Source organism: Antechinus flavipes, chromosome 3 (genome assembly GCF_016432865.1).
Source record: "Antechinus flavipes isolate AdamAnt ecotype Samford, QLD, Australia chromosome 3, AdamAnt_v2, whole genome shotgun sequence".
Taxonomy (NCBI): Eukaryota; Metazoa; Chordata; class Mammalia; order Dasyuromorphia; family Dasyuridae; genus Antechinus; species Antechinus flavipes.
This window is the reverse complement of record NC_067400.1, coordinates 451,368,498-451,612,290: the sequence shown is the minus strand read 5'-3', so window position 1 is coordinate 451,612,290 and position 243,793 is coordinate 451,368,498. Positions and strand designations below refer to the sequence as shown.

The following is a 243,793-nucleotide window of genomic DNA, read 5'->3' as shown; positions in this document are numbered from 1 at the left end:
GACATTCCATCAATAGTGTCCCTGTCCTCAGAGAGCTCACAGTCCAAAGGGGAAGACAACATACAAAAGGGGGAGAGAGGAAGTAAGAGGACAGCTTTTTTTTTTTAAATACTAAAATGTGTTTGTTGATGACTAAATGTAAAATAAATAATAACCAAAAGAAAGAAAGAAAGAAAAGCCAAAATATACAGTACAGAACAGTTGATTTTGTAAGGTAGTTTCTTCTGATTGGGCCAAAGTTCCCATCTAAGTGCAAAGTAAGTATACTATGTAATATAGCCAAACCTCTCTTTCTAGAACAAAATTCATTTCAATTTGTTATCTCCAGCACATGAAACGCAGAAGTCGGCTTCTATTTAGTGCTTTTCCTGAGAGACGCAAAAGAAACTGAAGAAGCGGGGTGATTGACAGCTGCCAGTGTGGGAGGGTGCGTGCTTTGAGCACGCGCGCGCGTACGCCGGCGCGCGAGGACGCGGTTAGCTAGGGAGGCGGGTTGGTCGGTTGACCGACACCCAGTCTAGCTTGTCCGCTGGTTTCAGGACAGCGTGTCGGTCGGCAGGGGGCGCTGCGCCCCCGCGCCGCGCTCTGCCTGCCCCTGGGTGCTCTCCGCGGCAGTTCGATTGGAGCAGCCGCCGGAGAACGCTTGGCGCCATTTTGAAGCGGAGAGGAGGAGGAACGGCCGGGTGAGCTGCGGAAGGGGAGGGGAGGGGGGGGGAGGAGGAGGCGATTGGATGCGGCGGCGGCGGCGGCGGCGGTGGCGGCGGCGGATCCCGGAGAGCAACGGAGTGAGAGGAGCAGCGAGTCCGGCAGCCGGAGGTAGGAAACAATTTAATTAATGGAAGAAAAGGTTTCTTCTTGCTCGCCCCGGCGCTCCATTTTCCCGCGGTCGGTAGCGTGTGGGTAAGGGTGCGCGTGTATGTCTTTGGCGGGGGCTGAAGCACCGCCCGCCCGCCCTGCAGAAGCCGCGGCCGTCCTGTCTCCGACTCGGCTCGGCTCGGCTCGGCTCGGCTCGCCTCGAGGGCTTAGCTGCCCCTTGGCCAAGAGGTGTCTCCGGCCTCGGGCGGGGGAGGGGGCGGGGGCCAGGACCTCCTGCGACCCCCTCCCACCCCCCCCCTGCACACACACACACACACACACACACGCGCGCGCGCGCGCACACAACACACACACGCGTGCGCGCGCCGCTGGCTTTATCCGCGGCTTCTGAGAAATTAAACTTGCCGCCTTCCTCCGGGCGGGGCGGCTGCGGGACCTGGGCTCTGGGCAGCCCGGGGAGGCGGGCGACCTTGGCCGCGGGGGCCGAGGAGCTGCCTCAGGTTTCCTGGGCTCCCCCTTCCCGCTCCTCCCCTCCCCCCGCTCCCCGGTGGCCGCTGCCGCCGCCGGCCTGGGCTCGGGCTCGGGCTTGGGCTGTTTCGCGGACCGCAGGCGGGCGGCGCGGTTCTCCTGTTGAATCCTCTGGCGGGTTTTTTCCCTTTCCAGGGGTGGAGTGGGTTGAGAAGGGGAGGAGAAAGGCAGCGCTGTGAAAGCCGGGGGGCTACAATCTCCCCGCCTGGCCCCTCTCCGGGGCTCCCCCGGTTCCCTCTGCCTGTTTGCCCTGACTCACGGCTGCCGGCACCCCGCAGCCGCCCCCTGCGCCCCACGAGTCCGGGGTTTCCCCTTTGCGCACACGTTGTCTCAGCCTTTGCTCTGAGTGAGAGGATACAATCTGTCCGTCGTTTTTATACTGTAACTTGTCAGTCACCTGAGGTAAATCTAACCGGCCGCCGGTGGAGACTATGGGCAAGGGAACCCTAGAATCTAATTGAGAAGGACTAGGACTTGCTTTAAATTACTGCACCATGGTGACAGTTGTGTTTGATCTGATTCTCGCGGTTGGAACCGGAATGAAAATTGTTATGGAACTGCAGAATATTCACATGTTCTTGTATATCTTGATGGCTAGTTTTGTCTCCCTTGTGGATACTTTTAAAAAAGTTTCTTGTTGTGGGGCATGCTTTTTGTTTGTATTTTAATTCCCCAGAACATATATTAAACTTAATATTTTAAGCATAGTTATTTAAGCGTATGAATTTGAACCATGAGGTATAAATCTGCATCGCACTGCACTACACTACTTAATGAGATATCGTAAGTTCAGTGCAGGTTTGAATCAAAAAGGGATATATATATATACACACACATACATACATACATATACATACAATACACATACCCCAGCACTGGAGCATAGTATTCTGAACTGTTAAGCAATAGTTAATATTAGAAAACATATTTTGAAGTGAAAACAGTCCTCTGAAAGTGCCTTTAGTTTATCAGTTCATTTTATTTGTTTCTACCCTTTTATTATGAAATATCTAGTGGGATGTTGGGGTCTGGTTTGCTATAGTATTCATGAAGTACATGCAGAAGTCTCTTAAGTGTCTTTACATTTAAGGATATATCCTCTTCTCAATTAAAGCTTAACACTTAAAAATCTATTTGTATTTTATTAGAGGAGGCAGATATAATTTTAAAATCTTACCATTTATATTTTGAATGACAATCTAATCATCATGCTATCTTAATAAATCTAGAAGTAGGTGTAAGAGTTGAATGGATTGTCCATCTTCTAAACCAGATATTTAGTGGGCTGCTTGGTCTGTTTTGCTATTGTTTATGAAATATACGGTAGTGTCTTTTTATATTTAAGGATATTTTTGTTGTTTAAGATCTTATATTCTCTTCTCAAATAATGCTAACACTTAAAAATCTGTATTTTATTAGAAGAGGCAGATTATAAATTTTAAATCTTAGCATTTACATTTTGAATGGCAATCTAATCAGCACTGCTTTAACAGATGGAGAAGTAGGTATAAGAATTGAATGGATTGTCTATTTTCTAAATCAGTTAATCTTATCTAATAGGAAAATCAAAATAAGATGAAACATAAATCAGAATTAAGGTTTGAATGAATACATTTTGGTCTTGGCACTCTGGAGTACACATTTTATATTGGATTGACATAATTAAAGACAATAAACCCTCCCACAAGTACGAATTGTTCAGGGGCAAGTTCAATCCCTAAAATGTGCTGTTTTTAGTGTGTTAGCATGTGCACTCTTATTTTTTATATCAGCACAGAATTTAATTGCTTGTGAAGAATAAGCAGATAAGTAATTAAAAGTTTAAATTGTAATAGTTTGGTTTTTTTATTTCAAAATTTAATTTTTTCTAAGGAACCATACATGTGTAATGAAACCATCTTAGAAACATAAGTTCATTAAAAAATGAGTTAAATCATATGGTTATTTGAACATTTAATTATGTGTGTGTGTATAGGAACCTATATTTCCTTTCAGAAATGCTTTTTATGTCTGCAGAAATAACATGTTACATTTAAGCTAATTTTTTTTTTTAACTCTTAATAATTTTTGTTGTGCTGTTCCATTTCTCTTTGGGTATCTGAATTTTATGTTCTTTAAAAAAACAAACAAACAAATATTTGCTTTTTTCCAGCATTTATTCTTTTCTTTCTCCATTGTGGCTGTCTCCTCTCATCATTTTAATTCTAGTATTCAGATTCTTCCCCCAATTTTTTTTTTTTTAAACAGCCTTCTTTTCTTTTTTTCATTTTCTTATAAGTAGGGGAAATTTTGATGGGATGATACGGATGCTTGCTGTAATGAAGTCACGTGATCAAGATTGCTTGTTTAAAATGACTTGTTACTATGAGTTGACTCTTGGTGGGGGAAAAGCCCTTCTGTGTTTTGAGGTTATTTTGTAAAATTGATTTAAAATAATGAGTACTTTCAGACTGGGGAATTATCAGGCAGTTTGTTATATCTGAGAAGAAATGATACCTTTCTCAAATTATTCTCTTGAGAATTGTAATAAAATTTATGTCCAAAACATTGGGAGAAACCAGAATTGCCACTTTCATGTGATTCAAAGGGTCCTTAGAACTTTTTGAGTTGTGATTTTTGAGGAGGAATTATCTGATCTGTGGAAATAGTATCAAGAAGACAATTTTAAAAATTCCTCTTTTTAGAAAGTAAGCAAATGTTAGTTTGTATGAATACTGATAAATAAGATAGAGCTTTATTGGATTATAAATTTTAGAGCTAGAAGGGAAATAAGAGCCGAAGCACATCCGATTTCTTTAGTTTTGAAAATGAGGAAACTGAGGCCTCGGGTCAAAATACCAGATATATGATGATGGAACCTAGACTGGAATTAAGGTCTTGACTCCTGGTTCAAGGGGTACTTTTCATTTAATACTTAGTTTGTGTGGGGGAGTGAGCCAGAGCCTGAACATAGGGTTCTTTGTATGGCAGTAAATTATTTCTTTCCCAGGCCACAAAATCAGCCAAGAAGTAGCATTTCAAAGTAAACTACCAGATGTTCTTTTGCTTAATCTAGCTTTGACAATTTCTATGGAGGTTGTGTCTAGTTACCTGCTTCTGAAGGTGTCTTTTTGTTTTTGTATGAAGCTGCTTGTTTTTTCATAATATAAATCTTCTCATAATATATAATGTTAGTTTTTATTTGTGAAACTTATAATTTGGTAAATGTAGTGTCATTTAAAAAATTCAAATTTGTATCTTTTTCCCCCTTAATTTTCAGTCTACCCCAAAGTCAATATCCATTACAGGATTTGAGATATTTAGAAAAGTTCGTGTTTTGACTTCCTTCTTATTATAGGGCAATTAAAAAATTATATAAGTGTATATACATATATACACCTATAGACACTGGGAATGAATTTATCTTTATATTTTCTATTTGAAGCTATCAAATCATTTGTAATATATCTTATTTTGGAGGAGTGCTAAGGCCCAATTCTTTGCCTAAAATATAGGCAGTTGTTTTTTAGGATAGTACTATATTTTTGTCTCCTTAGCAATTTAAATTAAGAATTAGTGCTACTTTGAGGTTAACATTTTCTTTAGTTTCGTTGTCAATAATTAATCATATTGTGTGACCAACAAACTGAAGACTGAGTATATATCAGCAAAATTTAGAGTTATAATGATGTTTAACTTAAATATTTATTTGACATGTTTGATGATAAGCAACAATTATCTACTTAATAAATGACTAATATTACACTTACAAGTCAAACCAAGCATTTTTAGAATAATGTGGAAGGGGTGAGAGGAAAAGTAGAAAGGGAAGCAGAACTTTTAAATCGGGCGACCCAAGTAAACTCAGGTACCCAGTGTCTTCTTTAGGCCAGATGTCACTGGTCTGGATATTTTGACAGATTCTCTGAGAGCCAGGGCAGTATTAATCCTGGGATTCCATTGAGTTTTTCTCAGTAGTGGTGGTGGTGATTGTCCTCTGTCCTTAAAGAATGAAAATAGGATTGGACAGCTTAGAGAGTAGCCCAGTGCTCCAAATTCTTCCTTGGTGTGGAGTAGAGAGAAGAAAGAAAAATTTGTGGTTCTGGAACCAGGAGGAAACAAAAATATCTTTTTCTTGTTTCTAGGATTAAATCATCTAAAGCTAGTTTGCATAATTTGTTCACTGAAAGTTGATACTTTTATTAAATACATAACTTTTCAACATTTCATATATAATGATAGTAAGTCTATGGATCGAGGTCTTTGCCAGAAGTCAGGAAGATCTGTTCTCTCTAGAGATAAATAGCATTTTTTTTTTAATCACGGGTTCTTTGGAATTGTCTTGGATCATTGTCTTGATCAGAGTAGCCAAGCCTTTCGCTATTGGCAATCCTCAAACTATTGCTGTAACAGTGTAGTGTTCTGTTTCTGGTTACTTCACTTTGGATGAGTTCATAAAAGTCTTCCCAGATTTTTCTGAAATTATACTGAAACTATCTTGTTTCTTATTTAGTATGGCACAATAGTATTCCATCACAGTCATATACCACAATTTAGTATTAATCCATTTCCCAGTTGATGGATGGACATCCTTTTGGTTTGACAAAGAGAACTGCTTTATCTTTGTACATTTAAGTCCTGTTTCCTTTTCTTTGATCTCATTGGGTACAGACCTAGTAGTGATATCATTGGGTTGAAAGATATGCACATTTTTATAGCCCTTTGGGCGTAGTTAGTTCCAAATTGTAGTCCAGTATGGTTGGACTAGTTTATAGTTCCACCATTAATGCATTAGTGTCTCAATTCTTTCACATTCGCTCCAATATTTGTCATTTTCCTTTTCTGTCATGTTAGCCATCTGATAAGTATGAGTTGGTTTCTCGGAATTAATTTGTTTTTCTCTAATCAGTAACACTTTAGAGAATTTTTTCATGTGACTTGATAACTTTGTAAATTTTGTGTTTCTTTTAAAAATATCAAGTCAGTTGATATAGTGGGTAGGATATTGGACTTTATAAACAGGGAGAGTAGAATTCAAATAGTGTTTACCATCTTTAACCATTGCTGCTTGACCATAAAGGTCAAGTCACTTTTCCTATTTGATCACTGATTCTCCCTCCCCTCCCCCCCAAGTTAACTTACCAAGACAGTTGCTATCTGTTTCTTAGAGGGAGTTTCTACACCAAGGAAAGCACAGATCTTTGTCCTATTGATACATTTACCAAATAATAGCATTTCACATATTGTAGTATGGTTGTAGCCCCTTAAAAGCACTTATGACTCGTTTAGCTTTTTAAAAACTATCTTTGTGGGATAACCATGAAGCACTAGCTACTTAGAGTACTACCAGCTTTGGAGTCAGAAGGATCTGAATTCAATCCAAGATCAGACACTAGCTCTGTGATCTTAGGCAAGTCACTTGATTGCCTCTCCTCTAAAAATAAATAAAATTACCCTGTGAACTTTATTTGTTAAACAAATTAGTGATTTAACAAATTAGTTCATTTCTGTTACTATCTTTTGGACAATAAAAGTAAAAAGATGATTATGTTGAAAGCATTTTGAACTCTTAATTTCTGTGACACTGAAATCATGATGATACAGGATTTCGAATATTATTAACATGTAGAATTCAGTTTTGTTGACAAGTTGTTACAGATATTTACGTTTGTACTTAAGGTTACATTCAGACTTTCTGAATAGTATTGATCTTTCTCTAAGAAAGAGAAAGGCAGCTAGTTATCATATATTAGAGTGTTGGACTTGGACTCAGAAAGACCTGGGTTCAAATTCCGTCTCAGACACTTATTACATATTTAACCCAGGGCAAGCCATTTAATAACCCTTCTAGGGCTCAGTTTCATCATTTGTAAAATAAGGGAGTTGGCCTTGTTTTTATGAGGCCCTTTTTAGTTCTACTTTGTACCTCTGTTTAACTAAGGTAAATGAAGGAATGCTATATTGATCTTTGTTCTGTGCACACTTCATTTATACTTGAGAACACTATAGAACTTACAGAAGCTTGAATAGAGATGGTGGATAACTGCAGCTTGAAATTCAGGATGCTATTTTTCAGTGATGATATTTATCTTTGGCTGTTGGTGAAGGGTACCATTATTTGTAGCAGTTTTATCTTGGTGTGTAAATAGTGGAGATGGATGCATTAGGCAACTATTGGCATGACCAATCCATGTGTCCTTCCTGTAGCCCATAGCAGATTGTGCTTTTTCTTGTAAGGAATATTTCAACTATAGATCTGAGACAAAGGCAAAGTACAAAACAGAGAGAGAGTCTCATAACTTTTTTATCCTTTCCCCATGCATTTATTCTTTAAATACAGGGGCAGAAGTGAAAGGAACATCCTTTCTGAATCGATAGTGACTGCTAGTAATATTTAGATATTTAAGTAGTAATCAAAATTATGTCTTAACTAGTTGGCTTGCCTAAAAAAATCCCCCCACTAACTAAAGTAATACTTAGAAAAAGGGAGAGAAGGGATTGTTTGTGGGAATGGCTGAGGTGGGGTTGTTTGAAGAAATAAATATATGTTTTAACATCTAGGAAGATGTTGGTAATGATTTTACTTGCTGAGAATGCCCAAAGTGCAGTGGAAAGAATCCGATCATGGAGTTAGTATAGCGGGATCCCTCCCTATGTGACCTTTGACAGGTCTGAGCCTCTTAGATTCCTGAGCTGTAAAAAGGGTAATAATTGGTTGTACAGACTCTCTTATAGAGTAGTTATGGGAAAAGTGTTTTGTAAACTGTAAAGTTTCTATATAAATGTAAGCTGACATTGCTATATCTATGCTGGTGCTACAACCTTTGATTCTAGTGTGAGAAAAAAATATTATAGGTGTGAAAATAATATCTAAAGTAGTGTGCAAGTTGTAATGGCTACACAAATTCATGTGAACTGTTGAGTTGCATATGGTCTATTGCTCTAAATTTAAAAGCAGAGTGTGATTATAGGTATTTGTGAATCCCAGAGAACTTTTGACCCACCCTGAGTATATAGCTTCCTATATATATATGAATATATGAATTCCAATATGAATTGGCCAAGCATGGTTCATAATTCATACTGATCAAACAGTTAAGTATTAATATCTCCTAGATAATGAGAGTACAAGAATGAGAACTAAACAACATTTGCCTTCAATAAACTTATATTCTATGGGAAAAAAGTATATAGGCATGAAAGTAAATGCTAAAATCTGTACAAAGTAAATTTGAACATGGGACAGACTATAGTATTTGAAGGAGGCATAATTAAATAATATCACGAAATTTGACAAATAATTATATATGTGGTAGCAGGACCAGAGAGAGGAGGAGATGAAGATGATTCAAGTTTGTACTCCTGGGTAAATGATTGTATGGTGGTATCTTTTATAGAAACAAAGAAGGTAGGAAGAGAAATGGTTTTTTTTGGGGGGGAGGATAATAAGTTCAGTTTTTGAAACTATATTTGACATACCTATGAACATCTAGTGGGAAATGTCCAGTTAAGCATTTGATTTCCTTTTTTTTATTGGGGTCTTTGATTATGAATTTCCCTTCTCCTTGCAAAGGCAAACCTTTTATTAATGATTTCCTAAATGACATATATAGTCCTATCCTCCATCCTATCCCTACTCATTTTCTCCACCAAATTGTCTCTACCATTATCTAATCATTGCTGTATCTTATTTTCATATTTTTCTATTTATTGGTTCTTTCCTTGTTGCCCCCAAACATCATTGTTTCCCCCTCCTTAAAAAAGTTCTTAATCTGACCATCCCCTCTTGTTAATCATATCATATCCTGTATTTCTCCTCTCATCTGTGGCTAAACTTCTTAAGAAAGTTATAATCAATGTCTCCATTTCATTCCCTTCTCTCTTCTGAACTCTAGAATCTGTCTTCTAATCATTATTCAACTGAAAATGCTCTTTCCAAAGTTACCAATAATCTCTTAATCACCATATTTATTGGTACTATTCTCACTCCTCTGCCACATTTGTCATTGTGATCACGTTCTTTTTTGAGATGCTTTATCCTTAGGTTTTTGTGTTTCTATTCTTTTCCTGGTTCTCCTATTTATGCAACCACTTCAGATTCCTTTTCTTGTTCTTCATTCCTTGTTGTTCCCACTAAATCCTCTAAGGTCTTTAAGCCCTTTCTCTTTTGGCTCTAAAAAAAGTAGTTTATTTGGTGATCTTAGCAGTGCCTGACACATAGTAGGCACTTAATTAGTGTTTATGGCTGACTGACTCCTATGGGTTGAGTTATACTTCTTTGCAGATAGTTCTCATATCTATGTATCAAGCCTCTCCTCAACTCCAGTCTTTTTTTTTTTTTAATAGCTTTTTATATACAAAACATATGCATGGGTAATTTTTCAACATTGACCTTTGCAAAAACTTCTCTTTCAACTTTTCCTCTCCTTTCTTCTACCCCTCCCCTAGATGGCAGGTAGTTCCATACATGTTAAATATACAATTCCAATCTTAACACTTTACACTGCTGTGGCATCTCTGAAAGTGTATTTTCTGTAGGCATCTCAAACCTCTTGCTCCCATTTTCTATGTTACTGTTAATCTCTTTATCACTCTCTGTCTCATTCATCTCCATATACAATTTGCTGTCAATTATTGTCATCCATCCTTCCACATTATTTCTTGTGTTAGGTCCCTTTCTCTCCACTCTTACAAATGTACTCTTAATTCACCTCTTGTTTGGGTTATTGCAGTAAGAAAACAACCAAGAGAGAACAAAGTTTAAACCCACATAGGAAATATCCAGGAAGAAGAAAGGGTAGTCAACAGTATCAAGTGTCACAAAGAAGCCAAAAAAGGATGAGTACTGAGAAAAAGGCCATTGCACATATTGTTTAAGAGATCCTGGATAACTTGGAAAAGTCAGATTATAAGGGGTTGTTGAGAAATGATCGAGAAAGGAAGTGGAGGCAGTGAATATTGACAAGTATTTCTAGTAGTTTACTAATGACAGAGGAAAGGAAATGGAAAAGTGAGGTATTGTCTTTAGAGTTTTTAAATTTATTTTAAAGGAAGGGGAACTTAAGACATGTTTGTAGATTGTAGGGAAAGAACAAATGAATAATAAGATTGGATATTAGAGGGACAGGGGAGGTGATTGCAGGGGAACTCTGCCTGAGGAGTAGAAATAGAGTCAGAACAAGAAAACGCAGCCATCAGCCAGCATCATACCATTCATATATGGAACCATCTGTTGTAGCAAATGGAGAAGTTTTGAATTCTGTGGATAAGTTCATTACCTTTGCAGTACATTTTCTAGGGATATACATATTGATAATGGGATAGAAACATACATTGCCAGAGGTAGTTCATTGTTTGTAAGGCTCTGAAGGACAGTGTGGAAGAGGAGAGGTATTAGACTTACTATCAAACTGAAGGTCTACAGAGCCATTTTACTGACCTTATTGTGAAACTTGGACAGTATAACAGTGCCATGCCAGAAAACTGAATCGCTTCCATTTGAATTGTAGGAAGATTCTGAAGATCACTTGGCAGGATAAGATACCAGACACTGAGATTTTTAATCAAATGGGGATGTAGATTGACATGTTAAGCTGAATAGAGGATGTGCTGTTGTTGGAAGAGCCTTGTGGCAGGCAGACTCATCAGGGCTACTGCAGTGGTCCAGGCAGGTGATGAGGGCCTACAAATGGCTGGTAACAGTATCAAAGAAAAGAAACTATGTATTGGAGAAATCTTATAAAGGTGAAATCTTGCCCTAGTGGCAAGAAACAAAATATGGGGCAGAGGAGAGGGAAGGAAGGGGCAGAGAATAAGAGTAAGGAGATAAAATATGACACCTAGGTTGCAAGCCTGAGGGAATGGGAAGATGATAGTACCTTCAGTAGTAATAAGGAAGTTTGCAAGGAGAGAGAGTTTATTTTTTTTTTTTTAATTTTATTTTATTTAATAATAACTTTGTATTGACACAATCCATGCCAGGATAATTTTTACACATTATCCCTTGCGATCACTTATGTTTCGTTTTTTCCCCTCCCTCCCTCCTCTCCCCCCCCCCCAGGATGGCAAGCAGTCCTATATATGTTAAATATGTTGCAGTATATCCTAGACACAATACATATTTGCAGAACCGAACAGTTCTCTTGTTGCACAGGGAGAATTGGATTCAGAAGGTAAAAATAACTCGGAAGAAAATCAAAAATGCAAATAGTTCACATTCATTTCCCAGTATTCCTTCTTTGGGTGTAGCTGTTTCTGTCCATCATTTCTCCAATGAAACTCAGTTAAGTCTCTTTGTCAGAGAAATCCACTTCCATCAGAATACATCCTCATACAATATCGTTGTCGAAGTGTATAATGATCTCCTGGTTCTGCTCATCTCACTTAGCATCAGTCCATGTAGGTCTCTCCAAGCTTCTCTGTATTCATCCTGCTGGTCATTCCTTACAGAGCAATAATATTCCATAACATTCATATACCACAATTTACCCAGCCATTCTCCAATTGATGGGCATCCATTCAATTTCCAGTTTCTAGCCACTACAAACAGGGCTGCTACAAACATTTTGGCACATACAGGTCCCCTTCCCTTTTTTAGTATCTCTTTGGGGTATAAGCCCAATAGAAACAGTGCTGGATCAAAGGGTATGCACAGTTTGATAACTTTTTGGGCATAATTCCAGATCGCTCTCCAGAATGGCTGGATTAAGGAGAGAGAGTTTAGAAGAAAAGATGAGTTCCATTCTGGGTTTTTTGAGGTTAAAAAGTCTATTGGACATCCAGTTTAAGATGCCAGAATGGAAGCCAGCAGAGAGATTAGGACAGGATGGTAGAATTGAAAAACATCAGCATGGAAATGATAATTAAATCCATGGGATCTGATGACATTAACAAGTGAAGTTATAATAGAGGAAGCAAAGAAGAGGATTTAGAACAGAGCCCTATGGGACACCTGGGTAGGAGGAATGATTTAGATCAGGATCCAGCTAAGGCAACTGAGAAGGAGTAAGTAAGCAGGAGGAGAACCCAGAGACAATGCTATTCCAAAACCATCCTTCCAACTCTGTTGGCTACTTAGTCCTCTAGGATCAAATACAGAATCCTCTGTTTAGCATTCAAAACCTTTTGTAATCCAGCATCCTTCCTTCCCCTCATCCTTTCCACTCCCCTCTATATGTTGTCTTTTTCCTAGGTTATAAATGTCAAATTAAACTTCCAAGCATTCAAATTCTACTGCAGAGTGCAGTTCTTTTGGGCCAATCACATTGTTCAAATGCCAAATGTATGTTTGACAAAAAGATTTTATGGAGAACTCACACAGGGTAAGTGCTTACAAAGTCCAATACAAAGATATTCTCAAAGTATTAAGAACTTTAGAATTGATTTTATGAGATGGTAGAGACACTGGCACAGGACTGCCCAGCCTGACATGCTCTCATCAGAGAAGCTGGTGTGCTGGAGGAGTAAAGAAGAATTGAATTAGCTTAGAAGAAACAAGAGTTGTACAAGTTAGAGAATTCAACCCAATGACTATTTGTGTGTCCAACCTGTGGCAGAGCATTCTGAGCTCATTTTGGTCTAATCAACCCTAGTTGGACATACCAATTTGACTAACATAATGATGTCATTTTAGTCCCCTTTGAGAATGAAGGACAACAACCAACCTGCTAACCAACCAACTCCTAATCACTTTGTAGTGAAGGAGAGAATTGGAGGTAAGGTGTTTTGAGATGTAATGAAGGGGAGAAGGAGTTGTTTATGTTGGATGTATTTTTTCCCCAGCTCATTATCAGCTGAATGGGAGCCATGCAACTATTAAAAGGGGTAAGGGTGATATAAGAGGATTGAGGAAAGGAAGAAAGAGCTGTAACAAATGGGAGAGTTAATTAGGAAAGAATAAAAACCTTTAATTCTTGTCTGGCTTTTAGACTCTAAGTGACTTATCCAGGAGTGTGTAGCTAGAACCTGAAGCTGTATGTGAACTCAGGTCTTCCTGACACCAAGCCCAGAATTGTGTAGTAAAAACAATATCACTAAACAAAGCAAGAATTTTTTTAGTTTTTCCACTCCTGCTTTGCAGTGTGATATTGGGGAAATCATTTGACTTCAGTTAAAATAGAGATATCATTTATTTGGCTGAGTCCAGGAGTATTTATTGTTTGGTTTCTAGGTTTTGTTCATCACAACTTTAACATTGATGTTTATAAAAACAGGATTAAAGTCCAGAACATATTTATAATCCCATTAAGTCTTCAGTTATTCTTATTTCAATATTTTTGTTGGAAAAGATAGCTTATTTTATTTTTCTTATTGTTGTTTTAAGTAAGATTTTATTTATTTTTTTTCTTTGTCACCATAATTTCTTCCAATATCACTCCCCTTCACAGACAGCCATCCCATACCAGCTTAGCTTATCAGTGTATCACAAAAATGTGCAAATATTTAGATGGATGTCTCATATTTCCAACGGAGCAGAAGTAAGAGTGTATTCTTTCTTCTGTTCTTTTGAGCCGTAATTGTTCATATACTTTTTTTTTAACATTGCCTTTTGATACTTTTTTTAGTGCTTCTTTCCATTTATATTTTTGTAATATATTGTTTGTGTATAATGGGGCTTTTTTTTTTTTAGCTTTATTCTAGTTCATGTAGGTCTTTACATGCATTTCTCTTTTCATCCAGCACAAAAATAGTTCATTATTGTTAGGTACTATGCTTTGTTTAGCTATTCCCTAATTGATTAGCATCTACTTTGTTTGCAATTCTTTGCTATTAAAGAAAAAGTGTTCTAAATATTTTAGCATATATGGCAATTTTCTTCTCATCAGTGGTTTCTTTGTGGGTATAAACATAGCAGTGGAATCTCCAGATCAAAGGGTATGGACATTTTAATAGCTTCGTTTGCATAATTCCAAATTGCTTCCCAAAAAAGCTGTACTGATTTAGAGTTCCAGAAGCAATGCACTAATGTACTTATCTTCCCACAACTCCTCCAGTAAGACTATTCTATCTTTTGCCATCCTAAAGGGTGTAGGATAAAACCTCAGCATTGTTTTGATTGACATTTCTCTAATACTGTTAATTGTAGTTCTTCTTTTGAGAACTGTTCACATGTATATATGTATAAATATACTTTTATATTTGTATACATATATGCTTATATGTACATGTCTCTATATAAGTATGTATCTACCCCTGTTTATTATATACATTTGTGTATATATACATGTTATATGCATTTGTTGTTTATCTTTGATTTCCAAATCAGGGAAATTTTAAATAACGATTCCCCCCGCCCCCATTTTATTATTTTTTCTTCTTATGTGTGCATTTGTGGGGAAGCTTTTTGTTTTCATGTAATTATAATTATCTGTTGCCCCATTTCTTATTTGATTAAAAATGTATCACCTGCCCATAACTGTGAGAGGTATATGTTCTGCTTCTCTTGTTTTATAATACGATCTTTTTAAATTAAAGTCACATAAACTTGTTTTGTGGAATATGTTGTAAGGAGAGCTTCATTATCTTAAAAAAATGCCAGGTTCTACTTATTAGAGGACACTAGAGATACTTAAATTATTTTTACTCTGAATTTCACACACAATCCCAAATAAACTAGACATTTCCCTTTATGCTGTCAAACTGCAGATCCGTTATGTAGTGTGTACATATGTGAGTGTGGGGCTGTGGGGGTGTATTTAAATAATAGCTATTTATTTTCAAAACACATGCAAAGATAGCCTTCAACATTCACTTTGCAAACTCCACACTTCAGATCTTTCTCCTTCTCTTCCCCCATCCATTTCCCCTAGACAGCAATCAGTTCAATATATGTTAAACATGTACCGCTCTTGTAAATATTTGTAATAACCAGAAGGACAGTAACTCAAATTTACTAAGGAAAGTGAGGAAGTTAGAACCTATATCACATCTATGTGGAGATGGGGAAAACTATTTTTCTATAATGTTAAGTTAAAAAATGTTCTAACTAAAGCCATATAAAGCCATATTTGTAGATTACAACAAATCTGTTGAACTACAGGCAAAATCATACCTGAATGATGCAAAAATGCTTTGTAGAAGCCAAAATTTCTCATTTGTGAATATTATAAATTGATATGTACTTTTCATTGGAAATGTTCTACTTGCCCTGGAGTCTGGAGGTCCTGCAATCACAGATACTTATTGTGTGAACCTGGACAAAACCTGATTGCCCTCTTCTCTCCTTCCCTCCCTGCAAAAGAAAGAAATATGAACGTCAGGTGACTAATTAGGCTAATTGATAGGAGGATTCACTTTGTCAGTTGGTTTTAGATGCTCAGGGTTGGACATGTTGGTCTGATTTTTTTTCCCCCCAGGAATATCTTTTTGTAAGGAAGTAGGCAGAATAGTGATGATAGAAGTGAAATCTCTTTGCCACTCTGAATTAAATTTTACAAATTTAAATATTTCTTTGAGCTAATATCCCAGAAAGGTTGTAGGGAGTTGTCAATTACTTAGTAGGAATTATTTTTATCGGTTTGTTTTCCTAATGCCTAACTAGAAGTATGTATGATGAACAATAAAGCTTTTATTTACACATTGTGTGCCAGCCAACTGTGCTATCAGAGTATTGGTAAATAGGAGAAGGATTGAGCATTTTGAAAGCTTTGGGTATGTGCTACAAAGGAAAACTAGAAGGACAAGAAGATATCTTAGACTAGTTGATTATTACAATATGAAGTTTGGGGAATACATATTGTCCCAGAAGTTTTAGTATAGTTTTAACTTTTAAAGATTTAAAACTACATGAAGGATTTTTGGAATACCCTGTGTAAAATACTATGAAGAAAAGCTGGTGAGAGGGGCAAGGTAAGAGGTAGGAGAGGTGGACATAGAAGAATAAATTTTGCTTAGGACTAGTCCTTTATCTTCTAAAAGCTTCTTTCCCATTTATAGGAGGCAATAGAGGTGCATTGGAAAGAGCTTAGAATTCAGAATTAAAGTATTAGAATTAGAATTATTACAATTTAGAATTTGTCAGGTTATTCTCTTTCTGCTCTTTGGGTGGGGTCCCAGAAAAGAAATTTCTCTAGTCTACAACCAAGGAAATAGTACTTTTCCTCAGTTCTGTTGTTCGTTATTACTTGAGAAAGTTCCATCTTTTTTGACTTACCTGCTTCTGTAAACTGATAGTTTACATCTCAGATTACCCAAATACCTTGTCATCATTTCCTCCTTCATCCCAAAAAGAGGTGGCCCTTTGCCTTGCCAAGGTTAATCCTTCTACATGTTGTACATGTAGATAATTCCTTTTTGTCCTGCCTTTTTCAAGAGATTGTCTCCCAACTCTCATTTATATTCATTCTCTCCCTACTTCCTTACTGTTTATAAACATACCCATGTGCTCCTCTTCTGTAAAAAATCTTGTCTTGCTCTTCCTCAAAAAAAAAAAAAAAAAAAAAAAATTGATCCTGCTAACTATCATCTCAATTTCTCTTCTACCATTTTTGACTGGGCTTCTTTCGAGCTTAGCGTCTGTTGTAGGAACCTCTGTTTTTCTGCTACTTTCTTAAATCTCCACTGTTTTGACTTCCCAGTAAAATTCAACTTAAACTACTCTCTTCAAATTTCTTAGCAGTGATTTGTTAATTGCTAAATCTAATGACCTCTTCTCAGTCCCCATCCTTTTTGATACTGTCAGTCATCTTTGTCTCTTTGATACTCTATTCTCTACATTTTAAAGACACTCTCCTTTACTGGTTTTCCTCCTATTTATCTGACCACTCTCAGATTTTGGTGAATCTTCCTTTAGATCTAAATTGACCTGAGCCATCTTCTTTTCTCCTACTATATTATTTCTTTGGTAGTCTCATCAACTCCCTTGGATTAAAAGATATCTGTGCTGGTGATTCAGCTCTAACTACTGCTGACCTTCAGTCGCCTGTCTTCAACTTTTTGATACCATGAACTAGATTTCCAGGAGGTTTCTTAAACTCAACCAGTCCAAAGTCAAATTCATTATTCCCCAAATCATTTATCTTTCTGCTGTTTGAGGGTACTATCATTCTCCAAGTTCACAATTTCACTCATTCTCATCCTCTTCCACACTATATACAATCTATTGCCAAAGTCAGTGGATTTTTGCCTCCTTACTACATATCTCTTTTCCTCTGATATTGCTACCACCCTGGTATAGACCTCAATCATTATACATGTAGACTATTGCGATAGCCTGCTAGCTGTTTTCCCTGCCACAGGTTTCCCCACTGAAGTCCATCTGGCACTTAATTGTCAAATTGATCTTCCAAAAGTACAAATCTGATTGTTAACCCCACAACTCAGTAAACTGTAATGGATCTTTATCTTTGCTGTGATCAAATATAAAATCCAAGGTAGTTCAGAAACCTTCAGTAGTCTTGTTGCACATATACTTACTGTGTTTGGCTAAGTAGATCTTTTAAATGTTTGATGATCTGTTCAATGTATGCTTCTTTTTATCCCAACATTAAACTAAATGCCCTTTACCCCCAACTTTCCAATTTTCTTATACCTTCGATTCAGCTATTTACTCTGAAATCTACTGGTATTGGCCTCCTTGTATCTCAGTAAGACATTATGACTTTATACTCTAAACATTTTTATTATTTCTCTACTCAACTCACTTTTCTGGAATGCCCTCTGCTACTCACCTCTGCCTCTTGACTTTCTCCAGGAGTCAGGTAAAACCCCATCTTCTATAGTAGGGGGTGGGGATGTCTTCCCCCTGGGAGATCATTTGCTAAATCATCTGCAGGTGATGATGAGCTGAAAGCTAGGTACAACAAACAACTGCTCATTGCTTAAGTTTATAAATTGATAATTTTGTATGACCTGCAAACGATGTTATAAATATGACCCATGGCAGAAAAAGATTCCCTGTCCCTGTGTTACAGGAATTCTAGTGCCCTCCCTCTGTAGATTATTTACAAACTGTCATATTTTTACATAGTTATTTGCATTTTTCTCTCCAATTAATGAGCTTTTTTGATTTTCTTTGTTTACATAGTACCTGGCACTTAGAAGACAATAAATGTGTATTGACTGTATGACAAAAATGTTGAGTGACTCCAATTATTTGACTTCCTCCTTTGTCTGTGGTTATTTGTGACAAATAATTCACTTTTATCCACTTTGAACTTGAGTTTCTTAATTTGCAAAATGTAGATGATAAAGAAAATCTGCAAACCTTAATGTGAATGGTTATTATGCTGAATTGAACAGAATCTAGATATAAAGTTGTAATGGCTTCCTTGAAAGGAATTATTATCTTGTGCATATCACAGAAGAAAGTTGGTGGTTTTAGATTAATGTTCTTTAATAGGAACTGTACTTGAAATGTAACAATTGGGAAAAGAATATTGCAACCATCCATTCTGTGCTTGAGTACTTTATGTTGGGGTTATGCCTGAAGACTGACAACTCGTTTTGATTTGATGTTAGAATGAAATGAGGCACTCATTGAACGGGCTATTGAACAGTTAAAAGAAGATTTCTTTATGCAGAAAGGTTACTTGGCTTGGGACAATAACTTCTTAGCCACATTTAAAAGCAACTCAGACAAATAGGAATTCAAATCTCAGAGTATAAATCTATTAAATATAGGACAATGTTCAGGTTGGGAGCTATGCTAGAGCTCCTCCCTAAATAGAAATGAGCTTAGCAGCCCTGACCCCATCTGGGTGGAATAGCTGGAGGGCATCAGGAAATTGAATTTATTTATTTTAAGGATCTAATACATATATAGTCAATGATATATACCTCACTAGTCCCTGCGATGGGATTAATCTAAGTGGCACAGCTCATAGAATTCTGGGTTTGGTGTCAGGAAGACCTGAGTTCACATACAGTTTCAGGTTCTAGCTACATACTCCTGGATAAGTCACTTAACCTTGTCTGCCTCAGTTTCTTCAGTTACAAAATGGGGACACAATAATTATGGCCTCTATCTCCTAGGGTAGTTGTGACAATCAAATGAGGTAATATTTGGAAAATACTTAGCACAGTGAACATAGTAGTCTGGGAAGGGAATAAACATTTAATAGTTAGTGTTTGCTGTTTGCCAGACACTCAGCTGTGGTCACACAGCTAGGAGGTGTCTGAGTCTGGATTTGAATTCAAGTCCTCCTTACTGTTGGGTTCACTTCTCCATTGCACTATCTATTGTGTAATAATGGTATTCCCATGGTCTAGAGGCTGGACTTGTGATTTCACTGCTATATGATGCTCCCAGAACAGGAAACTTATTATACCAATGTAGGGTATTGCCTTCTCTGCTATGTATGGTCTGCTAGAGCAGAGCTTCTAAAATTTTTTTCACTTCCGACCTCTTTTCTCTAGAGAATGTGACCTATAGTATAGGGGTATATAACTGATAATAAATGATAATTTTTTGATCCTTACATTGTTACATGACTCCATAAGGATTCTTGACTCACAGTTTAAGAAACTTTGCCCTAGAACACTTGAGAAGTAAAATGTCTGAAATGTTATTGTTTCAGCCATTGTGGCCAGAGGTTCCTGCCCTCTAGGGTGGCTCTATCTGTCTTCTACTGCTACTATTACTACTATGGCTACTGCTACTACAACAACTCTATGCTGTCCAAAAGAATATAAAATTCTCAAGGATAGGAATTGTTTTTTATTTTTTTCCTTGTATCTTCAGTTCCTCATAATTTGTGACACTAAGTAGGCATTTAATAAATGCTTATTTGTTTAAGGAATTAGGGAGAATACCATTCAAGAAAGTTAAAATATACATGAAATTGTTGTTTAAAGGGGTTATTTGGAAAGTTAAAAGTATACATTTCTTCTCAGATATGATCTTCCAAGGTTATCAAAACTCTGTAAAATGCTCAGTAGTTGTTTTCTGCTTTAAATAATTTGTGAATTATCTGCTATGTGTTTAGAAAAGTGATTCTCAAACACTGTCCATTGTCTTATATACAATTTCATTGAAGCAATGAATTTTCACATTCCTTTTCCCAATGGCTCCTAGTTGCCACTGCAAAAATTTTCACTGGAAAATTGATATCTTTTGAAGGTGTTTTGAGCTATATCTTTTATTAAATATCACAAAATATTTATCAGAAATATTTTATGCAATGTTTCCCTATCCTTAATGATTGAGGAAAACATCTTAGAGACTACTCCTTGTCCTTTGAATATATTTTTAAAGCCCTTGGACTAATAAGAATTTTTAAAACTGCTTTGGGTACCCTAAAGGTTTTCTTCTGCCAGATTCATTCATTCATTTATTCATTTATCTAGATTTTTTTTGGACTAGGGGAAAGAGGAGATTCTTCCTCAACTGCTACCTAGTCTTAATCACTGTGGGTTTGGCTTCAATCAAACTGAGACCTGTTGAAACTCTTAGCTTAAAAAGGACAAAGTCTCTCATTTCATCCAGGGCTATCTCCAGTCATCTTGATCTATATCTTGCCATTGGATCCAGATGGTTCTGGAGGGGAAAGTGAGGCAGGTGTCCTTGTACAGCTCTCCCTCACCTAGATCCAGTTCACTTGCATTTCATAGCATTACCTCCCTGATGGCATGGTATTTTTCAGTAAGGACAACTGGGGTGTTACCTTTTCCTTTTTTTAAAAAAAAAAATCATTATACTAATAAACTTATGATGAAGAGCTCCATTTGCATCTAGAAAGAAGGTTATGGGGACTGATTATGGATTATTACATAGTATTTTCACCTTTTTTTTGTTTTTTGCTTTTTTTTTCCCCCTTTTTGATCTGATTTTTCTTGTGCAGCATGATAAATGTCTAAATATGTTTAGAAGAATTGCTCATGTTTAACCTGTATTAGATTACTTGCTGCCTAGGGAGGAGGGTTGGGGAAAGGGAGGGAAAAAAATTTGGAAGACAAGGTTTTCAAGGGTGAATGTTAAACTATCTTTGTATGTATTTTGAAAATAAAAAAATTATTATTTAAAAAATCATTATAAACTTAGCCACTTACAAAGTCAATATACAAAAAGAGGTAAAATATATAAAATCTTTAGTATTCATCAAATAAAGAGCTAATGATTTTGTGGGCTTAAATGCACAGTATAAGTCAGCAGTGTGATATGGCTGATTCTTAAACTGAGACTTAGACATTTATGAAATGGGGTCAGTGAAGAAATTCAATGAAATTTTTTGATAGAAGGTAAAAGGCCAAGTGTGACTGATCAGCATAAATAGTTCCCCTCATCACAATGAACTTTACCTAAACCCAGAGGCTTGTAATGAGGACCAAATGAAATATATGAATGAATAATAAAGCACTTATTAAATGATTACTATGAATTTTTTGCTAAACATTTGAATATAAATTCAAGAAAGCAATATGATTACTGCCCTCAAGGAAATTGCAATTTAATCGGGAAAGACAATACATGAAGAAGAACAAAAAGCATTAGGGGATAAACACCAGCTGTGTGGGTTAGAATGGGACAATAACGTTATATAGAGGTCCAGTTTCCAGCAAGATAAGTAAATTTAAAAGTCCAGGGTGTTCTAGAGGAAGAGTTTAAGATTTGGGTGGTATGGGAATACGAGAGGATGAGGAGTTTGGGCAGCATGGTAGTATGGTTTAGAAATGGGCAATATGTGTGTGTGTGATATATATATATATACATACATACACACACAGATTCCGTCTTCCTGCCATGTTGCTGTAATTCTATCCTCTGCCTCCAGTCCAACATTGCAGCTTCTGTCTTTGGCCCAGCTCTCCTAAAATGTGATAATTCACTATTATAATTCATCTTTGCCATGCCATCCTCATTTTTTGCTCTGGGGATAGTACAAATCACTACTTTTCAGAGAAGACATGTCAGTATACTCACTTCTTAATCCTTTATTCTCCTGTTTCAGACCTCTTTATCTCACTGAAATTGCTCTCTCCAGTTGTCAATGATCTCTTGTCAGATCAGTGACCTTTTCTCAATCCTTCTTTTTGACCTAGTATTTGACACTGCTGATCACTGTCTTCACTCCTAGGTTTTTGTAATAGCATTGTCTCTGGGTTCTCCTCCTGCTTACTTACTCCTCAGTCGCCTTAGCTGGATCCTGATCTAAATCATTCCTTCTAACCAGGGCTCTGTCCTGAATCCTCTTCTTTGCTTCCTCTATTATAACTTCACTTGTTAATGTCATCAGATCCCATGGATTTAATTATCATTTCCATGCTGATGTTTTTCAATTCTACCATCCTATCCTAATCTCTCTGCTGGCTTCCATTCTGGCATCTTAAACTGGATGTCCAATAGACTTTTTAACCTCAAAAAACTCAGAATGGAACTCATCTTTTCTTCTAAACTCTCTCCCCTTGCAAACTTCCTTATTACTACTGAAGGTACTATCATCTTCCCATTCCCTCAGGTTTGCAACCTAGGTGTCATATTTTATCTCCTTACTCTTACTCTCTGCCCCTTGCTTCCCTCTCCTCTGCCCCATATTTTGTTTCTTGCCACTAGGGCAAGATTTTACCTTTATAAGATTTCTCCAATACATAGTTTCTTTTCTTTGATACTGTCACCAGCCATTTGTAGGCCCTCATCACCTGCCTGGACCACTGCAGTAGCCCTGATGAGTCTGCCTGCCACAAGGCTCTTCCAACAACAGTACATCCTCTATTCAGCTTAACATATCAATCTACATCCCCATCTTTCCAACTCCGTTGGCTACTTAGTCCTCTAGGATCAAATACAGAATACTCTGTTTTAGTATTCAAAACCTTTTGTAATCCAGCATCCTTCCTTCCCCTCATCCTTTCCACTCCCCTATATATGTTGTCTTTTCCCTAGACTATAGACATCTTTGAATTTGTATTCCCTATTATTATTCTGTAAGAAATGACCAGCAGGATGAATACAGAGAGGCTTGGAGAGACTTACATGAACTGATGCTAAGTGAAATGAGCCAAACCAGGAGATCATTATATACCTCAACAACGATACTGTATGAAGATGTATTCTAATGAAAGTGGGTATCTTCAACAGAGAGAAAATCTAATCAATTGATCAATGATGGACAGAAGCAGCTACACCCAAAGAAAGAACACTGGGAAATGAATGTAAACTGTTTGCATTTTTGTTTTTCTTCCCGAGTTATTTTTATCTTCTGAATCCAATTCTTCCTGTGCAACAAGAGAACTGTTCAGTTCTGCACACATATATTGTATCTAGGATATACTATAACATAATTGACATGTATAAGACTGCTTGCCATCTGGAGGAGGGGATGGAGAGAGGGAGGGGAAAAATCGGAACAAAAGTGAGTACAAGGGATAATGTTGTAAAAAATTACCCAGCATGGATTCTGTCAATAAAAATTATAATTATTAAAAAAAAAAAAGCAAAAAACTTGTATTCCCACCATTAGCACAATGCTTTGCACATTCAAAAGGTAATACATACTTTTTCAGTCATCCATGCATGCATGCATCCATCATTGTGTCTGGGATTTAGGAAGGTGATATTTCTACTGTGTTTTGCTTTGTTCAGATTATATCTGGAGTGGATGCCACATTTTTTTTTTAAATAAAGCTTTTAATTTTCAAAACACATCCATAGACAATCTTCAATATTCACCTCTGCAAAATCTCGTGTTCAAAGTTTTTTTTCTTCCTCTCTTCCCCCCATCCCTTCCTTAGACGGCAAGCAATCCAATACATGTTAAATATGTGCAACTCTTCTATACTGTATATATTTTCACAATTATGCTGCACAAGAAAAACCAGATCAAAAAGAAAAAAAGAATAAGAAAAATAAATTGCAAAACAACAAAAGTGAAAATACTGTGATCTGAGAGTTACCTAAGAGTTGTCTCAATTTGCATTTCTCTGATCAATAATGACTTAGAGCACCTTTTCATATGACTAGAGATGGTTTCAATTTCTTCATCTGAAAATTGTTCATATGCTTCGACCATTTGTCAGTTGGAGAATGGCTTATACTCTTATAGATTTGAATCAATTCGCTATATATTTTAAAAATGAGGCCTTAATCAGAATCCTTGGATGTAAATTCCCCTCTCCTCCCCTATCCCCCCCCCCCCCCAGTTTACTGCTTCCCTTCTAATCTTGTGTGCATTGGTTTTGTTTGTACAAAAACTTTTTAACTTAATATAATCAAATAAAATAATCATATCCATTTTGATGCCACATTTTTGGAAGCAGCTTGATTAACTAGAGAATGACCAGGATGAATAGGGGTGTTGAAATATGCTTTATTACTGGATATGATGGCTTGCTATGTTGAATCTGAGGCTGATGGAGTGATTATTTCAGCTCTGGAGTTGTTGCAGTGGGGTTTAATTCATTGAACACATTAAGTCTGGCAACAGTATAATAAGAACAATAGCTAACTTAGTGCCATTTATCTATCATACATTGTGCTATGCACTTTATAATTATGGGGAGCTCCTGGTAATGGAGGGCTATCAGGTTACCTAGGAAGGGTGAAAAATGGAAAATTTCCATACTGATTGGTAGTGGTTTTAGGCTCATGAGTGACTGCTGCAACTTCCAGCATATATGAGTTGAGACCCATTCTCACAAACAAAAGAGATTATGTCCTATTTTGATAAATTGGAAGACCCTTTTTTATTTAGCCTGGAGGAGTATGTTAAAGTTTTTGTATTTCTTTTGGAGGATTGTCATGTGGCTTAAGGTTTATTCTGCTGGTCGCCAGAGGGCAAGAGTAGTTATGACAGGTGAAAGTTCAAATGTATCTGATTTAGGTTTGCTGTACAATACATCTTTTTTTTTTTTTTTAATTTAATAATTACTTTATATTGACAGAATCCATGCCAGGGTAATTTTTTTTACAACATCATCCCTTGCACTCGTTTCTGTTTCGATTTTTCCCCTCCCCTAGATGGCAAGCAGTTTTATATATGTTAGATATGTTGCAGTATATCCTAGATACAATATATGTTTGCAGAACGGAACAGTTCTCTTGTTGCACAGGGAGAATTGGATTCAGAAGGTAAAAATAACCCGGGAAGAAAAACAAAAATGCAGATAGTTCACATTCGTTTCTCAGTGTTCTTTCTTTGGGTGTAGCTGCTTCTGTCCGTCATTTATCAATTGAAACGCAGTTAGGTCTCTTTGTCAAAGAAATCCACTTCCATCAGAATATGTCGTTGTCCAAGTGTATAATGATCTCCTGGTTCTGCTCATTTCACTTAGCATCAGTTCATGTAAGTCTCGCCAGTCCTCTCTGTATTCATCCTGCTGGTCATTTCTTACAGAACAATAATATTCCATAACATTCATATACCACAATTTACCCAGCCATTCTCCAAATGATGGACATCCATTCATTTTCCAGTTTCTAGCCACTACAAACAGGGCTGCTACAAACATTTTGGCACATACAGGTCCCTTTCCCTTCTTTAGTATTTCTTTGGGATATAAGCCCAATAGAAACACTGCTGGATCAAAGGGTATGCACAATTTGATAACTTTTTGGGCATAATTCCAGATTGCTCTCCAGAATGGTTGGATTCGTTCACAACTCCACCAACAATGCATTAGTGTCCCAGTTTTCCTGCATCCCCTCCAACATTCATCATTATTTTTTCCTGTCATTTTAGCCAATCTGACAGGTGTGTAATGGTATCTCAGAGTTGTCTTAATTTGCATTTCTCTGATCAATAATGATTTGGAACACTCTTTCATATGAGTGGTAATAGTTTCAATTTCATCCTCTGAAAATTGTCTGTTCATATCCTTTGACCATTTATCAATTGGAGAATGTGCTGTACAATACATCTTTCATTTTATCCACAGTACCACCCAGCTGTACCACACCTTATGCTGCTCAACATTTTTATTTTATTGATCCAGCTTTTTTTTTAAACATAGCCCCATTTCCAAATATACTCTTTGCTTCTCTCTTACTCAGTGAGTCATCTCCTTTATCAAAGAATATGAGGAAAAAAGCAGTTCAGCAAAATTAACTAACACATCTGTTGAATCTGACAATCTATGAAATAAATGTTCCATTCCCTTAATCTTTCATATTTCCATATCATTAGATACTTAGTAATTATGTGACCTTGGGCAAGTCACTTTACCCTGTTTACCTAAGTTCCTCCTCTGTAAAATGAGTTGGAAAAGGAAGTGCCAAAGTATTGTAGTATCTTTGCCAAGAGAATCCCTAATGGGGTTCATGAAGAGTTGGACATGACTGAAAATGATTGTGGGGGAAAGAGAGAGAGAGAGGGAATATCAAGTCAGACTTGGACATAAGGGAAGAGGAAGATTGAGAAAAAAAAATCCCAAGGTGAGATGAAAAAGTACAGTAAGATAGTTGAAGTTGGGGTATCTAGATGGCACAGTGAATAGAATACCAGCCCTGAAATCAGGAGGACCTAAGTTCAAATCCAGCTAATTGCCTAGCCTGCCCCTTATCCCCCCAAAAAAAAGAGAAAAAGAAAAAAGGTAATTGAAGTTAATTGAAGGCAGTAAGCATTTCATAGGTGATTACTATGAGTTAGACACTGCTAAACTGAAGGTCTAAAATCGAGTTGGAAGGGAGAGATTATGTAGTCCACTCCCTTTCTTTTTACAAATAAGAATCTGAGATTAAATGACTTGCCCAAGAATATGATAGATTAAAACCCAGCCCTCAGATTCCAAATGTAATACCCGATGTTCAGAGTAATATTAGAAGTAGTAGCTTATATTTATATAAAACTTAGCTTTTTACAGTATTTGTAAAATATATAATATAATGTAAATATATGTATATATTGTAGATATATAATGTATATAATGTAAAATATAAAATACATGGTGATGAAATGTAACATTGTTACTAATCATTCACACCTAGGCCTTTACTTATCAGAAGAGCTCATTGAATTTCTTCATTGACCTTTGTTTCATAAATACTGATGGATAAAAATTATTTCTAAAGTAGAATATGCTATCATAATAATAACTCACATTTATATAGCATCTATTCATCCTCACAGCCACCTTAAGAAGTAGGTTCTATTTTTAACTGCATTTTACAGATGAGGAAACTGAGTCAAACAAAATTAAGTGACTTGTCCAAGGTCACACATCTAGTATATCTGAAGCTGGATTTGAGCTCAGGTGTTCTTGATTCCAATCCTGAGATTATCTACTGTGTCACCTAGCTGCCTCACTATGTTATATAATGTATTTTAAATATTGTTTCATACTTATGTAACATGTACAGTGTGTATCATTCCAGTAAAGTTAACATTTCCTACTTTATATAAAATTATAATAAAATGATTAATTTCTTAGAGTTATATTTCAAGTTTTGGGGCTTAGAAGAGTTACACTATTTTTTATTATTTTGTTAAGTCTACAATTTTCAGAAATGCACAACTATATGCCATTTATTTCTTTCCTGAGGGTATGTTTACTCTGTAGTTAGGGAGAAGAAAAATAAAAATAAAGTGAGTTATTCTTGGACCTGGATTCAAATACCACCTCAGGTGATGTGTTGCTATGAATTAGTCATTTTCCTTCTCAGAATCTCAGTATCCTCACCTGTGAAATGAAGATAATAGTTGCACTGTATATTCCACAGGGTTGTTGTGAGGAATAGGTGTAAGTTGTTATTGTTAAAGAGGCAATTTATAGTGGCTGAAGACTAGATTTAAACCCTGTCTTTTTTTTTTTTTTTCAATTTAATAGTTTATTAAATGGAGAGATTTATTGGGACCAAATGGATCCATGTTTGGTCCCAGTGGTGAATGAAACTTATCATCTCAAAGAATCCAGCCTAAACCCTGAATTATACTTACGAGTACCATATCAATGTTCAGTTATTTTCAGTCATGTCCAACTCTTTGTGATCTCATTTGGGGTCTTTTTTGACAGAAATACTGGAGTGGTTTGCAGTTTACTTTTCCATCTCATTTTATAGATGAGGGAATTAAGTGACTTGCCCAAGGTTACACAACTAATAAGTATTTGATAGAGGGTTTGAACTCTCAAGACTTCCTGACTCGAGGTTTTTCTTACTTTATCCACAGTACCACCCAGCTCATCAGATTTGCATATATAAACTAAAGTTGGCAATGATCCCTAATATTTAGTATGACAGGATCATCTCCAGAAAATCTTGTCAGGCTAGAAAAATGGACCCAATGTAATCTGAAAATTTGTAGTGGTTATATATAAAAACTTAGACTATATGTATTAGGAAAAACCATATCAGGCATAAACTGACAAGTAGCTAGAGAACAGTCCCTGTGGGGGGAAAAGGGGGCAATCTGAATTATTTAGAGAAGTGTGATGTGGAAGCTTAGAAAATTAATATTATCTTAGGCTGTATTCTTAGAAGTATCAATTCAAAACAAATGGAGGTGATGATCCCTTATATACCATGTTCTATTTAGGTCACATATAGAGTATTATGGTCAGTTCTAGGCATCTTTTTTTTTTTTTTTTATAATTTTTTATTGACAGAGCCATGCCTGGGTAATTTTTTTTTAACAACATTATCCCTTGCACTCACTTCTGTTCCAACTTTTCCCCTCCCTCCCTTCACCCCCTCCCCCAGATGGCAAGCAGTCCTGTACAAGTTAAATATGTTGCAGTGTATCCTAGATACAATATATGTGTGCAGAACCGAATAGTTCTCTTGTTGCACAAGAAGAATTGGATTCAGAAGGTAAAAATAACCTGGGAAGAAAGACAAAAATGCAAACAGTTTACATTCATTTCCCAGTGTGCCTTCTTTGGGTGTAGCTAATTCTGTCCATCATTGATCAATTTGAACTGAATTAGATCTTCTCTTTGTTGAAGATACCACTTCCATCAGAATACATCCTCATACAGTATTGTTGTTGAGGAATATAATGATCTCCTGGTACTGCTCATTTCACTTAGCATCAGTTTATGTAAGTCCCGCCAATCCTCTCTGTATTCACCCTGCTGGTCATTTCTTACAGAACAATAATATTCCATAACATTCATATACCACAATTTACTCAATAGGCATCATATTTTAAAAGGCTGTTGCTAAACATCCCTTAAGAGGGATGAATCCTGATTTTTCCGTAGAACTAGAGAATATGAAAATGGAAGAAACCTTAGAGATGATCAGGAATCTCAGGTAGTCAAGTGACCTGTTAAAAGTCAGTCATTTACTTTTGGTAGAGTTGGGACTAGTTGTTGACTCATTTTCCAGGGTTTATTCCTCTGTTTAGTTCTCCTTGTGTCCATATGATGATGCCTTCTTTAGTCAAAGCTCACGCTGAATACACTCAAGTCTTAGGAGAGAGGTTGAAATGAGTCATAACAAGATTAATTGCAGGGATTGATGTATTCGTAAGAGTAATAGTGTAGATGTGTGGTCCCAAACTTGGGAAGTAATCCTGGAGCTTAAGGTAATAAAGGACATTCAGATAGCTATCATCTGTCTCCCTTTGAGAGATAGATAGCTAAGTCTGGAAACCTATGGAGGAACCTTCTTGGAATTCTCTCTCAAATGTTCTGCTTCTGTCTCTTTACTCTCCAGTAGGGAAAAAGGGGAAGGCAAAAAAAGAAAAAAAATCATTTAAAATTTTTTCACTAAAAAATTTTATTTTAAGTGTTAGACTCTGTTACTGAAAAAAAAAAGAAAAAGAAAAACTTATGTACACTAAATGATCTCTGAGAGTTATTTTTTTTATTTTTTTCCTTTTAATATATTAAAGTTTTTTATTTTTCAAAACATGCATGGCCAATTATTCAACATATTAGTCCTTATAAAACCTTGTGTTCCAATCCTCCCCCCTTCCCTTACCCCCTCTCCTAGATAGCAAGTAGTCCAATATATATTAAACATGATAGAAATATATGTTAAATCCATTATATGCATACATATTTATGCAATTATCTTGCTGCACAACAAAAATAAAATCAAACCAGGAAAAAAAGATGAGAAGCAAAATAAAATGCAAGCAAACAACAACAAAAAGAGTGAAAATGCTATGTTGTGAACCAAATTCAGTCCTTTCTGTGGGTGTAGATGGCTCTCTTCATCATTAAACAATTGGAACTGGTCTGAATTATCTCATTGTTGAAGAGAGCCATGTCCATCTGAATTGCTCATTGTATAATTTTGTTGCCATGTATAACAGTTTCCTGGTACTGCTCATTTCACTTAGCATAAGTTCATATAAGTCTCTCTAGGCCTCTCTGAAATTGTCCTGCTGGTCGTTTCTTACAGAACAATAATATTCCATAACATTCATATACCATAACTTATTCAGCCATTCTCCAATTGATGGACATCCATTCAAGTTTCCAATTTCTTGCCACTACAAAAAGGGCTGCTACAAACATCTTTGCACATGTGGGTCCCTTTCCCTCCTTTAAGATCTCTTTGGGATATAAATCCAGTAGAAACACTGCTGGGTCAAAGGGTATGCACAGTTTGAGAACTCTTTGGGCAAATTTCAAATTGAGCTTACATTATAATGAGGGAGACAAATACATAAGTGTCTCCCTCATTTGGAATGTAAGCTCAATATATATATGTATCTATAAGTACATAAGTTTCTATACAGTATAAATATAAACATATACATTAGCAGTGTTGAGAAGTGATGACAACAATGGAAAACAAGCTAGATAATTTTTTTATTATAGCTTTTTATATACAAAACATATGCGTGGGTAATTTTTCAACATTGATCCTTGCAAACATTTCTGTTTCAACTTTTCCCCTCCTTCCCTCCACTCCCTCCCCTAGATGGCAGGTAGTTCCATACGTGTTAAATGTTAAAGTATATGTTAAATACAATATGTGTATACAAATTTATACACTTATCTTGTTGCACAAGAAAGATCGGATTTATAAAGAAGATAAAAATAACCTGAAAAGAAAAAAACAAAAATGCAAGCAAACAATAACAGAAAGAGTGGAAATGTTATGTTGTGATCCATACTCATTTCCCAGTGTTCTTTCTCTGGATGTAACTGTTCATTACAGATCAATTGGAAGTGATTTGGATCCTCTTATTGCTGGAGAGAGCCACATCCATCAGAATTGATCATCATGTAGTAGAAATTTCCAGTTTCTAGCCACTATGAAAAGGGCTGCCACAAACATTTTTGAGCATACAAGTCCCTTTCCCTTCTTTAATATCTCTTTGGGATATAACAAGCTAAATAATACAGCAATGGGAAGAAAAATCAATGAAATGTTTATGTTTAAAAAATTAATGCAATATGAAAAGTTGTTCCAAATCACTACTGATCAGAAAAATTCAAATTAAAACAACTCTGAGATACTACTACACACTTGTCAGATTGGCTAAGATGACAGGAAATGATAATGACCAATGTTGGAGGGCATGTGGAAAAACTGGAACACTAATACATTATTGGTGGAACTATGAATGGATCCAACTATTCTGGAGAGCAATTTGGAACTGTGCTCAAAAAGTTATCAAACTGTGCACATACCCTTTGATTCAGCAGTGTTTATATTGGGATTATATCCCAAAGAGATCTTAAAGGAGGGAAAGGGACCCACATGTGCAAAAATGTTTGTGGCAATCTTTTTTGTAGTGGCAAGAAACTAGAAACTGAATGGATGCTCATCAGTTGGAGAATGGCTGAATAAATTATGGTATATGAATGTTATGGAATATTAATTGTTCTGTAAGAAATGACCACTAGGATGATTTCTTAGAGACCTAGAGAGACTTACATGAACTGATGCTAAGTGAAATGAGCAGAATGAGGAGATCGTTATACATGGCAACAACAAGACTACACAACAATCAATACTCTTTGACGTGGCTCTCTTCAACAATGAGGTGATTCAAACCAGTGCCACTTGTTCAGTAATGAAAACAGCCATCTACATCCAGAGAGAGGACCATGAGAACTGAATGTGAAAAACAACATAGCATTTTCACTTTCTGTTATTTGCATTTTGTTTTCTTTCTCAAGTTTTTTTTTTTTCCTTCTTGATCTGATTTTTCTTGTGCAGCAAGATAACTATAAATATGTATACATATATTGGGTTTAATATATCTTTTGGGGGAGGGATTGGGGGGAAGGAGGGAAAATTTGGAACAAAAGGTTTTGCAAGGGTCAATGTTGAAAAATTACCCATGCATATGTTTTGTAAATAAAAAGCTTTAATAAAAAAATAAATAAAAAATTTTTAAAAAGCTAATGCAGGTTTAGGTTGCTTTAGGAGAAACATCTTTCAGGAATATGGAAGTGATAATCATGTACTTTGTTCCTTTAGTTAGACCCTATCTAGAGTATTGTGCTCTTTCTGAACACAATTTCAGAATGACATTGATAAGCTGGAGAGAGCCTAGAAGAGGGCAACCCTGAGTAGTGTGAGGGACCTTGACTCTATGATCTGAAGATTGGTTGCAGGAACTGGGCATGTTGTCATCTGTACAAGAGAAGACTCAGCAGTGAAATAGTTGTCTTGAGGTGTTTAAAGGACTGTGCTGTTGTAGCAGGGCTTATACTTGTTCTTGTCTGTAGGACAGAACTAGGAACAAAGAGAGGAAGCTGCAAAGAGGCAAATTTGGCCTTGGTGCCAGGAAAATTTTCCTAACATTTATAGCTTGTCAATAAGCATTTATTAGATTATTCTGTGTTGGACACTGTGCTAAGCTCTGGGCAAGCAATGGAAAGGGGAGAAAAACTTTTAAGAAACTTAAAGCCCTATAGAGAAGATAGCATGCAAACAACTATGTGCAAGAAAGATACAGAATAAATTGGGGTAGTTTTAGAGAGAAGGCTTAAGATTAAGGGGTACTGGGAAAAGCTCTGGACTTAAGCTGAGACTTGGCAAAAGCCATGATATCTAGGAAATGGAAATAAGAAGAGAGAGAAAGTAGAATGGACAACGTCAATGGGTTTTTTAGTCTTGGAGATCTTGGAGCAGAAGCTGAGTGATTGTCAGGTATTATAGTGGTGATTCCTTTTGAGTATAGGTTGAACTAGATGGCTACTGAGATCCTTTTTAGTTTTCATTCCTGAATTCTGTGGCCAAATTGGAAGGAAAGTAAGGAAAAGATATTGGAGGAACAGGTAGGATCTAAGTGAAAGGGAATTAGGTGAGTACAAACACACTTATAGGAATTAAGGTAGAATAATCAATTTGTTAGATACATAATGGGACAAGAACCAGATGACTGGGGTTCCTGTTTTTGTCTCTGTCTTTTTCTCTCTGTAAAAGGGGAATTATAGTACCTATGTAGTAGAATTGTGGGGATCAAATGAGATGATGTTTATGCATCACCGTGCAAATTTTCAAGTGTTATTTAAATGTGTAATATTCTCTCTAAAATGTAATGTTCTCTGTTAAGGTTTTCTTGGGGTCTCTGGAGGCAGCCTTTGTTTCAGTTCAGTAATTACAAGTGCAGCCAGGTGTTAAAGTCCAAATCCTTTATTGTCTCCATCAAAGTCTTGTCTTTCCTGGGGCCCAGTTAGCTTTCTTATACTTCAGATTCTTTATCTTCTTTCTGGAGAGCCTTTCAGTCTGGCCGTGGTCTTAGTCGGGGAAGTAGAGAAGTCTAGGCCAGCCACCAGGAAGATCGAACATTGAATTGAATTTCTCCCCTTGGTTTTGAGAGCTTAAGCTCCTGCTGCCAGTCCTTTGCCTTCTCTCCGAATGTCTCTTAATCCAAAGGTTTATGCTTCAGCCTCCAGCCACCACAAAGGTGGACGATGGAATGAATCTGTCTCAGCCTCCAAGACCACCTAATGTTCTTGTCTTTTTTGGCTCTGAGAGCTTCTAGCTTATATGCGCTATACTGAGTACAAACCAATCATTATATCACTAGGAAACCATTATTTGTTGTAAGATTAAATCAATATTAAACTAGATTTAAGCATTGTCTCCTCAATTCCACTTAGTACCTTGTTTCAAGTTCTGGCCTATAACATCTCCTTGTAGCATTAAATCAATCATACTTGAACCGTGCTAAATTAGATGACTATTGTCTCTATCAATTCCACTGACTTAGTACCTTGTAAAAATCCTTTGTTTCAAATTCAGAGTTCTGGCCCATAATATAAATGCCTATGATTCTTATCATTAATAATAATTTCTAATTTCATTGGTTTAGGGCTCCTAGTTTGGAAAAATCTAGCTTTATAGTTAGATTTTACAAATCATCACATCATTTATAAATGGGATTTGAGTTGAAGGAGAGTGATGTGTCATTCATAGTTTGAGACTTGTTTCTTAGCCTCCTAGCAATTTTAGGGGCAGGATTTGGCCTTGTGTCCACTCTACTAAAGTGTAGTTTTTTCTTCTTTGATTTCTTAACTTGCTATATGCATGATTATTAGGTCTGAGTAGTAAATAATTGCCATGTCTATAATCTGAATAACAAAAAGCTAATGGGTGTGTGTGTGTGTAAAACAATGACTAGGTAGGTCCTATCTTTTTTCTCTGTAGGAAACCATTGTTTTGTCTAGTGAAGGGGAGAATTAGGGAACTGGGACTAGATTACCCATGAAGTTCCTTTTAATGTTATCCTATGACCAATGTTTTGACCTTGGTCTTCTTCCCAAAGTGTTTCATGCTATAAAATTCTGTTTTCTTTCTCTTCAGTCAAAGCTACATCTCTGGTATAATTTCAGATAGTGTGAGTACTGTTCTACAGAAAACTGAGGGGAGAGACCATTTACAAATCATTTTTCCCTTCCCCAGCTTTTTTAAAGATCACTAATGGGAAGACTAGTGGGAGGAGGCCACTGAAAGTAGTGGTATAAAAGAATAGACTCCACATTGAAATTCACAAAATTCAGAAGATTCTATGGTGGTTCAGTTCACTTGAAACATTGATTACTCAAGACACAGCTTTTTGGACTGTGTATTATGTTTGATCATATGATTTTAGAAATAATTCAAAAGATTATTTAGTTTTACTTTTTCACTTAATCTTATTAAAGCTTCTTTACATGTAGGAAGTCAGTAGAGATTGTGACTTTTTGGTCACTCATGGATAAATGAAGGTTGAAGATGGAGTCTGCAGTCTTCAAATTCAGCTCTGCTTTCACTTTATAACATTGTGATACTATCACTACTCCTAGAGATTAATTTGTGTTTACAGGCAAAATACTGTTGGAAATGGAGTGATTGGGATATTAGGCTGTCAATAAATAGGTTTAGGATAGCATTATTAAAATTAAATCACATTGAAATGCATGCAGTAAATGTTAATTTATATATGAAAGTAGAACAATAGATAATCTTGGAGTATAGGTGAATTTGGTGAAATGCCAATTTGGGGGAGCTTTAAGTAGGCAGAATAAAGTCACTAAGAGTTTGCCCTATGGAAGCAATCTCTTCCAAATTTTCCAGTGGAAGGAAGGGACAAACCAGTTCCTTTAGTCCCTCTTTGAGATTACCGACTCTCTTAACTGGTGGAACAGGCTTTGTCCCTCTTTACTGGTGTTCTCATTACAGAATTTCCTTTTTTTTTTTTTCTATCTGATTTCATGATATCAACAGGAGTCCCAGTGAAAAATATGTGAATTTGGAGATTCTTTATTTTCCTTAAAATTTTTGCATTTTTTTTTCCAGTCGGTGAAAGTATGCCATTCCCATTCTATCTTTATTTTCTCAAACCATGAAAAAGAGTAAAAGGTCTCTCCTCCCTACTCTTTTCCCCCTAGTTTTTCCTATTGCCAATTTACTTGTCTGTCCACAAGATGGTACTATACAACTGCCAAAATTAAGGATTTTGGCTATCAAATCTTCGTTATTTTTAAAAAGAATTTAATTTAATACATTGGTTAGGATTTATTAGATAATGCTCAAAATCAATGTCTTAAATTATTAGCCATTGGGCCAAATAAATGAGATAACATTTATGAAGTACTTAGCATAATGTACAATCTGGCACATAGTGAGTGCTTAATAAATGCTCATTTCCTTCCTTTTTACCAACATACATACATGACTTCTCAGTCCTCAAAAAAATCTTCACTTGATCTAACCATTCCATTTACTTCCCTTTGCCATGTCTCTTGTCCCTTTGTTAACTTTGTTAAGAAGTCTGTATACAAATTTTTTAAAAAGCTTATCACTTTCTTTGCTCTCTTCTCCAGGTTCCTACAGTCTGGTTTCTGATCTCATCATTTAACTGAAAATGCAATCTTTAAAGTTACCAGTGATCTTTTATTTGCTAGATGTAGTGATCTTTTTTCCAATTCTCAACTATCTCAAACTCTCTTCAGCCTTTGACACTGCTGATCACTACCTTCTTTGTGATACCCTTGTGAGTTTTTGTAATGTTGGTTCTCCTATCTCTTTGACCACTTGGTGGATTCTCCCTTGGTGGATCTTCATGGATGTCAGCTCCATCCTGGGTCCTCTTCCTTTTCTTTACACTCTTTTACTTGGTAATCTCATCAGGTCATATAGATTCAATTATCTTCTATGAATATGCTTCTCAGATTTACTTATCCATCCCTGTTCTGTCTGCTCTCTTTTTGTCACATCTCCCATTGCTTTTTGGACATAACTTGTAAACTTGGACATAAGTATAAATTTTTTTTGTATTTTGTAAAACTTTAAAAAATTATACATTATATGACCCATAGACATCTTAAAAACTCAAATGTATTATATTTTCCATAAAACTCATTCTTTATATTTTCTATATAGCTGTTGTGAGCACCACCTTCCTTCCAGCAACCTAAGCTCACAATTTATATACCGTTTTTAACTCCTCACTTTCACTTCCCATTTCTCAAGTCCTATTGATTTTACCTGCCCAGCATCCCACAAAATATTCTTTCTCTCCTCTGACACTATCATCACTCTGTATCATTTACTATTGCTATTACTACTGTCACCACTGCTACCTGGTACTTACAGTGTACCAGGCACTGTGCATTTTACAGTTACTTCATTTGATCCTCTCTAGAATGCTGGGAGGTAGGTGCTATTATCTTCATTATAAAGATGAAGAAACAGACCTCTGTTTCATGTTTCATGACACTTGCCCAGATTGAATGGCTAGTAAGTTTCTGAGGCCATATTTGAATTCAAGTCCTCTTGGCTCTAGACTTGGTATTTTAATCCCCTATACCATACCTGTACTTGTACTTGTAATAGTATGCTCCTTTGTCTTCTGTCTCAAGTTCCTCTTTGCCCTAGGTTTGGGAAGACTGGAGAAGATGGAGCCAATGGCTTCATCTTTTTTATTCCTTCTCTCTTGTTTTCCCTTCTCTCTTCCTCCCTCCTCTCTTTTTTAGTGAATTATGAGACAACTATCAGCTGAGAAGTTGGAGGAATGGGGAACTATGAAAGATTTGAGGAGGGATGAAAAGTTTTGGCAAAAACATGGTGCTTTAGTAAAATAAATGAATTGATTTGGGAATTATACAAGGAAGAGAGGAATAAGCATTTATTAAACATCAGTCACTGTGCTAAGCACTTTTTAAATATTAATTCATTTGATCTAAACAATAACTCTCTGAGATAGATGCTATTATTGTCCCCATTTTGTATTTTTGGATGAGGCATTCAGAGATTAAATGACTGTGTCACTTAAATGATTTGGTTAATTAATGTCTGAGGCTGGATTTAAACTCAGATCTTCTTGACTCCAGGTACAACTTAATGCAGTGTCACTTAGCTGCCTTAAGGTATTGCGATCCTGTAGGTATTACCTTACTACAGTGAGGATCCAGTTGATATTTTGTGATACCAATTTGTATGTACCTAGTTAGTATGCTTTGTGAATTCTTCAGCTTTGTTCAGCAACATGAAAGTAGGAGTTAAGGCAGCCATTGGTGGCAATAATACTAGGCTGACTTTGAAAAGGTAAGATTTTAGATAAAAGGGCAAGCAATTTGAGAGAAGATGTTCATCAGAAGCTCAGCATTGGGAATGGAAGAGAATGTAGCCATTCTAAGTGTAATAACTTAGGAAAGAATTGAAGGATAGGATGATTCCAGAGGTCTCAATTTGGAGGAGTTTGGGTTTGCAAAGCAAAGAGAGAAGTGGAATGACAATAGACTGTGATTAGTTAAGGGAATTTCGGAGGCCCAAACATGGAATTGGTATATTTGTGGGTGAATAGGTTGTCTTTCTTTATTACTAAGGTGGGCTAGAGAAATAGTTATGGGGAAAAATTGGAGGTTAGAATATTTGAAGGGTGTTATTTTGTGTGTGTGAGAGTGTGTGTGTGTGTGTGTGTGTGTGTGTGTGTGTGTGTGCGTGCGCGCGCCCTTAGTTTTAGGGCAGGAATGTGTTGTAAACCAGGCATTGAATTTGTTGAAGGAAGGAAGAAAGAATTATGTTCTAGATGTTTATAGATAATAGCCGCCAGAATCTTGATTGGGTAGCAATTATAAGTTAAATGAACTTTAAAGGTAGAAGGGTTATTGATTGATGGTTGTAGAGGGAGAGCCTAAAAGTGCTAAGGAGAATTCTTCCCCCTCCCCCCCCCCCCCCCCAAGTACAATGCTTTCTCTTTAAGACCATGATCTCCTCCTGATATTTGCAGATCCCATTTTTTAAAATAACTTTTTGTTGACAGTACATATGCATGGGTAATTTTTTTACAGTATTATCCCTTCTTGCACTCACTTCTGTTCAGATTTTTCCCGTTCCTCCCTCCATTCCTTCCGCTAGATAGCAAGCAGTCCTATATATGTTAGATATGTTGCAGTGTATCCTAGATACAATATATGTGTGCAGAACTGAACAGTTCTCTTGTTGCACAGGAAGAATTGGATTCAGAAGGTAAAAATAACCTGGGAAGAAAGACAAAAATGCAAACAGTTCACACTCATTTCCCAGTGTTCCTTCTTTGGATGTAGCTAATTCTGTCCATCATTGATCAATTGGAACTGAATTAGATCTTCTCTTTGTTGAAGATACCACTTCCATCAGAATACATCCTCATACAGTATTGTTGTTGAAGTGTATGATGGTCTCCTGGTTCTGCTCATTTCAGCCTCAGTTCATGTAAGTCTTTCCAAGCCTCTCTGTATTCATCCTGCTGGTCATTTCTTACAGAACAATAATATTCCATAACATTCATATACCACAGTTTATCTAACATTCTCCAATTGATGGGCATCCATTCATTTTCCAGTTTCTAGCCACCACAAAAAGGGCTGTCTCAAACATTTTGGCACATACAGGTCCCTTTCACTGATTTAGTATCTCTATGGGATATAGGCCCAATAGTAACACTGCTGGATCAAAGGGTACGCACAGATTGATAACTTTTGGGGCATAATTCCAGATTGCTCTCCAGAATGGTTGGATTTGTTCACAACTTTACCAACAATGCATCAGTGTCTCAGTTTTCCCACATCCCCTCTACATTCATCATTATTTTTTCCTGTCATCTTAGCCAATCTGACAGGTGTGTAGTGGTATCTCAGAGTTGTCTTAATTTGCATTTCTCTGATCAATAGTGATTTGGAACACTTCCATATGAGTGGGAATAGTTTCAATTTCATCATCTGAAAATTGTCTGTTCATATCCTTTGACCATTTATCAATTGGAGAATGGCTTGATTTCTTATAAATTAGAGTCAATTCTCTATATATTTTGGAAATGAGGCCTTTATCAGAACCTTTAACTTTAAAAATGTTTTCCCAGTTTGTTGCTTCCCTTCTAATCTTGTTTACATTAGTTTTGTTTGTACAAAGGCTTTTTAATTTGATATAATCAAAATTTTCTATTTTGTGATCAACAATGTTCTCTAGTTTGTCTTTGTCACAAATTCCTTCCTCCTCCACAAGTCTGAGAGGTAAACTATCCTATGTTCCTGTAATTTATTTATAATCTCGTTCATTATGCCTAAATCATTTTGATCTTATCTTGGTATGTGGGGTTAAGTGTGGGTCCATGCCTAATTTTTGCCAGTTTTCCAGTTTTCCCAGCAGTTTTTGTCAAATAATGAATTCTTATCCCAAAAGTTGGGATCTTTGGGTTTGTCATACACGAGATTGCTATAGTTATTGACTATTTTGTCCTGTGAACCTAACCTTCCATTTATCAACTAATCTATTTCTTAGCCATGATTTTGCTTACAAATGGTTTTGGTGACTACTGCTTTATAATATAGTTTTAGATCAGGTACAGTTAGGCCACCTTCATTTGATTTTTTTTTTTTTTTCATTACTTCCCTTGAAATTCTCGACCTTTTTTTCTTCCATATGAATTTTGTTGTTCTTTTTTCTAGATCATTAAAATAGTTTCTTGGGAGTCTGGTTGGTATAGCACTAAATAAATAGATTAGTTTAAGGAGTATTGTCATCTTTATTATATTCGCTCGGGCTATCCAAGAGCATTTAATATTTTTCCATTATTTAAATCTGACTTTATTTGTGTGGAAAGTGTTTTGTAATTTTGCTCATATAATTCCTGACTTTCCTTTGGTAGATAGATTCTCAAATATTTTATGCTATCAACAGTTATTTTGAATGGAATTTCTCTTTGTATCTCTTATTGTTGGACTTTGTTGGTGATATATAAAAATGTTCAGGATTTATGTGGGTTTATTTTGTATCCTGCAACTTTGCTAAAGTTGTGAATTATTTCTAATAGCTTTTTAGTGGAATCTCTGGGGTTCTCTAAGTATACCAATCATATCATCTGCAAAGAGTGATAATTTGGTTTCCTCATTCCTACTCTAATTCCTTTAATCTCTTTCTCAACTCTTATTTGCCGAGACTAGCGTTTCTAATACAATATTGAATAATAATGGTGATAGTGGGCAACCTTGTTTCACTCCTGATCTTTCTGGGAATGGTTCCAGTTTATCCCCATTATATATGATGTTTACTGATGGTTTTAAATATATGCTCCTGACTATTTTAAGGAAAAGTCCATTTACTCATATACTCTCAAGTGTTTTTATTAGGAATGGATGTTGGATTTTATCAAATGCTTTTTCTGCATCTATTGAGACGATCATATGGTTTTTGCTAATTTGATTATTGATATAGTCAATTATGCTAATAGTTTTCCTAATGTTGAACCAGCCTGCATTCCTGCTATAAATCCTACTTGGTCATAGTGTATTATCCTGGGAATGATTTTCTGTAATCTTTTTGCTAATATTTTATTTAAGATTTTAGCATCAATATTCATTAGGGAGATTGGTCTATAATTTTCTTTCTCTGTTTTCAACCTACCTGGTTTAGGTATCAGTACCATGTCTGTGTCATAAAAGGAATTTGGTAGGACTCCTTCAATCTGCTAAGGAGAATTCTAACACCCAACCATCACCAATGCAATCAGTGCTGAAAAAGGGTGTCCAGGGAAGCTATGTCATCAGAAGGCTATGAGTGCTAGAGGAAGGAGAAAAAAAGCAAAAGATTTAAGATGAAAGCAAGTTTATCTGTAGATCAGGTAGTCCAAAGAGCATAGGTAGAAGGGATATGTAACTTTAGAATGGGATGTAAGGAAGATTGGGTTTTGGGGATGGGATGGTAATAAAAGAGCAGCAGTCCATGATAGCAAAGAATGGCAACCCAGAGGTTCAGAATCACTGAGATGATAGGGTGGCAATCTTTGAGGAATTGAATTCTGGTAAGTTAATATTTCTATAGAGGTTTGGTTTTGAGGTAGATTCCTGATTGCAATGGAATTATAGATGTCCAGAGATAGTGTGTTGGAATGAATTCTCTGGGAGGCCAGAGAATGTAATTTTTCTTATATAATTCCAAATTGATATGCAGAATACTTGATAATGAACTACTTAACATTTCTACCAGCAGTATCTGTCTCCTTCCAGCTTCTATCATTGCTTCTTTCATTTTTGTCATCTTTCCCCCAATTTCCACATTGTAAAGATATCTTAGTCATTTCACTTTGCACTTATTTTATGCTATTTGGGAAGTATGTTTGTTTTCATTTATAGTTTGTACTTTTCAAATCTTTTTTTTTCCCTGAATCTTTAGACTGCTTATCTATTGGAGAATGGTATGCTGTTTTGTAGTTGTGGTTTAGTTTCAGTCCAGCTCTTTGTGGCCTCCTTTGGAAACTTTTTTGGGGTTTTCTTGGCAAAGATATTGGAGAGGTTTGTCATTTCCTTTTCTAGCAGATTTTACAGATGAGGAAATGAAGGCAAATAGGGTTAAATGATTAGCCCAAGGTCACACAGCTAGTATTTGAGGCTAGATTTGAACTCAGTGAGTCTTTCAGTCTCTACAATGGAACTTTGGCTCACCACTATCTGCTGTACCTCCTACCTGTCTCATTTGTATACTGTACATCAGACATTTTTGATGAAAATGATGTAAGTCATTTCCCTATTCTACCATTTCTTCTAATTCTCACTCCTACTGGGATTGTGAAGCTTCCCAAAGATCAGAACTGTCTTATCCACATGTCAGTCTTTGTAGACCTCTGTTTTCATGAGCTGGGTCTCTCTGCCATAAAATAAGGGTTATATATACCATGTCATTTTGAGAAAAAAAAAAAATGTGTTTAGAAACCAATCCTCTATTGCACCAAATTTGCCTGTTGAGGTATGTTTGCAAACAGTGGACATGGTTCCCAAGAGTTGATGGGGACCTCTGGATATGTGTATATAAAATAGCTCTTTGATCTGAGATTGAAAAACTGAATTTCATTTATACATATGAATGCATAAATCCTTAACACTGGGATTTTTTTGTAAGTCCCAGATGCTTGTTTCCCCTCAGAACCTGGTATAGTGCCTTGCACATGGTACTGGGAATCCAAATGTTTGCTGAATGAATGATTAAAATGTTAGGTGGTAGATTCAGTGAGTGGCAACCACATGGAAAGGTAGGACCCTCTGCCTGATTCTGAGTTCTTAATGAGTCAGTGTTAACAGGATTACGTAGTAAGATTTTCTAATAGGACAATTAGATTTCCTTTCCACTTGGGGATGCCACTGTAGGATTCCCTTTGTCTCCCTCCTTATGCTGGAGAACCACTCATTTTGAGTGTGCCTCCAGCTACCGAAGGGTTCCCCATTGAATGTTGTATGGTCACCTGAAGATGCAGCTACTTTCCTACCTCTAATTTTGATCCTGCCCTCATGCTTCTTTCAGTCAGATATTTTTACAAAATGCCTTATTCAGTGTGTCTATATTGATTTTGTTCGTTTTAAATTGTAAGCTCCTTGAGGGCAGTTTTGCTGTTACACAGCACACAGCATGTTACACATTGCTTCAGAGTGCCTAAAAGTGCCATGTGCAAAAAAAAAAATTAAATAAATAAAATTTATTTTTATAAATTTAATTTATTAATTATACATATATAAATAAAATTAAAAAATAAAATTTATAAATTATAAAAAATAAATAAAATTAAATAAATAAAGAAAAATGTTTAAGTGCAATGATAGGCACTAGCAAATGAGCTAAAATTTCTTGTTTTAAGATACTTAATAGAATTTTAGCATTTTATAATGATGATAGCTAAGTTGACAGGATATATTTTATAATTGTTAGAATTGTTTTATCACTAATTATTTTTCATCTTTTTTTAAGCCTAAGAGAAATTTTAGCTATCAGCCGGTGACCATGATCTCTACTCTTCTATTTTTTTTCCTTTGGTGATAGAGATGATATTGTTAATATCAATTTTTATTAGCTTGTTAAATATCTTCTTTGGTAGTATGCTATTAGAGATCACCTCTGAGGGAAAATTTGTTATTTCCAAATTTGAATCTTTTAGCTGATTTTAAAAATTATCCCTGATGGATTTGTTTTCTTAACTGTGTGTGTTCAGTAATTATGGACAATAATCAGCTTCCCATGAGAGAACTCATAAAAACCATGATCTCTTTTATTTGCCTCAGTCATTTAAAGAAGAAGAAAACCACAATTTCTTCCATTGTACAAGTTCTACGGGTTTAAAAGACTTTCTGAGAGTTTTGTTTTGTTTGTTGCCTTTTTGTACTTTATTCAAGAAAGTATGCCTTGTTTTGAGAGTTGTACCTCAGCATGCAAACAGAAAATTTTTTTCTGTTTGCCTCTTGTCATTTGTTTAAGCAAGCGAAATCCTGCCTTTTCTGCCAAACTGTAAGCTTAGACAAATCATTTAACTTTCCTTAGTATCAGTTGCCTTACCTCCAAAAATAAGTTCAAATTAGCTGACCTCTATGGTTTTCCAGTTTTAAATCTATGATCTGACTGTGTATAAAAAAGAAGAAAAGAAAAGAAAATGTTTACATTGTGGCAGATTGCCAGCCATTTATTTTTTAAAATAAGATTTAAAGGTTTTCTCAAATATCGATTGGTATCTGTATTCTTTTGAAAGAAATTGGGTTACTGTTGATGCCAATCTGTCTTCAAGTTTTAAAATTGTTTTTCAGAAACAAGTTCCACTAATTTTTGGTAACCATTGAAATGGATAGGTAAGTTTTTTTAAAATGCTCAGAAAAGAATAGAAAGAAGAATAAAAGGAAACAAATTAACAGCTTTGAAAGCTATAGATTGAATATATTATCTATGGATTATATATACATACTGTAACAGGAAATGCAAGCTATATAGGAGATGGGCCATTTCATGTACAACTCTTTTTCTGTTCTGTTATACATATTGCAATACTCCTTTAGTGATAAATTCAGAATAGTAGACATGGATATGCAGCTGTCACAAAAATACAGAATATGAAAATGCAGGACTTTTTTCTTAAAAATTGCAGAGAGACGTGGAAGAAAAACCTTGTCATGCATTTAAACTGCTTGCTGATTTTAGTTCTTATAACTTTAATGAAACATTTTATTGTTGCCATAATAAAATTTTTGTAGCTCAGATGAATTTAGCTAGCACTTTTCTATTGTTGAAATAGTCCAGTGAAATGAAAAATATTTAGAAGTTGCTTTGTTCTGAAATTATATCAGAGCTGTTCTAGATCTAATTCTCTAAATTGTATAAGTATAGTTAGTTAGTAAGTGAAACCCCATCCTATTTGCTGAGATAAATGTCTGCTTGCCTAGCACTCCTCCAACAGGAGTAAATTTTTTTTTTTTAAGCTAGTAGTACAAACAAGAAGGATCATAGATTTGGAAATGGGGAGGATCTTAGATGTAATCTAGGGCATTCTCTTTTTTTCCTTCTTTTCTCTGCCCCTTCCCCCATTTTACAGATGAGGAAACTGAGGCCACAGAACTTAAGCTTTTCAAAGGAAAGACTAGAGCTGGGCTTTGAAACTAGGTCCAGTATATTTGAATTTGAAGGCCAGTATATTTTCTTGTTAGTATCATATCTTATTTATAATTTAGTGTTAGGGAAAGAATGTTGGACTCGGGACTCATGAGATCTGAGTTTGACCGCTTTTTATACCTGTGCCATAGCAGGCTAGTTTTGTAACCACTTTGAGACTAAATGCCTTCGTCTGTAACATGGGGGGAAATACTTTTGCAACCTACTCCAGAAGGTTGGGTTGTTGTAATGTTTGTAAATCTTCTCTCTCTCTCTCTCTCTCTCTCTCTCTCTCTCTCTCTCTCTCTCTCTCTCTCTATATATATATATACACACACACACACACATATATATATATACACACACACACACACATATATATACACATATATATACACACATAAATAAAAAATATTCTATATATATATATATATATACACACACATAAATAAAATCACTTTAACAAGGTAATATAAATCAGTTCTCCAACTTTTGTTCTTAGTATCTTTGTAGTATTAAAAATTACTAAAGAGCTGACCAAAGAGTTTTTATGTGGTTCATATTTGTAGACATTTACCGTATTAGAAATAAAAACTAATTTTGAATTTGTAGATTCTCAGAAAAAGTTTCAGAGACACCCATCCCTTCCCCTCTGCCCCCCATTCTCTGGACTATACTTAAAGAACCACTAGTATAAACAGCATAGTACTTCTAGATTGACTTTTCTACATTGTTTCTTTGCTCATATTCTCTTTTAAACTTGCTCCTCCTTTACTATTTCTTATTTCTGTAGAGCTCCATCATCATTTAGTCTTCCAACTTAAGAGTCATCCTTGATTCTTCCCTCCATTTTGCTCCTCATAGACGATCAGTTGCATGTCTACTTACCTTCCATATTGTCTAAATCTGAAAATTCCTCTCATTGCCTAAAACCACCATTGTACTATTTCTGTTCTTAACCACTCTTCTCATAGAATAAATTTTAAAATTGGTTTCCTTGCTTCCAGTCTCTTTGCTTTAATCAGTCTTCCACGTAGCTGCCCCCCAAATCTTCCTAAAGCAAAAGTTTCAGTATGCCATTTCCCTGTTGTCCCCTATGGCTAAGGCTAAAATATGAACTCTTCAGCCTGATTTGTGTTCTTTCATAATCTGGCTTCAGATTATTTCTCCTTCCTCTATCCATATTTTTAAATTAAAATTTTTCTTTTTCTTTTTACTGTGAACTTAAGCACAAACATTTCAACATAGGAAAAATAACTTTTAAATAACTTTAGTTCATACAGTTTTAAAAATAAAATGTTTATTTTAAACACATTTAATACAAAAAGCTGTCCTTGTCTGTCTCCTCCTGAACTTCTTATACTGATCTGATCTATTGTGTATATTATAAAATGTTTTATTGATACTTTTCTGCTGGGATCATTACTCACCTTTTTTTTCAAAAGGGAAAAGATACTTCCTATCCTTGAGCTTATTTTAATGAGGAAAACGACATTCAAATAGCTACATACAAATATGCTGTACACAGGATAAATAGAAAATATTTAATGGAAGGAGTCAATGAGGAAAATGACATGCACATAGCTACATACAAATATGCTGTACACAGGATAAATAGAAAATACTTAATGGAAGGAGTCAAGATTAAGAGAAATTGAGAAAGTTTTCTGAGAGAAGGAAGATTTTAGTTAGGATTTAGAAGGAAGTCAGTGAAGCAAGGAGATAGACATGAGAAAGAAGAGGATCCCAGGAATAGGGGACAGACTGAGAAAATGTCCAGAATCTAGAGATGGAGTGTCATTCCAGGACAGTAAGGAAACCAGTGTCATTGACTCAGCAGTAAGTGGGGAGCAGGGAAAGGTCTAAGAAAAGTTGAAAAGGTGAAGTGATGGAGTGAGATGGGGGAGCCAAACAGAGGACTTCAAATATTCCGTTTATGTTAATTACATTTAATACCAATACCAAAAGCTGTCCTTGTCTGTGACTTCTTCCTCTTGGTCTATTGTGTATATCATAAAATGTTTTATTGACACTTTTCTGCCATGGTCATTAATTGCTGGCTCCTCTTCACAAAAAAGTTCTCCCTTATAGCAAATAAGAATAATCAAGCAAAATAAATGCATATGAAAATGTATTAGTTTTTAATATCTAAAAATGTCTCTTCATTTGGACTAATAGACCATTACTTTTCTAATAAGAGGTGGTGAAGGGAAACATGCTTTATTGACTAAGGAGTGAGGAAGCTACATGGTCAGAACCTGTGCTTTAGGAAAATTCTTTTAAGTGGCTAAATGACTGGAATATGAAGAGACTTGTGGTAGACAGAGCCACCAGTAGGTTTTTGTAATAATCCAGGTGTGAGGTGATGGGGACCTACATCAGAAGTGTACAATGGTCAACTATTACTTCAAAAGATATATAGCATGCTTCACTGACTTCCTTCCAAGTCTCATCTAAAATCTTCCTTCTCCAGGAAAACTTTTCTTGATTTCTCTTAATCTTGACTCCTTCTATTGATTATTTCCTAATTATCCTATGAAGAGCATATTTGTATATAACTATTTGAATGTTTTCTCCTTTATTAAATTGTGAGCTTCTCAAGGGCAGGAAATACCTTTTCCCTTTCTTTAAATCTGCAGTGCTTGGCAAATACCAGGCACATAGATACTTAAATGCTTATTTTTTCTTTTTTAAAAAAATTATTTATAAATCACGATTGAGAGAAAAATCAGAGCAAAAAGGAGAAACCATGGGAGAAATTAAAAAAAAAAAACCCACAAAAAAGAAGTGAGCATAGTATATTTTGATTTACATTCAGTTTCCATAAGGGTTCTTTTTCTGGATGCAGATGACATTTTCTGTTCAAAGTTTATTGGAATTAGTTTGGATTAACAAATGTTTATTGACTGACTATATATGCCTATCCCATTAGTATTTTTTTTTCTTTTTTTTTTTTTTTAAATTTTATTTTATTTAGTAATAACTTTGTATTGACAGAATCCATGCCAGGATAATTTTTACACGACATTATCCCTTGCAATCACTTATGTTTCGTTTTTTCCCCTCCCTCCCTCCTCCCCCCCCTCCCCCCCCCCCCCCCGGATGGCAAGCAGTCCTATATATGTTAAATATGTTGCAGTATATCCTAGATACAATACATATTTGCAGAACCGAACAGTTCTCCCGCTGCACAGGGAGAATTGCTATCCCATTAGTATTGCTGGTTCCAAAGATATATGCAGTTTAGTATAAATAAGTAAATAGATAAATAAGTGTTGGAGATAGTTCAAAATTTCTTGCTTGCCTTTCTATGTTTATTCTATATTACTTCCTTTCATGACACTTATTGTTCCCCTAGATCTTCATTGTGGGTTTGCACAGGTGTTCCTTATTCCTGGGATTCATACTGATCACACTTTTCCTTATTAGACTTTTTTCTTTTTTCACCTGTCACTTCCTCTTGGAAACCTTTCTTATTGTCCCTGTTAGTAACTTCCCCCTACTTGAATTATCTTGACTGGTTTAAGAGGAAAGATAAGTAAACAAAGATCTGTGCTCTAACATTATTTTTCCCTCCAAAGTATAATTTTACTTTGTCATTCTGAGATGGACAAATATTTTCAAACTTCAACATTTGTTATCTAGAATTAGTCCATTTTGTCTGTCAGGGCTCTCAAGTGTCTTCCTCTACTCCTCCCTCCATCTTCACCTCCTTAAATTCCGTCTTATCTTTTGTCAAAGCTTGTCAATTTCATTGTGGCAACATCTCTCCATCTTTTTATTGAGCACTGAACTATGTACCAGCCACTGGGGATACAAAGAAAGGCAAAAAAAAAAAAAAAAAAAAAAACAACCAAAACCCAAACCAACCAAACAAATCCCCAGTTCCTAATCTCAAAGAATTTATAGTCTGAAGGAAATATCATGCAAACAACTATACAAACAAGTTCTATACAGGATTAATTGGAAGTGGTCTCTGAGGGAAGACACTTAACATCAAGGAGCACTGGGGAAAACATTTTGTAAAAGGTAGAACTTATTGAGACTTGAAAGAAGCCAGGAATTCCAGGTGACAGAGATGAGGAAGGAGAGGGTTCCAGAAAAGAGGGACAGTCTGAAAGTGCCCTAAGTAAGGAGATAGAATATTGTATTTGAGGAACATTTGATGTCACCGGATCACAAAGTACAAGAAAAAAAGAATGAGCTACAAGAGGACAGGAAAGGTAAGAAGAACCAGATTATGAAAGCTTTAAAAGTCAAATAAAGAATTTTATATTTGATCTGGTGGCAATATGGAGTTAGTTGATTGAGAAGGGCAGGAGGTTAACTTTCACTTTAGGAAGATGAGTTTGAAAGTTGAATGGAAAATTGGACTGGAGTGAGAAGAGGCTTGACATAAGAAGACTGACCACCAGGTTACTGCAATAGTTCAGGTGTTATATAAGGAACTGCTGTTCTCCATAACATACAAACATGATAGTTTTAAAATTGTCCTGTTTCTGTCTCTCCTCTGGGCTACCTTTTATTCTCTTCTGTGCTTCTTTGACGTTCTTTATCTTATTTCATTCAGAAAACATTTTTTGAATGCTTACTATGTGCCAGACATAGTGCTGGCTAAGATTGAGAATGCAAATACTTTTGCAGAAAGGCTCTAACTACAAAGGCACTTACATTCTAAGAGGGGAAAACACTGCATATAAAAAAGAAGCTAAAAAAAAAATCCAAAATCCAAAGGGCTTGAGTTGCAGTGGAGCTTCCAAGATGAAGAGTTTTCTATGGGAGTTAAAAGTCTAGAGAGAAACCTGAGAGGAATCATTATCACTATACTATTCCCTCTTTCTCAACTGTTGGCTTCTCGGTGCCACCCTCTCTCCTGTAACTTGTAAGAATAGTCAAGCAAACATATCAACACATTGCCCATGTCTGAAAATATGTCTGTTGCCTTAGCCCAACTCGTCTGTCAAGATTTGGAAAACATACTTTATCATTCCTCTTTTGAAGTTATGATTGGTTATTTCATTAATCAAAGTTCCTAAGTCCTTTAGTATTAATATTTTTTTTATCTTGTAGGCACTGTATAAATTCTTGTGTTGTAATCTTCATTCAGCATCATATAAATCTTCCTAAATTTCTCTGAATCTGTCCCTTTGATTTGTTTTTTAATAGCATGGTAACATTCTTCAATGGAATAGATATGGGCATTTTTGAAGGCAGTAGGGAAGCAGCAGGAAGAGAGATGGAAAACAAATGAGATTGATTATAGAGGGGACAATCTGCTGGAGAAGATGGGATGGAATGTTATCATTTTTTGCAAATAGAATAGTTTACTCTGTGGCAAGAAAGAGGTAAAGACAGTGGTTGAAAGTATCTGTGTGATGTGGAAGGTTAAGCTCTTGACCAATGACCTCAGTTTTTTCAGTTAAATGTGAAGCAAGGCCTTCAGCTTTTGATTGCTTTAAGATGTGTATGAAAAATTACATGTATTATCTCATTTGTTCTTCATAATAATCATGTGAGGTAGGTTTTATTCTTATTTTACCATCTTTAATTTTACACAAGAGGAAATTGAGAGATTAAGTGACTCGCCTAGGCCCATCTAGAATCTTGTCTGAGATAGCTGTGGTTTGAACTTGGTTTTCCTAACTTTTAAGTCCATTGCTCATTGGATTACAAAAAGATGCTAAGATGAAAAAGGGAAGAGTTGTAAGGTTAGGTTAGGATTCAGCTGCATGTAATTGTAAAGGACCGCTGAAGTGGAAAGAGATTAAAAAGAATAGGAAGAGAAAATAAATTCTTTTAAAAAGATGGAGCTATATCTACTGCATTATGTCTTGGAAATGGTGATGGTGAAAAGGTTTAGAATTAAAATTATTTTTGTGCTCCTGTTTCTGTTCTAATTATTGGACAGCTAGCTCTCTTTGGGAATTCTTTTGTTTATAGTTTTTAAAATATATATATGCATATATATATACACATATTTATATATATACATGTACTCACACACATATACATACACGCACACACAAATTCCTAGAACTGTAATCTTTTTTGCTTCTAAATGAACTAATGTTTTTTGAGGATAGATTTGGTTTAATGAAGAAGTTAGGTTAGAGTCTGAAAATCTTTATTTCATCATGAATTATTCAGTAATGTAACCTTGACCTTAATTTCTTTATTTGTAAAATCAGGAAAATAATAGTTATATTTTCTCAGGAATCAGCTAAGATGTGTGTGATAGCAAATTAACAATTAGGTTATCCACACCCAAGGTAATTTTAGTTGCCATTGGAAAGACTTGTGGGAGAGTGTTAGCATTATCTAAATCTTAGTTCCAACAGTCTAGTGTTGATCACTAAAAATTTATTAAGCATCTATAATGTGTTAAGCTCTAGAGACAGAAAAGGGGGCAAAAGAGAGACTTTGCTCTTAGGAAATTTGCAATCTAAGGGGTGGGACAATATGCCGATATATTCAAAGGAAGCTATATATAGAATAAATAGGACATAATTAAAAAAGAAGGGAAAGTGCTGGAATTAAAAGGGGTTAGGGAAGGCTTCCTTTAGAAGGGGGGATTTTAATTGGGACTTAAAGGAAGTCTGAAAGACCTAGTGTCCAAGTGAGAACATTATCCAAGCAAGAGGTTCAGCCAGAGAAAATTCCTGGAGCCAAGAGATGTGGAGCATCTTATGTGTGGAACTGCTAGGAGGCCAGTATCATTGGATCAGAGAGTATAGATGGGGTAATAGGATGTAAGAAGACTGGAAAGTTATGAAAAGCTTTGAATACCAAACAAAGTTTTATATTTGTTCCTGGAGGTGATAGGAAGTTATTGGCATTTGTGGAGTGGGGATGGAGGTAATTGATCAGATTTGTGTTTTAGGAAAATCATTTTAGTGACTGAATGGTGGGATAGATTGGAGTGGGAAGAGATTGAGGAAAGCACACTCACCAGCAAGCAGATAGTAAGGTGTGGAGGACCAGCTTTCAAGTAGAGAAGAAAAGGGGACATATTCGAGAGATGTTACAGACATGAAATTGAGAAGCCTTGGCAACAGGCTGCATATGGCCATTTGTATAAAAAATAATGAGTAATAAATGATATAGAGTGACTCAGTTTGTGGGCCTGAGGTACTAGAACTTGATATTAAATATAGTCTAAAATATAAATATTTTAAGAATTACTCCCATCATTGTCTTTGATTAGAAAAGCCAACGCTTGGCGTTTTCCTTTTGTTTTTACCATATAACTTTACCATGATATCTTACTTCATCCTCTACATTCTTTTTCTGTGTTTTTTTGGTTCCTATAAGACAACAACAACAAAATTTCCAGATGCAAACACTAAACTAAAAAGTAAAGTTAAAGTAGCAGGGAAATGTATTATTTTTTAAAGGATTATCTTAAATGAGAAGCACCTCTAAAATATTTGAAATATTTTAATTGTAAAATTTACATATTATTCTTTAGAAACTCATTTAATCTAGAATTGGTATAAAAGTGCATGTTTTATTTCAAGGGTCCTCAAACTACAGCCCGCAGGCGAGTTGCGGCAGCTGAGATGATTATCCCCCTCACCCAGGACTATGAAGTTTCTTTATTTAAAGGCCCACAAAACAAAGTGTTTGTTTTTACTATAGTTCGGCCCTCCAGCAGTCTGAGGGACAGTAAATTGGCCCTCTATTTTAAAAAATTTGAGGACCCCTGTAAATTTATTGTCATGTCAATAGCATATTTTTATGATAGATATCTCTTGTACATCAGTGATTATTAAGTTATTTAACATAAAAATATATGAATACTATCTTCTAGTAGATATTTTAAAGAGGATATTACTTCATTTTGTATATATTTTCATTTTTTGTTCTCTATGATATATTTATCCAGTTTAAAATTTGTAACCCTTGCAGAGTGACTTTACTTTTCTGTTTAAATGTACTCCTGTAGGCTTGTCTACATGGAGAGTACCATCTACTGGTTGTATGGGAACTAATTACAGGAAATTTTATAGCACAGTGAAAGCCTTCAGACTAAAAACTTGAAAATTGTTTGATTCTTATGGCTATAAAATTATTGATTCATTTAGGATTTTTAGAGATATCTATATCTTTTTAATCTTTTAATATAGATTTTAAAAGCATAGCTGTTGTCCCTCCATTTAATTCTTTCCTCCAAGTTAGGGGGGTCTTATTGATCATGTAAACTCAATCCCCTTAATTTTCAGAGAAAAATGTGAGACCAACACAGATTGTGACTTGGTCTTTTCTGTGTCTCTTGGACCCTGTTTCGCTGTCATTTATAATGCAGTTTAGAATTATAGTGGTCTAGAATGATCTATAATGTTAAGTCAGATAATCGGAGTAAAGAATGAGTAAAGAGCTTTTTGTAGAAAAAGACAGGATGATTTTTTAAAAATAAAATTTGATATATTTTAAAATGGTATTTTTAGTACTTTCCACAAAGTCCTGTTTTGATGGCTCAGAGGTAGTCTTAAAGTCTTATTGTGCATTTTGGTGGACATTTGGTGGTCTTATATTGAAGTACTTATGATAAAAGATTGTAAAAATAATTATAGCTTTTCCACCAACAATTGTTGCAAAGGAAATAGAGAAATTCTAGAAAAATCTTTACCAAGAGCTATATTAAAAGAGAATACACATTTAAATGCAGTGACTTTAATGAAAAGAGGAGGTTGACAAAAAATGTTGAAAAATATGGTCTAAGAGTAAGGAATGAGGCAGGTCAAAATCTTGGAGCCTACATGGAAGCATCATTTATATCATCGCTTCTTCGTCTGAGAAAAGAATTCACATAATGAGCAAAAAAGTTTAATTGGTTATATTTTAATGAACAGGAAGCCATTGGTTTGTCGGTCTTTCCTGAATCTTCTCTTAAGATTTAGGCAGACTTAAAGGCCTCACTGAACAAAATTAATATAAAGGTAAGAGAATGAAAAAAGACAAAGGAACAATATCGTTTGCATTTGAAATGATTCCAACCTAATTAAGTGAATTTTTGATGCTAAAAGTAGGAAATGGATGGATGATTATATACTTTTTATGAAAGTTTAATTGAATTTTAATTAGGGTTTTTTTTTTTTTTAAAATTTAAATCCAGGTCTGCCTTATTAGAATGTAAAGTCATTAGAATAAAGCTTGTTTCACTTTTGATTCCTCCATACCTAACATAGTTCCTGGCACACTTAGATTTTTAATAAGTGTTTATTGATTTTCCATGGTGAGACCAGAGGAACCTAGAAATCACCCCAGCTAGCAAACACTTGATTTCTTTGCCAAGGGGATGAGTATGGCATATTCTAAGGGCTACACCAGGTAGAATATAAATTCACCTTGAAAATCTTAGAGGAAAGAGTATTTCGCAAAACAAAGAGAAGTAGTGGAGAAAGAAAATCAGGATTAATGAAACTTTGACTAGAGCTTTAATTGGCAAAAAAAACATTATAAAATGGAAAACATTTACAAAAATTCTAGTAACATCCTTTTTTTCAGCCATGTACATGCTGAAGCCACCATTTGGATTTGAAACTTAATAGTTATAGATGTGTAGAAAAGGCAGCCAGATCAAATACATATAAAAGAGAGGTCTGCCCTATAATGGTTACAACAATGAGAGCATCAGCTCATTTCAATTTTTTTCACTGAGGCAATTAGGGTTAAGTGACTTGCTCAGGGTCACACAACTAGAAATTGTTAAGTGGCTGAGATGAGATTTGAACTCAGGCCCTCTTGACTTCAGGGCTGGTGCTCTATCCATTGTGCCACCTAGCTGCCCCACATCAGATCATTTCTGAAGGCGTATCAAAGAGAGTGTGGAACAAAAATCAAAATTTCCCAGAACTTATTATTACACAATTAAAAAATAAAATTTAAAAAATATTTATTAACTATGTTTACTGTAATAAGTGTATATTATTACATATGTTTGTCAGATATTTATGATTATAAAATTAGAGGGGAAAAATGTGAAAATACCAATAATTATCCTTATTCCAACTTTTCCATTTATACAGAATTTTCATGAGCATCTGTTACTTATTTTGGATAACCTTTTTTGAGTTTATTAAAAAGGGGCAGGTAGGAATTTTTAAAAAGAGGACTAGCTTAGTGGGGTTGAGGGATGGGATGGATTCTTAGGCAAAATTTTGGATTAGAATGCCCCTGCATGGATGATAGATAATTTTTTTGGAGGCATCCAAAGTTAAAGTGACTTTCCTGGGGTCACAAAGCTAGTTAGTGTATAAATGTGAACTAAAGTCGTAACTGACTTTATGATAGTTACTCTATCAACTTTGCCTCCTAGCTGTAAAACTCCTTCTCCCCCCTACTTCTCTACCCTTTGGGGTGCAATTTTCAAAAAAGGAAAATTTTATTATTTTCTTTCTGCTTCATAGGACTTTTCCTTTTGTCTGACTTTTTTGAGGAGAGGTTATACGTTTAGCAGTGAGATCTGTGTCAAAAAGTATAGATACTTTAGTTCTTTTTTCTAAAGCATAATATTTAAATTTTTTGTTAAAATGGCTTCATTAATTCAAAGTTCCATCGGTATTGTATTATTATTATGCATGTCTTTCCACAACTTCTACACCATTGATTATTCTTCTAGTTGGTCATCACTGCCAATTTTCTGAGGATGAAGTGAAACCTCAGAGTTACCTTGATTTAGAAGTAGTAATTTGGAGCATTATTTCCTATGTTGTTACGATAGTTTAAAATTTCTTTGGAGGGTTTTTGTTAGTATCTTTTGACCACTCATCCAATGTTGAATACCATTTGTTCTAGATAATATGGAGACAAAAACAGTAGGACTTAAATAACTAGTAGCAATGAGAAGTAAGAGATAAAGAATAATGAAAGATAGTGTTAACATTTTGAACTTGAGCCGGTTTAGAAAATACTAATTCACATTTATATGATGTGTAGAATGTGTAATTGCATAATGATTTTTACAAAGCACTTTAAACAATTTTTTGAAGTAGATAATAGTTATTATCCCTGTTTACAGATAAGGACATTGAAACTCAGATAATTAATTTACTTCATGGTCACACATTTAATAAATATTTAGAACTGGAATGTGAACCCATCTATGTAACTTGGTTCTAAGTGCACTGTTCTTTTCATTATGCCATTAGATTCTGTTTTGAACATGCTGACTTTTGGCGGGAGGGGGAAGACTTATATGTTGTTTTCTAGTAGTCCCTCCCTTTCATTATTCTTTGAACAGAAGTCTTTCTTCTCACTTTTGTCTCTGAATTCTTTCAAAACTCAGGTCAGGTACCATCTTTTCTCTCAAGTCTTCCCTTTCCCCACTAGTTATTACTTTCTTCCCAGCTCAGTTATCCTTGTAATATGTTTCATGTTATAGTTAATTCTTGAGTGGAATAAGCTCCTTGAGGGTAAGAACTCTTTTTTTTTTTTTTTTTAATCTTTGTATAATGAGGATCCAGCACAATGCCTAGCATATTGTATATATTTAATAAATGCTTGTTGAAATGAATTATTAATGGTTCATTTTAATGTGTATTTTTTTAGTTTACTATTTAATGGGAAGGAAGGGTATATGCTTGACTTTAGTAATTTGCTACCAGCATTGTCTATTGTATTTGATAATGTTTTGTTGCCTTGTGGTGGTGTTTTTGTTTGCATTGTAGTCTTTTTTTATATTGTTGCTTTGACTTTGCTTCCTTTTACTCATTTCATAAAATTCTTTCTAGAACTTCTTGAATTTATAATGTCTGCAGAACATATAGATGGAGATTTAATTCTGAAGCTTTAGGAGAGTAGTCAGGACTGGAGATAAAGATTTTTGAGAGTTAGCTGTTTACAGTTGGTCAAGTCATGAAGCAAAATCAGATGATCGTGGAAGAAGAGTGAAGAAATGAGACCTGAGAACAAAACTTTGGTTAATACTTACAGGTTAGGGTTGGGAGGTAGCATCAAAATAAAGGTAAGGAGTAAAATAGGATAACAAAAATGATAGGAGTAAAGATAAGCATCTCTTTGAAGCCTACTTAGGAGAAGATAATCATAAGCTTAGGAGTAAGTCAATCAAATAAATAACATATCAAATATCATAGATATATTAAGGAGGCAGAATTGAAAAAAATGGCTTTTAGACTTAGTCATAGATTTAGAACTGAAAAGAATCTTAGAAGCCATATACCAACTCCATCATTTTACAGATGATGGGATTGAGATCCAAATAGGTAGAATGAGTTGCCCAAGTGTAAGAGGTAGTAAGAGCCAAGATTTGAACCAAGATTTTTTTTTACTATATATCCATTGCTTTTTCTACTGTACCCAACCTTGGCTTTCAATTAGGAGATATCTGGTAGTCTCTAATAGTTAAATTTCAGTAGAAGTGGGAGAATTGAAGACAGATTACAAAGAATTAAGGAGAGAATAAGTGATAAGAATGAAGGTAACTTTTAACAGATTTTTGCTATGTATTTATGCTCTTATGAAAAAGAGGGGGAAAGTACTAAGGGAGATGTATAATCTTTGGACCTGTAATTAACTATCTTTGGAAGACTGAAGAAGTGAAGCCTTTTCCTTCCTTGTAAAAATGAGGGATTTGAACTAGATAATCTTCTACATTTTTTGCCCCTTTAAATGCTGTGACTGACCCTTTGGCATGGCAAAATATTATGAGAAATTAGAGGAGTAGAGATGAGGAGCAAGGTGGTACTTGTGGAATTCAACAGGAGATTTGATGAGGAGTGCATTTCATGCATAAGGCAACTTGTGTATAGAGGTGGGAAAAGGGTAATTGTTGGTTTAGGAATGGTGAATGGTCCAACTGCTCACAACCATAAAGAATATTTGAAAAAAGAATTATTTGTAAGACAAGGCTAGAAAAAGTAATGGCAAAGAATTTTGTTGGCACCAATAAGAACAGGTTGTCCACAAGAGGAAATTCAGTATTAGGCAGTCAGATTAACCAAAATTATTTAAATTTTGGGTAAAACTTTATAAAATAATTTAAAAATAACTTTAATTGAGGTCTTTTGTTTTTTATATCACCTGCATTTCCTCATATATCCCTTCCCCTTTCCCTCCTAGAAAACCAGCCTTTATAACAAAGGATGAAAAAGAGGGGGAAAAAAAGTTCAGCAAAACTCACCAGCATATTGAACAAGTCTGAAATTATATTCAGTGTCGCCCCACATCTGCAACAAGGGTAGGGCTGGGGATGAAATACTTTCTCATATCTCTTCTTTGGGGCCAAGCTTGGTCATTATAATTTTGCAATATTCAGTTTTAGTTGTCGTTTTTTTCATTTTCATTGTTAGTCATTGTACATATTATTTTCCTGGTTCTACTTCATTTTGCATCAGTTCATTTTAAGTGTTTCCATTCTTCTTTGTATTTATCATATTAATTATTTCTTATAGCATAATAATGTTCTATTACATTCATGTATTCCAACTTACTTAGCCATTCCTATAGATTAATTTTTACACACCTCATTGTATCAGTAATAATTTTATAATTATTTTAGGCAAGTTTTTATAACTTAGACAATAGCTGTACTTTAATTTGTTTCTAATTATGTTTTTCTTGAAAATATTTTATAGGCATATTATTCCCTGTTAATTTGTTTCATGAACATATGGCTGTAAAAAGGAAACAAAAGACAGAGGGAATGGGGGAGGGGGAAGGGAAAAAGAGTAAGAGTAGGAGTTTTCTTGTTCAGGAGCTGGAGAAATTAATGAAACTACAGTGGGATTGTGGTGGGGTGTGGTTAATGTTATGAACAGGAGTTATAGGGCAAGATTATATGGGGATATGTCTATATTGATATTCTTTGTCCTGTAGCATCTAGTTAATAGTTTATATGTGAATATACAAAACATACCTTAATTTTCTTTTCTTGTTTTAGGGTTGAAAATATTTCAATCATGGCTCATTCAAAGACAAGGGCCAATGATGGAAAAATTACTTATCCTCCTGGCGTCAAAGAAATCTCAGACAAAATATCTAAAGAGGAGATGGTGAGACGGTTAAAGGTTAGTATTGTCTGGCTATAATTAAAAGCCACATTTATTTTTATTTCATATTTTTGGGGGATTGGACCTCTGATGTCATTGGTGTAAAGAATTCTCTGTAGGCAAATTCATGTTGCCTTGTTTCATAGTTTCTGGGAGCACTGAGGAATTAAATGACTTGGCCATTATGAATCATATGGATAACTTGAATGCCAGCTTTTATTGACTCTAGAACTTGAACCCCAGCTCTTATTGTTCCATGGAGTTAATTATCCTATCTGTGTACCATGCTTCTGGAGCTGTACATCCAGCCCTAGCTCCTCTTCTAAGCTTGTCCTCTATTAAGAACTGCTTGTTACACGTTAAACAAGATATGTGTTAGATTCTTCAAACTCAGGATGTTCTAAACAGAACTTAATATCTTTTAAAAAATTGACCCCTTTTTCAGACTTTCCTATTATTGAATATTGAAAACCTTTTTTTCATTCTCAGCTCCTTTCTTTATACAGTTGTCAGATTTCCATAACCTCTGTCTGATATGCCCACCTGTTTCCATTTACATAGCTTCCACTCTAGTGGTATATCACTTTTCATTTGGACTATTGCGATAGCATTGTATTTGGTCCTTCTACCAATATCTCTAGTCTATTCCTCTACATAGCTGTCAAAAGTGATTTTCCTGAAAAATAACTTTGACCATGTCTTCCCTTATACTTAATAAACTTAGGTGATTTCCTCTACCTCTTAGTATAAACTATAAGTTCTCTTTGGCATTTAAGGCCTTTTGAAACGTGTACTTTTCTTACCTTTCTAGTTGACGTATTCATTACTGTCTCTTCTATGCTTTCTATATAATTCAGCTACTCTGTCCTGTTTAATATTATTCCTTATGATGCTTCATTGTCCGTCTTTTTTCACTTGCTCTCCTCTTATCCTCTTCTTACCCATCCCCAAATTCCTACTTTCGGTTATATTCACTTCAAGTACCAGCTACTTTTGGAGATCTTTCCCGATACTGTTCTGCAGGGTGCTGCTAGGGCCTTCTTTTCCATAGTTATCTTATATTTGATTAATATTTATATGTTTTGAATCTATTTATGTGTGCTCTTTGTGTCCACTCCATTAAGATATAAGTTATTTGAAGGCAGGCTGTTTTATATTTATATCCACAGAGCTTGTTGTTTGATTGCCTTTTTGTAACCATTTATCTAAAGCACCTCATGTAAAACATGATTCCAAGCACCAAAAGGATAAGGATATCAAGTTTTCATATATATATATATTTATATATATATAGAGGCTCCTAGGTTGCATTGTAGAAAGAGAGCTGATTTGAAGACTTGAGTTTAAATGCTGCCTCAGACACTTTCTAGCTGTGTGATGCTAGATATGTCTTTTAATCTCTATCAGCCTAAGTTTTCTCATCTGTAAAATGGGAATAATAATACTATCTACTTTCTAGAATGGTAGTTGTGAGGATCAAATGAAGGCATGTAAACTTTGTAAATCTTAAAGCAATAGAGGAATTCTCACTACCACCAGCGCTACTGTGACAATCACTATTACAACCCCCTGTCATCACTATCATCCTCATCATTATAGAGTATTTTTTTCATTAAAATTAGATCAGTAATCAATTTAGTTTTACTTTTTAATAGTCTCTATCCGTTATCTCTACAACTTGATCTGAGCTCTTTGAAAACATTGAATTGAAAAGTAGAGAGCACTGACATGTTTATATGATAAATTTTTATAGTCAGAAATGGCTCTTAATATACTACTGTATAATTGCATGTGTATGCCTAATGATAGCTAGAGTAGGTGGCCTTTTTTAGTTAAGTAAGAAAGCACTGAGTGGATTTAATATGCTAGCCTACTTAATTTGCCCACATCTATGTATGTTAGAGAAGGTTTTTTATTATTATTAAATAATGAAACATGTTCATATACATTTTGGTAATTTACATTTTCCTTATATTAACACAAACCCAATTCTTTGAAATTGCTAAAATTGTAGCACCCGAAAAGTTCTTTTGCTTTCCTAGTAATTTTATTCCTTGAAATGAAGTGAAGGAGGGCGATTATTGCTGTTTTGTACTTGATTTTGACAGGTAAGTAGGAATATCAAAACCCTAAAGAATAAGTGAGCATCCTGTCATAGTTTGGCAGATAAGGAAATGTTAGGATAGCCTTTGATGCCTTGCTCTGTAGGCTCTGATTGGACAGAGTTCTGAATTCAAAAAGAAAGTACAGGTAGGATTCCATGCTCTAAAACTAGATATAGCAGTTCAATTTAAAAGATGCTTTCGAGGTGGGGAAAAAAAATTCTGATTACAGAAGTACTCTTGTTGCTGGTTCAATTGTCCAGAAATCTAATTTGCTTCTTATATTTTAAAGAGATGCATATAGAAGTTAGAGAGCTGGACTAGGAGTCAGGAAGGTTTGTATTTGAATCATGCCTTAGATAGTTATTAATTTTGTGATCCTGGACAAGTAATTTAATCTTTCTAAGTTTTTAGTTAATTCACCTGTAAAATGATGGTGTTGAACTTGATGACCTCCACTAACTCTTTCAAATTTGCCATCCATCCAGTAAATCCAGTAGGAAGCAAGATAGGTAACTGAGAATGAATATAAAATAGTACATTCTTGTAAGAATCGTGAGGATGAGCCTAGTCAAGAAAAATGATTTTTAAAGTTATGTTGGGTACAGTAGGAAGATCAAGTGGGATGGTTCCCTGAAGGTTGATGGTGCAAAAATAAAGATTCTGAAGATGATGGAAAGAAGGCAAAACTGATCCCTTGGGGTATAAGCTGCCATTGAAAAGAAAATTAGTTTTTGATTTACTTTTTTGGCGCTCTCAATTGCTTTTTCTCTAAAATGAGAAATTTGGACAGGATAATATTTAAAAACACTTCCAATTCAAAATTTTTCATCCTATAATCAGATTTTATTGCTTTTCCAGGATGTGGATAATTTACAATTACTGAGATTCAGTAATTGTTGTACCTTCTTGCTATAGAAATATTAAAAAGCCCGTGGACAATAGCAGCACAGAATGAAAAGGCATGGATGAGATTGTCATCTTTGCCATTCATTTTAGGGGTGATTACCATTGAGATCACAGATCTATCCACATAGGAAGGACTAACTTATAATAGCCTATTTATTTGTTAATTTTCCATAATTTAGGGCTTATCACTATTTAAACTAGCCATTTAGAAAAAAATATAAACTTATATTTTTTTGGATATGTATAAATATGTTTAATCTTGTCTAGACTCTTTTTAAAATTTGTTTTAGATTGTTATTTCATATCGGTACCTTTATATCATTAGTGGGATCATCACCCTCTTTGACTAATATACCAGGATTTAAAGGTTGCCTTATTATTCATACCATTACCTAATTTTTAAGCCCCTGCTACTATTCTTGGAATTACCTGGGTGTCTTCCTGATGATTCTCTGTCACCAAACTACTTTTTATCTGAAGAACAACTCTGAAGTAGGATGGAAATAGCTAGTACCAAGTTTAGGTCACTTTTGCTCCAGCATGGACTAGCAAGTGTTGCATACCTTTTGATATTGTATTTTATTTTTTTAATTTGGACCTATTATTTCATTGATGTAGGAAGCTTCGGTGTGAAAATTTTTTTTCCTTGAAGAAGATGGACAATTTCCTATTAATTTATAGAATTGCCTTAGAGCATAAAGGTTTAATAACTTGCCCATGGTTGCATATTTGGTATGTCATAGAGACATAGATGTAAATCTACATCTTGATCCCAAAGCCACCTCTATTCTATCATTCTATCTTTCAGCCTTGCATATATATATATATGTATGTATGTATGTATGTATGTATTTTATACTTATTTGATAGCTGTAAATGAAAAATGACCTAATACTTTTTGATTTGCATTTGTAGCACCACCTAGTGGAAGCCAAATGGGGGACCCTTTTCTTTTAGCTAGATACCAATAGATATTTCAATATAAAATTCCTTTAACTAAAAAGTTCTCTTAATTCTTGTTCATTAGACTGTAGGCTCCTTGAGAATAGGAAATATGTTTGCCTTTCTTTATATACCTACTGACTGATTGGCTGACTGAATATACACTAAACCATGATGTCTTAACACTGTTTTAATGTAAGTCATTGTAAACAATTATTCTGGAATTAAATTAGATTCAATGATTCTGTTGTCCTTAACAATTTTTCTTATGGTTTCTAATTCACTTGTTTATTATGAGGTGATTTTAGAGAAATATAATTTTATGTAGCTTTTTAATTCCCTTTTCTCTGCCACATAAGACCCATTATGCTGTATTGAGGCAAAAAAAATTTTAAAAATAGAGTCCATAAACCAGTGTGCTATATTTTCTGTCAGTGAGGTAGTATGGTAGTTGCCCTTTGTGACATTGGGAGTGTATACTGGGCATACCTTCCCTCTTCACAACATAGATGTTTCATAGATGTATCATATATGTAACTTTCTTTTGTTCTTTTAAGAAAAATTAGTCCATAGATTTTGCTTTTGGCTTGACAGTCTAAATGGGAAGCTAGAATATTATATGTAATTTTATTTTGCATTATTTTTCTTCCCATTATTTAAGGGAAAAAAGATAGTAAGGTAAAATAATAGTTAGAAATTTTAGAATATGTGCTCTGTATTCACAGAAACGAAACAAAACAAAACAAAAAACTCTTAGTTTTAAGAGTATAAAATGTTATGAGTTTTTTTCTCAGTAATCAATTATGAATCTTAATCTTCTGAACAATCCAAATCATGTTAAATAATCCTGAAATTTTATAACTTTGCTTATGGTTCCTTCATTATATATAGGAAAATCCAATTATGAAATCAAATCATGAAATATGATTTCTAGTTTCTGGAATAAAAAAAGGAGTGATGTATTGATAATAAAATAATATAATCAATATTTCTTAAACATTATTCATAAGAAGAACTTTCTTATTTGATTGAGATTTTATTTTTATGTAGATGGTTGTAAAAACTTTCATGGATATGGACCAGGACTCGGAAGAAGAAAAGGAGCTATATCTAAACCTTGCTTTACACCTTGCTTCAGATTTTTTCCTCAAGCATCCTGATAAAGATGTTCGCTTACTGGTGGCATGTTGTCTTGCTGATATTTTTAGGATTTATGCTCCTGAAGCACCTTATACTTCACCAGACAAATTGAAGGCAAGTATGATGTATTTTTAAAATTTCTTCCCAAGTTGATGCTATGTTGTAGCTTTTGTCAGTTTTTGACTGTTTTGAGTTATTTTTATTTAAGGTGTGACAATAACTATCAAAGTAATCATTAAAGAATTTGGTATTTCTCAGAATGCTGTTATGCTTAGAAAAGCCCCTTATTTCTTTTTTCTTTTGAAATTCTTATTTTGAGATTTGATTCTTTGAGAAGTCTTTTGGAATCCTAAAGATAAAACTTGTTAGTACTCTGTATTATTTCTTTAACTCATTGTCAGCTACCTCTTAAATTTTTTAATTATGAAAGAGAATATCACCAATAAATGTGAATGTTTCCATATGCAAAGGTGGCCAGAAAAATGGAAATTATGGTTGAAATCGGGAATCTGTATTTTTTAGAAATAGGAGATAAGGATTGAACATGTGATTTCATTTGTATAACAAAACTCCCTCTACCAATAGAGATTAGTACATTCTTTGCAATTTATAGTTTTTGTCTAGATCAGAGGTGTCTCATCTGTGGCCAGCAGTAGGCTAAATTGTGGTGATACACACCTCAGTACAACTTGAACCTTATTAAAATATAATTGGGAAATATAACAAAGCAAGATAAAAATAGAATAGGACATAGATAATGTTAATAGTTGTTTTTATAAGTTAATGTACTACTCCCAGAGATATTCTTATGTACAGTTTAGTGGCACTTTCCATTTGAGTTTCCATTTCCAGAAACCCTGGTTTAGATCAGAGTTTCATAAACTTTTTCCACTTGCAACCCCTTTTTTCCTGAAAAATTTTTACTTGATCTCAGATATATAGTTATGTAAAATAGATATACAAATCATACTTTACTGATAACAAATCATAGTTTTGTGATTACAAGAACACAGTTTAAAAAGCTGGGATCTAGAGCACTAAAAGGTTAATTAATTTGCTCACTTCCATAGTCTTTATGTGTTAAAGTTGGAACTAGAATTTAGATCTTCCTGACTCTGACTGGCTCTCAACCCACTGTAACAGTTTTTTTTTTTTTTAATTATACATGTGGTTGTGTGTGTGTTTGTATGAATATTACATAATACCAGCATTTCCCTACTTGTCTATGTCTCCTAGGCTTTCTTCTGTACTTTGCATTTTAAAAATATTTAAGGATACCCTTTTATCACTATTGTTATTCTCTCCCATTCTCTTATCTCTCTAAATAAAGTCCTCTCTTAACAAAAGTATAGCCAAGCAAATGTTACTATTGTAGTGGTCATACATCTCTCTTTCTGCACCTAGAAGAAAGCATACTTCTTTCCAAGTCCTAATTAGTTATGGCATTGATTAGAGTGTTTTTACATCAGAAGCGTTTTCTTTTACAATGTTGTGGTCATTGCATAAAGAGTTCTGGTTTTTTTTTTCTTTTACTTTATATAAATTCATATAATTCTTCCCAGTTTCTCTGAATCTATTGCTTTTATCATCTCTTACTGCATAGTAACATTATTACTTACATTTATTTGTTATAGATTGTTGAATCATTCCTCAATTAATATGCACCCATTTGTTTCATTATTTTCTACAACAATAAGCAATACTGGAAAAAAAATTTTTTTTTACACATATTCTTTATTTCATCTTTGGGGGAGGGGGGTGTATTTACCCTGTAGTGGTATTTATTGTTGGGTCAAAAAGTATATCACGTTTAATGATTTTAGGGATAAGGTTCCAAATGGCTTTTTAGAATTATTGTATTAATTCATAGCTATAAATATCAGTGCTCTAGCATTTTCTCTCCCCATGATTTCTTCAACAATTGTCATTTTTCTTTTTCTTTTCTTTTTTGATTATCTTTGTCAATCTGATAAAAGTGTGAAGTAGAATTTCAGAATTATTTTTATTTGCATTAATGATTTTTATTGTGGAGCATTTTTTGTATGTTTTTCATAGTCATTTTTTTCCTTAAGAGCTGCCTGTTAATATATCCATTGCTTATCTATTGGGGAATGACTCAATTTTTATATGTTTGTATATCTTGAATATAAGACCTTAAATTAGGTAAATTAAATTTACCTAATTTAATTAATTAATTTAATTTAAATTAAATTTTGAAGATATTTTTCTCCCACTTAAATTTTTTCCTTCTGACTTGCTTTTTGTTGAAAAAATACTTGTCAGTTTATATAATCGGAAATGTCCCATTTATTTCTTCTGATCTTGTTTATCTTTTGTTGTAAAGGTTATATTCTTCTATTTTACTCTTTGTTTATGATATTATTATTTATATATTGGTCATGTATCCTTCAGAAGTTTATTGTGGCCTAATATCTCAACTCTATTGAGAACTGAATCAAATTAATAAGAATACAAGTCATTCCAGTTGATGAATGATCAAAAAATAGAAGATTTGAGACAAAGTTAATCAAAGCTATCTATAGTTATATGAAAAAATGCACTAAATCACTATTGATTAGAGAAATACAAATCAAAACAATTTTGAGGTACTACCCCATACCTATATCAGATTGGCTAATGTGACAGAAAAAGAAAATTAACTGTTGGAGTGATGTGGGAAAATTGAAATAATTAAGCATTGGGTTTTTTTTTTGGTTTGTTTTTTTTACCCCACCTTGCTGAGGCACTTGGGATTAGGTGATTTGCCCAGGATCATACAACTAGGAAATGTCTGAGGTCATGTTTGAACTCAGAACCTCTTGACTTCAGGTCTGATGCTCTCACTGTACCATCTAGCTGCTCCTACACTTTCGCATTGTTAATGGAGTTGTGATTATATCCAAAGTGCTATAAAAACCATGCATACCCTTTGACCCAGCAATACCACTATTAGGTCTATATTCCAAAAAGATTTTTAAAAAGAAGAAGAAAAAGGATCTATATGTACAAAAATATTTGTACCAGCCCTTTTCCTAGAGGCAAAGAATTGGAAATTGGAGATTGGCCAAGCAAATTGTGGTATATGATAATATTGTGTTATTGGAAATAAAGAGAAGGATGTACTTAGAAAAGTGTGAGAAGACTAACATGAACTGATGCAAAGTGAAATGAGCAGAACCAGTTTTCACACAAGAACAGCAATAATTGTATAATGATTAACTGAATGACTTGGCTGTTAGCACTATGGTGATCCAAGGTAGTTCTGAAAAACTTATTAAAAAATTCTATCCACCTCCAGAGAAAGAGCAGAATGAGTCTGAATGTAAATCAAAGCATACTTCTAAGAACTTTAAATTTTTGTTTGTTCTGTGTTTTCTTTCACAGCATGACTAATACGGAAATAATTTGTTGCATGACTAATACGGAAATATTTGTTGCATGACATATATAGCTATATAAAATTGCTTATCTTTGAGGAAGGAAGGAGAGATTTTGGAATTCAAAGTTTTAAAAAATGTTAAAAATTATTTTTACATGCAATTGGGGAAAATAAAATATTTAAAAAATGTATTGTATCAAGTATAAGATTCTAATTTCTAATTCTAATTTCTCCCAGATCTCTTTCTTATTTTAACTGCCCTTATTTTGAGATTAAACCTAGGAATTCTTTTGAAGATAATCTCCTAATTTCACCCCTATATTTTGAAGTTATATTCATTATTTAAAATTTAAATGTCTTTTTTTTTCTTTTAGAATATGAACATAATTCTGTTCTTTAAGATATATTTAGTTATCATTAGAATGTAAGGTCCTGGTAAAGGACTACATTTTATCTCTTTTAACCTTGTGCCTAGTACAGTGCCCTGTACATAATAGGACATGTTTTATATTTTGTTCACTTTAATAAAAAGTCAAAATATCAAGATCAATTTTTCAAGAAATAATTGAGATAATTTTATGAAAAGTTAAACTACTATAGAGTGAAGAAATGTGTTTTTTAGAGATAATAAAACTGTGTCAATAGTAGACCATTCCTGCAAAAAAGAAAAAAGTTCTGCTTAAATGACAAATAGTGATGCCAAAAAGAATTGAAGGATTTGATAAGCAAGCTAGAAATAAAATGAGAAAAAAAATTATGAAAACTGCTAAGTGACATTTCTAAAGCACTTCAAGATATGTGAAAGCATTTTGCATAGTCTCTTTTGAGCTTCACAAGTGTTCCATTTCTTAATTTGTGAACTCTGAGATTCTCTTTTCATATCATCTTCTTTATCTTTCTATCTTTTTCCTTTGCTTTAACATCTAAACCTATTTTTGTCTTCACCATGAGCCTCTAAATGTACTGTCCTTCATTTCTTTCCCAGGCTAGCGCTTTTGCACTCTGTACTTTCCTTCATTCCCCATTTTGATCTTGTGAACTAGCTTAACTCCATGCTGCCCTCTTATGTCACTTTCCTATTGATCTTTTTCTACCAAATGTTAGTCTTGGATTACTCCCATCATCTACTGTCTTTGCTCCCATTTGTGTGATGTTGAATGAAGCTAGAGAAAATCACAAAACCATATTGACCAAGTCCCCTACAAATTAATGTTAAGTCATCTCAAATGTTACCCAGCAGTCATTTATTCCTTCGTAGTCTATTCACAATCACTACAGGGTCTTTTCTAAACCTTTTTATTCCTTCTCTAATCTTTTAATAGCATGCCCTTTCCACACTCACACAGCTAAGGATCTTGCTTCATTTTCCTGGGGAAAAAAATTTGAGACCATTTGTTGAGAATTCCTTCTTATCCCTTTGTCCTTATCTTATATCTTATAGATGTCTTATGCCACTATCTTTGCCTTCATTCCTGCATTACATAATATTTTGTCTATGCCAGAGCATATGCCTCTACTTCGACAAATGATCCCGTTCTATTCTTCCTTCTCCAGCAAATTGCCCCCTTTGTCATTCCACTCTATTTCTGTCTATTGGTCTTTTTTTTTTTTTATTGCCTCAAACATGGAGACAGCAAGGTGGCACAGTGGATGGAACACTGGGCTTGGTGTTGGGATGACTTGTGTGAACTTGGGCAATTCACTTAGCCTCTATTTACTTCAGTTTTCTTAACTGTAAAATGAAGATGATAGTAGCACTTATTTCCCAGACTTGTGAAGATCAAGTGAGATAATCACTGTGAAGTACTTAGCACAGTGTACAATATGGCATGTAGTAAATGCTTAATAAATGCTCATTTCCTTCCTTTCTTCCTTCTTTCCAACACTACTGTACTTCCCAATCCTCATAAAACTCTGACTTAATACAAGCAGTCTCAGTTTTCATATCATAACTTTCTTCTTTGTGGCTTATCTTCTTGAGAAGACTGTAATCATTTGATAGCTTCCATTTTTCTTTCCCAACTTACTCTCTCTGGTGTCTTGTATCATTATTTAACTGAAAATTCCCTCTTCAGAATTTTCCAGTGATCTTTTAATTGCTAAATGTAACAGCCTTTTCTCAGTCATCATTCTTTGCAGCCGTTGACTCTGTTGATGACCCTCTTCTCCATAATATTCCCTTCTCTCTAGGTTTTTGTAACATTGCTCTTTCGTGAATTTCCAGTTCATTCCTGTTCTACTGTAAAAGTGATTTTCATAAAGTGAAAGTCTAATTATGTAATCCCCTTCCTCAAAAATTTCAGTGGTTCTCATGTTATTTCTGTTTGACATTTAAAACTCCTCATACTCTGGTTCCTTCTTACCTTTCCAATTGTCTTATGTTTTACTTCCCTTCATTAATTTTACTATCCAGTAAATTAATTTTACTATACTTTTTGTTCCTTGAAAAAAAAAATGCTCTTTGTCTTGACTCTGTATTTTCATGGTTTGCTGCCAGGATCCTTTCCCTCCTTTTTTCCATGTTCTGGTTTCCTGACTTCCTTTAAGTTCAAGTTAAAATGCCTATAACATATACTTCCATAAGAAGCCTTTACTTAATACTCCTTAATATTAGTGATTTTGCTTTGAAATTTCTTCCAGTTTATCCTGTGTCTTGTCTTGTACATAGTTCTTTGCATGCTTTTCACCCCAATTTGATTATGAGCTCCTTAAAAGCAGGAACTAACTTTTCTCTGTTTTTTGGTATTCTTAGCACTTAGGTACTTGATAAATGCTTGCACAGTTGACAAGTCAAGAGGGATCTGTTTGTGAATTGGGTACTACAGAATTATCATTATGGTTCTACAGATGAGGAAATTGAAAAATAGAGAGATTTAAATGACTTATCAATGTCCAGTGTCAGAGGTGAGATTTAAATAAACAAAGTCAGGAGCTGTATAAGCCAGAGGTGAGTAGGGTCTGCTTTTCAGGCATGAGGCATGGCTAATGGAAAGGCACAGAGATGGAAAGAAATCGAGAATGTCTTGTGTGAGGAATAGAGTTTGGCTAGAAAATAGAGTCCAATGAAGGAATCATGCATAACGAAGTTGGGAGAATCAGGTTGGGGCTAAACTTTGAGGGGATTTAAAAGCCAAAAAGAAAAATTGATAAATTATTTGGAGATAATAAAACATAACTGTAGCTTATTGAAAAGGGAACCATATAATTAGATTCTTCTTATTTAAGAAAAGTCACGGTTGTTATCTATGTGAAAGCTGAATTGGAGTGGGGAGAGGCATCAATTAGGCGATCTTTGTAGTTATGGAGATGAGAGTTGATCAATGCTCGAGAGAGTAATGAAAGGCAGATATGAGAGATGTGTAAACAAATGTATCAAGATTTGATAATATATTATATGCAATTTCTCTCATGGGTGATAATAGAATCAAGAGAAATCTCATAGAGAGAATCCATGGAGAATAGAATACATAGTACTGTGGTAATCAAGAAGTGGGAGGTCATGGTAGAGGATAAATAACCTGTATTTAAAGTTTTTCAAGTTAGTTATATTCCTGTAGTTCTCCAAGATTAATTCTCTGAGCTTAGCTTTACCATATTAGCAGTTAGTCTTCCCACCTTTTTTTATTTTAATTTTTATGAGTTTCTTTTGAGTGAATTCTTTGATTTTGTATACATTGTTTGGTTAGGTGACTTACCTTCCCACATTTATGACATTTCTTCTTCTTCTTCTTCTTCTTCTTCTTCTTCTTCTTCTTCTTCTTCTTCTTCTTCTTCTTCTTCTTCTTCTTCTTCTTCTTCTTCTTCTTTTTTTTTTTTTTTTTTTTTCCTGAGGCAGTTGGGGTTAAGTGACTTGCCCAGAATCACACAGCTAGGATGTGTTAAGTGTCTGAGACCCGATTTGAACTCAGGTCCTCCTGACTTCATGGCTGGTGCTCTATCCATTGCGCCACCTAGCTGCCATTTATGACATTTTTTACATGAATATATATAATTAAAAGTTCTGCTAGGCACTAGAACAATGTTAAGAATTTATTCTGTCTTATAAAAGGTAATTTCTTAGTCTTTACTGTGTCATAGCTCTGATTTTTCACTTATCTTTGTGTGTGTATGTGTGTATTTGTATAAAAATGAATATAGGATTTAGCTTTTCATTTGGTATGTAACTGAACTGTAATTTTTTTTTTTTTGCACTATAACAATGTTAAGAATTTATTCTCTTATGAAAGGCAATTTCTTACTGTCTTTACTGTATCATAGCTCTGATTTTTCATTTATCTTTGTATGTGTGTATTTGTATAAAAATGAATAGAATTTAGCTTTTCATTTGGTGTGTAACTGAACTGTTTTTTTTTTTTTTAAGGATATATTTATGTTTATAACAAGACAATTGAAAGGATTAGAAGATACAAAAAGTCCGCAGTTCAATAGATATTTTTATTTACTTGAGGTAATATTTTATACCTTTCATCTTTATTGTTGAAAAACTTTTTTCTCAGATCTTTATATTTTGAAATTTTATAGTTAAATTGTTCTCTCCATGTTTTCTATTTTTTGATTTTAGAACATTGCTTGGGTCAAGTCCTATAACATATGCTTTGAATTAGAAGATAGCAATGAAATTTTCACGCAGCTTTATAGGACTTTATTTTCAGTCATAAAGTAAGTTAATTTTGTTTGATATCTATTTTTATCTCAGGATATGATTTGTTTGGATATTATGTTTCAGGTTTAAAGCAAATTTTAAAACTCACAAATTCTTTAGGTTTTGTGTTTAAGTCATTTAGCACAATAAAGTAGTTGGTAAATTGTTCAGCTATATTGATAAACATAATAGGTGTAGGACAGTTGTAAATTTGTAAATAATGTGTTATTTAAGAATATTTTAAGATTTTTATTTTTTTCAAATACATGCGAAGATAGTTTTCAACATTCATCTTTGCAAAACCTTGTTTCACATTTTTCCTGCTTTTCCTGCTCCTATAAGTAGCAAACAATCTAATAGAAGTTAAACATGTGCAATTCTGTGTGTGTTATTAAAGTAAAATCATCAGAGTAGTTAATAAATCAAGAGCTTCCTTTCCTCTCCTTGGCTGTTGACATGGTAGTATAGCTACAAGTAATTGTAGTAGATTATGGTGATCACAAAAGCTAATGAGGAATGAATCTGTGAGCTCTTAAGTATCCTATTGAAGGATGTAAGTAGAGTGTATATACTCCTGATTCCCTGGTTCACTTTTGTCTGTTTTGTTTGCTCAAGGATGAGTATCCATTTTAACATATTACAGCTTTATTATATGGTTTTGGAATTCTTGTTTTTAGTAACTTGTCATCAAGCCTTTCTTTCTGAATGATATTCACATTGTTTCTCCCGGACTGAATCCCACTTCATAATAGATAACACTTTTGAATTAGATTAAATGAAGTATAATTTTGTAGTATGATGCTTTAGAAAAATATATAATCTGTTCCAAAGCCAGTGTAAATAATTTTGAATTGTTAATTATTTTAAATTATCCCTTTTATCATTGGTATGATTAGTTGAGGATTGAAGGTATTTAAAAATGTATTATTAAAAATGATTTATTGTAATGGGCTGAAACTGAGTTGATGGACTGTGAGGTCTGAGAACTTAAGGCTAATTACCAGTTGGACAATACTCTATTGGCAGATTCTTGGAGAAAGAGTGGCCCTGCCCACTACTACTCTGTGCAGGTTTTAATATGTTGGCATATAGAGAGATTGAGGCAGGATTTAGGGGGTAAAGTGAGAAAGCCAGAGTCACTCCTGGCCGTATTGCCATTCCATTCACCTCCACGAAGAATAAAGATCAAGGACTTTTGCTGATTCTGACTCCAGCTGATTCTAAAGTGTCCAGGGTGCTAATGCGGTCATCACAATTTGTTACACTGAATTTTATCAGAACTATTTGCCTTGTAAATTTTCAAATTGCTTTGTGGAATATTTGGTTATAATTAATATAAAGTAATAAGAAATTGACTGCTCTGTTGATAATACTTTAAAACACAAGAAGGGATATAAAAGCCTTAAAGCCTACTTTATTATTTTCCTATTGTTTTATAAAGTACAAGCTTGGCAATACTCTTGTGATTAAATTGTTATCTGCTGTCCTAATCCACTAAAAAATATTGAAACTTTCTCTAATTTTAGCAATGGCCACAATCAAAAAGTTCATATGCACATGGTGGATCTGATGAGCTCTATTATTTGTGAGGGAGATACTGTTTCTCAGGAGCTTTTGGATACAGTTCTAGTAAATCTGGTGCCTGCCCACAAGGTAAATTGGAATACACTATTCATTTAACTTAAAACATTTGATAATCATGTACTATGATTAAAGCATTGTGTTAAGTGTGGGGTTTACAAAAATAGTTATTTGTGCTCTTAAGTTACATTCTAGTGAAATTATGAATATACATTATTTTAATACTTGAACATATTTGTAGCCTGGAATTTAAAGTTTAAAAAAAATGACAGTTTTGTTGGAAATAAAATTCTGAATATCAAATAAAGGGTGCAGTAAATGTACAATCTCAATGAGTAAAGCAATTTAAACTTTTAGTATGGTATTACAGGAAGTAGATGTGAAAACTCAAAATGAGCTCAAGTACACCTTACAAAAGTCAGGACATATCCTTTTATCCTGGCTATGAAGTCTCTCTCCCATGTCATCCTGAGATGATGAAGTTTACATTCTTTCCCAATCTTCCAACAACTATCACCTCTTAAAATGTCCATCCTCCTGCCACATACATTGTATGACTATTAAAATGAGCCTGAATTCTTCCTGGGGAGAAGTTAATATTTATGAAGTATGTGCACTCTAGATAAGCTATGATCTTTGTCCTACTTTGATTTTTTTTAAATACACAACTTGTTTTGTCCAGTTTTACCTAGTTTCAACTGGTTTCAGAAGTTCTCCTCCTCTGGACTGTTTTCCATTCCAGACTTCTGGTTTTCCTCTATTATGGGAATAACTGTTTATTGTTTTTTACAGCTCCAAAAGAATTAATTTGTTTATAATAAATATTAACATAATTTTATTGAAGTATTACAGTTTTAATATTCCTCAAATAATTGATAATTAAAATTGTGACTAAAAGTTTCATATGTATCTGATCAAATATGACTAATTTTTCATTGAATTTTCTTGGCATCTTAGTAAGAATATTGTAATTGTATTTTAAGACTTTTTTTAGTTTTGAAACTTACATCCTTTTGTGTTAAATAGTCCTTATATATATGCTAGTTTAATAATGAAATAGATTTTGAGATAGGGCATATGATTTCATTAATATAGGGAACTTCTTGGATAAGAAAACTATCTTACCATTTTATACCTTTTTGCACTCTTTCTTTCTGTAACTTTTAGTCTCAGAGAGTTGCCTGAAGAACTGAGAGTTAAAGGTATTTATATGAGTCTTATATATTAATGTATAAGAACACTACAACAGAAAGAGAGAAAGGAAACTTTATAGTGGAGGAGGAGAGATTTATAAGGAAGAATTTTTCTAGGAATACATACACACACACACACACACACACACACAGTATAAAGAATTGGGCTTTGTTAAACTTGTAGATTTAGCACCCACTCCAACGTGAAGGCAATTTTTTTTTGGTTTGGCATTTAATATTAATATTTCAAGAAGATACCTCTTTTGAGGGTTGTCTTTCCTCCTCCCTCCCCCCCCCCCCCCTTTTTTTTTTTGACTGAACCAGAATTTAAACTTTACTTTTGGAGAGTCTAGAAGCTCCTCTCCAATTCTAAAGCTGTGATTCTTTCTGTCTGTAGTTTGTTTCTTAATATTAAGCTCTAGGACTGGAACCGTTAAAGAGAAGCAGGTTTTTGTTTCTAAGAATGGAAGAATCATAAAGAAGGAGAAAGAATATAGATGGATAAAGGATCTAACCATTTTATGTAGGAATTCAGGCTGTATGCATATAAATAAGGTAGTATAAGTTTGTGAAAAGATCATAGAACTAGCATTCAGAAAACCAAAGTTTTAATTCCATTGATGGTACCAGCTTTGTGAACTTGGATTATTTTCTTGTTCTGTTTTCCATTTATAAAATGGATGTTGAGTGTCACCTGAAGGAATATATGTAAAAGGGCTCTGGAAAATATGCAGCTAGTTATTATGAGGAAGGAGTTCAACAATTGTATGAACTTAATGCCTACGAAATACATGACAATATGATACATGCTGGGGATAGGAAGAGACGAGTTCTATCTGTCAAGGAGCTTAACACACAAAAATACAGTGGTAGAGAGGTGTCACAAGTATGTTATTTTGTCTTTGATTCTGAAGTAAACTCAGCTTAATATTTTCATTATCAATTAAATTCACCCCTCTAATCTACCCATGGGGCATCCAGTTGGCATAGTGGATAGAGCACTGGACTTTAGTCGAAAACAGTCTTCAGACACTACCTTGGATAAAATCCCTTAACCTTGTTTGCCTCAGTTTCTTCATCTGTAAAATGAACTGGAGTGGCAAACCACTCTAGTATCTCTGCCCAGAAAACCCCAAATGGGGTTATGAAGAATTGAAAGTGACCGGAAAACAATTGAAATGCTTTATTAGTTTATGTTGATTAGAGGTATTTGTTATATTTATATTTTTCAGAATTTAAACAAACAAGCATATGACCTGGCCAAGGCTCTACTGAAGAGAACAGCTCAAGCTATTGAACCGTATATTACTAATGTAAGTATTGAATATATACTTTGTTGTCAGTTAATGTAGGCAGAAGTTTTGAAATTTTAAGAAATTACACATACAGAAATCATATATTTCCTTTCCCCCTTCTATTTAAAGAAATAATTATTTCGTTTCATTTTCTAAAGATTTATCACTTTGTTTCTAATATTATTGATGATTTTGATGATTTGTGTTTACTTTTTCTCTTTAGAAATAGAATTTATTAGCAAACACTTATTAAGATGCTGACATTATGCAAAGTACTGTGCAGCAGTTCCTGCTCTTAAGCAATTTATATTCTTCTTAGTGACTAAAACCACTAAGTAAATAAAGACAAAGTAATACAAAGTACTTTTGTGAAACAGTGCTTAAAATAGAAGCAGGGACATTAGACACAATTTGGTATTGGGGATGGTGATACCTAAGTTGAAATGTATATGAAAGAAACTAGGAAATTTTTGAGATAGAGAGGTCATGTATTCCCAATGTTGGAGTCATCTTGTGCAAAGGTAAAAGAGATAATATAGTTAAATGTTGTGGATAAGAAGCATGCTTTTCTGACTAAAATGAAGGATGGATGAACTGGGTAGAGTGAAATAAAACTACAAAGGTAAGTCTAAGCCACTTTGCGGTAGAGGACTTCCTGCCAACACAGTTTTTAAATTCTGCTCCAGAAGTAATAGGGTGCTGTTGAATATTTGGAAAAGGGCATTTCACACTTGAAAAAAGGGTTCTAATAAAATACCCCAAAAGTAGTCTTTTGTGAATTTTTCAAACATGGGGAAAATACACTATTTTCAAAAGCAGGCCATTTCACTTTGGCATAGTTTTCATTGTTAGGAAATTATTTTTTACTTGAAGCAGACTTTTCCTTTTTTCGATTTTGAGTTCTGCTCTCTTGGGCCAAACATTAGTCTATTCTTTTTTTCAAAGGAGAGACTTTTGAGTACTTGAAGATACTATACCACATTGCTCTTGAGTTTTTTCCTTCTCTTGAGTTAAATACTATTACTTCTTTCAGTTGATCCTCATACAGTGTTATTTCATCACTTTTTACCATTATGGTTGACTTCCTTAAGACACTCTCTAGCTTGTTGTTTTCCTTTCTAAAAATGTGATGATCAGAATTCAACACAGTTGGGGTCAGAACAGAGCAGAGTAATAGTGGAACTATCTCCATGACATCCCTGGTTGCTATGTCTCTCAATAAAAGCCAAGGTCACATTGACTGTCATGTAACAACATACTGCTGATTCATATTAAACCTGTAGTTCACTGAAATCTCCAGATAATTGTCAAATTAATTGATACTTAATCATGCCTCTCCCATCTTGTACTTGTGAAATTTATCTTTTTTGAATCCAAGTATAAAATGTTATATTTTTCTTTTTTGAAATTTCATTGTAATAGAGATTCAGCCCAGTTTTCTAGTTTATTAATATCATTTTGGTTCGCTATTCCATTATTTAATATGGTATTTTTCCCTTATGCATAGTTTTGTGTCTTCATTTTTGAGGAGCATGCCTTCCATACATAATGAATCTCTCTTATGTACAAATTAGGTCAGCTAGGTAACACAGTGTCACACCTGGAATTAGGAAAACTCATCTTCCTGAGCCAGCCTCAAGTACTTAGCTGGCTGTGTGATCCTGGGCAAGATACTTAATTTTGGTTGCCTCTGTTTCCTCATCGTAAAGTGAACCGGGAAAGAAATAACAAACCACATTTTTCCAAGAAAACCCCAATGGAATCATAAAAAGAGTCAGAAACGACACTAGTGACATAATACAAAATAGTGTTAAGTTATACAGGGATTATAAAGATAGCTAGACACAGCCTCTGCTTTTAAGGTGTTTATATGTTTACATTAGAAAAGTACACAATAATTATAGTATGTAATTGTGTCAAGGATCTGTTATTTCCTTGGTTGAGGAAGATTGTAGTCCATCCATAACTTTGTAGGTGATGTTAGTAAGTTGCCTGAGACTCAGATATTAAGTAATCCGTCTATATTCATGTAACTATTAGTTGTTTGAGGTAGGATTTGAACTTAAGTCAAGTTCAGTGCTATTCATGTTCACATTGATATTGCATAGCATTTTATACATCCATTGTCGTGTAATACCTTGTGAGGTAGACAGTGTATATTTTTACCGCTGTGCTTGGGTAAAGATGTTGTAGTCAAGTAGAGATGAGATGAGTTAGCATTGAACAGTGGAAAAGTGCTACTCTGGAAGTTAAGAGAATGGAATTTGAACTTTAACTTTAATGTTTATGGGGATATGTGATCTGAGATGTATCACAATCTCCATGAGCTTTAGTTTCCTATAAAATGAAGGAGCAGATGATTTCTAGGATCCTTTCCAGTTACCATCTCTAAGTCATTGATGTAAAAAAATCAAACACAACACGTCCAAGCAGAGCATTTCACTGAAGATCTTTTTCTAAGTTGGTATGACTACAGTGCTCTTTGGGTCAAGTCATTTAACCATTTCTTAATTTATTTAATTATATTCTTATTTAGTTCATAGTCTCCATCTTTTCTTCAAGAATGGGGTTACTTTATTTAATACTTTGCTAAAACATTTATCATATTTCTGTGATCTGTTAATTAATAACTTTAAAAAAAGAAAGTTATCCTGAAATCAAGTTGTGCTGGCATTGCGACCATCACTTCCTTTCCCAGATGTTTTCTAATTATCTTTTTAATAGTATGTTTTAGAATTTTTCTAGAATCAATTCATACTCAGTTGGTCAACTCAAGGGATATATTGTTAAGTTGTGTGTGTCTTCACATGCACACACATAGACATATGGAAGTTGTCTATTGAGATGAGCATTGAAGTTAGACTAATTGAACTATTGTCGAAGGGAGATAGAAAAGAAAGGAGGAAGAGAGAATATTAATCCATTAAAGGAACATGAGAAGTAGTCAGGAGGAAAAGAACCAAGAGAAAATGGTATTATGCAAATTCAAATGAACATTTGTAGTTCTTGATTTTCTCAAAAAAAAAAAAAGACATTTATTTTTACATTTTATTCGAAGACAACCATGACAAAGGAAATGATGCCTTGATACACAAGTGAATTAGATTTGAATGAGGGAAGACTGTGCAAAGTTACCAGCTTTCTCCTCTGGAGCCATCTGGATCCAGTGGCCAGATATAGATCGGGATGACTTGAGGTGACTCTAGATACTGTAAGAGATGTTGGCCTTTTTCAACTAAAGTCTTTAATAGGTTTCAGTTTGACTGAGGCAACTGCCCATTCAGTGATTAAGGCTAGGAAAGAAAGAAATGAGGCAAAAAAAATGGCCTTTTGTACTTACTTCAAAAAAAGGAATTAATATGGTCCTTAAGAAAGAAATCTAGCCTATGAACTTCAAGATAGTATAAGGAAGATGTGTTATCCTAGGCACATATGCTGTATACACTTATCCTTTCTTCCAGTTTTGATGCTGAGTTTCTACAGATGATTTTCTATTATTTAAATATGAGGGAATCTTTACTATCAAACCTCTGTGATTTACCCCTTCTGGATGTGCTTTTGATAATGTTAAATGGGATGAAAGTAGAAAAGTTGTGGGAAATGTCTGTTATTAGTTATCATAGTCATCATTAATTATTATAAATCATTGCATTTAAAAAGATTTAAGACAAATCTGGATAATTAATCATTTTACTAATGATGCCAGTATTTGAATAAAAAGATGGTCATTTAGCTTCTCTCTTAAACCAAAGACAGTCATGGCAGTGGGGCTCAGTTTACATGTCCTTGAAGAATGGTTGTCCACAGGGTGGCAATTGATTCTGATTGGTTAATCGTTAATGATGGAATGAATATTACAATGAGGGACTGGACCTGAATTTATATCCGCTCAAATCTAAACAGAACATAGAAAGTACCCCTCCCCCCCCCCCCCCCCCCCCCCCAGGATAGAACAGAATAGCTACCCCATCTTGACAAGTCTTGACAAGAAAATTAATCTAGTCAGGGCAGCGAGGTGGCACAGTGGACAGAGCACTAGCCTTGAAGTCAGGAGGACCTAAGTTCAAATCTGGTCTCAGACACTTTAAACTTCCTAGCTGTGTGACCCTGGACAAGTCACTTAAGCCCAATCGCCTCAGCCAAAAAAAAAGAAGAAAAAAATTAGTCCAGTCTCATTTTCTGTAAAGTCCTTCTTGAGAGTAAACTTTAAAATAAGGATTTAGAAAAGAAATAACTTCAGTTATTAATAACAATGTCTTAGCCTTATGAAGATTTTGGCCCACTTTGTTTTAAAAAGTAATCTTAAAAATTTAAAATATGTGTACTAATGATTGTCATGATAGTATAATATTTTTATTGCTTTTGGGAGCATTTAAGTAAACAGTATCCTTTTTATTTTGTGAGTATATAACATGATGTACATAATTGGGGTTATAAGTTTAGTTTATTAAGGAAGTAACAATCACTCGTACAGGCTTGTTTTTGTCATCTTGACTAAATTTTTTTTCTATTTTGACCAGTTCCATTTTGCTCTGGGTGAAAACAACTTTATTTATGTGTTTTCTCATTTCCTAACTTCATCTTTTAGGCCTGAATGACTACTTTTCTGTGACAGTGGTCTACCAAAGCAAGACAGTTGGCCTTCCTCTTGAGGCTATGACTTAAAGCAGAATTTCTTTTACAAAGTCATTAATTTTTGATAATTGGTGTTGGTGCAAACGTAAGAAAGGAAAACATATATTGACCATTTATTTTTGACTAGGAGAATAAAAGAAAAAAGAAGATAAGCTTTGTTATAAGAAGCTATTTCTACATGAAATGCAAAATCAATGAGATAAAAATCCCTTCCCAATCATTAATACCTCAAAATGACATCCATTTATCTCCTGCTCTTTATAGAAAGAGAATTAACCTTTTTTAGTTTTTATTTCTGTCATGCTTTTTTCAGAAGCCTATGGTGAGAAAGATAAAGAGAACTGTCAGATCAGAGTTTCATCCAATTGGTTCTTCTCCCCCCATTTTTAGATTCTTGTTTCTCTATTACTTTCTTATTACAGAGTAGTGCCAGACTTGTAGTTTGAAGATCTGAGTTTGATTTCTGCCTTGGGCACTTAATAGCTGTGTAACCAAAGGCAAGTCAAGTTAACCTCTCTCAGCTTTAATTTCTTCATCTGAAAAGTGGGGATAATAGTACCATTAAATTAATATATTAGCTCTTTTTCTGCTTGTATCTTCAGTAGTACCTAGCACATTGTAAGTGCCCTAATAAATGCTTTTTTTATTTATTCATTCAAATAATATATAAAAAACAACTTTCAACCTTGAAGGCCAGCTATTCAGAAATTTTGTAAATATAATTAAAATAAACTTCCTTGTTTTGTTAAAAGCAGTAGTTAATATTTATATAATGTTTTAGAATTTGCAAAATGCTTTACATGTATTATCTTTGATCCTTGGAATCATGTGAGACAGTACTACTCTTTTTCACAGATGAAGACTCGGGCTAAGATGTTAATTGATTTGTTCAGGGTCACATAGTTATAAGTTATCAGAATTCAGAATCAGATTTTCCTTTCTCTTTAAGTATAACATTTTATCCATATATCTATATAATGATAATTTTCCAAAATTATCAGTTTAACCACAAAGATATATATAGTCACAAAAGCTCTAAAATTTTATCTCAAACCTTAAAAAGACCGCCTCCCAAAAAATCAAAATCCTTCATTCTGTGACCTTTTCCCATCTTGTTGGAATTTTGCTCCCCTTTGATTTGCTTTTCCTTTCTTTACATAATTGTTACCAGAACGTGTGTATATCATACCTGTGCACACAGATAATATACAGACATATTAGGGGATTTTTTTGTTTATATTCATCACTTTTTTTTTTTAATGTAAGAACTAATTTCATTGGACTTGGAAGAAGTTAAGTTAAAAGTCCATTTTATTACACAACTGCAGCAGTGGGTATCCTATAGACTTTATACTTTATACTTTGAGGTTCTGTTGCTGCTTACTCCAGTTTTCAAATGTTTTGTTCTTCTAGGATCTAAGGAATACCTCAGTCTTGTAAAAAAAAAAAAAAGTCAGACTTGCGAAAAAGCCTTTAGAGCAATGAAAGTGGTCTGATATTGTTACTATTCATTCCTGGGGTTTGCTTGGAATGATAATAGATCTTTGCTGACGTCATTCCTTGTCAGCTAATTTGAGGTTCTGCATGTTCAGAGGCTCAGAATTTCATTTTTGTCTTTGATTTGAGCTCTGATTTCTTACTTAGCTGCAAGAATCAGACTGTTGCTGGATTTGAGATCCTGCTTCAGAGTCAATTATAAAGCTACTTTTGACTTTTGTTCCTTTTAGAGTACATGGCCTCAAGCATCTTGACTTGGTCTGCAGCTATTGCTATTATTCTTAGTTATAAGTTTCCTCTTCAGTTCATTCTTGATATGGGCACCTAGCTCCAGGTAACTACTGATCTTGCTACATATGGTGTTAGGACCTTCCCTTCTGTAGTCTCTGCTTGATCCAGGATCATATTGTTTCTTCCATTAGTACACAGAAGTAGATCCAGTTAAGTATATATGTATATATATATACACACACTCGCTGGAGGACTTTGTTTCCTTCTTTCCTGCCTTCAATTTTCACCATTGTCCATACACAGCTCTGTCTCCTTATGTTTTCTTGGACTGGAAAAATGACTAATTTTTTTTCCTTTTATTTCCTGATCACAACTCTTTCTAGGTCTTTGATGGAGTAGTTGGATGTGGGGGTGGAATTTAGATTGGGAAATTGGCCTGTATGTTTCTTCCTACTCTGCCATCTTTGTAGTTTTTCATTGTCTTTTGTAATGGCATAGTAAGTACCTAAATTGATGAAATCACAGATTTATGAAAGTATCTTCCCCCCAAAAAAACAAAAACAAAAACTCAACAACAGTTATATCCAATTTATGGGGAGGTAGCTAGGTAGCTAGGTAGCACAGTAGACAAGTGTCAGACCCATAATCAAGACATGAATCCAAGTTTTACCTCAGACATTAGTTTTGTGATCCTGGGCAAGTCGTTTAACCTCTCTCAAACCTGTTTCCTATAAGATCATGATAATATAAGAGTACTTACTCTCAGAGCGTTGTTGTGAAGATCAGCTAAGATAAAACAATATTGTCATCATTATTTCATTGTTAGGATTTCATTGTACTGTTGCAAAATTATTTACTCCAACTAGATAAAGCACCAATAGCTTACATTTGTATAGCTAAAATATTTTTCTCACAAAAAGGTAGTTCAATTGTTATTAGTTCAATTGTTATTTTTTCCTTTACAAATGAAGAAACTAAAGCTCAGAGTGATTAAGTAATTTTAATTCTGTCACACTTCAGGACTTCAGGTCTGACTCAAAACTGGGTGTTCTTTGTATTTAACTATGCTATCTCATATTGCATTGTTTCTTGGAGTCATTCACTATTTCATATTGATTCTATTTTGCTAATATGGTTAGATTTTATAATTCTTGTACTAAGCTCTTAATTCTCCTTTTAGTTATTTTTTCCATAACTCTCATTTCATTTTTCTCTAAATCTCTCATTTTATTTAATCTACAAACTCATTTTTTAATTGCTTTTATAGGAATTGTAGACTACTTTATGCTAAGCTTGTTAATGTTTTGGAGTCATTCTCTTGTGAGCTGGTGTCTGGTTTCCTTCGTGTCATTAAAGTTTTTTCATAAGAGGCTTTTTGTTATTGTTCTCTTTTTATTTATTCATTCTTGTAGTCTTTATTTCCTAAATTGAATTTTTGTGTTAGGGCTAAGCTCTGTATACTTTTGGAAGGGATGTTGTAGCCTTGAATGATTCAAGCCTTTATTATCTGGAAAATGCCATGGCATATTCTGTGTTGATTGCTGTGGCCTTGAAGAATCAAAGGGACAGCTCAAATTAGGGGGTTTAAAACTTTTGATGGATTCTAAACATCTTAATTTAGGATAAAGTTTTATTGCTACCCTCCTGAACAGTTTTAGAGTTTAGATTTGGGTTTAGGTAGTGTAATTGCAGAGCTGAAGAAGAGTTCTTTAGACAGTAAAAGTCTTTTAGACTTTGGGGTCAATAGACCCCAAGTCCTATTAGGTGGAAGATTGGAGGGGAGGGGGAAGGGAAGAAAGATGGAAGGGGGAGAGAGAAAGAAACAGAGAGAGACAGACACACACACACACACACACAGAGAACATCTGATCTTTGTTGATAGTTTCTAAACTGGTCACAGATTTGTAATCATGGGCTAGAAAAATGACCCACTGGTTTGTCTCCCAATTTTCTAATCTTAAGGTTTCACATTCTTAGATGGTAGTAGTTGCAAAGAAGGCTGAATTGTTTTTTTTCTTAGAAATATCTTATAAAGTTTAGAAATTAAATATAGCAAGCTAAGTTATTTGAAGTAAAATTTACAGTTTTTCTTTTGAAGGATATTACATATGTACTGAAATAATGCTAACACAAAAGGATATTTTTAAAAGATGCAAAGTACTTTGTGAACTTAGATAGTATGAGGGAAAAATTTCCCAGGGGAAGTAATGTTTCACTTGGGTTTCAAAGGATAGATAAATGTATGGGAGGGTATTATGGGAATTGGGAATATTCTGAGAAAAGGTAATATAGAGATATCAAATTAGGTTTGTTGATACAATATATCAGTTTGCTTATTAGCATATAGAAGAGGCAGTATAAATAAGGAAATAACTTGGGAATGGATTGTTAGTAAATGAATGAATATATATATATATAAATATGTGTTTATGTAAATATCCACATGAGCACATCTATATGTAGGCCTTGGTAAAAAGTCTTAGTCATTTGAAGACCCTTGTTCAGAAACTTGGAATATCCTGCAAGTCCTTAAGAAATTTGTATAATAATTTAGCATGCAATGGTAAAATATGATTTTAGTAGAAAATAAGTTTTTTTGGTGTTTGTAATGCTGACTCTTTTATTTTCTTTCAAGTTTTTTAATCAGGTTCTTATGCTTGGAAAAACATCTATCAGTGATCTATCAGAGCACGTTTTTGACTTAATATTGGAACTCTACAATATCGACAGTCATTTGTTACTATCTGTTTTACCACAGCTTGAATTTAAACTGAAGGTAACTGCATTTTAAAAATTATATTTGAGCTCGTTAAAATGGTATTTTTTGGCTTTTTTGAGTTTTATATATTTTTTAAATGGTCTAATGTAAAATACTTTTTTCTTTAGACACAAATATCTGGAAAAAATTACAAAAATTTTTTTAAAATATTTATTTCATTATTTAAACTTATTTCATTTCTGGATCTAACTACTGTTCCTCACACCTTCTCCAAAAGAAAAAGAATAATTTACCTTGCAGAGCTATATATCATCCAATGGGGGAAAATGGATTTTTACTGTGGTAGAGCACTTAGAAGCATTTCTGGTGAAAAAATGGTAGAGTTGAGTAGAAACTTTTAAATACAAACATCAGAGTCTAGAGAAACCAAAAGGTAAATTTTTTTGAGCAATTGGAAGGAGTTAATAAGATTTCTTACAAGTGGGGTGTGGGGAAAAAGTATCCAGAAGTGGAGGAAAGGTTTATGAATCATCATATGAAAAATCTCTTATGTAGAATGGATAGAATGGGCAAAAGCATGTTTAACATACACAGCTTCATGAGGGAATAATATCAGGTTTAACAAGGAAACCACTAAGACAGGGAATGAAAAAGGCTTAAGAGGGTAATAGCAAGAACTGAATATTCACAAGCAAAATCATCTCTCTTTTCCCCCCTCAACCGTTTTTATCTTGAGGTATTAGAAAGTCCATCTTTAGAATAAAAAATTAATATGCATCAGTGAGGGTTCAGTTGAATTTACATAACATAATTTTTTGTGCCTATTGGTTGATTTCTCATATAAGTATGAATATGAATAGATTAAATAATAGGAGTAACTCAGGCTTTTTCCCAGAAACGGATAATCAGTAACAAAACAAGGAAGTAGGAAATTGAAATTTGATGAAAGCTTAAAGTTAAGAATCAGGTAAAGATTTTTAATGGAAGAAAACAAAATTAATGTTAGGTTAGTAATATAGGAAAACAAGTAGGGATTATGTGAAAACTGCAGGAGGAATAGAGAATTCATTTAGAAAGGGAGAAAGGTGTTTAGAAGATTTGAGAATATAGGAAGTTATAATCAAATAGAGGAATATATGTCTTATGTCATGGAATATCATAGTCTCCAAATAAAGTTGTAGGTCAACATAAGGGTAATGGAGAATTTAGAGGCAAAGAAAAAGTTCCACATATAACAAAATATTAATACTATTATTTTCTTTGGTACTAAAATATTGGAAACAAATGCATATGTATTAGTTGAGAAATAGCTAAACAAATTGTGGTATATGAATATAATATAATTGTACCATCAGAAACCTGAGAAATTCAGAGAAAGTCAAATACATGTCTGAACTGATACAAACCAGAGAATATATTTCCAGGATAACAATATATGTCACGATTACAATAATGTAATTGAAGATAGTAATAAAAGGCATACAAACCAAAATTAAATGGCAACAAGACAGATTTAAAAGCTCCCCACAGTATATCTTTCATTTAACTTTCCAGTTAGGATTTTATTTTGTTTCATTTTTCGTCACATACTCATCTTTGCATAGGTATTCATTTCCCATTTTTTGGAATGCACTTCTCCAGAGCTGGTGATTTATGGAATCCTTAATTGGTTTTTTTTTTTTTTAATTTCATCCTTCAGTTGTTTTAGAGACCTTTTAGAGACCTTTCTGAATATATTTCATGTTTCTTAGTTGTCAATGCTATCTTTATCCTCATTACTTTGCACACACTTATGTCTCCTAGTGGTTAGTATTCTTTCTCCTGAAATAACATATACTTAATTATGCACATAGTTTATTCCTCCTATAGAAGGTAAGCTCCTTGAATTCAATAGCTGCTTAATTTTTGTACTTATTTCCCCAGAACCTGGCATTGTTGACATCATAAATTTTTAATAAATGATTATAAATTGATAAAAGTTAGTTGAATTGAAAAACTGATATTGGTTTCAGAAAACAGATGGTGAAATACATTTTCAGGTCCACAGGGAGTCAAATAGTGCTTGTGTTCCCAGAATTATTTGCTGTCGGTTGTTTTTGTTTAAATACTTTTCTTTATTGCATAGTAGGATTGCATAGTGGATTAGCCCCTTCCATACCCATTAGGGTATGGAAGGGGCTAATATATTGGGAAATGAAGCAAAAAATAAGAGTGGAAGGTAAAGGAATAAACATTTAAATATATAGTGCTTATTAGATATCAGGCAGTATGCCAAGTGCTTTTTGCAATATCTTTTAAGATGAGTGCTAGGTACTGCTATTTTCCTTATTTCATTGTTGAGGAGACTGGGGCAAACTTTAATTAAATCAAAGAACTTTTCCAAGGTCATAGAGTTGGTAAATTTCTGAGTTTGGATTTGACTTCAGGTCTTCATGTCTTTAGGCCCAGTGCTCTATACATTATGGTGCTATGAGCTACTTCTTTAAAACATCAACAAAACAAGCAAAATAAAATAATGTAATTGCAACTTAAGTTCAGAAGCTTCTTTTTTTAGTGCCATTATGTTTTGTGTACTAATTGAGTAGCCATATTGCATATCCATTACAATTCTTGGGCTGATGGAGTGGTAGAGTTTATTGGAAAGTGTAGATGCACTCTTTTTTTTTTTTTTTAATAGTTTTTTATATATTCATGGATAAGTTTTTAGCATTGACAGTTGCAAAACCTTTTGTTCCAACTTTTCTCCTCCTTGCCCCTACTCCTTCCCCCAGATGGCAGGTTGACCAATACATGTTAAATATGTTAAGGTGTAAGTTAAATACAATATATGTATGTATACATGTCCAAACAGTTATTTTGCTGTACAAAAAGAATTGGACTCTGAAATAGTGTACAATTATCCTGTGAAGGAAATAAAAAATGCAGGCAGACAAAAATAGAGGGATTGGGAATTCTATGTAGTGTAGTTCATAATCTCCTAGAGTTCTTTCGCTAAGTGTATGTAGCTGATTCAATTCATTACTACTCTATTGGAACTGATTTGGTTCATCTCATTGTTGAAGAGGGCCACGTCCATTAGAATTGATCCTCATATAGTATTGTTGTTGAAGTATATAATGATCTCCTGGTCCTGTTCACTTCATTCGGCATCAGTTCATGTAAGTTACTCCTGGCCTTTCTGAATTAAGACCCTCATTATTGGAGACTGAATTGATAATTTTCATAGGTACAGGTACTTTAGTAATGCACATTGTAAGGTTTGCAAAATGTTTAATAGGTTAAGGAAGAGAACCTCAAAGGTGTTAACTTGCTCAGGACATTAAAATTAGTTTTAGAGAACTTGAAGTCTCCTAAGACCAGTATTATTTTAAAATAATAAAAATGATTGAATTTTTATTTTAAACATGTCATTTAGCAAAACATACCAATACACAGTGTTCATGTAGCATATATGCCTCACTTAACATTCTTAAATACCACCTCTCTACCTTGTTAAATGGTGCAATGGATAAGACAGTAGGCCTGAAGTCAGAAGGAACAAAGTTCAAATATAATCTTATACATGTACTGTCTATATCCTTTTTGCCTCAGTTTCTTCATCTGTAATATGAGGTGGAGAAGGAAATAGCAAACCACTCCAGTATCTTTGCAAGAAACTTCAAATGATATCATGACAAGTCAGACACAATTAAAATAACTCAATTTTTTTTAATTAGTTAAAAAGGGAAAAATTATATGAATTTAAGAAAATGATAGAAAAATTAGAATGCTACTTAAGAAAATAGCTCTTGGCTATCATCACTATTTAAATAAAATAGTCCTTTTCTTTATACTTCAAGGAAAACTTGTACCCTTTAGTATTTCTTTGTATTGATGCTCCAAGTTTCCCGCCCCTATACAGTTTTGCTTGTTTCTCACATATTCTTCCTGTTGTAGTTTAAAAATATTTTCAGAACTTTTTTTCTACATGGAATCTTAAGAGAATGTAAAATATTTTGGGGGTCTTCTGTTCTTTGTCCTTAATATGATTCTCCCATTCTTAAAAAAAAAAAAAAATTAACCAGTTCAATTTTCTAAACATATTAAGCACATTTTTGTGTGCAGAGCATTCTGTTAGGAACTGGGAGAGATTACAAAAAGAAAGAATCTGTAGTTTATAGTCATTCATTTCTTTAACTTTTTTTATTATTATTATTAGTCAGGACTTAGAATTTCATTGGTGTAAAGAACTGCTGGTGAAGAAATTTTCTTTACCTATATAAATTGATGTTAATTAAGTGTTTTATGTAGGGTAACAAACTCATCTAAGGTTAAGCTGAAATAAGCGTGAACTTAACTTTGGGTTAATCTGTCTTCAACTCTTTTAAAAGAAGACTCTTAGTAATAACTTTTATTTTTATGTAGCCTAGATTTCCCAGTAATTTTTTTCCTTTTCACCCCCTTCCAGAAAGTCATCCCCTATTTTTTAAAATTTATTTTAGAAAGAGAGGAAGAGAAGAAAAATAATTAGTAACCAGCAATTTTTCAGGCTCCAAAATAAGCCCACAAAAATAAAAAGTATTGCCATATAACACCAACAATACACAAGACAATATAACAGAAACAAAACAAAACCATAAAGTTATACAATAAGAATCCACAAGAGAATACTCAAAAGGGATAATCTCATTTAAAACAATATGATGCTTGAGAGTCATTTTACCAAAACATACTCAATATAGGTCAGTTGCAAAATAATCTTTAAAGAAATGAAGAACAGCTTAAATAGGAGAAGGAATATTTAGCATTTGTGACTTGTGCCAATATCTCGAAAATGACAAAAACTGTCAAAGTTAGTTTACAGATCTAATGCTTTATCAGACTACCAAAGGAATATTTTTCTAAATGCCATCTGCAAATGAGATATTGGGGTATGTGTGCAAGCTAACATTCTCTAATATTGGGAAACTTCCAGATCTATTCCTAAAATTTTAAAAATTGGGAAAAGATAATCTCAAAAAGACAAGACAAAATATGATTTTAGGATTCTAAAGCCAGGAAACTAGTTAGAAACATGAAAATTCTGAAAGGAAAAGGATAAATATTTATTTAAGCACTTAATATGATAAAAGCTCTACAAATATCTTATTTGATTCCCCCCTCAACATTCCTGTGAGATAAGTAGTACTATTGTCTCCATTTTATAGTTGAGGAATTTAAAGCAAAGATCAAATAGCTTGCCTTGTGTTACACAGCTATTAGATTGTTGTCTCAGGGAGAATTTAGACCAAGGTCTTCCTGGCTCTAGAGCCATAACATCCCAGACCTGTCTTTAGGTGATAACCACCTCAAACCTCACTTGTTTATTATTTGGGTTTTGATGGCTCAGAGTGTAAATAAAAAGTGTTTTCTGTCCTGGCCAAAAACTTTGAGGGTTTTCTAGTCCTGACTTGATTGTCCTCAGAAGGCAAAGTAGATCAGACCGTCTTTTGCCTCAAATCTTACCTAGCCTTAAATCACTAACGGGGAGTTTGCTTTAGACAAACTGGAATCTGAGAAAGAACTTAGCTTGAAAAGGCCAAGGTCACCCACTGCATTTTGGGTCATGAACAGTTGTCCTCCTTGCCATAGGACTCTTGATGTCTCTGGAGGAGAGTGAGGCTGATGACTTTGCACAGCCCTGACTCACTGAAATCCAATTCACTTGCAAGTTGGCAACTGGAAATCACATCTTCATGAAACTTACCTGAAAACTATGTTTTTGTAGTACAAGAGGAATAAATGTGTAGGTGGAAATCAGAGTAGAGCAAATGGTTCCCAGTCCTCATAGCAGAAGAAAGGGAGTAAGGGATACCAGAAAAGGGGATGGAATGACAGGGAGACAAGATGCAGTAAAGGTAGGAAAAAAGATAAGACCACCTTCCACAAGGAGGAAAAAAATGATGGTAAAAGTTCCCCTTAGGAACTACTAGACTGAAGATAGAAGCATCTGCTTATCTGCAAAGGACTCCAGTTAACTCCAGCTACACAAGCATTATCTCAGCCTGGCACAGTTGGCTAGTACCTGGTTTACCTCCCAAGAACGCAGAATCTATCTTGGGATGCAGTAACAAATTGTCAGCTCAGGGGGTGCTTCATTCTTGATACAGTCAGGGTCTCCTGCATGTTTTGGGTCCAGTGTTTCTAGAAAATATAGAAACTTAAAAGAAAAGTTTAATAGCTCCTAACAAAGTCATGAATCACTTTCGTGATATTATTGGTCCAAATAGCAAACAAAGTGATGAACCTATTTTATGATAAAGTTTATAACAATCAGTGTGGAAATCAGACAATCCTTATTTCAAATATTGATATGGAGATCCCTTTTGTAATGATAATAGAATTGTAGTTAGATCAAGAAAGATAGATAATATCTACCAACTCTCATTTTTTTTCTAGTAAATATTTTTAATACACATTGCTTTATGAATCATGTTGGAAAGAAAAATCATAGCAAAAGGGAAAACCATGGGAGAGATAAAAAAGAAACACAACAGAAAAAAGAAGTGAGCATAGTATGTGTCACATCCTTTTTCTTCTGGATGCACATGGCATTTTCTGTCCAAAGTCTATAGGGATTGCTTTGGATCATTGAACCACTGAAAAGAACCAAGGAAGATCAACCATAGTTGATCATCACACATTCTTGCTGTTACTGTGTACAATTTATTCCTGGTTTTGCTTGTTTCACTTAGCATCAGTTTGTGTAGACCTTTCTAAAATCAACTTGTTCATTTTTTATAGAACAGCAATATTCCATATATCTTATCCGTATACCAAAATTTGTTCAGTCATTCCCCAGTTGATGGGCACCTATTCATTTTCCAATTATTTGCTATCACAAAAGAGCTCTTATATTTTTGCACATGTGGATCCTTTTCCCTTCTTTATGATTTCCTTGGGATACAGACCCAGTAATGGCACTGCCGGGTCAAAAGGGTATGCAGAGTTTTATAGTCCTAGTTCCAAGTTGCCCTTCAGAATGGTTGGATCATTTGATAACTCCACCAATAATGCATTAGTGTCCAGTTTCCCCACATCCCCTCCAATATTTATTATTTTCCTATCATCTTAGCCAACCTGAGAGGTGTGCCAACTCTCATTTTACAAGTGCATTGAGGTGAAGTGAGTTTTACAAGATAACAGAGGAAACAGGTTATTTTAAAATTTATCTCATACTCACTTTTTGAGGAGATATATATAGGAAAATAAATTTGATTTTATGGAAAAACATGAGATTTCATAAGACATGTGGATATTGTTTCGGAGAAATATTGTGTTAACTGATTCATTTGCAAAGGTTTTTATACAGAGATTAAAATAATAAAATATTTCCCTTAAATTTGTTATCCTATTTAAAGTTTTTAAGCTTATCTGGTCTAATATATTGGTATCTTACTGAAATGGGTTCATGGTTTAAACATATAAACGGTGATATTGTAAGCAAATTAGGAAAACAAGGGATAATCTACTACTCAAATCTGTGGTAAAAGAAGGAATTTATGGCCAAAGAAGACCTAGAGAACATTATAAAATGCAAAATGGATAATTTTGATTATATTAAATTAAAAGGTTTTATACAAACAAAACCAATGCAGCCAAAATTAGAAGGGAAATAGAAAATTGGGGAAAATATTTTGACATCCAAGACTTTATTTATTCTCTTAAATGTATAAGAATACAAGGTATTCTCAACTGATAAAAGGTTAAAGGATATGAACAGACGGTTTTAATTGATTTCTTTAAATCACTCTTGATTAGAGAAATGCAAATTAAGACAACACTGAGATACCACTATACACCTCTCAGATTGGCTAAAATGACAGGAAAAGATAATGATAAATGTTGCAGGGAATATGGGAAAACTGTGACACTAATACATTGTTGATGGAGTTGTAAACTGACTCAATCATTCTGGAGAACAATTTGGAAATATGCCCAATGGGCTACCAAACTGTATATGCCCTTTGATTCAGCAGTGTCTTTACAGGATCTATATCAGCAGTGTCTTTACAGGATCTATAAAACAAATCATGAAAAAAGGAGAAAGGACCCATATGTGCAAAAATGTTTATAGCAGACTTGTTCTTTGCCACTACAAAAAAAAAGAAAAAGAAATTGAGTGGATGCCCATCAGTTGGGGGATGACCGAATAAGTTATTTTATATGAATGTAATGGAATATTATTGTTGTATGAAATGATGAGCAGGCTGATTTCAGAAAAGCCTGAAAATATTTAGATGAACTGATGCTAAGTGAAGTGAGTAGGAACCAAGAGGACATTGTATTCAGTAACAGTAAGGTTATGTAGTGATCAAGTGTGATGGACTTGGTTGTTTTAAAAAATGAGATGATTCAAGGCATTTCCAATAGACTTGTGATGGAAAGAACCATCTGCATCCATAGAGAGATCTATGGAGACTGAATGTTATTGTTTTTGTTGTTGTTTGCTTTTTTTTTTTTTTTTTTTTTTTTGCTTTCTCGTGGTTTTTTCCCCTTTTCATCTTTTCTCGTGCACCATGAGAAATGTGGAAATATATTTAAAAGGATTGCACATGTTTAACTTATATTGGATTACTTGCTATCTATAAGAGGGGGATAGGGGAAGGGAGGGAGAAAAATTTGGAACATAAGGTTTTCCAAGGGTTAATATTGAAAACTATCTTTGTATTCTGAAAAATAAAAAGCTATTATTAAAAAATATATATATATGTATAATATGTGTGTGTGTGTGTGTATTAAGTAATTTTCCCAGGGATAATTGATTCCAGATTTATACTACAATCATTGATCTGGTAATCTCTATTTGCAATTAGAAAATAAAATTGTCAAGAGTTCCATGAAAAAAAAATCTTATCAGAACTATTTTCAATAAAAATAGAATTGCTAACAAATTCTTTTAAGAGTAATTTTTTAATAATAATCCAGTGTTGAAGTAATATCATAAACTGTGTGTACTTGACAAATAAATAGAATTATATTGAAATCTAAAAGAGATGAAGTATCTTGCTTTCATCATTATTTCATAAAACAAAATATGTAACTTTCGTTTATTGAAAAAAACCTTTATATGTGCTATTTCTGTTTTGATGTCATTGTAATCACCCTGAAGCAACACAATGTGGCATTTGCGTATATTTTTAATTAAGATTAAATTTGTTTAAGAATTTTTTTTTGAATGTCATAGAAACCCTATAGTCCAGTATATGCCCTTTGATTCAGCAGTGTCTTTACAGGATCTATATCAGCAGTGTCTTTACAGGATCTATAAAACAAATCATGAAAAAAGGAGAAAGGACCCATATGTGCAAAAATGTTTATAGCAGACTTGTTCTTTGCCACTACAAAAAAAAGAAAAAGAAATTGAGTGGATGCCCATCAGTTGGGGGATGACCGAATAAGTTATTTTATATGAATGTAATGGAATATTATTGTTGTATGAAATGATGAGCAGGCTGATTTCAGAAAAGCCTGGAAATATTTAGATGAACTGATGCTAAGTGAAGTGAGTAGGAACCAAGAGGACATTGTATTCAGTAACAGTAAGGTTATGTAGTGATCAAGTGTGATGGACTTGGTTGTTTTAAAAAATGAGATGATTCAAGGCATTTCCAATAGACTTGTGATGGAAAGAACCATCTGCATCCATAGAGAGATCTATGGAGACTGAATGTTATTGTTTTTGTTGTTGTTTGCTTTTTTTTTTTTTTTTTTTTTTTTTTTTTTTTGCTTTCTCGTGGTTTTTTCCCCTTTTCATCTTTTCTCGTGCACCATGAGAAATGTGGTATAAAGTCCAGTATAGGTCCAGGATTGTTAATTATTCTTATGGGTAATATTGTATGTAATTTTTAAATTGTATATTCAATAGTCTTATTCTATGTAATTTCTAAAATATACAGTTGGATTAGGGAATACTTAGACTGAGAAAAGATTTTGTAGTTTAACATATAATTTTAGACTTTTTGCAATTTTGAAATGTATTGTAAATTTTATTGTATGTGGTAGAAAAGTATTTTCTTGGTGTCTTATGATGTTCATTTTGGTAAGTTGCTTGTTGGCCACTTTATCTTCTCTTTGTAGGTATAATCCGTTCCTTAATCTGTTGTTTTGTTTCAGTTAAGTTTAGATTCTTTACCCCATTTTATTGTGAAGCTTACTCTAATACAAACTTTGTGTTTCTGATGCATATGTTGATTGTAAACATGTTATTTCACATATTTTTTGACACTTCTTTATTTTCCAGAGCAATGACAATGAAGAACGGCTGCAAGTTGTTAAACTGCTAGCAAAAATGTTTGGGGCAAAGGATTCAGAATTGGCATCTCAAAATAAACCACTTTGGCAGTGCTATTTGGGAAGGTATATGCTCTTTTTATTTCCCTTTCTATAAGAGAAAATGTTGAAGTCTACACATTTTTCATTTTAAACAATATCAAAAATTAAGTCTGAATTCTTCATATGTAACATGACAAATAATGATGATCAGTAATCTCATATGTGATTTTTTTCAGAGCTTATAATAAATTAGCCACTCTTGTACATATGTCTCTCCCTCTTTCTTCCCTCAATTTGATTTCATTGGTAAAATTTATTACTAGATTTTTGTTTTTTTTCCCAGGTTATTTTTACCTTTCTGAAGCTGATTTTTCTTGTCCAAAAAGAGAACTGTACAGATATGCACACATATATTGTATTTAAGATATACTTAAACATGTATCAGACTGCCTGCCATCTAGAGGAGGGGGGCTGGAGGAAGGGAAGGGAAAAGTTGGAGCAGAAGTGATTGCAAGGGACAATGTTGAAAAATTATCCATGCATCTGACAATAAAAAGCTATGATAAAAAATATTCATAAGATTATTTTTAATTTTTTTATTGAACTAAATACAAAATAACAAAGGACAGGATAGAAAAAGTAAGAAAATTGAAATAAAAAAAAATTGTTGTGTATCCAGCAGAACACTGAGGAGAATTCAAAATACATAATAATAAATTTCTATTTCAAGAAAATATATAAAGTAAGAAATTTTAAAAAAAATTTTTTTTTGCCAGCTGGTTAGATGACAAGGTTAGATTTTCCCCTCTGCCCTTCACACATAAAATCTAAAGTATTTTTTGAATATTTAGTATATCATTGACAAATAGTTTTTGTCTGACATTCCTATATTGAATATTTCATTTTAATATATTTCATTGTCATGATTAGTGATGATATCTAAATGTGATATGATTCATGCAGTTGACTTTGAAGTTATGTATAAAGGTAATTAAATGACAGGTATTGCAATATTACTTTAAAAAAAACAACAAAAAGGAGAATAAGACTTTTTGAAATTGATTGGTCTCATTCTTAGTTAATTCTTATCTCTTCAACAATGAGATAATTCAGACCAGTTTCAATGATCTTGTGATGAAGAGAGTAATCTACATTCAGAGAGAGGAGTGTAGGGACTTAATATGATTTACAATATAGCATTTTCACTTATTGTTGTGGTTTTTTTTTTGTTGTTGTTGTTGTTTTCATTTTCTTTCTCATTTTTTTCCCTGTTTAATTTGATTTTTCTTGTGCAACAAGATAATTGCATAAATATGTATGCATATATTGGATTTAACATATATTCCTACCATGTTTAGCATAAAAAAACCCAGGGGTCTGAACCAAAAGAAATAATAAATTGTAATTCAAATGATTGAGTTTACTTTGTGAAGTGAATAACAAATTTTTATGCAAAAAATTGTAAATTTTCATTTATTCTTACTAATTCTAGATTCTGTCTATTCATTCTTACTCTTTTCTATCCACTATGTTCTTTGTTTTTGTTTTTTTAGCTTTCTACTGTTTTTTTTTCCTAGTTTTCTATTGTTTTTCAGGCTTTCTATATTTCTTGTATTTCCAATGTATTCCATTACCCTCCTAGTAGTAGCATATTTCATTTATTCAGTACTTCATTTATGCAATTTCTTAGTTCATTTGGTTATCAAGACCAATTGAAACAAAAAATCTTGCAGTTATTTCTTTGTCTTTGAAATGCAGAAAGAGCATACATTAGCCCAGATCAAGTGTTCTATATGAGGGCCTAAGGGGATTTTTGAGAGTAGAAGTAGCTCAGTTTCAGAGGATGCATGAATAATTACACATGAATGTTTACAATTTTTGATTTTTAGAATACTTTGGTTTTTTTTTTAAGAATTATATGAAGCTTAAATTTTAGAGCTTGAATATCAAAATATATTTTATGAAATATTTATCAAAATATTTAGGTTCTTTGTTGTAGCCGTTATTTAAATGAACGTTTTGATTCAAGAATATAGATATATTTTAGTGTTCACTTCTATCTTAAATTTGAATTATTATCTATTTTTTCAGTGCTAAGATTTTAGCTCATGAATTTGGTTATTAAAAATTAGTCTGCAATATAAAATGTTTTGAATTTGGTTGCGGTTGCTGTTGTTTATGTGAAATTGAAGAAATAGCCAATGTTCATGTGTGTTTACACACACACACACACACACACACACACACACACACACACACATTTTGTGAAGGGATTGACCTAAATGATTTACAAGGTCTCTGAACCAGTTATAATCTTGAAATAAAATTAAGTGGTTTACATGAGAAAATTAAAATTTTAAACACTTTAGTTAATATTTTGAAACTAAATAATGCTTTTTAATTACATTAATTTATACTTTAAAAGGCTCTTAAGAGAAAATTTTTCATCAAATTACATTTTAAATTTTAATCTTAACTATGCACAAAAACTTTATAGATTCTTTATGATTAGTTTGCTAAATTGTGATGTATGTGGTAGATATTTTTATTTTCATCTTGTAAATCTGGAAAACTAAAGTATTTAGAGGAATGTAGCATCAGATTTCATTTATTAAGCTTTAATGAGACTTGTATGGGGCTATGAGCTAGAATCCAATTTTGAAACTTCCATTTATTGTATGCTTAATTCCATAATTAAGATTATTTGATGTAAATAAACATTTATGGTTAAATTTGGCACATTCAAACAATTTTTTTAAAATTTATAATATTCAGCTGGTTAACTTTGACTTTTATTTTCCTACTTGTGTGTGTGTGTGTGTGTGTGTGTTTGTGTGTGTGTATAATATTTAGAAGCATTGTTTCTCAGTAAAGAATCTTGAAGTCAAGAAGAGCTAGTTTCATATGATCTGTATGAATACTGGCTACTCTTATTAAACTGCTCAGTGGTCCAACCATTCTTTAAGAATGTTAAAAATGAGTTATGCTGATTTTCATCTGTGGAAGGAATTTCTATAGGAGCAATTCTTCCTACTGCTGAAATCACTTATTTAGACTCTCTCCATCCCCCCTTTCCCTCCCTTCAAAATGGAGAGAATATTATGAAAAGGTTTCAGGTATTCTGTCTCTCAAAATTAAGATCTTTGAAATTATTGAATATTGATGAAAATGTAAATTTTTAGGTTTTTTATATTTCTAAAATTTTATTCAGATTATTAGGAACTTAATGACCCTGAAGAAAATTAGCTATCTCATTAACATTAAATTGGATTAATAGTAATGTTCATTTATGAAATAGCTCTTGATGTTTGCAAAAAACTTTGTTAAGGAAACAAGATCAGAGACTGTCAAGGAAAGATTCAGAGACAGAGACTTACTTGATTAAATTCACTATAACCTAAAGGAGTTGGCAGAAATGGAACTGAAAACCATTTCTTAAAGTTCGATTTTCTTTCCATTGTACTATACTGCTACTTTCCATAATAAAGTTGTCATCATAGTTTTATTTTTAAATCAACTTAATCATGTTGTCTCAGTATTCTACAAGACTTCTTTCAAAAAAAAAATCACCTTTCTTTAAATGAATACTTCTCTAAAATTTTTCCCTGGCCTTGTTAAAAAATTTTTTGTTTGAATAATTTTTATTATTTTCATGCAGCATTCTGATACGCACAAAATTAATGACTTGACAACATTTTTTAGGCTTTTGTAGTATAAGAAAATAGAAACAAGTAGTTCTAATCCAGTTATCAAAATGTCTTTTTCTTAAATGAAATAAATGTATATTTTTGGAGTAAGAATTGAGTTCACATTTTATTTTTGTATTTTATCTTTGTATTTTAAACATTTTTTTTCTTTTTATATTTTAAATAGGTTTAATGATATTCATGTACCTATACGGCTTGAATGTGTGAAATTTGCCAGCCATTGCCTTATGAACCATCCTGATTTGGCAAAGGATTTAACAGGTATTAAAGAATTTTTTAAAATAAATTTTTCAAAAATATGATTAATTACTCATTTTATATGCTACATTGGAGATTTTTTTCTTCAGATAAATTGCATTTTCACCTGTATTGATAGTCATATTTGTTAATCATTGATGAAAATAAATTTTTTAAAAAGATGATTACTCATTTTATTTGCTACATTGGAGATTTTTTCAACAGATAAATTACATTTTCACCTGTATTGATAGCCATATTTGTTAATCATTGATGAGGCTTGCCTTCTTTGATGTTGTTAGTGAGTTGTTTTCAGTTGTCTCACTCTTAAAGAAACCCATTTGGGTTTTCTTAGTAAAGATTCTGGAGTGGCTTGGCATTTCCCTCTTCAGCTCACTTAATAGATGAGGAAAATGAGGCAAACAAGTTTAAATGACTTTCCCAGGATCATACAACTGGTAAGTGTCTGGGACCACATTTGACCTTAGGACATTGAGTCTTCCTGCTCCAATCTTTTCACTCAATCTACTATATCACCTACCTGGCTGCCTTAGCATGCTAAAATCTGTAACTCTCCAATGTTATGTAGAAGATATCTGATGAAACTAGAACTCTTTGGAGGGAATATATCTCTTCAGCTTGGGGCAATTCAGATAAAATTTCTAGGGGATTTAGGATTTCTGGGGTTTTAAATAGATTTAACACTGAATTGTTGGTTTTCCCATGAGGATTTCACTTTATAAAATGACAGTTTTTAGAAAACCATCTTTAAAGGTAAATAATTATAGATCCTAACTTCTTTGTTTGGAATATAGAAATTCAGAACTGGTAATGTGCTTTATATAGTTCAAGTAGTAAAAGAAGTTTATAGATTAACTAAAATGATGTTATTTATCATTGTGGTTTTTGAAGTGAACTTTAATGGGGGAAATCTTTTAGGACATTTAGGAAAGTTAAAATTAAAGGTCATTTTATTCCCCAAATATAGCTGAAGCTAAAATGTTTAAAGCAACTTTGCATATAGTTTATCATTTCTGTCTTAAGCCTTTCAGTAAAAATGCTTTTATGTCTAGGAAAATAACTATTAAAATGTTTTTTTAAATGGGACTTAACATTGTTTTTCTTATTCCTATATTTATTTTTCTTCTACGAACCCATTTTTTCATTGTTGGTACCCAGTTAACTAATGTCAGTGCCTGATCAATACTTTTAGAAACAGCATTCTTAAGAGATAAGGAAGCCTACTTTATGTTTGTCTTCAGAACAGTTTAAAATAATTTTCATAGGAATATTGAGATTTTTCATTACTATTTAATAGCTCTATCACTTTGAGCATTTCACTTATTTAACAAAATTGAATTTTACAAACATTTACTAATACCTAATATATGCACAAGAATTTTGCTAGTCACTGAGGATAGAGAGTCAGATAGGAAATTACTTTTTTCCTTAAAAAACTTAAAATCGGGGCAGGTAGATATAACTTGTATATCGACAAGTAAATAGAAGATAATTTTTGAAGAGATCAGAACAGGAAAACTTTGCAGGAAATTGGGGAATTACTTTTAAAGTACATTGGTTCTATATGTAAAACATTTTGTAAACTTTAAGGCACTACATACATGTTCACTATTATTAGTTATCTATGAAGTTAAAAGTCTTAAGAATGCTTCCATGGTAGCATTTTTTCCTGTTGCCTTCTGCCCTCTGCCCAAGAGAATGATGATTCTAGGTCTCTTTGGAGATTTTGTTGGTTTTGGAAAGTGCCTTTTTCGATAATTTTTAAGATGGTCTTGAGTAGATTGAAGTCTATGGGTCGTTATAAATTAATCTTTTAGGGTTTCAATATCTTCCTTTATAAAGTAATGAAGGGATTCGATTAAAAGATGATCTCTTAAGATTATGTCTACCTCTAAGTTCTGTAGTGCTTTGAGATTTAATAATTGTGTTGAGCTGACATATTTTTCAGTTCTCTTTTGGTTTTCGTGGACAGCTTTTCAATTCACTTTAAGATTCTAATGGCTGTCACCTTTCAGGCATCAGATCATTCTCCTTCTATTTGCTTCTCCATTCCATATCAGATATACAGATGATGATCATATCTTTGGTCTAGCCATCATCCACAGCTCAGCTACTTTCATTCTTATGAATATTGAAATCTTTTGTTCTGATGATAATTTTTTATCATTCTTTCTTTACCAATGACTTATGCCTTCTACTCTTAGTTTTTTGTTTCTTTAGTGCTCTTCATTCTACACTCCAGCTCTGCTGACCCATTTGCTTTTCCTAGCAGCTGATGCTCTCTTGTCTCTGCATCTTTGCACTGATACTCTGACTCCTTTGCCTAGTATAGTCTCCTACTTTACCTCTGTCTCTTGGATTTCTTGGATTCCTTCTAGACTGCTTAAATCCTATCTTTTTCAGGAGACGTTTCTCCAGCCTTTTGCCTCAATCCTATCCAATAGTGCTTCAAGATTATGTCATTGTTATTTATTTGATGTTTTTCTATTAGAAAATGAACTACTCGAAGAATAATGTTTTTACTTTTTTGTGTATTCCTTTAGTGCTTAGTACATAGTAAGCATTTAATAAATGCTTGTTGATTTGCTAGTTTATTTCAGACATTTATTAAATTATTTGTGTATGCAGTGTAGTGTTATAGGCATTTAGCATATAAATTTAGAAACACAACAATCTTTTCCTTCGAGGAGTGCTTATGTTCCACTTGGTCGGTATAATATATACAATAACAATTTTATAACCAGAAATATTGAGGAAGAAAAGACCACTTGGAGATCCATGAGATCATGGAATGTTTCACTGAAGAGGAGGAGTAGTATTTGAGTTAAAACTTGATGAATGAAATGATTTTGATAGGTTTATATGAGTGTGTGCTTTCAAGTCATAAGAGTGGCTAATTATTTCTATTTACATCTCCTTTATATGCTAGGATTAAATACTATTTATATATTTTGGTACAATATAAAGGGCACAGTATTTGGATTCAGAAAAAAACAATACAAGGAAATCTAAAGTAAAGATCTAGAGGACAGTTATGGTATTCTTGAGCCAAAGAGTAAACATGGCTTAAATATATAGCTAGGTTTAGGAAAACCTAGGTGTTGTACATTGGGTTTCTTAGCTCTACTCAAGGACTAGTTGAGAGGCCTCTTCTTTTCCTGCTTTCTCTTTATTTCACATCCTCAACAAGTTGCCCTATAGTCCCAGCCTAGAGTCCTCTAATACTGAATAAGGCCATTGCTTAACCAGATTCCAACTAGATATAGAGCTCAAAAAGCAGATTTCTTTAATAACAGGATTTCTCAATTAAAGCTAGGACCTGTAACACTAGGCTAGGTCTAATTTCCTTTTCTTCTTGATGCTTAAGGGAGAACTAACTAATGAGACCTTCTGTTGTCAGAGGATATTGGGAGCCACAGTAAAATGGTACTATATCTTGGTCTTTGTCTGCAAAACTTATACTTACTCCTCTCTTAACTCTTCTTTGTCTTTCCATTCTTTTGGATCTTACGTTAAGAAACATCTCATTTTAGGTGTTTTCCTCTTACACTTCTCAATTTGTTTTCAGAAGCCACTATATTATCCATATCCTACCGCCTAACCATCAGTGAGTGTCCCCCTCAGGACCTGTCCTGGGTCCTTCTCTTTTTTCTTTGTTTTTCTGTTCCTTTTATTGATTTTATCAGCTTTCATTCATGGTTAAATGTTTTCTTTACAAGTATCAGTTACAAGTAATAGCTTTAGTTTCTTTTCCCAAATCCCAGCCCTTTTTCATATTTCTTTTTGGATGTCTTGGGACAACTAGGTGATGTAGTCAATAAGACTCATCTTTCTGATTTCAAATCTGGTCTCAGACACTTAATAGCAATATGACCCTGGGCAAGTCAGTTAGCCCTATTTACTTCAGTTCCTTACCAAATGAGGTGGAGAAGGTAATGGCAAACCCACTACAGTAGCCTTGCTAAGAAAACCCTCAAATGGTGGGGTCATAAAGAATCAGACATGATTGAAAAACAGTCGAAGAATAGCAAATAACAACAAATTGGGGATGTCTCAAATATTATAGCAGTTGGGTGGTACAGGAGCTAAAATTTGATTATGGAGTTCAAATCTAATCTAATCAAAACAATTACTAGCTCAGTGTGACTGATCAAGTCACTTAATTTCTGTCTGCCTAAGTTTATCTTTAAAAGATCATAATAGATCATAGAAGATCAAAATAGCATCTATTCGTAGGATGGCTATAAAAATAAAATGAGATTTTATTTGTAAAGCAAATGTTAAAAGTGCCATATAAATATTATTGTTCAAAACAAAACTCTTCTCCCATTTTCTTGAACTCTTTTCCTTATTTCCTGTCATCTAGATTTGCAGCCTTAGCATTTAGCTTGATTCATCTATTTCCTTTCCTACTATATTGAATTAATTGCTAAATCTAATCACTTGAACTTCCATGATATTTCTGAATTGTACCCTTTTCCCACATGGCCCTCATCTTAGTTTACATGTGCACTGTCTGTCACTTGAAGGATTAGAACTGCCTCTTGGTTGGATACCTTGCTTATAGTCTACATATAGTCCTCTATACTGTTTCCCAACATAGTCTTTCTAAAGGTCAGGTCTGACCATGTCATTCTCTAAATCAATAAACTTTAGCAACCCGAGCCAGTCTTTTTATTTCATGAATTCAACATTCCATTTTCTGTCTCCTTGTTTTTATATTAGCCTACTTCTCTTGGAATATATTTCCTCTTCATTTTTGCCTTTTAGAATTCCTAATTACCTTTAAGTCTCAATTTATATGCCACTTTCTTTGAAAAGCTTTTCCTTATCTCCCTAGCTTAAAAAATTTTTCCCTTCTCACAATGTGTATGTGGTGTGTGTGTGTGTGTGTGTGTGTGTGTGTTTTGTATTCCTCTTGTGGGTATAGATTGCTTTTCATTTTGTCTTCATATTCTATACCTTCTACTTAGACCAATTTAGAAAAAGAGATGAAGATAGATATGGATGCTAATAATGGATCTTTACGTATGCAAAAAGACTATTGTGTGATTCATCTCTATTGCTGAGAAAAGTAGAAATTTTTATTCTTCAAATGCCTTATTTTACTCTCCTGTCTCCCTTTTTTTTCTCTTTCTCTTTTTCTCCCTCTCCTTTTTCCATCTCTCTTCCTCTTTCCTTTTCTCTCTCACTTTCCACTGCTTCTCTGTTCTCTATCTTTTCTCTTTCTTTTCCTAATAACAACAAAAAAGATTTAGTGATAAGTTTTTGTTGTCAGTCCAAAGAGGCTCATGAACATTTAGTGGCAGGTTGATCAATTTTCGAACTGTGGCGGTTCTGGAAGATTACTTGCTAATGTAGGAAATCAGTATCAATGGGAGAGATGTTGGTAAAGTTACAAATTTTTAAAATAGAGACATTTTCTCAGTCAAGAAGACCTCGATGAAAAAGTGTTTGCTATGGATAAGCTATCTGTTAATAATTATTTGATGAATACTTTGTTTTGTTGCTACATCCTAACATTCTGCCATCTGAGAGAGATTTTAATGCTATAACTATTTTGGTCTTTTTACTTCATATTTCACTGTTAAGACTTCTAGACTTAAAAGCTGAAATGATTCTTAGAGATTATTTAATACAATCCTTTAATTATACAGATGAGGAAACTGAGGCTAGATGAGTTAAATAACTTGAGCAAAATCATTTAGCAAGTAAATGGCAGAGCTGGCTAAAGATTCATTCACCATATGTTCACAAAACTGTATATAATTAAAGGGATCATAAAGGAAACATTCTGATCTTTCTCTGAAAGAACAAATTTGTTTTTACATTATAATACACTCTTTTTACCTACGTGTGTGTGTGTGTGTGTGTGTATATATATATATATATATTCCATATATAAGTCAAAGAAATAATGGTTAAAAAATCTATCACTTATTTGCGTTAAACTAATATAAATAGTTTTTTTAGATCCTGGTGACATAGTTTTTGTTAAACTTTACTAATTTCATTTTTCTTTTTTAGTTATGTTTTCATTACTTATATGAGTTATTTAATTGGTTTAAGCTTTAAAAATTCTCATTATAGCAATTTTTTTCTTTCAGAATATCTTAAAGTAAGATCACATGATCCTGAAGAAGCCATTAGACATGATGTTATTGTTTCTATAGTTACAGCAGCTAAAAAAGATATTCTGCTTGTTAACGATCACTTACTTAATTTTGTGCGAGAACGAACATTAGACAAACGGGTAAGTAGGAATGAGTGATTATTTGTAGTTTGAGCTGCTAAATAGTTCATATTTAAATATGCTAAATGTTTTGTATTTGAATATTTCATATTTTCTTCCTCCCTTGATAGACTTGGTAACACATTTACTGGAGAAATGGCTGGTATAGAAAATTCATGTTGAAGAAACTTGCAGACTTACAAAACTTGTACAAAGTCTTCTGTAATTTTTAGTTTTGGTAGTTGCTTGTAGCATGGAGATAGGAAATCACTTGCCGATAGTCATATAGTACTGTTTGTGTCAAAGATAGGACTTCTGGCAGCTAGTTGGTGCAGTAAAAAGTATACCAGTCCTGAAGTCAGGAGCACCTGAATTCAAATCTGGCCTCAGACATTTAGCGCTTTCTAGCTGTATGTCCCTGGGCAAGTCATTTGACCCCAATTGTTTCAGCCAAAAAAAAAAAAAAAGAAAGAAAGAACTTTTTAGGTTTAAAACAGTCTTCAACTGCCTCTCTGTTGAATTTCTAATGACATTTTTGTTGCCCTAAATAATTATTTCCTCATTGTTAAATGTAGAAATGAGATTTCTTATAGTAGAGGTAAATTCAAGAGCTTAAACCATTCTCTCTCATTCCCGTGCTTTTACTTCGTGTGGATCATAATTTTTATGATTTTAATTATTGATGTTTAGAGGTCCTTTGAAACTCATGTTTTGTTATATCTCTTATCCTTTTTCTGTCTCCTGCCAAGTTATAGGTGCCAATATTAATGTTAATTCAATGGGATCAGTATTTATTTTAATGGAGTGTTGTTTGTGATATTATGACCATGTTAAAAAAAAACAAAACCTAGTTCTCTTAGAGCACCATATGACTAGTTCTAGTTTTACTTTCTTCAGCCTGGAACTTTTGTCCCTGTAATAAGCGTGTGTTATAAAGTAGCACTGAATTATCTCTCTAATTCATCAAGCACTTAGTTCATTGCCTACCACATAATAAGCACTCAGTAAATGCTTAGTTGACTTACTGACTCTGCTGGCATGTGGTTGCTTCCAAATGAGCCTTCTAGTAACATGAATTTCTCATCGGTTATTGTTTTAAATTTATTTGGTGAATCATTGCATTTAGTGATCTATTCAATATAGGCAAGGAAAATTAGGGAAATAGCAGGTAAACGTTTCAAATTTATTCAGTATCTTTAGCTATGTGTATTAAGTAGTTTTGAAATATTAGTACATAATCTTCTTTGGAAATGTACCAGAACCATTATATGACAGTTTTCTAGTTGCCAAGTTTTTGTTTTTGTTTAAAATATGGAACAGAAATATAAACATTAGTTAAATGAAATCCAAAGAAATTCTCCAAACTGACTCTTCAGTTATTAATTTCAAGCATTAGTGTCTCCACCACACATTTTAGCCAGATCAATCAATAAACATTTATTAAGTACCTACAGTATGTCAAGCACAGTGCTTCATGTCAAGGAGTTTACAATCTAATGGGTGAGACAGTATGGAAATGTACACGCTGTGTACAGAACATGTAGGGGGAAATGGACAGATGGAATGTACTAGAATTAAGAAGATTTGAGGAAGGTCTTTTATTGAAGGTGGAGTTTTAGTTTGAACTTAAAGGAAGCCAAGCAGAACAGTATTTGTGGCTAAGGAAGGAGAGTGTTCCAAGAGTAGGAGACAGCCAGAGAAAATAAGTTGGAGCAAGGAGATTTGGAAAGACTTGTTCAAGGAGAACAGTATCACTAAATCAAAAAAATATGTGTTGAAAAATAAGTTTTAAGAAGACTGTAAGAGGAAGATAGGATTCGAGTATTAAGAGCTTTGAATGTCAGAGCATTTTGTATTTGATATCGTAGGTAATAGGAAACTACTGGAAATTGAGTTGGGATATAGGAGTGTGTGTGTGTGTGTGTGTGTGTGTGTGTGTGTGTGTGTGTGTGGACATGAAAGATCCTGTGTTTTAGGGTAGTCAACCTACTAGCAGACTATTAGACAGTAGTCCAGATATGAGGGAAGCCTTAGCAGTAGGAGGTATATATAGGGGTATAAGAGAGGTTGGAGGAATTCAGGATGGCTCCTAGATTTCAGGACTGGAGGACTAGGAAGATAGTATTGTCCTCGACAATAGGAATATAGAAGTTAGAGTTTAGGGGAGGAAATAACTTCTGTTTTGAACATATTAAGATGTGTAAAAGGGAGTTGGAAAGACGTTATTGGAGATTAGAGCAGGAAAGATGAGAATCATCAGCGGGGGAAGATGGTGATTAAATCTATGGGAGCTGATGAGGTTACCTAGTGAAGTAGAATAAGAGAAGAGAAGACCGCTCAAGATAGAACCCTGAGAAATACCCATGGGCTGATCTGAATGAGGATTCAGTAAAAGAATTGAGGAGAAAGAACACTGGGAAATGAATATAAACTGCTTGCATTTTTGTTTTTCTTCCCGGGTTATTTATATCTTCTGAATCCAATTCTCCCTTTGCAACAAGAGAACTGTTTGGTTCTGCACACATATATTATATCTAGGATATACTGTAACCTATTTAACATGTATAGGACTGCTTGCCATCTGGGGGAGGGGGTGGAGGGACAGAGGGGAAAAATCGGAACAGAAGTGAGTGCAAGAGATAATGTTGTAAAAAAAATTACCCTGGCATGGGTTCTATAAAAAAAAAGTTGTTTTAAAAAATAAATAAATAAACGGGGAAAAAAATACACACTTTAAAAAAATAAAACAAATAAAACAAACAAAAAAAGGAATTGAGGAGTAGTCACATAGCTAGGAGGAAAACTGAAAGTGGTGTCTGAAATGTAAAAGAGAGTTTAAAGGAGAAAAGCCTTCAGTGGTGTCTAAAGTTGCAAAGAAGTCAAGGAAAATTAGAATATTGAATTTGTTAACTAAGGAGATACCATTGAGTTTGGAAAGAGCAGTTGCCATGGAAAGATAAGATCAAAAGGACAAAATGCAGGTTGTAGAAGAAAAGAAAATAAGGGAGAGAAAGATGAGCAGTTGTACAGGGTATAAAATGGAGATTTTTTTTTTTTTTTACATCATAGAGTGTAAAAATTTGAAGGTCAAGGAGACCAGCTAGCTCTATTCGTGTTTTATCTTTATAATTTTGCAGATATGGAAAATAATTCTCAGAGAGGTTAAGTGAATTATTCAAGGTTACACAGCTAGATAAATGCTTTAAGGATTAACAAATTATGTTAAAATATGGCTTCAAGGTGAATAGTACATGCACTTCCTCAGTTTTATACACAGGATATCTGAGTCTCCAACAAATTGGTGTTTGAGGTAAGAGGTTTGAATATAGTCCTAATGCAGCATCCTTTTTACTCTCCCTGTAACCTCTGTTTATTATTTGTTTAGTATTAATATATGGCAGAATCAGATCTCAAATCTTTGAATGCCTCTTCTTCCCTTCTCAAGTCAAATTAATATGACCACCACCACCCTCATTACTATCTTTCCTCAGAACCTGATGGGTACCACCAGGACCATAAACCTGAGAGCCTTGGAAATAGTGTACTCACTCTTAAACCCCCAGACATAATTTCCAGTCCAGTCTCCAAAGTCATTATTGAGAGAAGAAATCGTTGTGGAGAGGGTACCCAGCTTTTTCATTACCAAGAATCAACTGCCAACCAACTGCCATCAACAGTCAGATAGATGCAAAAATTCTGCAATTAGCATCTCCCATACCACCAATCTTGCTTAGACAAGCTCTCACAGCTGTCATCCAGAGTAGCAATTCCCCTAAAGGAGGAGCAGCCTATTAGGCAGTTTAAATGATTTTCTAAGATGTGTATATATGTATAGTCCTGAGCAGGCTATTAGGCAGTTTAAATGATTTTTTAAGATATATATATATCCTTTTGATGATCCCATGCAAAAAGATTATTGTAAAGATAATTAATAGTTTATGTGGGGCAACTAGATGGTTCTTGGACTCAAATCCGTCTCAGGCACTTAACACTATAGCTGTGTGACCCTGGGCTAGTCATTTAATCCCAATTGTCTTGACAAATTCAATGAAGAACTTGACAAGAATTTTTCAAACGGAGTTTTATAAATTGCTATTTGTTGACTTCGTTGTGAATTTGTTCAGAAAAGTTGTTGAAAAATTTGTTAGAAACTATGGTTTAATAATAACAAATTCAAGAAGAGTAAAACTTGTAGACTACTTCAATGCTATATTATCTGTCACAAAGAGAATTAGAAGACACTGAACCATGGTAAGCTCTGAACAAGATAAAAAAGAATGAATTTGAAATTCTGGTTCCTAATATAGAAGTTATCAAAATCATTTGACTTGATGATGATGATAATTAGCTTTTACATAATCCTGTAAAGTTTGCAAAACACTTTACAAATTGTTATCTCATTTGATTCTTACAGCAACTTGTTATTATACCCATTTTACAGATTAGGAAAATGAGACAGCCAGGGATTGAGTGACTTGCCCAGGATCACATGTCTGCTAATTGTCTCTGTCTGTATTTTTATTCAAATCTTTTTGATCCCTGATCTCAGCTTTAGTGTTCTTTCTACTATATCACTTAGCTGCTACCAGATTACTATAATCACATCACTTCACTTGTTAAAAGAAATGTCAAATTCAATACTAAATTAGAAGACCAAAATGAAAAGATGGGATGACTGAAATATTTCAGTAGTTTGAGCCAAAAGTATTAAAAAAAATTTTTTTTTGGTACTGAAAATTAGAAACTGGGTTAAAAAAAAACTCAACAAAGAGATTCTTATAATTTCCTATAAATGTTTCATGCAATGACTCAAAGAGGCCAAAACAACATACAAATCAACCTAGCTAAGAAATGTATAACCTCCTTATTGGAGAGTAGCCAGTGTCAGAATAAATTTAGAATACAAGCTCATATGCAAATGGTTATTTTAAGGATATGGTGGTTCCCTGATAAATAGTCAAAGAATAGAAAAGGCACTTTTCTGAGGAAAAAAAATCAAAACAATTTATGGTTATATGAAAAAAAGGCTCTAAATCATTATTGATTAGAAAAATGCAAATGAAAAAAACTGAGATAGCATTTTACCTGTTAGATTGGCTAAAATGCTAGAACTGGAAAGTGACAAATGTTGGAGGGAATGTGTAAAAATTTGGACCTTTTTAAATTCATCATTGGTGGATCTGTGAGCTGATCAGATCTTTTGGAAAGTGATTTGGAATTATGCCCAAAGAGTTGTTATACTTTGACCTTTGACCCAGTGATACCACTATCAGGACTGTTTTCCAAAATGATTAAGGGAAAAAAGGAAAAAAACCCAATATATTCTAAAATATTTGTAGCAGCTTTATTTATGGTCACAAAGAACTAGAAATTGTGAGAATACCTGTTAATTAGGAAATGACTGAACAAATTGTGGTAAATGCTTGTCAATTGTAAGAATTGATGAGCTTGGTGATTTTAGAAAAACATGCAGAGACTTGCACAAAATAATGAAGAACAAAATGAGCAGAACCAAGAGAAGATAATCTACATATACCTATACAGTTTTAAGAACAACTTTGAGCGACCACGTCCTTCTGAAAAAAAAAATACAAATTAATTGCAAATATCCTATGAATGAAGATGCTGTTTGTATCCAGAGAATTCACACACACACACATACACACACATTTGTGTCTAATGGTAACCATATTTGGGGGTAAGGGTTGGAAGGAAAGGGAGAGAGAAAAAAAGTTACACTTTAACTTTGTATATTTGAAAGGAAGAACAAGTTGAATCTGCATCTTCAGGTGCAATCCTGTTTCTTTTCAACTTTGTTATAGAAATGCTTGTTTTATTTTAAATTCAGAACAAAAAAAGTTTAAAAATGTTGTTTGCTAAGTTCACAGTTTTAAAAAATGTAATTAAAAAAAAACAAAAATAATATGGTGGAACATTTTGATCGCTTTGGATAGGTAATGAAGATCAGCAGTGATTACGGGGAAGAGCACAGCCTGTATTGTAATTGGGGAATTCCATAGCTCTTTATTAGTCTTAGGTTTCTCTGTGAAAGACATTAATTTTTTAAACACCAGCATTTTTTATTGCTTTATGAATACAAGTCATGGAAAATACTACAATCTTTAAAGATCCAAAGTCTGATTTGCCAAAAGACAATGAAGACCTGCTTAGTGGATATAATAGATAATAACATATTACCAATAACTTGAGCATAAAAAGTGATATAAAATATAATCAAGAAAATTTATGATTTTATTTCAGTTCAATTTTTTAAAATATTAAATGCTTATTGTATGCAAGACATTGTGCTGGAGATACAAAGAAAAGTTAGTTACTAGGTGACAATATTTTTCTGTGAGTAGAAATGCATTTAAGCTATTTTCCAGGACTTGGGATACATTGGTAGGGAATTATTTATACTATTGAAATTATAGATATTTTTGAAGTATTAAGGGGTTATCCCTTTGTACTTGAGCTACTTTTAATTGTTAGGAAAATAAAAAGATGAGTTTTACATGAGTTTGCAAAGCAGTTCTAATTTATTTGATTATTTGCAGTTTTAATATTTGCATCTTTAAATCATGGTAGGTATTAAACTTAAAAGCTTCTTCCATGAAAAAATATTAAATCAGATATAAATTTATGACAAACTTTTCATATGGTAGTGTTTTCTTAAAGAGTATATTCAAGTATAATTGATTATTTAGTAATTTCATGTGTAGTATGACCTCTTCTGAACTTATTTAATAAAAATGACATTTTTAAAATAACATTATGTTCATTTTTAAGTGGCGAGTCAGAAAAGAAGCCATGATGGGACTTGCCCAAATTTACAAGAAATATTCGTTGCAGTCAGAAGCTGGAAAGGAAGCTGCAAAACAAATTTCATGGATCAAGGACAAATTGCTACATATATATTATCAAAACAGTATTGATGACCGGTAGGTTTGAACCATTGGAGCATTGATTCATTAATAGAAGTGCTTTTAGAATCTGAACCAAATATATGAAGGAATGGAATAAGGAATTCACCTAATTTAAACTATTTAAAAGGTATCTAATTATAATCTGAGACTGGACGTATTCTTGTTCTATATAGTAGTCATGCTCTTCTCTACATTCATAAAATCTCATGATGGTCTTATAGGTTAGACTAGAGACCTGCAGAGAAGAGTGAGAACCTTTCTGTCTATCAGATACTGTTCAGATTTAGTATTTGACTTCAAAACTATAATCATACTACCTCATCTTTACACCCTGCCTTCAGAATCTTGGATTGCCTAACCATTGGCTGATATACTGTTTCAGTGTTAAGGAAATGATTTGAAAAAGTATCTGTAGCTAACAAAATCTTTGTGGGCTGTTTTGTCTCTCTGATCCTACAATTGAAACTTTCCCACTCTCAGATTAATGTAGAACAAAGGTCATTGCTGATAGACTTTTGTGACATTACAGTAATTTCTGTAGTGTCTTCTCCATAACGACTCTACAAATCACTTAAGGATAGGGTATGAGTTTTTCTGTTCATTTTTAAAAAATGAACATTTTTTTAGTAGAATAATTTTTGGAAGCAAGAGTTTACTTATTCTCTCATCTTTTAAGTTATTGGTGTTATTATTTTGATGGGGTTGGTTAATTTTTTTTTTTAATAAGGATTTTAGAAGAGAAAAAGAATTCTTTGATTTTTAAACACTTAATAAGAAAACATAGCAACCTATTATGAATTTGTCTTCAAAATCAAGGTTTGAGCTGTACTAATGACAAATTCAATCATTTCATTATAGTGACAAAGTAATAATAGTCACAGAGATCGTTAGCCACTTTATTACTTTTAACTGAAACAGTTGACCTTTAATTTTGAAGTGAGGAGCTTTTTTTGTTATCAATCTTCTGACATGCAAAAAAGTACCGCTTATGGTTTGCAATTATTGTTTCCTTAGCAAGCTTTGCAGTTTTTAATATATTTCTGTAAAAAATTTGAAGTTCATATATATATAGATTTTTTAGACTTCTGATGCCACCCACATACTAATTTACTTACTTTTTGTAGCATTTTTTTAACCTATTGACCAAATTTTATCCATGATAGAAATGAGTATGAAATAACCTTCATAATTCTTTTGTATTTATTTTTAACTTATTTAATTATTTAATTTATGATTTATAATTACTACTACCTTTTAAAAATAACATGTTCAAACTTACATGACCAGTGCTTTTTTTGTAAGTAAACATTTTTTTCTCAACATTCCCTTACAGGTTGCTTGTTGAACGCATCTTTGCTCAATACATGGTTCCTCACAATTTGGAAACTACAGAACGAATGAAATGCTTATATTACCTGTATGCTACATTGGATTTAAATGCTGTGAAGTAGGTTTCCAATGACTTTAGTTTTCATCTTTTGCAGTATAATCACATTTGATAAAAGGAATATAAAGAACAAAAATATTTTAATTAGAATATTCAAATTCAATTATACAAGTATTTTATAGGATGCTAAGTAGTACCCAGAATAGTGCCTCAAGCTTAAAGTCTGGAACAGCAGAATTGAAATTCAATCTCAGACACTTAATAGCTTTATGATCCCAGACAAGTTGCAAAATGGGACTCTTAGTACTTACTTCTCAAGGCTGTAGTAAGCATCAAATGAAATAGGTCTTGTTTGCAAACCTTCAAGTTTGAACTTCTCACTTTGCAAACCCTCAAGTTCTATATAAATGTACTATTTGTTTCTATTTTTGTGGTTGTTATAAACTCAGTGTTAACTATGTATCAGGACCTGTGCTAGATATTTGAAAAGTTAAAACAATCCTTAAGCTCAAGAAATTTATGACCTAGTATGGATAGAGACAATATATGTATGGGTAAGTGAACGCAAATTTATTCAAGGCAATTTTGAGGTAAGAGGAGGTTGACCTGCTAACCAACAGTTCAGAGAATCAAGAAAGACTTTTTATAGAAAGTGGCTTGGTGAGCTAAACCTTTAAATGGAGATAGAGATTCTAAGACCTGGAGATCAGAATGGAGAACATTCATTCTAGATATATAGAATAAACTGTTAAAGGTACAAAATCAATCTGGAATTATAAGTTGGATTCAGATGTGAAATGCTTTAAAAGTCAAATAAGAGGAATTTACATTTTATCCAGAGCCCCTGGAAGTTTTTGACCAGTAAATGGATAAATTCAGACTTTTGCTTTAAAAATATCGATACTGCAATTGTATGGAGAATGGATTATAGTGGAGAGATTCGAGGTTCAAGTTTAGTGGGTTGTTATCCGGATGGGCTGAGGAAGAGGACTGGTTACCAATGCTTAACACAGTTCTGGTGCTTAGTAGATGAGTATTGAATGCTTGTTGATTCCATTAGAACTGGGATGTCAGTTAAAAAAAAAAATGAATATGAGAATCTAGAGATAGAGTAAATAAGACAGCAATTTTTTGTGTTGGTGTAGGTAGGAGGTAAGGAGAAAAGGAAATTGTTGAAGATAATTTTAAAGTTGCAAATCTGCATAATTAAAAAGATGGTGATGCCCTTCACAGAAATCAAGATTTTAGGAGGGATAGATTTAGTAGAGGGAGAGATGAGGGGGGGAGGAGGAATGAGTTCAGTTTTGGACTTGAAGAGTTTGAATTGCTTATTGCAATATTGGTGAATATTGGCTGATACTGAACTGGAGCTAAGAAGAAAAAAGTACATTGTGCTTGGTAATAACAGTTAAACTTATGGGAAGTAATCACATCACCCTGAGAAAGAAGAAAGGGCCCTAAGGATTCACTAATGCATTGGTGGTCTGATATTAGAATGGGATCTTGAAAGTGTATTATTTGCCTTTTTGTGTATTTTTAGGGCTTAGCACAGTGCAGTGTCTGCCACATTGTAGATGTTTATTGAATGATTGTTGTCTGATTTGAAGAACAATTCCAGAAAAATTAGTATTGGATATAGTATTACAGGAATCATTGGAAATTTTGTAGAGTGGTGGAAAACCATATCATTATGAATTTTGAAATTGATAGGTGAGGAAGTAGAGGCAATAAGTATAGATGTATGTTTGAATGTGTAATTCTTTTAGATTGTGAAAGGAATAGGTTAATAGCTTATGGGGTAAAAGGGTCTAGTAAAGTGCATTTTTATGTTTTGGAAGGGGGAAAGCTGGGTATGTTAAAAAAAAAAAAACACATGTATAAGAAAGACTGAAATGTAGAAAGGGAGAAAAGATTATAAAAATTCTTTGAAGAGATCAGGGTTACAAGTAGAAGTAGAAAAACCCTCTCTTTCCTGAGACTACAAAGGGGAAGAAAATGGAGATTGTTTATTATTTAAAATTTCATATGTAAAATTGGGAGAAAAGAGAACTCATATTTGAATTTCTTCAATTATTTGATAGATTGTGGCAATTTCCTTTGCTGTTAAGGAGAGGAAACAGACTACATAATTGGCTTAAACAAAGATTCCATTGTGTCTCTGTCTCTCTCTCTCTCTCTCTCTCTTGTTTTTTTTTTTTTTTTTGAAAAATCAGCAATTTTGACTTTTCATGCATCCTGTGCTTCCTTTTATGTTCTCTGAGATTTTTTTATGTCACTAACAGTGCTTTTCTTTACATTTGCCAGTTCTTTAAATTACTCATTCTGGCCAGGTGACTTGACTGCATTATGGACAATTGTTTTCTTATTAGTTTTTTACCTGTTTTGTGTATCAGTTCTTCTGTTTTCTCCAGATCAAAAGTCATTATCTTTGACAGCTAAATCTGAACAAACATAAGAAATATTCTGGTGTGCCTCTTCCTTGCTATTTATTATTCCATTCATTTTCAATAGCTAATGGGTCCTTTCCTCTGTATCAGTTCATATATAAGTCCTTCCATGCTTCTTGAAATTTGAAATAATAGTTGTTCCTGGCCCAATGTAATCAATCAGATCCAATGGGATAATATTTGTTAAATACTTAGAATAATATATAATAGACTCTTATATAAATGTTTATTATTTGCTCCTGTCCCTCCATAAAATCTCATTATCTTGCTGTCATAATACATTCAGTTATTTCTCAGCAAATGCTTACTTTCTCCCCAGTCTCTTACTTTAACAAAAACAAAGAACTATTAGAAAATTCGGTTCAAATAGAGCTTTTTTGATTTTGAACTACTTGAGGTAAATGTCCCCTAGTTGTATCAGTAGATGAGAGGATAGAAATAGTTTTGTAACTTTTCTTGCATGATTCGAAATTTTTTCAGAAATGTTGTATTAATTCACAACTTTACTGACAGTACCTTATGCCTTCCCACAAATCCTCTTAACATTTTTATTAGTTATTATATCATATTCAGAAAAAAATGAATTTTTAAACTTTCTAACAGTCCATATGTGAAGTACTTCTTAAAAGATAGCATGAGAATTGTTTGAATTTATCTTTTTCTTATTAGGAATTTGGAATATTTTTTCATATAGTTGCTAATGCTTTAAAATTCATTTTTTGAAGATTATTTTTCATATCCTTTGATGTGTGTGTGATTGTAAATTTTTTTCTCCCAAAGCTAAGCAATTTACTTTTTATCCTGTACAATTTTCATTTATGATGTCTTGAAATATAGCTCTGAAAAAACAGGATTTTTTAAAAAGCACATTGTGATTTAAAAGAAGCTATTTGTCTATCCCTTTAAACTCTGATCACTCTGGCTTTCATTGAATAACCCCCAGCAGAAGTCTTTTTGCTTTCTATTTAGGTTTCCATGGCTTAGAATGAGTATAAAGTGCAGTTGTTGGATTGGCAAATTAAGCTATCTTTTACTTCAATTTATACTTAGCCCTTAGTTTTTTATGGGCATTGCCTGAAACAAAATAAGACTTAGGAAGGATCTTAATTTAGAAAGGTCAAAGCACCTACCTCAGCTTGAGCCACTGCCAGTCATCTTGACTTTTTTTTGTCATTGAACTTGGATGCCTTTGGAGCACACTACTTTGCACAGTTCTGCCTCAAATCCAATTCATGTGCATGTCAAGGCATCACCCTCATGATGTCATTGGTCCTCTTCAAAAATGAAGGACAAACAACAGCCACAACAACTGGGGATAACAGTGGTGCAGTGGGTAGATCACTTACCTGTTGGAAAATGTATTAGTCTTATATATTCATGTCAAGTCCCCTTTTAAATTTTATTTTAAATTTATTTTAATTTTAATTTATAATTTTGTATATCCATCTTTTACCCAATATTTTTAATGCAGAGTTTCCCTCTTACCCATTAAATTTTTAAAAATCTACTTCCATTGATTTTGTTTTGGCAAAGTTTATTAATTTTTTAAAATAAAAGTTGCCTATTTTTTCTTTTTGTGTTTATTTTAGAATCTTAATAGCACTTCCTGTAAAGATTGGAGGATGGTTTAAAATATATTTTTTTTTAAACAATGAAGTTGATGAAAATTTTTCCTTTTTGTTTAGTGTTAAATTTCCAATTATAATGCCAGAGAAACTGAGGCAAGATAGAGATTAGAGAGTATTTAATAATTTATTTAAAGAGAGAGATTTACTGGGACCAAATGGAGCCATTGTTTGGTCCCAAGGCTAGACTATGATCTCCAAGAATCCAGCAAACAATGTGAGTTCTCAATGACCTATATACACATGGCTCAGACTCAGGGGGTAGATTGAGGCAGGGGTGGAGTTAGGGTGCTGAGAGCAGGAAAGGGACTCTGACAGGATGGGGTGAGCCTCTGGAGATGAGATGACATAATAGGGGGAGGCACCCCTGGCATGGGAAGAGGATCTTGATAAGACAGTATCTGACATTCTGGTAGCTTGGAATGGGGAGAGGCATTCTGATAGTCTAAAACATAAGATCTTTTATCCTTATCGAATATACTGATAAAGAGGCAGGGGAGATTTTGCAGGACTGAGCTTTGAGAAGCAGAGAAACTGAGTCAGGACAGGGTCAGGATAATTAGAAAAACTGAGAACTATAGCATAACACAATGTAATAGCTCTGATATTTCAGAAAGAAAATGGGAGATTTGCACATATGCAATGAGCATGATACTTTTTGCTTTGAAGTACTGAAGAAAATTTTGGTTAAATTATTTTCGTATCAACAAATATTCACTTCTCTCTTCTTTAAGAAAGAAAAACAAAACCCCAGTTCCAAATATGTATAGTAAAAATAAATTCCATCATCAGCCAAATCCAAGCAAAATATGTCTCACTCCAGCATGGGCCATATCCATACAAAATTGGTCTGTCAGAATTGGATGGCATGTTACAATTTCTGTCTTTTAGTTGATCATTGTATTGAACAGAGTTCCTCAGATTTTCAAAGTTCTTTGAATTTCCAACATTGTAGTTATCCTATAAACTGTTCTCCTGTTTTTGCTCAGCTCATTTTGCTTCAGTTCTTTTCAGTGTGCTCAGGTTTTTGTGGAACCATTCATTCAATTATTTATTTTTGGAAGATCAATGATTTTTTTTTTTTTTACTACATTCCATTGTTTCTGATAGTAAAATAATATTCATCACATTTAGGTATCATAATTTCTTGAGCCATCCCCAAATAATGAGTATTCCTCAGTTTCTAATCTTTGTCATTGCAAACATTTTTGTACATATGGGCCTTTTTCAACTTTCTTTGATATTTTTGTAATATATGTCTAGTAATGGTATGTGATATCTTTACTGGGTCAGAGTTTGTGTAATTTAATAATTTATTGAATAGACATAATTTCAAATTGCTTTCCAGAATGGTTGGACTAGATCCCATTTAGTCTAGATTAATCCCATTAATCTCAGTGCATTAATGTACTTCTGATAGCCTTTCCAAAATTTGTCTTTTTTTGTTGTTAGTTAGTTTTGCCAATTTGATGTATGTGAAGTAGGACTTGAGTTGTTTTAATGTATATTTCTCTGATTGATTTTTTTACCCTTAGCAGAAATTATTTTAATTAGATTGCTTTTGCTTTCCCTCCAAATCGTTTTAAAAAATTGTTTTATTTTCACTTTCAAATTTTCTTTCTGTTCTTCCTCTCCCAAGCCCATTGAGAAGGCAAAATCTGTTACAGATATGCACTCTCATGCAAAATGAATGCTGCATTAGCCATATTTTAAAAAGAAAGAAAAAAAAATGCTTCCATCTGCACTTTGAATACATCATCTATCTCTCTATCCAGCAGTAGAGTGCCTGTTTTATCATAAGTTCTTTGCATTTGTGATTTGATAGTGTTTGTGAGAGTTGTTAAGTCTTTCAAAGTTCATTATCTTTACAGCTATTGTTGTTATTTTATAAATTGTGCTCTTGGTTCTGCTCACTTCACTTTGTATCAGTTCTATGTGAGTGTCCTTTTGCTCTTTCTTTAATCTCTTTTTGGGTATAGCCATAGTAGCAATATTGCTCAAAGGGTAAATATACTTTAATAGCTTTTGAGGGAGAGTTCCAAGTTGCTTTCCGGAATATTTAGACCTCTTCACAGATTCACCCACAGTTCTTTAATGTATGTTTTTCTCATTGCCTTGCCAGCAAGTCATTTTCCATTTTTTGGTTAAACTTAGCCTTCTGATGAGTATGAAGTGGTATTCCAGAGTTTCTTTGTTTCTCTAATTACTAATTGTTTAGATTTTTTTTTTCACATATTGATAGCTTTCATTTTTTCCTCTGAAAAGGGCTTTTTTATACTTTTTGACTATTGGGGAATTTCTTATAAATTTGAATCAGTCTTTTCTATATCTTAAAACAGGGATCTGTATCTGAGAAGTTTGCTGTATAAATTTGAATCATTTCCCTGCTTCTCCTAATTTTAACTGAATTCGGGTTTTTGGTGAAAAAAAAATTTATTTACTAAATTTTGCCCATTTTGCTTTGTGATCCTCTTTATTCCCCAGTTTGGTCATGCATTTTTCATGTACACTCATATGACATCACAGATAATTTCTTTATCTAATTTATTTATTATGTTACTCTTTATTTCTAAGGCATGTAACAAACTTATTTTGAAGCTTATTTTCTTATGTGTTGTGTGTTACAGATTGGTTTGTACTTAGTTTCTACTAAATTATACATTCTAGTTTTGCAAATAGAGTTTTCCAGTTAATACTCCATCATTATATGGTACAAAGGCCTGAACACAATATTTAATGTATGTTTTCAATAGATTAGTTTAAAGTGGAACTATCAGTATCTCCCTCTTCCTTGACATTTTGCTTTTATAATGTAGCTCTTGCATAAAAATACTATAATTTTAACACGAGTAGTCTTTGAGTAATGCTATATTAGCATGAAGCATCTTTAGAGTCCTTGGAGTTTGAAAGTTTTGTCACTCAATTGAATTGTAAAAATTCATGGTCAGACTGTAGCACACTACTAAAGATTGTTTTTATGTAAGATGTGATGTAAATATAATATGTATTTGAAAAAGTAGAAGGATTTGATAGTATTATGAGATAAAGTGATAATAGCCTGATTGCTGAACCTAGTAACCAGATTCTGGTGGGTTAGTTATCTCTGAAGGATCTATGGAAGCACTTCAAAAGGAATTGCAAAGAATCTGAAGAGAGAAAGGTTGCATTTTGTACCTTTGAAGTGTGTATTTTGATAAAGATTATCATGGCTTTATTAAAGGATCATAAAGAACACAATACTTTTTTAGTTATTGTTTCACGCTGTTTGTTTTTCTCATGAACTAGTATAATCATGATTTGTTTATCCTGAATCTGTACAATTATTCTTACACAATTATATGTCTTTACATTTATTCACATTGAATTTTATACCTATGAGATGTGACATATTGTGGTGTTATAGCACTGGTTTTGAAATCCTGGATTCAAGTTGTGCATCTGAAACTTCTTGTTCTGGGCTATATAAGTTCAAATCATAGAGGCCTTCATTCATGTTGGCAAATAATTAGTAGAGGAAGATCCTGTGCAGAGAGTTACTCATACACAAATAAAATCATGAATTTGGGCAAGAAAACGTTGCCTTCTAAGTTCCGTTAATCAAAAAGCATTTATTAAGTGCTTACTAGGTTCTACACATTATACTTTTTAACCCCTTTACCGGAGATACAAAGAAAAAGAAAAACATTCTCTGCTTTGAAGGGGCTCACATGCAAATAGGAGACATGCACATAACTATATGTGTGTGTATATAAGAGAGTGAAAGGTAATTGCAGAGTAGAAGGCACTGGTAAGTATGAAAACAAATGCTTCCTGAATAAATTAAGGTATAAATTAAAGGAAAATAGAGAATCTAGGAAATATTCTAAGAGGGAATAATAGTGCAGAGGCTCAGAGAAAGGAACTGAAATGTCATGTATGAAGAGCAGCAAGCAGACCAATGTTGCTGAATTATAAAAAATGTAGAGGAGTATAAAGTGTAAAAAAAATTTGAAAGTAGGAAAAGACCAGACTATGAAGATCTTCATAAGTTAAATAGTCTTATATTTCATCTTAAAGGAAATAGGGAGCCACTAAAGAAAATTGAGTAAGGGAGGATGGGAGAGTGACATGGTCAAACCTAAACTTTAAAAATATTACTTTTTTCATTTGGGTTGAGAATCATTGAAGTGGACTGAGATTTGAGGCAAAAAGATTAATCAGCAGACTGTAAGAATAGTTCAAGCATGAAGTGATGAGGGCTTGAACCAGGGTGGTGATTGTATGGGAGAGGAAACAAGGGGACATATATGAGAATTGTTTGGAAGGTCTAATAAGACTTGGCAATGGACTAGATATGTGGCACAAAGTGCAAGAATGGCGCAGAAGTTTTGAGACTGGATCAGAATAACTTGGGAGAACAATTTCAGTTGTGTGATGAAGTCAGAAGTGTGGCTGCAGAAAGCTAGAGAAAGAATTAAGAGGAAAAGAAGTGGAGACACCAATAACAACCTTCTTAAAGAATTTAGCTATGAAAGGAAGAAGAGAATATAGGATAGTAGTTCGTACAGATGGATCAAGTGAGTTTCTTCAGAATGAGGGAAATATGTATATGTAGGCAGGAAGAGAGAGACTGAAGATGAGGAAGAAGGTGAGGATGATATAGGATGTAGTCTGGTGGTAAACTAGGTAGGACGCAGTGTATTATCTGTATATGTGGAGGAGTTAGCTTTGACAGGAAGGGTCATCTCTTCATGTGATTCAAGAATGAAGGAAGAAAGAATGGCTGAAGACATTTGAATAGAGTAAGATAAGAAATTGTTTTTCATAAAAGGCTTTTCAATAAAATATGTGATATTCATTGCTCTTACATTCCTACTATGATAGAAGGGAATAACATGGAAAACTTGAGGAAAGATGAAAAGGTTTGGAAAAAATGCCGTAATTGTTGGAATCCTTACAAACTGCTAACTCATTAGAGTTGATCTAATCTTACAAGAAGATGTTTTGGGCAGAACCTGAAACAAGGTACTAAGTAGAAGTAATTAGTACAATTCTTGTGTTTGCACCTTTACTCATTGGAGTTCACAAGTATGCCAGCTTCACAAAGTAAACTTTGTAACTTTGTGAGTTCACACCTCCCTTGAAGCTCTTTGGGCCAGAGAGCACTATGAGAGAAAACCCATAATCCCTCTCTCTCATATCCCACAATTCATCCCTCTTGTATAAAAGAAACAGACAGAGGCTCTCAGTCAGATGTCAGTGGAATTACGCCAGAAGCCCTCTCTCCGAGGCAAGGCAGAATATATTCCACTTGGCTGGTTGGTCGCAGAAGAGAGTTCAGCTGGATTGGAGAGGAGCACTCTTGTTGCAGACACAGAGCACTTTGAGAGATTTCACCGGAATGACATGAAGAGTGGAGCTGGCTGGAGGCTAAAGAAAGCAGAGGCAGAGGCTGAAGGACAAAACTGCAAGAGCTCTTGGAATCAAGCAGAGAGATAGACCTCTAAGCTAACCGGGCTATATTGGAGATAATAAAAGATCTGAACTTTTATCACCTGGCTGCATTTTGAGAAGAAAAAGCTCACCACAGTAATAAGTTAGTGAATTGATTTGGCTATGCAAAATAATTCCCTTCTTGCAGTGAAGCTGCAGTTAGGATTATGTAACAAATTTGTTGTCCCAATCACCATGATTTTGTGATTACCAGGTAAGTTTAGTAGCATAGGAGGCAAGAATCTGGAATGTTAACGGTGATTTTTTCACCATCAATGGTTTACCAAAGAATCAAATTATGAAAGAGAGGAGATGGCCTGGGAAAGAATTGATGTATGTGGTGAGCTCAAAAATCAAGGTTGTATTATAAGATAGATGAACAAAAGTCTACTCCTTTGTAGTAAAAACTGAAGCAAAATTGATATTTCTTCTTTCTCTTGACTATTATCATCCTCTTTTTCTTGCATTTGTCTTCATTTATCTCCCCTTTTACCTTTATATTTTAAAATCTGATTTTTAAAATCATGACTCAGGAGTATAGTTCCAAATTGCTCTCTAGAATGGTTGGATCAGTTCACAACTCTACCAAAAATGTAGTAATGTTTTCCCACATTTTCCTCCATCATTTATCCTTATCTTTTCTTATCATTTTAGCCAATCTGAGACTTATATAGTGGTACCTCAGATTTATCTTAATTTGCATTTCTCTAATCAATAGTGATTTAAAGAATTTTTTTCATATGACTAGAAATAATTTTAATTTCTTTATCTGAAAATTGTTCGTATCCTTTGGCCAGTTATCAGTTGGAAGGTGGCTTGTATTCTTATACATTTGTGTCAGTTCTCTTTCTATAATATTAGAAATGAAGCCTTTATCAGAAATCTTGCATGTAAAAATTTCCCCCAGTTTTATAATCCCTTTTATAAATTTTTATAAAAATAATAATAATTTTATAATTCCCCTTCTAATCTTGTCTGCATTGGTTTTGTTTGTAGAAAAACTTTTCAACTCAATATAATCAAAATTATCCATTTTGCATTTCATAATGTTGTCTAATTCTTCCTTGGCCATAAATTCCAACACAGATCTGAGAGGTAGACTATTCTTTGTTCTCCTAATTTACTTATATTATCATCCTTTATTTCTAAATTATGATCATTTTGACCTTTTTTTGTATAGGTTGTTAGATGTATGTTGGTGCCTAGTTTCAACATACTAGCACTTAATTTTTGAGAGCCTAATTTCTGTTAAGCATATCTTTCCTGTAGAGTGTGACCATGGGATTCTAATTATCCTTTCATTGAAATTCAGATTTTTCCTTAAGTTTATGATGCACACCTGAATTTGTCTTCTGTTATAAATCCAAGTATTTATGTATATTTATATATGTGGCTGTAGAAAGGAAGATTTTTTAAAAAAATACTTGCACATGTGCAACTCTAACATTTTGGGCATTCATATGGCTTAAAAATTTCTAGAGGATAACTCAGTGAAGAAATAGAAATATTCCATTTCTCCTACTTGGTTCCCTTCTGTTACTCCTGCTTCCATGATTTTAATGGTCTCTATCAGAGGTGTCAAACTCAGACCTAGATGACAATATATAGCCTCCAAAACTCCCCATTGTGGCCTGAACCAGATCAAAATGTAATTGGGAACTGTGAGTCATCATTTGAGTTGGACACCACAGATTTAATTTGCTTTTTATACTGATATCAGATATCTCCTGTGTTCTCCTCCACCCAAGTAGAGTAAGACTAAAACTGAAGAAAGGACCCCGAAACTCTAAAACTCCTTGAAGGAGAAAATCTTCAACTCTGCCTCAGTGAGAGACCCCACCCGAGGGAAACAAGACAAACAGTTTTGGTTGGTTCAATCCTGAGCAAAAGAATTCCAATTCCAATTAAAGATCTTCTATTCAATTCTATTCAAATTCCAGTTCAAGCTGAAACCCAGCTTGTTGGGAGCCAACTTGGGACCCTACCCACTAGCCCCCCACTGGGTCTGACCTGCTTGGACTGTCCCAGCCCCCCACCAAGACACCCAATATAACAGCTGCTTTCAATAAAGGGCTTTTGCAGATGGATCTTGGTAGCTCCCTTCGCTGCCAGGACCTTCTGTCCACTGAGAACTGCATTCTCAGTACAAAACTCCATTTTCCATAGTTCTGTATAGAAGTCAGTCTCTTGGTAAACTGATTTCTACCTAACAATAAATTTTAATTTTGCAACTAATAATTCTGGTATGAGTGAATTCTTTCACTCCTAAAACCTGTGACCCATTTAAAGGTCATTTTAACAACTCTCTTTAGCATCAAAACCAAACCAAACAGTCTAATGTGACAGAAATGCCTCTTACTCTGGAATCTAAAAACATGATTTCACATTTTGCCTCTTATGCTTAGTACCTCTATGATTTTGGACAAGTGGCTAACCTCTCTAGTCCTCGCTATCCTCATTTGTGAAATTAGGGAGTTGATCAAGATGTATGGATGCAGAGTGAGTGCATATGTATTGCTGAGACTGCTAGGTAGTGAGGTTGATAGAGCACCTAGTCTGGAATCTGGTTTACCCCTCTATCTAATTGAGTTCAGATCTGCATTTAACTACTGTATGACCCTGGGCAAATCAGTTCCTCATATGTAAAATAAGCTTGAGAAGGAAACACAAACCACTTTTGCCAAGTACCTTTTCCAAATGGAATCTGAAAAAATTAAATAATACTGAAATGGCTAAATAATAGCATATATATATAATTTCAGTGATTTTAGATATTAGTTAGGTATAGATATTAAAATATGAGTAATGATATAAAACAACAGGAATTTTTTACATTTTAAAAGAATTATTTGTTTTTTAAATTAATAATAGACTCCTTTAAATTATAAGATACTCTAATACATTTAAAAATCCAAAAACACTGATAAGCTTTAAATATGACATACTGTTTTTGAGGTGGGCAGGCACTCCAAAAGGTTGGGATCACAGACCAGTGTTGCTAGGTATCTCAAAAGAATTTTCAGGCTTAAACCCTCTTCCAAGTCAAGGGGTAAAGTTTATTGTAATTGTAACACCAATTGGATTGGTCTAAATTCCAAGAGAATTTAGCAGAGAAATTGAAGCAGACACATTTATCTAGATCTTCATGTTATAGATATGCTAATTTTATGGTCTGGAGGTAGAACCACGGAGTGGTCTCACGAATTTGGTTATCATTGCCCAACAGACAGTAATGTTTGTAGGACTATTCTAAGGCCAGAAGACTTGAAATCATTGACAGGTTGTTAGAACAGTAGTTTCATGATGAGTAAAGTCTAAGCCTAAGTTAAGTCTAAGTCACCTAAAGTCTAAGGGAAAAAATATTATATTCCTAGGCCAGAAGACTTTTATAATCATTGACAGAACAGTAGCATTCTTAGATCAGATGACCTCAGGATCATAGATTCCAAAGCCAGAAGATTTAGAATCACTGACTTATTGTTAGAACAGAAGATCCCTAAAGTCAGGGGACCTTAAAATTATTGCTGTCACTATCATCTGAAAATCAGCTGTTAATAAAGATGAAGTACCTCTATATTTATCAGGCTTAGGAAAAATATTTCCTTATGTAAATGAAAACATTTTGATACAGATCTCTTTTAGCCACTGTTAAGATACTGTTTTAAGTAGTTGATTATAATGTAGTTGCTGTCCTTTTTAGGACAGTTTAGGAATGATTAGGTAGGTATTGGCCATAGTTTAAAGAAAATTCTTAGGTGGTGGTGATAAATAAATTTAAGTTGTGAGTTTTTAGGAATTATGAATGCTGCATAATATTTAAAGCATTTTAATATTTTTGGAATGTTATTAAGATAGTTTTCTTTTGGGGTTATATTTATCTGTTGATATTTTTTCAGAGCCTTGAATGAAATGTGGAAATGTCAGAACCTTCTCCGGCATCAAGTAAAGGATTTGCTAGATTTAATTAAACAGCCCAAAGTAAGTGTTATTTTTTTGATTGCTTAAATTATTTTTGATGTTGGATTAGTGCATTATTTTCTCAGTTTGTACATAGCATTGGAGATAAAGAGCCCAGAGTTGTAGTAAGGAAGATATGCATGCTTGTGTTGACCCTGGACAGACCACTTAACCTTTCATTATCATAGGCAGATTTCTAAACCTATAGAGTTACAGACAAGGTGTAGCTTTTCATTAGTAGAGGGAATTTTTTCCCTATACTGATGATATCATTGGTCACTACCAACTCGCCCCCTAGTACACACACACACACACACACACACACACACACAAAGTACATAAACACAGAGAAAAATTTGTTTATTATTTCTTGCTTCTCTAGATGCATAGTGTAGTAGTAGTTGTTGCTTATGACATCTTTACATTTGTATTAGTCATAAGCTATTTAAAAAGCAAATAGAAAAGAAACTAAATCCATTTTAGTTGATATAGGAAACTTCTAGGTGGGGAACTTCCTCCACTAATGAAGGTCAGCATCCTTCCTTCAATTTACAATCTCAGAGCATTGCCTAAGAAACTGATAGGATAAATGCTTGGGCAGAATTATTTAGAATTATTTAGTGTCATTCTTAGGACTGCACCCAGATCTTTTTGGCTTTAAGGCTAACTCCCTCTTGACTCTACCAGGCTGCCTCTCAGCTGATTAGGAAAAGATAATATCTAATTATAAAGAATAAGTATCTTGTGTTTGAAAGTTCTTGGACTTTATGTCCTTTTAGATCCAGGAAAGTATTTTATAATATCTTAAAACTTTTGGAGATCAGTGTAACAGAATGGAAAGAGTACTGGACCTAACTTCATGAAAACTTGGTTTCATGTCCTTACTTTCTAGCTTTTTGACTACAAACATATCACTTAACTTCTCTGAGTCTCCATTTTATCATTTGTAAAAGGAAGATACAAAGTAGTTTGCAGCTCAGATAAAAAAAAATACACTTTAACATCCTTTAAGTTTATTTTTTCTTTCAATTTAAAAGCATAATAATTTAAACAATTTGAAAAACATATCTCAGATTGTCTTTATTAAGTGGTACTCATCAAAACAATCTGGTCCTAAGAAATAGAAAGGTGGATCATGGAATAAATTAAGTACCCAGTATATTGTGGTAAATTACTATAATTATTTTTAGTGTTTGGTAGACCTAAAATTCCATGCAGTTAGGACAAAAACTCATTATTTGACAAAAACTACTGGGACCTGGAAAACAGTATGGCAGAAAATAGTATGCACAGAAGAAATGTGTTTGTGAACTTTATATTTTATAGAACATAAAATGAGTCAAAATCTAGGAGAAATTAGATTATTAACTTTAAAAAAAAGATCATAGGATAAAAGATTTAAAACAGAAAAGAATACATGAGGAGGGGGAGCTTTCTAAGTATAGAGGAAATCCAGAGAAAATGCAATTTTTATTCATTTCTTATGCAACTATTGTACAGTCTTCATTGTACTTCACTGTTTTCAAAGAAACAGAAGCTTATTTTACTGATCTTCTCATTGTTCAAGGAACCTTTATCACAATGTAGAAGAATCACTAATAAAATCACCAGCTGTGAAGCACCTGTGAAGATTGTTGCTATTTTTTCTAGGCATTAATATAGCTGTTTCACATAAATCATTGTCCAATTTTTTTTTAAAAAGACTAGGTTTCAAACATTTAACTTTGCCTACTTCATTTTCCTCAGCTGTAAAATGGGAATGATAATAATATTAGCTACCTCCCATAGTTGTTATAAGAGTCAAATGAGATTATAATAAAGTAAGATAATTTGCAAATCTTTAGTGGTATTATAAATGCTTCCTATTTTTTTCTTTTATTATTATTCTGAACTTAAAGACCTAAACCACGAGAATTTCCATGTGTAAAGTGGAAGAAAAAAAGAAAATTGTATGTGAAGTTATGTATGAAACTGTAAATTTAAAAAAATTTCATCACTTTAAAAAAGGCATATTAGTATTATCTTGCCTTAAGTAAGAATTGACTTTGTAGAGCTTTGAGTAAGAAGGGAATGAAGAGGTATAAAATGAAATGACTTAACAGCAAATCCTTATGGCTCTACTTCCTGTCTTGTCCAAACACTTTTGAGCATCTGCTATCATTTCTCGTGAAAAGACAATTACTTTAATTGTAGAAACAGTGGATAAGATTGGACTGATATAGAGTGAATTGAATAGAACCAGAAGAATTTATATGATGACAACAATATCCTAAAGACAAAGGACTTTAAAGGATTTAGGAACTTTGATTGGTATAATGAACTCTTATCAGGAATACAGAAAGTTTTTTAGTCAGTGAAACATGTTTTCATTATCATCTTCCTTTCCTTTGCTTTTAGTAAACTATCTCTACAAATAGTCTTGTTTTCATTTTTTTTTTGCCATTTTGGATATGTGATGAAACAAATTATATCACTCATACTACACATTTCACTCTGTTCTGCATCAAGATATTTCCATCATTCTACGTTATGTATTCATCGCATTAATTCTTATAATACAGTGGTATTCCATTATATCAATGAGCCGCAGTTGATTTGGCTATTCTTCAGTCAATAGGTATTAGCTTATGCTGCTATGAATATTTTGATATATGTGAGGACTTTTTTTCTTGGCAGTGGCTTCTTGGTGATATAAGCAGTGTATGGACATTTTATTCACTTTATTTGCATAATCCCAAATAGTTTTCTAAGTTTTAGGGGTCTATCAACAATCTGTTGGTGTGCCTATCTTCCATTTCCTTCACTATTCACTACTGCTATTATTTTGGTCATCTTTGCCAATTTTCTGCAATGTGAACTTTAAGGTTGTTTTCATTTATACTTATTGTTGGCAACTTAGAGCCTTCTGTCATGTGGCTGTTAATATTTTGTCAATATTTTGAAGAATATTGATTGTCTAGGTTATGACTGTTCAGCTCTGTAGATAATTGTTGGAATTTCATCTGTATGTGCCTGTCTGAATGTATATATGCATATATGTATTTATATATGATTATGTTGTTCACTAAGGGACAATGTGTACAAAAATTGCAAAGTTTGGATAGAGAGGGTTAGCTTTCAGAGAAAATCTGAGAAGTAATGCTTACATTAAATAGAATCCCAAATCCATATAAATATCTTTTTTTTTTTTTTTTGGTTGTGCACGCAATCAGGAAAAATTTTACTTTTTTTTCCCTTTAATTTTTTTCCAGTAAAGTCCTTTCTCTCAGCTTCACTCTCCATTCCCCACCCCAATTGATTAAGCAAGAAAATCAAACCCCCTGATACAAATAAGTATAGTCAAGCAAAATGAATTTCTACATTGGCTGTGTAAGAAAAATATTTGTCTCATTTTGGATTCTTGAGTCTTTCATCTTTCAGTAGGGAGGTAGTATTTCACGGACTACTGAGTCCATTATAATCATGGCTTTTGTTTATGCTTGTTAGAATTTTGAATTTTTTCAAAGTTCTTTATTAAAATATTATTGTCATTATATAAATTTTTTTTCCGGTTTTGTTCACTTTACCCTAGTTCTACAAATCTTCCCAGTTTTATCTGAAACCATCTCCTTCATTTTTTTTTTTTTACTGCATAGTTACATTACACTATTTAGATTCCCATTCTTTGCCACCTCAAAAAAAATATAAATCTTTTTGTACATTCTTAAGAGTTTTTTCCCCTCAAGATTAATTCCTGCTTTAATCTACCATCTCTCCTAAGCATCTTCTTGTTCCTCCCCTTTCCCTTTCTTTTGGGTGAAAAAGTTTTTCTATACTCACCTGTAAGTGTATTATTCTTTCCTTTGATCAGTTCAGATAAAAAATTTAAAATGTTATCCACTTCTTCCCTGTCCTCATTTTCCTGATTTGAGGGTTCAGAGGAGACATATTTCCCCAGATAAGAATGTAAGCAATTTATTTTTATTTGGTCCGTTGTGATTATTTACTCATGTTTGTCTTCCCTTCCCCTCTTCTCTACCACTCCTTCCTCCCTCCCTCCCCCAGTTGCTGTATTTGACCTTTAGAGTTTCTGTGAAGCTTTCATCTTTTAATCAAAAAAGCTTACAAATCCTCTATTTCAATAAAGATTTTATTTTTTCCCTAACAGGATTATATCCTGTTTTGCTTGTTAAGTTACTATTGGATATAAGCCTATATCCTTTGCCTTCTTGGAGTGTTGTATCCTAAGCTCTGCTTTTTTATGGTATTGGCAGCTAAACCATGTGTGATGTTAGCCATAGCTTCTTTTTGGCTGCTTGGTTTTTTTTTTTTTTTTTTAAACTGGGAAGCTCAGAATTTTGGCTATAATGTTCTCAAGGGTTTTCATTTTGTTGTTTCAGTAAGTTACTGAAGGATTCTTTCATCTTTCATTTTGTCCTTTGTAAGAAATATAGAGAGTTTTAAAATTTCTTGAAATTTTATATTGAGACTCTTATTTTTGTCATGTGATTTTTATTTTTTTTTCTTTGGTCATTTTTCTAGTAAATTTTTTTTTTTTAAATTTTGGAGGAGGTGATTTGAGTTCCTTTACATTTTCTTCTATTTTTTCCTCCACTCTTGACTGTTTTAATATTTCTTATTTTCTCACATGGAGTTACTGACTTCTATTTGTCCTGTTCTGATTTTCAGTATACCATACTAGCTTTTTATGATGGGATTCTTTTTTGTTTTTTTATTCTTCAAAATTACTTCCTGTCTTTTAACTTTGTGTTAGATCAAAGCCCTGTACATTTTTGGAGGGAATAGTTGTAATGGTTCTATTGCTTTCTGGGGCTATTAAATTTTGTGTTATTCCATGATGTCAGGGACACTTCAGTCTAGATATATCCAAGCTTTTAGTATTACCTGAGTAGTCTTTACCAGGTTTTTTTTTGTTTGTTTGTTTGTTTTTGCTGAGGCAATTGGGGCTAAGTGACTTGCTCAGGGTCACACAGCCAGGAAATGTTAAGTGCTTGAGACTAGTTTTGAACTCAGGTCCTCCTGACTTCGAGGCTGGTACTCTGTCCACTACAACAACTAACTGCCCCTCTCTAACAGTTTTTAACATCTGATTGCGGACCCTCAGAACTGAGCTTTGTAAGTTCCTAACCCAAACTTGGATCTAAACAACAGTAGACTTAGACTGTTGCTGGATTCGTCCAGTTACAACCAGCTTATATGCTCTGTTGGTTTAGAGTGACAGAGTGACTTGCTTTTCTTTGCTTTGAGATTCCTGCCTTTGTTATTCTTACCACTTTCTAATGCTCAGGTACTTTGGCTTCTCTCTCATTTGAGTATTTTTTCAAAAAGAACTCAAATTTCCCTTGTGCTACCATTGTAGATAAATGAGATAGTTTTTTTTTTCCTATATGCACTTAGAAAACTATCTTTTAAACTTGGTGTTTTTGTGTTGCCACAACATAAAGAGATGAAAATATGTATATGAATTATATAGAAAGTATTTGTTAGTCACAAATAATAATTTGGAAAAGCATATGAAAATTGTGAAATCTAATGTTCCTGCTTGTAGTAGAGGGGAAAATGGATTTATAGTGTATTTAGGATTGCCTCCTTTAGGGAAATCTGGTGCAAATACATCTAATTAGCAAGCATTTTTTTCAGAAGGAAACTATTAAGGTAAGATGTTTTTGGAATTTAAGTTATTTTCTTTTTGAATATCATTTCATCAACGGCATCAAGTCTTTGGAATGGAGAACACAGTAAATCATGCTTTTAAAAATTATTTTTCATGAAAAATTAACTTTTGAATGAAATTTTTAGTTTATAATAAAAATTATAGAGGCATTATGGTGTAGTAGAGTACAAAATCAACTTGTGATCAAGATAATGTGGATTTAAATATCTTTAACTCTTTATGTGGTTCATGATCCTGGGCAAGTCAGTTTACCTCTCTAAGCCAGTGAACTAACTCCCTTTAATAATTATTATTATCAAACTAGTATTTGTGTGAAGGAGAGAGTTCCTCATGCTCCTGAAATTTAAAAAAAATCCTTTACATGTTTATATATAATAAAGATTATTTGCAATGACTTATGATTTTCTTTTTTTTGTGTGTGTGACTTACAGACAGATGCCAGTGGTAAAGCCATATTTTCAAAAGTGATGATAATTACAAGTAAGTCATTTAAAATTTTTTCCATATAATTCTCAAGATTGAATTCCAATATCCCTTTTACATGGGAATTTTACATATTTTGTATAGTTGCTTTTAAATGATAATATAGGAAAAGTAGATACATTGTCATCCTCACTAGCTTTCTTGCTGATTTTTATGATTTGCCAATTTTTCATGTTCTCTTTCTGTATATGATACTTAGTATATTTCAGGAGAAAAGCAATGAAGATACTTGCATGTCCATGTTCCCTCAAATATTTTGGTTTCCCAGAACTTCTATTTACACAATTACTATTTCTACCAACTAAACTGCACCCCAGCCACACATGAGAATGATTATATCATTGATGAGCACATGAACCTAAATTTTTTCATGACCCTCCTTTATTTAGAATTGAAATTTCCCTTCGTAATTATAACTTCATATTTTTACATCTGTCCCTCTCTCTCATCCTTCTTAAACCTTTTAATATTCACCAAAACTTTATCTTCCCCATTCTCTCTGTCTTCCTCTATACTTCTAGTCTGTAACTCCTGTTTTGGTCTATTTTTCTTCACTTAACCATGTACTATCAGCTATACTTGAATCTTTTAGCCTCTTGTCCCTATCATTAGTCATGCCTTGCTTGAACCCTTAACCCTGTCACTCCTCCTGTCAAAAATGAAACAACCATGCCAACTGAGCTCATTGTAAAATTTATATTTTGTAATCTAAATGAACTTTTACTAAGACATGTCAGTTCTTCATTATTTAATTTTATATCACATTTTTGACATGGGCTTTTCAAAACTTAGCTTTTTTCTGAGACTGAATTATTCTTTACATCTGCCTCTCAATAGAAGTTCTTGCCTCCTCCCTTAAGAGAGGACATCTATTGTGAACTTTCTTTTTCTTCATTTTATATATATGTGTGTGTGTGTGTGTGTGTGTGTGTATATGTATATGTATATGTATATGTATATATGTATATATACATATTTTTAAACCCTTCTTCATTATCTTTTATTCTCCACTTTTGTTCTGGCCTCTTGGGAAGATTTTCTTTACCAAATTTTATTCTTCCACATATACTCTACAAATATTTTCACATCTTCTTTATCCTTTAAAAAAAAAAAAAAAGCTTTCCTGTGACTCTACCATTGCCTCAGGTTATTATGTCTTAAGATTTCAAAAACAAATTATCAGAAGTTGTTGTCTTTATTAACTCTGGCTCCTGAGCATTGCTTTCTGTAATATTACCAGTTACCTAACTGCTTAATCCCATATCTTTTTCTGAATCTTGACATCTCAGCATCTTTTGCCATGTTCTTCTATCACTTCTCCCCCTGAATATTCTTTCCTTCCTAACATTTTTTCTCTCTTAGTTCTCTTGTTTCTCTCATCATTCTTTATCAGTTTCTTTTCGTGTGGACCATCGCCATTTTTCTTCAGTTCATTAAGTGTAGATATATCCCCCATGATTCTGTCCTTGTGCCTTGTCTTTCTCCAAAGCATAAGATTCTTGAGGACATGGATTGTCACACATTTTTTTTTTTTTTTTTTTTTTTAATTTTCAGTACCTGGCCAGTTCCTACTCAAAGATGCCTTGTAAAATTCTTTTTGGATGACTGGTTGATAATTTTATGAGTTCCCATTATGTTCAGTTGTACTTAAGCATATAATTCCCAAGTTCACGTTTTTATTCCTCATCTGTCTTCTGAATTCCATTTCTAAATTACAGATTGCCTTCTACATATCTGTATCTAAATATCCAATAAGTATCTCAAATTTAACGTGTGTAAAATTGAACTGTCCCTTCTTCCACATCCCAACTCGTTCTTTTTACAAAAGTCCATTTCTGTTGGTAGAACCACCATCCTTTCAAGTTGCTTGGGTTTCTACCCTGGAGTCATCCTTAACTTTTAAGTTTTAAGTCTTCTTTGTTTACGCTATACCTCTTAAATCCTTTACTTATCTTTGTTTCCTTTAAAGCATAATTCCAATGAGTTTCTGCCAGATTTTTCCTAATCCTGACCAGTTGTTCATGGGCGCATGCTCTCTGTGTGTGTGTGTGTCTCTCTTTCCTTTTTTTCCCTCTCTCTTTCCTGAAATTACTTTATGTATACTTTTTTTTTTTTTTTTTTTTTTTTTTTTTTTTTTTTTGCTGAAGTAGTTGGAGTTGAGTGACTTTGCCCAAGGTCACACAGCCAAAAAGTGTTAAGTATCTGAGGTCACATTTGAACTCAGGTCATCCTGACTTCAGGGCTGGTGCTCTATCCACTGTGCCACCTAGCTGCTCTATACTTTATTTCTTTATATACATAGTATATCAAACTAGTGGAATACCAGTTTCTAGAAAGTAAGGACTGTTAACATATTTTTATTTTCCAAGGACTTGTTGATATTGAATTGATAGTTAAAGGGTTAAGATATATCTAAATAAGAACCTTTTGGAACTACTCTATTATTGCTTTCCTTCCTTTCAGGGAAAACTCAGTGTGTTGCTTTTGTCAAGTCAGCAAGCATTTATTGAGTACTCATTTGTCAGGCACAATGTCTAATGCTGGAAATATAAATATAAGCAGAAAGACAGTTTTACTCTTAAGGAATTAACAGTTTAGTGGGAAGAGGAAGGCAACATATAAAAGGCACCTAAAAAGTGGAATGGTGGGGAGAGGAGATACAGAAAAAGAAATGACATTTCCCAGCCTGATGAGATAGAAGAGAAAGTCTGAAGAGTCAGGTATGCAGTCTAGAGATAAATGACAGCCTAATGGATATGGGCATCCTTCTTAAAATTTAGGTTTTGAGATGAACTAGTCAATCGGAAGGAATAAAATTTTTAAGAGTATAAAAAAAATTTCCTATATAGAATAATTTCTTGAAATGTTAATTTATATATAGCTTTAACTTCACAATTAATCTTGTGTAAGCCAAAATTTAGGTTAAAGGTTAAAGGTATGTGTTAATTACATGAGAACCTCTTTGAAAATAGTTTGATAATTCTCCTTTACTAACAATTGTTCTAGTTTAGATATCAGGAATACTTAATAGGCCCTATTATTGAATATAGGAAATAAACAAACAAAAAAAAAGAATACGAGAACTCAAGATATTTTTATTTGTGACTACATTTATTCTCTCCCATGTGCATGGAGATGGAAACTGCCTGTAAATCATTCCTTCCTGTTCTTCATTACCAAAAAAGTTGTTCTGCTACTATAATACTTTTTCTTCTTTGTCACTTCATTGTTTTGTGAACAGCTTGTTTTATTAATTTTTTCATAATTCGATTCTCATCTTTTAAGGAAAGGAATACTACATCAAATATTATTTTCACAAGATTATGAGTCTCAAATGAGACAATGTATGTAAAGTATTTTGCAGAATTTAAAAATGTAAATTGTTACTCCAGATGCATGGTTGTGGATACCTTAGGGAGTGTTCTTCCAGAAACCCACCTGTGATTAGTGTCATGTGTTAAATTGGAGAAAGAAGAAAGTGTGATTTCTGAACTTAGAGATCTAAGAAAGTTTAGATTTGGGGGAAGCAGGCTTTTAAAGAAGCAGTATGGTTAAATGGTAAAGTGCTGACTTGTAGTCAGAAAAAGCATTATGCAAGTCTCACCTCTTTATAGTTATGTCATAATGGACCAAGTCCCTCAACTTCTTTGCATTTTATTAAGCCCTCAACTTCTAAGTTATAGATCTATTGCATTTTGAAGAAGGAGGGAAGTTCCTATACTATATCATCCCTATCTATTGTTCATTTACCAAGGCTAAATTTCTGGGATTTGACTTTATAATTCCATACGTGAATTTAGAACTTCATCTCTGTAAGAAAGAACTACTATTGTAATTTTTAAAACAAATTGTATCAGACATTGTAAACGAGATGAATTTATATTAGTTCAATGCATACTGTAGGCACTGTGAGCTCTTTGTTAAAAATGATCACTGACATTCTTATTGGTATGAGAAAATCCAAGAAAAAATTTAATCATCATTTAAACAGTGAGTTATTTTTAACATGTGTTTTGCTAATTTAGGGATACTGTGAGGGAGTTAAAAAAAAAAAAAAAAACCAATGCTGATTCCTCCAAAAACTCACTTTTCTTAATGTAGTTATTTTATAGTAGTTATACCATTAGAGCTGATTGCTTCCTTTTTGCTATTTCTAATTGATCATAACCCCTTTGTATGAGGCTTTCCTAATTTGACAAATTATTCAAAACCAAATACAAAACCATTTGAAATAGGGCAACATTCTTTAAACAACTATTAAGGTATTAATAGTTGTCAAGACTTAAAAAGGTCTGAATCTGTTTAATGATTTAAAAATCAATAGATGTCATTATGGATTTGATATTTAGTATTGATTATTAAGTATTATTAATACATTTAGTACTATTGCATTTTATAAAAAGCTTCCTAGGAATAATCAGTTTGGTCCTTTCTAATAATAGCCTTCCCATCTTAATGATTGTTTTTCTATAATGCAGTTCAGCTGTACAAAATCTTAATTGGTTACATACAAATTAGACTTCTTCGTGTGAGGCTTGACTCTGGATTGTTATATTTCCCAATTCCCAGAATCTGGTTCATTTTAGGATCATTAATCCCAAAATTGATATAAGGAACAGAATACATTCACAATATAAAATTCTGAGAATGTCTTTATTTATAGTTTAATTTTATTTTCATTATTTGCTTAAAGGAAATTTGCCTGATCCTGGTAAGGCTCAGGATTTTATGAAAAAATTCACACAAGTGTTAGAAGATGATGAGAAAATAAGAAACCAGTTAGAAATGCTTGTTAGTCCAACATGTTCCTGTAAGCAGGCTGAAGGATGTGTGGTAAGGATAAAATTTCAAATATCTTTTATTTATTTAAAATGTTTTATTGATCTATTGTATTTGTATATTGGTTACTTGTTAGTTGTGCACTCCTCCTAAACCCACCCTTATATCAGAAATAATGAAGTAAACAAAATAACCTGATAATAATCACATTAAATATAGTAGAAGTAGAATCTCTATCTCTTCTCTCTAGTAGGAAAGTATTTTCATCCTCTAATGTCTGAGATCAGTTTTGATAATTTAATTTAATTTAAATTTAATCTGAAGTTTTTAGTGTACCTTTCATTTAAGATACTGTAATCATTGTGTCTGGTTCTCTACTTTCTCCATTCTGTCAGTTCATTCAAGTCTATTGATGTTTCTTTGATTTCATCATATTAATCATATCATATAGCACAGTAATATTCCATTAAACACATAGAATATAATTTGTTCATCCACTCATCAGGTGATGGTTACCTACTTTGTTTGGCTCTAGTATTTTCCTTAGGAAAATGTACTACTTTGAATATTTTGATATTTATAGGACTTTTCCTTTTTTAATTAACTTCTTTGGAATATATCTTTCTTAATGGGATTGCTAGGTTAAAGTTTATGAATAGTTAAGTAAGTTTTCTTGCATTTTAAATTTGATAGATTTGAGAGCATAGCTAAAAATTCAATTTACATTTTTTTCCTTATTTTTTGACGTGGATAAATAGTTTTTTCTTCTGAAAACTATTCATATCTTTTATTTTAAATTATTTGGATTTTTTAAAAATTATGTTATTAATATTGCAAAATATGTGTTACAGCGTGAAATAACCAAGAAGTTGGGCAACCCCAAACAACCTACAAATCCTTTTCTGGAAATGATTAAATTCCTCCTGGAGAGGATAGCTCCGGTGCATATAGATACTGAATCTATAAGGTATTTGCAAATATAAAAGCCTCTTATCCTATTAACTCTCTTAAACTTATTCAGTAGTATTTCATTTCCCTTGCTTATTTATATTAATTCTTTCTTTTATATTAGTTCTTTCTTATTTCTCCTATTTATTGTTCAGTTTATGCCATATTACTATCTTATTCCTTGCTTGGTTTTGACAGTTGTTTAACATATGTCTATATCACTTCTCCTTTTAAATGACAAAACTCAAGTGATAGATATCAATTTTAGCCTTACCCTAAGCGAACTGTAATTAGAAAGAAAATAATGTTTTTTCTACTGGAAAACATTATATATTATATTTACCCCAGACATTTCGGATTTGACTATTTTCAAGAGCAGTGATTGAACAGCCATACAAAATGTTTTTAAAATTTTCTTCACCTCTAAAATTGGAAAAGTTATATATTTTTTCTATTTCATAGAAAATCATTTATCTTATGTTCTATAGTCTTTGAAGAAAAAGTATATAAGAGCTCAATTTTGTTATTGTTTGCTTCCTTTTTCATTGGATTTGAAATTGCTTCATTGTACTAGAAATGTTGTACTAAATGATGCTAACAATGAATTTGTTCAAATTCTGAAATATTTTTGTTGTGTAAAAATGTGATGGTATTTATAGGAATATTTTATTTGTTAAGTATAAACTAGTTTTTTCTTTTTCATTTTAGATGCTTTTTTATTCTAAATATATTCTAAATATATGATTCTAAATCCCATTCTAAATACATTGAATTATTTCTCTTATCAAATTAATGTATATATGCTTTGAAATTTATTTATTGCTATGAAATAAGCTTCTTTTTTTTTTTTTTAAACTATGATATCTTTGACCACATCCTTTCTTTTCTCTGTACTTTTCTTATTTCTGAAATGAGGGGGAGGGGGTGGAACTCAAGATTATTTCTAAATTACCTTCAAGCTTTCAGAGTTTCTTTGGTTATTTATTGAAGATATGATAAACTGTAGTGTCAGTCTTATTACCTGTGTGACTTTAGGCAAGTAACTTTCTTGTGCCCTGCTTTATTCATTTGTAAACTAAAAGAATTGATTGGACTGGTTGATTTTTGAGTTTACTTCCCTCTGTAAATTTGGGACCCTATTCACTTTTCTTTGGGAATAGTTCATATTGCCTAGTAGCATTTTAATAAATCCTAGATATCAATATTAAAAATAAAAAGATCCAAACACCATACCTATAGTGTAGAGGGCTGAAACGCTTAATCAGGTAGCTTAAGGCTACCTATTCAATGTGAGATAATAGCTCTATTAAGCATATATTTAGATGTTGTCTCTCCTCACCATTGGTGCTTGCTGAACATTTGTTGGTGAGATAATTGTAGGCAAGAATTGGAAGGCTTGAGGAGTCAGAGTCACTTGACACGATGAGGAGAGAGGCTAGAGACTCCGGACTCCAGAATCCAGGATATATTTTTGGCAAGCTGCATGGCAGCTCCTTCACTTCTTCTCCTAAAGACCAAGGACTTTGATTTATCTTGACTCTGGCTGATCCTGAGGCCCTCCAGGGAGCTAGTCCAGACATTATACTATAGTGTAAATATAATGGATTTTTAACAAACTTGCAAAAATATAACTCAGAATTAGTTGTAAAAGAAGAATTTATTGGGTAATGAGTAGTAAATGTTTCTAATATTCATATTTTATTTTGACAGAGATGTTTATAAAATATTGTGTGAGATAATCCCTAATTCAAAATACTCATAGATATCTCAAAGTGAAGAACAGAAGTTTTATCAGAATTTCGTGAGAAGCTGACAGTCCACTCACTGGAATCTCAGTGAAAGGAGGGCCGTTTTCTTCAAGGCTGAGAGAGAATTTAAATGGTCAGAAAAAAAAAATTATAGAAACTATTCGCCCACCTATCTCCTGTTAATCCTCCTAAAATCATTGGAAAACTTGACCTTTGTCTCTGGAATATAGGTGGGCTTTTGTGGCACTAGGGTCTTGGTTAAGCAATACCTGTTTCAAAAGAAAGAGTCTGTTTTACTTCTAAGGTTAATCAATTAAATTAGAGGAATTAGAGGTTTCTAAAATAACTTAAGGAGACTTGGTTTTACCTCCAGTTTGTAGACTATTCGAGTATCTCCAAGCCATTCATAGTCAAATTCTTCTCTAAGAGTTCTCTCTTAAATGTTTTCTCTTGGAAAGTCTCTGTTCTTCCCAGAGCTTTAATGATTAAATCTTTGGTGCTGAGTCTTAATTCTGAGAAGTCCTCAGTTTCCCATTTCACTCAATACGAATGTGATACCAAGTGGAAGCAGAAAATATAGGAGTATGTTAGGAAAGGCAGAGGAAGAGATGAAAAACTAATAGATTATGGTTAGATGGTATATTTGTGATGATAAGATCTTATGATCATATTTCTATGTAACTGAGATAGGATGAATAAGTAGCTTAAGAGATGAGAATAGGTTGAAGAACTGAAAGATTGGGGTGTTAATGAATAAATACGTATGAGGGTAAGAGCTGAGGTAAGAAAAATCCTAGGCCCAATATTGAATTTCCTGAAGAAGAAAGACAAATGATCTTGGGCATCTGTAGACAACAGCTAACAGGATTTGAATTAGACTGGTAGATATAAATAGCTTAGATCTCAAAGGAAGAGAAATTACTGAATGGGAGGGAGGAGGACAACTTGGAAGCAGCAGTGGTCTACAAAGAGTATTTTACCTGCCTTTCCTTGACCAGGGAATTAAGAAGATTAAGTGAAGATGCAGTCAGTACTGGGTAAAGTGGATGAAGGCTCTGTCAGGAGAGAGTTAAGTTTCAGTAAGCAGAGTAAATTTAATTCAGTTTAACCCTTAATTTTTACTTTAGTGTCTTTTACAAGCAACAAGGCCTCTAGATATACAAAGACAAAAATAGGAGGCCCTACTCACAAGGAGTTTTCATTCTTTCCTCATTCCATTCTTGAGCAGTTGACTTTTGATCTCACATATAGGAACTTAATGTTTCTTCATATTAAATTTCATCTTGTATTTCATTCTTATATTCAATTATATGATTGTATAATTATTGCATAATTGTATACATATAAATATAATTGTAATTCTATAATTCTGTTATCTATTATATTAGCTAATCCTTTCACTTCATATTCCTTATCAATTTGGTCATGTTGATATTTATGTTTTCATTTAGTTAAAAATTTTAAACTCTATATGGTCAGAAACGGAGCTTTGTGAACATTTCTTACTAGAGAAATCTCTCCAATTGATGCTAATACATTACATCCTTTGGGTCCATTTAGTTAAATGGTTCCAAACAATTCAACAAATGTTTATTAAGTTTCTGTTATATGTAGAGTGAAGGTGTCAAATTCTGGCATGACTGTAAAATTTCCTTTTTAGCCTTAAGCAGACTTAAATACAGTTGGGAAATAGTTTAACAAAAATAAATAGAAATACCGTAATGGATAATGTTAATTTGTGGTTTTCTGTGTCAGCTCACTGTCTTCAGGGTTCTCTTTCTATTTGACTTTGACGCTATTAATGTAGAACTTTATGCTTGGCACTATGGAAAAGATATGGGCAAGATATTGTTACAACCATAACCCAAACCCCTCAGGAAAACTGGGGTTGAAAACTTAAATTGACCCAATAATTCCAAACTCCTTTTGTACTCTTTTTTTCCTTTGTTTTCCTTCCCGCCTGCATAACATTAGCAGTGAAAATCTCATGGAAAACTCATGGAAGACTTCTGTCTCCTTGCCCTGGTCTTCGATGTATCCTCTTAAGAAATAGTTGCTAATGTGTCAGATAACATTATTTTTCTGCAGCTACATTTAAAACAATTTTTTATACTTTTTTTGTAAAAACTTTGAGTTCCAGATTCTCTCCCTTATTCCCATCCTCAGCCCCCTTTAAGAAAGCACATGTGAAGTTATGCAAAACATTTTCATAAAAGTCATGTTGTGAAAGAAAGCAGATCTCCCCCCTTTAAAAATTTTTTTTTAAAGTGAGTTTGTTTCAGTCTGTATTCGGACACAATCTGGGTATGGATATGATTTTTCATCCTAAGTCCTTCAGAGTAGTCATGGATCATTGTATTGTTGACAACAGCAAAGGCAGAACACTGCTGTTACTTCAAAATACTGTACATTTCATGGAAAACTTTCCAGGTTTTTCTGAGAGCATTTTGCTCATAATTTCTCATAGAACAATAATTTTATATCACAATCACATTTCACACTTTATTCAGCCATTCCCCAATTGATGGGTGTTCCCTCAGTTTCCAATTTTTTTGCCCTGAGAAGAGGAGAACTATAAATATTTTTGTAGATATATAGGTCCTTTTCCTTTTTTAACATCTCTTTGGGATTCATGTCTAATAGTGATATTGTTAGGTAAAAGGATATGGATTTCATGACTTATTCTTGAGGCCGTAAGGACTTTTGGTACTCAACTTAGTACTCAACTTAGTCCCTTTCAAGGCCTTTTAATAAAATGCCTTCTAAAATTCTACTGTTTGATAATTTCAGCTATCCATTTTCTTCCCCTTTCTGAAAAAAAAGGAAATGATGTTTTTCAATGTTCTTATAAGTTATACTCCTTCCGTAGATTCAGTAATTAAAAACTTCTTTAGTACCCTGACTAGATAATATACCTGCTTTGGATTTCGGTTCTCTTTTAATCATTTTTGTTATATTCATTTCACTATAAATTCATTGACAATGGTACCTTATATACAGCTGGTGAATAATACATTTTTATTGAATTGAAAGTTGTGATTCATGGGAAAACAGTAAAAGTAGCATTTCAGTTAATGCCTTTTTTGTAAATGTTAAACTATCATTATGATATTGCTTATGTTTTTCCTTCTATATATTCCCACCCAAATAGACTCCATTCTTAATAGGATCAAGAATTACTAAGAGAGCATTAATCTGGGAAAGGAGGGGATTTTTTTTTTTCCTAAAAACAGGAGGAAAATAGGAAAGCATTAGGCGAGAGGCAGATATATTAAGCTAAATAGAGAGGAAATTTTAGGAAGCTGTCATTATTGATGGCTTTGTTTAGTTAATTATGTGACAGAATTGGTTTTTTCAAACAATGGAGGCCCCAAAATGGGTTCAAAACATCTGAGGGAAAAATAGAGAGGAAGAATCATCAAGAAATGAGTTCTGAAATTTACTCAGCAGCAGAGAGAACATAGTAAAGGTTATTTTAAGTTTGTAGTAGACCTAGTTAGCATGGTAAAGCCATATGATAAAGGAGCAAACTTTTTCCTTAATTCATTCCTTTTGTTTCTTCAGTTTTTCCCTTTCTATTATCCTTTCCTCCCTTCTTCTTCAAAAACAAGTCTCTTCCATCCTCTCCCCCCCAAAAAAAATCTTCCTAGTGTAAATATTCCTGGTAGACTGAACTAACTGAAGTAGCAATGGTAATCTGATCTCCTGTTCCTGTTAGTTAAAGTTAATGTGCTTCACCCTCAAATGTTGAAGAGATTTGATGTTTCCAGGGTCAAAAACAGGTTAAAAATAAGCAATGAATACAATATTGGTTGAAAAGTTCCACTAATAATAATTATTATTACTCTAGGGAAGTTCATTAATATCATTTATTAAGTTTCTTCCAGACTTCTATAAGTTGCTATAATTAAATACATTGACAAACAGCCCATGACTTAGTAGGCATTGCTTCATTATTTATTAGAGTACAAGGATTATAGTGCAATTCTCTGGAAGGATTAAAAAAAAAAAAAAATCTGATTAGTAAGGAAGACCAGCCTATCCTTTTATTCCAAATCTCATGTGTAATTCGAGGTTAGTAATATATTATAGTCAAATGTGGAACAGGCTCACATTGTTGAGAGTTGGTTGATATCTGCATTGATTTTTATTGGATTGAGTTATTTTCCTTTTTGTTCTAAAGAGGAATTAAAACTCTAAAAATGGTTAGAAGGGATGTATTGGGAAATGATAACAAATAATAGAAGATTAACAGTTTAACAAATTCTATAGCCTACTTATATTCACTATGCAATTTATTACTATCTTTGTCATCTGAAATTATTTCTTTTGAACTTAAGCCTATGTCATTGTTAGAAGAGTATTTTTTCATTATTTTATTGAGTCTGCAATCATCCTTTAATGGTGCTGATTGCAATCAGTCCATACCCAAATGTTGCTTGTCCTTGTCTTACCATAAAAATCCTTTATGAAAGGTTCATTCAGTGTAAGGTTTTTCCTCTTGGATTTATATGAATAAAATATAATTTATGAGATCCTGCTCATTTTTTCACATATTATTGTCTTTTAAGTACGTTTCCATTGTTTTAAAGTCTTTTGTGATTTTGGCCAGCAGTTTAGTATATTTTTACTCTTGGACAGTTTTAAAATTGATCTCTCATTATCTTGAAAATTTTGCCCCCTGGAGCATAGATCTCTTTTGTGTTTAACAGATAATGGTGCAACTATGCTTCTCTTGTTCAGTTCCAATTCCACTTGCTTCTGTACTGGTACTGAAATTTGGTACTGAAATATTAGTCTCTTTGTAACAGCTTTATTGTGATAGAAAAATAGTATGTTCTAGAAATTTTAACACATTTTCCACATTTTAAAAAAATGTGGTGATATTATCCTTTTACTTTTCTCTGTAAATACTTTATTTGGGGGGTGGGAGGCACGGGTCATCTTCTATGTTATTAGTTGATATAACACATATTCTTCTATAATATTTTTTGCAGGTCATTTTATTTTCTAAACTAATGTTCCTGGCTATCAAGTTTCTCTATGACATTTTGTGATTATATTTGATATTTATTTTTTGATGGGCCCAATGCAAAGTGCTGAAGATCCAAAGAAAGATCTTTATCTAGAATCTTTTCTCAGAAAGCTTATAGTGTCAGGAGACAGCATGCAAAGTATTATACACTGACAAGATAAATTGTAAATAATCAACAGAAGGAAGGCGCTAGCATGTGTAGAAGAGTCCCTACCGTCCTGTGGAAGGTGGGATTTTAGCTGGGATTTTAAAGGAAACCAGAGTATCCTCTTCAGAGAAGAGGAGGGAAGAGCGTTGCAGAGCTTGGAAACAGTGAGAGAAAATGCTTAGAGTTGGAAGATGTAGTGTTTGTCTTATATGAAAAATAGCAAGGAGACAGTGTCATTGACAGCTCACATGGGAGTGAATAAAATGTAAGGAGAGTGGAAAAATAGGAAGGAGTTAAATTATGAAGGGCTTTGGATTTGAAATAGTTTTGTATTTGATTCTGGAGTTAAGAGGCGGTTTGGCAAGGATATTAATTGTTTAGTGGTTGAAATAGTTTAGTTTCTGATGTACTTTGTTAATTGCTTTATACTAGTTAAACTTCCATAGAATATTATAATATTCTCTATGGCTTTTCTTTAACCATTTTTCTTTTCTTTTATGTGAATGGTTTATTTGATTAGGTCAGATTTAACATTTTAATTACATACTCATCATCTGTGTCCTTTGTTTTCATCCAGTGAATTATAACACTGAACTTGAAATTAGGAAAATCTTAACTTCAAATCCTACCTGAGACACTTAATGACTATATGATCCTTGATAAAATCACTTAACTTCTCTTGCCTCCGTTTCTTATATCTGTAAAATAAATATTAGTAAATATTACCTGTTGTAATTAACAGGATTTTTATGAGAATCAAATAAGATGATATATGTTTACAAACTTTAAAGTATTATCTAAATGTTATGATATCATTCTTACCTGGTGCTGATTTTGATCTTTATTTTAACAAATGAGTGGTCTGACCATTCTTAAACAGATAAGTCTTAATATAATTTCCATGTCAGTGATCATGCATTTATTGTTAAAATGTAGTTAATTAAAATTTTATTTAATACTTGCCAGAGCTAGTGTTCACTTATTTTTGAAAAGTATTCATATTGTATAAGATCTAAAGTATCTGTGTTGTGGTTGCCTATCCAACTTTGTTAGAATTGGATACTGTGCATTTTCCATTTACTTGTATATGGATTCTTAGTCCAATCTCTTATGTGGCTGTGGGATTCATTGAAAAGATTCTGTCATATACTAGGACTTGATGAAAATAAGCACAATATCATCAGCAAACAGAATCCCTTTTTCTCCTTTCTGTAGTGAGGTCACTCATTTGGATTATATGTTTAGGACAGTCTTTATGTCACTTTATGACACTGCTGAACATGAGAAGGGAGCATATCTACCATGATTGATAATGATGCTCAGAAAATTGAATAAAATTGTGTCTTTGATTGCATCTGTCAGAGAGTCTACATGATTTGGAGGACAGACATTTTATTGGAGATGGGACTTTGTAATTGACTTCTCATTGCTACATAAAATCCTAGTTTTGTAATTAAACACAAAAGTCTCTTGATACTATCGACCACGCAACTGAAAATTGCTCTATCATATTATTTGCACACACACAAAAAAAACCCACCATTGTAACTTTTTGATAATTCATTAATCATTTATGCTAAGCAATGTGCCTGGTGATGGGGATATAAATATAAAAGTTTAATAATCCCTATTTTTAAGGAGGTATCCTTCTGTTAGGGAAGATAACATGTATACATATTTGCAAAATAAATACAAGATTGGATCAACCTTAAAGTCAGAATTTACTGGAATTCAAATCTGGCCTCAGACTCTTAAAATTCCCTCAGCAATAATAATAACAAATAAATAAATAGACAGGCAAATAGACATATAGATAGAAGATTGGAAGGGAAGAAGGGCATTGTTCATTGGCAGAAGAAAAACTTTGAGTAGTCTGAAGTCAGAAATTCTCTGAAGCCCAGTTGAATAATGAATGTATTTCAGACTTGAGAGATTGCCATAAGAGCCACGTGCCATGTGATTAATGCCAATAAGTAGAAAATTCAATTAAAGATTTTATAAAGATGATGATATCATTCCTTACTCAATTTTAATTTAGTGTGTAGGGCAACTTTCAGATATCACATATATTCTCCTGAGCTCTAACTTAACTGATATACATTTATACTTGGCTATCTCATAAATGTCTCAAATTCAGCTTGTCTAAAATAGAAATCATCATTATGTTCAGTATCAAATATGAAATTCTCTTTTTTTTCTTTTTGATTTGCAGTAAGTTCATTTATTTTTTAATACACATTACTTTATGAATCATGTTGGAGGAGAAAAATCAGAACAAAAGGGAAAAACCATGGGGGAGATTTTTTTTTAAAAGGCAGAAAAAAGAAGTGAACATAGCATGTGTTGATTTACATTCAGCCTCCTTAGATCCTTTTCTGGATATCCAGATGGCATTTTCTGTCCAAAGTCTATTGGGATTGCTTTGGATCACTGAACAACTGAGAAGAACCAAGCGTTACATAGATGATCATCGCACATTCTTGCTATTATTATGTGCAATGTATTCCTGGTTCTGCTTGTTTCGTTCAACATCAGTTCATGTAAATATTTCCAGGCCTTTCTAAAATCAGCTTGTTCATCATTTTTTATAGAACAATAATATTCCATTATTGTTCTGTAAGAAATGACCAGCAGGATGAATACAGAGAGGACTGGCGAGACTTACATGAACTGATGCTAAGTGAAATGAGCAGAACCAGGAGATCATTATACACTTCGACAACGATATTGTATGAGGACATATTTTGATGGAAGTGGATTTCTTTGACAAAGAGACCTAACTGAGTTTCAATTGATAAATGACGGACAAAAGCACCTACACCCAAAGAAAGAACACTGGGAAACGAATGTGAACTATCTGCATTTTTGTTTTTCTTCCCGGGTTATTTATACCTTCTGAATCCAATTCTCCCTATGCAACAAGAGAACTGTTCGGTTCTGCAAACATATATTGTATCTAGGATATACTGCAACATATCCAACATATAAAGGACTGCTTGCCATCTAGGGGAGGGGGTGGAGGGAGGGAGGGAAAAAAAAATCGGAACAGAAACGAGTGTCAATATAAAGTAATTATTAAATAAAAATTAAAAAAAAAAAAAAGAACAATAATATTCCATTACCTTCATGTACCACAACTTGTTCAGCCATTTCACAATTGAGGGGCATCCCTTCCTTTTCCAAATTCTTTGCTACCACAAAAAGATCTGCTACAAATATTTTTGCACATATGAGTCCTTTCCCCTTTCCCCTCTTTTATGATTTCCTTGGGATGCAGACCCAGTAATGGCATTGCTGGGTTAAAGGGTATGCACAGTTTTATAGCCCTTTGGGATAGTTTCAGATTGCTCTCCAGAATAGGTGGATCAGTTCACAACTCCAACAATGTATTAGTGTCCCAGTTTTCCAACATCCTCTCCAACATTTTTCATTATCTTTTCCTGTCATCTTAGCCAACCTGAGAGGTGTAATGTTGTACCTCAGAGTTGTTTTAATTTACATTTCTCTAATCAATAATGATTTAGAGGCTTTTTTCATATAATTATAAATGACTTTAATTTCTTCATCTGAAAATTGTCTCTTCATATCTTTTGATTATTTATCCGTTGAGGAATGATTTGTATTCTTACAAATTTGATACAATTCTTTATATATTTTAGAAACGAGACCTTTATCAGAAACACTGACTGTAAAGATTTTTTCCCCAGCTTTGTGCTTCTTTTAATCATGTATATAATTGTTTGCATTTTGTATCGCTTGTCATTTTGTGAATTCTGAAAATGTGAATTGTCTTTTAAAAAATATATTGTCAGTTCTTTTCACAGTGCCTGGTACATAGTAGTAGGTACTTAGTAAATGCTTGATGACTTTCAGCAATTTTAGGCAGTGATATGAGCAACCACCTTTTCTGTGTATAAATCACTGGTAGGTGCTGAGCACATGAAAATTTCTTTACCCTTAAGCTTTTATTTTTCTTGAGTATTCCTGAACATAAGAAAGTATTATACAAGGTAGTTTAAGGAAGCAGAGAATAGTAATTATTAGGAAGATCATGTAGGATCTTGGCTTTTGAGCTGGAAAGCAGTCAGCTTTCACTAAGTTTTTCCCTCCTTCCCAACTCATTTGACTCCCTGAATCCTTAAAGGGAGTAAATGATTGACCCAAGTTCACAGAAAGATTAAGTCTTAGAGGATTTCAACCCTCATCATCTTAACTATTTAAGAAGCATTTATTTATAAAAAGTTTTTATAAAAGTATGTCAAGTAATTCTCTCGGGAGATGCAAAGACATCAGGATCAAGAAAAGCTACCAGGGTAAGATGGTACATCTTTAAGGTTTTGAAGAAAGAGGTAATCTTCTCCTTTATTCAAGATTGCAGTAGCCTTTTTTAGGTAAAGATCTGAAACAAGGCTGTTCTTTTAGGGAAATGATATAAGGACAAGAAACCAAATTAACACATTCAGAAAAATTTTGACAGGCTGAAATATTTAACTTAATATAATGAATTAAATAAATAAATTAAATTAATTTAATTTAAAAAATAAATAAAATTAAACTGAATGTGGAGGCTCCATAACAATAATCTCTGCTACTGAGAAGACTTGAAGCTGGGTTTCTGAGCCAGTAATGTGCCAAACTGATTAGGTATTTGAACTGCCTGCTACCAATATTAGGAGTCCTTAAGATCTGGGGGCATGCCAGATTTGCCTAAGGAGGTAATCTGACCTAGGTTTGAAAATAGTTGGTCAAATTTTCTTTGCACATCAGCACTGTATTGAGTCTGTGAAGGGCTTCTGTATTTGCAATCTGAGGGGCAAAGAAGGAGGATACATACTACTTCCCTCAAAAAAAGAAAAAAAAATAGAGATGATTATAAAATCTTATGTGTACTTGGGTCCAAAAAGTTAACTTCAGAATTATAGGATGTGAAAGATATGATTAGAAAAGAATTTGTGTGAAAAAGATCTATGGGTTTAGGTAGACCACAAGCTTAATGAGAATCAGTAGTGTGATGTGATAGGGAAAAAAAAATAGATTGAAGTCTTGTGCTGAATTTCTAGAAATTAAGGAGGTGATAATTTCTCAGTACCATATTTTAGAGTATTATGTTAATTTCTGGGCCCCCAAAAAGAAAAGAAATTAACAAGCTGACAAGAATATCTGGAGGAGGAGGAAACTAGGGCCTTGAATCTATGTTATCTTATAATAGGATTGGATGAAGGGCTAGGAATGTTTTAACCTGAGGGTTTGGGGAGAAGGCAGAATGGAGGGTGTGAGAGTTGAGTTCTAATATTTGAAAAGCTATTGAAAAGAACAGGCATTAGCTTTATTATACTTGACCCCAGAAAGCAGAATCTGGGACAGTGGATTGGAATTTAGTATGGACTTTCGAGCCAGAAAAAAATTTCTTGACAGTGGTAGCTGCCTTAAAATGAACAAGGTAGTCTCTGAAAATGGTAGTTTCACTCTTTGGAGGTGTTTGGGCAGAGGTTGGATGACCATTTGTTGAGCATGTTTTGGTTGGGGGTTCCGTTGAGGCATGGCTTAGAATAGAGGGCTTATGAGGCTCTTTCCATTTCTAATTTTCTGTGATTCTTTGAATTGTGTAGCTCTTTTCCTTAATGTTATTATAATGAACTTCTGCTGTGTCTTTTAAATGAGTTTTTCATATTTTTTACTATAAGAATAGATAATCTTTTTCTTTTTAGAATAGATAATTCTATTCTACATATAACAGACAATTATAATAGATCATTCTATTCTTGATTGCACTCAAAACTTGTCAACTCACTGTACTTAAAAAAATTTAGATGTTTTTATTTTGATGATATCATTCACTCTATAGTGTTGATAGATTTTAACAAGTCAACCACCAAGTCATTTTATCATTCTAATGAAGTTTGAGCATTCTGATATATTCATAATTATAATTAGTTGTAATTATAAACATTATTATTTGGTTACTTTATGTGAAAGATAAAATCAATAATCTTTTCAACTCTTTCCTTCCTTTGAATAAGTATTAGAAAAAATGGTATTTCTGAAAAGATGCCTGAAGTTTGGAATTTCTTGTATTTTAATCTTGAAATTCTTTGTATTGTTTTTTCTTTTGAAATTATGTGGAATTCTATTTTGAATATATATGAAGTATAATTTTTATGTATGTATGAACAGTTTGAATTTTTTTTTCTTTAACTTTGGTAGTAAAATTTTGAAAAAACAAAATGGTAAATTCTTTCTTCTTTAGTGCTCTTATTAAGCAAGTGAACAAGTCAATAGATGGAACAGCAGATGATGAAGATGAGGGTGTTCCAACTGATCAAGCAATCAGGGCAGGCCTTGAATTGCTTAAGGTAAGTATACTTTTGACATTGAATGCATTCTTACATCTTCTTTTTTAAAATATAAGGCTTCTTATGAGCTGGGGTTTTTACCATTCTTTTTATTTGTATCCCTGCTACCTGTCACACATATAATTTAGTATGTTGATATATTGAAATATATTGTTAATACATTTAGCATATTCTTATTACAATTCTATATGTAATGGAAATTATGCATTTCTTCCTTTAAACTTATATATGTGTACTTTCCAGACTTAGAGTTAGTTACTTGGTCTGTGCAATACTGTTATGTAGCAGAGTAATTCCAGTTTCATAGTTTAACTTGATGAAATTTAAGCTGGTCTATTTTTAATATTTCTATGTAAAACAACATTTTTTAAAAAGTTACTGTATATCTAAATATCATATATTTAGCTATATAGATTTAGATTAGATATTTAGATAGCATAAATTATACTTGTGGTCTAATGAAACTCTGAGGCTGTATGTCCTATCTCCCCATAGCCTACCTAAATTATCATGGGAGGAGGTGAGGAGAGTGTTGTGGCTATCTATCCATCCAATCTGTGACTTTGCTGCCTATCAACTTCTTAATTGCTTCTGATTACCCACAAAGGGATGGCTCTGCATAAAGTTGTTATTTCCAATGAGGGAAAAAAAAAACTTAAAATTTATGTTATAACTTTATCCCCTAGCTATATTCCTCAGCCTTTGATTTAGTCCTATTTTCAGGAAATTAAAAATGTACTTAATTAAATAAGGTGATAAAACATAAAGAGCTTTGTGTTTGAATCCCAGTCAACACTTAGTCATTTAAGTTTGTGAGTCTCAGTTTCCTATACAGGAAGAATTACTGAATCTAGGAGCCACCTAGAAGGGGGTATAGGTACTAATTGAAACTGTTGTAACAAACATGATGAGAGAAAGGGAGTAATCAAAGAAAACTTGCAGTGTGTGAGTTATCCAATAAGTTTCCAGGGGATGGTTATGCCATTGATAGAGAGATAATGCAATGATGGAAAGAAAGGAGAAAGGAGTGAATTTAGCTCAAACTATACAATAATAGTAGTTGTTTGTTTAGTAGTTTAAATTTACAAAGACAGCTTTTATATGTGTTATTTAAGTTGATCCTCAAAACAATCTTCTGAGGCAGTTGCTGTTATCAATCTCATTTTGCACATGAGGAACCTGAGGCTGAAAGAAATAATCTGTCTGAGGTGACATAACTAGCCATTATTTGAGGCAGAATTTGCATTCAGGTCTTCATGAATCCATGCCTACTACTCTTTTATACCAGTTATCTTCCTTTATATATCTGAGGCAGTGACTTAATGTCCAGTCTTTTATAGTCGCTGAAGCTTATAATAATAGATTGAGGATGAAAAGTAATTTAGCAAAAATGTAGATGTTTGCATTAGGCAGCATGTTAGGTATAGAATATAGGCCCTGCTTTGTCACTTATTGATCTGATTTGGGGAGTCTTCATTTTACTTCTTTGGGTGTCTTTTTTTTTCATCTATTAAATGAAGAGGCGGATGAGATAATATAAAAACAAGCGACATTTAAGGTCTTCTTAATCCTTTACATTATCTCATTTTAACCTAACAAAAATCATGTGATTTAAGCATTATAATTATTACCCCCATTTTATAGATGAAGAAAACTGAAAGACTTGTCTGTGACTATAGAGTTTAATCACATTTCAGAGGTGGGATCTAAAACTAGAATCTTTCAAGTCCATCATATTTTTCCTGTTCCCATCTCATATTTTGGATTATCTGAAGTTGTGAAAATGTATGAACTCCCCAAAAACTTTTAATTTTTACTGCAAGGGGCCAAAAACTAAACCTTGGAGAGTGACTGGGATTAAAAAGAGAAATTGATAAAATAAACAAGAAAGAATAATCAAAGTTGGGAGGGGAAGCAGAAAAATAGACTGTTAATGTTATGGAATATGAGTATGAATTGTTATCCATCATAAGAAATTTATGGTGGGGGAAGTGAGAAATTGATATTATGATAGTTTTCATTTAAGTAGTAGTCCAGAATTATCATTTAAAGGATTTTCACAAGTTATCTTTTGGATGATAGCATTATAAAAAATAAACTACTTATTGAGGTGATGTTTCTAAAACTTTTCCTTGACCTCTTGAAAATTAAGATCAGTTCTTCACTGTCTATCTTTAGTTTAGCTATATCATCACTGGAATAAAGTATTATAAACTAAAGTTAATAATTTTTTTTTACCACTTTTCATTAAATTTATGGTTGGGAGGAGAATCATTGAATGTTAGCATTGGGAGAGAACTCAGAAATCTATTCTAACCATTTCATTATATATATAAAGAAATTGAGTGTCAGAAGTTTTATTAGGCTTGGTTCATACACATTAGAACTAATGTGTTTGTTAGATAACATTTCTAGTTTGGTAAAGAATAACATTTAAATATTTATAAAAGTATACAAATGTAATAAACATTTAAAAAATTTTTTTAAGGTACTCTCATTTACACATCCTATCTCATTTCATTCGGCGGAAACTTTTGAATCTCTTCTGGCTTGCCTAAAAATGGATGATGAAAAAGTAGCAGAAGCTGCATTACAAATTTTCAAAAATACAGGAAGCAAAATTGAAGAAGACTTCCCACATATCAGATCGTGAGTTGAGTTTACTCCATTTGTGTTCACTTTTTAAGCAAGTAGAAATACTTCTCATGAGATCAAATTTTTCTAATCTTTTGTTTTTCCCAGAAAATATAATCATGACTAGTCTCAGAACTTGTCATCAACTAGAGCAATAGTATGGTTTAAAACTTAAAATGTATTTTTTATTTGGGTGAAATTTTAAAAATCCTGGAAACTCATAGTAATGTTGGGGATAAGGAGGTATAACTCCAAAAGTGTATTGGAATCTCAGGCCAGTGTTGCATGTTGTCTCAAAAGAATTTGTAGGGTTAGACTTTGCTCAAATCAAAAGGCAAAGCATTTATTATGCTGCCCACAGTGGGCTAACTCTATAAGGGTTTTTAGCAAATAAAGGGGATTTTAGCGGTTAACATGGAGAAAGACAAGTTCCCTAGTGGAACTCAAAATTAATTAAGGGGAAGACACCATTATGGCAAGTTCCTAATGCACCATTGGCTCCAAAAAGCAAACAAATCCTAAGAAATAATTTAGGCAATTATCCATGATAAGATGATCCACCATAAGGCGTATTTAAAACCATTTACTAGCAAGCCTAACCTTAAAAAGGAATTAGGATCTAATAGGTATCAACTAGGGTTTATAATGCGAGTTGATCTTTTATAGGGGAAATAAAACCTCTGAGGTAGACATAGACCTAGGGTCTTATTCAGCCCCCATCAACAATATTTTCTATAATAAAGGTTAGAATCTTTTGCACAAATCTAGCTTCTTTTATTTATTTCTCCCACCATTTTATTAATGTAAACAGTTCTAAAATCATGTAATTCATGTATTTTTTTTCCTATTTTTATTTGGTCTGTTTTCCTGAAAAACAATATAAAACACTTCACAAATATTTTAGGAAAATTAGTAACATGATACTTCTTTTTGTGAGGCCCATTTAATAAAAAGCTGGAGAGATCTCTAGGAGCAAAATCAAAGGGAGGAAACACCTTCTGGGACAGGTTTTACACTTTAAATAGTCCCTAACACAATATCCCTCCCTGATCATCATCCTCATTAGCTGAGGGTCTTGCATTCTAAATGTGGAAACTACCCAAGAAATTGAACTTGGCCAATAAGTATATAGTTGCCCATATTTCATTGAAGTAGAGAGAAAATGATGTCATGGGAAGATAGCAGGAAGGGACTTAGATATGCCTTTGAGTCAATGCTCAAGGACCTTCAGGCCTATTCCAACTCTAAAGTAGATGAAGCCTTACTCGATTTTTCACAACTGTCCTGAGAGATCTCACCTCATCTCGTTCATTTTCCATAATAACTTGGGTATATGAATACTGCATACAATGGCATATGATAGATGTCCACTGAAGATCTCTGACACTTATATTCAACTGAAAATTACTTAATCAACTTGCCCAGGATTAAAATGAAGTTAAGAATACTGCTTGTAGTAATTTTAAATTGACAGTGGCAAATACTATGTCCGATAATACTAAGTTCAGATAGATAATTTATGCCTTGGTGTGTTTGTTGTATTATCATTGTGTTAAGGTATGAGAAATAAAGGTTGAGAGATCCCCTGACAGCAATGGGATCCCCTTGGCTGGTTGCACAGGTTTTGCGAAAGAATTCACAAACCCCAATGAATATAGGCTCAGTGTTTGTGACAAGAATGTATTTATTACGCTAAGAAAATAACTTTCTTTGTGGGCAAAATCCTGTTAGGACTTTTGCTAATATCTGGGCACACAAACTTTCGATTTTATTGAGTTTCTTTGCTACCTGGAGCTTGGGAGCAATTTGAGGGACTAATTTTCAACTCAATAGAGGGCCTTGATCATGTCCCAGGTCGAGATTTCCAGTTGAATGAGATTACTTATCTGGGAATTTCCCCTATGAACAGGAGGGTGGGGCCCCTCCCAGAAGGGTTTGAGATTTCTAACCCAGGACCATTCTTCCCCCACCTCCCCTCCCCAAGATCTCAGTTTATATCAATTGGTCCCTTTGAGAGTGCAGGGATAAAAACTTATATTAGCAGTTAAACAGTTTTAAATAGTAGTCCTCATCTATTTTTTTTTAATTTTTCTTTGCTTTTCACTGTAGAATATTTCCATTAAGTTTAGCTATACTAAAAAAAAAAAAAACTTATTGCATATACATAAGTGTGTATGTATATATGCAGGCATCTATGTGTTTTGAGGGCAGGGGAGTAGGGGGTATAATGCCGGAGAAACTGAGCAAGATAGAGATTAGAGAACAATTTAATAATTTATTAAATGGAGAGATTTACAGGGACTAAATGGATCCATGTTTGGTCCCAGGGCTGAATGAGACTATGAAGAATCCAGCCCTGAATGTTGGATACAAGATTTTTTTATAGGGTAACAAGACCAGTGACATAATGGGGGAGGTACCTGGATGGGGATGACATAATGGAAGCAGGCACTTAGGATAAGGATGACATAATGGAGGCAGGCACCAAGGATGACATAATGGAGGGAGGTATTAGAGAGGCTCCTGATATGCTAATGATGTCTAAAATGGATAAAGACCTTTATCCTATCAAACATTAAGAGGGAATGGTTATAGCCTGAGGCAGAGTAACTAAATAGGACAATTAGGGAAACTGGTCAGGACCTTAAAAGAGAACTGTAGCACAACTGGGAAAGGGGATTTAACAATTAAATGCTGGTTCTAAAGGAAACATTTAACAAGGGAGGTCATATTCCTGTGAGTGCTATCTTGTCAGCATGACAAGGCTTGCCCAACTCACCAAATCGGTAAAGACCCTGCAGATAAGGGACTCTTTCCCTCCATGAACTAGAGTATTTTTTTTCCCCTTCCGTGCACTAGAACATACTTTTACCCTACACGTAACTATTGTAATGAAAGCACCCTGAATGTCTTCTTTTAGCCTATCCCTGTTCCTCTTTTCCTATCCTATATTGCTGATGTAGACTTAATGCACATACCAATTCTCTCTTGACCAGAATCCTATTTAACTCCTCCCTAACTCTAGACCCTGCCCTTACCTTCTTGCCTCTGACCTTTAAGTAGTGTCTCTACATTCACAAATCTAGCTAGATCACCTTGATCAGTCTCTAGGTCTTTTGATAAAATAAAGGACTCTGTAGCTATTTCAACACCTTTGTAAATTTTTCTCATTCTGAACTAGTCTCTTAGAAGCTATTACTTCATAATCTCTTAAAGAATTATGTAAATCAAAATAATGAGTTTTTTTTATGTCAATGGAATTTTCAGGAGTGAAATGTTTAATTGAAAGATGCCCATTTAGCTTTTCAATCATTTTCTAGACTCACATCATTTTTAAGGATACATACATTTTCAGAATGTCACACAAAAGTAAACTTCTATTTCAATTATAAAACATAAATCATGGAATTAAAAGTAGGCAAGCTCTTTACCCATGCATTTCACTTCAGTACAACAAAGTTTTTATTTCCTTTAAGCCTTTATTGTATGAGTAGCACTGAAACATACATTAAAAAAAAAATCTTCTACTCAAGAGGTATAGACTACTATACTTAATGACATTAATGGAGGAAAAGCAAATCAGAAGACTTTATGAAGGAAGAGGCATCTGAAGCAGCCTTGAAGGAGAAGAAGGATGTCAGTAGACAGAGATATGAGGGCAATTTTGAATGTAAGATAGGAATGAAGAAGGCTTTTACAGGCTTGGGTACAGCATGGGTGGAAGAGAATAGTATGGGAAAAATGAAGAGAAAGGAGGGGCCAGGAAGATGCCCAGTTTTATTAGAGCATTATGAAATAAAGCTAAAGGGGTTAGTTGAAATGAAATTATGCAGGATTTGTGTTTTTTATAGGCAATAGAGACTGACAATTTTTTGAGTGGAGAAATTGTGATTAGATCAGTGTATTAAGATGATTCTTTAACATGGATGGCAAAGGATGGATTGTAGAGAGGAAATAAAAGCAGCAGTGATTCAAGGTAGGACAATTATTATAGGCCAAAGGTGAATTCAGCTTCTGATCTAGTATTTTAGGTTGGGAAGGAAGAGAGATGCTAGATCTAGAACATCTGCAAAATGGACAGGATTTAACCCATTGGATTTGGAAGTGATAAAGGAAAGAGTAGAGTGAAATAATCTTCAGGATTCAAGACTGATTGGCTTTGATAATATGGCCACCCATAAAAATGAGGATGCTAAGTAGATGGACAGGCTTTAGTGGTAAGGAAAGAAGAAAGGAAATTAACATTTAAGTATTTACTGCCTGCTAGCTTCTGTGCTATTTAAATAATGAGGATTAAAAAAACAAGCAAAAGGAAAGCCTGTCTCTGATCTCAAAGAGGGCATTTGAATTGTGGAAGACGGTATAGAAAAGGTGTGTATGCATGATGGGGAGTGGTGTTGGAGTATATTTTTTATTTTTCTACAATAGTTTATTTTAGTGTTCATTAACCAAATGAAGAATGCCTTTTATTTCCTCAAATGCTTTTGCCATTCCTGTGTGTACTCCCATGTTAATTTCTTGATATTTCCTTTTTACAAATCAGTAATTTATTTTCCTTTTTCATTTCCATTCTCTTTTCATTTCCTTCCTTCTAGGAAAATCCTTTGCTTTTATTGGTATAGAGAACTCCCTCTTCCATTGGTGGTTGGCATCTCTGAGTCTCTTAAGAGAGTTGCACCAAAAGATTAAATAACTTCTAGAAAGTCTTTTTGCCAATGTGTATGGGATTAGACCTGTAGTCTAAAGGCCAGCTCTTGATCCATTAGAGCTATGGTATCACTTCCTTCTGATATTTATTATATGCAATATTGTTTGTTTTTGTTAGTTATATTTTGCCATTTGGTTTTTTAATTTTAAAATGGAGTTAATATTTTGTAAAAATTACCTCTCACTTATATGGTCACCAGTGAATGTTATTTAGTCAATGCCACTTGATAGAAAAAAAAAAAAGTTTGTGCTCTTGTATTCTAGTGGAGTTCCCCTCCCCCTCCATAATGCAAATCAATCTAAGAGTGAGGAGTTTTATTTTTACCCAAAACAGTCAGATAGTAGTCACCCTTCAGTATTTAAAATCTCTCAGATTATTCTATTTACCTTTTTATATATTCAGTTACTTGTAGATGTTTCATTCTTCCTAGTAAACCCAAGTATCTAAATTTATACCAAAAGATAGTTTTGGTTTTTTGTTTTCCTTAACAGTGAGACTGTAATTTTTTTGGTGTTTTGTTTTTGTTGTTGTTGTTGTTGGTTTTTGCTGAGGCAATTGGGGTTAAATGACTTGCCCAGGATCACACTGCTAGGAAGTATTAAGTGTCTGAGGTCACATTTGAACTCAGGTCCTCCTGACTTCAGGGCTGGTGCTCTATCCATTACGCTATCTACCTGCTCCTATTATATAGTATATATTCTCAAGAATAACATTATAGAAAATCTGTGCTACATTATGGTGGATATTCTTAGATTCTGAAGCATTCTTACTATCATGAAACTCAGAAATTATCACTTGCCACTTAACCACCTCCTCCACAAGCTCCCACTGTGAGATGCTCATACTTTGCCCTCTGTAGTTTCTAGGAGGCTCTTTCCAAAAAGATCTTATGTGGGCTTACCTGTATGTCTACTTATTCAGGTTTGTTCTTTGAACTCTTACTATTACTTTTATCACAAGACAGGTCACAATTATCTTGACTTATGTTAAAATGCAAATTTTATATGGAAAAATAATAAATTGTTGAATATTTGACCTTTGGGGTGCTGATTTTAGAGTTAAATGATTGGAATAAACTATTGGTTCTAAAATCATTTAAGGCCTGTAACTAATCAACAATCCTTTATTAATGACTCTGATTTGTCTAGTAGGTCTTAACCATTCCATCTTAAGAAAATTTACTTTCATGTTCCAAAAAGAAGTTACCTTTCAACATAACTTCACCTAAAACAGAAAGTTCCTCTAAAAAGAGAAAAAAATATAGACATAATTATTTAAGTACTTTAAAAAATGCTTACTATGAAAGATTCCTTGATAAATTTCTTAATATCTAAAGATGTTTTCATTTCCCCAGTCTTTTCATATACAATATGCCATCCTGATGACTGATAGAAACAGAATGACTGGGTTTTGTATGGTTAAATTGCATGGAATCATATCTTAATTTACCTACCTTTGGACCATGAGAAAACCTCACTTGTTTTCTGTAACTTGTAAAATGAAGAAATTAAATTTAATGGAAGAACTCTCTTAAGGGTCCCATTCAATTTTTTTTTTTTAATGTTAATCTGCTCATTCCAACCCCTAAAAAAAAGCAAAAACAAAACCAAACCCTTGTAACAAATATGCATCATCATCAGTCAAACAAATTATCCTATGTGGGGATTTGTCTAGAAATGTATTTCTCATTCTGCATGTTTACTTCATATTTTTATCAGGAATTGAATAGCATTCTTTCATCTTCAGTTGTCTGAAATTATGGTTGATTATTTAATGGATAAGAATTATTTTTACATTGTTGTATAAATTATTCTTTTAGTTCTACTCATTTCACTCTACTTCAGTTCATATGAGTCTCTTGAAAGCATAGCTTCATGTTTTATAGTACAGCAATATTTCATTACATTTATATAACAAAAATTATTTAGTCATTTCCCAATTGATTTGGTATCCTGTTAGTTTCTAAGTAAATAAAACCTTTTCCTCTTCAATTAATGTCTTTAAGATATAGGTCTCGTAGTAGTGTTATTGTATCAAGTGGTAGATAGAGGTTAGTAAAATTGTCCATTTTGTCATCTGTGATTTGATTTTTCCCTTGTTTGGACATTGAACTTTTGGACATGAATATGGACCCTTTGTGTACCATGAAATTCTAAAAGTATTATGGTCCTGTGAATAGGAAAAAGTATTGCCTACATTTAGATCAGTATGGTGGTAGCATTACGAAGACAATATGTCATTTTTATTATTATTTAAAATGATTATTATTTAAGCTCATTTATGTAGTGTTTTATAGGATAGAAAGCACCTTTCTGACAATAGAATGGCAAAGTAATTAAAATAGTATTTCTACTTTGCAGAGGTAAAAACTGAAATTTAGATGATAAGTTATGGCACACCATTATTAAAGGTCTTCTATCTTGGTCTTCTGACTGCCTTATTGTGTTTTCTCTATACCAAGTTACCTTCCTGAAAGTTCCAGAACACTCTGAATTTATTAAAGGTCATTGATTCATTAATTCAATGTCCATTGATCACATCCCACTTAGAAAAATATTCATTTATGCATAAAGTGTAGTATAAGATACTTATTTCTTCACATTAGGGCATTTATAATCATGTAAGGAAAATAGTTAACGAAGACAAAATATTTGTAGTACAAAACAATATATATAACTTGAATATGAATTGTACAAACCAAGAGATGTAGCATTAAGAGGAAGGAATGGGTTGCTTTAATTGGCATGGTAAAAATGAAAGTATTTTTATGTGGAATTTAAGTGGGACCTTTGATAATTGAACTGAATGGAAGGAAATTCCAAACAAAAAGTTAATGTGGAAATTTGTAAGTATAGTAAATCTCTGGAGAACATTGCAAATTGATGGATATTGAGTTCATTTAAAGAATCAGTAGGTGATTAGAATAGAAAGCTAAATTAGAATGAGCCAGATAGTGAAGACCTTCAAATGAAGTTTGACCTGCATTGTATAGATAGTGTAAGATAGTGTAGATAGTGTAAGGAGCTGAACTGTGGTGGGAGGAACCAGGACTGTACAGATAAAGGGAAGTAGACCACAAATGTTATTTTTAATATCACTTATTGATCCAAAAATTAGTTGTTCTTATTTTCATCTGTAAAGGATGGGGGGAGGGAGAAAAGCAGACTCACTTCACTCTTAACCATAGTTTTTACTACACATAAATCTATACTAAAATTTATTTTGAATGGACCTTTGGGAAATTTGTCTATACTTTTAAGTGTATATACAATAAAATATAAAGTATATGTCTATTTTTCATTCCTATTTTTCTTTTTCTTTCTTTTTTTTTTTTTTTTTAATTTTAGGGCATTGCTTCCAGTTCTACATCACAAAGCTAAAAAAGGACCTCCACGTCAAGCCAAATATGCTATTCACTGTATCCACGCAATATTTTCCAGTAAAGAGACACAGTTTGCACAGATATTTGAGGTAAATAAATTCCTTTTTTAAAAAATTAGTCTGATTTTTACATTTTAATTATATACAAACATTTGATTTTGCTATATGGTCAAGATTTGAAATATTTTGTCCTATTGGATATATTTTTGGAATGTATGGGTTTGGAAAATTTATAGATCTCAGTGCAAAAGTTATAAAAACACATTTTTTTGTGGGTGTATGAAAAGCTTTTTAAATTGATTTTTTAACAATTCAAGGTAACTAAAGATTTATGGAAAGTAATTTGATTATGCTTTCTAATCCATATCTTTTATTGTTGATAATTATTTAGGAAGAACTTTGCACACTCACACACACACATTCCCCTCCCCCAACTTCTTCATGAATTAATTACAGAAGTTCAGTTAATCAAAAAGTGTTTATTAAGCACTTACACATTAATAAGCAACAGAGAATCAAATAGAATGAAGAATGCGAACTCTGCTGTCAAGCTCACATTTTAGCAGGAGATAAAATCGTATATGTAAAAATATACAGTAAATATAAAGAAAATAAATGTGGATATATTTAAAATAATTAAATCCAAGGTATTTTGAGCATGAAAGCACCAAAAATGGAAGGGATCAGGAATGTAGAAAAGTAATGTCTTATATCTTGAAAGACAAGAAGCATTTTATTATAGAGGTGAGGAGAGGTTGCATTAAATTATATGGGAGATAGCCAGTGCAAAGACACAGAAACAGGAAATGAAATGCGTGTTAACATAGCAAAGGCTATTTTTTTCTGGACTGCAGATGGCAGGAGGATTATAAATATACATTGAAATTGAAAACATAGATTAGAACCCGATTGTGAAAGGCTTTTGAAAGCTCATAAGGGGAATTTTTATTTTTACCAAGCCAGTAGGGAAATTATAGGGATTATTAAGTGTTTATGGTTAAATGTACTATTAAATGTATGAATAAAAGATTGTTAGCACATAATTTTTGAACTCTGGGTTTTATTGAAAAAAGTTTCTAAATATAGACTAACTATTGCATTGTTAGTAAACAAGTAATTTCTGTTGAATAAATTTATTTTGTATTATCAAATGAAAATTATGAAGTTAAAAAAGAAGCTGAATATAAATCTTAGAAAATGTTCATTGATGCTTCCATTGGTGAAATGGCACTTAATGGCTTGTTTCCCAGCCATCCCCTTACACTTCAAATTTTATAGTTGTAGCCATTCTGTATTAGTAAAAAACAAAAACAAAAACAAACTCAGTAGAAGTTCTCTTTATGGATGAAGTCACAAATAGTAAAACAAAAACAAAAAACAAAATTTATATATTAAAAATAAAGACAAAATAAATTTATTAGGCCAAATATATTCCACTAATATTTTCTTTGTATTTTAAAATAATATTTAGCCTTTTTGTGAGATTTAATTTTATGAAACAAATATAAGCTTTTATCTGATACTTTGCCAACTGGAGGTCTCTGGGAACCAGTATTTATGATTTCCAAATAAAATTTTTTATTAAGTATGCTAAATTTAACTCAAATCATTGAAATATAAATAGCTCAGAATGATTGGATATATCTTGTTTTGAAATCATCCTACTCTTTTTCTATTGTAACTGCTTTTTTCTCTTTTCATTTTCCTTCTCCTATTTAATCAAAATTATTTTCTCACCTCCCAATTTTTAAAATGAATCAGAATATCCATCTTTATTTACAGAAAATATTTCCAATATATTATTAAACTTTGTACTTCTCTTTCATCTCATTATTGAAATAATATTAATAGCACAACAATCTTTATTAAAGCCCCTTAATATGAGATTACTGTAAAAATGTCTTCTTATATCTCATATACTACTTAGTTGAAATTTTTTGGGGGTTTGGAATTAGTGTAAATCTTAAATTGTTACTACACAAAAGAACAAATTTTTGCGTTGAATTTTCAAAGTGCAATACATGGTTAAGTGATTTGGGAGGGAGTAAATTTTAAAATTTATTTTAAACTTAAATACAAAATGAAAAAAATTGCCAGGAGAACATGAGGATTCAAAATAAAACAATAAATTTCCATTTCAGGAAAACCTACATAATAAATACAACACATACTTATAGCTTTTCTTTGGTTCCTTACTGGTTTTCTTCTGTGCTATACTTTTTACTTTATTCTTCATCCCCATTTCCAAGAAGGCTATAGTTAAATGTGGATAACTACACATGCATAGCTTTTTATAAACATAAATATGCCTATACATATATTCTCAAAGACATACATCCAAGAGTATACTATGCTTATTTTTCCACCTGTCATCTGTTTCTCTGAAGGTAAGCATAAATTCAAATCTTTATATGTTTTTCAAAATCAACCAGCTCATCATTTCCTAGATCAAAGCAATATTTTGACCCCAGGCACATTCTATCTGTGAGATTGTTTATAAAATTGTAATTTTTTTTTGGCCAATTCCTTCTGTTTTTGGCTATATATCTTTTATTTATACAAAAAAAATAGTTTAATCAAAATTATTATTTTTTTACATTTTAACAATGTTCTCACCTTACAATAAAATTTTAAGGTCTAATAACTGCTGAATCTACTTCCTTTACATCTTTTTTTCCCCTGGTTTCTGTGAAGTTCTTGACTTTTTATTCTGATAAGTGTTTTTTTTAGCAGAAAATAAATCTATAAAAACTGACATAACATTTCTTGTTCCAGCCACTGCATAAAAGCCTAGACCCAAGCAACCTTGAACATCTCATAACACCATTGGTTTCTATTGGTCACATAGCTCTTCTTGCACCAGATCAATTTGCTGCTCCTTTGAAATCTTTGGTAGCTACTTTCATCGTAAAAGATCTTCTTATGAATGACCGGGTAAAATAGTTTTATTTTGCTTTTTAACTTAAGATTTAGATTTTATATGTTTTTCAATATCCAGAATATTTTTCAGTAATTAGAAAAATCAAACTAAAGTGAAAATAACATATTTAGACTTTGTTTGCATATTGCACACATTTGTGTGTGTGTGTGTGTGTGTGTGTGTGTGTGTGTATAGGTTTGCATTTATATGTCAAAAATCTTAGTGTAGTTTTAAACTGTTAAACTTAAGACTTGTGGAAGTCTTCATTTGTGTATAAAAGAATTATGACCATAGCCTTTCGTTAAACAGTCTATTGAGAGCAAATATATCAAATCAGATACAATCAGATCTTTGGCTAAATACTACACACCATAGTGATAGTTATCATTCTCTATTGTCTTAGCCTTACTTTATGTTCTAGCTGTCTTATGTCACTGCCTCCTTTCCTCTATTTTCATATATCTTTGGCTCAGTGACCTTTTTTTCTTCTTCTGTGCTCTCTGCCCTTCCACTCTCAATTTGCTTATTGAATTACATGAATTACACCTTATTTTTCAAGATTAACTTAAATGCTACCTACTTCAAATTCTCTATCTACAACCATAGTTTATGGCAGTGGTCCTTAAAGTGTAATCCAAAGAATTGTTGGGGTCTCTGAAACCCTTTCAGAGGGTCTACAAATTTAAAATCATTTTTTATTTCTAATATAGTAAATAGCTATAAATATATAATGTGAACAAAAACTCTTTGAACAGATCCTCGATAGTTTTTTAACAACATGAAGATACTGAGGACAAAAGTTTGAGAACCACTGGTTTATGGAGTTGCTGAGACTATACTCAGGGCCTTTACAATTGGATAGGACCTCAAAAGGTCATCTTCAGCTCCTTCAATTCAGAAATTTTAAGTGATTTAGCTAAAATCATGTATATGTGTATTTGCACATAAAGGTATTCTTTATTCAGAAGCTTTAATTTTGTTTAGCTTCCAGGGAAAAAGACAACCAAGCTGTGGGTTCCTGATGAAGAAGTTTCTCCTGAGACACTAGTTAAAGTGAGTATCATATGTCCATATGGTAACTTAAAATGTTAGCCCCTTATTGTCATACTAGATTGCCTTAATGTTTGTATTTGTTCCTCAAAAAAAATCTTTTGGAAGCATGATGTTTTATGTACTTTGAGGATGTAGGAAGTAGATAAGATATATTTAATTGATTAACTACAAATATGAAGATTCCATTCTTCCCATCCCTTCACAGATGTTTATTGTGAACTTTCCTTTTTTCTTGGCCCTCAAATTTTTTTTAACACTGAGCTTCAATTTCCTTCATTTTCATCATTTATCTACCAGTTTCATAATTATTTCTAGCTCCCTCAGAATTATTGATGAGCCTATTTCCTTTATTCACTGAACGATATTTCAGATAGCTGATATGATCCAAATTACTATGGTTCAGTTTTCCCTGACACAAAGGAATGAAAAGGTTAGAGTGTCTTACTTACCTTTTTGTTCTTAGGAAGTCGTTGTTTACTTAGTATAGAGGGAGTGTTGAGTAATTATATAATAATGTTTTGGGTCCTCATGCAAACCTTTCATATGACCTTTGATGCTTTGAAGATAGATGGTTCATCCCTGATTTAGAAATTGATAGTCAAGTTATTTAGTATAACCTGAAGAGAAAAAAGTTACTTTTTTGTGATATCCTCTGTCTTTGAAGAATTTTATGATTTTCTTAGATTTTAAAAAGCAGTAATTTCTTGTTAACTTTTTTTTTTTTTTTTTTTTTTTTTTTTGCTTTTTTGTCTTTTTAGATTCAAGCCATTAAAATGATGGTGCGATGGCTATTAGGAATGAAAAACAATCACAGCAAATCAGGAACTTCTACACTGAGATTATTAACAACAATATTGCATAGCGATGGAGACTTAACAGAACAGGGCAAAATTAGGTATGTATTTAATCAACCAGAATCATGTAAACATCATGATTACTTAATTACCTAATCCAAAAATGACTAATATGACTAATGTTGGACAATATTTTCTATGTTAAAAAAGGAACTAATGGAGCATTGTAGGAGGTTCTTTGTTGTGTGGTTTTGTATGCAGGGATAAAATAGCAAGTACATTTTGAATAAATAGCATAGAAAAGTACATCGTTTTAAAAAATTGTCTAATATTATTGAATGTTAGTCCAAAGGAATATATGATATGAATTTACTTTTAAAAAAAATACTTGTAATTATAATCTGATTTGTGATCTCTTCCTTCCCTTTCCAGGATTCATCATTCCCCCACTAATTTATATATTTTGTTTTTACTGTGCATTACTTGAAGTTCAGATCTTCTTATGTTAGTAAATTGTTTGAATATTAACTCATTACTGGAATATTAAAATTCAATCAGTCTCTGTCACCTAAAAATTTTTATATGAATTGATTAATTCATATAGAGAGAACTCTATAGTAAGGTTGTAATTTAGTCCAGGAAATGAGTAATGATCCTTTTCCAACTACTTATATTTCCTTTTGCTACCTTTTAAAAATCACTTAGTAGAAAAATAAGTAAAAATAAATAAAAGTTGATTTTCATCAATTGAGGTTTGTAATTTCAGGGAGCCTAGATTGCTATGAAAGTGTTTAGTTGAACATTTTAATGACTACTAGCAGTAAAAACATCTATGTTGATGATTATCAGCCCTAATCTCTCTCTCTTACCTCTAGACTTAGGAATAACTTATTGTTCAAAATCTTCATTTGCTCATGAAAATTATTCCAGTATTTCAGTATTCCAGTAAAACTGGAATAATTGTGCTAAAGAGGGTTCTTATAAGAAAAGCTTTGGTAAACTATAACTGTATATAAATGGGAACTAATATTAGAGTGCTTGCCATTATCAGTTTTGGCTATGGTAGAGATCTTTTTACAATCATTTTTAAGGAAATCATTTCTGGGATTTCAATGATATTGGGAGTTTTTAATAAGAGTAGTTTCTATTATCAGTGTAGATAGGCATCTATTCTGCAGCTTTATTAAAGAGAGCTGTCTAGAAGATCTGGGGCCAAGATCAGTCTCTTGTCTCCTACTAGGTATATGAGACTGTGCAAGTTCCTAAATCTCTCACACCCCAGAAAACTATTAAAAGCCAGCACTTTTACAACTTTATTTTTTATTGATTTTGGTTGACACAAAAGACACTTTCCAACAAGCCTCTAAACCAAGTATTCCACCCAATCCAAAGCATGTTCTTTGTAAAGTTACATAAAACCACACGTGATTATGACCGATATAAAACTTTTTACTTTTGACTTTTATAATTTTCTGATTATTTTGGGGTGGAATGTTTACTTAAACTTGGATAGTTTGACTTGAGAGTTAGATCTCTGGTCAATGCTTGGCATGGGAATACGGCTTTTATTAAAATGTGGACCATCAAAGGATTAGAGAATTAGCAGTTATGTGGCTTGACACAGCCAGGATAGGTCAGAGGTATGCCTTGATCTCAGAACTTTGCTGAGTCAGTCCATCACTAGCTCTTTCTGTGTAGTCTAGTTCAGAAAAGATATTTTATAAATATTTAGGCATGGCATATTAGATATCAATTATTTGTTTCCTTTCCTCCATCTCATTTGTAGATAAATGATAAATCTAAAACTTAAAAGGGGTAAATGATGTACTACAAATGTCAAATAAGATCTTTCTGACCAGATCTGTTTTCCAAATTACTGATCTGTAGTTCTTCACACCATTTCATATTGTATATGGCGGTAAATTGACTACTTAGGAATTAAAACTTGCTAATTTATCATATTTAACACCTCCACTAAAGCATGTGCATGCGGGTGCATACACACACACACACACACACACACACACACACACACACACACACACATATACATATACATATGTACACACACCAATGTTGAAAGTCATATAGCATACCTACAGATTTAGGTTTACCAAAAAATAATTTCTTATGAGGAAAACAAAAAAATGTGTTAGCATGAAATTGACATATACTTATATCATATGCTGGAGATGTATAGAATCTGATTTTATACTAAATGTTATGTGTCATTACAAAGATCCAGGAAATAGCAATATTATATGCAAAAGTTAAAAAGTAAAACTAATATGTATGTTTCTTTCTTATTTTTAGTAAACCAGATATGTCGCGTCTGAGACTGGCTGCTGGAAGTGCGATCGTGAAGTTGGCCCAAGAACCCTGCTATCATGAAATCATCACATTAGAACAATATCAGTTATGTGCTTTAGCTATCAATGTAAGGAAAATGTCTATGTGTTATAGTCTATAGATTTCAGTCAGAAAAACTCTATCTAAAATGATGATTTTAAAAACTTAGTAAATTAACTCAATTGTAATTATTTTTTAAATCTGTGGTGCTGAACTTTTGATTCTCTAATATCAGATTGCATTGTAGCATATCTAGAGAAATAGGAAACTTTTGGTGCCGTGACATGCAACCCTTGGCCAAAGCCATACAGGTGACAAATGTCAGAGTTGGATTTAAACATTAAACTTTTAAACAACTGTATTAGGCCATTTAAGTGTTGCCAAAGTCCACTGAATGGAAAAAATAAAAATTTATGATTGGCCACCAAAATAGCATGATTATCACTCTAGTCTGATACCATTTTTTTGAATTCTTGGAAAGATACTTTTTTAAAAAAATCCATTGCAATTGATCTGATCAAATCATCTAATAAGGTTCAGAATTTTTTTGATTGGGATTCAGTAGAAAATATCAAACATGAACTAAACAATGAACTAATTTTTTTGGCTTCTACACTTAAGAGCATTTATTATGTGAATTTTTAATATGATATTTGAACTATCATTTTAGAATATTTTTAAAAAGAGACAAATTCTTAAGAGTGCCATGAATTTTATGCATTATAGTCATATAAAATCTTATACTCTTGTCTTCCACTTTTGCATATATAATTCTATATGTTTCAGTAATTTTTGAGATCCTGTGGATTTTAGTTTCTGTCAGAACTTGATACCTAATGTTTCTCATTTTGCATATGCAATATTGTCTAGTCCTACTTTTTGTTAAGATGATGTTTTGTCTAATCTTAAAATCATTTTGAGTCCTTTGTTTCAGAGATTGGAGACTAGACTAGAAAAATAAAGTTTGGGGGAAGTTACAATTATGTCAATGTCAGATAATTGAGTCAGTAATGTTTTATTTACCAATTTTATAGGAACTGCCTATCATTTCATCTTGTCTTTTAGTAATTATGATATCCATATTTAATGTTGCTTGGCATATATCAAATTGATATATTGAGCCTCACTATTTTAAGCTTTGCACTGTTTCAGATGTTTGAAAATTATGAAAATAAACAATGAAAACTGTCTAAATATGTCACACAATTGATAGTGTGAAATAACACCAAATTTTACCATAATTTCCTGAAATTCTGTTGTAGCTTACCCAGCACTTCAAGTCAGAATGTCTACTAAAGATTCGAGTAATGCATTATTGCAAAGCCAGTTAATGAATTTTGATAGGGTATATCTATATATATGATTTGGTGGAGCTGAGCAAAATTGTTTTCTTGTAGACACACATGATGAATGCCATATTTCCGAATAGGCATTTTTGAACATCCTTTTCTGTTTTTTGAATTCAACTAGTGGTAATTCAAATAGTAGTAAAGTTGATATAAAAATGTATTATTCATGTATGTAATACTGTATGATTAATGTTATATTAATGCTTATTAGAATAAGAATTGTTGCTTAATAGAGTTGTTGACACATTAAACCATCAGACAGATGTGATTATATTAAGTGGTTTAAAGGTTCCAGAGAGGTCATTTGGTTCAATCCCCTCATTATATAAAGGTAGAAACAAAGAGATTAAGTGACCTTATCCAAAATTGCACAGGTTATCAGGTTAGGATTTGAATACTAGGTCATTTTAAATTGAATACTCTTTCTACCATGATAAATGGAGTTTTTGTTGTTTAGTTAGGGGTCCTAGAACAGTTGCCTTGATTGCTCAAGTTTTTAAGTGGCATTGGCAATCAACAGAATCTTCTAGATATTAGAATATGTTTTAATGAAATAGAAAAAGTAAATTATAACAAAAAATAGTAAAGCAGAAGAGACATGGCAGATCTGTCTTTTCATTATTTGGGTCTTCCCTCTACCAGTGCAGACCACAATTCTTACATGCCTGGCTGAACGATTTCATGAGTTGCTATGGCTGAAATTAAATACTTTGTTTCCAGCCATCTGGTGAACTAGGCTATTCCTCAAACTGCTTTATATTTTTTTTGGCTCATACTTATATGTAGCCTGTCATCAGTGCCTTTATCAACTTTTACTCTTTTAGCATAAATAGCCTTATAAGATAGCCATAGGACCTTAGTGGGAAATTATAGAAACTGACAAAATTTAATTGTTTCTTGGTATTTAACAGTATGTTTAGTTTATTTTATTTTTTTAAAAAAGTTTATTTTAAAAAGAGTCAATTCAAATGGTATTTACTGTACCTAAGAAATTTGAGGAAAATATTTGCTCTCAATTACTTCATAAGGTTTGTTTTGGTATTTAAAGAGTTAAGTACCTTATACTTAATTCTGTGCATATATAAAAATATACACACATAGTATATACACAGTAAATAGTGAATGAATAAACTGCTTCTAATTTTTGATATCACATAAAACATTTGGTTTCTTTAAAATTCAAAATAGCTGTTCTATAGTTGAATTTGCTCCAGTTTTATAAGAATATTACAAATGGGCTTTTATCCACATTATTGAGATTTAAAAATCAATTATTTTAGTGAAATTCAAACTAAAAAATGATACTCCCTTAGACCAACTTTTGAAAACACCTACTTAGCTATGGACATATGTTTTTCAGCCTTTAATCTGTAAATGATCCTAGAAGCCTTTTCTTGGAAATAGAAACACAGAGAAGCTAAGTGACCTTCTGAAAATATTTAGTTGCAGATCAGCTCTTCTGAAGACTTTCCCCTGTACCATGTTTTCCAGGATACTAGCATGTCCTACACCTTTATCCTCTTTTCTTATATACATACTCCTGGGAGAATCAAACTTGCTTCTCTTTGCTTCTTATATTAATCCAAATAATATCTTCAGCGATTACTCTTTTTTTCCTGTGCCATCTTTATTGTTTGTTACATAGCCTGTCCAATCTAGAACTTCCCTCTGTCTTTCTGTTAGGTGAAAAAAACTTTCATATTATGATGGATAGAGACTAGATAAATTTTAATTCTTAATTTTTGTGTATCATAGGTTCCTTTGCCAAGCTAATGAAGCCTAAGGATCCTTTCTGAGAATAATGTTTTTAAATGTCTAAAATAAAATATATGTGTTTATAAAGAAAGCTAAAATATTGAAGAAAAAAAGCCGAGGTTATGAATCACACATTAAGAATCCCCGTTCTAAGATAGCTTGAAGTTCTGAATAATAAATTTTCTCTGTAGCTTTGCATTATATTGAAGGCAGGAAAATCATCCTACAACAATAGCATCAAAACCTTTCGACTTTGATTCATAAATGTGGAAGTTTTTTTGCTTTTGGAAATAAATTGGTATCTCTCTTAGGAGTAAGTGTAAAGTACAGTAACCCTTTTTCTTAATTCCTTTTTAAAATTCCTTTTTTAACTTCCTTTTTAAAAATTTTATATTTATTGGCTCAGCTTTGTCTAACAGAGTGGATTTTATTTCAGCTTTGGTTTATTTACAGTAAATTTGTTAATAAGATAATTAAATAAATAGCTTACATTACAGTATCATTTACCACTTCTGGTTTTTAATCTCGATGAGATGGATGGTAAAACAAATATTACCCTCATTTTAATGATAAAAGAAACGGAGTCTGAGAAATTAAATGACCACATTCACCCAGTTCTAAAGCCGAAAGCTAAAAATCATGAACTTAGAAGAAAAATTATGTATTTTAAATGCTTTTAATATGCCTGATAAATGGAATAATCTATATGGTGTTAATTACTATTAATAATTATTATTCTCCCCTTATTTCTTTTTTCCCTTCCCTCTGACAAAAAAGAAATTTGTCCCAGATTAATTGCTAGAAGTAGGAAGCTTGTTGAAATATTTTGTCAAATGAGCTTTTGAAATCCACTAATTTTTTTTTATTTTAACAAACCATATTTAGAATTTGTAACTGTCCAAGTTTGTGTTCATGTCCAAGATATGCATGACAGTCTTGAAATTAACATCTAAGATAAATTACTACTTTCATCTTGGCTTGTTAAACAGAAAACCCAGTTATTGAAGCAAATAACTGTGCATGTAGACTTATGCACAACACATATATACACGGTATACTAGAAGTCTTAGTGTTGGCTTTAGTAACTTCAGAAGTCTGAACTGCTTCAAATACTTTTAAAAAATTGAAAAATTTTTAATACTTAATTTTAAAAAAATATTAAATTAAAATCCAACATAACCACCATCTTGTGCTGTATTTTACTCTTGTTGATTTTTGAGCTTTGTAAAAAAAACTTTGATCAATTGTTACTCAGTGACTTTAAAAGGTTTGCATTTGTAACTACAGCCTTAAGATCATTCAAACAAGGAAATTTTGATGCTTTATGGACAGTTTTGACCTAACCTCACAAAAAAATGTAGCGAGAACTAACTTTATCATTCTACTGGTTTGAAAAAATATCACCTAGGAAATAAATTAAGATTTTATTATTTGAAATCTGCAAAGCTAAAAAAGTATAAAAATGTTTTATTCTTTCAAATGATATTTTTGGAAATTTGTAGTATTTATACTTCTGAAATAACTAGGCTTTAAGCTTTACTAAGATTTTTTGAATCATCTTTCTATAAATATGTGTTTTTATGTATGTTTACTTAAACAAACAACTTTCTTGAAATAGTTATTTCCATGATAAAAGGAATGTTATTTCCTCCCCTTAGGATGAATGCTACCAAGTAAGACAAGTGTTTGCTCAGAAACTTCACAAGGGCCTTTCCAGATTACGGTTACCACTTGAATACATGGCAATCTGTGCATTGTGTGCCAAAGACCCAGTGAAAGAGAGAAGAGCACATGCCAGGCAGTGTCTGGTGAAAAATATAAATGTGAGACGAGAATATCTGAAGCAACATGCAGCAGTTAGTGGTAAGAATATGGGGAAAGTGTTCCAGAATTATAAAGCAAACTTCAAATTTACATAATTTGAAAATTGTATAAACCCATACCTAAGCTTAGTTACTTTCTTGAATTGTTGTTACTGTAAATAAATTTAAATTTTTTCAATACTTAAATTTCATATAGTCAGCTTACATAAATGACACAAATATTTCAATGTCAGGCTTTTATTCATTATCTTTTTATATGGAAGATGAGACGAGAAAAAAGGCCAGGAAGAAAAAGCAGGATATTGAGAACTACTATTGCTAGGTGGGTATATTCTTTGGGTTATAGATTATCTAAGAATTTTCAGTTGAAAGAAAGCTTAAAGTGAGAGGCTTTGATCACTGTTGATCATAGTTTTCACCTGACTAATTGAGAACAGATATTCTCTGTTCCTGGCTGTGTACTTCACATCTCTTCTTGATAGTATTTGCATTTTGGGATGAACTCTACTGTTTCTTAACTTCATTTCAAAGAAAAAAAATGAGCCATTTATATAGACTGGTGGTGTTGGAATATCCTCTTTCCTAATTTTCTTCATTATTAAAATTGATAAGAAATTATTTGTTAATCTTATCATACACAGTTGTCTAAATCTATTCCACATCTTTGGCTCCTAAATTATATAGGAAGTTTCTGAGTTTGAGCAGGGTAATAGTTCAGTGCTGTACAGAAGTGTGAGATTTGAATTAATACTTTATTGGGTTATGATTATAACCAGAGTCCCTCTAAAAATATTTAAACAACGACTAAATTTTTTATTGGTTTGATTAGACTTGCTCTAAATTGTCCTGGATTTGAGTATTTGACAGAAGAGTGATTTCTTGATGAGCACTGCTGACCCAAGTAGTCATGATGCTGTGAGGAGTCTGGTGTCTAAGAAGGGCAGACTGGAATTCTAGGAAGAGGCTTGATTTTTCAATGTAGTAACAAGTGCTGAAGGACATCTGGCCAAAGGACACTGAATGCTCAGCTAGGAAAGATTTATAATCTTGTTTGTTTTGCCTTCTGATTTGTTTTCTGATGATCTTTATCCCATTCCTTAAAATTTTTGTAAACTAGGGAAGAAAAATGGTGTGGCTTTATAGAAACAATTTTTTTTCCCTCCTGCTAAAAGAGTGTTATGAAACATGAGTAGTAGAAAAGTAACACTGCTCAATATTCCAAAATTTTCAAGGAGGAAAGATTCTTTTAGGTCCAGAGTTTTAAAGAAATGCCAAGCAATGTTTTTTTTTTTTTTGCTCTAAATGTGTCTGTAGTTCTAAAATGAAATATTTCTAATATATTATTTTTGTGTTGTTTTGTTAATTTGATAACCTTTAAAATTCTTAACACCTTTCTATTAGTTTCATTTAATCAAAACATAAGATTATAGGATAATAGATTTAGATTTGGAAAGGAACCTGGAGACCATCCAATTCAGCACCCCCGTTTTCCAGGTGATAAACCTGAATTAAGGGCATATTAAGTGAACTGCCCAAGGTTATACAGGTAATCTGTAATTGGGGCAGGGATTGAATCCAGTTCCTCTGACTTCTAAAACCTATGTTCTTTCTTGGACATAAATTGGAATTCCAATAGACTTGGGATGGAAAATGTCATCCTCATAGGACTGTGGAGACTCTGAATATGGATCGTAGCATAGTATTTTCACTTTTTGTTTGTTTGCTTTTTCATTCTTGTGATTTTTTTCCCTTTTGGTCTTAATTGTCTCTCACAACATGACAAATATGGAAATATGTTTAAAAGAATTGCATGTGTTTCATCTGTATCAGATTATTTGCTGTCTTGAGGAGAAGGGAGAGAAAAAAATTTGGAACACAAACTTTTATAAAAATGAATGTCAAAAACTAACTTTACATGTATTTGGAAAATAAAATACTGTTGGATTTTTAAAAATAGAAAAAATTTGAATTAATATGAAAATAGTTTAAAATATAAAAACAAATTTGAGCCATAAAACTGGAAGAAATTTGAAATGATAGAATTTTAAGGCTGGAAAAGATACATTTGAGGCAGTCAATCATCTACCTTACAATTTACACTTCAGTGTCCTTTGTGTTAGACCATGCTGCCTCTCAGTAATGCAATTAAATTATATTTTAGTGAAAATAACAATGTAATTGTTTTTTAGCAATGTTCATTTATTTAATGTTAGGGAAATAAAATAGCATTTGTATTTGTAGAACTTCCTATAATGTAAGAAATAGATGATATCTCTCAAAATCATATATGCTTATACTTGGTTTCTATACTATTTTAAGCTTCACAGTTAGAATGCTATTTTGACTTTTGTGATTTAATGAATAATTCAGTTCTAAGAGTTGAAATTCAAATACAATTCAGCCTCCTTTCTTCCTGATGTTCAGTTCTGATCAAGTTCATTGTCAACCTACAATATTTCTCCAAAATATACTGGCTTTATAAGCAATCTATCCAGCTGCATTTTTATAGTATTAACAATAGGCATGTTTAATCTATTTGGTATTTCTATGTGACTAGTACACTCAAATATTTTTGAGTGATTATTTTGGTGGATTAACAACAAGGTCATTACAAAGAGGAGGATCTGGAGTTTTTCACCTTTTGAATTTCAGCTCTGTACTGAAATTTCTCTCTGGTGGTTTCTAATGGTATACAGTAGACATTTAATAAGTGCTGCTTATTGACTGACTTGTAGCAAACATTCTTGGCTTTACTGTGAAATGAAAAGCTTTTTAGAAAGTAAAAAGGAGATATGTTTTTGTGACATCACATGGATAATATATTGTTTTCCTCCTCAAGGAGAAGGGCAGGAAGAGAAAAGAAAATTTAGAATTCAAATTTTTTTTTAATTTAATTTTTGTTTACTTGTAATTGAGAAAAAATAAGACAAAAAAGAAGTTAAAAAAATTCTTAACACTAATATTCTTCCGAGGCATTCTATAAAATGGTGGAAAAATATGAATCTTGTCAGTCCTGTCCAAATCCTGTCATGTGATTATATGATGGAAAAGAGTCCTGATCCTAAGGTCAGAGGGCAGCTTCTTTTGATAGCTCTCTGTGTTTGGTCAAGTTGCTTAACCCTCTCTGGGCCTCATTTTCTTCTTTTCTGTAAAATGGAGGTAGACTAGAAGGCTTTTGAAGTCCCTTCTATCTGCAGAGATATGGTCCTTTAATTAAGAGATAGTAACAGACTTGTCTTTTTGCCTCTCAAACAAAGCAGTAGCAAGGGTAAATTTTTAAAAAATCATTTATTAGGGTATAATTACTATCCCATCCACCTATGAAACCATGTTATACTGTTTTATATATAGCACCTTATACTACTTATCACCAAAAACAAATAACAACCAAAAAATTTTAAAGAAAAGTTAATGAAGAATTTTGTAATGAAAGCTGTAAGGATTAAAATTTTTTAAGAAATTATAAAGAATCAGTGGATGAAGTAGAATAAAAAGCAAAAGATGGATCAAGTTGGATAACAGAATGAGTGAATGAATGGCATTAACAGAATGAAAGCATTCTAGTTCACACTTAAAAATAATAAAAAAGCAAGGAAAAAAGAAATTGTAAAATCCAGAGTCAGATATTTAGAAAACTATATGATCCTGGGCAAATCATTTAACTAGTCCCTTAGTTTCCTTAGCTGTAAAATGAGGATAGTAATAACATTTCCCTTCCAGGGTTGTTTGCTGGATATTAAAAGAGATATTTGTAAAGCATTTAGCATAGTGTAGTCCTGGAATATAGTAAGCATTTAATAAGCTGTCTTCTTGCCTTTCTTCCCTCCACCCATTATAGATTGAGTTTTGTGGATTTGGAATTTGTTAAATGACCATCTGAAGAATAGTGATCAGTGTTAAGGATGTTGGCAAAAGATTTTTAGTGGATTTTCTTAATCTGTTTCTGGCTAAATTCTTCACAACAGTTTCATTAAAGATTAAAAAGTCATAGGTGGTATGCTTATTAAATTTAAATGTGAACCAAAGCTAGGAGGTATAACTGCATTTGTTGTGTCACAAAATGACTAATGAGGTCAGTACCTTTAATGGGCCAGCTATAATGATGATAACAATAAAAATAATATTATCTAACATCTATAGTTCTTTAAAGTGCTTTACAAATATAAACTCATGTCATCCTCACAACAATACTCTGAGATAGTTGATGTTATCTCCATTTTATACATAAGGAAACTGAAACAGAAATGAAATAACTTGCCAGATGTCACACAACTCACTGATGTTAGAGGTTGGATTTGAATTTATGTTTCGCTGACTCCAGGTTAAAAACAGAAAACAAATAGCTAAGTACAGGATGTCAGAGGCAATGGGTTTTCCATAATTTCTATGAAAAAAGACTGTGGGCCTAAGAATCAGACTAGCATGAGTTTATTCAATGGGATATGGCAGCTAAAAAATTTAATGCTCTCTTAAGCTATATAATTGAAAGTATAGTAGTTTTCTACCCCTTACCAGGTGCTCCCCTCCCCCAAAAGGACATTATAAGAAAACTGTATTCTCCCCTACTTAACAGAAAGATTGGTAATTATATGATATATAGGAAAGATATTAGAAGATTTAATATTGGAAATGAAGAGGTAAAAATCTGGTATATTGTATTTGGTTTTGGGTGCCAAATTTTAGTTAAGACAATAACTGGAGGGTAGAGGTAATAAGAATGTTAAAGGAAGTCAAAATTCAACCTCTAGGAATGTGCAGGATCTACACATTTTTAATCTAGAGAAAATTCTGTGCCTGATTTTCTCTAATATTTGAAGGACATTTATATAGAAGAGGTTTTAGGCTTTTTCTTTGAGGAGCGATTGATGAAAGTTACTGAGTGACAGTTTGTCATGCTGTAATGTAATGAAAAATTTTCCGTAATTCTGTATCCATAAATGGAATTGTCTGCCTTAAATAGACAAGGTAGTAATAGACAAGCCCATAATTTTAGCTTTTCTAGCAAAGTCTAGAAGGCAACATTTCAGAAATCATAAATTTAGAGCTAAAATGAGCTTTATCATTGATATTATCTACCCACTTCATTTTAAAGATAAAGAAACTGGGAACCATACATGACTTGTTCTAGTTACCCACATAGTAGAGGTCAGATTGTTCACTTTTTCTAACTTGTTTCATGATTGTCTCATCTTCCATAAAAGGAATTGGGTTCTAAATATACAGTGATTACAACTAAATTTACAGAAGACAATTTCTGAAAATATCAAATTCTTATAAATTAACACTAGATAATACTTATACTTCCTAAATTCTTCCCAACCTGCCAACACACAACCCTTGCAGGAGTATGGACAAACAAAGTATTGCTAGGCTCCAACTCTGGGGTAGTAGAAAGGGGCTTCACATTGTTGTGGCGGCTTTTGCCTGAAGACTTTTTTTCCGCCCTTATTCTGCTTAGTTATATGAGAAAAAGAAAGAATTGGATAGGTTAAAAACATTGCTGCTACCTTACAGTCACTGTTGCAGTGAATCTTTGAGAGTCCCACATTCCTCATTAAGTATATGAAAATTCTCCTCAACCCGGGAAGGAAATAAAACCTGAAGGTAGAACCTGGGAAGGCACCAAAGACCAAGAATCATGAATTGTTCCCCTCAGGCTATTCAAAACAAAGGTTGAGGATACTGAATTCTTTATCTTATAACACAGGGAGATTTGCTGCTCAGCAGCAAAGAGATAGATATTAAAAATGAATGATGGGAAAATACTTTTTTTTTTAAAAGCTCAGTCACCAAAGATATTAAGAAGAAAAAAAATCTTCAATAAAATCCCCACACATTGATTAGTCAGTCAACAGAAAACATTCTAACTCCTAAACAAAGAATAAACAAAAATTTTAAAAATTTTTCATGTAATCATGAAGGAAATCAAACTAAATAGTGCCTGGTGGGGAAAAAATTGAAAGGAATCCTTTGGACTCTCCAGATGGCATAGATAACAACTTCTCCAGATTAGTTCAAAAGAGAAATAAATGCAGAAATTGAGAATATTTGAATATAGGTCAGAAATTGGAATTTTCAGTGCACATTTTAAAAACAGTAGATTAGGGAAAAAATGAATTTGTGAGGGAGTAGCTCTTTAAAGAAGTGAAAAATTAAGTTGTTTGGAACAAAAATGCTGAATAATGTTTGACAGAAGTAAAACAAAAAGCAACACTGTTACAAGAGTTTGAGTTTTTCAACTATCCTTGAAGACAGAATATGCAGAGATCATTTAAACATATATAAAGGGGATTTCTACACAGGCTGGACTAGATAACCTCTGTGGTCTTTCCCAGCTCTTGAGATTCTATGCTCTTCATTTCTAACTAGGAAATAGTATAGAATGCTTTAAGCACATACTTCAATTCCAGTAGAATAAAAGATCCTTGAATGGAAGGACAATTTTGTCTTTCCTTTGTATTCTCAGTGTCTCACACAATGTCTTTCTAACAATAGCTTGATAAGTCTTTGCATCTCATCAAACTGCTTAGCTTTTCTGCAGCCATATTAATTAAAACAAGACTATTTCCTCCCTAATAATAGGCTTAAATAATATTTTTATATTTTTTATGTCTATTTTAATGCCAGAGAAACTGAGGCAAGATAGAGATTAGAGAGTTTTTAATGTTTTATTTGAGAGTGAGAGATTGTGCTAGGGGTATGTTACCCCCAGGGTTGATGTCTCAAAGCATCCTGTAGGGAATGTGAGTTTCCCATGAAATATGATATACATGTAGCTCTTAAGCTATCAGAGTAAGCCAAAGTAGGGGCAAAGTCTGAGCACTGAGAGCAGCAATGGACCATAAATCCAGTTCTGACAGGGTGGGGAGTGAAGACCATAAATTCTGATAAATTGGGATTAAGAACAATGACAGAATGGGGAGAGACACTGGATATTCTGATAAATTGGGAAGGTCTGGAGTTGTCTAAGATAGAAGGTTTTTCTCCTTATCTGGATTAAACTTTTACAGTTCATAATCTTAAGAGTAGTCAGCCCTAAAATCTAATGATTAGGAGGGAGAGGTAGTGTTGTAACCAGGGGGATTGAGAAAGAACAATTCAGGGAAACTGAGATAGAACAGTTCAGGGAAACTGACTGTTGTACAACACTATAACAGACCCTTATTCTATGTTTACTAGCTTTTTTATTTTAAAAATCATTTATATTTTCCATCATGAAACAATAAGTGAGATTTGACATTTCAGATTGATTTTTGTTAGTACTTTTAATATAGCGCATTAGACTTTCATTATTTGTTGTCTTTAGGTACTTTGCAGTCCAGCCATACTGGGCCTGGTTGCTCTTTTGTATGTTTTGACCCCACTCTGTTGGGGTTTGGGGTATCTTGTTTTGCTGTTGTCTCTGGAGCAGCCTCTTTCTGTATTTTCTTTGTTAGGGAGCCAGCAACTAATACCTCCTGCTCCATTTAACCCTTTATCATCAGGTAGCTTTTATAAAAGCATATTGGGTCTGTGTGGGATGGGTGCTTGACCCCTTTCCCAAATTAACTAATTAGAGACATCTTCAAGTATAAAGAGAATTTATTTAATCCCTGCAGGGAGAGGCCCAGACACATACCTGGGTCACGCGTTCCTGGAACCTGACCCAGCTTCAGCCTTCTCAGTTTTTACTAAAAGGCCCAAACCCCCTCTTTGAATGGACTAAAAGGAAGTAACCATCCTTGACCAATGTTGTCTGCTTCCTATGGGTTATGTCACTTTCTATGGTGGCACTTCTGGAGGATCTGACCTTTAGAGACCACGTGACTCCCTGTAACCCAGGATTTAAGACTTGGAATTGAGATCATGTGACTTAGTCTTAATACTGAGAAATTCTTCACCCAATCAGTCCCATTCAGGTCTATTTTTCCCTTTCTTGTTCCTCCTTCCCATATATCCATACACACATACACATGCACACATGCATGCACACGTACATGTGTATATGTGTATGCATATATGAGTTACATACATTTTCTTCCCCTCTTGGGCCTTGCCAAATATCTCAGAGGCTTAACTTCCCTCCCAAAACCACAGAGAGGAGAGGGGAAGTGGGGGATTAGCCTCACAATTTAGCTGAAATCCTGCATAGTATTGATCTTACCAAGTTCATTTCCAAAGTTAGTAGTATTAATATTTCTTCTGCTGGGATGGAGTCCCCCAGTCAGATGTTTGTTTTTATGCTTCTGAAGGCCTCTGTTTCCAGTCTAGCTTTTTTCTTAGACTTCATTTTGTTCTTTAGAATCTCATTATCCTGTAAGATCACATTAACCTTGAATCTCAGATCATCTTAATAATCCCCTGCTCTTGGTGTACCTTCCCTCCTTGTTTGAGATTATGGAAGGTGAATAATGAAGAGTTTCCCCCTAGATACTCCATTTAAAATAGGAGCCCAATGCATCCATCTTAATCACTTTCTAGCAGACCTCATCTTGCCTTTGTATTGGTTATCTTTCCTTCTATCCACTGTTACTCAGTAAACTTCAGTGGCTCCCTGTTACCCTGTTCTTGGGGAGCATATAGCCTAATGGAAGAAATAGTATGTATATGCTATGTATAGAAGTACGAAAAACATAGAAGGTAAATTTAGAGGAGATTGCAGGCACAAGCTACTGGGCCACCAGAAAAGACCATCTACAGAGAGGGTCATTTTCACGATGCTTTAAAGATAAAAGAAATTCTAAAGAGAGACACTAAAAGACAAAAGCGTTTTAGGCATGAGGGATAGCCAGTGCAAGATGGGAGATAGAAAGTCATATTTGAGAAATAGCAAGTAAAATAGTATTGTAGAATACTTCAGGGAAGCAAGTATATAGAGAGACTGGAAAGATAGGAAGAGGCCAGGTTGAGATGAATTTTAAATGACAGATTGATTTATATTTGATTTTAGAGATGAGAAGAAAGCACTAGTAAAGAGGCTGGTATGGCTAATTCTGCATTACTTTGGAAGCTAGTAGAGGATGGGTTAGAGTGGGAGGCAAGATGGGGAGATCAGATCAGAATGCTGTTAGTTGTAGTTTAGACAAGTGGTCAGGTCATGAGGACCTGAACTAGGATAGTGGCTTTGTAAGTGGAGAGAGGAGATGATGCCCAAGGCATGTTGTGAGCAGGAAAACAAAGAAACAAAAGTAAATAGGAAGAAAAGGAAAATTCAAGAAAGGTAGAGAGAAAAGGGGAACATAGTATTGTTTAAACTGGATAAGGAGGAGTCTTTGAGCAGGAAAAGCAATATTGAAGAATGAAAGAAGTAGTATGGGAAATTTAAACATTTAACAGATTAATTATTGTTTTTAATAGTGGATAAAAACACATTAAACTCTCCAGTCTTAAATATCAGAAAGAGAGCAAACATTTAAATGCCTCCTATATGCTAAACACTTGACAAATATTTCATTTGATCTCACAAGGACCATGTGGGAATAGTGCTGTTAAAATCCCCATTTACAATAAAATTGAAGCAAATAGTGACTTGACAGAGCTAATATGTATCTTGAATTCAGATCTTGACTCCAGAGGGCCCCATGCTTAATCCATTGGGCCACCTTGCTGCTTATGCCCTATGAAGGCAAGGTTTAGATAGGTTTTTTAAAAATTTGTATCCCCAGTAATCAATCTTTTTCTCTCCCTTTATCCTCTGCCTTTCCTCTTTCCTCTTTCCCTTCCTCCTCCTCTTCCCCTCCGCGCGCGCTTGCGCGCGCTCGCTCTCTCTCTCTCTCTCTCTCTCTCTTTCTCTCTCTTTCTCTCTCTCTCTCTCTCTTACACACACACACACAACTGGTTGTTCTTCTGAGGTTTATTAGTTATTTTCCATAAGGAAATAAAAGGGTTTTTTGAGCCTCAGCTTTTTAAATCTAAAAAACTGAGATAATTTACTTTACTTGTAGACCTTTTATTGGGAAAGCATTATGTAAATATGAATTCTTATGTGATAGAAACCAACATAAGACACATGCATAAAATATGGAGGAAAGGAAAAAGCATGTCAAGATTCAGAGATAGTGATTGATTATTATATATTACTTAGAATCTTAAACATTCTAAAGGTTGAAACTTCTTAGCCCTTAATGCTAATCCCAGTAATATCTCCTGATGCTTTGATCCAGCCCTTGAAAGGGATATCTTTTCCTATTTGAACCAGAAGTTACTCTTCCAATCTCTTGGATTGGATATTTTTCCCAGTTTAAAAAAAAAAATGAAAACAAATAGAAAATAGCCCCCCAAAAAGGAAAAAAGACAAAGAAAAAACTTGCCATGTACACAGCAGAACATGAGAGAATTCAAAATATATAACAATAAATTTCCATTTTAAGAAAGCATATATAATAATAGAACACATTGTATTCAGAATTGTCCTCTTTGCTTCCTTGTAGGTTTTACTTTGTTCTCTGTTCTGTACTTTTTTCTTAATGATACTTATTTTTTCAAATACATGTAAAAATAATTTTCAAAATTCATTTTTGTGAGACTGTGTTCCAAATTTTTCTCTCTTCCTCCCTTACCTCCTCCTTCTCCAAGACATCAAGTAATCTGATAGAGGTTAAATATGTGTAATCCTTTTAAACATATTAACATATTTATAATATTATAGAAGAAATATCAAACCAAAAGGGGAAAAAACCACAAGAAAGAAACAAACAAAAAAGGTAAAAAATACTATATTTCAATCTACATTGAATCTCCATAGTTCTCTCTGTGAATGTAGTTTACATTTTCCATCCCAAGTTTATTGGAATTGCCTTGAATCACTTCTGCTGTGCACTTTTTACTTTATTTTGTTTGTTTGTTTGTGGAGGAAATTGGAAAGCTTGGAATTTTCTGACCTCCCCAAAGCAAGCTATAGTTAATTAATTAAGCACAACATATTTATATTAGGTATGTATATGTATTTATAATTTCTCTCTCTCTCTCTCTCTCTCTCTCTCTCGCTCTCACTCTCTCACACACACACACACACACACACACACGTACACATTATCTCATTTACTATCCCTGCTGACTTTTCTATATTACTTCTATCCATTGCTTATTATTTAACCTCTTCCCCTAACCTCCAGGACCTTCCTATATCCTCTATCCTCACCATTTCACTCTGTCTTTATCCTTTCCCATTAATCTACATACCTTATCCCACTTTTGTTAATCTATATACCCCAACTTATTTTATTCTTCCTATCCTCTTTATTTATTTATAGATTTTGGGGGAGGGTCATATCCTTCTAGAGATATGTAGCTCTATATCTAGCTGTCTTTCTGTTTATCTATCCATTGATCTCTCTTTAATCCTTTCTTGATGTGAATAGATGATTAGAACTTAAAACCCTCCTTCCCCATCTAATTCCTGTGTATCATTTCTTGCTTTTTGCACCTCTTTCGGGTGGCATAATTACTATATTTACCTTTTCCTACAATGTTTTGCTTTTTAGAATCACATCATACTCAGCTCTCTATCCCAATCTTTTGGATTACCCTGTTGTTAAAGACAAAACTTAGACATATGGTTTATATTTCCACTTATAAAATATAGCTCATCCTTAGTGAGTCTGTTGAAAATTAGTCTTTTGATCTTATAAGTCAAAGATAGATTTTGGAGTGTGTTATGTCTTTCTAGGGATATGTATCTCTATCCATTGTTCCCTCTTTAATCCTTTCCTGATGAAGATCTATGGAGTAGAAATAGCTAAGTTCAGTTTTGTTTGCAACAAACTTCTGAAAATCTGACAGTTCATTGAATGTTCTTCTTTTTTTTAATCCAGTTTTATATTTAAATTTTGCTGAATATGATATGTTTGGCTGCAGGCCTAGTTCTTTTGATTGTTAGTGTAAAATATTACACAACCTGTGGTCTCTTATTGTAGCTGCTGATAGGTCTTGTATCCTTCTAATTGTAGCTCCAGTATATTTGAGTTGTTTTGTTGTTGTTGCTTGTAAAATATTGTCTTTCATCTGAAAGTTTCTGAGTGTATCGATGATATTTCTCTTTGTTTTCCTCCTAGGATCTCTTTCAAGTAGTGATCAGTGGAATTTTTCTATTTCTATTTCCTCTTCTATCACTTTAGAATAATTTTCTTTAATTATTTCTTATATTATTTTATGATGGTTCCTTTTTTGGTCATACCTTTCACGTAGTCTAATTATTCTTATATTTTCTCTTCATGATCTGTTCTTCAGACCTATTGTTTTGCACCTTATTTTTTCATTCTTTATATATGTATTTTTTATTATTTCTTGGGTCTCTTATAATTTATAACTCTTATAACTTATCCAGTTCTAATTTTCAAAGATTCATTTTTTTCCTTAAGACTCTGGATCTCCTTTTCTAGTCAGATGACTTTTTCATAAACTTATTTTCTTGGCTTGGTTTTTTTTCCCCCTCAATCTCTCAATTGATTCCTAAAGTCTTTTTTAAGTCCTTCTGTGAATTCTTTTTGGGCAGATAATTATTTGATTTTAGAGTAAGAGGCTTTTTTTGCTTCAGTGTCCTCCTCTGAAGATGTCTTTTCTATTCCCATAATAACTTTCTATTGTTGGTTTTTTCCTCCTTTGCCTTTTTTTTTTTTTTTAAATAAAAGCTTATTAGTATAATTGCTTGCAGTCCTAGGTTGGGGAGAGTGGTGCCTGTGGCTTCAGTTTTTTCCTCTAACCTGGAACCCAAAACCAGGAACTCCTTCCTTTCATAAATACCCACAACCAGCAGCCTCATTTCCCCACTGCTTTTGCTCTTATACAGAATATACTAGTTACTTCTCTCCCAGGGCTTGCCTCAGCAGCATACATGAATTCCTTAGTATTCCTTATCTGTAGAGACTCCCTCATTCTTCCCTGACTGACCCCTGACTCCCCACACTGTCAAGGGGGTGAACATTTTTGTGGTTGGGGCTGAGGTTATATCTGAACACAGCTATTTTTCAGGGTTCTTCACTCATTTCAGTGAAGCTAGTCTAAAGGGGTTTACACTTTGCAGGGGCCCCGATGTCCAACTTGTGTGGATCTTTATTTGGATCTTCTCCAATTGTCCTAGGAGGACCAATTTTCTGCCCCAACTCATTTGTTTTTCACCTGTCTACATTTGCCCTGAGGTGCAGTTTTGTTTTGTTTTGTTTGTAGGAGAAATTTAGAGAGCTTGGAATTTTCTGACCTACTCTTGTCTTTTTCCCAGAATCCTTTTGGATGATTTTTATCCTGAGAAAGTGAACTTCTTTTGAATGAAAATATAGACATAACACTAAAACTCTTCTCCTATCTGTGGAATCTTGCCTATTACCTGCTTGGCAGATTGTAAGATGATACTTTCCCAAGAAATACTCATTTCAATTAAGATAATTGTGGATTCAAAGTAATCTTTTTTCTTAATTACAAAATAAAGTTTTTAAAACAATGTTGGTTATGTGTAGTATAGATTATATGAAGCAAAGTAGTATACATAGAACTTGAAGGATAAATTGGAATTGGGTTATGAAGAGATCTGAATGGCAGACTTATTAAGTTCACAATTTTATTTCTTAGGAGAAAAGATTTTATTATTTAATATCAATATTTTATTTCATTAGGGGAACCACTAGAAGTTTTTGATCCAGATATAATAAGATTACACAGTGGAAAGTATATCAGTTAAGAGGCTAATTGACTAGTCAAACTCAAATATAAAAGGGGCCACAAAACATACATAAAGATCCCTGTCATAGCATATTCTTTTAGAAAACACATTATGTGTGTTCTGTTGTATTTTTATTTATTTTGTTAAATATTTCCCAATTATATTTTAATCTGTTTTAGGGGGGAATGTCTTTGGCAAATGGGAGTGAGGGGCCTCTACTCAAAATGATTAAGACTCAATAGGACGATAGGATTAAAAAAGCAAAGTGCCCCCCCCCCCAAAAAAAAAAAAAAAAAAAAGCCCAGCGCAAAGACAGAGCAAAGTACTTTGACCACTTAGGGAGAGAGGATTGATAAAGGAAAGAATTAACGAAACCTAATGGATGAATGGAAAAATTATGATACCAATATTAGATATTAAATTAGGAATAAGGGCTAGGTTAGGAAAGTGTTTCTGAATTCAGTTTTATATAGTGGAAAAGAGTACTGAATTTGGAGTCAAATGATGAGTATGTATATCATAACCCCAATAAGTAATTGGGTGACTTTTTCTTTCTGAAACTGGATTGGACTGTTGATCTTAAATGTTCATTTTTTTTAAGAGGGTTCACGTGATAATTCACATAATTATGATAATTTCTTTTTGTTAATATCCACCTATAGGTTGACATGGGTGTCCTCATTTATATTATATATAAACTATTACTGTAGCTTAGATACTCTGCTTTCCAGTTTAGATCCGCTAGCTTCACAAAATTCAGGGCATAACAATGACTCTGCTTTTCATTTACTCACTTTAATGTGTAATAGTTTACTTATGTCTGATTAAGTATTATTTTGTTTAATTCAGCTAAAACTAAAATTCTGTCTAGCTTTAGTCCTACCAGATGGTTATGTGGCTTAAAAAGATGCCTGCAAAGAAGCTAGTTGTGGGTTGATGATAATATGAATAATGGGAACATAAGTAAACAAAAAATTTGCAGAGCTGATAGTTGTAAATTTATAATCTGAGCTCTTCATTGGTCACTTGGGATGCAAATGATGATCTGATCATATCTGACCACAAGTTAACAAGATCTTATGAAGCATGAATTCACAACCACTGCCATTAATTATGAACTTTACTCTAAATGTATATTGTATGTTGAGGAATTATTTTAGAATAGATGAAGCCGTCCGTGGTTAGCCAGGCATTCTCCCTCCTAATTCCCTTCCCCAAATCTGGGAGAAATTAAAAAAACAAAACAAAAATAAAAACTCACATCAAACTCATAACCCAAAACAACTCTCTTCTTTCATTAACCTCTCTTTGGACCCCAAACAATCTTGAAGTGCTACCATGATATTTAGATTACTCCTAATAAGAAAGAAAATGTAAAAGTTGATGAATAAATTAATCCTTTTCCTAGGATCTGAACAGTTATAATAAAGAACAAGGCCTAGGTTTGCCTTCACCTGTAGCAGACTTTAATTTTTGTTGTTGTATTCTGAAATTGATAAGCATGAACATTTTCATATTTACAAATGAACAGAAAAAGAATTACATATTAAATCATGCTTGTTATGTAAAGCTTGCATTTTTTTAAAGCAAATTTTTGTTAACTTCAAAGTTGTCATGTTTATCTGTGACTTCTTTAATTCTTTATCTACATTTTTGTTTAAATTCTTCATTGACTATCTTTTTTTTCCCCCTTTTGGCATTATTATCAGTATTTTAATTCTTCTTCCCAAGTTCTCCATTTCCCCACTTAAAACACCTTTGTAACAACTTACTATAGCAAAACAAAACAAATTTACTCAATAACCATGTCCAAAAGTGTATTTCTCATTCTGAGCCTCAAATTCTCTACTGTGATGTCTCAAAAAGAAAAGCAAACCTGATATCAGCCAATGTTAGTTTGAGGCAAAAGTGGCAAGAAAAATTTAAGGAAGTAGCATATTTTCACAATGTGTCCATCTTCTTTCTAATTAAAAATAGCATATTTTTATAGATACCAGCCCTTAATATTTTTGTAAATAGTCTAGGCCAGAAGAAACATGAACTTCATAGGGGTTTTGCTTATCAGGTTATGAGACTTTATTAAAAAGGTAGGTTTTATTATTATTATTATATATTCAATAATACTCATATACATGTGAATCATGAATTCATTTGCTTTCAGTTATATTTTGTTAGAATTGTGTTGTTAAAATATAGAGGAAGAGACATAGTTATACATAGCTTAAGATCTGCCTGACACAGCCATGTGTTAATTTAATTTGGGCTACACCCTGATTTAAATCTGCCTTGGGAATGTTTACTATAAAATATATAAATGCATATTCACTGCATTTACTCTGTGTGTGTGTGTGTGTGTGTGTGTGTGTGTGTGTGTGTGTGTGTGTATCTTTTGCTTTCTAACTCAAATTGTCTTCCCCTTTTCCCCTACTTTTTTTTCTTTTTCAGAAAAATTATTATCACTCTTACCAGAATATGTTGTTCCTTATACTATTCATCTTTTGGCACATGATCCAGATTACGTGAAAGTCCAGGACATTGAACAACTTAAAGATGTGAAAGAGTAAGACTCGTTATGTTTCCCATTTTTCACTATCTGCTTTTACCACTTCCCATTTCTCTTTCTCCCTTTAGAGGCCTTCTAGGGTTGTAGTTTGTCATCCGTTACATTATAGCACCTACTGATCTCCTTAAATTATGTTTTTTTGAAGAAACTTGGAGTGGTTCTGGTAAAGTCTCTTCTTTTGTAATGGCCTGAATTCCAACAAGCTTTCCTCAGACTGTTTCTTCGATTCATGGGTCTGACTTCTCTCTCTGAAAGTTTAGATATGATCTTAAACAGTATTCATACCCTAAGTGAAAATTTATTGATAATTCTTGAGTGAGGAAACCTCTTCAAATTTAACTAAGATGCTTCTTAAACCAAAGATGTCATCTATAACTATATATGTACTTCAAACTTTTCTTCTGTAGTAATACTAATTAGCTTTGTTTTCCAGCACAGCCATTTAGAGTTAACCTTTACTGTATGAAGAAGTAACACATTAGTGAAAGAAAGGGCTTAAAATAAGTGGATCTTTTCCTTCCAGAGGCTAAAAATGAATTTGAATCTAGCTTCTGATATCTACATTATATTTGAGCTATATATTTTAGAATTTCTTTTCCTTTTGCTTGATTCTCGAGACTTTGTTTATTTTATTCTTTCACTGTCAGTATTCTTTGGAATAATTCAGGAGGATTTGCACTTTCATTATTGGCCTTTGTGTGTTTATATTTAGTAGATCTTTTTTTTCCCCTCCTGACTCTAGGGCTAGTGCTTTGGCCACTGCACCGTCTAGTGCCCCCTTAGATCTTTTTATCTTGACCAGAATACCTTGAAGATTCTTAGGTGCTTTGCTTTTGGTTTTCTTGAATTTATTCTGTGAAATCAATAGATAAATTGTTAACATTATGACCCACTTTCCTCTTACTTTTTTTTTTTTTTTAGATGTCTCTGGTTCATACTTGAAATCTTAATGGCTAAAAATGAAAATAACAGTCATGCCTTTATCCGAAAGATGGTAGAAAATATTAAACAAACAAAAGATGCCCAAGGACCAGATGATGCCAAAATGAATGAAGTAAGTATTTTTTGTCCAAAATTATAAATTGTATTAGATTTTAAGTATACTTTTTTTTAACATTTAAAGACATCTAAACAACTTGTTTCTATAAGTTGAAATCCTTGAAATTGTCTTATATTTCTTCTAATTTACTTTGTTTTGTTCCTTTTCTTTTCTTTCCCTTTCTCCCCACACCCCCTTTTTGTCCTAGACTTGAGATATTATTGTTGTGATTAATTCCAAGTCTGGAAACTCATCCTACCCAAGAAATTTGAAACTTTATCACTATTAAATCATTTGATCATGGAATTAGTCAATTTGTCAATGGCAGAACTTGAACTCCAACTCTTAATAATTTGAAAGTTCTCTAAATACATACACACATGCATTCCCTTTAGTTATGTCCTTATTTTTTCCTTTTATGACATTTCTATAATAATAAGAGATATGAACATAATAGTAAATCTTTATCTTACAGATTAAGGCTGGAACTCATCTAAGTTATTATAAGATGCAGGTGTGAAGATCTAAGTGATTTAGCCTGGAATTATAGTCCTTTTCATATCCTAAACAACTAAGTAGATTGAGTACTTAAGCTTGTCATTTGTGTGTTAATCATTATGTATTCATGTGTAAGAGAAGATCCTTGTAATATCTTAGGATGTTATGAGAAGAGTTAGACAATGTTTCAGCAGTTTATTGGACCAAAGTATAAATCTGTTATTTAATGAGGTTAAATCAGAAGTATCTTCAATTTAGTTTTAAAGGAAAATGTAACCAGTAAACTGAAAAGTGAATATTCTGAGTTACCTCTAAGGAAAAATCCAGTTTGACTTAAATTTATTATTTAATGTGGGATAACTTGTGTGTGTGTGTGTGTGTGTGTGTGTGTGTGTGTGTGTGTGTGTGTGTAGATATAGTATGATCTGAAATGCAAGCAAATTTCACAAGATTTTAAAAATCTTGAGTATTTGAGAGCAGTGTTCCATGTAGGTGTAATATCTAGTCATTTGAACATGGTTAGTAACTGAACATGTTTTATTATAGACAAATCTTTTGCTACAATCTAGTATTATTTACTTATTCTCTTCAGACACCCTATCACAACCTTTTGTGATAATTGCAGTAAAATAAGCATTTCTTAAGTAAATTCATTTGTGTGATCATTAAATTTGGACATAGAAGTGACCTACTTAGAACGGGTGTTGTTATTAGATTGTTCCTAAGGAAGAATGAGCAATTAAAGTAAATAACTGGTGAAGTTTTTGTTTTAATAAAATAACAAGATCAGATCTTATAATTGAGTATTTACATATGCATGTATGTATATTCGCACATGTACATATACATGTATCAAATATAAAACTGGGTTCAAAATGTAAATGTGCATAAATCAAAAACAATTTGCTGACTTACATCATAAGACAACTTGGGCAGCTAAATGGTGCAATGAATAGAGTGCTTCCTGGAATCAGGAAGACAACCTTATCTTCTTATTTCAGATTTGGACTGAAACACTTATCAGCAATGTGACTCTGAGGAAGTTCCTTAAGCTTTTGTTTCCTCACCTGTAAAATGAACTGAAGATAGAAATGGCAAACTGTTTCATTATTTTTGCCAAGAAAACCCCAAATAGGATCACATAAAGTTAGACATGACTGAACAATGAGGATGTTTCATTTCACTGTTTAAATAACCAGCATTTACCTTTCTTGTAAAGTGCCATGATGAATGAAAGAAAAGAGACAAACAAGAAAAAGCACATATTAAATGCTTAATGTATGTCAGGCATTATGTGCTATCAGTTATTTGTATGCTAAGTGTTGGAGATAAAAATGCACTCTAGAAGTTTATATTCTATTTGGAGAAGACAACCCAAACAAAAGATGGGTGGGATGGGGAGAAAATTTGGTCTGGGAAATCCCAGGAATAGTAAATAGAATCAAAAGACAATCAGTTGACTTAACATTGAGAAGCAATGTTAATGTTGATTTGATTACTTTTCCAGAATTGGAAGCAGAGATTAGTATACAAGTAGGATATAAGCTAGAATTAGCCCATACTGTGAGTCAAAAGACCTGGATTCTAACTTTGCCTCTCTCTACGTTTAACAAGATAAGTGACTTTTTGCAAGTGACCTAGCTTTAGTTTCCTAGCTTTAGTTTCCTCATTTATGATATAAAGAGTGTGGACTGCATGATTTTTAAATATCAATGATTCTGTAATTTGCATGATTCTGCATATAGTTTTCTTAATACTTAGGATTAACAAGTTAAATTTAGTAATTTAAACATTCTTCATTAAAGTAATGACATAAAGGGGCAGCTAGGTGGCGCAGTGGATAGAGTGGATAGAACTCAGGAGGACCTGAGTTCAAATGTGATCTTAGACACTTAAGACTTCCTAGCTTCTTAGACACTTAAGACTTCACTGGGCAAGTCACTTAACTCCAATTGCCTCAACCAAAATAATAATAATAGTGGCATAAACCTGTATTTATGTAACATTTATACAGTTTACAAAATATTTTTCTTACAACCTTATGAGATCAATGACTTAAGTATAGTTTTGATTATACATCATTTTCTTCCATTTTTAAAAATAGTGACCAATTCTTCTGGCACATTTTCCGCTGTTTATTCTTATTTAAAATACCATATTTATTTTAATAATGTTGTAGAAACTGTACACAGTGTGTGATGTAGCAATGAATATCATCATGTCGAAGAGTACCACATATAGTTTGGAGTCTCCAAAAGACCCAGTACTTCCAGCACGATTTTTCACTCAACCTGACAAGGTAGGTATTTTGAGTAAGTTGAAATAATCTGTTATAAAGTCATAGGCAGCTTAGATAGGTCAGGTCAAAGGGGGAGAGGATTAGGAGTTGGACTAGATTAGTAGGATAGAATCATTTTATAAGTATTAAGGTTAAAAGTTAGCTTCAAGCAAGGTTAGAAGTCTTCACTGGAATTATATTTTGATATGTGAGCCAGGTTGGGGTTACAATCAGAGGAAAATTGGGATCCAGAAAGAAAGAAGTGTGGTCAAAAGTATGCAGCTCAAGTGTCACTATGTAGAGGTTCGAGATGAAAATATTTAGGGCTAAAAATCTAGTATATTCACATAAAGAGTTGAGTCTCATTTCCCATTCAAAGCAAAACTTCTGTTTATAACTCTGCTTCTTCACTTTCTACTAACTGTTAAGCCCCATAAAACTCACTTTTGATCCCATCATTTAACAAAAACTACTCCCTGTAAGGTCAGCAACAGTCCCTTAAACACTATTGACCTTTTGGGATTCTTATCTTTCAGTTCTCTGCAGCATTTCATAGTGTTAAATATCCCATCTTCCTAGATAATCTCTTTTTCTTGGTTTTTGGTGACATTGTCCTCTCCTGAGTCTTTTCCCACTTATTATCTGACCAATCTATAGTCTCCATTATAGGATGCAAGCCTTGCCCACTGGGTATGAGTATATCCCAAGGTTCTTTCTAAGGTTTCTAATCTCTAAATGTTCAGTTATTTCTTTGTAGAATTATCCAGATACATATGTCCACCTTTTTCTATCCTGAATTCCAGTTGCATATCTCTAACTCCTTGTTAGAAATATCCACCTGGATGGCCAGTAGTCATTTGAAGTTCTATATGTCTAAAACTGATCACGTTTATTCTTAAATCCATCCATCTTTTGAACTCATTCTGTATCTGTATCACCATTCTTCTAGTCCCCTTGAGTTTTCAAACTTGGAATCATCTTTGATACTTTATTTTTCTTCCTGCTCTTAGTCATTTGCTTCATTTGCTATGAATTGTCACTTTCTATTTTTGTAACATTTCTCTCTTCAGATTCTCTTACCCATCCAACTTTAGTTGACACCTTTTACCTTAATCTTTGCAAATGACTTGCAGTTTTTTCAGTAGATTATTCTTCCTATATCTAATCTATCTTCTCCAGTTCACCCTCAGGACAGCTTCTTATTGGTATTCTTTTTACTGATTCTAATCATGTCATTTTCTTGCTCTGGAAGCTTCAATGACTCCCTGTTGTCCTAGGATTAAATGGAAACTTATATGCTTTTGCAAATTATGTTGCAATCTGTCCTTTCTGTCCAGACATTATTTTTCTTCACATAGTTTATTTTCAAGTTAGATTGGCCTGCTTGTCAGTCCTCACATAAAACATTCTGCCTCCTTTCTTCATTTCTCACTAATTACTGTTGACATGTTCTCTTTCCTCACTTTAATTTCTTAGGATCTGTAGCCTCCTTCAAAGCTCAGCTCAAGTGTCCTCTTTTTCATTAGATCTCTTCTGACTTTCTTCATTGTTAGCACTTTCTATCCCTAATTACTTTTTTTTATTTGTTTATGTTTCATATCTTATGTGTAATTTTTTTTAAAAATAGCTTTTTTATTTACAAGTTATGTGCATGGGTAATTTTACAGCATTGACAATTGCCAAACCTTTTGTTCTGATTTTTCCCTTCCCCCCCTCCCCTAGATGGCAGGATGACCAATACATGTTAAATATATTAAAGTATAAATTAAATACAAAATAAGTATATATGACCAAACTGTTATTTTGCTGGTGTACATGTTGTTTTTAGAAATATTCTTATTGGCTAATGTAATAAATGTAAGCTGCTTGAGGAAAGGGAGGAGGCAGTTTTATTTTTCTCTTTGTAACCTCAGAACCTGGCACACAATGCCTAGCAAAGTAGTAGGCACTTGCTGACATCAAATTTAGTTTAATGTTAGCTACAAGGAAATAGGCAAAGAATGAAGATGAAACTGGAAACAGTTAATTAGAACTTAGATGGGCAATTGGGCCCACTCGTCAGCTCTAAAAACAGAGTATGGCATTCTTCATCACCGTTATAATTTGTAGACTGAAGTATAATTTAACCATAGTGGCTCAGTTAAGAGATTTATGCACAGAAAGATACTACAAATAATTCAAAATAAAATTAAGATTTCAGATAATGTGTATTTACATTGAATTTATTCTTCTACCATATATTTAATCTTCTTGATTTCACAGATACATAATCCCATATATGTTAATTAATTACTTTTTCTCTTTGCTTTTAGAACTTTAGTAACACCAAAAATTATCTGCCTCCAGAAATGAAATCCTTCTTCACTCCGGGAAAGGTACATATTGACAAAAATTAAAGGGTTTTTTAATTGTAGAATAGTTTCTTTTCATTAACATGATCACTTGCATAATTTTCTATTGTGTACTTTTAATTTTTCTCTTAAGAATTCACATAAACTAGAAAAATTAATTTTTATAAACATTCTTATTGGCTAATAAGTGATTATATAACCCTTTTCCAAAAATGCAAGCTAAAGCATGATAAATTGCTAGTGTTTCTTCAAGAAGCCAGTAGAATTTGGAATAAATTATGGTACTCTAGTTTTTAGTCAGTTTCCTTCAACATCAAAATGAAAATTCTAAAACAAAATGTAACCTTGTATCTTTCTATAGAACAAGTTTAGCACATAGCTAGTGTTGTTGATTACATATCTTATGTTTACATGTTGTTTTCTTCCAGTTGATGTAAGCTGCTTGAGGAAAGACAGGAGGCAGTTTTATTTTTCTCTTTATTACCTCAAAACCTGGCACACAATGTATAGCGAAGTAGTAGTCACTTGTTGACGTTGAATTTAGTTTAATGTTAGCTACAAGGAAACAGGCAAAGAATGAAGATGTTGTTAATTACAATATTCATTAGTTCTCGATTTTCTTTTGAACTGCTTTCTCTGTAATTGAGAAACTACTCATTTGCCTTCCAAGTAGCTTTACATCTATGTTCAAGTGAAATTTATCTTTATTTAATTAAATTTTTTAAGACTGGGTCTCTATCTCACTCAAACTGTAGTTTAGTGGCCACTCATTAACACAGGTGTTTTGATATGCTCTATTTCTCTGCCTCCAGACAACCTGGTGACTTCTCACTCTCCATAACAATTTTAGATTTAGAATAAACATCTGAACAACTTAACCTACTATTTCTCAGAATGCAGACTCAAAAGATTCACTATCCTCAATGATTACAGACATTTCCTACTATACCTAGCTCAGATTTAGTTTATAGACATAAGACTTACAAGACAATTTATTCATGTTTGATTTATATTCAGATATTTTCCTAGTAATACTTGGTTGTTTCCAAATTATTTAACATGTAATTTATTGTTTTTAATTGGGTGATCAAGCTTGTATTTTTTTATTTCAGCCTAAAACAGCCAATGTTCTTGGAGCTGTTAATAAGCCTCTTTCATCAGCAGGCAAGCAGTCTCAGTCTAAATCTTCAAGGATGGAGACTGTGAGCAATGCAAGTAGCAGCTCAAATCCAAGTTCTCCAGGAAGAATTAAAGGAAGGTATGTATGAGATAGTTCACATTTAGCAATGATTATGGAGATCATAAAGTTAGTTAACTTAAAAAGAACTTCTACCAGAAATATTTTGTGTAAGTGTATAAGTGTCATTATTCTTTGTATTCTAAAATCGGCTGTCATCCTTCTCCAACTTAAGATTTCTAGAGATCATATGAAATGCTTATTCTTAAGGATTGATGAGTACACTCCCTTCCTCATACATAGCAAGTGTTGAAAGAACTTTCCTATAATGATATGATGATAATCTAATTTTAAGAATGTGATATAGTGGATACAGAATTGGTAGGGTCCAGGAAGCCAGATAATGGCATTGAGGAAGGCAGACTTGAGTTTATATTCTTGTGAACTGTGTGACTCAGATCAAGTTACTTGACTCCTATCTGCTTCATTTTCCTCCTCTGTAAAATAATAATAACGTCTATATCCCATGGTAGTTATGAGGATCACATGAGATATGTGCAAAGTGTTTGGCACAGTTCTAGGCAGAACAAGTGCTATAGAAATACTTGTTTCCTTCCTTTCAGCAAGTCCCTTCTCTAACCTGTATTTTCTATGTGACTTATGATGTCAAGCTCAGAAACAAATACATTTCTGCAGGCTTCATATTACTTAGAAAACCACAAATCCACATTATCTATCTTGTGTTTTTATTTATTTTCTTAACTTCCCAATTACCTTTCAATCTAATTGGGATCCCATGGGAGTCTGGCACTTCTTTTCTTGGAAATTCTGTAAGAGCAAGAAGATAAGATGTGTGTGAACCTGGGATGTTTCACTCCTGGAAGTTTCCTATACCAATAAAATCACATCTCGGGTCCCTTTCCCTTTTTTCATTTTAAGCCATCCTTTTCATTTTACTTTTGTAAAGTTTTAGTGTGAAGCTAATTAAATTTTGAAAATTCTTCAGTAATTTTAGTAGATGTTCAGACACCATTTTGCTGGATTTATATTACTTCACTACAGTGGAATATCACAGAGGTAATAGTTGCTTCCATTTTCAGAAATTGAACAGCTGATAATATGAAATAAGATACTCTCGAAATAAAAGAAGGGAGGAATGATATCTATCTTTTTCAGTAATCTTGATATATATAGGATAGGGGTGAGGATCATATTTCTAACTGATCCAAAAAACAGAAATAAGAAATGATAGTTCAGAGCTGTGATTTTATCTGTATAGGGAATCCTGTTGTCAAAACTTCTTCAGATGGAGAGGAATAGCATATTTGAAATGTATAGCCTTATATGTTTTGGGAAATTTATAGGCTTAATGACTTTCCCATGATTATAATATTTATCAGAGGCAGAACCTCAACCTATGTCTTTCTGACTCCACGTATGACACTCATTCTACTAGGCCACACTGCCTCTTGCTGACATTTGTGATGATGTCTACACCTGCCCAAGAGCATCAGTGATTACTGTTTTGACCCAGAAATTCCCTACATTATCCCCTATCTTTAGCCTGTTAGCTGAACATATTCTCTTAGATATCTTCAGTTTAGTATTTTAGACTGTTTCCAAAATGACTTACTTTCTTCATTTCCACTTTGTCAGTGATGACATTTTCCTAGTCACTTGGAGAGACTAAATAATTATTCAGAAACGTTGTTGACTCCTCCTTCTTGACTCTTTGAAAGCCAGTCAAGAAGTCCCCTTTTTAGTAGTTCTTCGGTAAATTTCTTCTTCTACATTAATACAGAAATAGCCTACATTACTGAAATAGCCCTCTGTCTTGACTTCAGTTTCTTTTTTAATCCATTTTCTATAGCAGCAATAAATCAGTATTCCTAAAATATGGTTTTGATTACATTATTCCTTAAAATAACTATCATTATCTATAGTAAAATCCAAATTCCTTGCATTCCTAATGACCTCTTATAAAATAGTCTTAGTTTTATTTTGTGTCATGGATCTCTTCATCATTCTTCTGAAGTCTATGGACTCCTCAGAATTTTTAAAATAAAATAAATATATAGGATTACAAAGGAAGTCCATTATTTTGGAACAGTTATCAACAAATTTAAAAACAAGTTTATGAACCACCTCTACCCATGGGTTAAGATTCTCTGCTTAATATATTCATTCCAACTTTATTTTTCTTATATCCTAACACAGTGTCCGCTAACACAAATGTATAAGTTGATTTCATTATTTTCCCAACAGACCATATTTGTTCTTCTCCTTGAATTTAAGTTTATACCACTTAATGGATATTAACTCATATAAAACTTTGTTTCATGAATATCAGTTGTGGATATTAAGTCATATATAAAACTTTGTTTCATGTATATCAGTTTTGTGGTCATAGAATCATAGATCTAAATCTGGAAAAGACTTCTGAGGCCATCATCTCCAAATGTTTTATTGTCTCTTGGGGGGAGGATTGTCTTATTTATCTTTTATATCACCATAGCTTTTTGCATGTGCTAGATAGTAGGTGCTCAGTAAATACAATTGAACTTCTTGCTGTTTGGTGAGATATGAAAAGCCCCCATTTTTTTCCCTTCTACTCTCTATTTATATAGATATAAATTTGTATATATATAAAATCTTAATTTCTTTAAAATTATTAATTGACATTAGAATTTAAGCTCTGAAAAACAGTACTGCAGCTGGTATTCAATGAATTGTGAAAAAATTAAATTATACAGATTCTGAAAAAAATGAGAATCTTACAAAGGATATATAGTTTCATCCATTCTAGGCAGGTTTTTGAGAGGGAAAGAGAGACTATATGTGTGTGATACATATATATACAGTGATAAATGTGATAATTATAAATAATGATAAATATTTATTTTAAAAGGCTTGACAGTTCTGAAATGGATCATAGTGAAAATGAAGATTTCTCAATGTCTTCACCCATGCCAGGAAAAAAAAGTGACAAGAGAGACGACTCTGATCTTGTAAGAGTGAGATGTTGGGTTTGCCTGATAATAATTATATTGTGAAACTGATGCTGTAGTAGAAATTTTCAACTTCCTAAAGCTAGAATAAATCAATTAATTTTTTCTTTCTTTTGCTTCACTCTTCTTTGAAGATTTGTTTGTTCATTTTCATATTTCAAGTAAAAAAATTTTAAAACTAATCCCTCCCACCACCATCCTTTCTTTGGCTGAGCAAACAATAATAAAACAAACCCAAAGCAAATATCTCAGTATGTATCAATCAGCAAAACAAATTTCCAACTTTTATATTTCGTTTTTGAGTTTATTGCCTCACAAGTCATGTGAGTGTAGCATATTGCATCTTCATTCTTTTGGGCTCATATTTTATCATTGCACAATTCTAAGAATCAGAGTTGGTAGGTCTTTCAAAGTTATTTTTCTCTACAGTGTTGTCATTTTTTTGTTGTCACGTTTTTATCCTAGTTTTGTTCACTATACTCTTCATTATTTCATAAACATTTTTAGTTTCTTCTGAAATTATCATTCCATTATATACATATACTACAATTTTGTTTACCCATTTCCCAAATAGGATACCCTTGTACATTCTCTCCTCTCCACACCCCCCCCCCCCCAAGTTTCCAGTTTGGGGCTACCACAAAAAAAGTTTCTATAAATTTCTTGGCTTTTATAAATTTTAATTTTCAAGGTTTGTTTTTAAGATAATGACATAAAGAAATCTTACAATAATATTAAAGTATTTACCTTTTATTTGTCATTCCAATGAATACATTTTACTCTCTTTAGTAACATATTACTATATAACATTAGCAACAGTATTTTGCATTTAAAAAGTTGTCCAAGTAATGTATTCTTGGATAGTTTGATCCAAAAAGTAATCTGATGTCAAAAGGTTAAGATAAGGACCTTGATAATTTTAATTAGAAATTTCACAAACATGACATGTTTCCTTATGTAGTAGAAAAGCTATACAGATTTCTTAGAAAGTCATAATTCTTAAACTTTTAAATTTCAGTAGTTTTGGTTTTTGTGTGTGGATATATATATGTGTGTGTTAGAAACAATTTGAAAATAGCATTTAAAAGTAAATCTGTTAAATATTTTAGAACACTTGAAATACCCAGCTATACACTTTTAATATGACCTTAGCATAATCATGCATATATCATAATAACAGTACTCAGTTTGATCTTTCAACCCTATGAAAAACTAATTGACATTACTAGCTTCTTTGTTCTCCCAAAGCAAATATCTTATTTTGTGAATCAATTACCATGACTACAAAACAGGAATTCCAGTAGCAGCTGTTAGGTGAGCAAAGGACATCTATACTTACCATTTACTTTTTTTTAAAGAAAGAAAAAATAAACTTGTACAGTTATAGTATAGTGGCATGGAACACTAAATAAAAAGGTATAATGGGTTTAATTGTTATTTTTGTGAACTTCGTTGAAGTGGTTTTCATATAATTACCATTTTAATAAGATATACTTTATAATCATAAATTTTTCATCCTCACAAGAATCCAAACTGAGATTATTTACAGTTTTGCAGTTTTTGAAGTTGTTCTAAACTTCTTAAAACATATTTTACAATATTGTTTATAAAGTTATTTCCATCATCTATAACCTGACTTATTTTTTGAATAAAAACTTTATGCAAATCCTATGTAGTGCTATAAAATATAAATGTATAATATAATATAATAAAAAAAATTAGAAACTTTAAGAATGATTTTGAGCTTTTTACTTACTCATTAGGATGAGATTTTTTTTTTTTAAGCTACTATAAGTAATGTGAATAATAGTGCTTCAAAGCACAAAATAAATTGTTGTTGGCCCTGTCTGATGTCACCCAAGTTCCATATTAAAATAATTGTTTTTGTGTAATTTTTTTCCTAAATATTTTACTTAATTCCAATTTACACAAAATTGAAATTGGTTTTCTAGTTAACTATTTTGCCCATATTGTCTTTCTTATCATCCCTCTTTTAAATTTTTTACTGCATTTCTGTAGTATCCTATTGCTGGTTTATTCCTCCCTTTTCTATTTAAACAATACTTGTAATTTTTTATTTACTTAAAAGAAATTTTATTTCCAGATGATAAATTGGAATAAGAAAGTGATCCTATAATCCCAGCCCATAAAAATCATAGAATCTTTGGATTGGTGGACATTTTAAGAAGTTATCTATTCATAACTTCCACCTAACAGAAATCCCTTTTACAATATCCATTGATGATCATTGTCTAATCTCTGCTTAAATGATTCTAGTGTGTTGAGCTCCCTGCTTCATGATGCAGTCAAATCATCCCATTGCTTGATTGCTTAATTATCAAGACATTTTTCTTCTTCACAGAGAGTGAGAAATTGCTTTCTTTTGCTTTTACTTTTTGTAATTTTGTCTTTTGGAGCAACTGAGAACAATTCTTTCATGAAAACTTTTCAACTCTTTGTATATTTCTAATACAAGTCATTTGCATTGGAGCCACTCTATGACATGAGCCCTTGAAGAATGAATTTAGTATAATGTAGGTACATAACCACAGGACCTTTTTGTAATTCAGCCTCTTTTAACATATCCCCCCCAAAAAGCTTAATAGTTAAGTTGTGTTATTTTAAGGATGCTAGGAGCACTAAGAAAAGTTGGCTTTTGTTTGCAAACCAGGCACATTGAATTAATTTTTAACTTTACTTAAGAAGTATTTGTAATTCAAACTAACCAAAGTCTCAGGAGGGCAGTTTATCTGTGTGTTTTTTCTGCCTCAGATTTACACCATATTTTCTTTTATCATTGCAAAGAGTATAAAAAGAATATTTGGTCAAACATGGACTCCTAAGAAATGGTGAGCTTTGGTGGTTTTATGTACTCTCTTCACTTTCCAATCCCTTCTACAGTATATGTGATGCCAGCTATTCTTCCATTCTCTTATGCTATGCTGATAGTAATCGTGGAGGTAATGTGATTGTAGAGCGGTTACTAATTTTTTTGTATGCTTTGTTGGTGGATCTTAAGTGTTATTGTCAATCTGTAATTGAGAAAAGACTTCTTAAAACAGTAAATTGTTTAATAGTGACTTAACATCTTAAGAAAGTCTTTTTAGTCTCCATCTGCTGGCCAGTGCTATAAATTCCAAATAAACAGCATTGTAATTTACTGTGAAATTCTATTAATTTTCATTGCTTGTTGTTGAAAGGAATATTATTTGGGTGAAAGAAAAGTACTTTTTTCATCCAAAAATATTTTGATCAGCTTTAAATTCATTTACTAATACTACTATACCTTTGCATTTTTCATTTACAAAATGAAAAGAATCCTTTGAAATAGTTACAGATTAATAATAATAATGCTTATGTAGAATTTACTTCTGCCTTGATACATTTGTAAAGTTACTGTCTTTCTTGTCTAGAAGAACAGGTTCATTGCAGATTGCTGGAATAATTCATTAGAACTGATTAAATAGAGGCCCTCTGGTGCAGTGGCTAGTAGATTGGTTTTAAAAATCCAAAAGACCCAATCTCAAATCTTGTGTCTGGTATATAGCTATATCACTGTGGGCAAGTGACTTAACCATTTAGTGCCTGTGACAACTCTCTAAGACTATAAGTTAGAGAAGAGCTGCTCATTTGCATGAATGGAAGATTATTACTAACCAGAATTCTCTGTAGTGATATAATCACTGGTTCATGCTCTTGTTCTCTCATTCTGTTCTCCGTCCTATCCCAAAAGAACCAATTTGCGTATAAGAATGATTGAGTTATTTAATTCAGAAATTCCTCTTTTTTGTAAAATTTCACCCCCTCTGCTTTTATATTGTAATAATTAATTACTGTTGTTCTGAGCTGTATTTATTTAGATATACCAAATATTGGTAACTCTAATTTTTACCTGCTATATTTTTCACTGTAGTCATAATTCTTTTAATTAAAGCAATAATCTGATTGTGATTTTCAGTCTGAACTTGAGAAGCCCAGGAGTCGAAAGAAGACACCTGTTACAGATCCAGAAGAGAAATTAGGTATGGATGACTTAACCAAATTGGTTCAAGAACAGAAACCAAAGGGGAGTCAGCGAGGGAGGAAAAGAGGCACAGCTATGTCTGATTCTGATGAACAGCAGTGGCCAGAAGAGAAGAGGCTCAAAGAAGATTCCTTAGAAAATGAGGATGAACAGAATAGTCCTCCTAAAAAGGGCAGAAGAGGGCGACCCCCTAAAGCAGTTGGTAGTGGCACTCCAAAAGAAGAGCCAGCAATTAAAACATCTAAGAGAGGAGGCAGGAAAAAGCCTGGACCCCCAGCAGCAGAGGAGGAAGAAGAAGAAGAGAGACAGAGTGAAAACATGGAACAGAAACAAAAGGGCAGACAACATAGAACATCTAGGAGAGCACAACAGAGGTGGGTATCTGTAACTGTTGACTGCTTGTGTTTTAGTTTTGATATCATAAATCATAATTTGATGCTATCAAAATTTGGGTCTTCCCCAAAGCAGAGCAGAATCTTCTGAAAGTAGTGCAGTTGAATCCACACAGTCCACACCACAGAAAAGACGAGGAAGACCACCAAAAACGCCATCACCATCACAACCAAAAAAAAATGTGTAAGTTGTAAATGCAATAATATTAAATTGCAAACAAATTTAAAATAACTATAAAATTTCATGATAGTATATCCAGTGCTCTATTTAAGTCCATATATATTAATCAGCCCTATTATCCTTGGCAAAATAGAATTTTGTCAATCTTTCACTGGGCCATCAAGAGCCCATTTTAGCTCACTGGCACCACTTTAACATTTATTGAGCTTGAAAACAAATCTTTATAAATGCATGCCAAATGCTTCATTTACACTACATATGGAGATACTGTGGTAACTATGTAAGAAAGCTCTTTGTGACGGAATGGTCACAGCACTTTGGATTTAAGTCCCTTTCTCTTTTCTTGCTATTCTTCTTTGAACTCCTGTTTCCCCCTTCCTCTTTAAAAAAAAAACAAACAAACAAAAAAAAACTCTTACCCATTCTAAGATTCATCTTTGGGAACATATTAGAGAGGAAATAATATTATTGGAAAATAGCATTGCTCTTTTTTAGATTATTATAAAAATTACTCATTTTCCCATGAATATTTTCTTAATGATTCACCTGGCTTATATTTGTTTTCAAATCACAAATATAAATACACACACACACACACACACACACACACACAGAGGCACATATTTTATGTAAAAAGTTTTACATAATAGTACTGCTGGATCAACTTTCAGAAATAAGTTTTAGTTTTCAGTATCATTTTTGCTAAAAATTTTGCTTTCCTTCACGATTTTTTTTTTTTTTTTTTGGAGAATGTAAATGAGAAAGATTCAGGATAAAATTATTTAAGCATATTACTTAGTAAAATTCATTAATACTTTTATGTGTATGTAGCATAAATGATATTTTAGATAGTTATATAACACCTCAATTTAAAGAATCTTTGCAGACATGCTGTTGTATTCATGATTGGATCAGATACCTATTTCTGCTAAATACCAGGGAGGAACAAAAACCACAAGCAGTCTTACTCAGATTTGCATGTTTTCCTCATTCTCCTTTTTGCCAGCCAGCCCCTCTTTCCAGTGGGGGGAAAGAAAGCCATACAGGTGGGTATTCTTTTTAGTGATTTTATGTGGAAGCTTAAAGAATGGAAAACCAATAATTTCTAAATAAAAAATCCTTCATGTTAAAATTTTGTAGATTAATTCTCTTACATATTAAGATGAGGATTAATTTTTGAGAATCAGAAAATTATGAATTTTTAGAGGTCATAGAATCTATTTCTTTTCTGTTATTGAATAGGATTGATTACACATTATTTCAAACCAAGGAAATATCTTTATTTACTTAAGAAACATTCACAGGAGGTGATCCTGCAACCAGCTCTGTTAGACCTTTTTTTTTTTTTTTTTTAAATAATAGCTTTTTATTTTCAAGATACATGCAAAGATAGTTTTCAACATTCACTCTTGCAAAAAACCTTGTCTTTCAAATTTTTCTCCCTTCTGCCCCCCTCCCCATTCTTCCACTCCTCCCCTAGACAATAAAACAATCCACTATATGTTAAACATGTGCAATTCTTCTATACATATTTCCACATTTATCATGGTGCACAAGAAAAATCAGATCAAAAAGGGGAAAAATGAGAAGGGAAAAAAAGTGAGCAAACAACAACAAAAAAATTAAAATACTATGTTGTGATCCACATTCAGTCCCCACAGGCCTCTTTCTGGATATAGATGGGTCTCTCCATCACAAATCTGGAATTGACATCACACGTTTTGGAATTGGCCTGAACCACTTCATTGTTGAAAAGAACTACTAGACTTTTTATTTTGAATCTTCAGTGCTGAGTTCTAACTTAAATGTAAATTATATGTCATCATTGGCAGTGTTGTTCATCTCTATTAACCCACCTATATTTGAAAAAAGCATTTGATTTTAAATTATTTTTATTTCACTGTTAATTAAGCAGTATATGTTTTGAAGCTTTTGGAGTAGTTTACTCAGGACACAAAATATCAAGAGAATATGGGAATACCCCATGTTCTTTCGAGAACTTGAATGCTTATTCTTGAGTTACAGCATCTGAAACTATGAAAAGAGAGATAATTCCCACTTTTCAATGTGCTATTAAAGTAAGGTGTGCTCACTCTCTCTCTGTCTCTCTGTCTCTCTCACACACACACATTCTTCAACTCTACTTGTTTGATGTTTTCCACTGGTAACACCAAATGTATTCACACAGATGAATACAAACATCTGTATGTTTATTCACTTCTCTTTACTATGTTCTCCTTAAAATGCAGTTTCCAAGAACATTTTATCAAAAAAACCTGGGACTATTTGATCTTGTCAGTAATTGATAAGTAGAATTATTAAACTTAAGACACTGTTTCAGATCATACTAAACTTAAGAAGATTTACATATTTATAGCATTTTAATGATTTCAATAATTTCTTATAACATTCCTGTAAGATGTGTGTGTAGGATTGTAACATAACTGATTTAGAGCTACTTCTGTTGAGAATGAGAATACTGAAGCTCAGACTACTGAAGTGATTCATAGCCACAAAGTAGAGCAGTGGTACTTGAACCAATTTTTGACTTACAAATTGCTCTACTATTTCTGACTTACCATTGTTGCTCCCACATAAGTTTTGTTCAGTATTAGACTTGGGTCCTTGAAATGTGGCATGACATAAAGTCACCATCAGTAGGTGAGAGAACAAATATTACTTCATTGGTTATAAAGCATAAATTTTAGTACTGTTTGATACATTTTTGTATCTGGGCCAGTCTTTATTCTGGATTAAAATATCAAAGTTTTGGATTCAGAATAATAGAACAATGTATTCAGTCCCATTTAAAGAATCACTGATAAAAATGAGCAAGGGAAAGCTACATGATATTTGAAGGGTTTTTTTTTTTTTCTCTAAAGATGTTTGATGATTATAGCTCAATGGGTTAATTTAATTTCTTATATTTTTGACTCTAGCCGCACTGGACGCTCCAAACAAGCTTCTAGTAAAGAAAATGAATCAAGTGAAGAGATGGATGTTTTTCAGAGTAGCTCTCCTGTCAATGATGACATTCCACAAGAAGAAATAATGGAGGAAGAGGAAGTTTCTACAATCACTGTATGTGTTATAATTTTACTTGCCTCAACTAGATTGGGATAAAGGGATTAAGAAGTAAGAATAATGAGAGCCTAGTCAAATCAATATAAAACTTGCCTTTGTGAGCAAACAAGCATTTGGATATTGTTTCTAGATAGGGCTTATGAACTAATATTGCTGGCACTTTAAATATTTTTAAGGGTCTATGAGTTTACTGTTGTCAGAATTTCTTCTTCCAATTCAGACTATACAGCAATTCAGATAGTCTTCAATTATATATTTATAACCACTTATAACTTTAGCAACCACTCTCTCCATGCCTTCTTTTCTTATTTGTTCTATTCTTTCTCATTTGGGGAGCTTTTCAGCTTCCATGGGTTTACTTATCATTTCTATGAAGGTGATTTCCATATCTCAGTATGTAATCATACATAATCATGCATCTTGAATGGATATTTTATAAACATCTTAAACTCAACCTTTCTAAAACAATTATATTTGCCCCCAAAATTTTTCCTTTCATATTTTCCTCTATTTCAAACCATCATCCTTCCAGTTACCTGGATTCTCATCTTTAGTTTAATCTACCTAATAATCAGTTCATTATCAAATCTGTTTCTCTTGTGTATTCCTTTCTTCCCATACAAATATTAAATAGTCATGATTTTAGTTGAAGCCTTATCTCCTCTCAAGTAGATTATTTTGGCAACCATCTAATTGGTATCTACCTCAAATCCTTCCTAACACCAGTTCATTATCCATTCAGCTGCAAAAAATGATTTGTGTAGATCTGACCATAATATACCTCTGCTTAGTGAGTTCAAACAACTCCCTGTCTTATATAGGATCAAATATGAAATCCTCTGTTGGCATGTATAACTTGTCTCCTTCCTAAGTTTCTAGTTCTTTGCCCTTAATTTCCATCCATCTACTCTTATTATCTAGCTATAATGACCTTCTTTCAGTCCTTTGCATATAGCACTGGGTCTCCTGTAACTGCCTTTGTACTGGCTTTTACCTATGCATGCAATCATTTCTTAGCTCATTTCTGCTTATTGGCTTCCCTGATTTCAGTCAAAACTTAGCTAAAGTACCATCTTTTGCAAAAGGCCTTTCCTGCTTGCTGCTATAACTTCCTAACTATTATAACTTCCCCTCTGAGATTACTTAGCATCTATTAACTCTTTATATCTTTTGTATATATTTATTTCTCGATTTCTCCCATTATAACATATGCTCTTGAGCACAGAAACTTTAGCCTTTTTTCTCTCTCTCCAGGATTTAACTTGACACATAGTACTTTCTCCTTTCTTGTCTGGTTATTTTAGATGGGCTTTTAAGCATCATGTTCTGAAATTTTGCTAGAAATAAAGTCAGGTTTATTATTAAATTATTATTATTAGATTCAATTTTTGTCATCATTTCCCCCCCCCTTTTTTTTTTTCAAAAGCAAGCTATTTACATTAAATAAGTCCTGAAGTTTATTTTTTGTTTTCCATATTTCATTCATTATTTATAATGGCTTGATAATAAGATCATTCAATGTAATTCTTCTGGGTCAAATAACCTAAACTTAGTAAATTCAAGTAAATAATATTATACATTCTTTATATTGACATTCAAGTTATCTATATTTGTTTTTATATATAGGTATCTTCAGTGTTGTTCACTGAAATTGTTCTCTTTCCTCATTTCATATACTCTTGACATCATACCTCGTTACCTTTTCTTTCAGTTTCTGGTGAACAAGCGACTCTTCTCTCTGATTCCAGGGAGTACATGTACCCTTAATTTAATCCCCTCAGATGTTCAGCAGATTTTTCCCCTCTATCAGCTCTGTAATAGTTTCCTATCTCCTCTTCTCTTTGTACTGCCAATAAACAAATTTCTCCATTCTTAAATACCTATCATTGATTTTTTTTTTTTTTACTATCCCTATAGCTTTTACCCTCATAGTTCTTTTTCCTATCCCAGCCAAACTCCTAGAAAATCTTTCTATATATATGTTTATTTATTTAGAGACCTATATATGAACATGTTTTTTATGTTAGACTATAAACTACAGCAGACTTTCATTTTTTGTCTTTAGTGCTTGGTTAGCAGAAAAAATACAAATAAAATTTAAGTTGAAAAACTCTGTCTTCTCTTTGGTATCATTGGATTCACTCCACTCAAATAGCATTCCTTTCCCAACTTTGATCTTTTCTTTTCTTTTCTCCTACGGAGCTTTTAAAATCTTTTTGTCCCTAACTCCTTTTGAGTTATGACACTTTTATCCTCTTGTTACTTGCTTTTGTTTCCATCTTCTCTACATGTATCTTAACCATTTAAGTTGACTTAGATACTCCTTTGTAATTTTCTGTTGGTTTCTTCAGACGAGTCTTGTTTTCCTTATCAGCATTTTTTGTGTCTTCAGAATTTCATTTTTGAAAACTTTCTCATTCCCCACAGTCTGACTTCTTTAGAAATTTAGTTCACAGAAGCCTGCTTTTAATTCCTTTGAGCCTTTTGAAATCTATTCCAAAAGATTCTTATCTTCTTTGTCACAAACTTTAATAAATATTAGTCACTTCTGCATAGAATTCCTATTATTTCCATCTGAGCAGCTAGTTCCTCCTACTTTGTAAGAATCAGACCCAGAGTAGAACTTCCTCCTGTTAAAATATGAAAATACCTTTATGGCAGTTCAAGAAATTAATAACTATATTTAGTAGAGAGATTAAGCTTTAGCAGGTGACTTCTATCACTATTATGCCATGAATTTATTGCAGGCTTTTAATCTGTTCCTTGAACTTTTTTTCTTTCCTTTTTCCATCCAACTGTAATTGCAGCTGTAATATACATTGGCATTATTACTTATATTTCCTCTTCCTTTGATCTTTATCCAAAAGCTTGTCTCTGGCCCTGTCTTCTATCCAGTGCAAATAGAGAATACAAAAATCCTAGCTGTAAGTAGTGGAAATGAGGATTTAATTCAGTTAATCATATATATACAATTGTTTTGCTATCTATTATAGTTGGAGACATAACAATAATTATCATCCTCAAAAATGAGGAACTTATGGGCAATTAACTAATTAGGATTCTGCCATGTTTATACTCCTGATGTCTTTTTTTATTTAAAAAAACCTAATCTTCTAAATTCCAGTTTCCATATTGCCAGTTACCAGTTGGATGTTTTCACCTGAGTGTCCTATAGTCACCCTAAATTCAACATGTCCAAAACAGAAGTCGTCCTTAAATGCATTCCTCCTCCAAATTTTCCTGTTTCTGTTTAAGACATCAGCATCCTTTCCAGTATCTCACCATAATCTAGATATGAACATTGAATGTCCCTCTTCCCACATCCTATAGGCTGCCAAATCTTGTTGATCCTCATTTCATAACATCTTTCATATCTTTCTTCTTTCCACTTACATAATCATTTCTATTTTTCAGGTCCCTCATCATCTTTCTCCTGTATTCTTGCAATAATATTTCTTCTGATCTCCCCATCCTCACCTGACCACCCTTTCTCCCCACCAATCTTCCAGTCTATCATCCACAGAGTTCTCTAATAGACTAAAAGAATAGATCTGATCATTTTACTCCCTATTGCTTGTATGTCAGGATTTTTTTTTTTTTTGAAGCCTCTGGAGTTCTTCTCAGAATAAGTTTTAATTTTTTTTTAAATTAGTAATTGAATGCTCAATTTCAGTTAAAGAGTAATGAAAATAAATATGTAATTTTTTCCCATCCAAATTCACAATATTCTTTTCCATTCCTGACCCCCCACAGGAAATTTATCTATAGACTCCTTGCCTGGTCTGTGTGCTTCAGGTTATGAACTTTTGCCTTAGGATAAAACAGAAGATCCTTAGCTTGGCTGTAAAAAACCCTGTATAATAATGTTCCTGTCTACATGACCAGTTTTATATCATATAACTCACTTTGAGATACTCCTTATTTTAATCAAACAGGACTGTTAGCTATTTCCTCTGCACAGCATTCTATATCTCACTTCTGTGCCTTGGTGTACTAGAGGCTTCCCTATATCTACAATGAAGTCCTTCTTTATCTCTACCTAACAAATTCCAGTTTTCTTCAAAACACAGCTCAGGTCTTTACTAGAACAGGCCTTTCCATGTGTCACCAAATATTAGTGTTCTCTTGTTATTAAGCTTATTTTGTGTCTTACCCATTCAGAAGCACATTCTATCAGTAGAATTTAAAGTTTCTGAATGCAGATACTGGATAGGATTTTGTGAGGGGGAGAGCTTTGTAACCCCAGAGTCTTCTACATCAATAGGCTTCTAATTTAAAAAAAAAAAAAAAAAAAAAAAAAGCTCCCCAAACCAGAACGTATTGATTTGAATTGAGCTTTTTAAGCTTTTCAAGACTGGTTAATAAAATGATTTTGTACGTGAATTTCATGCAAAGGAATCAAACTGAATTTATTTTCACATGATACATATTTGGCAAGCTCTGAGGCTTATATCATCTATAATGGAAGTATAAACCAATATATAAAAAATAAATATATTTGATTAGTGAATTTGTTCATTGTTTTTAGTTTTATGACATTAGTCATTTCAGCAAACTACGTGTAAATTTCTTGTTTCCAGAAAAATTGTATTTTTACCAGGGCTCTTTTGGTGGAAGTAGTAGAGTTAAGGAACTATATGGTTTTTAAAAATCCAAAATGTACGTTGCTGAACTTTAAATGGTAAAGATAATGAGGAAAAATAGGATAAAAATAAATGAAAGAATTTAATATATTGGGAAAACGGTGCTGAAAACAATGTGCTAATCTCTGGAATATAATACAAAGCAGAAGACCCTGCTCTCAAAAAAGCTCATATCCTAATTCAAGAAGGCAACATATAAAGGAAAACTTAAGTTACAGGTTGGCTGGAAAGGCCTAATAGTATTGAGGGTATAGTAGCCAGGGCACTGGTGAAAACTAGAACTTCAGAGCACCCATAATTATCCTCGAGCCAAGATCTTGGAGGTATCTAGATCCATATCCACTGGGAAAGAGGCATTTCTAGTAGGATCACAGGATGGACACTGTTCTCTGACTCATAGTAGTAGTAATTTGGGCTGCCATCAGTCAGACTGGGGCCAAAACAAGATTAAGCAAGAAGAATAAGGGGGTTTGAAACATGATAGCAATGCAAGTTACAGCTTAATTTCCAAAACCTGTTTTAAAACTGTCAATAATTAATTTTAATAGGTACGACGGCGAACCTCTAAAAGGGAAAGACGATGAACCATCATAATTAAAAGCCTCCTAAGTGAAATTTTGAGGAATTCATTTGTTGTCAAGTTTAAAGCTTAATTAAGCTGTTGATGCACATCGGGATTATTGAAGAAAGGAAGATTGAGCCTTGCTTTTACTGCCCCACGCATTTGCAGTTCCTCATTCACATTAGCCACACACACGTTGATACTGACTGGTTCTTTGTGAAAGTGTAATGTGCGTTGGCTATGTAGACATGAACTAAAGAGAAATTTGTACATAAATCTTTTTTTTTTTTTTTTTGATGTTTCTGACTTCTAAAGTGCTTGTATAGCTTTTATTTGCGGCTTTAAAAAACTGACAGTATCCAACTGTTTATTGGGTCTATGATTCACTATATGGATTTGAAAACAATTTGTTAGACTAGATCTTAAGCAGTGTCTGTCAGTGTTTGTATTTGTACTCGGCATTTTACTGTGAAAAAAAAATCAGTTTTGACAAATAGTGTCATTTTCATGCCACTATTTGTTGGAAAGTTGAATGGTCTTTTTCCTTTTGTGTATCTAATCTAGTGTTCATACTTCTGGGCACCTTTTACTCTGTAGAGGTGCTAAACTGCTCTGCCATTACAGCTGAATGATGTCTAATAGGATGATGATACAACAGGTGCAAATTGTGAAATAGTACTTAAGTTTGTTTGAATTTACACCTCAGTATTGGTGCCAGAATATTCTGGTCTTTTGTGGCATTGAACATTTGAAGGGGGGGGGGGGGCGGGAGGGAAGAAAGAGAGATTTAAAATATTTTAATTTTAAAGTGTGTGCTGTTAAATAATGTACTGAATTCCTTACCCATTTATCCCTTTTCAGTTTTTATTAATCTACTGTATCAATAAAATTCTGTAACTGAATAAGTTTTTGATAGTCTAGTATGTTAATGTGTGTAGATATTTCCTCATGAACATTATGTTCAGAAAATGCAAATTATTACATTATATGAAATCTGATATAAACATTAGTGAAATTACAGTTCTTAATACAATGTAAAGTTAATCAGAAAGAAAAAAATTTTATTGATGCAGTGTGTCTTTATAAAGCTGTTCTTGAAAGCCAAGTGTTTTGTATTTTATAGTGAGTTGCATGTTTATGGGAAAAATATGCTTAAAATGGGATGTAATCTTTTCTGGAAATTCGTATCTAGCAGTAGTATATGATTGCCTCATAACAGAATTTTCCACCGAGAGTTTATTATTGTACTTCATTTTTGTGAAACAAGTTTTTTTGTTTTTTGTTTTTTTTGTATTTGGAGCTTACATTTTTATTGACTTAGCAGCTATAGATTTTGCGATCTTACAAGATCTGTTTGAAATTCCTTTGGGGGGAACAGGGGAATTACCATTACGCTACACTTAAGAGTAGTTTAATTTTTTTATTTTCTGTAATCTGCAAAAACAGAAATGAATTACTCAACAGTATCCTCTATACAGTTTTTTGAACTGTATCTTTGAACCAAAATGTATAGGTTAATACTTTTATGTTTAGCTAGACTCACTTTATTTCTTCAGATGCTATTCTTTTGTTTCTTTGCAGTTGACATGAGAAAAAAATCAATATCTAACTTATTAAATTTTATCTCACTGAAAAAATGAAGCATTTTTTTGTGTGTAACCTACCAATGTTTTTGTTATATTTCTGAGATAGGTTATAATAGATGGTGGTGTAATAAAGAGGACATTTTTGTTAGAAAATGTCTTTTTACCATTTTCCAGTGTATATATCCTAATAATTTGGTTTTCTTGTATATATTTCTTTATGCCAATGGAGCATTCAAACCTTCATTTTTTTAATGTAGGAAATTGTGTTTAACAACCTGTCTCAATATTTAACAATTCTTCATTTTATACTCATGATGGCATCACTGATTATGGGAAGACTGCTGTACACTAGGGCAGCTAATGTTGTGTTAAAAGGTACATTGATTGTGAAATTTCCATTAGCAAAATTCTTCTAAATAGGCTACTTCTGTTTGAGCAGTGCAAGTTTTTAATCTATAAAATAAAGAATAAAAGCTAGCTTTATATTTTCTTCATTGACTTGATTGCACTGAAAATGTTTATGTTGAATATATCTTTGAGATCATTTTAAAAATAAGAAAAATAGCTTAAAACTGCTTGTGAATTATCAAAAATTTATTTGCATGATCATAGTTAACTAAATTTCATCAACATTAATGATGTACATACACCTGGTCATAATGATGTTGTAATGCAAATTCTGTCTATATATAATGCTAATTTGTCTGTTTCATTATGTGTTCTCTCTTGAGTCCAGCTTGTGTAATATTCATTATTTACTGGGAAAATGGGTGTAGTAATGTTATGAAATTCTACTGATGTTCTGTGAGCCTCCATCTTAGATGATTATTCTCACTATCTTAAAAATTTGTATTATACGTGCTAACATTTTCTAGGCTTGCTGATAAATAGAGCAAAAATAACTGCATAAAAACTTTTCTAATAGCATATTTTTTCTTTAGTTATAATTAAAATACATGCTGTAGTGCAATAAAAAAAAAAAAGCACTCATATTTATTTCCCACATGCTATTTGAGGATGTTATAGATAGGTTATCTTACTGTACCATGTAGCAGCACCATTCTATCCAGTTTTCATTACAATTTATTGTCTGGGTTGGTATAAATTAGAAAAGTGGCAGTAAATTTTTTTCCAAATAGTAAAGGATAAATTACATTCACTACCATGAACGTATGATGTCAAATAGTAGATACCTAGGAAATTTTTGAAAATGGGGGGAGGAGGATTAAATTAAGACATAAATAAATGACAGTTTTTGTTAAGAAGGAACAAAATACCTTCCATGTCACTTTATAAAACATTGAATAATAAAATAGATGTGAACATCAGTTTTCAACCATAGATTTTGATCTTCATATTTTAATGTCCCAAAAGAATCCCATTTTTTTCCTGAATAGGAATATCATTGATCTGTAAATTTAGAGACTTATATTTACATAATGAAGAAAATTAATGTAACCAATGGTGCTGAATTTTCTGTCTAGATCTGGCATTCAGAATCTTGACTGACAGGTACCAACTGCCATTGAAAAATGGTAAACCCAAGAGAATTAATCTATTTTATATTATTTTGAAGTCTCTTGTATAAGTAATATTAGAAACAACTGCTGGTGGCAACTTCTTGCACATAATATATCCTATGTTCATTGTCTATAGTCTCAGCATCTGTTTTATCAGTATTTTGTGCAGTGGAGGTGGGATACACCTTTTTCTTTTTTGGGGGGTAGAGGGAAATTCCTATCCTTTGTGTCTTAAATCTTTACTTAACTTTTTCCCAAAATAAGAAATTGGATAATTCATAAGTTTATCTGCCACTTCAGAATTTGAGAATACAAATTAATAAGAAATTTATTTTGATAAATTAATATTTTAAACTCCTGGTTGGAGAATAAATTTTGTTTTCAAATTACAGGTTAACCCATTTAAACTCTGAAAATCACCTAGGGCAAAAAATAAAGATAAAGGATTTGCACCTTTGGAATTTGTTCAAGGGAATACAAATATTATTTAATCTTAACTTTATATTTTATGAATCAGAATGCCCTCAAGACAAGAAGAATCTTTTGTCCAGTAAAATTTATCATTAATGTCTACTAAAGCAAGAATAAGCATAAAGGAGTAAATGAAGTTCTTCCTTCCAAAAAACTTTACATCAGTAGAAAATTTTAGAGATCCATAAGAAATGTGAGATGTTAGAATAGTGAAATTTGGTTGGAGGATTCATTGGGATAATTGCAAAGTATTCACTAATTTAAATCAACATATTAAAAACAAAAACTGAAAATGCCTCTGGATCTTTTAGTGTAACAAAAGACCTTAGTCCAAATTACATTTTCTGCTCAAATATGAAAAGCAGATAGAGGTATAATGCAGAAAGCTTCAGCAGTTTTGAAGTTATAATAAAGTTCGTTAACTACTTGCTTAAGGCTAACCTAATTTTACCTCCCAGTTAACAGATTTTTTGATGTTTATTATCAACCAAGTCTTTATCTGACTTATGTCCGTCTAAATCTGTATTGTTTTTAAAAGTTCTGAGATACTTCAAAAAAACCTTTCTTCAAAAGGCTTCAGCTAGGTTTTGAGAACAGAACCTTAAGATTTCTGGTTTCTTCTCCTCCCTGTTTTATCCCTTACTCCATCAGCCCAGCTTTTCTCACATAATGGTTCATTGTGATATAGGCATACTTTTTAAACAGTGACTTGATGAAGGTCTGGTTAATAACTCACGAGGAGATATCATCAAATGTTTTATAAATCCTTTAATTGTTCATTCTCAATGAAAATGAGAAATGCTTTTATAAATTTTGATTACTGATAAAAATTATGCCATAATTGTACATACTGCATGTAATTGGTATGCATAAATTTTTTGTTAAGTTTTCATCGACTATGTTCCAATTTCAAAAATATATGTAGACAAGATATTTCTATAAACCTCAGACTTCTTTGCAGTGGACCTTTGCAAGTACTTGATTGAAAAAATTGTGTCATGATTTCCCTCTTCTCTCCTCTGGACTCCATATTACTTCATCCCCCATTCTGCCCTTTTCCCAGTTTCAGAATAGGTGACCCTTCTTACAAATACTAATTCCTCTGCTTGCATTCTTGATCCCAGCCCTTCTAATCTTTAATGAGAGTTTGCCCCTCCAACCATCTTTCTATTCCTAGTTTTCATTCTTTCCTGAATGTCTCCTTTTTACTTAGAAATATTCTCAGATCAAATTGAATGGATGCCCATCAATTGGAGAATGGCTGAAGAAATTGTGTTATATGAATGTTATAGAATATTATTGTTCTGTAAGAAATAATGATTTCAGAGAGGCCTGGAGAGACTTACATGAACTGATGATGAGTGAAATGAGCAGGACCAGGAGATCATTATATACTTCAACAACAATACTATATGATGATCAATTCTGATGAATGTGGCTCTCTTCAACAATGAGATGAACCAGATCAGTTCCATTTGTTCAATAATGAATAGAACCAGCTACACTTAGCGAAAGAACTCTGGGAAATGAGTGTGAAACACTACATAGCATTTCCAATCCCTCTGTTTTTGTCCACTTGCATTTTTGATTTCCTTCTCAGGTTAATTTTACGTTATTTCAAAGTCTGATTCTTCTTGTGTAGCAAAATAACTGTATGGATATGTATACATATATTGTATTTAACATAAAAAAAAAGAAATATCCCCAGATCTCCTTCATTCTTTAGGTAATTGATGAAATGAATATGTAATTCTTGAGAGAAACTGGGGCTAGAATGACAGAGCCGGTAGTCATTTGCATTGAAATAATGGCAATCTAGGCATGCACTGAGATCAGCAAAAAAAGTCAGCTCTTAAGTGAGCAGAAGAGAGACCAGGAAGAGCCTTGGGGTGCAGATTCTTTGGATGTGGATGTCATTTTCCATCCAAAGTATATTGGAATTGTTTTGGATTACTATTGCTGAGTAAGATCTAAGTCTATTGGAATTTGTACAGTTCTGCTCACTTCACTCAGCATCAGTTCATGTAATTCTTCCTAGGCTTTTCTGAAATCAGCCTGTTTATCATTTCTTATAGAATAATAGTATTCCATTACATTCATTGTTGTCTTTAATACAATGTAAGCTCCTTGAGGTTTAGGTCTTTCATTTTTGTCTGTATCCCTAGTATTTAGCACAGTGTCTGGCACATAGTAGATATTTAATAAATACTTGTTAAATTAGCACTAGTAGAGTGTTACTGAAGATTCTCAGAAAGAAAGGTAATATGCTTAGGTCTATTTTTTAGGAAGATTATTTTAGCAACTGCATGGAGAATGGGAGACATAAAAGCAAGATTGGAATTAGAAATACCAATTAGCAAGATTTTGCAAGCCCAAGCAAAAGGTAATAAAGGCCTGATTGAGGTGGTCATTGAATGGAGAGAAGAGAATGGATAAAATGACATTGTAGAAATAAAATTGATAAAGTTTACTATACTTGGGGATTGAAAAAAAAAGAGTTTGAGAATGACTAAGGCTGCCATCCTGGGAGCAATAGATGGTACAATGGATAGAATTCCAATCTTAGAGTCAAGAAGAGTTGAATTCAAATTTGGTCTCAGATATTTATAAGCTGTGTGACTCTGGGCAAATCACTTAACTAGGTTTGTCTCAGTTCCTCATCTATAAAATGAACTGGAGAAGGAAATGATAAACCACTCTAGTATCTCCTCCAAGAAAATCCCAAGTGGAGAATTGGACACAACAAAAAAGCTGCTATCCTGGGTGACTGGAAAGATAGATGTGTTCTCAAAAAGAAATGAGGAAATCTAGAAGTATAAATTTAGGGAGAATTATCATTAATTCTGTTTTAGATGTGTTGACTTTGAAATGCCTATGGACTAGTCAACTCAAATAACTGGTGATGCACGACTGGAGTTTAGGAGAGAAATTGGGACTTGATTTATATACGTGGGAGGCAGCTACATCTTATTATAGATTGTCCACCAGCTACTGAGATTACCACAGGAGGTTACAAAGAAAACTTTGCGGGCTGAGGGTGGGGGGCGGGAGAGGCACCTCTGAGAGTAAGACTTAAATGATGATTCAGAAAGGGAGATAAATGTTTATAAAGGTAGGACACAAATTGGAACAAAAGGTTTGGCAATTGGCAATGCTGTAAAATTACCCATACCTATAAGTTGTAAATAAAAGGCTATTAAAAAATAAATTTAAAAAAGGGGGAGGGGGGGTTAAGACACTCAGCAATCTTTGGATAGGTGTCCCTCCATTCACCATTGGTACAGAGTCTCAAATCTGAGTATATTAGAAGATTCTTCTCTGTATAGCCACATTTAAATGTTTTCCCGTTAGAATTATTTACAGTGACATTCTAAGAATTAGAATGTTTTAATTTGTTAGAGATTTAATGGAGTGCAATGGCAGACTAATAAAAATTGAATAGTGAAAGTAGAAACTGTAAAGAAAAAAAATAAATTCATAGAATCTAAATTGTCACACTGATGCGGGAGATGCCGTGGAAACTGTCTGAGGAGACCCTAGTCTCTGTCCTGAGTTTGAGCAGGAGGAACAACCGGAGAAACTGCGTCACACCACAGGGGCTGAATTGGCCCCCGGGGTCCTGCTCCCCGGTAGGGAATTGGGGTCTGGCCCTGTTTCCCTTTTTATCCCAGGACAGTCCCAATACCTCAAGGGCCCATAAGCTGGGTTGGCAATGCTGAGATACTTTGCACTCCCTCTGACCCCTTCCACCCCTCCCCCATGAGTGGGGAAAGTGGGGGGAAGGCTCAGGATCTTTGCTTATTGAGGAACCAACTCCTTTTAAAGAAAGGCAGCACAGTTAAAAGATTTCTAAGAGCTTAAATTGCATTCTTATCTTGATTAGCTATATAGTCCTCCAGTTTCCCCCTGACTTCTTAGTCTACACTCTGGACCAACACCAGGAGAAATAAGCTTTCCTGGAAATTAAGAGTGAAAGGGCTAAATTCGAGGCTACCTAACACTTTTTACTATAGACAAATAATCTTTTGCTCCCAGCATTTTCTCCTACTTCTCCTAGTTAGATGGGCCATTAGCATTTTTACAGGCAGCCCACAGAAAGGATCTGATGCATCTCCTGCTGTCCTCATCTCCACCCTGGATGACACCCCGGTTTTAACCTGCTCTGGAGATCTGGGCTTCAACCTTTCAGCCTGGAGAACATGGGACAACTGACTGGGAATGACTGACCGGGACACACACCCCTTAGATGCACTGCTGCCACCCCCAAACCCCACACCTCACGCCTCACCTCCTGGCATGAACCCCCAAATCTCTACGACCCTTGCCAGCTCGAAGCAGTTACGAGGAGATCCGGCACCCCTTTTCCCACATGCCTTTGGAGGTGACTGCTTGAGGGGGGGATGAAGAGGGGACCCCTGAAGTTGGAAAATCCTGGAAGGAGAAAACCTTCAATTCTGTCTCAATAAGAGACTTTGCCCTATTTCTTTTTCCTTAAATGAATTTAAGTTCCAACTGCTTCTGGGGGGAATGATGCGGGGAAAGCTTTCTTTCTAGATTCCCACCCTCTCCTAGTTAATAATGTAAATTGCCCTTTAACTCACAAATCCTGGTCCCTTTGAATTCCAATAGAAGATCTGACCTGTTCCCAGCCCCACCCGGATATGAGCCAACTTTGGGGCTACACCCGAAAGCCCCTCGAGCTAAGTCTCCTATTATAAAAAGGCCAAGCTGGGAACCTCTCTTTGCAGAGATTCCAAACATGGCTGCCATGTGAGGACCCTCTGTCCACTGGACCCTCTGTCCAGTGCCCTCCTTATCTCTACTTCTCCTATACTTTAACTTTGCTTATCTAATAATAAACCTCTTTTATCAATCTAGCTCTCTGGGCCGATAAATGCTTTTATTGGGAACTCACGCCGCTACTAGACCCTCTTGCGCCGAATCTGTACCCCAAACCTGCCCCTAGACCTTAACCCTAATTTCATTTAGGTACCCCAAAGCTAGACCTCAACATTACCATTATTAAATTCATTGGTAAACCATCTTTATTGAAATTAATTTACTGAGCACCCACCACATAAAAAAGAAGCAGGATCCAGTAGTTGCTATAGACTGAGGAAGTTGTGCTTTTAAGCATTATTTTCTCATGCTTGACATGTTTGAGAATGTTTCATAATCTTCCGTACAGATCTCTGCTGTCTTTAGTTCCCAACACTGGCACTGGTGTATGATGGTATTGTGTGGAGTGTGCTTCAGAAAGATCTGAATTCAAATTCTGCCACTTTCTCGTTGTGTGACCATAGGGAAGTTATGAAACTTTCTCATTTCCTCATTGTAAAAGAAGATACATAATAGTACCTATTTCATAAACTTTTGAGGATCAAATGGAATATGTAAAATGTTTTGCAAATGTTTTTAAGTTTGATATGTATTATTGAATATACAAAGATGAAAAACAATACAGATCCCAACCTCAAGAAGTTTATAGTGTAATGTGGAAATGTGATGTTCACAAATAGGCATAATAAAAAGTATATTAGGGACAAAGGTGAAGTATTAGCAAAATGTTCTGAGAAAATTTGAGAGAAAACTTTTATCTGAAAATATCAAGAAAGATTTTGTGTAAGACTGGGTGCAGAGTGAGCGGTCATAAGTCTTTTGCAGTAATCATATTCAAGGGTAGGGCCATTGTCCACTACCATTCTGATCCCAGCCCAGTGAATTTAGTATGACAGCTTCAAAAACTACTACAAAGAAAGTGAAATTAGCTGCAATTTCAGATAGACCAAAAGCGTTGAAATCACACCAAAGTTTACCCAACTGACATCTCCCCATCCCCAAATAAATATCTTTAGCAGCTAATGAGTCAAAAGAAAATTTGAAACTAACTGCAAGTGGAATGAATAATCACAGGGACATTTAACTAGCTGCTTTTAAAGGAGTCTTCCCTCAGCAATAATTTCATAAGTGTCTTCCCCCATCACAACAAAGGACATCCATCTGAGAGTTAAGGGCCAGGGTTAGCAAATAGTGGAAAGATTGAGGAAATGACACCAAGAAAAATTTCAATGTCCTAGGATAGGTCAAAACCAGATAAAGAAAAAAACTAATAATTAAAAAACCTTTAAGGACTCAAGAAATCATTTAAAGACTTGAATAATAAAAGACCTGAAGTAAAATCTTTCACAATAGAGCTATCAATTGTGGTGTGGACTTTCTGACATTGCTTAGTTGCCAGTGTGGTGCCTGCAGAATGTCCATTTCTTGGTCTTATTACGTTCCTGGTCTTTTTTCAGATACAAAATAAATCTAATGATATTCTTTACATCATTTCTGCCCAATTCATTGGTAATATTTGTAGTCCTATGCCCAATACCTTACATTTGGGGGCAATATGCAGCAAGTCTTTGGAGACTACAAATTCTACAATTCACAGCTTTAAACAAATATCTGCTAAAATGTGGGCCTTTGTTTCAGGGAAAAACTTGGGATCATAAAAACCATTCTTCAGTTTTTTAAAGTTCAAACTGCTCTTCTGTTCAATTCATTGTTCAGTCACCAAGTTAGTCTAATATATATGTAGATAGTCTAGCTTTGCAGACTAACATAAATGTGCATATCATAGTCTAGACAGGTTTTTTACTACATTTTTGTGTCATGGAACCCACCAGTCTGGTGGAATTTTCTCAGAATTTTTTAAAATAAAAAAAGTCTTATAAAAATAAAATTACAAAGGAAATAACTTTGAAATATAGTTATCAAAATATATTAAAGGTTTTAGGACTCCAAGTTAGGCCATTAATGTGATTATGGCTCAATTTTAACTTGGCTGAACATCTTGTCCCCCATGACCATGACAAACATTTTTGGCAAGTTCTGTTTTATACCTTGCTTGATATAGCCAAAATCAGAGGTTCTATATACATTAATGATAAGAAATTATTATAGTAATGTAATGACCAATTCAGATCTCTTTATTGCTGTATCCGCCTTCATGGTGCAGTTGAGAGTACTTACATATTCAAATTCATAGCTCATGAATTCCATACATGGATCTTTCATCAGATTGTCTGATAATTGTGAATTCAAAGCCATGAAATGCAGTAAAGTAGAACATATAAAAGCAATTGAATCATGAATTTAGAGATAATGTACTAATTTTCAAATGACTTAGGCTTCCACACACATACTCTAGAGTAGTCATCTTTGCTCCCAATTAAATACTATTTCCTGAATACAGCAGAATGGGGAGTTGGAAAGTTGCTAGAATATTTACCACAGGGTCTAGGAAACACTAGATTTCTTTGTATGGAGTGTGAATGAGATGCCTAAGCTTAGGAAACATTCTATTTCTTCAGCCCAATACTTTTAATGTTTTGGGAAAGGTAATATAGAATAGTAAATGATAGAACCTAAGAGTCTAGAAGTGCTGGGCTCAATTGTACTCTCTGTCATATACTAACTGTGTGATGGTTAAACCCAATTCTTCCCTTCTCATACTATCACTAGCTTCCTTAATTGGGCACCTGTTCCTTCTCTCCCTTGTCTGTCATACTCTAGAACAACAAGGTATAGTTCCTTGTCAAAGGAAAGAGGAAAAAACTACCAAGATAGAGCCAATTAGAAGGAATGTAAAAGACTAGATGATTTTTAAGATTTCTACATCATTGAATCTTATGTATCTAATTAGAATTCATGAAAATCCACACTAGCATCCTCTATCCTCACTATTATAAATTTCCCTTGCAAGTTACAAAGAGAATGGTGTCCTCTATTCCAGAATACCCCCACAATGATTTGAAGGTTCAATTCCCTTGGTCCTTTACAATGAACTCAGCATATTTTTCATTCTTAGGATCATTCTTAGCAAAAGGTAAAATACTAATTGCATGTTGGATATAGAGGTATTCTGCCAATATTCCTTTTTAACCTGAAATGGAATTTCCCTTACTCAGCTTGATGAGATTTAGGTTTTGGGGTTCCGTTTTGTCAGGGAACCAAATGATGGGGTCTAGATTTAGGGAACCAAAATGAGATTAGGGTTTCTGGTGATCAGGGAGTTAAAATGATATGGTCTAATGACAGATTCGGGGTTCAGGAACCAAATGGAGAGATTTGACTCCCCTATACCCTCTTGGAATTTGGCGCAAGGATAGGGAGTTTGGGGGACTCTCTTCTGGTGGCGCAGAGATTGTCTGTAAAGGAATTTACAAACATGAAAAAGCTAGTTTGATAAAAGAGGTTTGTTATTGGCATTGGGAAGTCAGCCTTTACTGTGCATGAATAGAAAGGCTGAATTCCTTAGAAGCAAAGTCTGACAGAGAAGTAAAGTTTCTAGCAGAGAAATCCTGACAGAGGTATAAAGTCTCATTAGGAAAATAGATGAGATAAAGAAAGGGTAGTGCTGGAAGAGAATATCATCCCAGTGAGCAGAGGTTTCCTTAGCGTAGCATGGCATGGCATGGCAGGTCCTCTGCAAGAATTGAGCCCCAAGTTGGCTCTTTTTATAATAGAAGTCTGGCTACAAGCCAGGCCTGCTCTCCCTCCCAGTGAGGCTGGTGGATGGAGTTAGAATTGAATAGAAAATCTTCAATTGAACAAGGTGGGAATTCTTTAGCTTAGGACTGAACCAACCCCATCTAGATAACAGAATGACGCTATTTATCTTGTCTCCCTGGCGCGACATCCCACAGACGCAGGGTTGAAGGAGAATCTCTCCTTCAAAGAGTTTGAGTTTCAGGGTCACTTCTTCAAGCTAAGGGGAAAAAACAAAAGATAATAGTAATGCAAAAACGTAGGAAGATGAGCTTATCAATTATACTGTTATATACATTATCAGTCAATAAACATTCATTAAATAACTATTATGTGCCTGATGCTGTTCTGTCAGAAATACAAAAAAGGAGCCAAAACACAATCACTGCCATCAGAAAATTTACAATCAAATGTAAAATCATTAATATAATGGGCATAATAATTGTGCTACTTAATAGGTTGTAAAAAAAGGGATTTGCAAACTTCAGAGTGCATGGAGATGTGTTATTAAATCATCAAAATAATCCTAATGAGGGTGGTGTGGCAAGCATCTTTATGGAACTAGAACAATATGAAATGATAATGTCAAATGAAATAGGTTAAATGACTTGTCAAAGTCTTTCACAGATGTGAAAAGACCCATGCCTACTAAAAGCTAGTTAGCCCATAATTTCTATCACACCACTTTTTATTATTTCCTAAATTAAAACCTAGTACAGGTAGGCTGTAAACTCAGCCATATGGTAATGGAATGCTTGGTGAGAAAAAAATTGAGGAAATCGCATTATGAGATAAGTAACTTTGGAATTTGTTTTTAGCACTTACATAAAGAAATTTTCACAAAAATGGCTTTAAGGATGTAGCCAACTCTGTTAATGACAATTTTTAGAACAACTTCCTTTTGTGAATATATATTCTTTTTTTTTCTTTTTCTATCCACTATACCACCTACCTGCCTCCCCTCCCCCCCAGTCCCAAATCCTGGTAGTGATTATCTACAGATGACTAGGTTACCCCCCTTCCTTCTATAATTAGATATCTTTCTTAAAATTTTCAGTCCTCCCCAACTCCTGCCTTAACACTTGGGGACTACAACATTTTTAAAGTATTACTGATTCAAAAGTAGCTATTCATACTACATCCTCAGTGATTTGTTACAGTCTAAAGCCTTGGAAGCATTTTACTATTTTTTGTTGTAAGGAGGGATTCCAATTTTGGTCAATGCAGGAAAGAGAGGAAATGTAGTTGATGGCTGCCCTTTTTAAAATTTAGATAATGTGCTTGAGCTGAGGAAATATTTTTACCATTTACAAAAATGAAAGGAACTATACTTTAAATACAGTATTATGAATTTTGAGAACTAAATAAATTTCTTAATAGAATCATAAATCCTTGGAATTTTACGGCTCCCTCTTCAAGGCTGGGATACTCTTTGCTCCTCATTGCCACTTCTAGGTCCTCTCCCTTCTTCCTTCATTCAGTAACCTTTCTATCTTTGAGATTCATATTATTCATATCTATAACCCAATCAAAACCCTGGTTTCTGTTGTTAAATCATGCCTGACTATGACTTCATTTGAAGTTTTCTTGGCAAAGACACTAGAGTGATTTGCCATTTTTTTTCCTTCAGCTCATTTTAAAGATGAGGAAACTGAGGCAAACAGGGTTAAGTGACTTGCCCAGAGTCTCACAGGTGCTAGTAAATGTTTGAGACCAGATTTGAACTCATAAAAATGAGTCTTCCTGACTCTTGGCCCAGTAGTCTATCCACCTATCTGCCCCTCCAAATCCTGGTAGTGATTATTTACAGACAACTAGGCTACACCCCTTCCTTCTACAATTAGATATCTTTCTTAAAATTTTCAGTCCTCTCCAACTCCTGCCTTCACACTTGGGGACTACAACATAAATAATTATTTTTCAAATACCCTAATCATTCAGTTCCTCAATCTACTTTTCTTCCATGAGCTGTTTCTTCACCTCACCTTAGTTACACACAATGATGTCACTTCAGTGAATTCTGCAATCCTTTTAACTGATCTTAATCTATTGGCTTTTCCCTTTCCCTTAGTTTTCCTTTTCATTACCCTAACCTTCATCACCACTAATGACTTCCAATCCTTTGAGCCCTCTCTCCTCTCCCAGCTTTCTCCTCTGTTCTAGCCACTTGTCTCCATCTTGTCTCTTTAGGAGTCAATTGAATAATTGTACATTATCCTCTTTTCTTAAATTCCTCGCTCTTATCATATTGCTGATTACACCTAGCAAAACCTCAACCTTGGATCACTTCCACTGTTCATTCCTAGTTTTTGTATCTATACTATGCTACTGAATGGTGGAGAAAATAACCCTTTCTATTGGGTCCACTACAAATTTATGTTTCATAACCTCAGCTGAGCCCTACTGCTGCTAGGCAATCCTACTACATCTTCCTAATCAACTCTCCCATTCTACAGTGACTCTTCCACTTTTCATCTCTCCTCAAACCTTCCATGATTCTCTCTCTTCTCCCCTCTCTCATCAGAGTTCTTCCTTCATATTTTACAGAAAAAATTGAGGCTGTTCACAAGGAACTCTTTTATGCTCTATTCCTCATCTCTTTTCAGTCAATGCCGTCTGCTGCTATCTCCTTCATCCTGAATCAAGTTGTGGATAAAATTTTTGCTGCTGCGGCAAACCAGAATCCAAGCCAGAACCAATACACCCAAACTCAATACCATAAATTTAGGGACTAGTGAGGGTTATTCCCCCACTATTACCAACGAAGACTCACCAAAGGAAACAAAAGGTAAAACTTATATAGCTTTTGGTTTAGGCAAGAAGTAAATTGGGTACAAGATATCTCAGGCTTTCAGGGCTGTTGCTGGGGTTTGCAGGGCAGGAATAAGGGATTGGACAGGCCTGTTTGCTGGGCTGTAACAGGAAAGTAGAGTGGAGGTGGTGGTGATATGATCAAACTCTCCAGGTTAGTGACCTCTTGGAACACAGCCCTAAGGGTCAGGTTAGTCCTTGCTATTTCAGCAGTAAGGAAGGTGACAGGAGGGAGGTTGCAGTATCAGTAACATCAGATAAAGGAAGTGCAAACAAAATGGAGTTGCTTTAGTTTTCTTGACTACCCATAACATGATGAGGTGACCTTATTTCTTATCAAGGATAAATAACTCCTCTACTTATTTGAGCAATTCTGCTCTATCCTTTTTCATCTGACTACTCTTATCCCCACTCTTCTGCTTATTTTCAATCTCTTTTTCTCCCTCTATATTATTTCATTTGGTAATCTCATTAACTCCAATGGGTTTACTTACTATGTCTATGCTGATGATTCTCAAGTCTACTCTTACTGCTCTGATCTCACATCTCTAAATACTTTTCAGACATCTCAAATAGGATATCCGGTAGACATCTTAAGCTTACTACTATCAAAACTCAGTATCTTTGCCCCTAATCCATCTCTCCTCTTATTTTCTGCATTATTATAGAGGACAACACTATGATACCACTCCCTCAGGCTTGCGATTATACTCATTTTAAACTTTCTGGAAAGTAGTTTTCCCTATCAGACAAACAACAGAGAAAGATATTAAAAAGGGAGACCATTTCTCAGGGAAGAACTTGGGCTTATTTACAAGAACTTTGCAGTTTGCTTTCTTCCTTCAACTTTTTCTATCCTATCCATTGTCTGTCATTTGCAGTTGGTCCAAAATATACATGTTTATGGATTATCTCCACAGATTGTCTGTCTCACTGAATAAGTAAGCATTCTTCATCCACTTGATTTTTCTATGTGGATAACTTAATCCCCTGAGTGAGTAGAGATTTCATCAACTCAATACTGTTCCAGAACTTGATACAAACAAATATAATATGCATTTACAAATAAATATATATAAAATAAATAATTTGCATTTGCAAGTGGGAGCAAATGGAAGTCCAGGAGGACTTTACTCCCTATAGGGAACTACTCTTCAACTTGACTCTGTACTCCAAGAGAGTGATGAATATATTTACTGATCATATATTTCCCTGTGTTATATAACTTTTTTTAATGATAATGACCAGAGAGGATTGTTGAATAATATATTTATGTGTATGTCCACATATATGTGTATATAGATACACATACATATGTATGTATATAGGTATGAATGTATATACATTGATCATCAGAGATTTTTACACTAGAAAGTGTAATCTATGTGGAAAAACTTTTATTTGTAAAAGCAGTCTTCTTCAACACCAGAAAATTTACACCAGAGAGAAACCTTACAAATGTAATGAATGTTGAAAGACATTTATTCAGAAACCGTACCCTATCAGATTATATACTGTGAAAAGCAAACTTATCACTATAATTAGTGTATTTATAATTGTAATTAATGTGGTATCATATCCCATATGATTTTATATATACATATGTACACACAGATATATACATACATATAATATATATTTATGTGTATGTGTATATGTGTGTATGTGTGTGTGTGTGTGTGTGTGTGTGTGTGTGTGTGTATATATATATATATATATATATATATAGGAGTTGCTTTCTTTCATTTCCACATATATTTCATCCACCCATATAGAAACACATTTATATACACACAGGTACACATTTATATGCATATACACCTACATTCACCAGGAGGCATTGTAATCACTCACCTTTTCCTATTCAAATTCTGGGCTCAATCACCTGAGGGGTGGTACAAGGGAGTTGCCAACCTCTCTGTAATTCTCTGATGTTAGGCCACATATCCTCTAGCTCAGTCTCTTATCTGATGTAGGTCCCAGGCCAACCCCAAATAACCAGTCATTATTTGGTCCCAACTTGGCTCAGAATGAACATAAATAATTGTTTCTGTTTTGGACAGAAACCCTGAGAGTCTTCCCTTTTCAGAGTGGACTAATTTTTTTTTTTGACCTAAGTTATTCTTTGCTTCATTTCTTGAGTAGCTTTAATCACTGATTGGGCATTGCCTCCATCAAAGTGAAATCTATAAAAGACTTTAATTTTAAAAAGCCAAGGTCTTCTACTGCATTTGGGGCCATTTCTAGCCATCCTGATCTATTTCTGGCCACTGGACTCAGATGGCTCCAGAGGAGAAAGTGACTTTGCATAGCTCTGCCTCATTTAAATCCAATTTATTTGGCATGTCATGGCATCATCTCCCTAATGTCATGCTCTTTGAGAATGAAGGACAAACAACAATATATGAATGTGGTTAGTGTGGATTTATCCAATGAGAACAGCTCTAAGTTCCTACTCAGTGGGAAAATCCTATCCTCTTCCTTAATTTGCTACATCTCATTGGAGACGAGTTATGTTCCTTAGCAGAAACATAATTGGCTCCCCACAGAACAGTAGATATCCTTGGTTATTATATATAATTTTTAACAAACCCATAAATAATAAAGGGAAGAACCAACAAATACTAAAACATCTATTCTGAGTCCACAAACCCAGGACTTTTATGAAAACAAAAAACAACAATTCAGTTCATTTACTCAGTCCTCCTAATGGCATAGAAAATATAGCACTGCTCCCAACTGATGTTCCTAACTTATACCATTTGGTAGATCCAGTCACCAAATAAAAGACTTTTGAAATTTTCAGTCCAGTTCTCTATTCCTCTTAAAGTTGAAAAGAAAACTTGACTTGCATTATGTTCTAATTTGCTACTACCTTAATAAGAGAGTATATCTCATTGTAAGTAAGACCACACTATAATTTAATTTCAGAACAAATTTGACCAATTAGATACTAAAGATAGTACCTTTTCCATTCCATGCCCTGTCACCATCTTGGACCTCAAATTACTCCTTGCTGTGACTAACTCATCACTAGTGAAGTGATGAAGTATAAGCCAGTACAGAATTTTTTTCAATTCAATTCAGTCATCTTTCTTCCTTTGCCTTTCCTGTCTCTAACTTTGAGCCTTTCAGTTCTCATTTGTATTGACCAAAAGGAATATCATATTTCCTCTTGTTCCTTTTCAGATTTTTGGCTTTATTGACAGGGCTATTATCTTTTGATGAGCATAGGTATTTAATGTCCCATTCATTGCACCTAATGGTAAAAGATGCATGGGATAATCTTTTGTGGAAGAGACCATTTGAGATGCTGTTTTGCTCTACCAAATTAATTAAAATAAAATTGTATAGTCAGTTTTATATATATACATATGTATATACATATATATATGTATGTACATATGTATATGTATATATATATACATACACACATACATAATGAGATCTTATATTTGATACATTTTTATGCAACTGAATGATGATAAAGATTTGGTTTAGTGTGAATTAAAAGAGAGAATATGAGCATAGTGTAATATAAATGTAAATAAATTAAATTAATTTTGGGAACATTTTGGAGTTGGGAGAAAGACAAGCTTAAAACAATCTCTTAAGAAGATAATTTAGTGTACACATTTGAATAATGAATTTAGAGATGGAAAGGGACCTTAGAGGTTATAGAGTTTAAGCCTTAATTTTATATTTAGAGAAACTATGCCCCAGAAAGCTTAAATGATTTTCCTAGGATCGATCACACAGAAAGTGTCTGAAGGAAGATTTAAGCATGAGTCTTCTAGCTTCCAACTCCAATACTCTATGACACCATTTGTGTGTCTTAAAAAATATAAAAATGGCTAAAATTATGTCTCAACATAGGCAAATACAATAATGAACATGAAATGATTTTCATATGAAGGTAAACAAAAGTTAGGATTCTCTTTTGGAAACACACAAACCAGGAAGGGATAGAACTAAAGTCATGAAGAATACACATCAAGTGAAATTAAGTCAACAAGTCCTCAAATTATATAACAACCAGATAATATTGGTTAATAAATGAGCTGTCAATGAGTGACCCACTGAGTGAGGAGTCCTCTGGATATGCTTTTTTGACTTGCTTCCGCTCCCTCTTTTTTTTTTTTTTTTTTTTAAATTATCAGGATTTGCCCAGCAACCACTATTCTTCAGAGGCATTACCTGTCCTTTCAAGCCCTGTGAGACATTCGGGCAGAGAATCCCTGATATCCACCTTGCTAATTAACCATTGCTATTCCTCCACTTATTATTATTGATTATCAGGCTTGAGAATGCTAGAAATATCTGATTCCAACAATTGTCTTCTTTCTTCCTCAAATAATCTGTCATCTGTTTTAGTGCTTGGGTCATTGAATGCTCTATCAGAAATCTCTCTTTGGCAATGTTACCTTGAATTGTATAGGGATATCACCCTTCATCCCCAGCTCTTTAGATTTCTTCATTTCTGGAATTTCCCTCTATAAATGTCTTGCATGTATTCAGACAAAATATCTCTGAACCAAACCATCAAGCTATCTTTTTATGTAGTTCCCCAAAGCATTATAATGATCGTCTCCCAAATCAATATCATTGAAAGTGAGAAAAAGTGATTCCTGGCCTTTTAAGTAAATCTAAACTTTGATCATAGTATCATAAAGCATCAATACCTTTATTTATATTCTGACAATATTCTACCCAAACGATTGCTGGGCTGGTTCATAATGGCCATTTTATATCCTTATTACACTTGACCAAAAAAAAAAAAAATCTTCCCCTTTGTTGGATTTGAAGAAAAGACTTATGAGAGAAAGATCATCAAAAACCTAGGCAAAAAAATCCCATCACAGAGACAGTAGCTCCAGTCCTAGGGAAATTAGATAGCCAAAAGTCAAACGATTTAAGAAATTTCAGGCTCAGCTGGCAGTTTCTTATTCTCCTCAGCAATATACTAGCTCTTTCTCCTGACATAGCCTTGGAGGAAATGAAAAAAAAAGTGAGTTATTCCACTAACCCAGTGAATTAATACCTTTTAATGAGCTGGGGTTTTTTGTTTTTGTTTTTGTTTTTTAAAGTGAGAGCAGACCATTGCAGGATAGGCTAAACCAGGAACACTCAGATTAATTTGCAAAAAGGCAAGATTTGGCTTCAAGTCTTCATTGGTATAACTTTTCCCTCACAGGAGTAGTCCTGGTGGTGGTCTGACCTCAGCCACCATTATTTTCATTCTCTTGATAATTTTCATCTTCATCCTGCCATTTTGGCTTACCTGTTCTGGTGAAGCCTGCTTATTTTTTCTACCTATATTCCTTCACTTTGTGACCCTAATCTAGTCTAACCCTCACTCTGATTAGCCTGCTTTAATTATCAGTTCATGATTTTCTCATATTAGATCAGTTGATCTTGAAGGTTCTTGTAAATTCTCAATCCTATATTTCAAGCTTGCTTGGTTCAATCTTCCAGCTCAGAAAAGGATTCCCAAATTTTCTTGTTTTCTGCTTGCTAGCCTCATCCATGGGTCAGAGGCCTTTCTTGCTCTTTCCCAGGCAGGGATAGCCTAGGATATTCATCTGCCCATCTGAGCTGCTTTATCTTTATTTATGTTAGAAATTTGGGTCCTTCCCAAAGTAAGTCATTTTTAACTTGAATTTCCCTAATTTTCCTGATATTACTCTAATATTATGGTTCTGTCAGATGACACTTGGGGAGGACCAAGCATGAAGTATCTCTGCCCAGGCACATTATAATGATTAGATTTTATTTCATAGCTAAACTGTGACTAGTTTCATGTCATTTTGTCTTTTGTCTATCATGTCTGTTTGGGAGATATATTCTGCATTAATCCCTTAATCTTTACATAATTATCATTTTTGTCTGTGTGTAAATGCCAAGATTAGAGAGCTGCTAAGTGAAATCTAATTTTTAAAAATGAACAGGTTTATTTGTAAATCAAGAGATTTCATTTTATTTGTGCCTAACAATATTTACATGTAATTGTCAGAATCTAATTACAGGGCCAAGATCCCTAGGCTAGGGAAGGGCAGATTACATGGTCAGTTCTGTGCTTAAGATCATTTTGACAAATGTGTGAGGGAAGGACTTGAGTGGGAGAGAAGACTAAATATTAATTGGTTCAAATGATGACAAATCATCAATTTTATCATTATATTTGTTTGGATTTCTTAAATTACTCAGATAAAAATCTTACTGTTGTATTCCAATGAGATTCTTTCCTACACTCTAGAGTACTAGAACAATAACAATACCTAACACTTATATGGTCCTTTCCACTTTTTCTCTCTTTTGACCCCCACTTCTGTATGTAAGAAGTATAAATAGTTTTCATAGGTAAGGAAGTTGAAACTAACAAAAGTTATTTGCATAAAGAACTAAAAAAAAAAAGTCAGAATCAGAAAACCCAGTTTCGAAACTGGGTCTTTTGATACTGATTTTTTTTTTTTTTTTTTTTTTTTGCTGAGGTAATAAGGGTTGTAACTTTCCCAGGGTCACACAGCCAGGAAGTGTTAAGTATCTGAGGTCAAATTTGAACTCAGGTCCTTCTGACTTCAGGCTCTATCCACCGTGCCACCTAGCTGCCCCTTGATCCTGATTTTTAAAAAATAAGATAATCATAATCAATCAGACACTAAACAATTATTAATTACCCATTATGTGCAAAGCACTGGGGAATTTTTAAAAGGCCAAAAAGTAGACCTTGCTCTCAAGGAGGTTAGTCTAATGACGAGAAAACAGACAAACAGCTACTTACAAGCAAGGTTAAATTGGGGTGAGCAACAGAGGGAAGGCAGTAAGATTAAAGAGGACTGGGAAACATCAATTAGGGAATGGTTGAATAAGTTATGATAAATGAATATAATGGAATATTATTTTATAAGAAAAAGATTCAATAAGAAATGATGAGCTGGCTGATTTCAGAAAAGCTTGAATCAAGAGAACAGCAACAATTAGATTACGTAATGATCAACTGTGATGTGCTTTTCAACAATGAGGTGATAGAAGCAATTCCAATAGACTTATGATAGAAAGAGCCCTCCACATCCAGAGAGAGAACTTTGGAGATTGAATGTGGATCACAGAATAGTATTTTCACCTTTGTTGTTGTTATTGTTATTCATTTGCTTTTTTTTTTCTTTTTCTTTTCCATTTTTGATCTGATTTTTCTTGTGCAGCTTGATAAATGTGGAAATCTGTTTAGAATTGTGCATGGATTACTTGCTGTCTAGAGGAAGAGGGGTGGGGAGGGAGAAAAATCTGAAACACAAGGTTTTGCAAGGGTGAGTTTTGAAAACTATCTTTACATGTATTTTGAGAAATAAAAAACTATTGTTAAAATTATTATTTATTAAAAGAAGGTCTCTCTTCTCCTCTCCTCCCCACCTCCCTGAAAAAAAAAAAAAAAGAGAGACTGGGAAATACTTTTTGCAGATGGGAGGACATTTCCTAAGACTTGAAGGAAATCAAGGAAGTTCAGAGCTAGAAAAAAGGAGGAAGAGAGTTCCAAAGATGGGGGATATATCTAATGTAGGGAGGGTCTTGTTAAGGAATGGCAAGAAAGCCTGTGTTACTGGATTTTGGAGCATGTAGTGAGCAGGGAGAGAGGAGGAGTAAGGTATAAGAAGACTTGAACGGCCAGGAAAGATCAGGTTATGATGGACTGTAAAAGCCAAACAAGATTTTGTACTTGATCCTGGAGCTAAGAAGGAGAGACTGGATGGGATGGAGTGGGCTAGGGAAGGGCAGATTACATGGTCAGACCTGTGCTTAAGAAAATTTTGACATATATGTGAGGGAAGGACTTGAGTGGGAGAGAAGACAAGCAGAAAGCTTTTGCAATAATCCTGGCATGAGGTGATTAATTAGGGTCTGCACCATCATAATGGTAGTATCAGAGGAAAGAAGAGGGCCTTCCTTGTAGTGGCCAGAAACTGGAAACTGAGTGGATGCCCATCAATTGGAGAATGGCTGAATAAATTGTGGTATATGAATGTTATGGAATATTATTGTTTGGTAAGAAATGACCAACAGGATGATTTCAGAGAGGCCTGGAGAGACTTACATGAACTGATGCTGAGCGAAACGAGCAGGCCAGAAGATCATCATATACTTCAACAACAATACTATATGATGATCAATTCTGATGGACCTGGCCATCTTCAGCAATGGGATGAACTAAATCAGTTCCAATGGAGCAGTAATGAACTGAACCAGCTACACCCAGCAAAAGAACTCTGGGAGATGACTAAGAACCATTACATCGAATTCCCAATCCCTACATTTTTGCCCACCTGCATTTTTTATTTCCTTCACAGGCTAATTGTACACTATTTCAGAGTCCAGTTCTTTTTGTACAGCAAAATAATGGTTTGGTCATGTATACTTATTTTGCATTTAATTTATACTTTAATATATTTAACATGTATTGGTCATCCTATCATCTAGGGGAATGGGGTGGGGGGAAGGAAGGGAAAAATTGGAACAAAAGGTTTGGCAATTGTCAATGCTGTAAAATTACCCATGCATATAACTTGTAAATAAAAAGCTATTTAAAAAAAAAGAAAAAAGAGGGTTTATAAATGAGAGATGTTACAAAGGTTAAAAACCACAGAATTTGACAACTGATTGGGTATGGAGAATGAGGAATCACAGATGACAGAAAGGTTATAAACTCCAGTACTATAGCCTTTGAGGGAGTGAATCTGGGTGACAGAGAAGATGATGGTGCTCTTTTATAGTAATAGGAAATTTTTTTGGGGGGGGGAAATAATGAGTTCAGCTTTGAACATGTTGAATTTATGATGTCTACAGGACAATCTATTTGAAATGTCCCCTAGACAGATTTTGAGACTAGAAGTCATGAAAAAAGCTAAGACTGGACAAATGAATCTGAGAATCATTTGTACTGAGATAATTCAATCTATGGGCACTGACAAGATTACCAATATAAGTGAAATAATATAGGAGGATAATAGGAAAGGAGAAGAGATGAGGGGATGGGATGCAAGGGCAGGGAAGAGAAGAGAGGAGAGGAAAAAAGAGAAGAGAAAAGGAGGGAAGGAGAAGAAAGGGGCCAAGAAGAGAGGAGAAAAGAGGAGAGAAGAGAAGGGAGAAGAAGAGAGGAGGAGAAAAAAGGAGGAGGAAGAAGAAGAGAAGGAGGAGGAAGAGGAAGAGTACAAGAAAAAGAAGAGAAGAAGAAGAAAAGGAGGAGGAGGAGGGGTGGTGGTGGTGGTAGTAGTAGTAGTAGTAGTAATAGTAGTAGTGGAGGAGGAGGAGGAGGAGTAGAGTAGTAGTAGTAAATAGTACTAGTAGTCCATAAATAAGATAGATAAGATAGTTAGGAGAATGCAGAAAGAGCAGTGTCATTAAAATCACATTTTAGAATAAAATTTTTTCTAATAATTTCTAATTTGGAATTTAGATCAGATCAATACTTTGAAGCTTGTTTCAAAAGTTTCATTCAATCAAGACCAATTCAACTAGGTATATAAATCATTTGTTGATTTGCAGACTCATAGGTATAATCATGGGACAGTAGACATGATCCACTACAACTCATTTTATAGAGAAGGAAACTGACGCAAAGTATGGAATATTATATCTGAAATATAGCATTATGTTTGACATTTGTTAGAAAAACTGTGACTTAACATCAACATTCAGTAAGCATTGGTAGTTTTCTAATCTGTTGATATAGAGAATTAACGTTATTATTATGAATAATATATGGGTGTAATAAAATTACACTAAAGTCTTGGTGCAAAATTGGTTTTGTCATTAATAATAATGTTGAGACCTTTTGAAACTTGATTTTATGTCTTTGCATTTGCTAGGAAAGAAATAAAGACCCAGTGCTTAGTTCACCTAAAGAGGTAAAACTAAGACTGTTGTAAATCTAATTTCTTTATTGATATATAAATTTAATATTTTCTTTAATTTCTAAAGGAAAACAGGGTCTAGAAATCCAGCTAGATATCTATTAAATTAAATTCCCCATGGACTAGGATAATTAGTGTCCTAGAATGCCAGACTGGAATTCAGAATAAAGCAGACCTCTTGAATGAATTAGCCAGAGCCAACAGAATGGAATTTCTTAAGAATATGGCTTAGAGATAATCTAAGCGAAATGGATGACTACCTCCAAAAATATAGGCTTCCCAGATTATCAGAGGAGGAAGTAAATTGCTTAAATAGTCCCATTTCAGAAAAAGAAATAGAACAAGCTATTAATCAACTCCCTAAAAAAAAATCCCCGGGACCAGATGGATTTACATGTGAATTCTACCAAACATTTAAAGAACAATTAGCCCCAATGCTTTATAAACTATTTGAAAAAATAGGGAATGAAGGAGTCCTACCAAACTCCTTTTATGACACAGACATGGTACTGATACCTAAACCAGGTAGGTTGAAAACAGAGAAAGAAAATCATAGACCAATCTCTCTAATGAATATTGATGCTAAAATCTTAAATAAGATATTAGCAAAAAGACTACAGAAAATCATCCCCAGGATAATACACCATGATCAAGTAGGATTTATACCAGGAATGCAGGGCTGGTTCAATATTAGGAAAACTATCAATATAATTGGCCATATTAACAGTCAAATTAACAAAAACCATATGATCATCTCAATAGATGCAGAAAAAGCATTTGATAAAATCCAACATCCATTCCTCTTAAAAACTCTTGAGAGTATAGGAATAAATGGACTTTTCCTTAAAATAATCAGTAGCATCTATTTAAAACCAGCAGTAAGCATCATATGTAATGGGGACAAACTGCAACCATTCCCAATAAGATCAGGAGTAAAACAAGGTTGCCCACTATCACCTTTACTATTTAATATTGTATTAGAAATGCTAGTTTTGGCAATAAGAGTTGAGAAAGAGATTAAAGGAATAAGAATAGGCAATGAGGAAACCAAATTATCATTCTTTGCTGATGATATGATGGTATACTTAGAGAACCCCAGAGACTCTACCAAAAAGTTATTAGAAACAATCCACACCTTCAGCAAAGTTGCAGGATATAAAATAAATCCACATAAGTCATCAGCATTCTTATATATCACTAACAAAACCCAACATTTAGAGTTATAAAAAGAAATTCCATTTAAAGTACCTACTGATTGTATAAAATATTTAGGAATCTATCTGCCAAGGGAAAATCAGAAAATTGAGCAAAATTACAAAACACTTTCCACACAAATTAAGTCTGATCTAACCAACTGGAAAAATATTAAATGCTCTTGGATTGGGCGAGCAAATATAATAAAGATGACAATACTACCTAAATTAATCTATTTATTTAGCGCTATACCAATCAGACTCCCCAAAAACTACTTTGATGAACTAGAAAAAATAACAACAAAGTTCATATGGAAAAACAAAAGGTCAAGAATTTCAAGGGAATTAATGAAAAAAAAAATCAAATGAAGGTGGCCTACCTGTACCAGTTCTAAAATTATATTATAAAGCAGCAGTTACTAAAACCATCTGGTATTGGCTAAGAAATAGACTAGTGATCAATGGAATAGGTTAGGTTCAAAGGACAAAACAGCCAATAACTTTAATAATATAGTGTTTGACAAATCCAAAGACACCATTTTCTGGGATAAGAATGCATTATTTGACAAAAATTGCTGGGAAAATTGGAAATCAGTATGGCAGAAACTAGGCATTGACCCACACTTAACACCGTACACCAAGATAAGGTCAAAATGGGTTCATGAAAGAATATGGCTTAGATTGTTGAACATAGAGTCATAGACTAGGAATTGGAATATCTGGATTCTGATTCCAAGTTTTCCATTTAGGAACTATGTGACAATGAAGGATGAACAACAACAATAAGATGTGACCTTGGATAAATGATGGATCTTCTTTGCATTCCAGTTTCTTTATCTATAAAATAAAAGGATAAAAACTATTTCCAGATAATGTTAATAAAATATAAGCTTCTTGAGGGCAAGGACTGTTTCTGTAGTTTATCTCTGTATCTTCAATGCCTAGTTTGCATATCAGTGGCACTTAATAAGTGTTTGTTAAATTGATATGAATCCTTTCAGATCTAATATTGTGTTTATATTCATATAGATGTATAGGCATATGTAATAAATTTATGGAATACAAAATGGGAAACAATAACAGTGTACAAATACAGAAAAAAAAAGATCTGAGGGTCTTAAAAAAGTCTTAAAAAAACTGAACATGGCAGCAAAAATAAAGTCAGATACCCACCAAAAAGTTAGAGTGTCCAAGACAGCTCCTAATCAGAATTGGGAATTTTATGCTGGTATCCATCACTCAGAAGGTAATTGGGGGATTTTTTTTTCCCTTCAAAGGCTGTAGCACTGGAGTTCCCAATCTTTCTGCCTTTCATGGAATATTATGTTGGCATCCCATTTTTTCTCAGCCCTATCCATCGATGTATCCAGTCACATGCATCTCATGATGATTGCATAAGCATTGATTTGGTTTTTTTTCTCCTCTCAGATTACAAACTATAGACCAATTAGAGACAACACAGTGTAGTTGAAAGAGCATCAAATTTGTAGGTGGGAGTTCATTCTCAGTCATTTTTCAGTTGTGCCATGTCTTTCTGTGGCACATTTTACAGATGAAAAAACTGAGGTAAAGTTAAGTGAGTTGTGCAGGGTCACACAGGTAGAAAGTGTCTGTGGCAGAATTTGAACTCAGGAATATGAATCTTCCTGACTTCAGGCCTGGTTTGTATGTGTATCAACTAGGTCCAAACTGAACTCTCAGATCATTCCACTTTGTATCGGCCACCTTGTCTGGTTTCAGCTATCTTTCTAAAAGAAACCTTAATGAAAAGTAGCAGAGAATGGAAATATGAAAGGCCAATCCCTGGGACCTTGGGAAGAAAAGAAGACCACCAATCAATCAGTTAACAGGCATTAAGTGTCTATTGTATACCAGGCACCGGGTTAGGCATTAGAATTGCAAAAACAAATATGAACATGATGCCTCTGGGTCACTGGCCCTCTACCTCACTGTTTCCTGCATCCTTGTGTGTGTTGTCTCCCTCCTTAGATTGCAAACTTCTTTTTTGTTTTTGTGATGCCATCAGGATTAAGTGACTTACTCAAGGACAAAGTGTATGTCAGCCTGGGGCTGCATTTGAACTCCCAACTCCAGGACCAGCATTCTATCTGCTGTGCCACCTAGCTGCCCGTGGTAAGCTTGTTTTTGAGAACAGGAACTGCCTTTCTTCTTTATTAATTGTATCCCCAGTGTTCAGTGCCTGCCCTGTCATAGATACTTAATCAACGTTTATTGGATTGGAATGAGTGTTGGGGGTAAGTCATCTAATTGTTCTGTGCCTCAGGTTCCTCGTAAAACAAACACAACTGTGCTAGATGACCTTTAAGGTCCCTTGTGATCCTAACTGTTTACTATCCTAAG

General features: G+C 33.4%; 1 protein-coding gene across 2 annotated transcripts; it reads left to right on the top strand.

The window, feature by feature from the left end:
• Positions 1-689: 689 nt before the first annotated feature.
• PDS5B (PDS5 cohesin associated factor B) lies at positions 690-219,965 on the top strand. Of its 2 annotated transcripts, XM_051986480.1 has the most exons (36): positions 690-816; positions 58,547-58,664; positions 59,367-59,493; positions 64,479-64,682; positions 72,308-72,394; positions 72,509-72,606; positions 74,116-74,242; positions 76,596-76,676; positions 85,657-85,797; positions 96,002-96,117; positions 99,907-100,001; positions 106,106-106,251; positions 113,020-113,171; positions 114,490-114,603; positions 127,984-128,065; positions 134,150-134,198; positions 138,895-139,034; positions 139,832-139,947; positions 153,107-153,212; positions 155,701-155,861; positions 163,902-164,025; positions 166,711-166,869; positions 167,840-167,908; positions 168,667-168,803; positions 171,016-171,139; positions 175,814-176,018; positions 192,057-192,171; positions 193,096-193,228; positions 195,891-196,010; positions 198,302-198,364; positions 199,453-199,598; positions 202,426-202,525; positions 206,484-206,923; positions 207,015-207,125; positions 210,062-210,203; positions 215,398-219,965. In XM_051986480.1, exons 2-36 carry the CDS (start codon positions 58,570-58,572, stop codon positions 215,431-215,433), a joined length of 4,461 nt encoding a protein of 1,486 aa, XP_051842440.1. In that variant the 5' UTR covers positions 690-816; positions 58,547-58,569; the 3' UTR covers positions 215,434-219,965. The 2 variants fall into 2 exon arrangements, with proteins under 2 accessions (XP_051842440.1, XP_051842439.1); XM_051986479.1 differs by lacking the exons at positions 690-816; positions 58,547-58,664; positions 59,367-59,493; positions 64,479-64,682; positions 207,015-207,125 and having other exon boundaries at positions 72,284-72,394.
• The last annotated feature ends 23,828 nt before the right edge of the window (positions 219,966-243,793 follow it).

What these genes read in the sequence shown, in the direction of transcription:
- PDS5B (XM_051986480.1), top strand. Translation starts at nt 58,570, where the DNA reads ATGAAAAAGAGGGGGAAAAAAAGTTCAGCAAAACTCACCAGCATATTG. An exon ending in GCCCCACATCTGCAACAAGG is followed by an intron (nt 58,665 to 59,366) that starts GTAGGGCTGGGG and finishes TTCTTGTTTTAG; the next exon opens with GGTTGAAAATATTTCAATCA. An exon ending in AGATGGTGAGACGGTTAAAG is followed by an intron (nt 59,494 to 64,478) that starts GTTAGTATTGTC and finishes ATTTTTATGTAG; the next exon opens with ATGGTTGTAAAAACTTTCAT.